Consider the following 270248-nt stretch of genomic DNA (forward strand, 5'->3'; position numbering starts at 1 on the left):
CTTTAACTATAAGAAAAGAGATTAAATTAAAATTGAAGTATTTTTTTATGAAAAGTTATCAAATGATAAAGTAATAGCTAGCTGATTTACTATAAAGTACATGCAAAACAAAATGATTTAGAAGAAAACTTTTTAATTTCTCAAAATTTGAATTAAGAAAACAAATAATAAAATTTATAATGGTCACAACAATTTAATTATAGAAATTTGGAGATATCTTAAAATAACAAGAGAAGAAATAGTATGCCAAAAATGACAATAAATAGAAGATGAAGTTAATTTCTTCTTACATTGTGATACTAATAAATAATATTAGAAAACTTTATTTCAACTTTTTGATCTTGATATTACACAATTAATAGATTTCATTGATATAGCCAAATTACATATAACTTCAACCCAAATTCATACATTCCGGTAAATAAGCTTGGTTCTTTATAAAATAACTCTGGACAGGGGACTTAACATATTTACTTCCATAATGTTTATAAATTATCTTGTTGATATTGTTTGTTTCATTTTGTTATGTTGTGTCACATGATATAATTAGTTATCAAAGGTATCAGGATTATAATTTAGTACGCCAGATGCGTGTTTCGTCTACACAAGACTCATCAGTGACGCTCATATCAAAATATTGATAAAGCCAAACAAGTACAAAGTTGAAGAGCATTTATGTTAAAAAATAAAATGTAATAAATAAATTTGGTGTATTTACTGTCTTCTGATTGGTTAGAATTATTAGTTTTATTTTCAATGTTGTCAATTTTGATGGCGACACGCCCACTCTGACGTTGTGTATTCATACGCCAACATGTGTGTACGTTGTTTTTGTTAATATATATAATATAAAAAGTTCTTTGAGCTTTATTTTTGATAGAAATTTATTTATAATGAATGGCAATAATTTATTTTGATTTTATTGAACCATAAAACTAATTTTTGACTCTTCATATTTTACATAATCCGCTTCGCAGATTATTCGATGTGAAGAGTCAAAAATTAGTTTTATGGTTCAATAAATTCAAAATAGATAATAGCCATTCATTAAGTGTAAAGGCATTTAACTTTGCAACCTCATTATTTATTGCCTAATGTCTAAAGATATTCTGAAGGATTTTTAAGAGACAATAGATGGCAATTGCATGCACACCTAATTAACTTTTAAAAACACTCCAATTTGATTTATAACATACTAACCAAAATATCAGAAATTACCATAGCACAAAAAGGCAATGCATTAAGATATAATTTTATATTTAGTAATTTCTTTTGGTTGCAAATTGGTCATTTTACTGTTACCATATGTTTGGCACAATGTTAGCCTCTCCAAGATGCATCTGCTCACCAAATTAAATGTCTATATATATTTTTTGGAATTTCTGAGAGACTGCTTTCAATGATAAGACAAACTATAGGCTCTCAAGAGCCTGTGTCGCTCACCTTTGTCTTTGTGCATATCAACAATGGACACAGATAAATTCATGACAAAATGGTGTTTTGGTGATGGTGGTGTGTTTGTTGATCTTTCTTTACTGAACATTCTTGTTGCTACAATTATCTCTATAATGAACTTGGCCCAGTAATTACAGTGGAAAATATTTTGTAAAAATTTACAAAAATTTACAAAAAATTATGAAAATGGTTAATAATTGACTATAAAGGGCAATAACTCCTTAAGGGGTCAATTGACAATTTTGGTCATGTTGACTTATTTGTAGACTTTATTTTGCTGAACATTATTGCTCTTTACAGTTTATCTCTATCTATTATTATATTTAAGATAATAACCAAAATCTGCAAAATTTCCTTAAAATTACTAATTCGGGGGCAGCAACCCAACAACAGGTTGTCCGATTTGTCTGAATATTTCAGGGCAGATACATCTTGACCTGAAAAACAATTTAACCCCATGTCAGATTTGCTCTAAATGCTTTGGTTTCAGAGATATAAGCCAAAATCTACATTTCACCTCTATGTTCTATTTTTAGCCATGGCAGCCATCTTGGTTGGTTGGCTGGGTCACGCCACACATTTTTTAAACTAGATACCCCAATAATGATTGTGGCCAAGTTTGGTTAAATTTGGCCCAGTAGTTTCAGAGGAGAAGATTTTTGTAAAAGATTACAAAAATTTACGAAAAATTGGTCAAAATTGACTATAAAGGGCAATAACTCCTTAAGGGGTCAACTGATAATTTTGGTCATGTTTGACTTATTTGTAGAACTTACTTTGCTGAACATTATTGCTGTTTACAGTTTATCTCTGTCTATAATAATATTCAAGATAATAATCAAAATCTGCAAAATGTCCTTAAAATTACCAATTCAGAGGCAGCAACCCAACAACAGGTTGTCCGATTCATCTGAAAATTTCAGGGCAGATAGGTCTTAACCTGATAAACAATTTTACCAAATGTCAGATTGGCTATTAATGCTTTTGTTTCAGAGATATAAGCCAAAATCTACATTTCACCCCTATTTTCTATTTTTAGCCATGGCGGCCATCTTGGTTGGTTGGTTGGTCACACCACACATTTTTTGAATTAGAAGAGTTGCCACCGTCAATTTTGATTTGAAGGTCGCAAATCTCCGTTTTACCGTCTCCGCTACGCGTCGCCAGTAAAACTGCATTTGCGACCGTCAAATCTACAATTGACGATGGCAACTCTTCAACTACAGTACTGTTATTCCTTAAATGCTAGGTCACTTAAACTATCAATCTCATATATAAGCTCACCTGGCCAATAAGTGGCAAGTGAGCTTTTTATTTCTCTGGGCAACTTTCATCTGTCGTCGTCCATTAACTTTTACAAAAATCTTTGCCTCTGAAAATAATTGGCCAATGAAATAAAACTTGACCTAAATCATCCTAGGGTACATAGTTTAAAAAAATTATCCATCAACCAAGATGGATGCCATGGCTAAAATGAACATGGGGATGAAATGCAGTTTTATACTTATATCTCGGAAACCAATGCATCAAGAGCAAATCTAACAGTTGTAAAAATGTTCATCAGGTCAACATCTACCTGCCCAGAAATTTTCAGATGCATCAGACAACCCATTGTTGGGGTTGCTGCCCCTGAATTGGTAATATTTAAAGGAAATTTTGCAGATTTGGTTATTATCTTAAATATTGTAACAGATACAGATACAGATAAACTGTAGACAGCAAACTTGTTAAGCAAAGTAAAAACTACAAATAAGTCAAATGACCAAAATTGTCAATAAGGAGTTACTGCCTTTCAAATAAAACATTTTCACAATTTTCGTAGTAAACTTTCGTAATTTTTAACAAAAAATCTTCTCATCTGAAACTACAGAGCCAAATAAAACAAAACTTAGCCTAAATCATCCTCATGGTATATAGCCTTAAAAAATGTATCCGATGATCCAGCCCATCAACAAGATGGCCACCATGGCTAATAATAAAACATGGGGGATACAGTTTGGCTTATATTTCCGAAACTTACATGTAAGCTTTAAGAGCAAATCTGATATGGGGGTAAAAATGTTCATTATGTCAACATCTATCTGCCCCGAAATTTTCAGACGCATCAGACAACTCGTCATTTTGTTGCTGACCCTGAATTGGTCATTAAAGAAAAAAAATCAGTTTTTGGTTATTTTCTTGAACATTATAATAGACAGAGATAAACTTAAACAGCAAACATGTTCAACAAAGTAAGCTCTACAAATAAGTCGAATGGTCAAAGTTGTCAATTCACCCCTCCAGGTGTTATTGTCCTTTTTAGTAAATTTTTCATAATTTTTCGTACATTTTTATAATGTTTTACAAAATCTTCTCCACTAAATCTACTGGGCCAAATAGATATTTAAATTAAGCCACAATTTTCAATAGGGTATCAGGATTGAAAAATGTATCACCCATCAACCAAGAAGGCCACTATGGCTTAAATAGAGCATAAGGGTTTTACTATAGATGTCTAAGAGAATATTGCAAAAAATTAAAACAATTTCAAATGGTAAAAACTTGAAAACTAATTTAAAAAATGATAATGGGTCTTCAGTTACTATTGTAAGACTACAATGGGATCACCTGCTTTAAATTTTACTACTGGGCCGAAACATCTGGAAAACACCATCAATCAGAAAAAAGACCAAACTGAAAATCTATAACAGCTGTGTAACATCAGTTTTACTTTATGGAGCTGAATGCTGGAGAATGACCGAAAAAGACATTAACAGGTTATCCAGCTTTCATAACACCTGCCTACGTAGAATCATGAAGATATACTGGCCAAACAAAATAACAAATGAAAATCTTCATAAGAAAACAAAAAGCCAAGATATTGAAACCACTCTGCTACAGAAAAGATGGAGATGGCTTGGTCATGTCCTAAGAAAACCACAAGGAGATATGACCAAAGTTGCATTAAGATGGACACCAGAGGGAAAAAGGAAGAGAGAACGACAAAAAACAACATGGCGTAGAACAATAGAAACAGAGATGAAAGAGAGAGGTTACACCTGGGGAACTATTGAGAAAAAAGCAGAAAACAGAGAGGAGTGGCGGCAACTTGTCCTTGCCCTATGTGCCAAAAGGCATAACAAGGACTAAGTAAGTAAGCAAGTACTGGGCCGAATTAAACCAAATGTAACCTTAATCATTATGAGGGTATATAATACTATTAATAATTATTTTAATAGATACAGAAAGATGTGGTGTGAGTGCCAATGAGACAAATCTCCATCCAAATAACAATTTATAAAAGTAAACCATTATAGGTCAATGTACGGCCTTCAACACGGAGCCTTGGCTCACACCAAACAACAAGATATAAAGGGCCCCAAAATTACTAGTGTAAAACCATTCAAACGGGAAAACCAACGGTCTAATCTATATAAAAAACGAGAAACGAGAAACACGTATAAATTACATAAACAAACGACAACTACTGTACATCAGATTCCTGACTTAGGACAGGTGCAAACATTTGCAGCGGGATTAAACGTTTTAATGGTTCCAAACCTTCTCCCTTTTTCTGAAACAATAGCATAACATCACAACATAGAAAAACACTCGATAAATATCAATTGGCAGGCTTAAATCAATCAAAAAAACGTAAATTAACACATTATGAACGAATAAATTTGATCTGCGATATCTGAATGCAAATGCACAGTTAATAAAATATTAGGGACAAACATTCAAGGCCAAACAGCAAACAAAAAAGTCCAAACAAAGCCATGGCAAAACACCACTGCGAAATATTAAATCCTTCGAAAAAAAAATCACTTTTGAAAAAAACGGTTTTAAAAATATATACAACTAAATGAAAAATAACTTCGTCGTTTTAGGTATACTACTTATGTTTAAAAAATTCTTCCAATAATTAGGAATACCAAGAAAGTTCTGTCATATAAATATCTAATTTAACACTAGATACAAATTGGGGTGGAAATCAACAATAAAACTATACAATTAAAGCTAGCTAAAACTTCCCTGTACAAACCTCATTTTACTTGATTAAACTACAGTAGATACAGGTGAAAAACACAGGCTCTTGCCGAGAGCATTTAGTTGTTTTAATAATTTTTTTTTTAGACATTTTCAATTTGACCAGAATTACATACAGTATCACTGCGATTTGCTATTTGCTTCTTTCTATGGGGTTATAGTGCTGGATACTTTTTTTATTTATTAAAAAAAGGGGGGGGGGGGGTCAATCATACAAATTAACCCCTTCTTTTCTTTTCTTTTACCTTTTTTTTTCTTACTTTTATTGGACACATAGAAAATCTTTCAATATACGTTGTGATTAAAAAAAAAAGAACATTTTCAATTTGCTTAATATAACATCGAGTTGTTTCCCATTGAACAATGGAACAGTTTTGATAGTAAGTGGGATTTCTACACTTACATTCAGTTTGGAATGAATCAATGATCAGAAACTGCAATATTTTCGTTTGATAACCAATGTTCTTGATGCAGAAGGTAATTTGAACATTTTTTTGAACATATAATTTCCTGAAGATAATTCTATCATCTTTTTTTATTCCTTTAAAGACGTTTTGTAATATATTTAAAACGAAAGTACATCGGTTTATTTGATTCTTTTGAAAGTAATGTAATGATTATATGAATTTCTATGGCGAGGATATTTATTTTAGCACTCTTGACCGATGTGCGCTTTCGGAATATTTGGTGTCTATCGTCGTCGTCATCAGTTAATTTTCACCAAAATCTAAGTAAAGTAAGTAAATGATAAGATAACAGATGTAAGCCAACAACAGAAAACCCACTAATCATAAACTTGTAAAACAAAAGAATTTTGAAGAAAGACTAAAAAAAAAATTGCTAAAAGAGTTTAGAAAACTAATCAAACAAATTAAGAATATGTGACCACATTTGTTTTGTAGAAACAGAGATGTAGCTATGAATACGAAGAGAAGAACAAATATGAAAGAAATGCCAAAATATTGAAGATGACATTCATTACTTTTCATATTATGACACACACAGTACTGTTAGAAAACTTTACTTTGATTTTTTGATAATCGAGAAGACGACGTTTATAGATTTAAATGATATGCATTAAATAACATTTATTCTCAACCCACGATCACACGTACATTTTTGAAAAAAAGTCTATATAAGTTAGGACAGGGCTTTCTTGAAATATTTAATTTCGTAATGTATATAAATGATCTTGTTGACATTGACGTTTCCATTTTGCTATGTTGTATTACATGCTATAACATGCAGTGTAATGGCAATACTGATTTTAAAGGAGCCTATACATTATTGCAACAGTATAGTTGCCTAATGTTTATAGCAATTCTAAAGGATTTTAAGTGACGATAGCTAACAAATGCATGCTGAACAAGTTAACATAAGCACTCGAATTTGATTATTAATATTAAACTCAACTATTAGAAATTACTATTGGAAATAAAAAGCAACGTATGGAAGCATTCTAATATTAATGTTAGTAGGATATAAACATTAATCATTCAATTTTGATTTAAAAAGGGTGAAATATGCCCTTTATCTTTTGCCACATTGTTAGCTTTTCCTAAATGCCATTGCTGTATAATATGTAATTTATTATTCCTGAGAGAATACTCTCAATGGTAAAAACAAAAACACTTAATGCTGCGTTACTCAAGCTAATAATCTCAAATTATTGAAAAACATATTCTTATACCTGCCTCTCTCTATATATCGTGACTTCCAATCTGGCTTTTTATCTTTCTTTTGGCAGTCCCAAACCCCAACTCTTTTCCATTCATAATACGTATGTTCTCAGTCCTCATTCTTATCCTTGATTAACAGCTGACACGGGGTACTATAATGCATGTACTTTCATACCAATTCAACCCATATAAATTTTTTAATTTATTTATATTTTTCGGACGCCTAGGAAATCTTTGTATATACCGTCTGACTGGCACAAAAATGTTTTCCAGTTACCATGATATAACGTTGAGTTGTCTCCCATTTAACAATGGAACAGTTTTGATAAAAATAGTATGGGGGATTTCCGCACATACATTCGTTTTATAATGAACTAATCTTCAGACACTGCAATATGTTTGTTTGATAACAAATGTTCTTGAAGTGGTGGGTACTTTGAACATGTTAAAAATCTTGTGTTATTTTTTATAGAAAATTCTATCTATTTTTTTGTTTCCGTGAAAGACGTGTTGTTATGAATTTGAAATGAAAGTACATTGGTATGTTTACTTCTTTTGAAAGTAAGATGATTATCATATAATTTTATTCGGCCAATATCATCATTTTGGTATCTTGTTTAAAAGAAATTGTCCAGTGTCGCTACTAACGTATCAACTTTTAACATGGACGGCATGTCAAAAATAGAACGTAGGGGTAATTTTCTATTTTTTGATATTTTCTTTGAAAACCGCTATAGATTACAAAATCTAACAAAAGCAAAATGTTCAAAATTATAAGCTCAACCTAATGTATATCGACATCAAAATTGTCAGACGACTCGTTATAGGAGATACTGCATTTAAGGACTACTGGGATATTTGGAACTGAACATGGCTAATATCATCATTGTGTCAACTTGTTGCAAAATATGTGTCCAATGACCCTACTTACAGGCCAACATGAGAGCCATTGTAAAAAAAATCCTCCCCCACCCATTCTAGACACATTGATGAAAATTTTTCTTAGATAACGAAACTATATATATAAAAAAACCACCAGAAAACAAAGAAAATTAAAACTGAAATTTTTTAATGAAAAGTTAATAAATGATAAGATAACAGATGTAAGCCAACAATAGCAAACCCACTATTCATAAACATGTAAAACTAAATAATTTTGAAGAAAACCTATAGAACTTGCTCAAAATTGGAGTTAAGAAAACTAATCAAACAAATTAAGAATAAGTGACCACATATTTGTAGAAACAGAGATGTATATATAAATACGAAAAGAAGAAAAAATATGAAAGAAAGGAAAAAATATTGAAGCTAACATTCATTTCTGTTCATATTATGACACAAACAGCAATATTAGAAAACTTTACTTTGATTTTTTGATAATTGAGAACACACAGTTTATAGATTTGAATGATATAGATTAAATAACATTAATTCTCAGCCCATGATCACGTGTTCATATTTGGAAAAGAGTCTATACATGTAAGGACAGGGCCCCTTGAAATATCAAATTTCGTAATGTATATAAATGATCATGTTGATATTGATGTTTCCATTTTGCTATGTTGTATTACATGCTATCATGCTATAACATGCAGTGTAATGACAATAAAGATTTTAAAGGAGCCTATACATAATTGAAACATTATAATTGCCTATAGCAATTCTAAAGCATTTTAAGTGACGATAGCTAACAAATGCTTAACAAGTTAACATAAGCACTCGATTTGATTATCTTTTTTATAATTAACTATAAGAAATAACTATTGTAAATAAAAAGCAATTTATGGAAGCATATTCTAATATTAATGTTAGTAGGATATGAATATGTATCATTCCCCTTTGATTTAAAAAGGTTGATATGCCCATTATCTTTTGCCACATTTTTAGCTTTACCTAGATTCATCTGCTCACCAAATGCCGTTGCTGTATAATATGTATTTTATAACTTCTGAGAGACTGCTGTCCATTGTCGAGCAAAACTTATTGCTGCTTAATCAAGCTAAAAATCTCAAATAATTGAAAAAAATATTCTTATACCTGCCTCTCTATATATATCGTAACTTCCAATTTGGCTTTTCATCTAAAGTTTCTTTTTGCATTCCACTCCCCCAATTCATTTCCATTCATAATACGTATGTGCTTAGACCTTATTCTTATCATTGATTAACATCTGACTCAGGGTACTATAATGCATGTACTTTGATACCAATTCAACCCTTATAATTTTTTTTAAATTTATTTATCTTTTTCAGACGCCTAGGAAATATTTGTATATACCGTCTGACTTGTACAAAAATATTTTCTAGTTACCATGTTATTACGTTGAGTTGTCTCCCATTTAACAATGGAACAGTTAGGATAAAAATAGTAAGGGGGATTTCCACACATACATTCGTTTTATAATGAACTAATTTTCAGAATTTGCAATATGTTTGTTTGACAACAAATGTTCTTGAAGTGGTGGGTAATTTGAAAATATTTTACATCTTGTATTATTTCCTATAAATAATTCTATCTATTTTGTTTGTTTCCGTGGAAGACGTGTTGTTATGAATTTGAAATGAAAGTACTTTGGTATATTTAAATCTTTTGAAAGTAAGGTGATGATCATATAAGTTTATACGGTCAATATCATCATCTTGGTAAATTGTTTAAAAAAATATTGTCCAGTGACGCTGTTAACGTATCAACATGGACGACATGTCAAAAATAGAACATAGGGGTGATCAGGGGTAAAATGCTATTTTTTGATATTTTCCGTGAAAACTGCTTTAGATTAAAAAATCTAACGGAAGCAAAATGTTCAGAATTATGAGCTGAACCTTATGTTTATCGACATCAAAATTGTCAGACGACTCCTTATAGGAGTTACTGCATTCAATTGGCGAATTTTACTATTTTGACTTTTTCCCTCATCATCTTGAAAACTATAATAGATAGACAGAAACTTTAAAGATAGATATATAAATTAAAATACCAAATATGATCAGCAAGACAATATCTTCAAATAAGTTGGTATCCTAACGTGGGAAAAACGGGAATGAAAAATTGGAAATAATCATAATAAAATTTCGGATCTGATATTGGGACATAACTGGGACATATATCTTTGGGAAATGAAATAAAAACTTTTTTTCTTTTTGTGCTATAATCTAGATAATGCACAGCAAAGCTAGATAAAAAAATACCGAGTGTAAGCTAGATAAAAAAAAAATACCGAGTGTAGCGAGACTAAAAACAATTTTTGACGATTTTATGCTAAACGTGATATGTTTTCAACCAAAAGGTTGGATCATTAAATATTTGATAATATTTTGTGTACAGTGTAAATCTGAAATCTGTGTTTCAGTCACAGTCAAACCGGGTAATAATACTTTTTGTGTAAGTTTTGCCCAAAGTAAATTTGATTATTACATGTAGTTAACGTACATATGTAGTGTGCTAGTGACCTAATACAGTATATATGGGGTCAATAAATATGGGGCGAGAGCGTGCAGATTAATTGGCATATAGTGACTTGCTTGTTCTATAACTATAATTATAACTTATAATAATAAAGGACATAATAAAATATTGCTAAATTCTGTATCTATGATACAGATTGTGCACTTGTTTATCTGGGACACATATCATGGAAAACTTAACAGAACACTGTGGATATAGAAACAAAATCTAATGATATAGTGAAAAATGTGGGAACATATTCCAAAAAATTAATACAATCAGTTATTTTTTTTATTATTTCAAATGGTGAAACGGAATACTGGATGAGATGTAAAATATCACTGTCAATAAATACATAATAATTCAAATATGATTTAGATATTTCATAAGCATAAACAATATGTACAAGGAACCATTCAATAAGTATTAAACAAATGTTTAAATGAAGGAATGTAAACAGTTGTTCTGGTGTTTATTAATCTTGGAAATTATGAAAATTATAAAGTAATTCTGATTTCAACAAGAGCAAACAAAATAATTTTGAGTTATCTCCCCTCTTGAAAAAGCCGAAGAGACGAATGAGTTTTTTTCAACACAATTCAAGAAATCTGAGCACTCAAAGTATTTGGCTATTGAAACATTAAGAGGAAATCTGCATTATATGACATAAAATAAACATATATATATACATAAATATATAGATCAAACATTGTTGAGTAGATGCTTAGACGAGTTGTATATACAGAATGTACACAGCCATGTATCACCATCACAAATATGTTGTAGAGTTGTCATTGGTTCAGACGTACATATACATGTATATATATTTATATACATTTTGTGCTTACTTGCTCACTCCTAATATTTGACATGACAGTAAAATTAAAATCTCTCTTCCATCTTAATATTGTGTTTCTTTGGCAAAATGATGCTCAATTACTTCAAGAAATTCATTTATTTCAATGATAAAAAGACTGAAACTACGATGTGTATTTCCTTTACCTGTTGAATATGTTTATTTTAATTAAATGAACCTTTTTTTAGGCAAAAATAAAAACATGAATTGCAGTATGCATCTTGTGGTAGTACTCTAGTCTTATTCATATCATCAATGATTTGTATTTACCATATATTTCACTCATGTAGATTGAATGCATACTGTGTTATCAAACAAAGATAAAAATTGACGCTTAAAGCCATATGGATAACATTTGAAAAAACCTATCTCAGTTATACTATAACAGTAACAATTAAAATAGTGAAGTGATAGGACAGCATTCATGTGGACTCTAAATGCGTGAGTGATCACCTATTCATCAATACCAATTGGTCAATTGAAATATCCCAATTCTATTGTCAGTTTTACAATCTGGTTAAGCAATCTGTAAAGGTAAACAGCAACACCTAAAGTCACAGTACAGACCATTATTACCATTCAATCATACAATAACCTACATATTTTGAATCTCCGTGTTATTTAATATTCATTAGTTATGGCTTCAAATATTTACTTATTATGATTGTCATAATTTGTTTTTTGATAAATGACAACCTCCACGTGATAATTTAATTCTGATTACAGAAAATATACTGTTGCATTATATTGTTATCATATTCACATATATATATCTAATTTTTAGAAATCATGGACAGAGAAGACCATAGACGTTTTTTTGTTATTGGGTCTGTGTTTCTAGAAGTTGTTACTCCTGTGTTTAGAAGACAACTAGAGAACAACTTTACTAAAGCTGGATTCAGTTGCTTGCAAGATTTTATAAACAACCAACCTGTAGTTCACACCTTGTTTCATTTAAATCACAGATATACATGGTACTGCTGTGCAGATAGCACAAACTGTATTGCCAGACAAAAACTTCCTCTGAACAACTATCAATGGAACCTGTTGTATACAGAGAACCCTGGACCAGGTAAACACCACTGTCACTGTAAATATACAGCTAAACCCGTACAACTTGATGACCTTGATATAACCTTGATGGGACTTATACTTGTCAACTGCTTCACCTTGAAACCAGCCGAAGATCAGGCAGTCAGGTCTCTTAGGCAGTACAAAAATGATTTTCTTAGTCATAACACAAACGGCGCTATAACTGAGCCAAAGTACAATTCACTGTGGCCAGATCTTACATATCATGTCATTCAGCTTGACCCCACCAGACAGAGTGAACTTGATGAAATGAAGAACAGACCTCTTGATGAACAACTGTGTAAACAATACTATATACACCTGTCAGATCTAAACAAGAGATTTGAGGAGGTAGTTACATTTATGCAAAAGTTGATGATATTTTTTTACTTATTAATAAGTGCATTTGGTGCTTTACTTAGCTTTTACGGTTATAGCAATAATTTTCTGGCAAAACATTATTATTTCTTGTCTAACAAATACTCAAAAAAACAATAATTTTAACCTCAAGTTTATTTGACCCAAAATGATATGATTATATGCAAATTAAACTTAACGCTAGTGCACGACCAACTATAGGTCTTCAACACAGCGAGAAAATCTTGCACCCGGAGGTGGTCTTTAGCTGGCCCCTAAAACAAAAAAATTTACTAATTGAGTTTAGAGTCATGTTCATTTGAGTTCAGTAAAAGTGGACATCACACTAAACTCCGAAACACATTAATGAATTAGAATTGAATAAAAAACATAGAAGACCAGTAGAGGTCAGAAACTCCTGACTGGGACAGGCTAAACAAAATGCGACAGGGTTAAACATGTTTTGTGAGATCTCAACCATCCCCTATTAGCCAATATTGAAAAAAAAAAAAAGTTTCTGATGCATGATATTTTCATTAGTAGTTATTGCGAGTACTCTTAGATCGGCACTTGGTGTGTTTATGTTGTTTGGATTGACAAGTAGCCGGCCACTTCCACAATGTGTTTTTGTAAGATGTATTTCTAGTTGTTTCAATTTGATGAGTTAAGCCTGTTCAACTGATTTTGCAGTTTGCTCTTATGTTGCACTGTTACACCACTATCCAAGGTAAGCTGAGGGTTGGTCGTCAGCTTACATGTTTTATCCCGCCATATTATGTATGTGTAAGGGACTGTAAATCATTGTTTGTCGTTTGTAACTATGTCACATATGTTTTTTTTTCATTCATTATGTTGTACATAAATTATGCTGTTCTTTTTCTCGTTTGATTTGTTTTATATTTGTCACTTTGTGGACTTTTATAGCTGACTAAATGGTACGGGCTTTCCTTAATTTTGAAGACAGTACGATGACCTATAGTTGTATAATTTCTGTGTCATTTTGTGTTTCTACTGACAGCTGTTCCATAAGCATATATAACACATACAATGCAAAGTCTAAAGAAATAATTTTTCTACCATTAGTTTGAAGTTTACCTCAAAGAGACAAATACTTCTGTACAAGGGATGAGAACGGACGTCCATGGCATTAGTACATCCTTACAAGGAATTGGATGGAATGTCCAAGGTATAGGTGGATCAGTACAAGCGGCAAACACCAGACTTCAATGCATAGATGAATCAGTACAAATGGTAAACACTACCCTACAAGGCATGGATAGATCAGTTCAAGGGGCAACGACTACTCTTCAAGGAATGAACTCATCTATACAGACAGCTGTCCAAGAAATTCCTCTGATAAATGATGCATTACAGGTAATATTTATACATGTAGCAACATCATTGAATGAGATTTTTTTTTTATTAAAAACTAGTTGTTGGAGAAGTGAAGTCGTGCGTTCTTTGACCTAGTTGTTTGATAAGCTCGTTTCCATAGCTGCGCTAGTAGACTACTTATTCAAAGCAGTTTTTAAAGCAATAGCTTTTTGTGGCAGGGGTCTCATGTTCAGAACATTGCAGCTCGTAGTTTTTTTTGGATGATATCATACTGTTCTATATACAACACTTTATGAGCACAAGCCTCTTTTTAAATCCTCAGCGTGATGATATAGGATTTTTTCGATCATTATATGACGATTTTCATCTTTGTCGTCTGATAATGTTTCAAAAAATCCTCTTTTGGCAAATCGGAACCAAGCTGGGCCACAATTATTCTTTTGGATTATAGTTTCAAAAATTTGGTCCATGTTCTTGCTTGCCATCCGTCAATGGCCTCTAAAGCTAAACTAGAACACGGATTAGAGGAGAGTATCGTCTATTATTTTTAAAACTGCAATAGATCTAACAGTGGTAAAAATGTTAAGAATAACAAGATTTGCTACTACTCATTAGGACTATAATAGGATTATTACCTTTAATTGACGTTTTACAATACTTTTTTTCAAGTTTGGCTATTTATCTTGAAAGCTATAAAAGACGAATGAATAGTTGTCAAAGGTACCAGGATTATAATAAAATACGTATTATACGTCGGACGCGCGTTTCGTCTACATATGAAGTGACACAATAAATGGCACAAATGATCAGCAGGATAAGTTTCTCAGATATAACAACCCTAATGTAAGTCATTGCCCTTGAAACATTATTCAACCCTATTCTTTTTTTTGGTACTTATAGTAGCTGGAAAGAATCTGAAAACATAAATCAAACACCAGCATTACAAATCCACTACAAATAAGCCAAAAATTGCAGAAATGGCGAGTCATATCATGTTAGGTGTTGTTGAACTACAAAGATATTGTTTTCCAATTTATATATAAACCTTGGTATTTACGCTGTAACAACAATATTTTTTTCAGAACTAGATTTTTAAATAGGTGAACTTTGCCAAAATTGTCATTCGACTTCACATAGAAGTTATTGCCCTAAAAAACTATTTTCTTATTTTTATGATCCTGCAGAAATTATAGTGCACAGAAAGAAACGGTGAACTGCATTATAAGAAGGATAAGATAGACAAATACATCAAATACCAACAGAACTGTTAGTGGCTTCCTCATATAATAATTACCCTGTAAAGGTTTTTTTGGCGAAATGTTTACAACATGTTTAAAACCAGTTACTGTATACATCAATATTTTTAAATCAGCAGGACAATAATTGCTTATTAAGTACAGCTCTTTGTAAGAACCAGGCAGAGTGCGATACATGATGGTTTCAGATTTTATCTATAATTGGCCTAGTAGAAGCAGTAAATGAATATTGCTCAAAAAAAAAATTTAAGTGGGAAAATATGAGTGGTTGTCATGGTAACGGACACTCTATTTTTTGGTCGTTAAGCTTGGTAAAATCTTTCAAAAAACAGCTAAATCACCACAATTCAGAGCCTGCTTATGAATAGAATCATGCATTTTTATGCCCCACCTACGATAGTAGAGGGGCATTATGTTTTCTGGTCTGTGCGTCCGTTCGTTCGTTCGTCCGTCCGTCTGTTCGTTCGTTCGTTCGTCTGTTCGTTCGTCCGTCTGTCCCGCTTCAGGTTAAAGTTTTTGGTCAAGGTAGTTTTTGATGAAGTTGAAGTCCAATCAACTTGAAACTTAGTACACATGTTCCTTATGATATTATCTTTCTAATTTTAAAGCCAAGTTAAACTTTTGACCCCAATTTCACGGTCCACTGAACATAGAAAATGAAAGTGCATGTTTCAGGTTAAAGTTTTTGGTCAAGGTAGTTTTTGATGAAGTTGAAGTCCAATCAACTTGAAACTTAGTACACATGTTCCTTATGATATTATCTTTCTAATTTTAAAGCCAAATTAAACTTTTGACCCCAATTTCACGGTCCACTGAACATAGAAAATGAAAGTGCATGTTTCAGGTTAAAGTTTTTGGTCAAGGTAGTTTTTGATGAAGTTGAAGTCCAATCAACTTGAAACTTAGTACAAATGTTCCCTATGATATTATCTTTCTAATTTTAATGCCTAATTATATTTTTTATCCAATTTCACGGTCCATTGAACATGGAAAATGATAGTGGGAGTGGGGCATCCGTGTACTTTGGACACATTCTTGTTCATTAATGTTCAAATCTAACATTGATAGAACTTGGTTTAAGCTTCATTTTAGTGAAGATTGCATGTCAACTAAATTTGTAATTTTTTTGAAATTTTTGTGAAAAAATGCATATTTTCAACATTTCTGAAATTGGGATTTTTTCGAAATTAACAAATTTTCTCTGGTGTTTTTCAAAAAAGTGCAAATGTGTACAGAATAGTTAGCACTGTAGTTATGAAGTTTGGATACTACTTTACCAAATTGAATAGAAAAATGCGTGGGATTTTCTTCAGTTTTATCACCATAGCAACCGATTTTTTCCTTGGAAACAGAGTTTTATTTGCAGAATATTGCAGTTTAAGAGCTTAAATGTATAGGATTTTTTCATAACCGATAAGAAAATACATAAAACTTTAAATTATTATCATCAAGTGTTGTTGACTTCAATTGTTACCACAGAAACACATATTAACCATAGCAACATCCACTCTGAAACTGCATAAATAGAAATTTATGTAAAAAAATACATAAATAGAGGGTGTTTATTTTCAAATTGGAACATGACTGCATGCTTTGCTTCACTCACAGTCTTGTTTTGTTTTTTTCCTTCAGGTTTTCAATAAATGTAATATATAATGTAATATTGGGGTTAGAAGGTAAAAAAAAAGGGGGGGGGGGTAGGTTCATCTTTTTAAAGATATCATGCATGAAGATTTTTGAAAAGATAACGTTTGGTCGGCGAGCCTGATTATAAATAGAATCATTTTTTTTCTCTCAGAAATTTCTTATATAACATCGATATAACTTGGTTTTAGTTTCAGAGCTAAGTTAAGGTTCATTGTAGTTGTCATGTTTTGGGATTTTTGTCAGATTTTGGGAAACCTCAAGTTTTATTCATTTGAATGCCTTAAGAATAAATTTGTAAGGGTCCTACTACAACGCCCCCTCCCCCTCCCAAATTGCGGCGCGGCCATAAAAAGTGTTTATTTTAGTTTTTGCCATTGTACCTTGAATCGATCAAATGTGTGCACAACGCGTGGGACATCAGAAATTTATTCTTTTTTTACACATGGGACACTAAAGTCTTGTATTCATGAATGATTACAACTTGTTGGGACTAGAAAACATTGATAATTACAAAGAAAAATAACATTGGTATGTACTGCGCTGTTTCTAGTGTTGCATTTAATTAAATAAGACCTTGTGTGGAATTTGTCTTCAAATTATTACTGTTATTAATCTTGTATTTATGCAAATATTCTCAGCTTAGTGGTTTCATTCCAAATCTCGGGATTAATGCAGTTTTTTATAAAGGTTACAGAGACAGATACAGAAAATAGGGGCGTAATTCATGTAAAGGTTAAAAAAAACGTTGAGAATAGCAAAATATTTTTTTTGAAATTTGAACCTAAAACAAGATGCTCCGCAGGGAGCAGCTTTATACGACCACAGAGTTCGAACCCTGAACATTGGGGCAAGTATGAACACAACATTCAAGTTTGATACAGCTCTGAATTTGGATTGTGACTAAATAGTTGACACAACAAAGGTTTCTGACACATAATGAACATGGTCTCAGAACCTAAACTTAAAAGCTTTAAATTTTAAATTGGACATTACCTATTATGGTCCAATATCCAAAATCAAAATACATGGTTAGATTCAGCATATCAAAGAACCCTAAGAATTCAATTTTTTATGAAATCAAATAAAGTTCAATTTTGGACCCTTTAGACCTCAATGTGGACCAATTTGTTAAACGGTCCCAAACATCAAAAATCTAAATACATGATTAGATTAAGCATATATCAAAGAACCCCAAATATACAATTTTGTTGAAATCAAAGTTTAATTTTGAACCCCAATTTGGACCAACTTGAAAACTGGGCCTATAATCAAAAATCTAAGTACATGTTTAGATTCAGCATATCAAAGAACCACAAAGATTCAATTTTTGTTGATATCAAACAAAGTTAAATTTTGGACCACAATTTGGACAAACTTGAAAACTGGGCCCATAATGAAAAATCTAAGTACATGTTTAGATTCAGCATAATTATCAAAGAACCCCAAGGATTCAATTTTTGTTAAAATCAAACTAAGTTTAATTTTGGACCCTTTGGACCTTAATGTAGATCAATTTGAAAATGGGACCAAAAATTAAGAACCCCAAGGATTCAATTTTTGATGAAATCAAACAAAGTTTAATTTTGGACCCTTTGGGCCCCCTATTCCTAAACCGTTTGGACCAAAACTCCCAAAATCAATCCCAACTTTCCTTTTATGGTCATAAACCTTGTGTTTAAATTTCATAGATTTCTGTTTACTGATACTGAAGTTAGGGTGCGAAAACCAAGAAAAATGCTTATTTGGGCCCCTCGTTGGCCCCTTATTCCTAAACTGTTGGGACCTCAACTCCCAACCTTCCTTTTGTGGTCATAAACCTTGTGTTTAAGTTTTATTGATTTCTATTCACTTATACTAATATTATTATGCGAAAACCAAGAAAAATGCTTATTTGGGCCCTTTTTTGGCCCCTTATTCCTAAACTGTTGGAACTAAAACTCCCTAAATCAATCCCAACCTTCCTTTTGTGGTCACAAACCTTGTGTAAAAATTTCATAGATTTCTATTTACTTAAACTAAAGTTATAGTGAGAAAACCAAGAAAATGCTTATTTGGGCCCTTTTTGGCCCATAATTCCTTAACTGTTGTGACCAACACTCCAAAAATCAATCCCAACCTTCCTTTTGACACACACACACACACACAAAACAAGATATAATGTTATCGGAATCATGAACTTATGAGATGTATGTAGAACGACGCATAGTAAGGAATAATTCATAATTGATACAATTATTTTGCTTGATAATTTTGATATGATAATCTTGTCGGTAATAGCATAATTATTTTACCGGGATTAGCACAATTCCAACTTAGCAGATGTATTCTATTTGTCTATCTCGGAGATCCTGAATTTTAATTGTAGGATAGTAGTACAACAAAGGAGTTATTAATGATAAGTTAATAGCTACATGTATATTTAAAGAGGATTCCATTATACTGGACTTCTAATATTAGCGATCAACAATTGACTATTATTATTTTTTTTAAGTCACCACCAACTTAAAATGTGTTCAATTTGCCTGTCCGTCTATCCGTCCGTCCATCACACTTAAGTTTCAGTTTAGAAATGCTTTGACCAAATGATTCTATTATTGGTTTGTTAATATTATGTTACAGGTCAATTTTGTGATTTATGCTGGAATAACATCTTAGACGGGTGTGTGCCATAAGAAATTAAGAATTTTCTTACAATTGTTAGGGCCATATCTATCTTGCCCGGCCATAAGCCAGGTTGGCCCAGTTAATGTAAACCCATGAAGTTCATCATCTGCTAACTTCCAAAAATTGATAGTATGAAATTCAAAACAGTGTAGCTGTGGCCATTGATTGACCCATCAAAATCATCCATTGACTGGGACAATTTACGTGAACGTTTGTCTGTAACAACCACTGTGCATGACGTACCTACGATAGACATTTAAACTGTGGGGTCAACAAAGGTTTCTTAACGCCTTTAATAATAAAATAATTCGAAAAATTAATCAGGAATAACTTTTGTGTTTTGATTTATATAATTGATATAAATCAAAATATCGTGTTATTTCTGATTAATTTTTCGAATTACTTTATTTAGGTGTTGAGAACCTTTGGTGACCCCATAGTTTAAGTGTCTTTAAAAAGTACATAGTGAGCATTGGTCGTTACATACAAACGTTCACCTAAATTGTCCCAGTCAATGAATGATTTTAATGTGTCAATCAATGGCCACAGCTACACTGTTTTGAATTTCATACTAATCAGATGATGAACTCGGAACAAAGTCCGACCAAATGCAATTATCTTTTTAAGTATCTACTTGTATGCAACATTTTAAAAAATCAACATACCCCCCCCCCCCCCTCCAACCCCAATGTTACATTATATATTACATTTATTGAACAATCTGAAGGAAAAAAAAACCAGACAAGACTTTGAGTGAAGCAAAGAATGAAGCCATATTCCAATTTGAAAATAAACACCCTCTACGTATGTATTTTTTTACATAAATTTCTATTTTTGCAGTTTTTAAGTGGATGTTGCTATGGACAATATGTGTTTCCGTGGTAACAATTGAAGTCAACAACACTTGACGATAGTAATTTAAAGTTTGCGTTGGCTTTTATGTATTTTCTTATTAGTTATAAAACAATTCAGGACATTTAAGCTCTATAACTGCAATATTCTGCAAATAAAAACTCTGTTTCCAAGGAAAAAATCGGTTGCTATGGTGATAAAACTAAAAAAAATCCCATGCATTTTTCTATTTAATTTGGTAAAGTAGTATCCAAACTTCATTACTACAGTGCTAACTATTCTGTACACATTTGCACTTTTTTAAAAAACACCTGAGAAAATTTGATAATTTCGAAAAAATCCCAATTTCAGAAATGTTGAAAATATGCATTTTTTCGTAAAATTTTTCAAAAAATATACAAACTTGGTTGACATGCAATCTTCACTAAAATGAAGCTTAAACCAAGTTGTATAAATGTTACATATGAACATTAATGATAAATGCATGATTCTATTCATAATCAGACTCTAAAATGTGGTGATTTAGCTGATTTTTTAATGATTTTACAATGCTTAACAACCCAAAAATAGTGTGTCCGTTACCATGGCAACCACTCATATTTTCACACTCAAAATTATTTTTTGAGCTTTATTCATTTATTGCTTCTATTAGTCCAATTATAGATAAAATCTGGAACCCCCCATATATCACATGTATATGGCACTCTGCCTGGTTCTTATAAAGAGCTGTACTTAATCAACATGAATGATTTTCTAAGATGACACTGTAGGAGTTATTTGGGCGTTTTTCAATACAAACGTATTTCGGTTTGTCCTATCCACTTTTAAAAAAATGTGTTTGATCTTTGCAAGTAATTTTTTGTGCAGTCAGTACATTGAATTAGATTTAACATTTTAAGCAAAGAAACAGTTTATTTTTAGAGGGATTGATAAGATATTGACTGCTGAATGGTCAAAAACAACCACAATGGCATGTCCCTAGACCGCCTGTTCAACATTCATACTCTAAAATATCGTAAAAAAATGAAGAAATAAATGTTTTTTTTTACTTTACATAAGTTCTTTAATAATTCAAAAGTATGTTCAGAGCCAACATATTCTAATAAATACATTTCAATATAGGTTTTTTTAATTTCAGAAGGTGTGTCCCTCAGAAAAATGTCCACTACGAAACGAAGTCATTAAAATTTGCCAACAAAAAGTTTTACGAAACGGTCCCCTACGAAACAAGTATGGGAGAAAAACGTTTCGTAAGTGGACACTACCACTACCATGGAGTCTTTTTTTTAATCTTTTTTTAATTATATTCGTGTAAAACAAATAACAAGGGTTAGTTTCATGTAATTTATTATGTTTTTATTAACATATAATAGGGTAGCTGCGGAACCGTAGCTCTTAGGTCCTTATGCTATTTTTTGACTATTTGCGGACCATAGACGCAAATAGTCAAAAAATAACATAAGGACCTAAGAGCTACGGTTCCGCAGCTAATAATAGGGTTGATGTCTACTACGAAACTTTTTGTCCACTACGAAACGGTTTTGTCCACTACGAAACGCATCAAAATGTCCACTACGTAACGTGAGTTGAACCTTCATATGTGAAGTACTGTCTAATCTTTATCGATAAAAATGGTTTTCCAATTCAGAAAAAAAATGATATTTTTCTAGTATTTAAAGTAAACAAACTGGAATGTCTATAGGAAACATTTAAAATTGCAAAAAAATATGTGTGTTTAGAAGAAATTTCGTAGGGGACAAAAGTCCCCTACGAAACAGTACACAAATTATGAAAATAATATCATTTTAAAGAATATTTAAGATTGCACTTTTTGTTTACAAACAGGTCTATTATAGAAGTATTCAAAATAAGTCAGTCTTGAAATTAAATTTTAGACAAGTTGATTTTCCATTTTTTTTAGTCTGAAATTTACGCTTTTATTGAAAAACGCCCATTTACATTGAATAACAACTATGAAACATTTTTTTTTCATCGTAGCTTGTACCTTTTAGAAATATTTTCAATACATTGTATCAAGCACTAGCGTATGAAAAATATCAAGTGAACAATACATAGAGAATGATACATGGCATAATTCGTATCATATCGTATCATCCCGAGACACCATATCAGCCCAAGGGCCTTTAGGCCCGAGGGATGATATTGGTCGAGGGTGATACGGCATGTGATACGGATTTTGCCATGTTTTATACGCTTTATCATATATTCAACATAAGAGTATTATATTGTATTAACTGTTTTCTGATCATAGCACTGGGTTACCTTCAGTTCTACTTTTGTCTTGTTTCAAAGGCCTCAAAAGAACTTATCAGAAGCACCTGGGTTACCTTACAATTAGCGTGCTGTTGTTTTATTTTGTTCATTATTGTATGTTTTTGTGTGTTTTGTATTTTTTATAGTTCCATTAAGTGTGCCAAAAAATATGAAAACTTGACGTTCGTGACGTCACATACCAAACAATGACGTCATTCAATAAATTACGTCACGCCCGAATGACCGTTCTATTGGACCTATTTTGAGGAAAATTTTTCTTAAGCCAAAAAAAAAAACCAAACTGACTTTATGGAATTTTGGATCCTCAATGCTCCTCAACTTTGTACTTGTTTGGCTTTATAAATATTTTGATATAAGCGTCACTGATGAGTCTTATGTAGACGAAACGCGCGTATGCCGTAGTTAATTATAATCCTGGTACCTATTTATGTAAAAAAAAAAAGAAAAAAAAGTAGGGGTGTGATAAGGGTAGGGGTGTGATAAAGGGTATGTGATAAAAGGTGCGCATCAAAGTTGCGCGATATGGATTAAACAGCAGGCTATTTATCAAATATGCAAAACTACTGTATTTACTACTAAACATAATGATAAAGTCTCTTTACAGTCTCTAGTTTCAAAGTAACATTAATTGATGCGTTTTGTTCATGTGCTATCTCATTGATATATACACCAAATACACCTTACGACCCATCTGTTTACTTGTATAAAAATAAGAAGATGTGGTATAATTGCCAATGTGAAAACTATCCACCAAAATTCAAATGAAGGAAATGTAAGCAATTATAGGCCAGCGTATGAGAAAAAACTAGTGTCTGGAGCATTTGTTCAAAACTTGATAAATAGGATCAGACATAGTTGTATACATGAAGAACGTATACGAAAGTATGTATGATTCATTATTAGGACTTTGCAACAACTCTCGCCACCGACTAATGGCACCTTCATGCTATAGGAGACAAAGAGGGGTCGTATCAAAGATAAAAAACCATCCAGGTATACATAGCGCTACATATTCGATTTGAATGTGGTATTATTTAAAAAAAACAACCAAAAAAAACCCCGAATATATTAGCTACTGTTGATTCAAAGTTACGGATAGGACATTGTAACGGGACTATCTGTCTGTCCGGAACACGTTCAACACACACTTGTAGACATCGTGGAAGATGCTTTTCTCAACAGATCTTCACTATACTTGTTGTAATAATTGACTCTGCAAAGTTGTCTCCGGTCCGAAAGAATAAGATATTGATCCCGTGTTCCTTTGTTTTTGATACATTTCTCCATTCCTAGGCACAATCATCACTAAAACACGTCAAGTGAGTTGTAAGAATTTTAATCTGCTTATCCTAGCCAATAGTGGAACTTGCGTTGATCACAATTTTACGAAGACGGTGTTTTCATATATAACTTTGGTCTTATATGTGAAAATTGTCTCTCTGTTTTTCAAATTTTTCCCTTTTGTTGATCTACGCGTCGGTTTTTTTCTATCTAGTTTTGTTATGCATCTTAATGATATTTTACATTTCACCTCTGACCAAGCAAAGAGGGATATTTTGAACCCGTTTATATAAGAAAAAAAAACCCGCTGAATATATTTTGCCTCTTTTCAAACCCTGGTTGGTCAAACGTATATTCTTTTCTCGGTAAAATTTTTAGTTGACGATTTTATACTGCACCTTAAATTTGATCTCTTTGTTTTGTCCGATTCCTTCAGATCTTGGTACCAATTTCTCGAAGGTATTTGGAAATCACGCGGTAACCATGCTAGTTATCAAAGGTACTAGAAATATAATTTAGTACGCCAGACGAGCGTTCCGTCTACATAAGACTTACCAGTCACGCTCAAATCAAAATATTTATAAAGCCAAACAAGTACAAAGTTGAAGAGCATTGAGGATCCAAAATTTCAAAAAATTGTGCCAAATACGGCTAAGGTAACCTATGCCTGGGATAAGAAAATCCTTAGTTTTTCGAAAAATTCAAAGTTTTGTAAGTTTTTGTTAAATGTACATTTAAGTTAAACATAAAAATCTTCTCAAAATATGGAATAGAATATTAAAGATTTTCCTTTTATTAATTCATGAGAGTCTGAAATGGGGTCTCTTTACTCTGTATTCTCTCTTTTTTTTTAGCCTTTTTCTCTATTCCCCTTTTATTTTGACCACCATTCTCTATCATGTCTATTCTACTTTTTACGTTTTTATATTAAGTATAAGTATTTTGATTAGCTGTAACTGGCAAAACGTTTAGGAGTTTTGGTCCTCCATGCTCTTAAACTTCGTACTTTATTTGACCTTTTTAACTTTTTTGAATTCGAGCGTCACTGATGAGTGATGAGTCTGTTGAAGACGAACCGCGCGTCTGGCGTAAATACTTATAGTATAACTAAATAATCGCCGTATTTGAATATCAAAAATAAGACAACGCGTGACCGAACGACGCATGGATAAAACGAGTGCGCAGCACGAGTTTAATCCATAGCGGCGTTCGGTCACAAGTTGTCTTATTTTTGATATTCAAATACGGCGATTAGTTATTCTTTTTATTACATTGGCAAATGGCTTTTTTTAAAGAAACTATATCTTGTTCCTACGCATTGACAATTTGTTTTGATCCGACGTTATCGACGTCTTGACGACGCCTATTGTTGTATGACGTCAGAGAATGAAATAACCACGTTTATTTCACATGTGAAATTATCGGTTTTTTATTTAACTGGGAAATCAATGTAGTATATTGCAACCAATGTAATAGAAAAAATACTAAGGCTTTTCTATCTCAGGAATAGGTTACCTTGGCTGTACTGGGCAAAAACTTAGAAATTTTGGTCATCAATGCTCTTAAACGTCGTACTTTTTTGAATTTTTTGGGTTAAAAGAATCCTTGTGAGTAGCAACCCTCAATCATTGAAATTATGGTAGACAAAACAAGCGTATGATCTTATTAGCGCTTTCACGTTTACGATCCTTGCTGTATTTTAAAAAAACTTAAATGATAGATTGATATCAGCAATGACTTAGACGAGTTTCGTAAATCAGTGCCGATCGATTATGTGTAAAAGAGCTTTGCCCCTTGGAAACAAGAGTTATTGACAATTGTTTCGTTAGCGCTCTAACGTGTAAAATTCTACTCAAACATTTATAACACTTATATCATTGATGTACATTAGCAATGTCTTGAAGAGTTTAAAAATCAGTGTCGATCAATTATTTTGTTTTAAAGAGTTATGCCCCTTGAAAATATTGATTATATGGAACATTGCAATGCTATTGCTTTCATGTGTTCAATTCTTGCTAGAACTTGATGAATCCTTTATCATGTGTTAATATTGGCAATGTCTTTGCAACTTTCGAAAATAAGTTGTGCCTCTTGTAAAAATAAATTATAATGAAAACCATATTGCATTTGCCCTGAAGCCTTTATTTCTCTTAAGATATTTATAGAAAAATTTAGAAAACCAAAACAAAATTGCATTTTTTAGATATTGCCCTTGTATCTTGGATATATAAACAACGTGGGGTCATTAGATATCTGTTCTTTTATTTTAACCACACAAAAGGAAATAAAAAAAACCCCTTGAACTCTGACGTTAAATTTTGTCATTTTATTTCAGAAACTTCTCTGTTATGCTGAAAAACAAGAATCAAGAGAAAATATTGATATGCATAGTAAGTTTTGTCACGCATATAATTTTATTTCAAGATGTAATCAAATACCAATATGATAAAAAAAACTTTTTAAATTTTAACCATTCTTTTTATGGACACAGTGCTTTAAAATAATAATTATATAATTTTTTCAATTATATGTAAACTACATTGAAATGACATTAAAATTGCAATGTTGTGTCAACTGTTAAAGTTGTGATTTTTCTTAATAAATTTATAATATCGAAAAGACGTGTTGTTATATTAATAGTGATACCAAACCCTTCTTTATTTTACGTACACAGCAGTGATGCAAGATGATGTAATTATAACCTATTTGTATAAGAATTCCTAATTCAGTGGAAATTTATAAAACTGTTAGTTCATATTGCAGTTATGATTCTTATTACCTACCACATAAGCTTAAAAACATTTCATGTATTTCATTGTATAGGACAAGAAAGAAAATCATACATACTAGGACAAGATATCTTCTATCAACATAATCAATTTACTACAGATTCAACTTCGCTTTCCTTTTTTAACAACGCCGTGATTACAGATGATGGACATATAGCTTATATACGAATGGGGGTTAATTCTGTAGAGATTCATAATACAGATGGTGCACGTTTTGGTCGAATATACCTTCAGGGTAAGCCATGTGATATTACTGTAGTCAACAACTCTACAGTAGCTGTTTCCATGAAAACAATACCTATGCATTACAGTATATACATATTCGATATAAACAATAAACAGAAAGTGAAATCAATACCATTATCTAAGACATGCCGTGGCATCACAACTATAAACAACAAGTTAGTATTAGACTGTCTTAGAAGGTTGCTGATCATAGATCATCAGACAGAAAAGGTGGAGAAGAGCATTGATACTGGTGATTGTGATCCTATCAGACTGGGTGGTTCTGGTGATTGTGTTCCTATCAGACTGTGTGGTTCTGGTGATGGTATATTTTACACAAATGTTACTAGTAATCGCCTGCACCATTACAATCACTCTAATAACAAGATTTCCCATGTAGAGTTAACATCAGGGGTCTGTTGTATGACCATACTAAAAGATGGTAGTGTGTATGTGTTATGTAAGGATGAACTAGTGCATTTTTCATCTGATGGAAAGGAGTACAAAAAAGTTACTACAAAGGGATTGACATCACTGAGATTGCCAAGTGGAATAAATTATAGTCCTGTACAAAAGAAACTGGTCATTTTTGATGGAGTCGAAATAACAGTGTTTAATGAATACTAATACATAGATTATTTTACTGCACTGAAATGCAATGTGATTAAATAACCTTGGGTAAAATTTGGAACATAACCTAGAAACACAAAACAAAGTTTTCAATGTTAATCAGTTAATTATGTTATCATTAATATATTATTCTAGAATAGAAGATATTTCCAAACCTACAAATATATTTGTATAGCTTAATATTTAACTTTAAGATGTTAATTAAAATATTTATGATTATGAATGAAAGTTGTGTTAAATTTTAATGAGACAACAACCTAATGGCAAAAACAAAAGACATCAGGGGTAAACAAATATTTATACAACTAACTGCTGCAGTTTTTGTGTCTTAAAAGTTTAATATGATATAACTATTATAAATCTATCTTTGCAAAACATAACTCCAGTATAGTCAAACTTGTGTGTTCATGATGTTATTGTTTGAATACTAGTTTGAGAAATTGCAAATATTACAATAAAGAAATTTATGTAACATTTTTAGTGTCTTTTAAAATATTTGTCGGGCTTCTTTTTAATGTAACATTTAGACACAGTACAAATTAACAATATGAAAAGTCCAAAAGTATAATGGACAACAATGGTGACAAACTCCTTCATTTGTAAACAAAATTTAAGGACACCATGTAAGAAAACAAAATACAATTTTTCTGTAAGGTGTCCGGTAGATTTTAGAAATAATGAAGGCATATATACAGACATAGCCAATAAACAAAATTTATTTGCTTTAAGTAAACAAATTAACAATAAATATTTAGGACAGAAAAATTACTTATGGTGAATTGACAACTGCTTTGCGAAAAATGAAAAATGAAAAAAGCCCTGGGTCAGATGGTTTCACAAATGAATTTTTCAAGTTTTTTTGGATAGATATAGGAAAATTTGTATTTCGGTCTATAATTAATGGTTACGAAAAGGGGGAATTATCAATTACTCAAAGACAAGGTATTATAACCTGTATACCAAAGGGAGATAAACCGAGACAATTCATGAAAAACTGGCGACCAATAAGTTTACTAAATACCACATATAAATTAGCATCAAGCTGCATAGCTGAGCGTATAAAATTAGTTCTTCCTCAAATTATTAACAGTGATCAGACTGGCTTTATTCCGGGTAGATTTATAGGGGAGAATACTCGTCTTATTTACGATATATTATTTCATACAGAATTAAATGATTTACCAGGACTGCTCATCCTCGTAGATTTTGAAAAACCTTTTGATTCTGTATCATGGAATTTCATTGAAGACGTTTTAGACTTTTTCAATTTCGGCCCCTCTATAAAACAATGGGTAAGAACCTTTTACTAAAATATAAGTTCTGCAGTTTCTCAAAATTGTTTTTTATCTGAATGCTTTGAAATTCAAAGAGGTTGTCGACAAGGGGATTCTTTATAACCTTATATATTTCTTTTATGTGCAGAAATACTTGGAATATTAATTAGAAAAAATAAAGATATAAAGGGAATTAAAATAGATGATACTGAATATTTGATCTCTCAATATGCTGATGACACATCAATTATTCTTGACGGTTCACCAGAGGGCCTTGACGCAACTCTCCGCTTATTACATAAATATGCTGAAATGTCTGGTCTCCATATGAACTTAGACAAGACAAATGTGGTGTGGATAGGAAAGAAAAAATATAGTCAAGACACCATGTGTGTAAATTGGGGATTGGAATGGGGTTCCAGTAGGTTTACACTATTAGGAATAAACTTTTCTGTCAATTTGCAAGAAATGAAATCTTTGAATTATTATCCTAAAATAAAAGAAATTGAAAATATAATCAATATTTGGTCTAGACAAACACTTACTCCAGTGGGAAAGATAACAATTATCAAGACACTAATTATTTCAAAATTAAATCATCTGTTTTTAACATTACTAACACCATGCAAAACTACTCTTAAACAACTTATTCGTACAATCTATTCATTTATTTGGGAAAACAAGCCTGACAAGATTAAAAGAGAAATATTATGTCTGGAACATAAATTTGGGGGGCTGAAAATGTTAGATATTGAAGAATATATAAAAGGGTTAAAATTAACGTGGGTCCGACGGTTGCTAAAAAACAATACAAAACTCAAAAAGCTTATAGAAAGCACAGAAAATATTGATATTGAAAAACTAGTATTTCTAGGCCCACCAAACAAATGTAAAAACCCCTTTTGGAAAGAGATTTTCAAAGCATGGACAGAAATGCTAAATAAACTTACACCATAAAACGAAGAAGAATTTTTAACAGATTCACTTTGGAATAATGGAAATATTAAAATAGGTAGCAGAAGTGTGTTCTATAAAGACTGGGCTGATAACGGTATTTTATCGATAAATGATCTGGTAGATAATGAGGGTAAATTAATGTCGTTCGAGCAATGCAAAAGTATTTATGAAATTAAATCTAACTTTCTAGTTTATAATGGAGTTATATCAGCAATAAAATCATATCAAAATTCTCTTAAACATAATATCTCTATAGAAAATCTTAATAAAGTTCATGGACCGATTCTACCAAATAATATTAGAACATTTTTTTTGTCAAATAAAGGGTCAAAAGATATGTATAATGTTTTCTTAGAAAAAAAGTAGTACAAGGCCTAGTTGTGAAGATAAATGGTCTCTAAGATTAAATAAAAATTTTGATTGGAAAAAAGTGCATAATATGTCTTTCTACACCACACAAAGCTCTAAACTTCATTGGTTCCAGTACAGAATAGTGCACAGAATCATAGGCACAAATGAATTTTTATTCAAAATTAAGATAAAACAATCAGATAAATGTACTTTCTGTAATGAAGCTATTGAAGACATTGAGCACATATTTTGGACATGCCATAAAATTTCAGATGTATGGATTGAACTTGGTGATTGAATTTATAACCAAACACAAATATTGATTCCATTTAATATAGATATTATTTTATTTGGAAATTTAGGTAACAACGGAAATAATATGACAAAAAACTTAATAATACTCCTGACAAAATTCTATATTTACAGAACAAAACTATGTGAAAAAAGGTAAATTTTACATGACTTAAAAACTACCTCAAAGAATCTTTGGTACTAGAAAAGAATTTATTTTTTAAAAGAAAACCTTTTCATATGGCCAATATCTGCTGGGACCCCTGGCTTCCAATTTTAGAAGACTAGGTTGATTATCAAAAAATTGGTATATCATGTACCGGAATTATTTTTATGTACATTTCTTTCCTTATCCACATCACCTATGTTATGATTTGATACTGTTATATGTTGGTTTATATATATGCTTGATGTTTTAGTCTATGTTTATAACTACATGTATGTTCCTCTAAGTTATTGCCTGTACGCAAATATTTGAATAAATAAATCCTGCAAGCTACATTATGAATGCTGTAAGTAAAATATATTTATTATTTTTTTTATTTATTTTTTATTTTTGCTTTTTCAAAAATTCCAAATTTCTGTGATTTTTATTTATTTAATCTTTATATTTTTTTCTTTATCTATTCAGATTTATTGATCATTCTGTATTGATAATGTTTTAGTTGGATATATTATAATTTACAATGATTTATAAATATATATATTACAGTTAAAAAAACTAACAAATACTAACCAAATTGACTATATGCTACTAACGGTTAACGAGGCCGGGATAAGGTACCGGTATTTGATGTATCCACTAACAAATGTCAAACTATCAATAAAGTATGATCAAATTTAAAAAAAAAAAAAAAAAAAAAAAATATTTAGGACAGAAAAAAATATTTAGAAAAATACACAAATTATATCACCTATTATGTGACTACAGAAGTTGAATTACCCAAGGAATTTAAACACGACCGTTGAAGCGACAGTGATATTAAGATACATTTGTTTACAGGTGTAATGTAAAAAGAAGCCGATTTGACCAGGGAGAAAAATAGAGGCGAAAGATGCCAAAGAAACATTTAAACTCATAAGTCGGAAATAAACTGACAACGCCATGGCCCAACAAGAAAAAGACGACCAAACAACCAATAGTACTTAAGAAGCACCTTACTTTACGTTTACTTTTCTACATTGGCTAGAGGTATAGGGGGAGGGTTGGGATCTCCTAAACATGTTTAACCCCGCCGCAATTTTGCGCCTGTCCCAAGTCAGGAGACTCTGGCCTGTGTTAGTCTTGTATGATTTTTAATTTTAGTTTTTTGTGTATAATTCGTAGTTTAGTATGACGTCGATTATCTCTGTACTAGTATACATATTTGTTAAGGGGCCAGCTGAAGGACGCCTACGGGTGCGGGAGTTTCTCGCTACATTGAAGACCCATTGGTGGCCTTCGACTGTTGTCTACTCTATGGTCGGGTTGTTGTCGCTTTGACACATTCCCCATTTCCTTTCTCAATTTTATTAGAAAACAAAAGACTGAGCAAAACAATCCGATTTGATAGATATGCAATCAATACGTACGATTTAGATGTTGTTGTGGTCTGTGTATCTTTAATATTTTGTTTTATATACAATTATTACAAATGGTCTTTCAATTCAGTTGTTGTGGTCTGTGTATCTTTAATATTCTGTTTTATATACAATTATTACAAATGGTCTTTCAATTCCGTAGAAATTGTCAGTATCCCTAAAGTTATTTATTGGTGTATAAGGCCGGGACTTGGTTGTCCACAGTGGATATTTCTGTAGTCTCTGTTTATATTCACTACTCCTTCAGACTTTTAGACGCAATGTAATGTGTGTGAATCAGACGTGTAGAGTAAACTGTAGATTTTTACGGAGGTTGAATAGTTTGTTGTTGTTTGTTTGTTTTTTCTCGCCGAGTACACCATAGATTTCTTTTTCATTAAATTCATAGAAATTGTGAAATTGTGAAATTAATTTGATCGACATTTCTATTGTTATTTTGAAGCCACCAATATAAAAACAAGGATTTGCAAATCCTTGATAAAAATAAGGAGTTAATTGTGGCATAATTAACAATGAGACAACAATTCTCAAGAGCTTGAACAACGGGAATATAAGCAATTGTAGGTCAGCGTAGGGGCCTTCGACAATTGGGGGAAACAACCCGTATAGTCCGCTATAAATGGCCCCGTCCAGAAAAATATGAAACAATTTTAATCATAAAACCACCATAATTTATACCATCAAAGTTAACAAAGAAATCCCAAAATGTCAGAAATGAATCAACGAAAACTACCGAATTGCACACTCAAAACTTCTGACTGGAATATAAAGACTGTTAAATGGTAAAAAACTATTTGTGAAAGTTTTTGACATATCCCTTAAACCGGGAGAGTGGTATGACAGTTGAACAAATAAAAAAAGAAACATTGAGAAGTTATACAGTATTGACGAAAAATTGCAATATAAACTTTTTTAAACTGTGAGTGAAAAAAGATTTTCAGAAGCGTTGAGACTACAGAGAGAAAAATGTCACATTCATCTGCTCATTACCTATAAGATCTCTCTGTCTTTTATGTATTGCACCGCCAATAAGTTTGTTTTTACTTTTTCTTGAAATCCTGTTTGTTCTACTTTTTTTCAGAAAGAAATCTGTATTCTTTTCTTTAAGGTTTTGTTTTTTTGATTGTTTGTTTACACGATATCTTTAAAGTGTTCCAAATTCTAAATCGTGGGAAAGAATGAAATATCAATGTTGTGTTTTCAATATTTTCAAATAACTTTTTTTTTTAAATCGAGATTTCTTTCAAATTTTATTGATAATTCTTTCCTTATTTTGTAAGTGTCTCTTGCAAGTTTTCCTATGTTTTCCATAAACAAAGTCTTATCAATAACAGAGAGTAAGATTTAAAAATTAATTGTCTTATGAAATCTCCGATATTCTTCCACCAATCACATTCACGTGTGAATTAATTAAAGGATTACATTTGACGTTACGTTTTAGTTTTTTTAAAGAAAAATAGTACATGCTACAGATAGATAACTAGTGTAGTTAACGAAAGCAAAGAGAATGGCGGGTCTTCAAAATCAGATTGAGATTCTTAAGGAAGAAGTTTAACAGCTGAGCCACGAGGTTGGTGTCTCCAGGGGTAAAGTGTCGGACTCGATAGAAGAGTAAGTTGAAAGAAAGAGGGTGGAAAAGTATTTTACCAAATACTTGAGTATTAAGATATTTAGAAAAAAACATCATTTGAAAGTAATACAGTTTGAAATCTGATTAAAATTAAATTCTGTTGGGATTTTATTTTGTTTTTTTCCTTTATTTTTTACTTCACTGGAAAAACCTTTATTTATCGTTCGAATCATTGATAATTTTGCTGGTACATGATATCGCTGAAATCAAATTTCCAGCCATGCCAGTTTGACTAGAAAGTGTCTTATTTTCTTCGTACAGACGTACGAGATGTTAACTCGACAACTTAACCGTACATTCGAGATATATATTGCGTATTGATACGTGATAATATTTAGATCACTAAATGATGAAATTTGGTTCAGATTTAATTTTTGATGAAATAGGACGAATCGATTCAAACTATATAAAAAGAAGTGCGATTAATTTTCTATTACTTACTACTCTTTCATTACAGAATCAGAAGCTATATCAAAGAAAATGAAGAAGATGACCCTTTCCTTCAACCGAATAAAGATAATCCTTTAGCAGAAAAGGGAGTGTGTATCATTTTGTAGGTAAGAAAACATAAAATACTTATAAAAAAGAAGATGTGGTATGAGACAACAAGAGGGCAAATGACACAAAAAAATAACTATAGGTCACCGTACGGCCTTCAACAATGAGCAAAGCTCATATCCCATGGACAGCTATAAAAGGCTCCGAAATCATAAACGTAAACTATTCAAACGAGAAAACAAAAATGAAAGAAAAACAACACAACCACTGAATTACAGGCTCCTGATTTGGAATAAGCACGTACACACAGAATGTGACAGAGTTTAACATATTAACGGGACACACCCCTACCTTAAGGTGAGCCATTGGTGTAAATAAGAACAAACTATATAGATAAGTTGAAAAGGGCTAAACTCATCAGATGGTCACAAATGGAAATACATCAAATAAAAACACAGAGTGGACGTGGCAGGGTACTTGTATATCCCAACAACAAAAATACGCTAAGTTCAGAGGTAAGAGTACCAACAGCAAACAGACACTAAGTCTGACCTGAGAATACCAACAACAAAAAGACACTACAATTAGGTCTGAGAGTACTCACAGTTACTGAGAGCTTGCTCAAAGCCACTAACAACTAATAAAACAAATCACGTATCGAAGACTTAACTATCAATCAGAACACATCCAATATTAAATGGATTGAGTATAATGACGTGAACAAAAGTTAATTCTGCTTTCAATTTTCTTAATTGTAAAAAAAGTTTAGCAAAAAATACAAAGCAAAACACCATTGAATGGATATTTCGCGAGAGACACGGAATATTTTACAATTTTGTAAGACAACGTAATATCGGAACCAAACTTCAAGACCAAGACCGACTCATATTTGTCACAAAAAGAATATGTAATTTAAACAAAAGATGTAATGTTGAATTATAAAACTGTTACTGTTTACCTCTTTTTGTTGATTTGTGAATTATATAACAGGTTGAAAACGAAATAGGCGCATAAAGTCATATTTCTGAAAATTTAAACTAGAACAAGAACAATATGGATTCCACGCAAAAAAGCAAAGGAATCATATTGTATATGCGTTTGAACACTGATTTTGGGTATAACATGACAAATTAAGGCGTTTTATTCGTTTCAATTATGTGCTGACAGCTTTCTTAACTTTTTTTTCTTCTACAAAATGTTTTATCTTTATTTGATAGATAAATCTCCTCTGTATCTTACCTTTTTTTACAGGTTTTGCATCTATATTCTGTGATATGGTCTTCATCCAAAGTGGAAAAGTGATGGTTAAATAAGTAAAATGACAAGAAATAAACAAGCATAAAAATTTAACTATTTGATAAAAAGAGTAGTTTGTTATTTTTCTGTATCATAAATATATGCAAAAAAAGAACAGACAAAAAATAAATACTGGAACGTTCTGTATCAATATTACCGTTCCTGTATGGCATAGTATTGGTTGCAAAAATTCGATATTTTTCATTTAAATGCAATAATTTATATTTAATTGGTATATTTTTTCATTAATATGCAATATTTTATCATTTACATGCAATATTTTATCATTTATATGCAATATTTTTTCATTTATATGCAATATTTTTTTATTCATATGGTATAATTTTTCATCTGAATGGTATACTTTTTCATTCAAATGGTATAATTTTCATTCAAATGCAATATTTTTTTATTCCATTGGTATAAAAAATCATTTGCATGCAATACTTTCTACTCAATTGGTATAATAGTTTTTTTTATTTATATGCAATAATTGCATTCTGGGAAATTCTTTGACGTCTTAAGGTCAAATTTGCAACAACGTTTGTGATTGGTCGATAATTGTTTGGATTTCTCCCCTTTCTATCTAAACATGGGTGACCAATAATTAAAGAAACGCTTCAGAATATCGCCGCTCTTACTTAATCTGGCGTTCGTGTGAGTCCTGCTGTTTTATTAAAATCTTGAATCCCAACTTGTAATTCTATTGCAAAATTTCGATTGTCACAACGTTCGGGCCACTTTTCAAAAACTTCCATCGTATATAAATATATATGCACGTATACATTTGTTTTAAAAATAGATTAGACTTTAAATATGGTTTTACACTAGTAATTTTTTGGGTCCTTTATAGCTATCTGTTCGGTTTGAGCCAAGGCTTCGTTTTGAAGACTATACTTTGATCTATAATGGTTTACATTTACAAATTTTGACCTTAATGAACAGTTGTTTCACCGGCACTCATACCACATTTTATATCTATATACAACATAAACTAAACGTTTTTCATACTGTTTTCTTTTTTGAAATCCTTTGCCGCGCGTTGTGTACTGTTTGATAACTCGATCTGGACCGGCTGAGAACAAGCTTTATTTCACTGATTCTAGTTGTTATTTAGCTTTTAGCAAATTTCCAGTAATTGTATACTGTTATGTCGGTGCTTTTTCTATTGTCTCTAAATTAGTTTTGTGTGTGTGTGTGTCTCGTTTCGGTCTTTTGAGTTAATCGAATTGAAACTGATTTTACAGGTTGCTATTTTACTGTACTGTTACACCACTGTCCCAGATTCGGGATGGATTGAGTGCTCAAAAAACATGTTGTTAAAATTGAGAAAGGAAATGGGGAATGTGTCATATCGACAACAATCCGACCATAGAGCAGACAACAGCGGAAGGCCACCAATGGGTCTTCAATGTAGCGAGAAACTCCCGCACCCATAGGTGTCCTTCAGCTGGCCTCTTAAAAGTATGTTACTAGTACAGTGATAATGGACGTCATACTAAACTCAGAATTATACACAAGAAACCGAAATTAACTAGAGTGCACACGCTGAAATGTCTCGCCTTCTTTACTAATCATAGATATTATGTTGATAGACCTAAATATAAAGCTCAATTACAACTGTCACATAAACTCAACATTGACCAAGAAAACGAAACATTGATCAATGAACCATGAAAATGAGGTCAACTAAAACTTAACAACATAACTTTGACCACTCAACCATGAAAATGAGGTCAAGTTCATATGACACCTGTCAGTTGGACATGTACACTTTAGAGTCCTTCCATACACTGAATATACTAGACCTATTGCTTATAGAATCTGAGATATGGAACTGACCACTAAAACTTAACCTTGTTCATTAATCCATGAAATGAGGTCAAGGTCAAGTTAAAAATGTCTGATGGGCATGAGGACCTTGCAAGGTACGCACATACCAAATACAGTTATCCAATTACTTATAATAAGAGGGAATTTAACATTACAAAAAAATTTAAGTTTTTTTAAGTAGTCACTGAACCATGAAAATGAGGTCATGGACATTGGACATGTGACTGACGGAAACTTTGTAACATGAGGCATCTATATACAAAAAATGAAACATCCAGGTCTTCTTCCTTCTAAAATATAAACCTTTTAAGAAGTAAGCTAACGCCGCCGCCGTAGCCACTTTAGCCGCCGGATCACTATAACTATGGCAAGCTTTCTGCAACAAAAGTTGCAGGCTCGACAAAAATCATACAGGATTAACAAAGGCCACGGCCAGCTCCTGTCTTGGGACAGGTGCAAAATTGCGGCGGGGTTAAACATGTTTATGAGATCTCAACCCTGCCCACATACCTCTAAAAAGTAAACGCATAACAATACGCACATTAAAATTCAGTTCAAGAGAAGTTCGATGTCAGACAATAATACATAAATAACAACAGACTACTATCAGTTAACTGACATGCTACCTCCAGACCTCAATTAAACTGATTGAAAGAAAATGTCTTCATCATATGAATATCTGGCACAATCCCTCCCGTTAGGGGTTTAGTATCATACTATCATAAGATATATGAGAAGAACATTACCGGTGTCATGCCAACAACTGTTTTTTTTTAAATAAATGTGTTTAGTTCTGATGCAAAGACCCTACAAGTGAATCAATATCAAAGCCAAAATATGCAATCTTTAATGACCTGACAACAGTATCGTAACTATATCCCTTCTTAATAAGTCTGTTTAAATGTTTTTTAAGCTTTAGAGTTGAATACTAAAATTTTTGTGTTTTGTAAAGAATATTAATAAAAGATTGGATGTGAAATACTTGAACGTATAAGATGTCTGCATGTTGAGTTATATTGACGAATAATTTTCTTATACCGATGATGAACTTTAGTAAGTAATTAGACTAGTTTGTGATATCAAAAATCCTGGTGTACTAATTTTCAGTAATACATAAATTTCTCTTTCTAAAATCTAAAATGTTGTTACATACACGAGCGAATTGTACAAATTGAAATATATAAACACCATACGATGGTGACAAGGAAACGTCGACATCTAAAAATAGATAATTAACGATAGGAAATGAAAAATCATCTCTTTTATCATAAAATTTTGTTTTAAGCTTCCCGTTAATCATATAGATATCAAGATCGAGGAAAGGTTAGTGGTCATTGTTAGTATTAGCTTTATTTAAAGCTAGCTCAACAGGATAAATTTCTTTAGTATACATACTGAAGTCGTCATTATTGAGAGACAATATATTATCCAAATATCTAAAAGTATTGTTAAATTTTTGTTTCGATGGGTCTTTGCATAAATTGTAACTCATAACAATACAAAAAAACATGTCCGAAATAAGTGTTGTACTGTTGTACTGTTACACCGCTGTCCCAGATTAGGGGGAGAATTTTGGGATCCCGCTTACATGTTTATGTATGTATGTGCTTGTCCCAAGTCAAGAGCCTGTAATTCAGTTGTTGCCGTTTGTTGCTTTGTTGTACAGATTTGTGTTCAGACTTGGGGTCAATTACATTGGAATGTAATTAATTAAATTACACATTACATTGCAAAAATGATCAATTACATCAATTACACATAACACTGTTTTTGAAATGTAATTAATTAAATTACAATTACTTTACTAAAGTAATTAATTAAATTACACATTACATTTCGTCATGGTATTTTTTAACAATATTATACATGTATAAATAATGCATGTGTAAAATATTCATGTAAGCATAGTTTAAGCATTGCATTTGATAATCATTAGCTATTTTAATGTTTTGTCATTTAGTCTGAGTGTCTCTGGTCTGAACACTTTGACATCAATTCTAAATAGCTTTCCGACAGGAGCTCATGCGGCAGATATTGCTTGATCAGAACATGGAAGTTCTATGATCAAAAGATCATCATATTGAAAGGAGGGGGAATTGGTGCCTATTAACTTTCCAATACACCAAGGGGTATTTTGACATCTTAGAAATGAAGTCATTTAAATTAAACATACTATAAATAAAGATATTATACATAAATCATAAATATATTTTTTTACATTAAAAATATCAAAAAGTGTGCTTGTCACAATATTGAAAATAATTTTTAGTACAAATAAGTATGTATAATGTCTAAATATTAGCAATATTTTGCTAATTATATAAAAATTCATGTAACAGTGGCATTGCCCCTGGACATTTTAATCTGGTTATTTGCTGTTTGTTTTTACAACTGTTAATTTTTATTTCTATAATCCTTTTGTGTATACTAATTTGACAAAATGATTGTGTGCAGTGATTTTAAATTCTAAATGAACTGTCTAAGAAATATTTTTCACAGTGACACTTTTTTGTTTGTTTAACAAGGTGATTAATTACTTAAATCAATCTATTTAGTTAAAAGATCTTTCTTAAAAACTGAACACTAATATATGATTCTCACATTTTTTTGGATTAAAAATTAATAATAATAATTATTAAAAAAAACCATCTGTAGGTAAAAAAAATATTAATTTACATTGTAACTTCAGTTTAAATTATACACTTCATATATTAAAAAAGTATGTGATATCAATATTTGAAAAACAAGTATTATTTTACAATTTATATTATTAAACACAAATCCTTATCTTTAACACCATAAAAGTATATATGTAAATGAAATGTATTTCAAAAGTAATTGATCATTACATGCTTTTTTCAATGTAATTAATTAAATTACCATTACATGTAATTAAAAAAATGCTCAATTAAACATTACATTCAATTACATGGAAAATTGTTATGCACTACACTTAATTACCATTACATTTTCAATTACCCCATCCCTATTTGTGTTCGTTCATTTTTTTGGTATATTGATTCGGCCGTTAGTTTTCTCGATTGAATGGTTTTACATTATAGCTGAATATGCGGTGTGTGCTTAGCTAATTGTCGAAGGCCGTACGGTGACTTATAGCTATTGATTTCTGTGTCATTTGGTCTCTTGTGGAAGATTTTCTCATTTGCAATCATACCACATCTTCGTTTCTTTATCAACCCTGCCATATTCTTTATTTACCTGTCCAAGGTCAGGAGCCTGTAGTTTAGTGATCGTCGTTGGTTCATGTTTCGACTCATATTTGATATTTTGTAAATTGATTTGTAATGTATATCTAGGCTGTTAGTTTTTTCGTTTGAATTGTTTACATTTTCATGTCGGGCCTTTTATAGACGACTTTACAGTTTCAGGTTTTTGTCATTGTTGAAGGCCTTACGAATGTCTATAATTGCTTACATCCACATCATATTTGAACTCCGGTGGATAGTTGCCTCATTTGCAATCACATTCCATCTCTTCGTTTTTATACATTATATACCTGACTTCTAAACTCGTGTTTTCATGAAAAATCATGAAATATTTGTCCGGCACTGGGTGTTAAAATTAGCAACATACAATTAATCAATTTAAGTTTGTGTTGAATAAGAGCCATTTTATATTTATTTATTTGTTCCGGTGGGGGACAGAAGTATTTTATATATAAATATGATTGCCTGGTAAGAGCTAAACATAGGTATGATTAGCGACAGATTGAAATGAATAATTATGCCCTCTCTTTCCTTCCCCATCCTTCATATATACATTTAAATTGACCACCACGGAATAGCCCAATAGTGTTGAAAGTAGCGAAAAACACTAATCAATCAAAAACCCTTTCCTAGAATATCAAATGATTGTCCCTTAACAGTTATTGTCCGTGTAGTTCTTATATTTATCCCGCGTATCGTCCTACTGTCATATCATAAAAAACGTTTATATAACAGCTCACATTCTAACATAACTGCATTCATAAATTTATAAATTTCATTTAGACTAAACGACTCCATGCCTTGTTATGTGCCTCTGCCGTCTTAATAACACATAAAAAAGAAGAGGTAAAAGAGAGTCAGAAGATCTGTCAAATGCAAAAAACAGAAATAGATTCTTCTGGCTCACTTCCGAAGAAAAAGAAACGAGACCTATAATTATGTTTTTAAAAACGCCTTGTACCTAACTTTAAAAAAAAAATGGCATTATCAAATATATAAACAAAAAAAGATAAGAGGCTAGACCAAACATATAGATAACATAATAAAAAATGATAAAATAAACAGAATAAGTTGATTTTTGGTAGCCTTATGTCCAGTGGCAAATATGTCACCCATATTTAAGACAAATATAATAGAGATCACAGGATAATGAATATAGTTAAATGGTAAAAACTAAGAAATATAGAATTATATAATCAATCTTTGATATTAAGACCTCCCCTCACACACACACATACACACACACGTCACCATTAGTGCCAATACTCGCATATATACATCTCTATATACAAATATCTAAATTTGAGCCCCCCCCCCCCCCCCCTAAGACACCGAGGTTTTTGTATCCGCCCCTGTTATATGTGTCTTGTTATATACATTTTGTACGGGTCTAGATAATAACTCACAATCATATAATTTGTTGGATACCTAATTATAGTATATAATGTATCACAAAATAAACTTGTATACCCCCTTCCCTCCTTTCCCAATGCAGTATTGAAAAGTAAATCATTTAAAAGTCCTGAAGATAAAATATGTTTTGAAATATGCTCTGCATACTTATTTAAGCAATGACATATAGTAATTATTATTGAACTACTGAGGGGCTTCAAAAAATTCTATTTATTGGATTCGGAGATGAGAACAGTAAAAAAAGCTCAGCAACGAATCCTAAATGTGATTTGCGGTATAATACATGAAAACACATATTAGAGATAGTATTAAACAAAAAGTCCACGCCTTATACAGTGTGAAGTTCTATGTCATAGGACTATTGCTGTAACATGGGTTCGTCGTAACTGGTTCCAATTTATCATGAATTGTCTTTATTAAAGAACTAGTTTCGGAGTATAACAGCTTATGTCTCTACTTGTCACAGGGTCTCTGGTTCTGCTGTTATAATAAGGTGATTTTTTTCTTCGTGTAGCAAAAAAAGAGGTGGCTTAGTTCAAATAATTATAACGTCCTGGAAGGCTTTCAATCTTTTTTTCATGTTCGCCCTCTTGCAACGTCTGTGAGGATCAAGAAAAGTAAAACATCAGTGGCGGATCCAGGGGAAAGGGGGTTCCGTTGGAACCCCCTTCTTTTGGACGATCAATGTATTATTATAATGGGAGCATATAGTTGAAACCCCCCCCCCACACAAAGCACAAAAGAACGCCATGATAACATGTATCTGGACTAAGAAATGGAAGGGGGGCTAGCTATGTATATATATTTTTTTATTTCAATGTGTAGACTAATGCACGCAGGCATCTGTTTCTATCCATGAACAAGTGTGTAAAATTAATTATTATAACTTGTCACTCGCATTTTTTACTCTATCTGGGCATTATAGGCATTAATTGCCAGTGCACGAAATCGCACGAACTCGCACGAACGCCAGATTTAGTTAGAGGGGCGATATTATGAAGCGGTTTTTTTTTTTATCATTGGTCACCCATGTTTAGAAAGAAAGGGGAGAATCCAAACAATTATCGACCAATCACAAACGTTGTTGGAAAATTGACCTTAAGACGTCAAAGAATTTCCCAGAATGCAATTATTGCATATAAATAAAAAACCTATTATACCAATTGAATAGAAAATATTGCATGCACATGATTTTTTATACCAATTGAATAAAAAATATTGCATTTGAATGAAAATTATACCATTTGAAAGAATAGGTATGCCATTTAAATGAAAAATTATACCATATGAATAAAAAAATATTGCATATAAATGAAAAATTATACCATATGAATAAAAAATATTGCATATAAATGAAAAAATATTGCATATAAATGAAAAAATATTGCATATAAAAGAAAAAATATACCAATCAAATATAAATTATTGCATTTAAATGAAAAATATCGAATTTTTGCAACCAATACCATGCCATATTCCTGATGTTTTGTTTATATTTCTTCATTTCAATTTAGTAAATTAAGCCATAAGGTCTACTATGTCTTACAACTTTTTCATGTGCTCAGGTTTGTCTCTGTGACCATGGTCATATTTTCAAATACTTTATGATGAACAAAAATATGGATTGTATATCAACAAGAAGTGAATTGACAATTCGTGTTTTTAAAGAAAAATTAAAACAAAATTCCTCTTGACATTTTTTCCAATCAACAGCCTTTGAAAAAATATCGCTTTACTTACATGAAAAAAACCCCGTCCTGATGATAACAAAAGAGATGCTTATCTTTAATAAACTAAAAAATCCGTGCACCCGTTCGCGACATTTGTTTGGCTAATAAAGAATAGCTTTTTACCTGTTCAGCGAAATGGACGCCACCCTAAATTCCGAAACATGCACATATACCTTTATCCCACAATATTAACGGAGGCGAGGCGTTTCTCACTTGGGATAGGCTTTAATTTATTTTACAATTCTGTCATTTTGTTTAGTTTCTAATCACAAAATGATGTTTTTCCCTGTATAATCCATACAAAATGTGTCGTTTTGTTACAACCTGTAGCTTGAGAAAATGCACGGTGACCTATTATTTTTATTATATTTTTGAATATATATCTATAGATTCTACGTTTTGGCAAAATATGAACAAATTCTATAATTTTTATTTAAGACTCCCATACCACCTTAAATGCTTTAGAATCTAATTAATTAATATTTTTTATTTACTTAGCTTTATTCGGATACGTATACGTTTTTTAGTTTACTTTATGTAGCATTGAGTTGTCTCCCATTGCACAATGAAACAGTGTCGATAAAAATAGTAAGGGGGATTTCCACACATACATTTGTTTTGGAATGAACCAATGAGGGGGGCAAGGGGTTTAGCTGTTATGCTGTTATGGGGCATTTTAATTCTTTGTTATCTGTTATTCTGAAAATATATTTGCTGTTAGCTGTTATTGTCTTATTCTTTGTTAGCTGTTATTGGGTTTTTAGTTTTTTTGTTATCTGTTATTGTGATAAGATAATGTATTTGCTGTTAACTGTTATTGAAAATTGGGATGTTAACATTTTTGAGACAACCAAAATTCGGTAGAAATTGAAGATCATTGGACATTGGAGTCGACCACTATTTATATGCTGGTCCCGTATTTGGAGAAGGATTCCATTAACATATACCCATCACAAAAGTGAGGTCCAGGACAATTCCATTATATCTTACGATTATCCTTCGTAAAAGCTTTTATATTATATGGTACATAGACTCAGCTCTTTTCAAAGCAGAACCAACTACATTGTACAATGAAAGTTCCCACCATGTACTAGGTTCCGAAGCTGCACATAACTCATTACAATTAAAGATGTATTTCAACTTCAAGCCATAGTTCCCCTATTGAACTATGTATTCTACTTACTAGTAGACTTGGTACAATCAAAAACCTGATAAAAATTTGTTCAAATAAGGCCTTTGAAAATAGTGGAATAAATTACTTTTGGAGTGTCAAAATTGGTCCTACTTGATAAATTGCATGCTTATAATTGGTGCTTTTGATTTTTCTACCCAATATACAACTTCGCCTCATAGTCTTATTCAGAAAAATTCACACACCTCATTAAATGGGCATTTAAAAAAGTCAGAATGCGAATATATATATTCAAACTCTTTTAGGTTATTTTTTAATAGCAACAAACACAAGAACTATGTCAACTGGACCTACTTTGATACCATAACTGCCCTTGAATTTTTAATAGATATAATTTTTGTCTCTTTGACATATTCCTCATTTCCATTCTCAATTTTATTACACATTATTTAGATTACAAATATGTGTGAGTTTTGATATTTGTACAAAAATAAATGCTAAAAAAAGTATTCCATAACAAATAAACAGCTACGCCATGAGTGCATGATACGCCCGTCACCTTTTTGAAATATTCGATAACTTCTCAATGTCATATCAGATATTTATAAAAATCAGTCAATATATATCATGTATATAAACAATACATCAAAGTTTCATGAGAACTGCAGAGAACATTTTTGAGTTATTGTCCGAAAACTGGAAAATACCATCTTTTTTAATGAATAAACCCCTTAACTGAATAACATTAAAACGGAAATAAAAAAAAAAATCGAAAGGGCGCTTACAACAATAGACATAAACTATTCAGCACAGTTTCATGAGAACTGCTGAAAATGTTTTTGTGTTAATGTCCAAAAACTAGAAAATCCCCCCTTTTAATTGATAAAAATCCTTAACACGGAAATGTAAAATCTAAAATTGATAAAAATTGAAAGGGAGCTCATGTCAATAGATATAAACAATTCACCAAAATTCCTTGCAAATTTGTGAAAGGATTTTTGAGATATTATCAGAAAACTGGAAAAACACCATTTTTATTGAATCAAACCCCATTACTCAGAAACTTAAAATCTAAAATTTACACAAAAAAAAAACAATAGGGAGCTCACGTCAATAGATATAAACAATTTCCAAAAATTTTATGTAAATTGGTTAAAGAATGTTTGAGTTAATGTCCGACATGTTGATGACGGACGGACAAGAATATACCAAATACATATCTAGATAATTACATACTTCTGAAAACCATGTTCATAGAAAATGGAATTCATTACAAAGGATTTTACCCGTAATAAGAAATACTGGATTTGTCAAGGACCCGACTTATTTTAATATTTCATTTACTGTTATCTGTTTTTGTCCATTTCAATTCCTTGTTATCTGTTATAAGCCAAATCAATTTGCTGTTTTGCTGTTATTGGGACCCCCCTTGCCCCCCTCACCAATGTACAGAAACTGCACTATTTTTGTTCGACAACACATTTTCTTGATGTGGTGGGTAAATTGAACATGTTTTACATTTTGTTTAATTTCCTATAGATAATTCTGTTATTTTTTTGTTTCCATTAAAGACGTATTGTAATATATTTGAAATGAAAGTACATCGGTTTATTTGATTATTTTGAAAGTAAGGAGGTGAATCAGGCGATTATATCAATTTTCTAAGGTGATGATGTTTACTTTAAGCTTATACATGTCAAAAAATTGTCATGTGCGCTTTTTCCATCACTTGACGTCCGTCGTCTGATATTGCCGTACGTTCCCTTTTACAACAATCTAATCTTCTAGGACTAATCAGCAAATTGGAAATAAACATGATCAACATCATAATTTGAATATCTTGTTTAAACAAATGAGTCTCATAACCTTGCTAACTGACCTACATGGCCGATATTGCCAAAAACGAACATAGGGATATTACATATTTTCATATATACGTGAAAACCGTTATAGCTGAAAAAATCTGATGAAATCAAAACATGCAAAATGCTCAGAATGATGGGATCAGCCTAAGGTATATTGACATTAAAATGTTAGACTACTCCACATATGAGTTATTGTCCTTAATCGAAGTATTTTACCGGTTTTTTTTTCCATTTTGACCATTATCTCGAAAATTATCATATAGATAGATAAATTTGTTTTGACAAAATGATCAACAGGACAAGATTTAAAATTATGTTAAAACATAATCACAATTGTCAGTCGACATCTCATTAAACTTATTGCCTTTTCATGACGTTTTTCGATTTTAATCTAATATTTTTTGACATTATCGTAAAAACTAGAATAGATTAACAGAAATAAAAAAAAAAAGATCAAATGAATAATATTGATTAAATTCACAAATACGTCAACAAGACTGACGTTATAAATCTAGCTAGAGTTATTTTAGGCAATGATATCAGAATCCTTCTATGCGACCCTTAGCCCTTATATCCTTGAATATCAAGTATTATACCTTGACTGTCCCTTTGGTATATTTCGTCCCTCTTTCATATATTTCAACCAATATTGTTGTCTTTTGTCTGATCTCTTTGACATACTACCCATTTCGATTCTCAATTTTATTGGTTAAAACGTTATCAAGTGACATGAAATAATTCAGTTAATTTTCATTTAACTGCAAGGAAGGACGAATAACCCTAAAAATTTGTATATGTGTAAAAAAAGATGTCACATACGTTAAAAAACAAAATGGTAATTTTTAAGTAGCAGGAAGCCCATGAAGAGCCATAGAAAGAAGACAAAACAAGCGTTGGAAATTCGTCAAGTTTCAACGGTATCTCGTGTGAACCGCCCTTTTCTGGGCCATCTGTATATTACAGAAAAAGTCTACCTTTGTTGTACATACGCGAAATTTCAATAGACATAAGATAGTTTTCTAAAGTAAGTCACTCTCTATTTTGACAATCTGTAGCACTATTTTACTTTTAATTGATACTGTTCGTTCGGTAAAACAAAAGAATAATGGCGCATGATTCGGTGATTATCTTAAATTTTCAACCCGCGTAAGAGCTATTACCCTCGATCTAAAGCCCTCGTGGAATTACCCTTACAGTTGACAATTTTGAATAATCAAGTCCTCAGCGGACCATAATTGTATAAGTACCCTAAACTTGACAATAAGACCAACTGTGAATTACGATGAAGTGACCAATTAACATATTTTTTTCTCCCTCATTGATCACATGATTTTATCTATTACTTCTAAATGAATATAGTACCAGGTTAAATTGTTAAATGATTAAATTATTTTAGTAGGCGCATGCTTACTCGTATCATTAATTTTAAAGGAGTTATTCAATATCTGGAATACGCATTAGGCTGTGAAAAAAGATTGTTTATATAATAAGCTAAATAACAAATATATATATAAATCTTAAAAAGTCATATGAACCGAGTGACGTATAAGATGTCTGCATGTTGAGTTATATCTACGAATAATTTTCTTATACCGATGACGAAATTTAGTAAATAATTAGACTAGTTTGTGATATCGAAAATCCTGGTGTACTAATTTTCAGTAATACATAAATTTCTCTTGCTAAAATCTAAAATGTTGTTACATACACGAGCAAATTGTACAAATTGAAATATATAAACACCAAACGATGGTGACAAGGAAACGTCGACATCTAAAAATGGATAATTAACGATAGGAAATGAAAAATCATCTCTTTTATCATAAAATTTTGTTTTAAGCTTCCCGTTAATCATATAGATATCAAGATCGAGGAAAGGTTAGTGGTCATTGTTAGTATTAGCTTTATTTAAAGCTAGCTCAACAGGATAAATTTCTTTAGTATACATACTGAAGTCGTCATTATTGAGAGACAATATATTATCCAAATATCTAAAAGTATTGTTAAATTTTTGTTTCGATGGGTCTTTGCATAAATTGTAACTCATAACAATACAAAAAAACATGTCCGAAATAAGTGTTGTACTGTTGTACTGTTGTACTGTTACACCGCTGTCCCAGATTAGGGGGAGAATTTTGGGATCCCGCTTACATGTTTATGTATGTATGTGCTTGTCCCAAGTCAGGAGCCTGTAATTCAGTTGTTGCCGTTTGTTGCTTTGTTGTACAGATTTGTGTTCGTTCATTTTTTTGGTATATTGATTCGGCCGTTAGTTTTCTCGATTGAATGGTTTTATTTTTGTGATTTCGAGGCCCATTATAGCTGAATATGCGGTGTGTGCTTAGCTAATTGTCGAAGGCCGTACGGTGACTTATAGCTGTTGATTTCTGTGTCATTTGGTCTCTTGTGGAAGATTTTCTCATTTGCAATCATACCACATCTTCGATTCTTTATCAACCCTGCCATATTCTTTATTTACCTGTCCAAGGTCAGGAGCTTGTAGTTTAGTGATCGTCGTTGGTTCATGTTTCGACTCATATTTGATATTTTGTAAATTGATTTGTAATGTATATCTAGGCTGTTAGTTTTTTCGTTTGAATTGTTTACATTTTCATGTCGGGCCTTTTATAGACGACTTTACAGTTTCAGGTTTTTGTCATTGTTGAAGGCCTTACGAATGTCTATAATTGCTTACATCCACATCATATTTGAACTCCGGTGCATAGTTGCCTCTCTTGCAATCACATTCCATCTCTTCGTTTTTATACATTATATACCTGACTTCTAAACTCGTGTTTTCATGAAAAATCATGAAATATTTGTCCGGCACTGGGTGTTAAAATTAGCAACATACAATCAATCAATTTAAATTTGTGTTGAATAAGAGCCATTTTATATTTATTTTTTTGTTCCGGTGGGGGACAGAAGTATTTTATATATGAATATGGTTGCCTGGTAAGAGCTAAACATAGGTATGATTAGCGACAGATTGAAATGAATAATAATGCCCTCTCTTTCCTTCCCCATCCTTCATATATACATTTAAATTGACCACCACGGAATAGCCCAATAGTGTTGAAAGTAGCGAAAAACACTAATCAATCAAAAACCCTTTCCTAGAATATCAAATAATTGTCCCTTAACAGTTATTGTCCGTGTAGTTCTTATATTTATCCCGCGTATCGTCCTACTGTCATATCATAAAAAACGTTTGTATAACAGCTCACATTCTAACATAACTGCATTCATAAATTTATCAATTTCATTTAGACTAAACGACTCCATGCCTTGTTATGTGCCTCTGCCGTTTTAATAACACATAAAAAAGGAGAGGTAAAAGAGAGTCAGAAGATCTTTCAAATGCAAAAAACAGAAATAGACTTCTTCTGGCTCACTTCCGAAGAAAAAGAAACGAGACCTATTATTATGTTTTTAAAAACGCCTTTTACCTAACTTTAAAAAAAAATGGCATTATCAAATATATAAACAAAAAAAGATAAGAGGCTAGACCAAACCTATAGATAACATAATAAAAAATGATAAAATATACAGATAAAAGTTGATTTTTGGTAACCTTATGTCCAGTGGCAAATATGTCACCCATATTAAAGACAAATATAATAGAGATCACATGATAATGAATAGAGTTAAATGGTAAAAACTATGAAATATAGAATTATATAATCGATCTTTGATATTAAGCCCTCCCCTCACACACACACATACACACACACGTCACCTTTAGTGCCAATACTCGCATATATACATCTCTATATACAAATATCTAAATTTGAGCCCCCCCTAAGACACCGAGGTTTTTGTATCCGCCCCTGTTATATGTGTCTTGTTATATACATTTTGTACGGGTCTAGATAATAACTCACAATCATATAATTTGTTAGATACCTAATTATAGTATATACTGTATCACAAAATAAACTTGTATACCCCCTTCCCTCCTTTCCCAATGCAGTATTGAAAAGTAAATCATTTAAAAGTCCTGAAGATAAAATATGTTTTGAAATATGCTCTGCATACTTATTTAAGCAATGACATATAGTTATTATTATTGAACTACTGAGGGGCTTCAAAAAATTCTATTTATTGGATTCGGAGATGAGAACAGTAAAAAAAGCTCAGCAACGAATCCTAAATGTGATTTGCGGCATAATACATGAAAACATTCTTCGTGTAGCAAAAAAAGAGGTGGCTTAGTTCAAATAATTAAAACGTCCTGGAAGGCTTTCAATCTTTTTTTCATGTTCGCCCTCTTGCAACGTCTGTGAGGATCAAGAAAAGTAAAAAATCAGTGGCGGATCCAGGGGAAAGGGGGTTCTTGGACGATCAATGTATTATTATAATGGGAGCATATAGTTGGAACACCCCCCCCCCCCACACACACACACAAAGCACAAAGCACAAAAGAACGTCATGATAACATGTATCTGGACTAAGAAATGGAAGGGGGGCTAGCTATGTATATATATTTTTTTATTTCAATGTGTAGACTAATGCACGCAGGCATCTGTTTCTATCCATGAACAAGTGTGTAAAATTAATTATTATAACTTGTCACTCGCATTTTTTACTCTACCTGGCCATTATAGGCATTAATTGCCAGTGCACGAAATCGCACGAACTCGCACGAACGCCAGATTTAGTTAGAGGGGCGATATTATGAAGCAGGTTTTTTTTATCATTGGTCACCCATGTTTAGAAAGAAAGGGGAGAATCCAAACAATTATCGACCAATCACAAATGTTGTTGGAAATTTGACCTTAAGACGTCAAAGAATTTCCCAGAATGCAATTATTGCATAGAAATAAAAAAACCTATTATACCAATTGAATAGAAAATATTGCATTTGAATGAAAATTATACCATTTGAAAGAATAGGTATACCATTTAAATGAAAAATTATACCATATGAATAAAAAAATATTGCATATAAATGAAAAATTATACCATATGAATAAAAAATATTGCATATTAATGAAAAAATATTGCATATAAATGAAAAAATATTGCATATAAAAGAAAAAATATACCAATCAAATATAAATTATTGCATTTAAATGAAAAATATCGAATTTTTGCAACCAATACCATGCCATATTCCTGATGTTTTGTTTATATTTCTTCATTTCAATTTAGTAAATTAAGCCATAAGGTCTACTATGTCTTACAACTTTTTCATGTGCTCAGGTTTGTCTCTGTGACCATGGTCATATTTTCAAATACTTTATGATGAACAAAAATATGGATTGTATATCAACAAGAAGTGAAATGACAATTCGTGTTTTTAAAGAAAAATTAAAACAAAATTCCTCTTGACATTTTTTCCCAATCAACAGCCTTTGAAAAAATATCGCTTTACTTACATGATAAAAAACCCGTCCTGATGATAACAAAAGAGATGCTTATCTTTAATAAACTAAAAAATCCATGCACCCGTTAGCGACATTTGTTTGGCTAATAAAGAATAGCTTTTTACCTGTTCAGCGAAATGGACGCCACCCTAAATTCCGAAACATGCAAATATACCTTTATCCCACAATATTAACGGAGGCGAGGCGTTTCTCACTTGGGATAGGCTTTAATTTATTTTACAATTCTGTCATTTTGTTTAGTTTCTAATCACAAAATGGTGTTTTTCCCTGTATAATCCATACAAAATGTGTCGTTTTGTTACAACCTGTAGCTTGAGAAAATGCACGGTGACCTATCATTTTTATTATATTTTTGAATATATATCTATAGATAATACGTTTTGTCAAAATATGAACAAATTCTATAATTTTTATAAAAGACTCCCATACCACCTTAAATGCTTAAGAATCTAATTAATTAATATTTTTTATTTACTTAGCTTTATTCGGATACGTATACGTTTTTTAGTTTACTTTATGTAGCATTGAGTTGTCTCCCATTGCACAATGGAACAGTGTCGATAAAAATAGTAAGGGGGATTTCCACACATACATTTGTTTTGGAATGAACCAATGTACAGAAACTGCACTATTTTTGTTCGACAACACATTTTCTTGATGTGGTGGGTAAATTGAACATGTTTTACATTTTGTTTAATTTCCTATAGATAATTCTGTTATTTTTTTTGTTGTTTCCATTAAAGACGTATTGTAATATATTTGAAATGAAAGAACATCGGTTTTCTAAGGTGATGATGTTTACTTTAAGCTTATACATGTCAAAAAATGGTCATGTGCGCTTTTTCCATCACTTGACGTCCGTCGTCTGTCATTGCAGTACGTTCCCTTTTACAACAATCTAATCTTCTAGGACTTATCAGCAAATTGGAACTAAACATGATCAACATCATAATTTGAATATCTTGTTTAAACAAATGAGTCTCATAACCTTGCTAACTGACCTACATGGCCGATATTGCTAAAAACGAACATAGGGATATTACATATTTTCATATATACGTGAAAATCGTTATAGCTGAAAAAATCTGATAAAATCAAAACATGCAAAAAGCTCAGAATGATGGGATCAGCCTAAGGTATATTGACATTAAAATGTTAGACTACTCCACATATGAGTTATTGTCCTTAATCAAAGTATTTTATCGGTTTTTTTTTCCATTTTGACCATTATCTCGAAAATTATCATATAGATAGATAAATTTGTTTTGACAAAATGATCAACAGGACAAGATTTAAAATTATGTTAAAACATAATCACAATTGTCAGTCGACATCTCATTAAACTTATTGCCTTTTCATGATGTTTTTCGATTTTAATCTAATATTTTTTGACATTATCGTAAAAACTAGAATAGATTAACAGAAATATAAAAAAAAAGATCAAATGAATAATATGGATTAAATTCACAAATACGTCAACAAGACTGACGTTATAAATCTAGCTAGAGTTATTTTAGGCAATGATATCAGAATCCTTCTATGCGACCCTTAGCCCTAATATCCTTGAATATCAAGTATTATACCTTGACTGTCCCTTTGGTATATTTCGTCCCTCTTTCATATATTTCAACCAATATTGTTGTCTTTTGTCTGATCTCTTTGACACACTCCCCATTTCGATTCTCAATTTTATTGGTTAAAACGTTATCAAGTGACATGAAATAATTCAGTTAATTTTCATTTAACTGCAAGGAAGGACGAATAACCCTAAAAATTTGTATATGTGTAAAAAAAGATGTCACATACGTTAAAAACAAAATGGTAATTTTTAAGTAGCAGGAAGCCCACGAAGAGCCATAGGAAGAAGACAAAACAAGCGTTGGAAATTCATCAAGTTTCAACGGTATCTCGTGTGAACCGCCCTTTTTTGGGCCATCTGTATATTACAGAAAAAGTCTACCTTTGTTGTACATACACGAAATTTCAATAGACATAAGATAGTTTTCTGAAGTAAGTCACTGTCTATTTTGACAATCTGTAGCACTATTTTACTTTTAATTGATACTGTTCGTTCGGTATAACAAAAGAACTATGGCGCATGATTCGGTGATTATCTTAAATTTTCAACCCGCGCAAGAGCTATTACCCTCGATCTAAAGCGCTCGTGGAATTACCCTTACAGTTGACAATTTTGAATAATCAAGTCCTCAGCGGACCATAATTGTATAAGTGCCCTAAACTTGACAATAAGACCAACTGTGAATTACGATGAAGTGACCAATGAACATATTTTTTTCTCCCTCATTGATCACATGATTTTATCTATTACTTCTAAATGAATATAGTACCAGGTTAAATTGTTAAATGATTTAATTATTTTAGTAGGCGCATGCTTACTCGTATCATTAATTTTAAAGGAGTTATTCAATATCTGAATTACGCGTTAGGCTGTGAAAAAAAGATTGTTTATATAATAAGCTAAATAACAAATATATATATAAATCTTAAAAAGTCATATGAACCGAGTGACTGGTGAAAAATAATGTTTATCTAATTCTTGGATCAATACATGTATATATAATAAACTTAGTCTTTTGTGCACGATTTTATCATTTTTTACGCAAATATATCATATATATAATCATCATTTTTTTTCTCTGTCTGTTATGATTCAACAAATGTGGCAGCCCATTAAATGCCGTATTTTGACTCCGAAGTTTACTGATTGTCACCTTATAGTAAACAGTCAACAAAAACATGGATTAGTAATAATAGTTCAGTGACAGATTTTGTGACCACCGATTTTAATGAGAACGTTCACGCTAAGGTCACTTTGCAAACGGAAAATATGTCGGCGAATTACGTCCCGGAAGCAAGCAATTGAAAAAGTGAACTTCTTCTAAATGTGGACAAATTTAAGAATTTTATTAAAAAAAAATATGTACATAAGTTTAATAATAAAAACTATCCATTTTGTTATAAAAAAACCATATGCATCATTATTTTTAATTTGGGGTTTCTATATGATTATAGAAATTTTGTGCATAAAATACTGTGTACACTCAAATGAATTCAATTTTCAAAAGATTGGATTTTATTAGTTATGTTAATGATTAAATAATGAAGAAATAAGTAGGAGTAATAAGTTCAACCACCATGTTTCTGTGGCTTTAAATGTGATTTTGAAGAAAAAAAATCATTATAAATTTCGAGATATATGAAAAGAGTGATTCACCTTTTTTTAATGGGATATGTATCATGGCATCGAAATGAAATGTTAAATCAATGGAGTGGATAAAATTATTATTAGTTGAATATTGTGCTAGTGACCTACTACTGTATATATTGGGTCAGTAATTTCCATATGGGGTGAGAGCGAATAAAACGAATTTATCTTACCAACTATCTCAACCGATGTGGTATATAGATTAGTGGCCTATCAAAGTGAGCAAGTCATCAACTCCGTTAGCATCAAGAAACTACTTACATTGGTCATACAAAAACAAATGCCAACAAATACAAATGTAACTTTTAAGCTATTAATGTGTTTAATGAAATTATTTCAATCTTTCATCATCAATTTCTTCGGCTGCTAAAAGCAAGATATCAATTTTTTTTGTGAAACTGGATTTCTGAATATGTATTTTCTTTGGCAATTGCATGCTCAATTACTTCAAGAAAAACATTCATTTCAATGATAAAAAGACCGAAATTACAATGTATTTTCTTTACTTGTTGCATGTGTTTTTTTTTAATTAAATGGGCCCATTTTTTTTAACAAATATAAAAAACGTGGATTAAGTGTGCATCTTGTGGTCATACTCTAGTTTTATTCATATCATCAGGGATTTGTATATTATGTTATTTAACAAAGATAAAATTGACGCCTTTATGTCACATTGAAAAAAATATCTTAGTTATACTATAACAGTTACAATTAATCAGGTGAAGTGATAGAACAGCATTCAGGTTGACTCGAAATGCGTGAGTAATCATCTATTCACTAGTTCTAACAATAACAATTGGTAAATATAAGTGTCAAAATTTCATTGTTAATTTTACAATCTGGTTGCGCAATTTGTAAAGGTAAACAGCCAAACTTATAGTCAAGTAAGAGTACAGACCATTATTACCGTTCAATCATTTTATAGTTTACATTTTTATTTCCGTGTCATTATTCAATAATTATGACTTCAAGTATTCTGCTTGTTCTGATTGTCACATCTGTTGTTTTTTTGTTTGTTAGATAAATGACTACCTCCACGTGAGAATTTAATTTTGATAACTGAACATCTTATGTTGTACTATTTTGTTATCATCTATATTGATATCTGAATTTTAGAATCATGGACAGAGAAGACCGTAGAAGATTCTTTGTCATTGGGTCTGTGTTTCTGGAAGTTGTTACTCCTGTTTTTAGAAGACAACTAGAGAACAACTTAACTAGAGCTGGATTCAGTTGCTTGCAAGATTTCATAAACAACCAACCAGTAGTTCATACTTTGTTTCATTTAAATCACAGATATACATGGTACTGCTGTGTAGATAGCACAAACTGCATAGCCAGACAAAAACTTCCACTAAACAACTATCAATGGAACCTGTTGTATACAGAGAACCCCGGACCAGGTAAACACCACTGTCACTGTAAATATACCGCTAAACCCGTACAACTTGATGACCTTGATATAACCTTGATGGGACTAATACTTGTCAACTGCTTCACCTTGAGACCAGCCGAAGAGCAGGCAGTCAGGTCTCTTAGGCAGTACAAAAATGATTATCTTAGCCACAACACAAACGGCAGTATAACTGAGCCAAAGTACAATTCACTGTGGCCAGATCTTACATATCATATCCTTCAGCTTGACCCCTCCAGACAGAGTGACCTTGATAAAATGAAGAACAGACCTCTTGATGAACAACTGTGTAAACAATACTACATACACCTGTCAGATCTCAACAAGAGATTTGAGGAGGTAGTTACATTTATGCAATAGTTGATGATTTTTACTTATTAATCAGCGCATTCGGTGCTTCACTTAGCTCTCACGGTTATAGCAATAATTTTCTGGCAAAACATCATTATTTTTTGTCTAAAAAATACTTCAAAAATTCGATTAAAAACCCCACAAAAAACAATCTTTTTAACCTCAAGTTTATTTTACCCAAAATGATATGTTTATATGCAAGTTAAACTTAACGCTAGTGCACGACCAATATGTCTTTAACACAACGATAAAATCTAGCACCCGGAGGTGGGCTTTAGCTGGCCCCTAAACAAAAATGTTTATTAATTGAGTTTAGTACCACGTTCAGTAAAAGTGGACATCACACTAAACTCCGAAACACACAAATGAACTAAAATTGAACAAAACATAGAATAGAATTAAGAATGGAAATGGGGAATGTGTCAAAGAGACATCAACCCGACCATAGAAAAAACAACAGCAGAAGGTCTAGAAAAGGTCAGAAACTCCTGAGACAGGCTAAAAAATGTGACAGGGTTAAACATGTTTTTTGAGATCTTAACCCTCCCCTATTAGCCAATATTGAAAACAACCCAAATTAAGTCTGAGATGCATGATATTTTCATTCGTTGTTTATGGCTTTAAACAAGCTGTCAGTAACTGCGAGTATTCTCAGATCGGCACTTGTTGTGTTTATGTTATTTATTTTACAAGTAGCTGGCCACTTCCACTATGTGTTTTTGTAAGATGTATTTCTAGTTATTTCAATTTAATAAGCTAAGCCTGTTCAACTGATTTTGTAATTCATTCTTATGTTGTACCATTACACCATTATTCAAAGTAAGCTAAGTGTTGGTCGTCAGAAAACATGTTTAACCCCACCATAGTATGTATGTACATGTCCCAAGTCAAGGGAATGTAATTCGTTCTAATGTTGTACTGTTACACCACTATCCAAAGTAACCTAAGGGTTGGTCGTGAGCAAACATGTTTAACCCCGCCATAGTTTATATGTACATGTCCCAAGTCAAGGGACTGTAAATAAGTGGTTGTCGTTTATAACTATGTCACATATTTGTTGTTTTTTTAATTCATTACGTTGTTCTTTTTCTCGTTTGATTTGTTTTTATATTTGTCACTTATTGGACATTTATAGCTGATTATATGGTACGGACTTTTCTTATTTTTGAAGACCGTACGGTAACCTATAGTTGTATAATTTCTGTGTCATTTTGTGTTTCTACTGACAGCTGTTCCATTACATACATTTCAAAGTATAAAGAAATATTTTTTTCCTTTCTACCATCAGTTTGAAATTTACCTCAAAGAGACAAATACTTCCGTACAAGGGATGAGAACGGATGTCGATGGCATTAGTACTGCATTACAAGGAATAGGATGGAATATTCATGGAATAGATGGATCGGTACAAGCGGTAAACAACAGACTTCAATGCATAGATGGATCAGTACAAATGGTCAACACTAGCCTACAAGGCATGGGTGGATCAGTACAAGGTACTCTTCAAGAAATGAACTCATCTATACAGACAGCTGTTCAAGAAATTCCTCTGATAAATGATGCATTACAGGTAATATTTATACATGTAGCAAAATCATTGAATGATATTTTTTTATTTATTAAAAACTAGCTGTTGGAGAAGTGCAGTGGTGCGTTCCTTGACCTAGTTGATTGTTAAGCTCATTTCCATAGCTGCGCTAGTAAACTATTTATTCAAAGCAGTTTGTTAAGCAATAGCTTTTTGAAGCAGGGGTCTTATGTTCAGAACATTGCAGCTCGTAATTTTTTTGGATGATATCCTGCTGGTCTATATAAAACACTTTATGAGCACAAGCCTCTGTTTAAATCACTCAGCGTGATTATGTAGGATTTTTCGATCATTACATGGCGATTTTCATCTTCATCGTCTGATAATGTTTCAAAAAAATCCTCTTTTGGTAAATTGGAATTAAGCTAGGCCACAATTATTCTTTTTGACTAAAGTTTTTAAAATGTGGTCCATGTTCTTGCTTGCCATCCGTCAATGGCATCTAAAGCTAAAATAAAACACGAATTATCGTTCATCGTTTTTAAAACTGAAATAGATCTAACAGTGGTAAAAATATTTAGAAGATCAAGATTTCCTACTTCTCATTTGACCTATATAATGACTATTACCCTTAATTGACGTTTTTTACAATACTTTTTTTCAAGTTTGACTAGTTATCTTGAAAACGATTATAGACGAATAAATAGTTGTCAATGGTACCAGGATTATAATTAAACACGTATTGTAAGCCGGACGCGCGTTTCCTTTACATATGAAGTGACACTTTAAATGACACAAATGATCAGCAGATCAAGTTCCTCAGATATGACAACCATAATGGATTCCAATGCCTTTGAAACACTATTCAACCCCATTTTTATCTTTTTTGGTACTCATAGTAGCTGGAAAGAATCGAGAAAAAAAAACCAACACCAGCATTACCAATCCACTACAAATAAGCCTAACATTGCACAAATGGCGAGTCACATCATGTTATGTGTTGTTGAACTTGGAAGACATTGATTGCCAATTTATCTACAAACCTTAGTATGTACACTGTAACAACAATATTTTTTTTTTCAAAACAAGATGTTTAGATAGGTGAGCTTTTCCAAAATTGTCATTCGACTAGGAGTTATTGCCCTAAAAACTATTTTCTTATTTTTGTGTTCCTGCAGAAGTAATAGTGAGCAGAAAGAAACAGTGAACTGCAAAATATCAGAAATATAAGATAGACAAATACATCAAATACCAACAAAACTGTTAATGGCATCCTCATATAATAATTACCCTGTAAATGTTTTTTTGGTGAAACATTTAGAAGATGTTTACAATCAGTTACTGTATACATCAATATTTTTAAATCAGGAGGACAATAAAAGAGGGACGAAAGATACCAAAGGGACAGTCAAACTCATAAATCCAAAACAAACTGACAACGCCATGGCTAAAAATGAAAAAGACAAACAGAAAAACAATAGTACACGTGACACAACATAGAAAACTAAAGAATAAACAACACGAACCCCACCAAAAACTGGGGGTAATCTCAGGTGGTTCGGAAGGGTAAGCAGATCCTGCTCCACATGCGGCACCCGTCGTGTTGCTTATGTGATTACAAATCCGGTAAATAGTCTAATTCGGTAGGTCAAATTCATGAAAGGGAAGGGGATTGTAGTTACGACGTAAGGAACATATTCGATATCATTTGTGAAACGGTTATTCCATAACGGTCAACCAACTCGTGATGGCGTCCGTAAAATTTACGAAGGGATGATTTCAACTTCACCATTAATAACTGCGTATTAATCAACATGAGGGATTTTCTAAGACAACTATGTACATGTAAACCACTATAGTTCAATATACGGCCTTCAACACACAAGCTATAAAGAGCAAGAAACCTTAGTTTCTTTATAATTTAAATTGATAAATTACATACCATATTAGACCATTTCAACAACCGACTGATGACATCTGTCGTTCATGCTACAGGAAAAAAGAGGGGTCGTATAAAAACAAAAAAACCCATCCAGGTATAAAATACATGTAACATAAACATAGCGCTTCATATTCAATTTGAATGTGGTATTATTTTTTAAAAAAATATTTAAAAAATAGCTATTGTGGATTCAAAAGTCCGGATAGGACATTGTGACAGGACTATCTTTCTGTCCTGAACGCGTTCAAAACTCACTTGTAGACATCGTACAAGATGCGTTTCTCAACAGATCTTCACTTTACTTGTTGTAATAATTGTCTGTTAAAAGTTGTTTTCGGTCCGAAAGAATAAGACATTGATCCCGTGTTCCTTTGTTTTTGATACATTTCTCCATTCCTAGGCATAAAAATCACAGGAATCACGTCAAGTGTGTTTTAAGAATTTAAATCTGCTTATCCTGGCCTGTTGTTTTGTTATATATTCTTATCAGGTATGTTTATATTTTACCTCTGACCAAGCAAAGACAGATATGTTGGATCCGTTTATATAAGATAAGAAAAAAAACCGCCGCATATGTTTTGACTCCTTTTAAACCCTGGTGGGTCAAAGGTATATTCTTTTCTCGGTGAAAGTTATAGTTGATGATTTTATACTGCAGCCTTAGATTTGATCTCTTTGTTTTGTCGAGTCCTTCAGATCTTGGTACCGAATGTGTTGGGAAATCACGAGGTAACGATTAATGTGTTATTTATAGCATTGTGTGATTTTAGTCTTTATTTGTTCCGTGTCCTATGTCCGTGTCTGTTTTTTCATCATTGTCAACGTATGTTTTGTGTATTTGAATAATAATATTTTCAAAATATGAAATAGGACATTCGCCTTATCTAAATGTTCTGTAAAAACTGTCAATAAATATACATTTAAGTTAAACATATCGTGAGTGAATGTTTAAAAAAAATTACCAAGATCAAGTACACTGTGAATGCATTCCAGGCAAAAAATAACGGAATGTGTATAGACGTGGTCCGCCCTTGTCGAAAGACATAAAATAGTTGTCTGTTTATAGATTTTCATTTTCCTTCATTTTTCTAGTTGTATGTAGCTTGAATATCATCTTCTCAAAATATAGAATAGAATATTAAAGATTTTCCTTTTATTAGTTCATGAGAGTCTGTAAATGGGGTCTTTTAACTCGTATTCTCTGAAATGTTTTTAGCCTTTTGTTTATTCTTCTTTTGTTTTGACCACCATTCTCTATCATGTATATTGTACTTTTTTTACGTTTTTAGTATATGTATTTTGATTAAACATGTTTAAACATCATTGAGCATTTCAAATAGGAAATAATTTATATATGAATAGACATTCTGTTTATTTATAAATTAACTGTTAACACAACTTTTGATTTTTTGAAATACATGTACTGAGGATTTTCTATCCCAGGAATAGATTACCTTAGCTGTATTTGGCAAACCTTTGAGGAATTTTGGTCCTCAATGCTCCTCAACTTCGTACTTTTTTTTTAACCTTTTTAACCTTTTAAACGTTTTTGGATTCGAGCGTCACTGATTAGTCTTTTCTAGACAAAACGCGCGTCTGGTGTTAATATGAAATTTTTATCCTGCTCTCTATGATGAGTTTATTTACAACCACTGGGTCGATCACACTGCTGGTGGAGTTTATTGAGGGTTTTACCAGCCCAGTAGTCAGTACTTCTGTGCTGACATGAATTATCATTGATATGGTCATATTTATAAATTAACTGTTTACAAAACTCTTGAATTTTCGAAATACTAAGGATTTTCTTCCTCAGGAATAGGTTACTTTAGCCTATTTACTTTTTTTGATTCTTGGGCTAAAATATTCCTTATGAGTATCAACCCTCAATCATTGAAATTGTGATAAAACAAGCGTTTGATCTTGTTAGCGCTTTCACGTTTACAATCCTTGTCGTATTTTAATGAAACTTAAATAAAAAATTGATATCAGCAATGTCTTGAATCATGTTATGTCTCTTGAAAATATTGTTTTTATGAAATATTGCAATGATATCGCTTTCATGTGTTCAATTCTTACTAGAACTTTATGAATCCTCTATCATGTTTTAAAAAAAATTGGCAATGTCTTTTTAACTTTCGAAAATAAGTTGTGATGAAGTATTTTCAATGAGTTGTGCCTCTTGTAAAAAAAATTATAATGAAAACCATATTACATTTGCCATGAAGCCTTTAGTTCTCTTAAGATATTTAAAGAAAAACTTACAAAATCAAAACAAAATTGCTTTTTTCAGTCATTGCCCTTGTAATTTGGATATATAGATATCTGTTCTTTTATTTTAATCACACTTAAGAAAAAAAAGAATAAAACCCTTCAACTCTTATGTTAAATTTTGTCATTTTATTTCAGAAACTTCTATGTTATGTTGAAAAACGAGAATCAAGAGAAACTATTGATATCCATAGTAAGTTTTGTCACACATATAATTTTATTTCAAGATATTATCAAATACCAAATATGATATCTTTTTTTTTTTTTTTAAAGTTTAATCATTCTTTTTATGGACACATAATTTTAATATAATAAGTATATAATTGTATGTAGACTACATTGAAACGACATTAAATAGCAATGTTGTGTCACCTATTCTAATATGACGTCCTTATTACGCTTTGTAAACAAAGCCGTGTTCTAATGGACATAAAAAATATGTTTGACACATGCGCACGAACTTACTGTGTATATGTCAACGTTATTTCCATCGTTATCCTTTAAAATGTATACATTTAAGCAGCAGGAATAAACTTTTATTACATATTTTTTATAAAACAACATATATTTACACTGCTTGTAGTTTTTAAACTTTTTAATCAAATATGAAATGTAACGCACAGACTCCTCGGGAAAAAAAACGGGAAAAGCTTGAACTTTTTTACGGTATTTTCGTACGCTTCGACCTATAAAATTACTGTATATGTCCTATTAGAATCGAAATAATTCCTTCGTGTCATGTTCTATGCTCATTTTAACATGGGTAGGCATTATATTTGACCACATTTTACACCTCGCTAACGCTCAGTGTAAAATATCGACAAATATAATGCCTACCCATGTTAAAATGAGCATAGAGCATGACACGAAGGAATTATTTCTTAATTAAAGTTTTCTCTAAATAAATTCATAATATCGAAAATACGCGATTTAATATTAATAGTGATACCAAACCCTTCTTTTTTTTACGTACACATCAGTGACGCGAGATGATGTAATTATAACCTATTTGCATCATAATTCCTAATTCAGTGGAAATTTATAAAACAGTTAGTTTAAATTGCAGTTATGATTCTTATTACCAACCACATAAGCTTAAAACATGTTCATGTATTTCATTGTATAGGGCAAGAAAGAAAATTATACATACTAGGACGAGGTATTTTCTATCAACATCATCAATTTACTGTAGAATCAAGATTGGATACCTCTTTGTTCAAAGCTGTGATTACAGATGACGGACATATAGCTTATATACGATGGGGGATTACTACTGTAGAGATTCATTATACAGATGGTGAACGTTTTGGTCGAATATACCTACAGGGTATGCCATTTGATATTACTGTAGTTAACAACTCTACAGTAGCTGTTACAGTACCTGAATGTTACAGTATAGACATATTGGATATAAACAATAAACAAAAATTGATCTCAATACAATTATCTACGACATGCCGTGGCATCACAACTATAAACAATAAGTTAGCGGTAGGCTGTCCTGGAAGGTTGTTGATCATAGATCCTCAGACAGAAAAGGTGGAGAAGAGCATTGATACTTATGGTTGTGATCCTATCAGATTGTGTGGTTCTGGTGATGGTATATTTTACAGAAATGGTTTTAATCAATACCTTTACCGTTACAATCACTCTAATAACAAGATTTCCCTTTTAGAGTTACCATCAGAGGTCTGTTGTATGACCATACTAAAAGATGGTAGTGTGTATGTGTTATGTAAGGATGAACTAGTGCATGCGTCATATGATGGAAAGGAGTACAAAGAAGTTACTACAATGGGACTGACATCACTGGGACGGACATATGGAATAAGTTATAATCCTGTCCAAAAGAAACTGGTAATTTTTAATGGAGTCAAAATGACAGTGTTTAATGAATTCTAATAAATAGATTATTTTAGTGCACTGAAATGCAATGTGATTAAATAACCTTGGGTTAAATTTTGGAACATAACCTAGAATCACAAAAGAAAGATTTCGCTTTAGATCAGTTAATTATGTTAGCATTAATATATTATTCTAGAATAGAAGATATTTCCAAACCTACAAATATATTTGTATAGCTTAATATTTAACTTTAAGATGTTAATTAAAATATATATTGTTGTACGGTACTAACACCAACATTATCAGTAAATTGCAGCGGGTCCAAAACACAGCAGCGCGTTTGATAACACGAAAAAGGAAATTTGACTCAATTACGCCTGTTTTAATATCATTACACTGGCTACCCATACATTACCGTTGCCAATATAAACTTCTTTTATATGTTTATAAAGCACAGCATGGCAAGGCTCCTAGTTACCTTCAAAATTTAATTTCTCCATACAAGCCAAGTAGATCCCTCAGGTCGGAAAATAGTATGCTTCTACATCCTCCAAATGACGTTCGAACAAAAAGCTACGGTGAGAGGCGTTTTGACAAGGCTGCACCTACACTCTGGAACAATTTGCCATTGTCTTTACGGAGTGTAAATTCTTTAGATGGTTTTAAAAAGCAACTCAAGACTCATTTATTTCGGACTGCTTTTAAGGATTTCTTGTAGATTTTATATACTTTTAATTGACTGCATTAGTTTTAGACAGTTTTGTATATTTTAGGGTACATGCATTTTTCATTTCTTTTATTTCTGTTTTTTCTTTTTTAAGTATCTTATAAATTTTTATATGCTTGTTTGATTCTTTTAAGATAGTGCTTTGTAATCTATGATTTATGTATTTTTGTATTTATATATTTTTAAATGTGAAGCGCTTAGAGTAATTTTTGTTATTAAATAATGCGCTCTATAAATATTGTATTTATTATTATTATTATGAATGAAAGTTGTGTTAAATTTTAATGAGACAACAACCTAATGGCAAAAACAAAAGACATCAGGGGTAAACAAATATTTATACAACTAATGGCTGCAGTTTTAGGGAAAGTAATGACGTTGCTAAGGTAAAATGTTATTTTCGCGACGTCAAACTATGACATATCGGGAAAAGATGCATTTTTCAACTGATTTTTATCATTCAAACTGATTTAATTTGAAAACGAGTTCATGGACCCCTATTTTTTAAAATAGCAATTTGTTTTATTTTGCAAGGAGATTATGTGACCCAAATTTTATAAAACTGTAAATAGCGCAATTTTTTTAATTTTGATAAACATGCAGCAAAAAATGACGTTTGTCATAGCCAGAAATTAGTAGTGGTTTTGCTAATTAATATTCATAATATGTAAATGAGAATTGTACCACGTGATAGTACTTTGAACTGGACTGGCTTGATAGGCTTGATATCATTAAAATCTTTAAAACACGGATATTATAAGTTGCCCGTCACAGAGTCCTTATTTACAATCACTTTGATATTTCCGTAAAGTTGTCAGGCGGTCAAAATCAAAACAATGAACGCGAATTTAGTGAATTTTTCGTGCTTTCGTGAGTTTATTCTTCTTGAAATAGTGACATTTTAATTTCACGTGGGAACCTAGAGTTCAACGACTACACATACAAGGTTTGGACTTGCTTATTCTTTGGAAATTCAAGTTTCATATTCCACCCCGGCAACCTGTTTTTGTAATGACCTTGTAAGCCAATTTTCAACACAAAGTTTGCAAATTTGACGTTTCAGCCATTTTAGCCTGTATTTTACACTGCAATGTTAAAAGCCTCTCGCTTCGATTTTTAAAATAGCTCAGGAACCTGTATTTTTGCAACAACAGTCATTATGTTTCGTTTAAATGGTGTATATTGTTGTGTATTTTCATTTTCTGCCCCGGCAACCTGTCTATCACTTAAATTAAAATTAAAACAGACATTTTTTCAAAATTCCCTATCATTTTAATGTAATTTCCGTGACCCGTATCCGATTTCTTTAGTATAATATTCAAATAAGCAAAGTGGCGTTGATTTCTGGATATGTTCCTCTATTCATGAACATTTGATAAATATGAGTTATTTCTGAATAAAAATTGCATAATTTGTAATTATACTTATAAAATACAGAAATTACCGATTATTTAACAAAAAACAATTTGTGTTTATCTTTTAAAACAAAAAAGTTATGTCTTTCTTTCGAAAAAGAAAATAGGGACACAAATCTGAATTTTGAGCAAATATACAAAATTTCGACCTCATTTTACTCAAAAAGTAACACATGAAGGTATATTTTTTATTACATATTTGATTTAATCAGGTAAAAAATAGCCTATATGAAAATTTTCAGCAACTTGTAAATACAGGTTCAAAACTGTATCGTATGCCCTTAAAAGTTTAATTAAGAGATAACTGTATTGTATTTGAAGCTTTAAGGACGTCCATCGGTAGTTTTACTGTCGCAAATTTAGTTTACCTGGCGACGCGGTTATCTCTATTCTAATGCAAAACAAGTTCATAATTAAATTTCAATCATAATTTCAGTGTAAAATCTTCATTAAAAAAAATCCGCGAAAAAATGTTATCTTCTTTGGTCCCTACACTACGTGACGTCATAGGTATGCTTCCGGCGTCAAACATAAACAACGGGCGTTTTCTGGCTACTTGTGCCGCTTCAGAATGTAATAAAATTTGATAAAAAGAAGATTTTTAGACGCAAGAAGTGAGTTTATTGTTTATTATTGTAGAAATAACATGTCAATACATTCCGAAATTCAAAATGTCGGCTTCCTTAGTTACAGACAAGGAGATAGAGAATATGATATAACTATTATAAATCTATCTTTGCAAAACATAACTCCAGTATAATCAAACTTGTGTGTTCATGATGTTATTGTTTGAATAACAGTTTGAGAAATTGCAAATATTACAATAAAGAAATTTATGTAACATTTTTATTGTCTTTTTAAATATTTGTCGGGCTTCTTTTTAATGTAACATTTATACACAGTACAAATCAACAGTATGAAAAGTCCAAAAGTATAATGGACAATGGTGACACATTTCTTTCATTTGTAACCAAAATTTAAGGACACCATGTAAGAAATCTAAATACAATTTTTTCTGCAAAGTGTCAGGTAGATTTTAGAAATAATGAAGGCATATATAGACATGGCCAATAGGCAAAATTTATTTGCTTTAAGTAAACAAATTAACAATAAATATTTAGGACAGAAAAAAATATTTAAAAAAATACACAAATATGTGACTACAGAAGTTTAATTACCCAAGGAATTTAAACACGACTGTTGAAGCGACAGGGATATTAAGATACATTTGTTTACAGATGTAATGTAAAAAGAAGCCGATTTGACCAGGGAGACAAAAAAGAGGCGAAAGATACCAGAGGGACATTCAAACTCATAAGTCGGAAATAAACTGACAACGCCATGGCCCAACAAGAAAAAGACGACCAAACAAACAAGAGTACTTAAGAAGCACCTTACTTTACGTTTACTTTTCTACATTGGCTAGAGGTATAGGGAGAGGGTTGGGATCTCATAAACATGTTTAACCCCGCCGCAATTTTGCTCCTGTCAGGAGCCTCTGGCCTTTGTTAGTCTTGTATGATTTTTAATTTTAGTTTCGTGTGTATAATTCGGAGTTTAGTATGACGTCCATTATCACTGTACTAGTATACATATTTTTTAAGAAGCCAGCTGAAGGACGCCTACGGGTGCGGGAGTTTCTCGCTACATTGAAGATCCATTGGTGGCCTTCGGCTGTTGTCTACTCTATAGTCGGGTTGTTGTCGCTTTGACACATTCCCCATTTCCTTTCTCAATTTTATTAGAAAACAAAAGACTGAGCAAAACAATACGATTTCATAGATATGCATTCAATAAGTACGATTGTTTTTAGATGTTGTTGTGGTCTGTGTATCTTTAATATTTTGTTTTATGTTCAATTATTACAAATGGCCTTTCAATTCCGTAGTGGTTGTCAGTATCCCTAAAGTTATTTATTGGTGTATAAGGCCGGGACTTGGTTGTCCACAGTGGATATTTCTGTAGTCTATGTTTATATTCACTATTCCTTTAGACTTTTGGACGCAATGTAATGTGTGTGGATCAGACGTGTAAAGTAAACTGTAGATTTTTACGGAGGTTGAATAGTTTGTTTTTGTTTGTTTGTTTTTCTCGCCGAGTACACCATAGATTTCTTTTTCATTAAATTCATAGAAATTGTGAAATTTAAAATTAATTTAATCGATATTTCTATTGTTATTTTGAAGCCACCAATATAAAAACAAGGATTTGCAAATCCTTGATAAAAATAAGGAGTTAATTGTGGCATAATTAACAATGAGACAACAATCCTCAAGAGCTTGAACAACGGGAATATAAGCAATTGTAGGTCAGCGTAGGGGCCTTCGACAATTGGGGAAAACAACCCGTATAATCCGCTATAAATGGCCCCGACCAGAAAAATATGAAACAATTTTGATCATAAAACCACCATAATTTATACCATCAAAGTTAACAAAGAAATCCCAAAACAAATGTCAGAAATGAATCAACGAAAACTACTGAATTGCACACTCAAAACTTCCAACTGGAATATAAAGACTGTTAAATGGTAAAAAAAACCCGGGAGAGTGGTATGCCAGCTGAACAAATAAAAAAAGAAACATTGAGAAGTTAAATAGTATTGACGAAAAATTGCAATAAATTTTTTTTAAACTGTGAGTGAAAAAAGATTTTCAGAAGCGTTGAGACTAGAGAGAGAGAAAAATGTCCCATTCATCTGCTCATTACCTATAAGATCTTTGTCTTTTATGTATTGCACCGCCAATAAGTTTGTTTTTACTTTTTCTTGAAACCCTGTTTGTTCTACTTTTTTTTTCAGAAAGAAATCTGTATTCTTTTCTTTAAGTTTTTGTTTTTTTGATTGTTTGTTTACACGATACCTTTAAAATGTTCCAAATTCTAAATCGTGGGAAAGAATGAAATATCAATGTTGTGTTTTCAATTTTGTTCAAATAACCTTTTTATAGATCGAGATTTCTTTCAAAATTTATTGATAATTCTTTCCTTATTTTTGTAAGTGGATCTTGTAAGTTTTCCCATGTTTTTCTTGAACAAAGTATATTATCAATAACACCGAGTAAGATTGAAAAATGTATTGTCTTAGTATGATATCTCCGATATTCTTCTTCCACCAATCACATTCACGTGTGAATTAATGAAAGGATCATATTTGATGTTACATTTTAGTTTTTAAGAAAATAGTACATGCTACGGATATATAACTAGTGTAGTAAACGAAAGCAAGGATAATGGCGGCTCTTCAAAATCAGATTGAGATTCTTAAAGAAGAAGTGCAACAGCTGAGCCACGAAGTTGGTGTCCCTAGGGGTAAAGTGTCGGACTCTATAGAAGAGTAAGTTGAAAAAAAACAAAAGAAGGGTGGAAAACTACTTTTATTTTAATAAGTATAAGACTATAAAAATATTGGAAAAAAATAATATTTGAATGTAGTACAGTTTGAAATCTGATTAAAATTAGATCAAACGTAAAAAAAAAAATCAACAGAATTCCTAACAAAATTGAAGATCTGATTTTAATATATTTGTTGCAGTTTGTTTAGTTGTGTCTCATTTTTTAACGGAATGATATTTTATTCGATTATCATTTTTAATAAACTAGAATATGATTTTTGTTTAACTTTTCTTATTTTGTTTACCTCACATGAAAAACCTTTGTAATCGTTGAAATGATTGATACGTTTGTTCGTGCAATTATCGCTGAATTCAAATAACCAACAATGCGAGTACTAGTGTGTTTGGAAAGTGTCTGATATTCTGCTTTAAGACGAACGAGATGTTAACTCGACATCTAACAGCACCCGTGAAATACATCTTTTTGTCAATACGTGAAAATGGTTAGAGCACAAGATGACGAAATCTGCATCAAAGAATATTTTTAATAAAACAGGACGATTTAAACTTAAAAAAGTAGTGCAACTAATTTTCTAACTACTTCTTCTTTACAGAATCAGAAGCTATATTAAAGAAAATGAAGAAGATGATCCTTTCCTTCAACCAAATAAAGATAATCCTTTTTCAGAGAAAGGAGCGTGTATCATTTTGTAGGTAAGAACAAATGTAATACTTATAAAAAAGAAGATGTGGTATGATTGCCAATGAGATAACAAAAGAGCAAATGACACATAAATTAACAACTACATGTCAACGGACGGCCTTCAACAATGAGCAAAGACCATACCCATCGGCTCCGAAATGAAAAACGTAATTACAGACTCCTGACTTGGGATAGGCACATGTGGCGGAGTTTCACGCACATGTGAGCGGACCCCCCCCTTTTTAACCTGAGACAGTGGTGTAACAAAATAAGAACGAACTATAAAAATAAGTTGAGAAAGGCCTAGCTCATCAGATGGATACAAATAGAATTATACCTTTAATAAAAACACAGAGCGCAGAGTGGACGGGGCCGGGTATACTTGTACATCACAACAACAACAAAAAACACAAAGTTCAGATCTAAGATTACTGACATTTACTGATAGCTTGTTCAAAGCCACTAACAACTAATAAAACAATTCACGTATCGAAGACTAAATTATTCATCATGCAGAACACATTCAACATTAAATGGATTTAGTGTAATGACGTAAAAAAAATTAATACTGCTTTCAATTTTCTTAATTGAAAAAAGAACGTGGGGTGCTCATTTTCGCCATATCTTTCCATGTTTTCGTCAGTTTATGTTCAGGTCTTTATGTTTTTGAAGTATACTGATATTTCTATATGAAGATAACTTCAAATGCAAAATAGTCTTAGCTTGAAAACGTGTTTGTTTTGAGAAAAATCATCTGAAAAGTTGGATTAAAGGGTGTTTGAAATTTCCTGATTTATTGTCAACGGGGGACACATATTCACCGTTTTTACACATCTATTTAAAACCAAATAACTGCAGTTTTAAACAATATTTATCAAATACATTTCATTATAGATGAATAGCAGACATTTGAAAGGTGTAAAAAACTGAAATTTAGGGCAATCAGTCAAAGAATTACTAAGAAATACTTCTTTGAAATCGTTTTTTCATTCAGGAAATTTGCTGAAAATCGTAGTCCGTTTTTCGGTCCTTTGCGGTAAGTGCCGAAATTTTCAAAAATAATCATATGTGTTATAAAAATATCATTTATCGGCATATTTCTGCCATTTCAGCCATCCTTTGAAGTTTTTACACCTGAAAAACATAAAACGGCGAAATTGTGTCTACGGCGAATATGAGCGCCCAACTCTATAACAAACAAAAAAAAACAAAAACAAAAAAAACAAAGCAAAAAATACAAAGCAAAAAAACTATTCAACGGTTATTTCGCAAGAGACATGGAATATTTTACAAATTTATAAGACAACGTAATATTGGAACCAAACTTCAAGACCAAGACCGACTCATATTTGTCACAGAAAGAATATGTAATTTAAACAACAGATGTAATGTGGAATTAGAAAACCATTACTGTTTACCCCGTTTTGTTGATTTATGAATTATATAAAAGTTTAAAAGCGAAATCGTAATATTTGTGAAAATTTAAACTAGAACAATATGAATTCCTTTAAAACAGTAAACGAATTAAATTGTATTTGCGTTTGAACACTGCATTTTGGTATAACATGACAAATTAAAGTGTTTTATTCATTTCAATCCGTTTTAGTGATCATGTGCTGACAGCTTTCTCAACTTTATTTTTATCTAAAATTTGCTTTTAAATTATCCTTATTTGACTTTTTTTTGCAGATTTGGTATCTATATTCTATGATATGGTTGTGATTACAAGTGTAATAGTGGATGTGAAATAAGTAAAATGACAAGATATTTTAAAGAACATAAAAATGTTACTAGTTGATAAAAAAAATAGTTTGTTATTTTTCTGTATGTACGATCATAAATATATGCAAAAAAGGAACAGACATGTATAAATATTAGAACGTTCTGTACCAATATTACCGTTCCTGATGTTTTATTTGTATTTCTTTATTTCGGTTTCACTTGGGTAAATTAAGCCAGAAGGTCTACCATGTCTTACAACTTTTTCATGTGCTCAGGTTTGTCTGTTTAAACATGGTAAAGTTTTTCAATACTTTATGATGAACAAAATATGGATTGTATGTCAACGAGAATGAAGTGATGATTTGTGTTTTTAAAGAAAATCAAATCAAAATTCCTCCAGACATTTTTTTACATTCAACAGCCTTAGAAATTTTTTTATTTACATGAAAAAAAATGTTCAAATAATAACGAAAGGAATGCTTGTCTTTAACAGTTCAACGCAACTAAAAAAATCCTTGCACCCGGAGGCGACATTTGTTTGGCAAATAAACAATAGCTTTTTACTAGTTCAGCGAAATGGACTCCACCCTAAATTCCGAAACATGCAAACGAATCTTATTTAAATAATCTCACAATACTAACGGAGGCGAGGCGAAAAAATGTTGCGGGGTTGAACATGTTTTGTGATATCGCACCAACCCCCCAATACCTTTATCCGATGTGGAAAAGACAACACTTAGCAATACACATAGTGAAACTTAGCCAAATGACTACTCAGCACTTGCTAGTTCCAAACTTCAATTAAGGTTACACGATACCGAATGACGTTACGCTACGAGTTATCGTTCTTACTACTTTTGAATCCTTGAAATCGACGGCAAACGATTTGGTCATAAGTTCGAAAATTTCACCAAAATGTTATCAAAACCTACACATTTATGGTGAGAATTAGAAGTAAGCTTGAAAGAATTAAAAAATAATAAACTCTTCAAAGATACCAGGCTAATAATTGTAACCTCATACGGGTGTTTCGTCAATTAAAGACGCATCAGTGACGCCTGAAGCAAAAACGATTAAAGGCAAATGCAAGAAAATGAACTTTGTGGTGTAGATTCAAATATCTTCACTCTATGCTTTTGTTTACGAAGCTACTTTTTCTGAGATCTTTAATAAAAAAAATTGGTGCAAGCTAGACTTTATTTTTAATCTAACTTAGGTAGGCATTATGTTCCTGATTATTTTTTCCTGAGTGGTTGTATCGTTTGGAATATGTCACTATAATTGTCAATTAGCAGTGACGAATTTAGATGAAACCTGAAATAATCCACGAGAGTCTGAAATGGGGCATCATTTCTTTATTCTTAAATTTTGAGACCATTTTTCTCTATTCTTTATTTTTTGTCTATTTATTCCCTACCTGAGACAATTGTATTATCAAAATAGTCTCATTTCTCTTTTTCTCCCCCTTTAGTCTGTACTTTTCACCATCATTCCCTTGTATGTAAACCCCAACCGGACACTCATCCATGGATTGTCAAATGTCGAACTTATTCATTATATCCTATTGTGGTCGAACTGTATTATTATGTGAGTTGTACTGAGAATATCGTAATTACCGATGTCGTGGTGACACTTCCGACCAAGAAAAAGGTCAAAATTTCTCAACCATATGCTGTTTATCTCAAGTTTTTCAAGTGTTCATATTTATTCTAGTATAGAAATCAAATAAATAAATTCTTGTGTGTACTGACATTTTTAATTTTGATCATTGTAGCTCCAAGATTTGGTAACTCTATGTCTCTTTCTAAATAGTTTTAGAATATGACCTTATACGGAACCTAACAGTCCGAACTCTCAGATAATTAAAAAAGGGTAAACCATAATGGATTCATTGCAGAATTCAAAAGAAACTTTTAACTTTTATTTGCATCTCTGTTTACAAATGTACCCCCCCCCCCCTTAAGCTCTGTTCTTACTATAGATCTAGTAAAATTGGAAGTATCGTAATAGGGAATATTTATGTTGGTCAATATGGAGACAACACTTACTTATGAGCTTACGTTAAATAATAGGTCATTAGTGTTGACCCAAACTTTAAATGTAATACACTGTTATAAAGAATATTTATACCTGATGTAATCCGATTGAAAGTAATCTCTTACAAACTTTACATAGGCAAATTATAAACTTACTTTAACACAAGTGTTTTTATTCAGTATATCTAACGTATTTTCTTTTACTATTGGAGTTCCTTTTTTCATCAAGAAAATATGAATTGAATGATAGAAGGATATACGCAGTTATGCGGATTTTCAATTTTGTAATAGTTTTCTGTTGGATTTGTAGTATCAAAACAGTAGGATCTGGAACAATAACGGATACTTATGGAAATGTAGCATACGGTAACGGTACGATATCCTGGGCGGACCCACCGTCGGGTATGTCGTACAAAACGGTAAATGGTTATGATCCAGGAACTCTGTCCATGTTATACGATGTTGTCCGGGGATTTGTGAACACTGTCCAGTCACAACCATTTCCATTCAGTAAGTTTTAACTAATTTTTGTACGAAGAACTAATTACTTATTGATTTAAAACACGTAATACTAGTACTCTATATCGTTATTCAGAGTAGGCGCCATGAAATAACATAAAAGTTTACATGTACAGTCTTAGGCTTTCTTTGTGTACTGTTGTTTGTCTGTTTGTCTTTTTATTTAGCCATGGCGTTGTAAGTTTATTTTCGACTAATGAGTTTGAATTTTTCTTTTATATCTTTCGCCTCTGAAAATCTTATTACATTTGTACATAACCATAACTCATAATACCCTCTGAACTACTCCCTTCCCATAGAAAGATCCATGCTATGGTGTATAACTTTGGTGTACGTGATCTTATTAGTTACATAGTGTGCTAGCAAAATGAACTAATATATGATTTCTTCTCGTCCCTAGTATGCCTAACATATGTTCTACTAAAATTTAAACAACCAATAATAACTATTCAGTCAAATTGTAAAATTTACAAAATACAGTTGTATTGTTAAGCCTCGGTCACACCTTACCGGATAGCACGAACGGACGCCTAACGGATGAAAATAAAAGTTGTCCGTTGACAAAATTGTTATCCGTTGGGAGTCCGTTGAGGTACTGACCGGATAAAACGGACGTGTAACGGATGCATAACGGACACACACCAGATATGTAACGTACGAGAAACGAACACGTACCGGACAGATCGGATGTCGAACGTACATCCAACGGACGAGTACCAGATAAAACGGACACATAACGGAAGCGTACCGGATAAAACGGGTGAACAAGATATACGGAAAAATCAAAGGCGACAATAATAATACATGTAAATCGCGTAAATATTCAAAATGTTTCTGTGTAACTGGTTTTGGTTTGTTCTTCAAAATTCCGCCAAAGGGCAGTGTCTGGCCTGAAAATGAACTGCTTGATTGTGTTGACGTGCCTATACTCTAAGATCGATTATGAATAATAAGAATTCATGAACCTTAAGAAATCTGACATACCAATAATTGGCATTTCTGACGCGATATTTTCAATTGGCATTTATCCGTTTCAGATCCGTTCATCATCCGTTTTATCCGTTTTACGTCCGTTTCTCATCCGTTCAACATCCGTTTAATCCGTTAAACGTCCGGTAGATGTCCGTTGGTTAATTTATCTTCCAGACCTCCAACGGATGTATAACGGACACGTAACGGATACAAAACGGAAACGAAACGGACGTCCAACGGACGTTCAACGGACAATTTATCCGTTGGACGTCCGTTCAAAGTTTTGAACATGCTCAAAATTTTCCACCGGACAGAACGGACGTCGACGGATATAACGTACGCTTAACGGACATGCAACGGATATGGACGGACGTCTAACGGATAAGAACGGACGTCTAACGGACATGAACGGATTGAAAAAAAGTTATCCGTTAGGCGTCCGTTCGAGCTATCCGGTAAGGTGTGACCGAGGCTTTAGAATTGAGGGAGGATGTTTTGCATTTCTATCCAATAACGAATGGTGTCTATCCGCTTTTAATAACCTTTGTAAATCATTTTGAGACAATTGATGACCTCACAACGGCAAAAACTCTACCACTTCTCTACATGTATACATCTCCATTCAGAAGCACAAATGATTCCAGTCGACCACTTTGATATACTCACTTATTCATTCATCTAATGTTTGTTGTCTGAAATATTCTATGAACTTTGTGTCACTGGGCGTCTATTCATTAGCCAGCAAATAAGCTAGCTATCTTTAAATTTTGATTATAGTTTTTATAATTTTTTTTATTCTATCTATTTGAGTTTGTCACTATTGCATACCTTGGATTAAGGATTAAGGTTAAACTGGATGCTTTGAAAGGAAAGAAGTGAGGATCTGATATCTCATGCACTTCTAAGATGCTACCGTTTGAGACACTCGAACAAAGTTAATCTTCAAAGACGTTATTTCTTTCCGAATTTGTTCACCCCTTGTCACCAAGTAGCTAAGTAGCATCTGTGTTTTATAGCTAACTCCTCAATTGAAATAAATAACTAATTTGTTTTGCTCAAACGACGCCACTGACGAAAAAATTTCATTGCAGACTTTGCATTTCTGATATTTACTGAACTGAAATATTTATTTTAGTAAAGGAACTTCCCCAAAGATGTGGTCAAACGACACAAAAAGCGTGTATAGACCATGTAGACTTAGCATACGACTTTTGGCAAAGGGCAGTTCAAATTCATATGAACGATTCTCTTAGATACATTGCATAACACTACTTATAAAACTCTGTCTTGAGATCAGACGCACACGGCAAATTTACTTAAAAAAATCTCCCGCTGAAAAAAGGTGAAAGTCGAACAATGAAATAAAAAAATTTGGTTAAAATGAGACAAAGAAATAAATTACGTTTAGTTCGTTACACAAAATGACCACCAGACATATTACACAATTTGTTTCAATAAACTGAATATTGATGTCAGACGATTCTCATTGAACTCTTTATATTTTAATAAAGTTAAAATTGTTTAAGAAGTCAATGTATGATACAATGTAAACTTAGGGTTATTTTCTGCATATGGACACTATTGAAAATCTTACTATTTTAAATTGTAGATATAATAAACGATGTTCTAAATGGAGATTTTGATATAAGTACTCGTTATATGGAAGTAAGTACAAAAACTTGGACAAAGAAAGACAAATATTATTCTCTTTAGTTTATTATAATTTAAGAATGAACAAGGATAAGGAAAAAACAAATTTTTAATAAATGAATTCAACAAATGTAATAAATTATAATTTGTTTTTTTATGTTAGAACCTCGTGCATATTTATGTTTGTAAGATAAATATGAAGATGTTGTATGCCAATGAGACAACTATCCAGCAGAGACCAACAGACGAGAATGTAAGAAATTATATATAACCGTACTGCCCTCAACAATGAGCAAAACCCAAACCGAATAATAAGCCCCAACATTGAAAAATATAAAACAATTTAAACGAAAAAACAAATGGTCGGATTTCATCGAAAGTAATTAACGTTACCGAAAACAAACGTGGCAGACAATAATAATAAAAAAAAAAAAACAACTGAATAATAGGGTTCTGGAGGTTTTGACTATGTCAATACATAGAAATTCTAATTCTGGATCTAAATTATAAACTACCTGGCAGCAAAAAGTAAAGAAATAACTTAGCAAACCATGTTTGTCTAGGGTCAGGGTAGTGTGACAGAACTTAGTACACAGTCTGAGCTACCACCCAAAAACCTCATGCCTTTAATATCAGTCATTAGTATATTTATCGATATTATGTAAAACTTCTAGGGTATTGAGTTGTCTATATATTCGTCCCTGTTTTTCAAATTGAGCAACCGTGAGAGATGTCGGTTTGCATTTTCACAATTATACAATTACACAGCTTTCTACAAATTCAAAAGGCTTTGCAACACATCATTGAAGAGCCTGGACTGTGTCTGGTCTGTTGAAAAAACAAAATTTCTGCCATACCCACTTCTCCCAGTGACAGTCCAAACAGACTTTCGTTATGCCGGTTGACTTACTTATTAGAACGAACATATTAGATTTATTGTTTTTGTTTGCGTACTGAATGTGTAATATTTTCAAATAAACATTAAGAGAAAAAATATAAATCAATAGATCCTGATGTAAAGCTAGGTATGTGATGTTGTGGAAGATTAAAAAGAATGAAACCAAAAACCGTAAGGCCATACTAAAGGGCATTTAAGCCTGATATTTGGAATAAAAGATGAAGATGAAGTTTTTGAAAAATATGATAATTCATTGAAGTTATACAATTTATTTCATAGAATCACATTTTCACATGTGATTGAAAGAATCACATTTTGTAGAAAGAATCGCAACTATAAAATATTGTTGTTTAATTTAAGCTTATAGACGTAGTTACGGGGTTTGCTGTATGTTTCGTAATTGGACTGTTGTTTGTCATCTTTTTCCCGCTATGTGGATGTTGTTTCTGTTGCTGTCGCTGTTGTGGAAATTGTGGAGGAGATCTGAAATACGTAAGTTTAAAGAACTAACAATATTACAATATTTTTAATTCATAATATATAAATGTAATACCAGAAAAAAAAGAAAAAAAAGAATCGGCTGTTTATTAGTCGGTTATTGGTCCTCATATTTTAAATGAATTCATGATGTACGCCACAAACTAACTTATTCATGAACATATTCCAAACAGCTATAATCTTCATAGATTTTAATACTTTACATTGTTTATCTTTCTGTTTTTTTTATTTACTTTTTGATAAGTTAAGTTCTCTATATCTCATTTCATTTTTTATGCCCTACCTACGATAGTAGAGGGTCATTATGTTTTCTGGTCTGTGCGTCCGTCCGTCTGTTCGTCCGTCCGTTCGTTCGTCCGTTCATCCCACTTCAAGTTAAAGTTTTTGGTCAAGGTAGGTTTTGATGAAGTTAAAGTCCAATCAACTTGAAACTTTGTACAAATGTTCCCTATGATATGATCTTTCTAATTTTAATGTCAAATTATAGTTTTGACCCAAATTTCATGGTCCACTGAACATAGAAATGATAGTGCAAGTTTCAGGTTAAAGTTTTTGGTCACGGTAGTTTTGGATGAAGTTTAAGTCCAATCAACTTGAAACTTAGTTCCCTATGATATGATCTTTCTAATTTTAATGCCAAATTAGAGTTTTTACCCCAATTCATGGTCCACTAAACATAGAAAATGATAGTGCGAGTGGGGCATCCGTGTACTATGACACATTCTTGTTTTTTTTATTGTAAAATTGCAAATCATTTCAATATGACTAAGTATTGATTGTTCTTTACATAGGTATATTGCGTCTAGTAGTTAATAACATAACATTTGATATTTCTTAGACAGCATTGCATCCTATTTGTTTTTGGTCCATTTGTTTTAGTGTAAACTTTAAAAATATTAAAACTATTACTTGCTTCTAGCTCTGCACTTCCTTCGTCGGAGATAAGAACGCAAGCAGATGTATTTTAGTCATGTTTTGAAATAAAAATAGCCAATATTACTAAAAACAATATTCCTTTTAAATAACATTTACCATAGTTAAAAATTCCCAACATAAAGGTATATTTAAATATTTCAATGTATTATAAATAAATATTTAAGATTAAGATTGTCTGTTTATTAAAGGAATTAACTTTTTGAAAACTATCAAATCCACCACGCGTCGGCAAAATTAATAAGAGTTTATAAACTATCTTGTTTTCTTAAGGCAATATCAATGTGACAATACAAAAAGTTAAAGATCGTCCGATTCAATACCTTTACTATAGTCGGTCATCATGACAAACGTTCTTCAGCTTACAGTGTATTTTATCACAATTCTCAAGTTTTCAGATTGGGGAAGATGTTTCTCATTGTATATAGTTTTAATATATTTACCCAGGAAGAAGACCCTAATGAAGACTGTAAGAGAATGGGATTTGCACAAGCACTGTTTATAATGTCACTCCTCTTGGCGTAAGTAAAGAAGATCAGTGTCCACATTGCTTTATCCAGTAAAATAAAATCATTGAAATAAAACTGTTCATGCTGACAGTATCATATACAATTTTAGTAATGGGGAAAAAAATCCAGAAAAAATTCAGGTCAGAAAAATCTTTTCAGGGATCTTGTAAAATGAAACGTTTGAAACAAATAAATAATTTGGAATTATATTTTTTTTAAATGTGCGAGAGGACATGCGTGTAAACGTCAATGAGACACACAAACTCGAATTTAGATGTACACATACCATCATCAACATCTATAAACTAGTATCTTTATAGTCGACCATACGGTTAAGGATTAATCTCAGCCGTACGGATGCATATAATTGCTTACATCCATGGAATTTATTTGAACTTTGGTGGATAGATGTGTCAATGGCAATCAACCATATCTCCTTATTTTTTTTATAAAAATTAATCAAATTTTAAATCACAACTATTTACATACTGTTACCAACATGAGTTAAGAAATGTACATTAAGTGATATAGAACGAAGCAATATTCGTACCATACACGATGAATGATTATGCCATGGTAGCATACATATGTCATTTCTTTAAGTAGAAAGTAGTCATACATTTTGTTTCCATTTCATATTTGCGTAGCGGATTTAAAAAAAAAAAAGTGTTCAACACATTTTTGAGGTTACTTCGAATAGACAGAAAAAAAATTAGTCATTCCTTATAAATTAATTTTACACTTTCAGGACGTCAGCAGCATGTGTATACATAACCAATGACAACTTTACTGTAGCCATTAAATATGCAGATACGTCTATTGCTGACAACTTAGATGATGTCAACACATATATAAACAATACTATTATGGTAATTATTTTCCATTTTTTGTGTGAATATTATATTAAAACTACTATTGATATTCCACGTGGATATCATAGATGGTGTACACAGCGCTGTTAGTAATGTCTTTTGCAGTTCTTTGATGTTAATGCGTTAAGGTAATAACTTGTCATCTTAATGTTCCCTGATATAAATATGTTATTCTCTCTTCTCTATCAAGATTGTTCAAATGCAGATTCTACGGTCATTGCGATATGATCCTCAAATCTAACAAATATGAACAGGTTATATTCATTAAACTATTTTGATTCTTATTTCAAAGCAACACTCTGGTATAATCTTTATTTTGTCTAATGATCCAAAGTGCGTTCAAATCTCACAATCCGACAATCATTCATCTTTTTAATTGGTATCTTTTACCAGTTTCATTTGCAAAAATCGGTAGACTTGAATACTGTTTTCCTATTTGTGTTTCATCGTCATTTGCAGGCTATCCGATACTTATTAACTTTGCTGGTCGAATGCTTGTCTTGGGCTCTTGAAAATGTCAAATACCCTGCATTGTGTTTGTTAGTATGCTTCAGAAGCAACTTTTTTTTAACGATATTACAGCAGAAGGCATCGAGTGTGTAGTTAAAGGTAATATCTTTGGTTAGCTTGCTTGTAAGCTGAACCATGAAGTCATTATTAGGTTAGGTAAATTACCCTCCTCTAAGAGGAGACCAGTTCGACAGATAAACAATCTATCTGCCTGTATGACTAGATTACTCTGAAATTAGGGTAGTGTACCTAACCAAATAATGACTGCACGGTTCAGCTAACAAACAAGCTAACCAAAGATTGTACCTTTACCTAAACATCAAATATATTTTTGTCAGCTAATGTTCCTTGACACAGATAACAACGAGAAAACCTTGTATAAATGACCAAGATTAAAGAGTCTGAGCTATGTTTGCTGTTAATAAAATACAAGTTGAGTAAAATGTCATTTATTCAGAAATTAATTTAAAATGCAACTTACATCTTAACAATTATAATAGTACTGCATAAATGACAATGACTTTAATAAGCAAAGGTGGGGTTGAAAAAGTGCCACAAATCCCAAGAGGGATCCCCAACCGAGGACTCTGTATTCAACTTAGGAACTCCAGAATTAGAAAATTGAGCAAGCCATGTTGACCTCAATAAAAAACACCCAAAATTGAATAAAATATACTCTTTTTAACTTTAGCATTTCAGTAAAAGTGAAGAGCAAACCATGTTGACCTCTACAAAAATAATAACACATATTATAAACAAAACAAAACAAAAAAGAAATGATATATAAGTATACAAAATAATCATTGATAATTAAACTTGTAAGGAAAGGTAAAGCAAGCCATGTTGACCTCTACCAACCCAATAAATACCATTACATATAGTAAATTGTAAATGGACCCTTAACTCTGCCTGCTTCAATCTCTTTATTCAGTTTCGATTGCACAACATGATAATTTTCCCTTGCACTTTTATGATTTGGAGGGAAAGTCTCCTTATTAAGAGATGTAGAAAAACAAGAATTAATTGAAAATCCAAAAGAAAAACCATTAATCAATTTATCTTTCAACTGGGTTTCATAACCTACTAAAAATGTTCCAAATTTTCAACCTTTATTGGTGTTGGAAGTTTTGACAAAGTTTGCCTGTTTTCCTTTTTGCTCTGGACATGTAAGGGTACAGTGTTTCTTGCTGCAGTGTACAGATTGGTGTTTGAGTTTACAAAACTTTGCTGTGCATTCCCCTGATTTACAGAAGGCCCAGCAATAGCCATTTGGGAATTGATACTGATGCTGGGCCCTCCTTTGAAAAGAATTTGGGCCTGAGTTTGAGGTTTTAGCATACGACTTCTTATTGACCTGAAAAATCAGATTGTCTTTCATATAAAGCAGCAGATCGCCAAAGTTCATCATTGATTTGATCCCATTGTAACCCTAAAATTTGTCTTATCTTTCTAAATTTCTCATCATATACTTTAGCGGCTTGGAAACCCAAGGACTTGCATAATGACCGTACATTAAAACCATATTTAATCAATGCTCTAGCCGACCTCAAATTCTTTTCAAGATATATAGACATAAATATGTCAAAAGCATTTGTCCATTGGTGAATGGACAAAAGCTCTTTGTTAGACTTCCTATTTGAAATTGTTATATTCAAATTCTCAAATAATGTTGATTCATTACATGTATCATCAATGTTAGAAGGTAATAATAAAGCAAAATTTACATAATTATCACACCAAACATCAGATTTAACCTTACTGCTGACATGATAGTCTAAAGGTATAGAATGTCTCAACATGTCACAAGCATAAGGATTCTCGGCATACGAGTTAGAGTTTAACAGCTCACCATCAGAAGACGTGTTAATATTAGGATCTGAAGACAATGGCGGTTGGAAGACAGCTAACATTTGTCCCTGAGAGTCATTATTTGATGAATTTTCTGGTTGTGTGGATGATGACGACAACATACCAGTTAAGTCATTAATTGGAACTGCTGTATTGTCTTTTACCATTTGCACGCCGGAACTTTCAAACTTTCGGAATAAGGCATCAGCAATGTCATTTGCTGTTGGAACAGACGGCTGTTCAGTAATTGTTTCAGGAACAGCTCGTCTGGTCTTGCGTCTCCGCACTGGTGGCCTGTATAGTGGTGGTATCTCACTTTGTTCCTCCACTAAATTTGGAACATCTTCTTCAATGCTTTGAGGAGCAGCCTTTCTTCTTGTTCGGCTCTTCTGCTTTGGCATTTTGCTATAAAAACATAAAAAAAAAAAAAAAAAAAAAATAAAAATAGAAATCCTGTATATCACAGAACTTTAAGAATGTTACTACAAATGGAAATAAGTATAATTTTTAAACCAAAATGCTTGTCAATAAAATTAACATAGTTGATATGATGATATATCTAGCAAAATGTACTCATGTTAAAAGTTAAGTTTTACTATGATACATGTATGCTAATTATTACTCCAAAACCAATTTTATAAAACCAACCAATATGAATAAAATTCTTTAATAGTACCAAAATCGATCCCTATTGTGACACAACCATAATAGAGAAAGACATGATTTATTCTCTGATTAAATAATTAACCTAATAATATACTAAAATAAAAGTATATAAACCATGATTATGGATAATCAATATTTAAATATAAAAAGAGACATATTATATTATATAACTCTGATATAAATGATGTAACCAACCATAATTATTTACATTTATTTACCAGTTAAGATCCACTTCCATCATAGTTATATTGCAAGTGATAATAAGATTGTCTAACTTATTTACATTTATATATTTAGCAATTTCAATATGTGGCAGTTGGCATGTACACTATTGTAAGCGATTCCATAACAGCTGATATAACTGGTACGTACATATATATCCATAAACCTGAACTACATATAACTTAAAAGTGAAAACGTTTTAAATTATTTAAAGTTAAAACTGAGTACTTTGTGTACGCATGAAACCGAGAAAACACCAATCATAAATAAAATAGTACATTTTGTTTTTGCAGGTATTGGGAAGGTAATGTCGGATGCAGTTCAAGCAAATTTAAACATAACCCCAGTCATAACGGCTGTGACGGATCTGGATACATGTGAGTTGACTAAGCATAAATTAACAAAATCTAAGAATGATAACATTTAAATCTTTGTAAAATTTTCATGATCCGTTGTTTGAAGGTTTTAAGTAGAAGTTAATAAACCTATAACACATTGCTTATTGAGAATCTGTTTTCTAGCATTCATTTAAAGTATGCTGCCACTTGATCTATGTTTATGAATTATAGTAACACATATTGGTTTCATAAATCAAGTTTACCTAACCATCTTCTATGACTCCTGGAATTTTTAAATAAAATTTCCTTTAATACTTCCTTTCGTTACATATCAACATTTTGTAATCTTTGTACATTGAATCCTGTTAAATCGCATGATGCTATCATGGTAGCGTGCTTACCGTGAGTACAGGAGGGCATTGATTTGACTCATGCCAAGGACAAACCAAAGACCAGGAATTTGGAATACGTTGCTTCTCTGATTTGGACGCGGCTAGGAACTAAGACGAAAGATTGGTCGACTCGGAGTCAGAGTAACGTTCGGGGTGGGTTGGTCGCCGATTTTAACGTATGAACTAGTGAGGAACAAAAACTCGACTATGCTTGTCCAGTTTACAGCAGATTTCAAATATATATCACTTGATACCAAGTCAGAAATATTACAGTTGTTGTCCATTCGTTTGATGTGTTTTATCTTTTGATTTTGCCATTTGATTAGGGACTTTCCGTTTTGAATTTTTCTCGGAGCTCAGTATTTTTGTGATTTTACTTTTTTTGAACATGTTCTCGTACTGATATGCATGTAATAATTGCAACTGAACGATATAAACCAATCATCATCGGAATCTTCATCGCAACTCAATACCGCATGCCAATTTTTACCTTAGGTTGCATTGGTCGCTAATTTAAAACGATTGATTACAGATTTTGAGAAGTTTTCGTAAGGATGAGGCAATATGTACGTGCAAATGTTGCGAATATTTATAAAAATTTGGATCAATGCGAAAACAATTACCTAATGTCTTTATAATAAAGTATTGTTTAAGAAGATAATTTTGAACTATTTTAGCATTGCAAGCAATAAAAACAGCGCTGGACCAATCTGTTACCGACATTACAGCTTTACAGTCAGCTGCCAATACGCTGACGACAGATCTCAATGCTCTGTCATCGGATATTGGCACTACAAAATCTAGTTGTTCCTCAGACTGTACACCTACAACAGCTTGTGATGGATTTGACGAAACAGCACTGGTAGTATCAGCGGATTTCAGTACTGTAAGTTATGCACATACTAGTATATAAAGTTTGTTCAGACGAGGTGGATGAGTGGTCAAGAACGACGGACACAGAGCAGCCGGTGTTGTCTCTATATCCCAAAATAATTAGTTCGAATTCCGGCGAGGAAAAAACAAAACATTTGCAGATTTAACATTGTTGTACTAATATTAAAAGTATTTCAAAATATAAAATGTGTTTTGAGCCATATATCATCTTTACTGGTGATCCAATGGATGGATCTGTCGTAGAGTTGTCACTTGTTTACGTACTTATAAAACTGTAAATATAGTATTATAAGCTCATTTTAGCCTGCTTTTTTCCATGCCATCATCATTAGCCTCGAATATCATGTATACGACAGTACCAACACTATTAGTAATAGTATCGCAAACGACGAGCTTCGATACTTGCGTCGTAGATAATAATACTTTGATTAAAAAAGAATTTATTTGTACCACCAATATGTCACAAATCTTTTATAAACATACGTGGAAAAAGCTTTCTATATCTTGGATATTTTTGAAATTTAAACCAATACGTTTGCTTCGACTACTTTTTCTTAACTAAGGATTTTAACGCATGATGAATGTTTTATATATAATTTATCATTGATGTGTCTATATGTTTTTTTCTTCAGTTGCCAGATTTAACAAGTGTACAATCATCAATAGACGGCGTTGTTGCTCAAAACCTAACTGGAATAGCACAAACCGTAAGTTCTTTTAACACACCATTTCGTTGACGAATCACGCGTCTGGCTTACTAAATTATTAGTTGTTGGTGTACGTTCCGTCCCAAACACCAGTACAGTAATGAGCATCTGTACACTTGTCTGAAATATCATTGGTACAGTAATTTTCTATAAATTAACTGTTAATGAAATTTTCAAATCATTTTAACTACTAAATTGTTCTACATGCGAAGTAATCTTGGCAAACCTTAACAAACAATTTGTTTTTATTTGTTTTTACACTATTTTGATTTAAGCGCTAACGACGAGTACTTTGAAGAAGAAACAAGCGTCTGATATATAAACCACGTTTACTTTAAATTGTATATCTGCATCTGTAAGACTCTAGTCAAAAATTATAGCTGTTTTTCTTTCACTAGGCACAGTCGCAGTTGGACAACATGGAAACAACCATTGATTCCTCTACTTCGTCAGCTAGATCATGTAAGTATCCTTTAATACTAAAAAATGATTCTACAAAGACCATGACAAATTTTGATAAACTAGATTTTAGTTTAAACATTTTTACGTTCTGTTCCCTCTATGTCAATGACTTTTAATGTCATTCAAATATAAAAATAAGAAGACGTGGAATAATTGAGACCACTTTCAACAAGAGACTAAATGACATAGTTATATGAAGTTTTCTCTAAATTTTACTCATTTTTAAAAATACATGTTATAATCTCAAGTGATCAATAGCTCACAGTAAATACTCTAAATTTGTAAGTGTGATTTCGCGTACATACTTCCATTTGTTTGTTACATTGAACAATGTTGAATAGCATTTACCTATTTTGACAGGAATTTTAAACATTATTATACATTAATGTTCTTTTTCACTAAACAAAGTCTTTTTTCGTGAATTTTGTTTTGTGACCAGTATCATAAACTACTTCCTAAATAAAATAAAACGTTCCGATAGAAAGCTACAGAATTGTGGTTTTTCTTTTTCAGCAATTCAAAGTTCACTGGATAGTTTTAAATCAACACTGAACACGATGGTTGACGATTTTGTGACTCAAGTAAATGGTGTAAGTATATATATAAAATGTGTATATAAGAAGGAAAAGTTAAAGACGGTTCCTGCTTTGCTTTGTAATTCAATCACATTGAAATTCAGACCTGTCGCATCCCCTACATGTTCGTTGTAGTCATATAAACGTAAAGAAATCAATGATTATATCTTAGTAATATATCGCTCTGTTATCTTTCCACGTTTGTCATAATTTTTCATACTATTTCCGGTATTATTCTTAACCGAGAATATTTAACTCTTTTGAAAAGCTCGTTATCTCAGAAATGTCTATGTTATGAAGTAATGTTTCTACTATATTTATAGAATAAAATAACAGTTTACAAATTGTATGCGTCCGAAGTGCTTTTCTAGATTGAATTTCAAAAAGAAAACCCAAAGCTAAATATTTAAAAATCAAGGATGTATAAGAACGAGACAGGTAAATGGCTTTAAAGTGACTGAAAAGGACCTTAAAATAGCAAAATCCTACCAAGAACAACGTTGCTTAAAGAAACAGTTCTTTTGTCCGATCCTGTAAACTATATGGATGGATTTGATGTCTGTTTTTTATGTAAAAAAAATAAAAAAATGAATTATTGATTTCTAAATTGACGGTCACTGAAACAAAGATATAGCTTAATAAATCGAAAATAATGCCTCCAATGATTCTGTTAGCCCAAAGAATCAATGGTTTTGGTTTTGAAATTTAAACAGCGCGATAAATAATGATTTGCTGGATAAGGATAATCCTGGTATAAGCGTATGACACACGTTACATTATGTTATATAATCAACTTTAGATATAAATTAATATTATTGGTAAATTAAAATGACTTTACCTCAAAATCAATCTGAAAATAAAACATAAACCAAGCTTCAATAGATATAAATACTGAGTATTATACATAATTGATAAATCTAGGAAATGAAATAACTATTACGATTCTACACTGTTCATCATATTTGCATCATTATAGCACTACAAAAGTCAAAAAGTCTGAAAAGACCAGTTTTTGTCTTGATTTGCATGAACTTTTACTCGACATTCTCCAAAAGTATGACTTGTGTCTTAATTTTTCTTGACAAATTCTCATTTATATCAAATTTGTATGAAATATACTCGACATATTCTTGACATTCTGAATATAGTCTGAAAATTTCTTGACATATTCTTGACATTTGAATACTGTCTTGAAATTTCTCGACATATTCTCGACATTCTTATTTTTTCTCAGTATGGCTTGACATATTCTGAACATTTTGAATTGTGTCTTAAATTTACTTGACATTTCTGAGTTTTACAAATCATGTCCAATATTCATCATATAACTTTAATCTTTATTTCTCTTTACATAATATACTGTTGTTTTCAGTTACACTTCTTACAACAAAAATGAAAGTTAGACATGTGAAATTTGGTATCTAAATATTTTTACAAATGCATATATGGTATGAAATTTAATGTATAAAATAATTTAAATGTGGGTGTGTTGATTTAAAACAATTTAAATGCGGTTTTTAAAAAAATTACAAATTTTGATTCCTAAAACTCTTATTAATTAAATGATTTTTAAAACCCAATCATACTGTAGACATATTTCATTCTACATTCATAATATTCAAGGTTAATATGGTAAATATTCATTGTACAAAAATGTGGTTTATATAAATAGCAAATTATGATGATATACAAATCATTCATTTAACAGAAGAAACATTTGTGTAATGTCATTTGTTGGAAAATATATAAAGTATTACACATGGACAGGATGTTCCACACCCCAGAATACACGCCACTGTCAAAAAGAAATTACCGATTTACCTGTAATCAGCCATACAACTTATCAGTTGTCGATCATTCCAAAGATTAGAAGAAAATTATTATCTACTCCAGGAATGATAAAAAAAAAGTATTCATAATGGGTCCCATCAATGATTTCTATAGAAATCATTGGTCTTATGAAGTGGATCTCAAACAGACATGCATAATATAGATCTAAACATTTTTTTTCTTTTTAGGAAGGAGTTATCACAAAATTTGTTTGATAAAAAATTATAAAATTCAACACTCAAAATTTGTACAAAAAATGTTTATTGGTTGTTCTAAACATGAATAAGGTTTTTAAATCAAGATGAGAACAAATTCTTTGATCTACACGAAAGCCCTCCCCCCTTTCTGGTCACATTTTTAAACTGCCTTCTAGACACCTATTTTAGTAAAGCAAAAATCTAAATGCTGTTTGTCAGTTACTTCCAAGTGAAAACAATTAATTATGGTACATTTAATAAAAATAAATCAAAATTAAACTACATGGGGTATTATTCAGGGTATTCCAACTTAGGTGCACAAAAAGGGTATCATACTATACCAAATTAATCCTTGATTCTGCAAAGTTTAGTTTAGCCATAATAAAAGGAGTATATAAATGTAATAGAATGTCATAAACAGGTGCAGAATAACTCCAGACACATTTCAGGCGAAATTTATACTGTTGAGATAGTAACAAGACATATTTAAGACTGTCAAAAATGTGTCGAGACATATTCAGACATTATTTAGAATGTCAAGAATACGTCAAGACACATTCAGACATTATTAAGAATGTCAAGAATATGTCAAGACAGATCGAGACAAATTCAAGACAGTCAAGAATTGGTCGAGACTAATCCAGACTCTTATCAGATGATACAGGAAGTGTCGAGAAATTTTAAGACAATATTCATACTGTCAAGACACTTGTCAAGAAAAATCAAGAACCTTATTAGACAAATCAATACTATGTTCAGAATTTTTAAAAATTATTCATACAAGAATGTCGAGTAAAAATTCATGCAAATTCAGACAAAAACTGGTCTTTTCAGACTTTTTGACTTTTGTAGTGTAGGTAATTATGGACTTGTATATATTTATATAATTCTTTTTCTTTTGTCTGATTTAAAAGGCCATAGATACATATTCACTGAAAACGGAGATTGGCAAATTTTTCCAGTCTGCAATAGATTACGACGTATACAGGTTAGTTGCAACATGAGAGCGTCTATATAAATAAAGACAACAGTAGTATACCGCTATTCGAAAGTCATAAACCGATTGAGAGAAAACAAATCCCGGTTACAAACTAAAACTGTTGGAAACATATCAATTATAAGAGAAAAACAACAAAACAACAAATACACTAAAGTGCAACAAAACACCAAACGACAATGTAACACACACAGCAACAAACTATAAGATAACAAATGCCATTTTATACCATATTCTTGAAATACAGAAATAAAAAAAACCAAATATATCTGAAGAGACACATTTGTATTCTAAGTGCAAGGCTCATAATATAAAAGTTGTTAAATCCATGAAAGGACAAGGTATGAGAAGAGGCATATTTGGCCTCCCTTTTTCCCGATTTGAGAAACTTTTATGTTGAAACCCATCCTGCATGTGAAATGACCTATAGTATCTGTTCTTAAACGTATCACCTTATTTTGTTGAATCATGTACTCAGTTTCTGCAAAAAGAGACCTCAAAAGGGCCATATATAAGAGTTATAAATAAACTGTATTTGTCGAAATAATTCCTAACGCTTAGTGTAAAATATCAAAAAATATAATGTCTACCCATCTTCAAATGAGAATAGAGTATGACATGAAGGAATTATTTCTTAAATTGAATACTGTTTTACATTTTTACAAATTAACATAAAATAAAAAAAAAATCTTCAACGATATACGTGTTTCTATTTTTGACATCATCTAGTTTATGAAAATATTTTCCTTCTCCGATTGATTGTGTCTTTTCACCTGCAGATCATCAGATCTTTTAAAAACAACGTTGTTTATCATTTTAAAAACAAATACGATTACAAATGCTTAACGTAAATAAAATAATTGAAAAAAAATCAATGTTTTATGCAGTTCTGCTTATACATACAAATATCAAACATAACATTCTTATATATCATATTCAGTCCTGAACATTGTCGGAAAATGTGGAATATATTTATCAAACACAGAGAAAAGCAGGTCTTCCAGTTTTTCTTGTTTTCGAATTCATATGTTTCTGTTGAATATTTTTCATTTGTGCAATTAAAAGAAAGAATACTGTTTAGCTACTCGTAAACCTTTTCAAGAGAATATATTTTGTTTAATTTGTTTTCCAGATGCATATTGATTATTTTATTTGTTTTTTAGACAATATTTTGGTTACGGATTGATGGGATTATTCTCTTTTATACCACTGTTAATGATTGGTGGAATTATGTGCGGTTGTTGCTGTGGTGATGCTGAAGCCAAACCATCAGAGAGACCATGCTGTTCAAGTTGTGGAGGATGCCTTATGATGCTGTAATATATATATAATAAATTAATATTGTTTAATGTTGCTTTTAAGTAATAACTAAAAATATTTCTTATACAAAGTTATTTAATTGGAGAGTTTTTGTTTTATTAAGAAGATATAATAACTATATTTCTTTTATGATTACAATAGTCCTTACTATTTCTGATACTGTTCTCTTTGCAATTTGATACTTGAAGCACGACATGATTTTTTTACCAGCAGCTAATACACTTTCAGGGTAAACATGTCGAAATGTACTGTTATATTGTTTATTTGTATATTTCTCTGTCAGCAGTGTTCTTGCATTGATTTATATTGTAATCCTGACATGTAATGTTGTCATTTTAGCGGTATATTTAACATAACAATAAAGCGCGAGGTTTTGCTAGCCTCAAAACCAGGTTCAACTACCATTTTGTTTTAAAATATACTATACCAAGTCTAGAAATTGGCAGTTGTTATCTAATAGTTAGTTTCTGTGTATGTTGCATTGTCGTTTGTTTTTTGTTGCACTTCAGTATTTCTGTTGTTTCGTTGTTTTTATCTTATAATTGATGTGTTTCCCTCGGTTTTACTTTGTAACCAGGATTTGTTTTCTCTCAATCGATTTATGACTTTTGAACAGCCTATACTACTGTTTTCTTTATTTAGAGCTTGCCTTAATAAAGGAACTTTGAGCATTATTAGGTATGGTATTCAGTTTTAACTTTTTTGTTTGATGTAAAAATTCCGGTCGTGCAGAGAAAAATGCCTCTTTATCTGAACTTTGATACAGTAATAATATTTTATCGTCCACGATTTTTTGTGTTGTTTAGTCGCTGTGTTTTTGTCTTAAACTTTAATTTCACCTTTATTCATTTTGCGGTTTAAAATCTTCAATCAATTCATATTTTTTTCTTCTCTTGAAGTTAGAAATTCATATTTTTTATTAATCAGATTAATCATGAAACAATATATATTATTCAAACAATGTAAACTCGATTGAAAAGTGACGACACCAATGACATTTATTATGTACACATAGGTAGAGGTAAACAATTTTTGAATTATTTCGCTTTTTGTAGATCATTTAGAATTCATTGACTTTTACAAACAATGCTTTGTTTATTTTGTAGTGCTGTAGCCATCATGTTTTTGATTGGCGCATTGTTGATGCTGCTAACAACTGTTACCTTTATGATTGGTGGAAACTTGGAAAAGATCTGCCAATCGTTTATTGATCTCACCGTATTTAGTGATGTATGCATATTGAATCAAACCATTGCATCGTTTTAGACCAATATAACCCCAGTGGAAGTGTAATTTCTGCGATAACTTGGTGTCTGTCGTTTGTTACCATATATCTCGTCATATTTTTTGTTGAATTTTATACAATGTTGATAAAACCTTTATAAGGTAAATGTGTTTAGAATCCCCAGTAGGATACAGAAACTTCTCATTTTTGTACTGATCGAGAAAAAAACCTCAAATGTTAAAACCGTCTTGAAGTTAAAATTTGGGGACTGCCTGCACACATCTAAGCTTTATGGTGGCAAGGAACCTAATTTATAATTTTTAAAGACTACCAATATATGTAAAACAAAAACCTATGATTATTTATTCTGATATGTCAGTTGAATATTTTCTTCGAAGTGAAAAAGCTTAAAAAAAAAGGTATTGAATGAGAGACATTTAACAAAAAAAATAATTGGATAAATAGTATTCGATGTAATATAAATACTACTACAAAATTTACGTAAAACTCCAATTGGAATCAAATTTACATCTATTTTATTTGTAATAACACTGCCAATACAAACCTTCTGGCAAGAATATAAAAAAAATATGTCCCATGCATATCTTATCATGTGGAGACAGAAAAATATAAGACAAAACTGAATTGTGATTGGACCTTTAAATTGTCAAACAGAAACGAAGGTTCAACGCAGAACATTCGGTTTTCCTTTTATTTGATACAGGCAGAAGTGCAGTTATAACTATTTGACATTATCATTCAATATTTGTTTTATATTACTCAAAAATTTATTACTCAATATATTATATTTATTATTCAATGTACTTCGTATTTCCCCCCTTTTCGATGTGATGCTATCTATAATAAGAGCTCTAAAACTATAAAAGAGCATAATTATGACCTTAATTAACATTAATTTATCCATCGAGTGATCTGATTGCATTTCGCGTGTGTAATCTTCAAATGAAAACAACAAACTAGCATTTGTTTTCATTTCTGAAACGTCTACCTTTGACGTCAAATGTTGTTCCTTTGTTTTTAGTTTATAGACCAAGGTGCTATTCCAAGTTTCCATCTTGGAACGATGATACTAGGTGATCCAACTGTCAACATTAGTGTTTACAGCCTGATCTTGTAAGTGTTATGGTAAGGTCCATGTGTCAAATTTGAAATTTTAAATGTAATTCAAGATGAATGCGATCTAGTTTTGATAGAAAAAAAGCATTGACAATAAAATAAAATAAAACAAACACGTGTCCATAGTACTCGGATGCCCCATCCACACTATCATTTTCTATATTCAGTGGACCGTGAAAATAGTGTAAAAAATCTAATTTGGTATTAAAATAAGAAAGATCATCTCACAGGGAACATGTGTACTAAGTTTCAAGTTGATTGGACTTTAACTTCATCAAAAAAAACTTCCTTTACCAAAAAAATAAACTTAGAGGGGACAGACGGATGAACAAACGGACGAACGGACACACAGATCGGAACAATAATGCCAATAAATAGGGCATAAAAATATAATAAGTTTTTTTTTCATGCATACCAACTTGAAACATAAGACAATCTTTTATTATGTTACAGAACAATTATCATGAAATAATCCATTTTTTCTGAATTCTAATTGTCAAAAATAATATTATTTCATTAAGCTCATTATCAGAAAATATAACATTTTTATTTCAAGCTATATCTTAATCTTAAGATTATTCATTTTCAGAGGATGTCGAATGAACAAGGCACCCTTCACAATTTTGAGCCTTGATAAAATTATCCCTATAGACAATTATCTGAACTATTCTACGGTAAATATGATCTTGAATTGTTAATTCACCCTATAAACTTGCCAACTAACGGTAAAGGAATGAAATAACAGCAGCATTTGACAGCAGAAGGAAAACGAATCACAAAATAATAAAGTGTCTTTATAAATAATTTCAAGCAGCCTTTAGTGATACTATAACTATTCATATATGAAACCTACATACATATAATAATACATAAAGCAACTAGTACATTTTTGGCGTTCATTATTTGGGATTTGACGTCCCTGATGAAGGTGCACTCAGAAAGCGCTTCGAACCCAAATAATAATTACAATATTTTTTAATTTTTAAACGCAACACATAATGAAAATAAGCATACCAATTTTGTCAGATTGTTTTGTAATCATTGACAAGTAAAAAATGATCAATGGATGGGTTGAAAGCACTTCCTTGCTACAGATCTCGGGGTCAATAACTATAATTTTATATAGTTTTAAATGTCTGTAAGTCGTATTTCCGTGTGAATTCTATTAGATGTATAGCATTACATGTTATACTCCACAACTATGTTAATTCTACTGATAACATATAACAGAGGATTGGTGGATCCATTTATCTCTTGTGCTTACTAGTCTGCCCAAGGAGATTTACTTTATCAACTGAAAACAAAAAGATTGTATATACCAAAAACTCTTACGACAGAACAATAACCACACCAAAGAATAAAGTTTTTGTATACCCTAAACTTACGACAGCAACAATATAACTTTGTAGAATGATTAAAACATGTCTATAACTGACAACCAGACGCTACAGATTTCAAACGCAAAAAGAATAGAGAAATTATGTTACTTGAAAAAATGCGTGATGAACCTGAATGAGTCAGCAACTGTTAAACTAATTGTTATTTGGAATTCATTAATGACATGTGATGTCATATTGCATTGCATTGATGCCCAATCATTGCAATACCAGTAACCCAAAATGTAGAACAATTGGATTTTATATCTTGTTTTAATTTCAGTATCTAACTAGTATTGATTCAGATATAAATGGTATCAGTAGTTCAGTGGACATTAGTAGTTTTCAAGTGTTAACACCAGATATGGAGTCAAGTTTGAATGACTTTTCAAACTCTGGCATCGACGGAATAGATTTTGCTGCCATCAATACTTCAGTAGGTTTTTCTTTCTGTCGAATTATAAAAAAAAGAGAATACCTTACATGTCAGGGTGCTGATATCCTATCTGCATTATTGATCAACGTTTATTTTCAATATTGTATTTGTTATCTGGTAGACAAAAGTTCACTATTCACCTCTTTTAATCCAACTGTAGGGAGATGATTTAAAGACATAAAATAACGGAATAAATGTAAAACATTATAAGAGAAATCGTGGCAACATTTTCAGTTAAATATTGTAAATATCGGAGTAGCACATATTTTTACTTTTAGACAATATTTAATTCCATCTGTGTCACTATTTTAATTCATTTACAAATCAGGTTATTACTAATGCATTAACACATCATATAGTTATATCTCTAAGTCTAGACATCCATGCTTTGAAATAAAAATATAACCAATAGTATTCAACAGATTTTGTCTGTTGTTGAATAAACATTCTACAGTTTCTAAGTTGTGTAAGCCAAGTCTCTCGACGACTTTAAGTTTTTAAAGATGAATTTTTCGGGATTGGGATAAGTACCAAAGTGAGTGCAGTATTCTTTTGTATCATGACCATTATCTGGCAGAAACAGTATCTATGAAAAATGATATTTTATATTAATATAAACATATGTGTAATATTGATGCAAAATATGGCTTATAAAGAAATAATTTTAGATATGTCAAAGTTTGAAACATTGATGATTTAAGTATAAACGAGGATTTCAAGTTCAACATTACTTTAAAAAAAAAATTGAATTCACATTAATTTGTTATTACTGTTTAAAACAGTTGCAAATGTAATTTATCATAGCTCTTTTTTTCGTATTTAATATATAAGAACTTGTTTCCTTTTGTAGCTTGCCCAGAATCTCGTTACATTTGATATAAATACCTTGATATCTTCCATGACATCAATTAAAAACCAATGTACAGGAACAAGTGATGTAAGATTATTCATAGTTAATATCTAGATTTATCATTCATTGTGATTAAATAATCGTTAATGTAATTACGAGTGATACGTGCTTGAAATCACAATTATTTCTTTATTTTCATTCATCGCGAAAACATACAAAATATACATAACAGTTTATTATTTTGACCTTATACTTATCATGTGCATTTCAATCTATCATATCATGTCATACATACTTATTTACCTTGTACGATGGTTTATAGATTTGACACTGTCTTATGGTTAGATATTAAACACGCTGCAGTCGATTATAAAAAAGGAGATGCATGTGTGGCATGATTGTCAATGAGGCGACTATACACTAGAGTTTTAATAACGAAAATGAAAGCAATTATAGGTCACCGTAAAGTTTTTAACAGTTAAAATAACTCATACCGTAAAGCCTGCTATGAAAGGCAACGATATGAACAATGTGATTCAATTCAAACGAGAAAAATAGCAATCTAATTTATACTATATATAACAATTCACGAATAGTAAATATGACAGACATAAACCAACGACAGGTACATACATAGTATGGCGGGGATAAACAGGTTTCTGAAAACATAAACTCTCACTAGTATTGGACAGTCGTGTAAAATCACAACATAAGAAGAAACCCTAAAATTCAGTTACCAATGGCTTTTCTCAATAGATCAGTACGACGCATAAATAAAAATAACACAAAATACAATAGGAAAACCGGTGTTCATCGAGTTCTAGTTTTGAATTAAAAAGAAAATTTCAAAAGAGTAATGTTTAACTAGTGTAAAATCCTTGCAGAGTTACAAAATACTTTAAAGTATAAGACTGTTACCTTTGATATTGCAAATATGAATACGGTATAAGATTAGTTTACATTTATAAATCACAACGGAACAAAGATGACAATTCATTATACATTAACAAGAAAATATAAAATAACAAACGAAGTTCTTTAAGCAGAAGTCTTTATTCAGGGCATCTAATTATCCAACTTCTATCGTGGATCGATATCCTTGCACCAGTTCTCCCAGCACAAAGCGATTAAACACAGAGACATCAATGTAGAAAAAAAATCAAAGTTCTATATTATGCCTTTCATATCGTTAGTTTTCTTGTTGTGTGTATTTATACTTATTTTCGTTTTAGTCTAGATGGGCTACACACATCAGTGATGCTGAGACAATAAGAGATGTCACTATTCCAGCAGTAACAACAGCTCAGGTATTGTTTAAATACACACTCACTCAGTCTCAAAAGTTGTTAAATAAGTATGCAGCCATTATCACATTTATTTTTACTTATAATTAATATCAAACGTTTCTTCATTTTTAAATGTTATCTTTAAGATGCATCACAGGATAAAAGAGTGGAAAAGTTAAATTTTTTATACTATTTTCATTGTTATACATTTAAAAGTTTGGCAGTTGTTTTTACTTATTCCTTAGATTGCTAGCGTTTAATTCTGTATGTTTGTATGAGTTCCCCTTTTGAATTTGAGTTGGAATTTAGTTTTTTGTTATTCTATTTCTTGATTTCTCTACAAACATGTGCAATTGCTGTTCATACGTGATATGTCCTGTTTATATAAATGCAAACTAAATTCCTTGAATATTAATCTTTTCCTTTGCCCATTAGTAATGCAGGTCTGAAAAGTGGGATCTTCTTTATTCAGAATATGTTCTCTGCATAATAATACATCTCTACTAGGTACGTGTGTAAAAATAAAGGGCAGAGAGTCAAGTATATGAGTATTTGCTCATAAAGAATTTCAACAAATAAGTCAAAGGCCGGCTTTTCTTTCATAAGTTTTAACTCTCCATAGAGTAAAATTGCTTGAATGGTGATTTTTGTCAATGGTAATTACTCATCTAAATTAAAAAGAGTACCGATCAACTCGAGACACAAACTAGTTAGCATTGGAGACGACCGACACATCACATTTAAGAAATGTCTATATTTTTAGTAATGTTTCTTTTTACAGAGTAACCTGCAAACATCAATTTCGTCGTTAGAAAGCGCAATAAGTGGCATAATGGTAAGTTAAATATTATTAATAAAAAAATCAATATAAAATTTATGATAAGATTGACTGGTTTTTTGCCTGCTTTTAAAAAGTTCAAGGCAACTATTTCATCCTTACAGAGGTCGAGAAAAAAATCATAAAAAAAATCTCTAGGCACTTCAATTGATGAAAATTAGGAAGTTTTGACTACCACTGGACAATTAAGATCTGCTTATGATATGTCCAGACGGTTACAAAATGTTATATTCTTTACACATTAGCTTCAAAATGATAAGTCTGAAAAGTCCGGAAATACTCTGAACAGTAATAAGTACAGCGCCACGGGGGAAATATCAATATAACATCAGAAAAGTTTGATTGTAAATTGAAAGAACATTATCAATTTATCTGAAAGTGAAATCAAATGACCTGGCTTTTTTGATCTTCTTGCTTTTAACAAGTTTCTGAAGGAACTCCGATTTATATGAAAATAAGTAGAGGTCGGTAAGGAGAGGTGTACAGTTCGTTTACAATGCCGACAATTTGCATCTTTTAAAATGAAAAGTGCTTTTTTTCACTAGTTTGGCTTTTTCTATTTGCAAAGTGCTAAAAAAATATCCGCACAAACAGGGAAGACAAAGTTAAACCAGCGTGAACAATATTAGACACCAAGTATATAATAAAAGAAATAGTGATCAAACTATCTGAAGTGTATCAGTTTTAATGCACCAAATATCCAAGCAATATGTAAGCCTGCAAAAAAAATTGTTCAACAGCAATAGATGGAATTATGGATTGATGATTTATAGTTATGTTTAGAGTGTTTTTAGTTTGGTAAGTTTACAAGAAAAGTATCTTATTACAAATAATTTGAAAAATTTCAGGCTAAAATCAACAATACTCTTTCCACAGCCAGAGCTGCAGATAACGAAATTCAAAACAATATGGCAAGCGTTATACTTCAGGTAAGGCACAACATATTTACATTTCCTAGTAAGAAATAGTACAGCACGATAACAATTAAAACGGCTTCGTGTCTGAAAAAAGAATACAATATTATCCACCATAAATGTGAAATAAGTATCGTCACGATTGTCATTTCATCAAATACTTAATCAGGAAAGATTAGCAATTTGTCGAATTTAAATATTGAGAGTGCATTTTAAGCAAATTTTTTAACGTTATTCGTTGAAACAATTAAAAACTGCTTGTGCTTTTATATTTCTACCACTCGGGTATCGTTTGTATGTATTTGTCAACAGAATTTTGAAACATGCATGCCTAGTTCCCTTGTACTCATGTTAATTTACTGAGTTAAATGATTCTTTTAATTCCGTCATTTTCAGTGACATGACGGAATACAAAACAACTGTTACTACAATTGTTTCTAAAACAGATCAATATGTCATGAAAAAATGTTTATGTAAAAATTTAAAAACGAAATAAAAAAGTATGAAAACAAGCCAATAAAAAAAAACAAGCCAACAAAAGATCAATTCATAGTAATCTTATAACATGAGCATCACAATGGATACCACATGTTAAGCAGGATCATTTTTACCCTTCCATCTGAAATCACTCCCTTGTATGTGCTGGGCTTAGTAATGTTCAGCCTTTACTTTTCTATGTTGTTTAAGCTATACTGTTGAATGATTAGTATCTTTTTTGTTTTTATCCATGGTGATGGCAGTTTATTTTCGACTTATGACTTTGAATATCCTTTTGGTATCTTTCAATTTTATAAACTTATATTTCCAGGCTGCCATAGACTTTAAAAACCAGATACTAGCATACATTGATTCGTATATCGTGGAAGTAAGGGATTTGGTAAGTTTTATTTATATATATATAATACATTTGATAGATGGGTTCCTAATTGAAGTATTTGTATTTAAAATCATTATAATATTGTACAAATTATCATTCAATTTTCTGCTGTGGGCTTTAATATTGTCGCTTCTACGTATATCTGGTGATCGTGTTGCGTTCATATCGACCCTTCACCTATGTTTTACTAATCACAAATCTGGTTTATTGAAGTCCAACGCAAATATAAGTAAATTAATTGATTTTAGTATCTTGCCCATGTGAAGTGATTGTTTATAGTTTAAACATATATTCAAGTAGTTTCTTCATTTCAATTGAATTAAATCTGTATTTTGTTTTTTACAGATTTTTAATGAGCTAGCAGCCTGTCTACCTATTTGGAATCTATATGACTCCTTTACGACTACATTTTGCAGTTATACGTTAGATGCGTTGGTAAGACTGAAAAGATGTTTTTTTCCCCAAAATTGATGACAAAAAATAGATTCAGGGTTAGGCAGTTATGTGAAATGTTAACTCAAAGATGCAGACAAAGAAAGACATATGTTCGACTCTATTCGACCCTCAACCTACGTCAAAATTTACAAATTATAGTGTATGAGTTTGGCTGATATGTAGTATTGCCAGATCCAGAATTTAAAAGGAGATGAAAAAACATACAAGACTAACAAAGACATCTTAAAAACACTACTCGACCCTCAACAAACGCCAAATTTACAAATCATAGTGATTGCTTTTGGCTGATATGAATAGTATTGCCAGATCCAGAATTTAACAAGAATTTGTCCATAGTACACAGCTCCACTCGCACTATCATTTTCTATGTTTAGCGGACCGTGAAATTGGGGTGAAAAAACCTCTAATTTGGAACTAAAATTAGAAAGATCATATCATAGGGAACATGTATACTCAGTTTCAAGTTGATTGGATTTCAACTTCATCAAAAACTACCTTGACCAAAAACTTAAACCAAAAAATTTAACCTGAAACTTGCACTATCATTTTCTGTGTTCAATTGACCGTGAAATTGGGATCAAAACTATAATTTGGCATTAAATTTAGAAAGTTTATATCATAGGGAACATGTGTACAAGTTTCAAGTTGATTAGACTTCAACTTCATCAAACACTACCTTGACCAAAATCTTTAACCTGCAGCGAGACAGACGGACGAACGAACGGACACACAGACCAAAAAACATTATGCCCGTCTACTATCGTAGGCGGGGCATAAAAATGATGTGGGCGGTGTTTATTTTTTCCAAAAACAAATGTATACAAATAGCTAATACGCCTAAGCACTTACAAGATACTCTGTTTTTGTGAGGTTGTACAATATCTATCTAAATCTGCTACTACTCCATCTAGAACATGTTTTCTTACATTATTTTACAGAATACTTTCTGGTTTGCTATTGGCTGGGGATTATTTTTCTTTACACCTGTCATCATTGTCGGAGTCAAATTATCAAAGTATTACAGAAAGTTAAGTGAGGATGAAGATGACGATGGGTAATTAAGTGTTATTTTATCTAAGAATATATTTAGGATAACTATCGTACTTAATGTAATAATTGCACATTTATATAAAAAATAAAATCTACTACCCCCCCCTTAATGCATTCAGTCAGCCATCCTGGTTAACCTTTTAAATCAAACACATTTAAAAGAATATTTTAATTATCAAAGAGGGAAAGAGAGAATATTTACAAGTTTGAATAATTGAAAGAATACACTAGCAAATAACTCAAAAATTTTAAAGTTTGTTATGTTGATTATAAAATACAATAAGGACATTGTTGGTATTTAAAAAGACACATAACAACACACGTGTTTCTCATATTCAAAGTTTTGTATTGCAGTGACGACGATGAAGATGATGGGTAAGTTTACGATGACCAATCAAATTTGTTAAAACGTTGCTACATGTATATTCTGAAAATAGAAAACATGTTCATTTTCAGAGCAATTGTCAAGGGGCAGACAACCCCACTTCAAATCACATGTGTAAAAATTAACATATATAACCAGTCAAATCAATTGAAAAAAAACCCACTTTCCTGAGTTTTAGTAAAGTTGAAATAATGATGAAACGATGAAATAAGAACGAATTTCAACGTGCCTCTGAAGTGTATGTAGAAAGAATAAAACCTCATATACAAGAGTGTATAATTTTGTCAATGTAAAGCAAAATATAAAAGAATACGACCAGTTAAATGTACGACTGAAATTGCATCTTTCTTTTCTTTACATAACACAAACATAGTCTGCCATTATTTGAAGATATGCACTTAAATTATTAAATTAAAGTTAAGTTTATCTTTTCATTTCTTTTCAGCTATAATGGTTATCACAATGGGTAGGTTTATTTAAATGTTTAATATTTCAATTACAAATGTGCCAGTAGAAAATTTTATGTGTAAACAGTGTCTGAATGCACTCTTAGCAAAATCCGAAGAAAAAGCATTATGTTCTTTAATTCTAAAACAAATCCCATGAATATCATGCTCTATAGTATCCCCTTTTAATAACAAAAATAACCCAAGTAACAGAAAAGATAGATAACTAAAACACGCAGTAAAGTTTCTACATAGTGCAGCAATCAACAGGTGAGCAACCAATAAAAAAAGGAATTGCACATAATTTAGAAAGCAGAGTGAACCAGTGTGCAATGCACATTGCTACAAAAAGCTAACTAAAGATGATGTAACCATTGGTAGGACATGCCGCTCAATAAACATCAAACACATGTACGCTAATGTAGCTAAAAATATAATATTATTCTTAAATTAATATATCGATAACTAACTTCTATGTTATCGTTGTTTTTGTCGTTCAGTTCTAGACAACATAGATTACGTTCTCCACGTCGGTAAGAATGATGTTATGTTCAATGATATATAGTGGTGTAGGTCTTCAGAATATTGCTTACTATACTTGCATGCATGCATGCATTCTTTGTACCATCCTGTGGCTAACTGATGTGCCGCTATATTTCATATTAATATTTTCATTCTTTTTATCATATTCTGCATGCTTCCTTCAACCTATATCTTTAGGTTATTCCTTTGTTGGTGTTGGACTTTCTGAAGTTATACAAATATGTTGTTAGTATATTGGTACCAATTTCAGTGTATATAACATACATTGACACACTTCAAACACATTTTCAAAACTTTGTTTTGGTTACAATTTACAAAAGATTTTATTTGATTAATTTGTGATGCTTAACATTTCCAAACCGCGGAAGACAACAAACATTCATAATGAGAACATATTTTTTCATATGGATACCCACTGTTCTCTACTTGACCAGAAACACGATAGTTTTCAAGTACTAAATGTTACTCAAAAAGTATCAGTTTTATTCTGCAGATGGATGTCACAATATAAAAAAAACTTTATTCAGGGCGGGATCCTATTATTCAATTCAATTGCTGTCAAACACAACTCTATGAGCAAAGCAGCAGGAAATACCCATGTTTAAAATCTTCGACCGAACCCATAGAACATGGATAATATCTTTGAATGCAAGAAGTTCGAGTATAAAGCAAACAATAAATACTCAAAAATTATCAAAGTTGATTAACTTTTGAACGGTCAAATCAAAATCATGATCATTTACATTGTTTACCATTGTTAGATAAACACATATTCCTTAATATCAAACAAATATTTTGTAAAAAAAATTAACAACAGCAAAGTACTTGCCTTATGTTTCAGCCTGTTATTATCCATTACAATGCTTCTTCATGGATGAATTGTGTTAAATAGGTTTATTGCTTAAAGCGTGTCGTGTGCTTGTAAATTGGCAGCACAAGAGGTCATATCTTGCATATCTTTTCACAATCTAACATGAATGTGCTTTTTAATTAACTGAATGCCAATAAAACCTGGTTGCCTCAACAAACTTAAAGATAAACTGATAATAAAATACGTTTGTTAAAATGATTCTTTATCGCCACTCCAACCAGAAATTGACTCATTGTCCGTCAATGATATAATAAAAATACACAGATGCATCAATACACCTTTATTTGTGACTTTAAAAATATTTTTCTATGTGATATTGTGATATATAGATTTTTTACTGTCTTTATAAAACATTCAGATTTCCCCAAATAATCAATAGTCAAATTTGCTTATATAATTAGTAAACTGTCACTCTTTATAGAAGTATTTCCTGTTAAGTGAGGATTTTTTCACCATCTTCAGAACAAATGATAAGCAATACAAGATCAACAAAACAGAGATTCGATTCTTATCTTTAATGTTGGAGAGGGTTTTTTGTTGAAAATACACGAAGACAAATGAGAGCGACACAGGCTCTTTAGAGCTTTTAGATTTGCATGTATGTTTTCTTTTTGAACGTAACCTTCATTTTTGATGTCAAGGAAAAACATGCAGCTAAAAATACTAATATTTCTTTAATACATTTTTTGACAAACAGGTTTAATGTAATGTAGTTAATAGAGTTTGATAGAAAACGTCTGTAGTTTTGGAATAATATGATATGAACTTTCTTTTTATTTTGTTTCAGGTTCAACAAAGTATCCCCTCAGTATTACTGATAAACCAATTTAAATGGTTCTTGACTAATACAATGCAGTTTTCAATACTTTAATTCGTGGCAATATATTTTATCGACAATAAATTTCTTTTGTAATACTATTTGTTTTATATATGTGTTTATGATGGAGATGAAAGGATAGATATGGTGTTTCATTTCATGGAACAACATTTCAACATACACATAAAACATGACTGTTTTTTTTTCATCTCAAATTCACAGTTAGGCCTTCAAGATGGCACAAGGCTTTCAACTCACTGCAATGTCCTAACTGACCTTAACACTAGTTTTAGCGGTCTTCTTTGCTAGGGGTCGATCCCCTTCCATCTACGGTGTTTCCTTTCTTAAACTTGTATTTTCATAATAGATTAGGTCCATATAAAGATCCTACCATCATTGAGTGAAATACAATATGTTTTTTATCGCTGAACATGCACATTAAAATTTTTGAAATATAAGGCAAACTGATAATTGAAGATATTTATCTTTCGACAGCCGAAGGATAGTGCACCGCGCGAGATATTTTCTATTATGTCGTTGTGTGATCTGTGTCGCCATTGATTTCTAGTATAAAATTACGTATGCACGTTTCTTCTTCAAAAGACTCATCAGTGCTGCTCCCCAAAAAAAAAATAATGCCAAAGTCAAGTAAGAAGGCGATGAGCATTGAGGACCAATAGCTTCCAAAAGGTTTTGTCAAATATAGCTAAATTAATATATTGATTTGGGAGGAATTTTTATTTTGGAAACTATTATAAGATTGGTGAATTGTTAATTTATGTATATAAACATATGGATAATTGTCATTTCAACAGAAGTGCTGACTACTTGGCTGGTGATTTCATTGAGAGGAAAACCTCCACCTGTAGTATAATCAAACTAGTTATAAATACAAATCAGCAAATACACTAGGCTTATTATTTAGTACACCTTACGCTCATTTTGTCTACAAAAATCCCTTCATTGGGTCTAGAATCAAAGATTTTTTTTTAAACAGTAAATTTATTAATTCAACCATATCAATGATATGTCATGCATGTCAACCATCGAAAAAGAACTGTCCACAAGCAGTGATATAGATCAAGTGGTTGAAATAATAAACATATCATAAATACCAGGCTAATACTTTAGTAAACAAGACGTACATTTCGTCTACAAAAGACTCACCAGGGATACTAGAATCATAAAATGTGAAAGGCTAATTAATTCAAAGACGAGGTGACATGTAGGACAAACATCCTTCATGGTTTTTCAAATGCCACTATTCTTGTAGGTAAAAAAACATCACTTGGTTTGTCAAACAATTCAGAATTTTGTTAATTGTTAATGCATAACATGACAAATCAGTGGTAGGTCATGTCAACACAGATGTGCTAACTATTGGAAAATTGATATACTCGTGCGGACACAGCAACTTACAGTGGCATCAACCCGATTTTTGTAAAAAATGAACTCATCAAAGATACCAAGCTTATGGTTCAGTACGGTTTTTGTCTACAATAGTTATCAAATGTACCAGGATTATGATTTAGTACGCCAGACGCGCGTTTCGTCTACATAAGACTCATCAGTGACGCTCATATCAAAATATTTATAAAACCAAACAAGTACAAAGTTGAAGAGCATTGAGATCCAAAATTCCAAAAAGTTGTGCCAAATACATCTAAGGTAATCTATGCCTGGGATAAGAAAATCCTTAGTTTTTCGAAAAATTCAAAGTTTTGTAAACAGGAAATTACGTAATCAGTGACGATCAAATAAAAAAAAACTAATAGAAATGTCATCAACAATTCATTTATTTATAACATTTCGTCACCACTGCAAAATCAAAGAATACAATTTTTTTTCTTGAAAATCCATTATACCTTAGTCGTTCCAAAAAGCCAAATTGAATTCATTTCGTTGTCATAACAATTTCTGTAATCAAGAGAACATTAAGAAATACGTTTCATTGAACAATGCTCATATACGATATCGACATTGGTTTCCTATATTTTCTCTGATCTTTCTAGAATAAAATCAAAAGGGAAATGTATCTACTATTAAAACTTTCATGACACACAAAACTTCTGGTACCAAAAGTATAATAAAGTGTTTTAATGATTTAAATTTGAGAATGAAAATATGGAATGTGTCAAAAAGACAACAATCCGACCATAGAATAGAACAAAAAACAGCCAAAGGCCACCAATGGATCTTTAATACAGCGAGTAATCCCGCAACATGAGGCGTGCTTCAGCTGAACCCTTAACAAAAAACTGTGTAATAGTTCAGTGATAATTGACGTCATACTCCGAAATATGTAAATGAAATAAAATTCAAATCATACAAGACTGACAAAAGCAAGAGGCTCCTGACTTTGGACAGGCGAGAAAATGCGGCGGGGTTAAACATGTTTCGTAAGATCTCAACCCTCTCCCTTTACCTCTAGCCGATGTAGAAAAACAAACACACAGCAATACGCACGGTACAACTCAGTTTAAAACAGGTCTGAGTCCGATGTCAGAATAGGTAACAAAAGAACCTAAACAAAATGACAATGATACATGAATTTACATAGGACTACTAGCAATTCCTGACATGTCAACTCCAGACCACAAATTAAATGAATGAAAAATTATGTCTTCTTAATATGAATATCAAGCACAATCCCTCCCGTTAGGAGTTAAGTATCATACCATCATAGAATATATGAGAACAACATAATCTAATTCGTGCCAACAACTGGTTTTACTAAATTATAATCCTGGTACCTTTGATAACTATTTAGAATAAATGTGTTTATTTCCTATGCAAAGACCCAATTATAAGTGAATCATTATTAAAGCTAAAATATGCCATCTTTAATGACCTGACTACAGAAGTGTAACTATATCCCTTCTAAAAAAGAAGGTTTGAAGGTTTTGTTAGCTTTTGAGGTTAATGCCGACATTTTTAAGCTTTGTTACAGACTGGATGTGAAATAGCTGAACGTATAAAATCTCTGCATGTTAACTTATTTTAAATACATGAAGCGACTTTATTTTCAAGGAACAATTTATTACCACATGCTGCGTAAACTATCCAACTGAACGACCGAGGACTACCTTAACCGTTTGAATCAAACGTTAACAATAAGTGATTAAATATGCTCCTTCCGAACACGTTGTTATCAACTGCATTATCGACCGAAATCCTTTCAGGGACCGAAGTCATATCCATTAGCAAAATGTGACCAGTAAAATATATCGTTAATTGTCATCAATCGAATATCCCAACATCTCAGAGTGACACTTCTTGTTTTTTCTTTTAAGCAATCATCCATCCCCGTTTGAATCACAATTCATAGAATAACACAGGTTCACTTTTTATGCTTACTTTTCCTTCATTTATTTTATTTCTATACAATGTCATTAAATTTTTTATTTTTTATTTTCTCTATTTTCTGCACTAAAGCTTTATAAGATTTACCGTGCAATGCAACAATCTTGAACAAAGGTTTTTCAAATTATTAAAAATCACGTTTGTATGTTTTCTTATACATTTTTTTAATAGTAAAAGTAATCGTCTCTTATGTGTTTAAATATTTTAACGTTATAACTAAATTCATGTATTAATATATTGCTATCAAAAGGTAAAAATATCGAATATCCCAACATCACAGAGTGACACTTCTTAGAATAACACAGGTTCACTTTTTATGCTGAATTTTCCTTCTTTTATTTTATTTCTATACAATGTCATTAAATTTTTATTTTTTTATTTTCTCTATTTTCTGCACAAAAGCTTTATAAGATTTACCGTGCAATGCAACAATCTTGAACAAAGGTTTTTCAAATTATTAAAAATCACGTTTGTATATTTTCTTATACAATTTTTTTAATAGTAAAAGTAATCGTCTCTTATGTGTTTAAATATTTTGACGTAACATTTAAATTCATGTATTAATATATTGCTATCAAAAGGTAAAAATTTAAATTGGTTTAATTACAATTTTACGAATGTCACTAAAATCTGATAAATTTAGTTTAACTCTTCGTTTTGTGAAAATCAAAGTTTTGATCCGGTTTATCCCAGTTTTTAAAAAGACAAATAACAGACAGAAGTATTAAAAGTCGGTATACAAATTGTAATTAAATGGACCAATGTCAAGTGTATTAAGTTAAAAAAAATATTAACATTTATTTAAATAACATCAAGTTTTAACAATATTTGAGTCTTTATCTTATACCATGACCGAGTTGTTAAATGATTGAATCAATGATTTTCTTTCAATGTGTCAATTAATTGTAAGATGAAATGATTACAACAGAGGTCAAGACCGGAATACCATACATTGGACAATTAATGTATCAATATTTAAGATTAAAACATATTGCCTATCAGAGGTTAATTCCTATCAACAACTAGGCCTACATGTAAAGTCTAAAGACAAAAAGTTTTTGATACAAGAGTCTTTACTATAAAAGCGCAGAATTTGTCTGGTGTATACCTTGTTTAACGTAGTGGTGTTGTTTTATATGTATCAAAAGGTTTTCAAAAAGCACTGTTTCTTTGAATCGGACTAGATTTAATATGTTTGTAGCTCGGTAAAATACTAGATACAGTGTAGCACAGAAAAATGAGAAGTTTAAAATTTAGATTTTTACTAATTCAAGGATTAACATGTCTGAATCTTGTGCAGTCTGGAATTATAACAGATATGTATGGGAATGTTGCCTATGGAAATGGGACAATTTCATGGGCAGATATACCTTCAGGTTTTTCATATAAGACGGTTAACAATTATGATCCAGGAGGCCTGGAAGGACTTTACAAAATGGCACGAGGTTTTATAAATATGATTCAACCAGATCCATTTCCCTATGGTAAGAGTCTTCTAAATCTACATCTACACCAGCAGCACATTTTATATCTACGTCAAATAAAAACTGTTCCGAAATGTAAAAAGACTTTAGTATTATTTCTTTAATACAATTAAGGGAAGTATAACAAAATCGAAATATTTAAATATTGATATTTCAAAAAGCGAATTTTATAAATAAAATAAAAATAAAAAATCAGAACATACGTTGATTGTCAAAGTGCATTTTAAATATTTTTCATTAATAAATTGACAATATATATGAATTGTTTTTATAAATTCATATAAGAAAATGGTATAAAAGTTTTTTTTTAAACATTTTTTTTGTAAAATTTTCAATACTAAATACTTTAACATATATTTATAAAAAAAAAGCCTTTAATTCTAAGATTGACAAAACATATTTCTAACTGACATGTATATTATAAATATTTTCGGACGTAATTCTAATTGTTAGGTTAATTTATTTTTGCTTTAAGAAGTAGTTTTTTTGGTCAAATATTTATCGATGAGAAGGACTTACAAAACAGATGAAAACATAACAAATGGAGAATCAAAACTTTTAAGTCGTAAAGAGACCGAAAACAATTAGACTAAAATATTTTAAGCGACAAAAAGACAAACACTTCAAACAAAACTAAAGACTGAATAACACGAACCCTACAAAAACCGGGGATGATGTGTTAAGTAAAAATAAAAATAAAAAACGATACGAAGACTAAAATTTTGAAATGTCAACCGTGCGTTTTGCTACAAAGTACAGATCATTGATGCCGGAAAAAATTGAACGGTCAAATAAGGTGGAAAGTTAAAGAGATTTTTGGACCAATAAATTCGAATGATTTTGGATAGTAAAGATTGGGTAAACAATTTCGAGAGTAGAATATCCTTAGTATTGCGAACAATTCAAAAATGTGTAAACAGATAGTTTATAGAAAGTTCTACTCCACTTGTGGAGAAAACGTTTTATTAGTTATAAATTTTACTAAATTGGGCAGATATACGTGTGTCTTCAATTTTATTTTCATATTCATGTTATCATTTAGAATGTTGTTCTCTTTGACATATTTGAAAAATTTACTATTACAAGATCTTACAATATTTTAATTAAGTTGAACCAAGCTACAACAATTAAGGCTATTCTAGTACTGAAATAATTTATATATATTTTTTTTTAGATATAGTGAAAGATGTATTAAGAAGTAGATTCGACATAACAACGCAGTATCAAGAGGTTCGTATCATAAAACAACATTTTAAAAAGTTATTTGAGGAAACTTATTGAAGGAAAACTAGAGATGCGTTCCTTGAACAGGCAAAGTTCAGCTTATATCAATGTGGCTATTCTTTATAAAGCTCCTACTGTTTCTACGATTTTTCGTTCTTTACTTTCAATTTATTGTTCTTAATGAATGTTTATCTAGAGAATAGCTTATGCAGCACAATACGTTATAAAGAAGTATTTTCATATAGAACTATTTGAAGGAAAGATGATCTATTCATAATATCCTGTAATATTTATTTTAAATTTTGTTTTTAATTGTATTATCTTCTTTTTTGCCTTAATTATTGTCTTTTTGAAATTAAAGCGATTATCAATTTAATTATTCCGTCTTAGTCACATGTAGTGTCAAACACTCTTTATAGTTCATCAGCTAGTCTCCTCAAGAAACCATTATAATCTCTATATCGATCTATTAAACGCATTTCATATATACATATTACTCGATTTATTTCACTTCACTGGGCGGAGTTTAACCGGTTCGCTCATAATAAACCAGTCCATCTATAGATAGGTGTTTTAGGATAAACTCATCAATGAGGTGTCCAGTCATTGTTTTGTAAATTCCTTTGGTGACACTGATAGGTGATTAGAAATCAGTAATAATTATAACGGCAATCATCCTTATCACACACATCTTCAAATAGACTGTCCTTATGCAAATTAAAACGTAAGCTCCACCCGATCAGTTGAATTAACATTGGTAATACCTTAATAATTTCAGGTTATAAATGCCAGTATGGGTTTCGGAATCTGCTTTGGTATCGGACTGTTGTTTATTATTATTTTCCCAATATGTGGATGTTGTTTTTGTTGTTGTCGATGTTGTGGCAATTGTCGGCCTGATATGAAAGAGGTAACATAATTTTCTAAGACACTGTTCAAATGTTATAGTAGAAATGTATACACGCAAGCTTTTAACACAATGCAGTAATATATAGTAATAGTAATAGTTGCGGAAAACATTTGACATTTGGAAAAATTTCTCACCTACCTGCAAGTTCCAGACAGGGAAATTTTATGCTTAATGTCGATAACGTAAACAAGAAGAAAGAAGGGCATGACTGTGTACTCACAAATATTAAACTTCAAGAATACTTTATTTATTTTCTATAAAATTAATACCAGTATCATACTGATATGAAAGAGGTAACATAATTTTCTAAGACACTGTTCAATGTTATAGTAGAAATGTATACACGCAAGCTTTTAACACAATGCAGTAATATATAGTAATAGTAATAGTTGCGGAAAACATTTGACATTTGGAAAAATTTCTCACCTACCTGCAAGTTCCAGACAGGGAAATTTTATGCTTAATGTCGATAACGTAAACAAGAAGAAAGAAGAGCATGACTGTGTACTCACAAATATTAAACTACAAGAATACTTTTTTCTGTAAAATTAATACCAGTATCATACTTTGTTTTTTCCAGATGAATAAAGCCAATGTTAAATGCAAAACCACGGGACTTTCCTCATCACTTATGGTTATGTCTGTATTAATCGCGTAAGTGAACTATTTTTTAGAGAAACTATTGCATTTAATTGTTCAGACTGAGTGCTGCTATGAAGAAACCGTCTAAAACATTGAGAATTATATTGATCGTATAACAAGGAAAAATCATAACACATTTCCTGTTAACAAAAAGTTTATAAATTACAAAGACAATTAGCAGTGCAAAATGAATTTTGAAAGTTTAAATAAACTGGTGATTGACAACAGCACATAAGGTGTTAGATTAGCCTAATATGCGCGGTTCATCGTATTTGTGCCAAAGTCATATTCTTTATTTGAATAAAAATTAAGTATTCCGATGTTGCATTGATATTAATAATCGTTTCAGATCTTCAGTCGTATGTGTGTTGATAACTAATGATAAGTTCACTGATGCACTCAATTATGCTGACTCAGCTATAGCAAACAATTTGGACGACATAGACACATATATTAACAATACTGTTACGGTAAATATTAATATATACAACATAATTTTATATATACTTTTATAGTACTAGAAGATTTTATTAAACCGACATTTCTTTTTTTAAATTAAGCAATTTATTGAGAAAAACAAATGAAATAAACTTTGTATGAACATTTTTTTTTATATTTGCATAAAATAAATTAACTAATGCCTTTTAAACTGTCAAGGTGAATTTTTCTCTTCAAAAAAAAAGTTGACAAGGTGCCAGTCATTTAAAGATCAAGTCATGTTTCCTTCAATTTGTGTCAATCAGATAAAGCCTTTGGAAAATCTAAATGGTGGCATTAAAAATTTTTGTGTGAGCCAAAAATTTAAAAAATAAGTTTTTCATTCATGTTGTTAAAATTCTCTTCTGAAAATAAAACGAAAAAAAAAACGAAAAGCTGAAAATTAATAATTTCCGATACCATCCATGTCAAGCTTTTTAAAAAACACTTCGAGTAGGTCCAAGAAGGGCTAAAATTTGCCCAAGGATTTGTTCTTTATTAAGGACAAAACGATATAAATTTCACATACATTTAGTAGTGATATTACTATTTATACAGAATAATTACCACATTTCTTGAAGGTTTGAAGTTGTAGCCTTTTTATTATGCATTATTTGAAATGAACATGTAAATTAGATAAGTTTGACCCTTGGAAAATGAAAGAAAGTGAAAATTAATTTCAGTTAAATATTACAGTAAATTCGTTTCGACATGGTCATAAGAACATAGAAACATATCAAAAATAATGATTTTAGGAATTTAACTACGTTGCTGTAGGAATGTACCAAATAGTGAATGATGCATTAACAGCGGATATAGACGGTATGTTAAATAAGGTGAATAATGGAATTAATTGTTTTTTAAATGTAGAAAACTTTCTAGTGTAATTTGAATTAAAATTGACGTTTTCTTCACAGCTCCTTCGAGTTATAAACATGATACAATTGACATCTGTAATTTGTATAAAAACACAATAACAGCTGAGGCTCTGATAAGTGGTTTGTTTAAAATTTATACTAGTTCGTTATTAATCAAATCATATTTACGTAAGTGTCTCTTTTTTCGTGTGTATAATGATATATATATATTGTCATTATTTATTAAAGTGAGGAGATTTTTGCTTGTGAGAGAGCTGTCTACATATTCCATGTAGGTCTCTGGTGGCGACATGTTTTATATGCAATTGTACAATATCTCTTTATCTTTATTTCTAAATTGAACTTTTGGAAATTTCTACCGACACCATCATGTCAAAACATCAGCATTTAAAAACAGTTTCAATTTTCGTTTGGAGATGACCTTTTAATTAAAGCATTTTTTACATGCCGCGCTCTTATTTATTTCAAGCTTTTCTTTTAACAATCTTTACGTTTTCTCAAACTACTCGATATTAAAGGAGCATGTCAAAACAATTAAAAAGTACTACTATGAATGATTTATCTTCAAAACATAGTTTGATTTTATAGGAATGGGACAAATAATGGCCGATGATCTAATGACTAGTCTGAACATAACTCCAGTTTTAGATGCTGTACTAGAACTTGATAACTGTAAGTTATACTGTAATAATCAATCCTTTATTCAAATAGATTTTTAATAATGGATATAAGATGATAACTTAAATAAGTACCAGTTGTCTTTGTGTGGGCTAAAAAATCTAAATCAATTCAGTTAGGATCAATTCCTCGTGAGTTCATACCATAATACACATTTGAAAACAAGTACTCAACATAATTTTCAAAAATGTTATAAGAGTCCGATAAACATACTCAATTTGTTCGCAAATTCATAATTCTTACAATTAAACTGTAGCAAAACATACACAAAACAATTAAAATCAACATCATTTAACTCTTGTAATTATCGATACATTTTCTACACAACAAGTTCTAAACTATTTGCTTAATAGACAAGAAAGCTAGGATACGGGGTTCCTGGACTCAAAATCAGCGCATGCACAGCAAAAAAAAAAAAAAAAAAAAAAAACACTCAAAGGAAAGGAACTGCGGAATTACAGCTTTTAGATTGTTATTGTTCGAATTAATATTTAATTCAACTTATTTCTGATTTTCATTTGGTTATTTTTTTCCTTGGTTTAGATCCACCAATGGTACAATTTCCTAGTATAGGCACCTAAAGTTCTTTAATGTTTAAAATACTTTCTCTTATTCCTTTTTTTTTTTGGTTTGACAAAAACGTTATGATCTTAAAAAACACGTGTTTGAAGCATAATGTAATAAAAAATAAGTACTAACGTCAACAGTATACTAGAGATAAGACACGGGAAATATTTTAAAGAATAAATTCATTCTTTGAACGATATATTTTATACCATTGTCATTGGAAAATAATGAGCCAACATTGTATGATTTACAGCACTTCAGGCAATAAAGACATCGTTAGACTTTGCTGTTGGTAACATCACAGAGCTAGAGACTGCAGCCAACACACTGACGTCTGATATGAATACACTATCACAACAAATTCAATCAACGCAATCAGGATGTCAGGCTAAATGTACTGCCGACTGTAGTGCATTCGATGCATCTGTACTGGTTGTATCAATTGATTTTTCTGGTGTAAGTTGTTATATATGTCCACTTAGAAATATATAGATTTGATTACTAGAGAGTTATTAAGGATTTTCTTATCCCAGGCATAGATTACCGTAGCCGTATTTGCAAAACCTGTTTGAATTTTGGGTCCTCAATGCTTTTTAACTTTATACTTGTTTGGCTTTCTAACAATTTTAATCTGAGCGTCACTGATGAGTTTTATGAAGATGAAACGCGCGCCTGGCGCATCAAGTTACGAGACTGATACCTCTGCTTCTAATTGTAAGGCTTACTTGAAAGTACTTTTATATAAAGGGGATCACAATTAAATATTGCATACGTTTTGAGTAAAAATTAGTACTGTATTATTGATTATTCTTATTTATTTATAACCGATGATGCCTGGCGACGATGATTAAATTACACAATCCATATTTTGAGTAATCATTTGCAGTTGTTCATGGAATTTACAGAACAGTTTACATTTGAAAAGATGATAACTACATTAGAAAATATATGTTTTTCTGTGGTTTTTAACAACAATCCTTGAAGAAAAAGATTCATTGACATTGTCGTTTCTTTTGTAATCTTGTAGCTTCCAGACTTATCAGGTACTCAGAAGTCTATTGACGATGTGGCAAATGAAAATCTGACAGACTTAGTCAATTCAGTAAGTACATAGTTTTAAAATACTCTGAATATGGAACTAATATTCATCCAAAAAGGCAAACCATTTAATTGGTTTCGTAAAATGTAAAGACATGTTCAATCCTGCTTTCTGAGAAGTGTTTCAAAGTCTTTTATTTGTTCATCTATTTTTCTTTTGGACACAGTGTTGACCTCTTTCTTTTGACTATTGTGATTTGTTTTTCTTGTATGAGCGGTTGCAATTTAAATCACCTGCATTGAATGTCATTTGATAAGTTGTAAGTCTTATTTATCCTTAGGTTCAATACCAGTTTGATACTATGGACAGTACAATTGATTCTTCAACTGTCTCCGCAAGAGATTGTAAGTAGTAGTATATAGCATTAAAATCATATGTTACATCAAAAGATGTGAAATGATTATAGAAATTTTCATTTATTTATTATTAATAAAATATCAACACTTTATGAACATTTAAAGAATAAATGTAAAAAATAAAATACTAATCAAATATACCAGGGTTATGATTTGGTTCACCATACGAGTATTTATTCTACATAAGACTAATCGTTATATATGCACACCCAGCGTTGGTGTTTATGCAATTTGATACACAGACAAATCTCTGCCTCTTGTATCAACTATGCAATGTGACGAAACAAAATGGTGTGTGCCTTAAATTAAGAATGTAATTAACGCGGATACTACAGCCCCTTCCCGTGATCGACTATCCCATAGAAATTAATGTTGCCTTCATTGAGCTGCAAAATACAAGGATTTAATTATTTGGAATAAGCATGTTATTAATTATTTCATTTATATTTTTTGACATTAGTTGAAAATGTTCCTATATCAATTTTTTATTCTTCTATGACTCTAAAAAAATTTGATGCAAGATGCCAGAAGACATAATACGGAAAAAATACTCAATAACACACAAAAATAACTAAGCTCAGTCTCATCATTCTGTTTCAGCTATTAAGAGTACGTTAGATACCTTTAAATCTACGCTTAACACTATGGTTGACGATTTTCAGAATCAAATTCAAGGAGTAAGTATGAAAGTATATGCATCTTAATTTTTCCACTAACTATTAAATATCTGAAAGTATTTTAATGGATTGATGATTTTGCTGAGGTAAATTTTATATGAAATACTAGAATTTAAAGATTTTGGATTGGATCGTGTTGCTCAATCTTAGGTTAAAGATTTTACCGCTAATTACTGACATAACGTCCATATAAAGTCAAGTTATATCAATATGAGGTCCTTCCTTTTGGACAGTAGTGCACACATTATAGAATCGAGATTGAAACTTGTATGATACTGTTAATAGCAGAAAACAGTAGAATATTCGACTTAGGTTACTTTTTTCTTAAGTAGCATGCCCCTTCCTTATTTCGTAATTGTATAAGAAAACATAATTTGTATAAAATATTAAGATATCCTTATATAAGAAAAGACAAATGGTCTTGTCAGCACTATATATACAATGAAAATGCCAAAAACAACACACACGAACAATTGCCTTGGTAAAATACATAATCAATGTGCGACATACTGAATAAAAAACATAGAAAAGATGAATATGTGTTTTACATTTTAGGCAGTTGACACATCAACTTTGAAATCAGATGTATCTAATATGATTACACTGGCTAAAAACTATGACAAGTATAGGTAAGAGTGTTTTAATCAAATGCAATAATTGTAGAATTGACATGAACCAATTTTGTCTGCAGTAGCATTCGGACTTTTTGTGATATAACTTTCGTAATTGTATGATGAGCAAACATGCAGATCAGGTGATGTTTACCCCGTGACCTACTAGATTTATGCGCCTGCCTGTGTTGTCATCTCCGAGTTGGTTTCTTAACATCTAGACATATAATATCTAAACTGAAATCAGAATAGCACACTTATATGCTGTGAAAAAGTTGGTGACAATGAAAAAGTACAATATATCTGAGGTAATCTCTGATACAGTCCTTGGTTTTTAAATATATTGAATATGGAAACACAATTAATGTAATCGCCGATATGAATTAGATCCCTATTTGAAAATGTCATACACAACATTTCCAATTTAAAAACTAAGAGGCAACTATGCAGATTGACGATAATCAAATATCGAAAATCTATGAAAAGTTTCAAATCAAAGTGAATGAGATAAACATTTTTAAAATTTCCTGAATTTGAAGCTCTTTAAATAAATCTTCATCAGAAATACTCAAATCGTATCATTTGAATGAAATTGATGTATAGTTACGACGAAAAGTTCAATACTACATGTGTATATAACCGAAATGGACAATAGAATAACCAAAGGCGTCTATGATCAACTTTTCCTAATAGAGTTGGAACTTTAGTCACTAAGCATTTCTTAACCTATTAAATATAAAATAAAAACTTCTTTCTTTTTAAATCATGTCAGTACCAAACACTGTCTACGGAGCTGATAATACTCTTGCAATGTGTCTTAAAGATCCGTTAAAACGTCATGACATGGAATGTAATAGACACAATCGCTTAAACAATTTAGACGAATATCATGATATTCATAAACTCGCATAAGATTCGCGTGTTATTGGTTTAAATTAAACTTTACCTTGAATATTGTATCAAATGAATAAAAAACAGAAGTAGATAATGTTACAACAATTGCTGTTTTTACTTTACAGACAACTATTTAGCTACCCTCTTCTCTCTTTATACGCTCTAGTACCAGTGTTAATCATTTGTGGATTAATAATTGGTTATTATTTTCAAAAGCCAGACGTTAAACCAACAGAGAGACCGTGTTGTTCTTGCTGTGGCGGCAATCTTATCATGGCGTAAGATATTTAAAATAAGGATCCATAAGACAATAACAATCAAAACCAAGGAGTAAACAAAGACTCACAAAACCAGAGGAGATTTACATCAACAGTTATAAATAATAATTAAGAAACAACACGAACTCCACTAAAAACTGGGAGTGAAATCAGGTGCTCCAGAAGGGTAAGCATTTCATGCACCGTATACGGCACCCGTCGTGTTATTTCTTTGTTCAGTTCGGTAATGATGGAAGGTTATTATGACTGAGGAAGAATATCAGATATGATTTCTGACACACTTTTGTCATAATGGCAAATCAGCTCAAGATGGCGACCGTAAAATTTCTTGAGTGATGACCTTAATTTGATTGATTCATAGCCCTGTCTTAGCAACTTTTGAGAAAGCAGTATTCCTCGTTCAACAAAATCAACATACTTTGAGCTAGCTCTAGAGTAACGTATCAATTGAGACACATATACTCCATATGCTGGTGCCGCTGGGATGTTGCTACACAGAAATGGAAATTGACTATAGGAAAATTAAAATCATCGCGTTTGTCATAAATTTTGGTATTCAACCTACCATCAGTAGTCATTTCGAGAAAAAGGTCTAAATATGAAGCAGATTTATCTGTGTCGGTAGTATCTTTAATTTCAAGTTCACTTCGATATATTAAATGTAAGTAATCACTGAATCTATTATTATTAAGAGATAGTACATCATCAATATACCGAAAAGTGAAATTAAAAGACTGGGCTAATTTCTTTTCTCCTTTCTGTACAAGCCCTTGGATAAATTCTGCTTCATAGGAATATTAAGTCAAATCTGTAAGTAGAGGAGCCCAATTGGTACCCATTGGGATTCCAATAGTCTGTTGGAAGACCAAACCTCCAAATTCAACAAATATGTTGTCAATTAAAAAGTCCAGCATGGCAGTGATATCCTCGTCGGTATATTTTTTCCTTGACTCTGTATGATTTTTCACAGTGTTCGGTTTTTCTGCTCAGGTGCTTTAACTTTTTTTACTCAAATATTTTTTTTTTTTTTTAAAGTTTTAAACCTTTTCTCTCGCGCGAAACTTTTGAAGGTGAAAATACCATACCACGAGTAAAAACTCTATATTTAATTCAGATTTCACTTTTATACTGTATTTATGTGGATACACCTTATTTTATTATGGATTGTAGTATATGGGCAAAACGTTTTGATTAATTAAAACAAGGATATCTGGTATCGTATGTTTGCCAATGAAACAACCATCCGCAAGAGATAAACATGACGTAGATATGACTGTGGCAAATCGGCCTTACTACCTTTTACCCCCAAACATTTCATTTTATTTTATGACAGTTAACTTGTCTTTTTGTCCGTATAGAATATAAGTTCTAACGTTACATTCATCAAAGCTTTGAGTACACACATGTGAAAAAAGTGAATATATTGATATTATAGCTGATCGTCAACGTCATGGAGATTGTTTCGGTTGTTCAAGTATTATGGCTATCGCTTTTGGTAATATTTATCATCAAGGGCAATTCCGTGGTAAAACCACAATGATTGCAAATTTAGGAATTATTTCGTAAATAAGAAGATTTGATATGATTGCCGACGAGACAACTCTGCACAACATCATATAGAGTTTAACAATTATAGATTATCTTACGGCCTTAAAAAATCATACCCTATGGTCAACTATACAAGGCCACAAAAAAGACAAATGAAACGCTTCAAACGAAAACACTTACGGCCTTATTAACGCACAAAGATAAAATATGATATGAAAAGAAAGCATTTTTTTTTAATGTTTTTCTTTTCTTTTTGCGATATGATAATGAGTCATTAATTTCGTTTAGTGCAATTGTAATCATGTTTATGATCGGATCTCTACTAATGCTGTTAACCAGCTTGTCGTTTATTACTGGTGGACCTATGGAGAAAATGTGTCAGTCATTCGAAGATTTGACGGTATTTCGTGATGTAAGTATGTTTTAAATTTGCAGTGATGATTTTCAAAAAGTAATTCAAGCATTCCAAATATAAAACAATTATACATTAAAGAGATAGCATCCAAACAATCCAAACAATCCCAGTATTGAGCTAAGGAAGAAATGCACACTTAATGTCTAGGTTTGAAGTTTGAAGATTTCACAAACTCGATCGTGAGTTATTGATTGACCGTTGTGAAATAACTGTGTCAAAGATGATCATTGATAACCATTGATAAGCACAATCCGTTCATCATTTCCTCGAATGTGACATCGCCGAATGTGAGCTATTCGATGGACGCCTAACGTGGAAACAAATTGCTCATCCATCTGTATCATCCCGTTATTTTGGGAGCGCATTCTAATTTTAGTGTATAAGGAGATAGCTGCTGATGGATTTATAACATTTGTACGATTTATTTTTTTAAACAAAAATATACCTAAAAAAATATCTAATATTAAAGTTTTCACTTCTGTGCTTGACAATAACTTCGAAAAGTAGATGTTTTTGTGTTCTGTTAAATTGTTCCTTTTAAAATTGTTAAACGATGATGACTGATGTACCCATATTTTGACTATTATATTTATTGTGTCTGTTTATTTAACGCATCAATGTAAAAATATCGGAAATTGATGAGACTGTCATTACAAAAGTGAGAGGGTTAGCGCTATAGAACCAGGTTTAATCCACCATTTTCTACATTTGAAAATGCCTGTACCAAGTCAGGAATATGACAGTTCTTGTCCATTCGTTTTTGATGCGTTTTGTTATTTGATTTTGCCATGTGATTATGGACTTTCCCAATTGATCTTCCTCTAAGTTCAGTATTTTTGTGATTTTACTTTTTCCACACAAAGTCATGTCAAACTGAACGGGTAGATATACGAGGAGTTACGAATATGAAGGGAAGTAATAGTTGTTATTTGCCGAAATTTTACCTGCGTTAACCGTTTAATGTGATGCGCATACAAGCGCGCAAATGAAGTGATTTTATGGATATCAAGCACAATCTCTCCCGTTAGGGGTTTAGTATTATACCATCATAAAATGTATGAGAAGAACATAACCCGTGTCATGCCAACAACTGGTTTTAGAATAAATGTGTTTAAATCCTATCCAAATACCCTATAAGGAATCAATATTAAAGCCAAAATATGCAATATTTAATGACCTAAAAACAGTATCGTAACTATATCCTTCTTAATAAGTCTGTTTAAAGGTTTTGTTAGCTGTAGAGGTTTTTAATATCCATTTTTAAGATATTTGAAATTGTTTGTATACTACTTACAAAATTTCTAACATTTGTATATAAATGCGTTAGTTACTTATGTTAATGAAATACCGTTTTGCATTGCTATTGCGTTGCTTTTGTAAAGTTTTAATTTTTATTTTTAGAAATAAACATTTTTCAATAAAACATGAGAATGAAATAATATAAGTTCAGAAACGGGCAATGTCTTATCCATTCGTTTTTTTGATGCGTTTTATTTGATTTTGCCATGTGATTATAGACTTTCCGAATTGATTTTCCTCTAAATTCAGTATTTTTGTAATTTTACTCTTTACAACGCAAAATAAAAGAAACAAGCAACAACAGTTTAAATCAAAACAAATTAGGAAAGCATGACTAAACGAAAGCACCTACAAACGTCATTATTGAACACGCAGTAGGTAAACCTGTACTTTGTCATCGTCAATTTGTACATGTATGATACATCACAGTACAGTTTAAACTCTTAACCACAACCATTCATGATATTGACATTTTATTTCAGTTTGTGGATGACAATGGGATTCCTGATTTTAACTTTGGTGATCTTATTCTAAATGACCCGAACACGACAATAAGCATCTATAACCTGATGATGTAGGTTTTGTGAGGTTATTATAACAACGAAAGTTAAGATTTATTTTACCTGCTAGTTCAGTGATTTGCAAAATTAATGCAACTCTATATAACCAATGTTTAAATTTCATAATTCGAATATGAAGACAAACTAAAATCACAAAAAACAAAACACCGATGAAATTGGTTGAACTCAAAAAGCCAGACCAGGTCTGTAAACATATGATATCAGCCTGAATGTTACAGTCTATTTTTGGTAATATCTATTTGACGTGGCTCGGTACTCAATCATTCCGTCGTTTTGGTTGTGCTAGTATGGTTAATGTGTTGTAGTCTTGTCATTTATTTTGTGCTTTGTCTTTATGCCTTTTTGTTTTTTCTTTGTTGATATATTTGTTTGTTTATATAGACATGCTTAAGATCACAATATTGATTACTGTACCCCTATATTGACATTTTTACCTATAACGTTGGTTTGTTTCGTTCACTTATCGTTGTCAATAGTATCATGATAATGGAATTTTATGCGACGGTCATACAAGTTAAAGGTTTAGTTAGCTATAAAACCAAGTTTAATCCATCATTTTCTACATAAGAAAATGCCTGTACCAAGTTAGGAATATCGCATCTGTTATCCATTCGTTTGATGTGTTTTAGCTTTTGAGTAGGCCATTTGATAAGTGACTTTTCGTTTTGAATTATCTCGGAGTTCGATATTTTTGTTATTTCAATTTTTAAATTACTGATAAGACGACTAATATGGTATCTTAGGATCTAAGACTGCGAAATAGAATCTAAAGACCTGAAGAAAATATGTCCCTTGTGAGTTAAAACATAGACAAATATACATAGTCACCACGTGTAGTCCTTTAACCAATCACATCTCTATAAATCTATAGGAGGTAAGATAATATAGTATATATATATAGCTACTGTTGCCTTTATTCATAAATATATTTCGTCATATTTTTGTCATCCTTAAAGATATAAATGTGTGTTTGATTTAATAGAGGATGCAGGACAAACAAGGCAGTGTTTACTCTCCTCCATCTTGATAGGTTGATAAAGATCGACGAATCTCTTAATTATACACAGGTAAATATGTGTTGTTGCTAATTTGTTCTATCAATGTCAATAAAAAACAAAAATCATAAAATAGATAAAAAGTTCAAATGATTAAAGATTACAAATACAATGTACGCTAAAATTTGAAAGAAAAATGCATTTTCCCTTTTCAATCTAATATGAAAGGGATGCAGTTAATCGCACTTTAGTACAACAAAATAACGATATATTTAGATAATATGAACGTGTGGGATGATTGCAAATGATTAAGCTAAAGTATCAACCAAGAAAATAAAGAACAAGGAAACAAGGAAACAAGCAACTATATGCCATCAATAATGAACAAAATCCTTTCAGTTTAGTTACCAAGTTACAAGGTTTAGGATAACAAAAAGTTTAACAATACAACAGATAAACAAACGCACACAGTAATATTAATTTCTTCACAACTTCTGAGTAAACGACAATTAATGAGCTGACAATTTAGTTTGCAAAACAATATATTGCGAATTATTTATATTTTTATTTAATATAAGCTATTCTATATTTTACAGTATCTTGGCAACATTGAATCACAAATTGCTTCTATAAGTAGTTCTATAGACATAAGTAGTTATGAAATTTTATCAAAAGACTTGGAAGATGCTCTTAACTCCTTTGCTACTTCCGGTCTTGATGGCATTGATTTTGCACAGATAAATGAAACGGTAAAAATATCTTATATGTCATTTAATTGGTATAATTCGATTTGATTTTATTCTGGGAATGCCTGCAATTTGTGCAGTAACTGCAAAGGGTAATATAGTTGTTAGTTTTCAAGCAAACTTCACTTTTAAATTCACCCAAATACTTAGCATATTAATCTATTGTAATAAAAAATCATGATATCTAATAAAATTTGTAGATTTAGCTAACAAGGTTCTTATATTTGTATAAAGTAACATTTGTTTATAGTGGAAAGTTATTTTAACGTTAAATAAGCTACAATTAAAAATTGCTTGCTGGTCCCTCTCTGTGATTACCTTTAGAGAACTTTGGTTCATTTCCCAATCAATCTATCATGAAGGGAAGATAAATGAAACGTTATTCAATCATAGTCTTTTTCAAAAATGATGAACGGTTCTTTATATTGGTATGTAATCATTTTAAACGTTTCAAATTTATGAAATTATATTCGTACATCAATGTTTTTGATACACCAATAACAAAAACTAAAATATATTGAATTGATACATTTTGTAACTATTCAAATTAATATCAGAAACCTAAACTTAATTATAAAATAATGAACCTGTTAAAGGGAGACAATACTCGCATAACTTTTTCGAATTGGCACATAATACAACGGAATGTCACTCTTGCATACAAATGGCACATCAATATATTAATTAACTGTGCAATCGCGCTCCACCTTCAATGATGATTCTAAATTATAAATATAACCAAAAGTTGTTAATCTATAGATAGTAAAGAATTTTGTAACTATTCAAATTAATATCAGAAACCTAAACTTAATTATAAAATAATGAACCTGTTAAAGGGAGACAATACTCGCATAACTTTTTCGAATTGGCACATAATACAACGGAATGTCACTCTTGCATACAAATGGCACATCAATATATTAATTAACTGTGCAATCGCGCTCCACCTTCAATGATGATTCTAAATTATAAATATAACCAAAAGTTGTTAATCTATAGATAGTAAAGACTAATGAAATATAACCCACTGTTAAAATATTGCTTTGCATTTTTTTCAGTAAAACTTCCGCAGTAAAATGCTTGAGACACTTGACTTTCATAGCTCATAATTAACGTTTTTACACAATATTTAAATAAAGTAGCTAAAGATTATTCGCTTCTCAAAGTGTAAGACGCAATAAAAATCGTATGCTTGCACCATCTTACCCAAAAACAGATTTAATTAAGTTCTGAACATTTCGACATTTCTTCGTTAAAACCGGTTTTAAACAAATCACAAGTACGTGTTAAGATCCGACTAAATACCCATATCCCGATATCGTCAGGTTAATTTGCTAAAACACTAATTAAGATATTTATCAAATTATTTATAGTAAAGATACCTTATATCAAAGTTATTTTTTTGTATATGCCGTTTTTGTACCGCTTGTCTAGTATTTTTGTTGTTACGGCTTTAATCGTAGTTATCATATGATTTTATATAAAAAAACAATATCCGTAATTGATGAAATATTTTATAATAATAAAATGTTTCCTTTTTTTTTTAGTTGAACCAGACTGTTACAACATTCAATATGACCTCAGTAATTTCGACGCTTACAACAATAGAGGGTCTGTGTTCTTCGCCTATTAAAGTAAGCAGGTTACAAGTGTTTGAGTTGCAACTCAAGTTTAAAGGTGTCAAACAGAAAATCAAATTTAACATGTTATTTAATCAAAAGCGAAAGTTGTTGTACATGCATGTACATGTGTGTATTGGATGTATATTGTTAAAACAATATGTGTTTACGTACATATTTCTTTTTCGGCAAGGCTGCTTTGGAATTGATAGATTCTTAAACATAGTCAGTCAGTGGTAACACGCATAAACAAAAAGCACTGAATTTTGGGCAATATGAGCACACTCAAATAGGATGCTGAAGATGCTTTTGAAAGGCAAGTGTATCCCGCTAGGAATTTTAGTGCTTAATTTAAAAAGAGGCTAAATTGTATATGATTTGAAATTATGGTTTTCTTCAAATTGCAGCCGTTAATAAAAAGTGCGTTATCTTTTATCTTTGCATACTATATATCTTGAAAAGTTAAGGAGCATGTAAACTTTGAATCTGAACAATTATCGAAGGTCAATTTTCCGTTGCAGAAACACTGGACGGATCATATTAACGATTCGGAAACACTGAGAGATGTAACAATACCAGCTGTTACGACAGCACAGGTATACTATTTACTGAGTAGTTAATTATCTATAATGCTTCACTTATTAATATGAACATTATATATAGTATGATTCAAAATGTGAAAGATAGCCACCAGAAGACCACAGGGTGACAATGTCATCAAGTATGAAACACTTTATGGCCTTAAACAATAAGAAAAAGCCATTACGTATAGCAAGCTATTACAGACCAAAGTAACAAAATTTGTACACCATTCGAAAGTAAACACATACCACATGCGATAGAAGGATACTGCAATCTTACCACATTTCCTTTTTTTTTAATACAAAAGCATGTAATAAAATTAAGAACGGAAATGAGGAATGTGGCAAAGAGACAACAACCCGACCATAGAGTAGACAACAACTGAAGGACACCAATGGGTCGTCAATGCAGCGTGAAACTCACACACCCGGAATGGTCCTTCAGCTGGCCCCTAAACAAATATGTATACTAGTTCAGTGATAATTGACGTCATACTAAACTCCGAATTATACTTGTATACTGAAAAAGTGAAAACATCACAGTTTTACAATACATTTCGAGTAAGACATGTTTGATCAGATGGTTTTACCATTCCATATCCATGGTTCTTAAAATTAGTATATAGAATTTATTTTGTTGGTACTTTTCATTATATTTTGCCAAGTGAAGAACCTATTGTTGAGGACAGATCTTGGGTAAACTAAGTTCAATTATTTCAATCATGAATAACATGACACTATTTAAAGATTGACATAATGTACAGTCACTTGGTTGCTTTAACTATTATATTCTCGTGGTTAACTGGCACATTGACGTTTCCTCCAACATCTCATTTTATTCATGTTCTAATTCAGAGTAATCTTCAAGCATCCATATCTGTTTTAGAAGGCTTAGTCCAGACCGGCATAACAGTAAGTTAAATGTATTAATTACATTGCGTATTGAAGATGCGGAACTAACTTTATGTTACTCTAGCTCGTTGAATATATATTTGATATTGACAAAAAAACAGAGGTGTTAGGGTATAGAAATTGACGCCAAATAAGAAGACAATTGTGTATAGAAAATAAGATTAAAAACAAAGATGTAGAAAATATCTTTGTACATTTCAAATGAAAATCACTCCTCATAAACAGACATCAGCATCGCTCATATGGATTTACATGGAACTCTAAAACCCAATCTTTTTAAAGCCAGGTGATTACTAAGTAAATAAATATATAGAAACGACAGGTCTTTAGAGCATGTTTGATAAAAATAGGGAGATAATAAGCATAGTCAACTTTAGTCAAGTTTGGATGATAGTTATTTTTCAATTTCGTAATTTCAGGATAAGATCAATGAGGTTTTGATAACAGCACGGAATGCTGATGATCAGATTCAAAACAACATGACTAGCATCATATCACAGGTAAGGAAAATATTAAAAGTATGTACACTACTGTTGACTGTACTAAACGAAATGAATATAAAACAACATACTAGATTTCTTTATACAAGTACGACGAAGGTTTTTATTATTTGATTGTAAACCGTTGGTAAAAGGACCATACTGTATGTGGGTATGTTCCAGACCATATGAGTATTTGGACCGTACGCGTACGGTCCGGACCATATACGTATACTCGTACGGTCCGACCATACGCGTACGGTCGAACCGTATGAGTATACGCGTATGGTCCAGTACGAGCTAACCATACATGTCATCATATGGGTTAAATTTAAACAAACGTTTATCACAATCTTTTTTTTTTTAGTTTTACAAATTGTTATTATTACAACTAGATGGTTTAAATGAACAAACAAACTATTGAAATTAAATAGTTTTTTAATTGTATATCTGAATCCTATATATTTTGGGACTCTCACCCAAGGTGACGCTTGCTTCCACAAGTAACGTAAATTTTTTACATTTAAATGTTTGCAGTTTATGCATTTTCCTTTGCATTTACATTTTTTGGTAAAGTTGCTAAATATTCGAAAACAGTTGTTCTCTCACAATATATTTACTTCCGATATCTTCAATTTCAGTGATCTTATTCAATTCATGTTAACTATTACTGATCGACATACTTTATACAAGAGATTAACAGATTTAAATAGCGTGAATCTGTTAAATAGTTAAAATATAAAGTTTTTATTTCAATTACAATTGCACTTTTTTATAACAATTTGAGAGTTACGTTATGTTGATTTGTTATAAGCATTTGTATTTAATAAACTTCACCAACTTCTTAATATTAGTCAGACCGTACGCGTACGGTCCGACCGTATAAGTATTTTGAAAAAGTACGCATACGGTCCAGACCGTACGCGTACGGTCCAAATACTCATACGGTCTGGAACAGGTACATTGTAATTGAATAAATAAGAACCATTAAGAAATCAGCTGTAAGGTACAGTTCATATATTCTGAGTTTTACTGTATTCCCGTCATGTAATGTTGTCATTTTAGCGGTATATTTAACATTGTCATTAAGCGCGAAGGTTTGGCTAGCCACAAAACCAGGTTCTGTGTACACAAGTTTGTCAAAAAGAAATGAATAATGTCAAAATGTTATAATGCAATATTATTTTGTAGACTGCAGACAATTTTAAAAATCAGTTGTTATCATACATTGACTCATACATCGATCAAGTACGGTATCTGGTATGTATTAGTATAAGTTGGAAATGAATTAAACTTTGTACATATGAAACTTGTATAACTTTTATGGTTCGAATAAGCTTAATATCCAGTGTCATATGATTTAATATAAAATTTGAAAATTCTAACAAAATCCATGAAAAAACATGTATGATATACATATCATGTAGTTAAAGATACCGACCGTGCAATACCCTCAGGTAATCAAAGGTCGGTAAAACCACCCTCATTATAGTTAAAAGGAAAAATAATATTTCTCCTTGTCCCCACTTATTTTTCTAGAAATTATAATTTGAAATAGTTAATCTATTTAATATTTGTTTTAAAAGTTATCAATATAATGACACACATTTAATTTTACATTTCATTTATATTTTTAAAGATATATAATGAATTAGCAGCGTGTTCACCAATATGGAACCTTTGGGATTCTTTGACAACAACTTTTTGTAAATATACAATCGATCCATTGGTAAGAATGTCAACTTAAAGCTTAAAGTTATTGTTTATATTACGATAGCAGAGGACAAAAATCTCGTATTGAAGTTATGGTTTGCAGAATCTGATAAAAAAGACTTCACACATATTCTAGAGCTAAACGATTGTTTGCCTTATTATACGTAATTATATATTATTACCTATTCTTTTTATAATCGACACTCTTCTATTTAGTTCGCTTTTACTGCTTTCTCTCTTAATCCTTTCCGTTCCACACTCTCCCTCAGACTCTCGCTCTGACTGTCAATTTCACTACTCTCTCTTTTACTCTCTTACTCTGTCTCGGTAGCATTCTGTCTAGGTCATGACTCGCCCCAACTCTGTCTCGCTATCACCATATATCTCTATGTCCCTCTCATTTTCTCACTCTCTTTCTGGCTCTTTTACCTGGTCACTTTCTCTCTCAAGAAGTCTTTCACTGTCACTCGCTCTTTCACTCACTGTGTCGCTCTCGCTCTTTCTCTCACTCGCTGATTGTCTCACTCTCTCACTGTCTCCCTTTCTCATTATCTCTCTTTCTTCCTCCCTCTCGCTCCCTAACTCCTTCTCTCACTTTCTTCCGCTTCCTCTCGTTCCCAAACTTACTATTTCGCTCGCTTGGTCCCTCCCTCCCTACTCTCTCTCTCTCTCTCTCTCTCTCTCTCTCTCTCTCTCTCTCTCTCTCTCTCTCTCTCTCTCTCTCTCTCAAAGGCAGGGAGAGAAAGCAAGAGAAAGCAAGAGCCAGAGAAAGTTTGAGGTCGAGAGAGAGAAAGAGTACATATCCTTTTCAACAGCAGTCTCAAAAGATTATGCACTATTGCTATAGTGATTTGCTAAGGCAGTATTGGTTCTACTCCGTGAGGGCTATGAATGAACATGGTCCATCGGGGAGGACACTACTGCTTACCAATATCTTGGAAAGTTGGGCATCTTCACCTTCAGTTACCTTAATTAGGTACAATCTATGGATGTTTTTAATTGACTTGTTATCTCACTAGCAATAATGTACGCAGTGGTATTTGATAATTTGATAATTTACATTTCAACTGTTTTTTTAAAGAAATCTTTATTTATTTAGTTTGCCTTCAATTTATTTAAATGTTGACCTCTCTATATTATTTTTCTCAGTTTAATCGATTTGAATATTTCGAAATTTTCGAAATGAATATATTAAAGAACGGTAACGTCAATGGTAAAGTTTAACATGATATGTTTTGGATTGAAAAATATAACACGATAACATAAGTGTCGATGGAGGAGAATCAAGACTTGGGCTAAGAAAACAAAAAAAAAACGATAATTAACACTTGCAAAAACATCAAAGACAAATATCTGGCCATGTAACCTTCAATTTAAGCAACATGAACCTGCGTTAGAAAACGGGGATGAGCTCAATGTGCTATTATCCGAATTATTGACAAAGTGATATTGGCGATAATTGTTTTTGAGAATGCAACTTTAACATAAACAACCCTTGGAATAGTAGCCCTGCAAATGCAGTAATCGTCCGTATTGAAAGTCTTCGTAGAAGGCATGATGAGTAGAACGTTGTACTTAATGACAATTAGAAAATCGAATAGTTCTAAACAAATGATGTAAAATCATTAAGAATAAAAAGGAGGTCACAAATGTCGGGAAAATGTCATAGAGATATTCAATGAATATTACAAGAAACAAAAATCACGAATAAACAAAAATAATACTCACACAAAAGAGATTTTTAGATGGTGTTTCTACACTAAGTCTTAATACTCTGTATTTATTTTGTTTATCCTGTAATCCGACAGCTATTCTAGAGTTATCAGCTATTCATTTAAAAAAATATATTTATACTTTGTGTTGTCTTGCTTCCTTCACGTGCAAACGGTAATGCTAACATTAATGTTTACGTAACACGTCATTGTGTGTATCCTCTCCACGATCCGCGTTTATCATTATTGATTTCTATAGAAAAGAAGAAAAAAAACATGGATAGAATTAAAGAAAATAAACGTACAAGAACTAGGATTAAATTTTAGGATCGTAACAACAATCCATCTTCTTTTTTCGAATTTGATATACCGAAACAGAATTATAAATTATAACCGGGTGTGTACGTACATAAGTATTACGACGGGTAGCACATGTAGACACGATATGTTTACCCTTCCAATTCACATAATATCACCCCTGTTTCTGGTGGTATTTATTAGCAGTTTTTGTTTTGTATACTGGTTGTCTTTATGTCTTTTGCCATATCAGTATCATTTCGTTTAAGTTGCGAGTTGAATAATCCACTGGTATATTTTGCCTCTCATTTATTAATTCAGTATTTAAACATATTTCAATATTAACTAGTATTCAACTATCGAGATTGATATACTGATTGAACAGCTCTGAAAAAAAAATAACAAAAATACAGAACTACAAGAAAAATTCAAAACGGAAAGTCCGTTATCAACCGCGCGAAGAAATTAAAAGCTCTGACGCATCAAACGAATGGAAAACGTCTGCTTTATTCCTGACTTGGTACACTCATTTCGCTATTCAACTTTTAAAATGGATATAGACTGACGACTTGGTAAGAATATCGATTTGCTGACTTCCGAATTTATTTATTTTTCATCATTCAATTCAATTTGATACATTGTGGCAGTATTACCGATTCACAGATAAAAGTCTTACAGTAATTGGTATCTTATCGGGCTGAAGGTATAATTTTTCCTTTACAATTTGTTGTCATACATAACTATAAATGTTTATGTTTCAGAATGGATTCTGGTTTGCACTAGGTTGGGGATTATTTTTTTGCATTCCTTTAATTATTGTTGGGATTAAACTGTCAAATTACTACAGAAGGATGAAAGATAAACCTGAGTAAGTTACTTGAACTCTCCTCTAAACTCATTAAGGTTTTATCTAAATAGATATAAGAACATGTGGTATGAGTGCCAATGAGACAATTCTCTATCGAAGTCACAATTTGTTAAAGTAAACCATTATAGGTCAACGTACGATCTTTAAAACATGCTACCTGCTTTCTAAAGAGGATTTCTGGTAGCAAAAAGACAGGAATTAAAAAGCGGTCCACAAAAAGTATACCTTTAAAACGCCCATTTCAAAATATGAATTGCAAATAATATCCATATATGTATATATACATGTAGATCATTTTTTTGATTCCTGAAAAACCAAGAGAAAATCATTGTATTAAGTACTAGTAACAAACAAACTGCAATATATATAAAAAAATACGATGAATCAATCTAAATTTCAGGAGTATTATTCATGTTACTTATATCTTTATTATTCAATGACAGTTTAATGAAGCATCGTTGGTTTTATTCGGCCTTTAGGGAGAAATTCCTTTTTTTCTTTTTTTTTCTTTTTCTATTTTGAAGTGTTGCTTTTGGATAATTTATATACATGTAAACAGGTCTTAAAGTTCTTATAACAAAAAGTAAAATCAGAAAAATAACGAACTTCGAGGAAAATTCAAAAAGGAAAGTCCCTAATCAAATGGCAAAATCAAAAACTCAAACACAACAAACGAATGGATAACAACTGTCATATTCCTGACTTGTTACATGCATTTTCTTATGCAGAAAACGATGGACTAAACCTGTTTTTAATGCTAGCTGAATCTCTCACGTGTATGACAGTTGCATCAAATTTCATTATATTGACTACGATTTTATTTTACATAGACCGAATACTCATGCTTAATGTTTTGTTCACAGACCGAGAAAGAAACATGACGATGATCCACCGCCACCTTATACAGAGAAAGTTGAACGTTATGATGATGCAGTGACCAAAAATCAAGTAGCACCCTTTCAAATAATAAGCTTCTACGAAAAAAATCATAACAAAATAATAGATAGAGATATGAACAATTGGCCAATTTTTCACCATCAGAGGTATATAATATGCTAGTAATATATTAATGCATGTATATAAATAAAAACAGAAGATATTGTACATGGGACATGTAAAAATACGCCAAAAGGGCAAAAATAACCACCATGAATTGAAAAATATGTTCTTAACTAGGCGAAAAAAGAAGAAAACTAATGCTGATTTTAGATTGTTATGCTCCTCATTTGATATTTTGCAAATAGCCGTCTTATTGAATGAATTCAATTAAACCACATCGCATTATCTTTTAGTCGATTGAAAACCGACATATTACTACATTTGATGTTCATTTTATGACACCGAATATGTCTTTTATTTAATTCTAACGTCTTTTCGTATTGGTGTTTTGTTGTTCTGTTTTTACCATTTTTTTAATTTGTAAAACACTTTGAAAATTCAAGGTTATAATAACCTTGTCGTTTATTTTGTTATGTATTGTCTGAAGCTGGGATTTTTCCTGTACAATATATATTATTATCTTGAAATAAGAGGATGTTGTTTGAGTGCCAATGAGGCAACTCTTAATCAAAGTCACGACTTTCTGTTTATACATTTGGTTGTTGTTCTTGTTTCGTTTAATTTCTGGATCGTCTTTTGTTAAAATTGTAACTAAATGTGTATTACAACATTTTGAACCTTTGCATCATTGCATTATTTTATATTTGTAATACTTAAAATAAAACTATTTTATTGCATTTTAGATCAAACAAGGTATTCCCAATGTATCCAACAATGGACTGACAAAAGAATGATTAACTGCATTAGATATGTGAAACATTGAGACTTTTTTAGTTCATGTTTTTTTTACAAAGTGTTATCTTCATCTTATGCTTCTGGTGGACTATTTAACCATCGGAAAACTAATAGCTCGGTAGTCCATGCTTCAGCACTTACATGATTAAAACATGTCTTTCTCTAAGTCTCTGTTGATCAATTTATAAATTATTTGGAAATACTATAATTCCTAAGGACAAAGTTGACCTAGGACAGATATTTCCATTTTGTTCACATACCTCCTCAAGTATACTGATTCTTGTACATCCTAGGCTTTCAATTTAGTTTGATTTTAATTATAAAATTTTGTTTTAAGCATGGGTCAATTTCTTCATGAAGCAATAGGAAATAGGGTACAATTGAAAAATTTATAAATCAGGCAACAGATCAATACCTGATCGAAGATCGCATCACCATATTGCTTGAATCTTATGAATCTACCAGTTTTTGATGGTAATGAAAAACGTTTGCGGCTTTGATTGCAGTCGTCACTTCTCTAGATCTTAATCAGCAGCTTTTTGTCTTGAGCACACCTCTCTTGATGAATGACCATGTAAGCGTGTAACGTATCTATTAAGAAAAGTAAACGCCTACTATTGCAGATGTTGTTACTGATCTATCTGAAATCACGCTTGTCATAGATCATAGATCCTAGTTTGATGTCATGTATCTGTATCAAATTAAAGATAGTTTCTGTATCATAAGTTTAGGTTCATTTGAATATATAAGATGCAAGCAATAACCGAGATATGAGTAATTGAATGCCATGACATCATAAACATATCTGAAAGTGAATTGAAAAAATTTGGCAAGATGTTTTTTTGTTTTTGTTTTTATGAAATATGCTTCATATGAATACATGTATACGAACGTGTCGATTTATAGGGGTGTATATTAAGTTCCCATACGAATACCGACTGTTTGTTGAAAAAAAATCCACCCAACTCAACCAAATTTTGGTGGGGAAAAAATCCATCATTTTCATGAAACATTTGGTACAAGTGATTTCCTATTAATGTATTTTAAAACTATTCTAAAAGTCAAATGTGGATATTTTCGTTGTCAGTTCCTACATGTATGTCACAATAAGTTCAAAATGAACATCTTTATAGTAATCTTACATATAAATCTAACACGATATACTGTATAACCCCATGTTCAAGTTTTTATGTCGTTAGATAAACTTTAATTTTAAACATACAAGGTGAAATAAGTTTGACCCTCAGATTCGTTAAAATAATAGAATTTTGTTTGATGAAAATCCTGCATAATATTTTTCTTTGACATAGGGCAAAAAGGTCCTTTATAATGGTTCATGACAAACCAATATAACCACAAAATTCCTCTGAATAAACTTGTCCTTTGTTATTATTTATATTACATTTTAGGTTGCTCACTATATCACATTATAAGTTACATGTTTTGCTTCTGACCCCTACGAATCCATAGAGGGTTATTAAAATCCATAGCGGGTGAAGTCGTAGGCCGAGTCCCCTATGAGTTTTACTCAACCTCTATGAATTTGTAGGGGGTCAGTAGTGAATTTATCGCACGCAGGACTTTTTCTGCTGCGTTTTGTAGAAAAATTAACAATGAAATTCAACACCAGCAATAGACGACGTCACCATTAACAGTAGACGTGACGTCATAATCCCCGTATGGAATTTACCAACCCCCTACGGATCCATAGGGGGTCACCACGTGACGGCGCTAAACCAATCACAATGAGATATTTTACCAGCGGTGCGATAAAATACTATCTAATCATAACTAGGAACTCTAAAGAGTATGTGCCGCTCACCTGTATATTCACCAATAGCCATTATTTGGCAAAACACTACATGAAGGTCAAAAACTCTCCACTCTACAAAGAGTTAACTGGCAATTTGTAGCTCTTGTTCTGCTAATGATTTTTGCTTTTAAAGTTTCTACCTTCATTTATATGTGTAATACTTTTCAAGATTGTGACCAACTTTGGCTAAATTTGACTGAGTAGTTTCAGAGGAGAATATAATCGTAAAGGTTATGGGCGACGACGACGGACGATAGACGACGCATGCTAAGTGGTGAGAAATGACCATTTGACCTTTGGGCTAGGTGAACTAAATGACATCAGGATTAGGTAAATCGTTTAAATATGAATTAGATGAAGTGTTATTGCGAATGAGACAACTCTTGATCAGCGACCAAACGACGTAGACATTAGCAACTACAGTTCACCGCATGGCCTCCAATAATAAGCAAATTAATGTTGATCATAACTGAGTAATTGGCCTGAAGCACGAACACTAAACAATTAAAAGTAAAAAGAAAAAGAAAACGATAGTGTTACTTCTTTGTGACAAATATGATCACTTAACAATTATGATTTAACGTACTTGTACATTTGCTACACGATTTTATTCATCTTCTTTTCCATTTTCAACATCACCTAGTATAAAACAAATCTCTAAATTTTGTAAATGAAGCCAAGGTCAAATGTTATTTGTCGATAATTTATAAACCTCACATCAAATATAATTCAATTTAAACCAAGGTTTGACTGGGGTACGGGCATATTTCGTCCCTAACTAAAAATGACAAGTGTAAAACAACTTGAACTCAAACGGGAAATCCAACGGTCTATCTAATCTATATAAAAAACGAGAAACACGAAACACTTATGAACCAAATTAACAAACGACAACCACTGATTAGAACAACAGGTGCCAGACTAAGGACATGTGCAAACAAATGCAGCGGGTTTAAACGTTTTAACAAAGCTTGATACAAGTAGTGTATTCCTTTTATTTGGCCTAATTAACTTTTTTGGATTCGAGCGTCACTGATGAGTCTTTTGTAGACGAAACGCGCGACTGGCGTATATACTAAATTTAGTCCTGGTATCTATGATGAGTTTATTTACCACTGCCGTATAGGCATAAACGTTTTCCGTCAGAAACCCTAGGTACAGAATAGAAAGACAAAACGTTTACTTTTATATTCTTTTTATTACTTTTTACCAATTGAAGACAGAGACACATGTGGCACAGTTTGACTTTTGCAGCATTTGTCTGTGAATCAAAATCCAGTGAGCTTTTTCTGGGAATTCTGAAAATATAAATTAAAGCTTTGATTAAAACTCGAAATAACTATTTTTTCACGGAATAGATGAACAGAAATAGATAAACTTGGCTTCTTTATTAACATGTTATGTCATATTCACGGAAACGCTCATTTATAGTTTTATAATCACACAAAGGAGTAGGTTCAGTAAGACCCCTTTTTGGCCCCAAAATATAGCAGTTTTACAAAATTGTTAAAATGTAAACCTTTAGTTATTTATTGGACAGTAGAATGCTTCTGCTACATAAATATGGGCTGTTTTTGACAATACAATGCACATATATCCGGTACTAGCACCATTAAGTCATGCTAATTACTGAAATCCTCATAATTCTAGCATTTTAGTTATATTTTAGACGGTTTTCGTGTAAAACGAAAGTGGCCGCATTCGTGTTCATCCTTAATATTGAAATGTAAGTTGTATTTGATGATAATACATAACATATATAAAGGTTGAGGATGACCACGGATGCGGCCACTTTCAATTTTACCAAAAACCATCTGAAAAGTGACATTTTTCGGCATATTAGGTAGATTTTTCATATTTGAGCTTGAATCGGATCGTTTTTAATGACTAAATCTGTCAAAATCTTTCACATAAACTAATTAATTCAAATAAAATATACACTAAAGTGTTTAAAAAGTGGCCAAAATCTTTCGTCAGATGAACCTGAAATTTGAGGCCAAAATCGGTCCTTACCGGACCTACTCCTTTATTTTAGTAACTTTGAATACTACCGACACTTGCACGTTTATTTGACACCCAAAGATGTTTGGGGGGCAGTAAAGCAACCAAGCGTTATTTCTCATTTCCCAAATATTTCATTATGTTCTAATGTTCATTACATGTATGTTTCGTTAGAATACGTAATTTTGATTGGTTGACAACAATCACTCCAATATCTTATTTTAAAAACAACTAAAGTGCGTGCAATGTCTTAGCTGCTGTTGACTACTGAACGTACAGCCTCTAAAAAGATCTAGATAGCCGAACTAATTCATGTTATTTAGAGAATCATAAATGGCGTCGGATAAGTACGGATTAATTACATGTACGTCACCGGAAAAAACTCGTTAATTATGCGCGCCTTTATGGCGTCATTTACCAGATAGAGGGGATCGCCTGTATCCCTGCACTATTTACGTTAATCAAGCGTCTTACTGATCGTCATTGTGCAGGATAAACTAGAAATAATGGTTGTTCTGCAGGTACTTAATGACAATACTCTAACGACAGCAGTGTTAATTGTCAATTTTGAGAATTCAATTTGCCGAATAATTCGTACAATATAGAATTATTGTTTTCCAACCACTCGCTCAACATTGGAATGGAAGTGACGACGCCCCTAAACGCACAAATGACGTTCACTAAAACCAGTGTTTTTGACGTAGCATATTTTTCTACATAGAATAGATAGATATCTAAGACATAGCGGCTATACATGTACTAGCTGTATAGATATTTGACGTAATCCTGATGTGACTGCACGTGTTACATGTATCCGTGACAATGTTAAAACAATGAATAGCAAAACAAACGAAAAGTTGCATATAAAATTTATAAATGTCATGGTTGTAGCAAAATAGTCAAGTGTGCATGATGAAAACATAATCTTACACAACTCTGACTCAGCTAAATGAGTATAGTAAAACGAGTAATCGGTCAAGTATACGTCAGACCTCTGATAAATGTTTTCAAAATAAGCCTAATGCAATTCAGTACTTCTAGGTTCTGTTAACTTTAAGAGAAACAGTTTAAAATGAAGCAAGTAAAACGAAAATGGCTTAAATACTAGTAACCAAGAAAATGCACGGTATAGTAACATGCAAATACAGAAAATGAACATTTTAAAAGTCATTAAGTAATATAAAAAATAAAAGACGATTGTTGTTTCATAATTATTCAAAACAAAGAAGTAACTTTAAATACTTTTTCTGTTTTAATTGAGTCAGTTTATGCATTGTGAACGATGAAATTAAGTAAGTTGTACCTTAAGAAATGAATAGTAATAAAGGATTGCCTGTCATTTTGGATTTAGTTAAAGATTTATTATAACAAATTAACCTTAATTATGATAATGGGACATTTTCTGCTAAACAAGTGACTGATGTACAATTATATAACTTGTGAAGGGTGTTATTTCATTTAATTTCTTTGAAAAATGAAACTTGGTGTTTTTCTTGTAGTTGATTTTACTTCTTATCATTTCGCAGATATCATTAAATTCAATATTTGAAATTTGTTAAACAATTTAGAAAATCTGCGAAAATATGTGAATAAAGCATAAAAACCTTCGAAATTCCCAGATTAAGAGTTCGAAAATATTACAATGACCAGTTATTTTTTTCCGATGGACGTTAAAAATCTTGGATTCGAACTGGTGTTTTTTTTAGGTATCAGCTTCTGCAATACATGCACACAATAACTGGGCTCATATTTCAGTATTTTTGTTTTGATTAAGGTTTTACCGCATGAGTAGACACTATCAGATTGGTGCCATTTTTACTACAGGGATACGAATCGATAATCATTATTTATTTTATGTTAACTTAAAGCGAGTTATAAGAATACATTTTCTAAAAAGCTTTAGTATTGCCTTAACAGTTGTTCATAGTATTCTGACTTACTGATCCATCAGTTGCTATTTGTGTTTTGGCTTTTTTATCAGCTTCGTCTTGTGTCATGGTCACCTCTGGATTTGGCTTCAACACTAATTTTTCCCCTGGTGGAGCACATTCCCAGATTTCAAATAATCCTCCACATCCATGGAAAACCCACCATTCTTTTTCGTCTAAACCAATTCCGAACTTCTCTTCTGGTGGGTCACACATATAAAATGACCGACGTTCTACCAGAGTCATGTTCCAGATTTTAGAATTTTCAAATTTTGTGTAGACGACTGTGGGCTCTTTGAACATACTATCAGCTGTTTCAATGTAATCCACACAATCTATTTCTTCTGTATTGAAAAAAAGAAAAAAAATCAGTTTTGAACCAAAGGAAAAAGTCAAACGTTACTACAACTTATGATGTTATTATTACCAACAGAAACACATAATAATAATGTTTTATCACATATTTGTTACGAATACGTCTGGTTTTGCATATGCAATAACCTCAAAATTGCCCGGGGCAAAAAAGAGCATATTAATATTGTGCCCTGATTCTAAATGACGTGACGTCACTGCGTCCTTAACGGCACGTTTGTGATAAAATGTTTAAGATTTTACCTTCTATCTTTCATTAAATTGTTATAATTGACCTGTTTTTCTCTTTTCTTCAGAAATTAAATATGTGATAAAAAGATTATAACATGTCTTTTCCATATTGGCCCTGGTATCATCCCTCGACCCATATCGGCCCTCGGCTAAAGCCTCGAGGCCGATATGGGAGTCTCGGGATGATACCAGGGCCAATATGGAAAAGGGCATGTTATAGTCTATACTTACAAATCTCTGTTACCAGCTAAACGCAGATGCAGTAATAACAAAGACCAATGACATGTAAAATTTTAATTTTGATATCATTTGAAAAACAATAAGTCCCCTCTTCATGTAAAAAATCCAAACATCTAAAAATGGCATATTTTATAAATCCAATATTTTACTTGAAGCTATGATCTATTAACTAACAGATAGAATATGGGCACTGAATCATACATACATATAAAAAAAGAAGATGTGGTATGATTGCCAATGAGAAAACTCGGACACAAGAGACCAAATGACACAGAAATTAGTGTTATACAAAAGCTAACATATTCATGATTTCGTAAGACCTTCTGTTAAAAAGATATCAAGGGTGCAAGTCCCTGTGCATTGCAACATTGCAAGCCTGAATCCTACAACCACTTTAAATTCGATGAATACACATCATCACTGATTCTCTTCTCGCTCATTTTTGGTTGGGTTGGGTTGTAAATGTAAAGTGTGGCAATTAATAGAAGAACAAATGAAAGGCCCGACACCATTAAATATTTGAAGAACTAAATAAATAAAAAGATAAAAACATTCATCCAGAGACACATGTGTATATATGTCTTTGATCCATCCAACTTAAATTTGTTTCTCTTTCAAATTCGCTATATGCATAGTTTGAAATTATTGTATACATCTGAATTGCACACGAACAATTTGTGATGATACATGTCTTTCCAGTTTGAAAAAAAAATGAAATGATACAAAAGAAAAAAAAAACAAGTTATACGCCCCATTCATTTATTTTTTACAATGGGATGACAAGTAAATAAGTATTCTGCACATGCTTAATAACAGAAAGTTGAAGTATTTTTGCAGTAGCAGGTTGAATTGCATATTGTCCGCTTGAAAATACCTTTATTGGTAGTAGTTGTTTTTACTTAAAATTTTAACTTTTTTTTCTAAATTTAGACGTTTGAAGTGCAAGACAACTAAACAGGAACAAATAGATAGATAACGAGCGTTTCCATAAAAATTGAAATGTATCATCTTGCCTTAGGGTTTGATCACATGACTTGACGTAAAAACAACATGATTAATCTGTCAAATTTATTATACTTAAAATAAATTGCTATGTTGAATTTAAAACATTCATATCTAAAAATCAAATATTAAGAAATATTGTTCTTAGATGTATTCTTTTCCGCTTATTTTATATGGTGTTTGTATAGGCATGGGCTAATCCCATCAAATTCGTTAGTTTCATTGTAAGCTATAATTATTTAGAAGATAAGGATAGAAAAGGTACAGATAAAAATAGAATAGTTGAAATTTTGGCGGCTAATGAAGTTCATTTTTTGAGTTTCAGCCTACTTCGTGTAATAATAGAATGAACATCCATAGAACCATGTCAATAGAATAGAATTCAATCATTAAAGGAGCAGGTTCAGTAAGACCCCTTTTTGGCCCCAAAATATAGCAGTTTTACAAAATATTTTAAAATGTAAACCTTTAGTTATTTATTGGACAGTAGAATGCTTCTGCTACATAAATATGGGCTGTTTTTTGACAATACAATGCACATATATCCGGTACTAGCACCATTAAGTCATGCTAAATTACTGAAATCCTCATAATTCTAGCATTTTAGTTAAATTTTAGACGGTTTTCGTGTAAAACGAAAGTGGCCGCATTCGTGTTCATCCTTAATATTGAAATGTAAGTTGTATTTTATGATAATACATAACATATATAAAGGTTGAGGATGAACACGGATGCGGCCACTTTCATTTTTTACCAAAAACCATCTGAAAAGTGACATTTTTCGGCATATTAGGTAGATTTTTCATATATGAGCTTGAATCGGATCGTTTTTAATGACTAAATCTGTTAAAATCTTTCACATAAACTAATTAATTCAAATAAAATAGACACTTAAGTGTTTAAAAAGTGGTCAAAATCTTTCGTCAGATGAACCTGAAGTTTGAGGCCAAAATCGGTCCTTACCGGACCTACTCCTTTACAGCAAACTTCTACTTTGTCGAATTGTCTTTCTAGGCTATATGTTAGTGTAATGCATACATGTTAAGTTAGTTTTCAAGATAAAAAACTTGATTTAGAATGTAAAAGAATGTTTTTTTTATAGATTTGTCAGTGCAAATTATGATTGATACGATGACCGATTTCTTAAATACATGATTAGAGTTTTATACAGTAAAGAAGTATTATGTCTGACAACAATTTATCGTTTCTTTTCGAAGCCTTTTATTAAAAAAAATAGACATAGACATCTATCATCCATAAAAAAATAAGGTGATGTGGTATGATTGGCAATGAGACAACTATCAAATTTCTTCAATTTAATTCCTTAAGATGTATGTTATATCTACTATCTATTTGACTTACAATATAAGGTGCATTTTGAACTGATTTGATTTGTATTTACTAACTATGTGAATTGTGATACACACAAAGACAAAGTTCTTCTAAAGCTCACATTACAGGTTACATTATAGTGTCAGTCTCTAATTTCATTATATTTTCATATTTTTTGTAAATTAAGAAATTATTATCATTTTCCGAGGGGTCAATCGTTTTCATTTTGAAAATGTTTACTATAAAATCAAGTTATAGAAATAAACTGATATTACATTTCGTACCAAATCCTTTAATTTAACACAGCAACAGTAAATCTGTTTATAATGAAGAAACAAGGTGCATGCTTCAAGCTTGCTTCCATATATTAAACTAGAAAACACCCGTGTTATCGCGGGTCTGTGACTGAATTAAAGTATATAACTATGCGTAAGCCTTATTTTAGTATTGGTATTGTCATCTGATAAAGTCATGCCGATTATAAGATGCAGAGTTTTCTCTGTTTTCAACATCTTTCTGTTTGAACCCGTCGACCTGGAACTTATCAATTATTGGTATTATTAATTATTTATTTGGAAAACAAAAGGGCCTGGAAAGGATTTTATCCTGATTTACCATAATTTATCGCAATTTGATTGGCTGATATTGTCCTAATAAATTTCAGTACAATTTTTTATCACGTCATTTGGAATTATCTCCCTTATTTATTACGTCAATTGAAATTATCTCCCTTATACCATTGACCTAATAAAAAAAAAATAGTTGCTTTAATCATTATATTTTTAATTTTTCACAGTTTTTGATTAAATATCTAAAATATATTTGTTGATATTGTCCTAAAATTTAATTTGAATATAATTATATGTGTAATATAACAAAATCAGGATAAGTTCGTTACACAGTGTTCAATTGTCCTAATACGGAATTTATCGGGTCAATAAAATTCATATCGGGTTTGGCTTCGCCTCACCCGATATGAATTTTATTGACCCGATAAATTCTCGTATTAGGACAATTGCACACTGTGTAACTAATAATATTTTAATCAACAGCATTGTCCTTTATGAGTTATAAATAAAGTTGAATTCTTTGATTCGCTGTTTTACGTCATTCCGGATAACAAATTGAAAACTGTACCTATACATGTACGCCTTATTTTAAGTCCAGATTTTTATTATTCGTATTGTCATCTAAGAAAGTCCTACTGGTTAAAATACTACAATCGGGAACAATGTGACAATGATTGAATTTAATAGTGTCCAGCCTGTGATTACGACCCATGTATATAGCAAAATCCTAAATACAGCGTTTGGTGGTGTGCCTGTCAGATGCGGAACGTACAGATAAGGTGATAGGTAACAGGTGAATATACTATTGGTATCGGTATCGGATTCGACCCGGAACATCTTAATTATTGGCAATATTAATTATGTGGAAAACAAAAGGATCTGGAGTGGTGTAATTTTTAATCAACAGCAATGTAATATATTAGTTATAAATAAAGTTGAATTCTTTGATTCATCGTTTTTACGTGATGACGGCTGACAAATTGGACCTCGTTATTTTAGTATTATAGATACATTTTTTTCATCATTTTAAGATGTACTTCATAGAGAGCACTCTTCAAAACAGACAAAAGATTTCATAATAGGGTTACATTGGATTGCACTTCTGAGTGTACATGAATTATCACTAAATGTTTATGATTGATATTGTCATTTTTACGAATTACCCCAAATTTTAAACACAAGTAGTTCCACATACTAAGGAATTTTTATCCACGGAACAGAAAACCTAAGCTGTATTTTAGCAAAATCTTTCGAAATTTTTGGCCCTCAAAGCTCTTAAATTTCGTTCTTTATTTGGGATTTTAACTTTTTTATTCGAGCGTCACTGACGAGTCCAAAGTTATATGCATGGTATCTATAAGTTAAATAAGTTCTATCATATACTCACGTTGTTGTGCTTGCACACATAATACACACACAGCTACTAGTGCAAAGTAGAACAAAGAAACTTTCCACGCCATGCTGTGAAAAGATATTAAATTCAAAATAAAATGATCATTCATTTGTTGTTAAAAAAAATATCAAGACATGTGATTAGAAATGAAACAAGAATATATATATATTGAAATTGATAATAGGGATATTTCCCTACAAATTTGTGGTTTTATGTTCTGATTTATCATAAAAATGAATTCATGTAAAGTTATATAACGAATGTTTTATTATCTAACAGTATTTCTTTGTTGATGTGGTTTACCCTCCTGGTATGTAATTCCTTTATTGTCTACACATTTATGTATTTCACAAATGTAGGAGTGCGTGGTGTTTTTTTTTTACTATAAGACTTATGTGATTGAACAAGATGTGTTTTAAATTTTTGATAGAACAAATTTAAGATTTTATTGTGGTATTTTTTTTTCTGAAATTATCTTTTAAAAAAACAGAACAAAAATTAATTTAGAGTCTGTTGTAAGAATCGAACAGTTTTCCTCAGCACCCGAGTCCAAGCCACACATATATTAAGTTATTTATGCAAAAAGACGCTTAAAACTTGTCTACAACTCTTATTGGTAAAAGAGCTGATAATATGAATTTAAAATAAAATAGTTAATATAGGACAACCCTGCTAAATACCATTAGACAAATGTTAGTTGGATAGTAAAATTACATAAAAAAAAATTGAATCACATTATTTTGCTAGTGAATATATAGATCGTTTTTTGTGTAATAAAGACCATGTAATACGGACTTTAGATGGGATGAATTTCAAAAACATGTATGTAGTATGTGAACACACTAGATTAATAATGACAGTTTGACAGATTTTATGGTTATGACACCAATTCCTTTGTATCAGAACGTAAATAGCTGACTAACCGTCAAATGTGATGATTTTTGCATAATTATATTTTAAAGCAATGCCAGTCTCAATTAAAAATGTACCCTTAAACTGCAAAATTAAGAAATGAACCTTCTTCCGTCCTTTTTTCTTTTATTCCGACAATCTCTATATTCTAGTAATATAACAACACGTGAATAATTAAAGGGTGTATCATGCGATCATTATGATAATGTTATTTACATTCACATTTACATGAAAACAATTATTGTACATGAAAGTTATTTGATAGTAGAAAATCATAACGTTAAATCAATTTCATTGAAAATCACGAAAATCAAGACAAAATTAATAACAATCAAACTTACATGATCCCTAGCAGTTCTCCAAAGGCCACTACAATTAATCTACATTGAATAAGCCCCAGGCTACTATTGCATGATGGGATATTATATGTCACAAGTTATAAATGACTCCCTTGTCTTATGAAGTGACAAAATGAGAAATGTAGTTGTATATTTAGTTACGCAAGAGTTCACACGACTATTGTCTCTCACTGCGATTTTGTGTATTTCAGACGTCTTTAAGTAAATACTGTTAGATTCTCATGGCGGGCCGCGTGATTTAACGTGATTTCACGGAGTTGCCAATCTCAGTGTTTACATATCTCTGGTAAAAAAAAGTTAAGTTTGTTAGTTAAGATTTTGAATTTTAAAATGATAGTATAAATATAGAATACGAAAACAAATAGTAATTTTTATCAACAACTTGGACCTGGGACAGTATACATATATATTATCTCTTAGCTTGAACTACGTAACAGTTTAAAAACGTGCTAGTCCCCATTTGACAAGAAAGTCATGAACCCCAATGCTTTATCATGTTTCTTTGTATTTTAATGTGCATAATTAATCGGATTTTATTAAAGTAGAAAATTAATAAATCTTATAAGACAAATTAAAATTTTACTATTTAGATAATTGAAAGATCATTTATCAAAAATTTGCTTTTTGTGTATTTCAGACGTCTTTAAGTAAATACTGTTATATTCTCATTGCGGGCCTCGTGATTTAACGTGATTTCAAGAAATTGTCAAGCTCTGTGTTTGTATGATTCTGATAGATACCAGTTAAGATTGTTAACTAAAATTTTAAAATTCGAAATGATAGTAATAATTTTAGTTTATGAAAACGAGAACAAATTATCAATAACCGGGACCTGGGACAGTATATATATATTAGGTTCTAGCTTGAACTATGTAACTACAGACAAACGTGCAAGTCCCCAGTGACAAGAAAGTCATGAACCCCAATGCTTTATCATGTTTCTCTTTATTTTAATGTGCATAATTAATCGGATTCTATAAATAGAAGAAAAGTAATAAATCTTTTAAGACAAATTTAAATTTTACTATTTAGATAAAGATCATTAATTTTATCAAGAATTTTCTTTCATTAACGTATTTTATTCATACATAAAATAATGTTTCTCCGAAAGATTAATATGCAAGACTGATATGTTGATACTATTATAAACAATTATGCATAATATCAGCATTTACAGTGGGGTATCTATTGCATCTAATGCACACACAGAAACTTTACAGACCAGTAAATTATCTGCACTTCTATAATGATAAAACATTAAGATAACACAAAGGATAATTCATATTGAAAACCCCTCCTCACAACTGTTCAGTACAGAATCATTCCTTCAAACATTATCACTATCAGGTGCATAGTGCCTTAACCATAGTCGTGCCAGTATAGCGGCAAGAATGAAAGCTATTTCAGCTTACATGTATAATAGTGCTTATCTTCAAAAATTAACCTAATGGCAAAATAATCGTAATGACAGTGAACTGATATTAAATATTTTAAATATTGGTTTGTGAATTAAAAGACAATTGATCATGAATATAATTTGAAGCCTTATAATGACAGACTTTTTTGTGCGACCCTATTTAATATTAGATTGATATCAGGTAGTGGACACTTATTTGCACAGTAGCGAAAAGATTTCGTTGAGAGTTGCAAAACCCAGAGATATGATTTGGGAGAGATAAATCAATTCTTAAATGTAGTAAAAGTGATGATTATTCTTAATGTAATGACAGACTACATAGCTGCCTGCATGTAATAAAAACCGCTGTTAATATGATGCGAGAGTAAGTCCTGTTAATCAAACAAAATACTAGTATAACAATGTTAATGTAATGAGACATGAGTATAACAATGTTAATGTAATGAGACATGAGTGAAACGTTGTTAATGTAATGAGAGATGGTTAATACACTGTTAATGTAATGAGACTCAGAGACAAGAAAAAACACTGTTTATGTATAGAGAAACTAGTAAAATGGGATGAGAGACTAGTAAAACTCTGTTAATGTAAAGGGACACTATAAAGATACTGTTAGATTTCATGTCATTTTCTTTTATTCTATTTAAATTGACCTTCGATTTATTTGGCTGCTCTTCAGTTGTGTAAAGTTCTCATTAGTCACGATGCTCCTTACGTTGCAACGTATCTACAATCCTTCGCTTTCAAAAGTTAAAGTTAGAGCGTTCTTGGTTAAGATATAAGAAGCACCGCATTTATTAAGTGTTAATTCCATCTACATTCATTGTTTACAGACAGCACATTTTTTTATAATCAACACCCGATATTCAACTCGTCCTGAACATGTCTGAAATATTTGCAACTGGACGTTAAGCTACTATCAATTAATCAAGCAATCTTATACTGAACCTCGGAATTTTGTTCTTTTAAAAGAATTGTGTGGGTTTATATTCTAACTTATTTCCATAACACATTTTGTTCATCTCTAGGTTGAAAAATCGCAATTTGTTGACACCTATACAAGTTTTACTGTTCAAAATTTATTAAACTTCAAACGATGTTTTTGGTACAATTAAACCAAGGCAAACATGCGTGTTGCTGTCTTATTGACGTATATTAATTATGGGCGCAGTCAGTAAAGAAAAACATAGAAATCACCGACCCAGGCTTAGGGCGGTAAATTTCCATCTCGAAATCGTTGGGTTTCAATGTTCAATTATATACCCAGTGTTCGATCTTTACTTAAATTCGAAGTATCTCTGCCAAGTTTATGCCTTTAAAGATTTTAACAATATTACTTCGTATTTCGAAACACATCACAGTTTTATAAACGGCTGAAGATAGTTTCAAAACCGCAATATTGACGGATTTTGGCTAATTTTATGCTTTTATCTTCAAAATTTATAAGAATCGCATCTTTTGAAACAAAATCCAAATTCTGCTGATAGCAAAGGTAAAGTATACAATGGGCTTTCGATACAAATTAATTCATCTTGGTTGTCCGTGTCATTTTATGCAAAATTTCATAAAAACATGCAACATTTGCAAATTTGTATCAATATGTCTTCATCAGTAACGTATAGCGCCAAATACCTTTTTCTAAAAAAAAGTTCATTTCAGTTCTTTCTGTCGAAGCTGACACATACATCTTGCCTTTTGGATCAGCGGTACTTTCAGATGAGTAAAATAGTAATTTTAAATTATTTACTTTGGTGCAGAAATTAAATAATTTCTTAAAGGCAAACGTTTCTCTTCATCATTCAATAGAAAAGCATTTTTTCACTACATATACATCACAAAAAATCATGTTAATTTGTGTTTATTTCTATTGCATTTTTCACCTTCTCAAATCTATACATTTACTTCAGAGCATGCCAGTTTTATACGCATTATAATGTATTGTTCTATAGTGTACTATTTGTTTAATAGAAGAAAACTTTGTACATGTAGGAAAATTTGCTTGTTTCTAAATTCTTAATATTTATTTCAATTCTATTGTATCGTTATGTGATGATTTATCTGAATAACTATGGTTTAAACTAAAGGTTTTCAGTAGAAAAAAAGATGTGTACGACTTTTTTGTTTAGTACATTTTATGAATAAAACGATTAAGGGACTAACTTTGAATTGAAAATGAGTGAACGAAAAATAAAATAGAAGCTTTTTGTGTTTGTGTTATTCAAAAACACCTACTTTATTTCTTAATTATGGTACTGTGATTATTTGGTGTTATAATGACCTGCATAAACTTTTAAAGCCAATAGAAACAGATATAATAAACAATTCCAATATACCAACTATACCATTGATACCTTCTCTAATAAAGAATTCCATTTCTCTTGTTTCAACTGGATGTCAGCCGTTATACTTCATGGTAACGGACACAAATAACGTACTGGTATAAGAGATAGTCAATGATGATCAAATGCTGATATTAATCTGTTCTAAAACAGTATACTGAATGTTTTCCTTGACGTCATATCTCATGGTGGTGCTCCGTAGAAAGGAGTCTTATACAGAGCATGCTTACAAAACAAAAACGAAACCGAAAGTAGAAATTCTTCCATATCAACAGTACTAGTTTCACTGTCTATTTTATTTTGTTTGAACCTAACGTAAGTTTCATTTCATACTTTAAAAAAAAAAATAAACGAATTTAATAGTTTGTTAAAAAATCAAATGAAAGTAACTAATTAAATAGTTTGTCACATAAAAAAAAGTCAACCGCCTTTATATTTCCCACACACGTTTCCAGGTAAAACTCCTTTACCTGTTTACTTACAAAATGTATTATAAATATATACTGCCTGGCTTTAAAAAGGTAACATACATGTTGGTGATTTTTTTCACCAAATTATGATTGATTCTCATATAACTATTATTCGAGTCATGCTTACTATTAATTTAGAATCGAATTCATAACAGTGTGGCTGTGGACATTGATTGGGGCACTTTAAATAATATCCCATTGACTGGGACAGATTAGGTGAACGTTCGTCTATAACGCCAATCTTACGAAGTTCCAATATAGACACTTAAACCGTGGGGTCACCAAAGGTTCTCAACGCCTAAATAAAATAATTCGAAATACTTGTCAGGAATTTGTGTTTTGATTTATATTGAATAATCAAACGTCCTTTACTTGTGTCTTTGTTATGTTTTTGACAATCAATTTTCATAATATGATATCACATGTTCTTTCAGAAAAAAGAATTACTTACTGGTTTATTAAAAAGTTGCAATGCATGTGTTGATTGATTATCTTTTTAGGACGTCAAAGCGATTTAACAATTGCGATTGTCAATTATGTCATCTTTTAACTTTAACTGGTCTAAAATTCTATTTTAGAACGAATGCATAATCCACTTTCAAAAGTTGTGCAAATACAAAACATAAAGACAAAATATACTTCTGCCCTGTCTTTTTCGTTCTTGAAAGTTATTGGATAGTAAGAAAGCTATTTGGATTAAACCTTGTGAATTGTGCATGCATTTCGTTTTTGTATTGATAAAATGTATCATTTGGTGTATATAGGAAACTGTTCTGCTATATACTGCTACTATACTTATGAAAAACACTTGGCAACAGAAACGCATTCATCTTATTTATATTCAAATCGACCCAATTTACATAGAAATGGACGACTTTGTGCATTTTCTGATCGCAAAATAAAATATGTTCCGGACCATATGAATAGTTGAACCATCATACGCGTACGGTCGGACCATATGAGTATATGCGTATGGTCATGACACGCGTAGGGTCTAAATACTCATATGGTCCGGAACACATACATGATATTCTGTGCGTTGTAGGTCGTCTATTCATTTTTTTCTTTTGTTGATTGATTTGACGTCTTTCTGTGAGTGATTATTTGTTAATGACTTTAAACTTCCAAACAATTTTTAAAACCAAGACTTGAATTATAAAAATGTCCAAACAGACCATGATTTTTTTTTAAACATACCTCACATTCATTGGAAAAGGCTAAAATTCGCCAGGTCTTTAATTTCAACTTAGTGAGTGGACTGAAGTAATATTGCAGACCATTTTCCAATTTTCATGCGGTATCCCTATTATTTTCTCTCACTCAACTTTGAAGTTTGTTTTTACATGCCAAGACCTCTTTGAGCTTTCATCCTATAAAGTGTGTATTTTGCTAATGGTTGAAGGCCATACGGGGACCTGGAAAAATTTGTCTGATTGTCTATCGCACCTCATATTCTTATTTTTACATGCAGTTATATCTATGATAAGAATGAGAATTGAATTGTCATAGATACAACAACCCGACCAAAGAGCAAAAAAAAACCAAAAAAACAAGGAAATTGCTATAAATATTTTTATTTCAGGTTAATAGTATTAGGCCTTTGGTAGTCTTGTATATTTATTAATTTTTGTTCATTTTTTTGTTTAGGAGTTAAGTATGACATACATTTTCACTTAACTAGTACACTTTTTATAATAGTTTTTCGATATCGCCTGGGCAAAAATTATCACGAATGTAATGCCTACCCATGTTAAGACTACAATAAAGTATAGTTTGCATCAATTATTTCTTGAGCCTACCATTTTTTTTTTGTCTGTGTTGGATTTGTGTGGCATTAAAAAAACAAGAGTATAAACTACACAGTGCAACTTCTAACAAGAATACAAGATTTATTGATTTAAAACAAGTATGGACACAGACGCAAATTATCAGTGGGGTTATAGGTCGTTACAAATGTATTGAAAGCTAGACTGGAAATGTGTATTAACAAATTGAGTTGATGTGTACATGTCTTCATTCAAATGCATTGACTGATAAAAAAAAAGGGGGGGCTTCAACTTCCACCCCTCTCTGTGAATTAGTTGTTTGAGTGTTTGAATATGGAGTTTGTTAATAAATAGCTGCACTGTAAGCGCATGATATGTCTTGATTCCTTTTAAGCTTGCTTAAAGGTTGAACTATTTTGTTTTGTACAATTATTAGTCTATTTGTTTTCTCATTTCAGTTGTTTTATATTTGTCATTTTAAGGTCTTTTATAGCTGACTGTGCTGTATGAGCTTTTGTCATTGTTGAAGGCTATTTGGGGACCTGTAGTTGTTAATCTTGTTTTAAATTTTGGAATGTAGCTGAAGTCAACAGACATAGATAATTCACCCAAGTTTTATAAAATGATGTGGAAGTGTTTATGTGAATAATTGAGATGGGAAATGAGGAAAGTGTCAAAGTGACAACAACCCAACCATAGAGTAGACAACAGCTGAAGGCCTCCAATGGGTTTTCAATGTAGCCAGAAACTCCTGCACTTAAAGGTGTCCAAAAACTATAAAATCCCTTCTTTTTTTTAGCATATATAAAAATTCATAACACAGAAATGTATAATCTGAAATTTATTACAATCAAAAGGGACCTTAGGTCAATGGTGTAAACAATTCACCAAAGTTTAATTAAAGGTGATGGATGCATTTTTGTGTTATTGTTCAAAATTGGAAAATTCTCTCTTTTTTAAGGATAAAATCTCTCTTCATAACATGATAATGAAAATTCTAAAATTTATAAAATCGATGTGGAGCTTATGTCAATAGATATAAACATTTCAACAAATTTTCTTGAAAGTAGGGGGGAAGTGTTTTCTAGTTATTGTCTGAAGTGTGGATGATGGACTAATAGACAACAGTATACTATAATATGTTGTGTGTGAGACATTGGTATAATAAAATGGTTTCGAATGAATAATGATTAGAAACTGTTTAATGCAGTTATTGAGGGAACGACAGTGAAGAAATTCCTGAGATCAATGCGTTTGAATCCTAAGAATTCAATTTTTGTTGAAATGAAACAAAGTTCAATTTTTGACCCTTTGGATCTTAATGTAAACCAATTTGAAAAAGGGACAATCCTGTGCAATTGAATATTTCTTGCTATTGTGCAATACTGTGCAATTAAAAATGTCTTGCTATTGCACAATACTGTGCAATTGGAGATTTCTTGCTATTGTGCAATACTGTGCAATTGAAAATTTCTTGGTATTGAACAATACTGTGCAATTGAAGATTTCTTGCTATTGCAGAATACTGCGCAATTGAAAATTTCTTGCTATTGCACAATACTCAGTTAGTATAATAATTTTTGACCCCGATTTGGACCAACATGAAAACTGGGCCCATAATCAAAAATCTAAGTACATGTTAAGACTCACCATATCAAAGAACCCCAAGAATTCAATTTTTATTAAAATCAAGCTTATTTTAATTTTGGACCCTTTGGACTTTAATGTAGACCAATTAGAAAACAGGACCTAAAATTAAGAATTTGGACATGGTTAGATTTGGCATATCAAAGAAGCACAATACCGTATTTCATTTTTTTGATGAAATCAAACAAAGTTTAATTTTGGCCCCTTATTCCTTGGGACCAAAATTAATCCAAACCTACCTTTTGTGGTCATAAACCTTTATAGATTTCAATTAACTTATACTAAAGTTATTGTTCAAAAACCAAGAAAAATGCTTATTTGGGGCCTGTTTTTTGGCCCCTAAATCCTACACTGTTGGAACTAAAATTACCAAAATCTATCCCAACCCTCCTTATGTGGCCATAGACCTTATGTTAAAATATCATAGATTTCTGTTAACCAACTTAAGTTATAGAGCAAAAACCAAGAACAATGCTAATTTGGCCCCTTATTCCTAAACTGTTGAGACCAAAATACCCCAAATCAATCCCACCCTTCCTTTCATGGTCATAAATCTTGTGTCTAAATTTCATATATTTCCATTTTACTTTTACTGAAGTTAGAGTGCGAAAACCGAATGTCTTTGGATGAAGACGATGATGCCAACGTGATACCAATGTACAACCAAAAAGTTTTCAATTTTTGCGGTTGTATAAAAATGATGTCAAATCAAATTTTTAATGGAGTTTGCAACAGTAATTATTCAACTACTCATTTTAATACATCATAAAGTATTAAAGTGTAAATGTCATACAGTCATGGTGATGATGCCTCCGCTAGCATATAACGTTATAAAGGTACATAAATCAAGAACTGTAAAAGTGAAGCTGCTAAAAATTGAACTTAAACCAAGTTTAGAGGTACCGGTAATAAGCATTTGTATAAACATTTCACTAAATTTAGTTGAGACAAACTTGAGAAATTTTTCCATTTGTGAAAGGGGATAACCCTAGAATGATAATCAAAGTGCTTGTAATCACTGAATGGCTATTAAAGACTGCTTAAATTTATCAGTTGGTAGTAAAGTGAATTTTGCATTGTATATTGTATACATAGCATTATTTTCAGTCGATTCAACTACTTTTCTGGACAGAGACAGATAACTCCAATTTTCATAGAAGATTTCATAAAGCAATGGTTTTAGGTAATATTAATTCAACAACCATTCTGGACAAAGAAAGATAACTCCAATTTATTGCCTTGAATCTACAAAAATGTTTGTTTTTGGCCCTCAATTCCTCGACTGTTTGCCCCATAACCCACAAAATAGACCCCAAACTTCTACTTATGGTATTAAATATTATGGTACAGTTTCAAAACAATTGAAATACTTATACACAACTTTTTGTACTGACACAAGATTAATGCTTGTTTTGGGCACCTTTGGAACCCTTATTCATAAACCTTAGGGACTATATATATATAACCGCCCCAAAACAATCCCAAGCTTCCTTTTATGATTATAAATATTATGTTATAATTTAATGGCTTCCTTTTTACTTATACTGAAGTTATTATCTGGAAACCATCCGTCTTGGGAAGACGACGACAGGATACCTACATGTATTTCAACTGCAAAAATTTCTGTGGTTGTATAAAAATTTCAAATATGTACAATGAAATATAGTTTCAAAATTGATAAGCCTAGATAGGCCTTATAATTTTTTCCCCACATAGTTGAAGGACCATTTACACTCAGGACTGAGTCATAAGTAGGCAGTAAAGTCTACAGATGTATTAAAACAACCTAGCATCATATTGCTAGTAGTGGGAGTAGCATTCTTGGGTAAATTTGTTCTTTTTTTATATAATATGTTTGGTTCAAATCAAAATAGAATGCTTTTATCTCCCTAATACTTACATTGTAAATAGAGGTGGTACTACTTTGACAAATCCTTGTACATGAGAGTCTTCTGTCAAATCTTTATTTCACAAAGAATGAATTGCATAACAATGAACTGAGCTCAAAGCAAAGTACTTTAATAATACACTTAGACAAAGAGCTAAATCCAGTGATATACTTTGTACTACTGGTCCTTCATTAACATCCATTGACCAAAACCACATCTCAACGACATTCCATACTACATGGTTGGATTCGGAAGTCCTGAAAAAGACATGATTTTTTTTAACATATTTTAAGTATATATATACACAGGTTAAAACTTTCTTGTTGTATAATCATTCCGTATCTATATATAGCTAGCAACTATCAATTTGCTTAATGCACATATTGATATATGTTGAGTGTACCTCTGTTGGAAATAAGAACACACAAACCTCCACCTAGTTTTAGTCAATGGACAAAACATTCAAAACTATAAAATATTATAGATCTAAGACTTGTCAGTGTCTATTTACCATTGCCACTGAATCAGTGATATATGTATTGTACACATAATTATATACATGCAAGACTAAAATTATAAAGTACATACATGTTTGTATATAAGACTAAAACTGACATTCAGTCTTTACAACATCTTCATTCCCAAAGTCATTTTCAAATCTGACTTCATGGTAAAATAAGATTCCATATCTACAACCAATTAAAAGGAAAAATCCCTCTGATAGACTAGCATTTAAATCCGATTTCTAAAATGGAAGCTAGGTCACCTTGGAACTTAGAACTAAAAAAAATCAAACAATATATCTGATATATTTCAAATGCATGTACATGAAATAATATAAATCTCTAAAATTCACCATATTGTTCCCTTTTTCATCTTCTGTTAGATACTGTATATCCAGTGGCGGATCCAGAAATTTTTTTAAGTGGGGGCCCACTGACTGACCTAAGAGGGGGCTCGCTCAAGTCATGATTCAGTGATTCCCTATATAAGCAACCAAATTTTGTCTCAAAAAGCAGGCCCCCCCCTAAATCTGCCTCTGATATCAACCTCTAGATGTCTTTCAATTACACTCAGTTTAGTGTGGGTTGATCTTTGATTGTTGTACATGTTACAACCAGATTCCCGGCAGGGGGCAACTTTGTAAGACCGCAGAGGTTCAAGCTTAGATTTTGAAATAAGGGGGAAAATGTAACCTTTTCAATTTATAAAACAGGTTCAACATCATTTCTGTACATATATAAACATATTCTAAATTGTGGACACACCTTCATTAAATATTCTACTTCAATTAGTGGAGGAGATCAAATTAAAAAGTTGCAATCATTATGGTTAAATACTCCAATCACAGTCTTTCCTGCTAAAATCTCATGTGTAGAATGTGATAAACGGTTTTTGGGTCTATATATTGTCCTTGATATTGAGGTTATCTTGACACAGCAAAATATAAAGAAAATGTAAACTATGATCTGGAAATTGACTTCGTTTTCCCAAAAAGCCCACTTAAACTGAACTTTAAATGCAAAAGACCTCTAAATGGCTAACAGATATTGCTATATAAAAGAATAGTCCATGATTATACATGTATAATGATATTAAAGAATTCATGAAATTTACACTGATTCTGTCAGTTGAATGGACTAGAATGAGATAAGTTATATACATGATAGACATAAAGGTTTTTTCCAACAGTTGTGGTGTAAATTAATTCAGTTGTATTTTATGGTTGATATATTTATTTATATACATGTATGTAAATCATTGGCTCTTCAACCAATGATATTTTACAATATCAATTATTTGTTTATTTTTCTAATGTTGGTATTTTTCAGCATACTAAAAATGTTTTAGCACAACACGAGCACAAGCTTTATAGGGTGTCCTCACACAGGGTTTCCGCTGGCCGTCGCCATTTTTCCCAATTTGCGAAAAAAATAATACTTGTGGCGATGAAAATTCGTCATTTGCTTAAGAATTTGGCGAAAGAAATATATAGAAAGATTTATTTTCCTCCTTCTTGTTTATTTACTTTTTTCGAGTTTCTCAGACTTTAACTTATCAGACAATACTCGGAATTCACCTTGACCTCATTAAGATTTTGACAGAAAATCAATTATCAGCTGATTGCAATTTACAGCTATCGACAACAAAGGACTAATTAATAAAGGTGTTGATTGAATTGTTTGTCAAAATGATATGGTTGAATGACTTCCACTAAATGTCACATACAGGAGTTATTTACCACTTTTCGACTCATGTGTTTGAAGAACTCTTTTGACGTCTCCTCTCCATGTAAAGATAGTTTAGAAAAGAAAGTTGTTGTTGTGACAATAAATGTTAAAGGGCAAGAAAAATCTCCGATTTAAAACTTGAATTATCCTTTGACTTTGATGTAAGTAATTGATCAGGGAGACTACTTTAAAGTCGTTTGAGTGACACACGTGTTTCAAGCATAGTTTACCGTCTAAACTTTTTCATTTAAGATGGTCAAGATGGTGGTTATGAAGAAGGGGGGGGGGGGGGGAATGCATTCTGGCATCACAATTTCAAATGACAGAGGATAACATATGATCTGTCCATATACATGTATGGGGGTATCTTATTGAAGTATTCTTGCCAAATGAAGATTAAACAGTAATTCTTAGACATAACAACAAAAGAGGGGGGATAGGACCTTTATCGGGACTCCGGGATCAGGTGTTTTTAAGCTCGGGATTATCCCCCCTCATAAAATGTACACTTTTTTCAAGACGATTAAAAAATCAGCTGAATTTGACAAATCACACTATTTGTTTTCCAAAAATAACTGTAATTGGATGGGGGTTCTGTGTATTCACATTATTTTATACGGAAGCCGATAAGGGCCATTCAAAAAAAATTAATTATGTCGTAATTACGACATAGCATGTCGTAATTTCGACATAACATGTCATTATTACGACATCGCTTTGTCGTAATTTCGACATAACATGTCGTTATTACGACATCGCTATGTCGTAATTTCGACATATCATGTCGTAATAACGACATCACTATGTGGTTATAACGACATAGCTATGTCGTAATAACGACATAGCTATATATAAAAGAATATGTATTATGATTGCCAAGAGACTAAATGACACAGAAATTAACAACTATAGGTCATCATAATACCCCCAATAATTAGAAAAGCCCCTGCATAGTCAGATATAAAAGAGGGAGGAAAGATACCAGAGGGAGAGTCCCCGAAATGCTGTGTGGCAGACAGTGTTATTAATTAATTATTAGCTCCCTTGGTAAAACTCCAAATTTCATATTTAATGTATTTCATTGTTAAATACTTTACATGAATCTTAATAAGTTTATATTTGTTTATTCCATAGCTTTTGCTCTTTGAATTAATTGGTTAAAGATTTTTATTTATATTGTAAAGTTTGATATTTAAAATTGAGAATGGAAATTGGGAATGTGTCAAAGAGACAACAATCCGACCATAGAAACTACAACAGCAGAAAGTCACCGAGGGTTTTTTTTTAATGTAGGGAGATATTCCCGCCCCCGGAGGCGTCCTTCAGCTGCCCCCTAACGAATTAAATACTAATTCAGTGATAACGAACGCCATACTAATAACCAAATTGAACACAAGAAACTAAAATTAAAATAATACAAGACTAACAAAGGCCAGAGGCTCCTGACTTGGGACAGGCGCAAATATGCGGCGGGGTTAAACATGTTTATGAGATCTCAACCCTCCCCCTACACCTCTAGCCAATGTAGAAAAGTAAACGCATAACAATACGCACATTTAAAATTCAGTTCAAAAGAAGTCCGAGTCCCCGAAGATGAAACCAAAGAAAAAGCATCGTTGCAAATTCTTTGGTTACCTTCTTTGGATACCTTCAGTGAGAAACCTATATATTTTATAGCTTTCATCTAAGTTCAATAAGATACCGGCCGAGGAAGGGCCGTACAGCCAGCCAAGGTTGATATCAACTTCTATTTGTTGAAAGAATCATACGTGGAATTGTATGAGGACTGACATTACAAGCCAAGCATTCCATCTCCCTTTAAATAAGCGCAAACTACATGGCTTCTTGTAATAAGGGTGAATTGAAGTATTGATTGCTCTATTTCTACTTTCAAACATTGGGCACGATGTTCCTACAACCCCTAGGATTTAAAACAGAATCTTCGTAATTTCATCCGCAAAACAAAATAAAAATGATAGAAAACACGAACCAATTTTAAAATAAATTCAATATATGTTTTAAATTATGTTTTTACAGCTCTTGATCCTATACTAAGTAATATCTAGTATATTTGACGATTAAAATAAGAAAGCTATATGAAAAAGAACGGATGTCCAACGTTGCATTTATGAAAAACTGTTTTAACTCTTATGTATAGTTATCCGGTTTCTTATTCTCTGATCTTCTTGATTCTTGGCAGGAACAACGACATGTGCCGGTTCTTTGTGGCGTTAAAGCCGTTATTTTGCCAAATTACATTTGACTCGGTGGCTGCATATTAAGCTAGAATACGAAAAATGTCCAACGACGTTTTTCGTTAACTCAACGACTGAAAGTGAATTTTATAAGTAGATATAGCAGAAAATGAATAAAAAGAGTAAGACAATAATAACATCAAACAAAAGTACAAATATTTGCCTCATGTGAGTTCAAATATTGCTGATTCAATAAAATCTTCTCTACACAGTCGTTTTTCAAACGGTAGCCATTTTGTCCAAGTTGATATTTTATTTTTCAAAGCAGTTGACGCGTATTTTTTTTATAATTGATCAAAACAAAAGTTAAATACACGAAGAGTAAAAAATGCCAAGATTCTTTTCTTATTACCTACATATTTGGGTCTTAAAGGAATAAAATGCTTCCACACATTAAAAAACGGTAGCCAATTTGTACAAACGTCTGAAAACGTCTAAAGTCCTAAAGACGCTACTTTCCAACGTCACATGTCCTAAAGTTTCAATTAGATGTTCATTATAATTAAAACAAATCGTGTTATGAAATTAGGAAAAAGAGGTTGATGATTGCTGCCGAAAAAAAGAATACTGTTGTTATAGACTCCGTCCGGGGACATAGATTCAACACAGAATAAATTTTGCAATTTTTAATCGTTTATAGCTTTTATTTATTTAAAAGAATTGGGAAATGGGGAAAAAATCCCATTACATGAACTTTGTCCAATTTTTGCAAAGACAAATTGGAGACACCAAGACAGTCCTCTAAATGTAAAATGCGAACGGAATTTATGTTACGGAAGTACTCCGAAATAGATCATTTAAAGTCATCACTTCAGTAAGGTGCAATCCCCAATATTAAAAGACTTATTACCAGTTCACGGAATGTTTTACTTCGCGATTTGTCCTGCTATTCATGTTATAACTGTCGTGATGAAAGTAATCCCTGTGTCAATATAAACTTGTGCATGAAATGGAGGTATTTGAAAGACGAATCCCAAACAAACAACAAAAACCCGGGATTATATTTTATAATGTTGAAGATATAAAATACTTAAGTTTCTCACTGAAGGTATCCAAAGAAGGTAACCAGAGATTTTGCGACTATGCAAATAATAAACTTTACAATATAAATAGAAATCTTTAACCAATGAATTCAAATAGTAAAAGCTATGCAATTAACAAATATATACTTATTAAGCTTCATAAAAATTATTTAACAATGAAATACATTAAATATGAAATTTGGAGTTTTACCAAGGGAGCTAATAATTAATTAATAACACTGCCACACAACATTTCGGGGCTCTCCCTCTGGTATCTTTCCCTCCTCTTTTAAAGCTGACTATGCAGGGCTTTTCTAATTATTGGGGGCATTATGATGACCTATAGTTGTTAATTTCTATGTCATTAAATCTCTTGGCAATCATAAAACATATTCTTTTATATATAGCGATGTCGTTATTACGATGTCGTTATAACCACATAGGTATGTCGTTATTACGACATGATATGTCGAAATAACGACATGATATGTCGAAATAACGACATAGCGATGTCGTTAAAACGACATGTTATGTCGAAATTACGACATAGCGATGTCGTAATTACGACATGTTAGTCGAAATTACGACATAGCGATGTCGTAATAACGACATGTTATGTCGAAATTACGACATGCTATGTCGTAATTACGACATAATTAATTTTTTTTGAATGGCCCTTATCGGCTTCCGTAATTTTAACTCTCCTTGGGCCGAGAAAAAAAAATCTGTGTTTCAGGTAACCTGACCGACCCTGTTTTTTAGCCACGACCCTAACTTTTTTATTGGATCTTTCAAAAAAAAAAAAACAATAATAATTATCAACCGACCCTGTTTTTGACACAGGCTTCTGATAAATGACATAATATTTTTTCTCTCTTGCTTCCTCTTGCATAGAAAGCCAGTAAAACATTTTATTAATGTCAAAAGGTATTCCAAATAGATTATTATCCAAGAAATTTGCACAGCAGGTGCTTCAAAAACATTGCAAATGGCCCAAGACCACAATTAATGACCCCGCTTTTCGTTGTTCACGAATGTAGTTCCTTTTAATTAGAGTGTATTTTTCCTTAATTTTTTTTCTTTCCCTTCCCCACTCATTTCTTAGATTTTATTGGGTGGAAATGAAAGATGAGAGGTAAAATAATTTTTTGGATGTTGTATTTAAACTCATTTTGATATGGAATGAGTGATTAGGCCAAGTGCAAAAAGGTCATATTTACAGTTTTCGGAACATCTCTTGACTTGTCCATAGGGGTATGGATGTATATTGGCTAAATTTGTAAAAGTGATTGCTTCAATCTTTCTGAATTTTGGATATATTTTTGGACTAGTGCTATACATAAGACACACAAAAAATTTGACAAAAGTGCATGGTGCAATTTTTTTAATGATACAAAATGTTCTAAAGAAATGATAGAGAAATTAATTGTGGTCTGTGGCCAAATGGCACACTTCCGGTTTTTGAAACTAATTATGGATCCGGACTTGGAAAAAACATGATAAATACTTAATAACTCAAATATGAAATTTTGAATCATCACCAAAAAGTATACAGATATTTAGATTAATGTAACTAAGAAGTGTTTAAAGTTTTAAGCCATAATCAAGAATTGTTTTTGAGATACGGTGTGACATGTGAAAAAAACACCCCCCTGTTTAAGTTACAATGTGCCGTAACTCAAAAAGTTTTAATCTTATTTTCACCAAAAAGTATACAGATCATGTGACCATCATAAGAAACAACTATATTAAGTTTCATGAAATTTGGATACGTCGTTCTCAAGTTACGGTGCCACATGTTTACGCTGGACAGACAGACGGACACCTGACATTTGTATACCATAATAGGTCCCGTCTTTGACGGACGTATAAAAAGCAGTACTAAGCGTGCATGTTACGCTAGAAACATATTCAAAGAATACAGTTTTATAACTTCTTAATGTCATATCCAATATTTATCAAAACCTAAAGGGGAGTTACATGTATCTTACTTCCTATATTTTTTCGTGGATGTCAATACACCTAATCGCTATTTATTCCATACCGGATGAATTCTAAAATTACACAACTTTTTCATCCAGTTGAAGCTATCTGGGGGCCGTTGAAACAATTCACCATGCACAATACTTTTTAATGAGACCCGTTTTAACTTATTGTAAATACTTAAAACAAAATAATTTTTTACTTCAATTTTCAATTTCGAAAAATAGTGGATTATTAACTATTAAAGTTTCTTGATGATCGCTTTCTAAAGTTTTTCCTCCCTCAGCTCTCTAGTAAAAAACCTTTATTTTCAGTCGCATGACCCAAACAGAAAGTTGTACATACAGTGTATTACTGTTTTTCCCAGATTGGACTAAATAGCGATAATTAAGTGTAATTTCCGGGATTGTTGAAAACTTGCATATTCATCACTATCTGATTTTGTGGTTTTAACAATCCAGACAGACAAATAGCTATAAGGTGTTTAGAAAAAGATGACCTAAAACCTCCTTCATATAAGACAAAAAAACATGGGAACTCATACTGAATGGTCAAATGTGTTCAATATGAAAATTTGGTAAAATCACAAATCAGCCGTTAATGTAAATGGACTATAAGTATGACTTTTGAGCAAATTTAAAGGGAAATGACGGGGAAGGGGCAAATTAGCTTTCAAGGGGAGCAAATGCTGTTTAAATTGGTAAGCGGGTTTTAAATATAGAGGGAAAGTGGAGTCATCTTTTTAGACTTTAGTTACATGTAAATATAACTTATGTAGACTTACCTTCTAATTCTATAGACTATTAAAAAAAAACCACACACACAACTCGGAACTATTTCTAATTCACTTGGACTACTGATATGCAAACCTAAAAACAAAAAGAAAAATATCATAAAATAGTGATTGAAAGATTCATAACACTTTAAAAGGATAATTCAGACACGTGTTACACGGGGAGCATGTTTGTTTACATATAATAATGTCACGTGATCGCGCACTGACCTCGCATGTTGCATCGCCCTTACAATTCACTAATACATGTACATAACCATTTTCATGCAAACATGCAACGTGAATGTGATTGGTTATCAAATAATACAAAAATAATGCATGAACCGTTGAAGAAGAAATTATTTCATCAAATAGAGTGGATTTTCACTTTCGACACGAATAGGTCGAGTTGACATTCCTGTCATCGGAGATAGTATTGAGATAAAAGGGATAAAACGGACCGTCAAAAAGGTCTAGAGAATTACATCAGTAGAACCTTAACATAAATAAGTAATACTTGCCAACATTTCTCTAATTGATAACCTATAGAACTGAAATTTCACAAAAATACCGGTAAATAATTTTGTTGTGATGCTGGTTAAATTGGCGCTAAATAAATATTCTTACTCCTATTGCTTCATGTAAAAAAAATATGTATAGAATTGAATTCGACTACAGTTCAGAATAAAAAATAGTGAATATGCAAAAGCCAGGTAATATGTTAATGATAAAGTGTGTATAAATTTTCGTAAACGAAGTTACCCGTATACTTCCCCAAGAATTACATTTGAGCGCAAAGTTCTGTAATTGTGTGATATGGTTTTGGGTTTATGTAACATAATTTAGACTGGGATCCTGGCTAATATTGACCTTACGACGCGCAGCTAGATTGGGCCGGATCCCAGTCTAATGTAACATCGTAGAACTCAGGGTAACGGAATTTTTTGCGTTGCTATTAGATCATTGAGGCCATCTATTTTTATTGCGGGTTCCACATATTTAAATCGGAATTATAGAAAAAATGGAATGTTGTGAGCAGAATCAAAACAGAAATGATGAACACTGCAACATTTCCAGAAAAATATAAATAGGATGGAGGATCTGTGTATTCACATTATTTGTAAAACTCTCCTTATTCATGTGAAGCGTGTGCTTTACATCGAGGCTTATTCTTTACATCGAGGCTTATTATGCTAATCATTGACGCCACAGTACTTCAACCAATCAGACAATGTTTATTTGGGGCATTCGATCGATTTTAACTCAGATTTTGGAATATTTCAATCGAAATTATAGAAAAATGGAATGTTGCTGGTACATATAAAATAGAAAATGATGAATACTTTTAGCTAAAGATAATTTGGATGGGGGTTCTGTGTATTCACATTATTTGCACAACTCTCCTTACTGATGCCATATTTTGGAATTTCCGTGACCTAAATGGTTCGCGAAAATTAATATTTTTATATATAGTATAGTAAAAATGCGACCAAAATTAAAAATTCGGAAAAATTCAACAGTTTGATTTTTAATTGAAATAGAATAATTGTTATGATATACACACCGTTACTTTTTCCAATATAAATACTCGAACTATTTTGTTTGTTTGTTTTTTTTTTTATAAATTTACATCATTTTTAAAAATACCACTTTGTGACTTCGATATTTAGTAGACTATATACTTTATATACGTTTACTTTTCTACATTGGTTAGAGGTATAGGGGGAGGGTTGAGATCTCACAAACATGTTTAACCCCGCCGCATTTTTGCGCCTGTCCCAAGTCAGGAGCCTCTGGCCTTTGTTAGTCTTGTATTATTTTAATTTTAGTTTCTTGTGTACAATTTGGAAATTAGTATGGCGTTCATTATCACTGGACTAGTATATATTTGTTTAGGGGCCAGCTGAGGGACGCCTTCGGGTGCGGGAATTTCTCGCTACATTGAAGACCTGTTGGTGACCCTCTGCTGTTGTTTTTTATTTGGTCGGGTTGTTGTCTCTTTGACACATTCCCCATTTCCATTCTCAATTTTATAAAAGTGATGTTCATTATCTTTCTTCTGCTGTAAGTTTAATTTAGTTATATTGGTGTCATGAATGCCATCTCGTATGTTTTTAAATTTGAATAAAGGGGAGTCAGATTGTCTTAAACGTCAATGATACAAACACCAAAAAAAAACCGACAAAAAATAAAATAAGGTGCAACATTCACTCTCCATCACAAGGCCACCGAACTATGTTATGTCTTGGTGGCAGAGTGTTCTAGAGCGATGAACACGTGCAGGCGGTGTTGTCTCGATGTCAAAATAATTATTTCTGTGACTGTATCATACGATTCTTTACGATAGATATTTAGCTAATCTGCAATCAATTCCCTTTTCATGCCCAATATATCATGTTCTAGATTCTACTGAAGAGGAAAGGTAACACAAGGCCACCGAAAGCTGAATTATGTTATGTCTAAGTGGCCGAGTGTTTTAGAGCGATGGACACAGTGCAGGCGGTGTTGTCTAAATATCCCAATAGCATGAGTTCGAATCCCGCTGAGGGAAGAACAAAAATTTGCTCCCGCATTGAATTTGAGAATTTAACACGCCGGGATTCGAAATGATGCTAATGGGATATCGAGACAACACCGCTTGCACCGTGTCCATTGTTCTAGACCACTTGAAATTATTGACAGTAATGCTTATCTTTAAGTGTTTTTAAATATTGTATACTCAATATGCACATATATTCAGATTTTAAATCACTCAGAAACTTGTTCATCTTTGCCATTTCTCCTATTTATCAATCTGAGTTTGACTCGACGTAACATAAGCGTGCTAAACAATTATTTTCAAAATTAGTCATTTATCGGGTATCGGATCGGATCTTGAATACGCATATTATAATTGTGTCTGTATTTAATATCTTCTCCTGTCAGGGACATGTTCGAATTTTTTTATCTCGTTCTAGCCAATACATTTTCCCCCACATCGTAAGAACCGATATGGGTTCACTTAATAAGTTTAAGATGGCGTGAATATCGTATGAAACTAATAGATTCGCACCCTGATACGAATCAAAAATCTTTGCTTTGACGGATTAAGTTTGGTAAGAGCCATATTGTGTCTTATATAAAGATTATTCTTTTAAATAAGAAAAAGAAATATTCTCGTTGATGAATAGATATGTGAAAAAGTGAAATAAACTTTTTGTGTTGAGCTTTTTTTTCTCGTTTTTTTTTTAAAGCATTGACATTTCCACTGTAAATTGACCAGAAAAGCAAAAAAATAGCCATTATATTTCAAACATCTATTTCTACCGGAGAACTTCCTGAAGACTGGAAATGTGCAAATATCACAGCATTGTTTAAGAAAGGTAATAAAAAGGTAGCTGGTAATTATAGACCCGTTAGTTTAACTAGCATCATATGCAAATTGATGGAATCTTTGGTGAGGGAAGAAATAATAGAACACATGAAACGGCACAAACTTTTCAGTAAACGACAGTTCGGATTTATAAGCGGTCGTTCAACAGTACTCCAACTATTACAAGTTATGGATAAATGGACTGAAATTTTAGACAGAGGAGGATGTGTGGATGTCGTAAAAAATGTATACTGTGACTTTATGAAAGCATTTGACAAGGTGCCGCACCTAAGATTGCTACACAAACTTGATAAATACCAAATTACAGGACAATACAACACATGGATTAGATCATTCTTATTAGGACGAAAACAAAGAGTTATAGTTAATGGGGAGAAATCCGAATGGAAAGATGTCACGAGCGGAATACCTCAAGGTTCAGTGCTAGGCCCAATTTTATTCGTACTATATATAAATGATATGCCTGAAGTCACCAGTATTGGCACAGACACATACCTTTTTGCAGATGACACCAAAGCATTTAGAGGTATATTTCAACAGTCTGATTGTGAACACCTGCAAGAAGACATTCATGCACTTCATGAATGGTCAGAAAAATGGCTCCTATGCTTCCATCCAGACAAATGTAAGGTGATGAGAATAGGACGATCTAAAGTAGAACAGAAAGCTTACACATTGAAGGAAGGAATAACACCGATGGAATACGTAGAAGCTGAGAAAGATATAGGAGTTACCATCGACACCAAATTATCATTTGAACAACATATGCATGAAAAGATAAACAAAGCAAATTCAATCATGGGAATACTAAGAAGAACAATGGAATACATGGATATGAATACATTTAAATTATTATACACAGCTTTAGTACGACCACATCTTGAATATGCCAACCAGGTATGGTGTCCACATTTGAAGAAACAAATTGAAGCCATTGAAAATGTCCAAAGAAGAGCAACTAAACAAATACCTGGACTATCAACATTAACATATGAAGAACGACTTAGAAAACTAAAACTTCCAACATTAGCCTACAGAAGATCTCGAGGTGACATGATAGAAATGTACAAAATACTATCAGGAAAATATGATGATGATGTATCAGACTTTATATCACCGTGTACTGACTCCAACACTCGAGGACACCATCTCAAATTGTATAAAACAAGATCTAGACTAGATGTAAGAAAATATACATTTACACAAAGAGCAGTAGAAATTTGGAACAGTCTACCAGAAAAAGTAGTATCAGCACCAACAATTCCATGTTTTGAAGCCAGATTATACCGTTACTGGGAAAATCAAACACAAAAATATAAATATAGTGAAAAAATACACACGACCGGACAAGACCTAAGTAAAAAAAGTTTAGACAAGGAGCTGACAGAAGAGGATTCCTCAGGAATCCTACAGTCAGAAGAGGATCTGTGAGTATCTGTGAGTAAAATTTAAAAGGCGACACGTTAAGGAAAAGGAATAAGGTATGGAAGGGTACACCAAACTATTTATAAAAGACTCGATAAGTATATGCTTCAAGATGTGTGTTTAACTTGCTTGATTCAACTTATTGTTTAGGTATGCATGATTGCTTTCTAAGTTAAATAGTGTGTGTGGATTAATTTTTATGTTGATATGTATAAATAGTCTAATGCACTCGGTTTCTCTTTGTCGATTTTAATACCTCTCCAAAATTTAGGTTGGCAAAAGTTTTGAACATACAGATTTAAAAAAAATCTTTTGGTTTTTAGGTCTTGTCATATCAAGTCAGAATTATTTTAAAGAGAGCCGAAATATCAATAAGGACTTTCAAACTCATAAGTCGAAAATTAACAAACACTATAGTCATATTATTTGTTTTTGTCTTAGAATGTGCTGCATGTTACTGCTCCTAAGACCAATGAAAAGTTAGTTGTTTTCAATTCACTAAATTTGGAGGAACTTAAAAATTTGTTCAATTTCTGACGTCTTGATAAGCCTTGGTCGCAACAAGCCCACGACACTTCTATGCAGCTCCACGACATGAAATTTGGTCAAATCGTGGGTCATCTGTGATCGTCGTACGACAATCGCATGACAGTTGCACGATATTTTGAGCATGGTGGCGCTGTCGTGTGTCGTGGGACGAAAATTCGACATGCACCTTTTTTGCTCTAAAATCGTATCACTGTCTTGTGGCTGTCGTGAAAGTGTCTTACCACAGTCGTGCGACTGTTGTGCGATAAACACATTGTCGTGGGTACCAGTATAAACCATTTTAATAAAACAATCGTCGCAGGGCTGTCGTACGACATTTTCACGACCGTCGCAAGACACTCGTGATACAGTCGCACGATTGTCTCACGAATACCAAATTTCGTACGATGCTCGCACAGCATTTATTGTCTGTCGTACGACAGTGTTACTTTCGTCGTGCAGCACATTTACGTTTTATTAAAAAGAATACAAATCGGCGGGAATGGATGTTTGGAAAAACATACCGTCTACCGTTTAAAGAGGATTGCTTTTCCACCAGAACGATTATGTTCGGCCCTGTTGAAGAGGCGTCTTTCCGGGCTCCAACAAGAGCAAACTATAGTCCTGTTAGCGCTGATTTGAGCCCGTGAACAGTATAGGAACGCTCGACATTGGTGGGTTAAGCCATGGATCGAACGGCGCCTGATATTTGGGCAGTATAGTACACTGATGCAAGAGTTGGAACGGGAATGTGTCAGTGATCTCGTTGGATTCATGCGGATGGAGCCTGGCATGTTTCAAGAGCGTTTGCTGAGAGTCGCCACTCGTATCACAGTTGCACAACAGTCGTGCGACCGTGGCACGACAGTAACACGACAGTCACACGCGCAAACCAATACATGAAAACATGAAAAAAAAGCCCCAAACAACTCACGATTGTCGTACGATTGTCGCACGACTGTTGCACGACTGTCTCACGACCGACTTGCGACAAGAACACGACAGTACAATTACATATTTTTTTCTGTCTTGTACCCATCGTGGAACCATCTTGGTCATGTCGTAGCTGATGTGACCACTCGAAATATTATTTTGACATTTTGCACGACTGTGCCACGACATCTATTTTATAGATCTTCCACGACAAAAAATCGTACGATCTGTTGTGACCGGGGCTTTAAGACACTGATAAGTTTCCAAAAAAGAGGGATTCATTTCTATTCTAGTCACTTTTTATAGCTATGGTTCATTATGATAATGGTCACTAAATCCTTTTCGAAATTTGTGTCATATTGGGATCTTATTGAACCAGCTCCTTTCACTGATATAGCAATATTCGATAGAGTTCTTCAGAGGACATCTAAGAATTATTATTGGTCAATAAACCTGTCAGATTTTTGTCAGGGTAACGGACGAATACTTAGTAATATTGCTTATAGTATAATGATGTTGAGCGGGCGGGCGGTAAAAAGTAGATAAAAGTTTGTGCAATGAACTCCTCTCTTAACTTTTCAACCAAGATCTTGGAAACTTCAAAGGAATATTGTACATATATTGAAGTTGTGCACCTGCTATTATGAAATTGTTCAAAGCATGCTGACAGGTGATACAAGTTTTGTGTAGTCAACTTCTCCGAAAGTTTTATTTTGGAAACTTGACAGAAAGATTGCACACATGTTGAAGTAAAGTTGTGTACCTAAAAATAGAATTGAGAAATATTTACATTTCAATTTTTTAAAATATTTTAAAGCATTCAGTTTAAAACATTCTCCATTGCTGAAGCAACATTTTGCGCAACATGACCTTTTTGGTCTATTTTAATGTTATACCAGTATAGTTTACATTGTTGATATTCAGGTCTGTGACAGCAATGAAGTTGCTGATTTGAATACTTTCTCTGCTTATCTATGCATTTTGAATCTTTGTTTTGTCAACGTAATATGAGGACAGATTAAATAATGGACTTTAAGTGATATAGATATAAAAAATTTCTTTCTAAACCCTGTTTTCCATATATTTTTCTTATAAATGGAGTTTAATGCTGTCATAGATGAGTTAAATTCTAGTAGTTATTTTTTAATATTAAGAACTAACTTAGTTTTCTATTTGTTTATGACTTGCAAAGACATGTACACTGTAAGAAATAATGAGATAATACAAAACATTATTTGTGAATGTGATCAGGAATTACCTCGTCAAAGACTGTACACGATCCATTGATATGATTGATATACCTTTGTCATAAAAATTTTTAAAGCTTTTTGATTTGTTTATTGAAATAAATGTTTTGTTATTGGTACATGAAGAATAGGAATACTTCATATAAACCTTAAACTCGTTAATACTGTTTTTGTTCATTTCCAGGCTATCGATAGATTAGGTGGACAGCAAATGAAGCAGGAGTGTGATAAACCTTTTATGAACAACTTAATAAGAAACAAGAGAAGACATCGTAATAGAATTCACCACAAAGCGAAAACTTCAAATAATCCAGATCACTGGAAAAAATTTAGAGAAATTCGTAATGAAATTATCAGCTTAGTTAGAAAGGCAAAAGAAGATTATAAGTGCAAACTGACATCTCAACTTATTGACAAAAATATTCCTCCTGGTAAATGGTGGCGCATTGCCATGTCTGTATCAAATTTTACTAAAAATAGAGAGTCCCCCCCTTTTTTGGAACATGATGGCCAAATTTTTATTCATCCATTGGACAAATCAGAGATCCTGAACAATCATTTTGCTAATATAGCTAATATTGATACAGAACCAGAAATTCCGGATAATAACGAGCCTCCTCCATGTCATTTAAATAAATTTGTCATCACTGAGAAAGAAATTTTAGATCAGTTAAAAATCTTGAATATTAACAAACCAGCTGGACCTGATGGTATCAGTCCTAGAATTTTAAAAGAGGTTGCTAGCTTTATTTCTAAACCATTAACTAAGTTATTTAATATGTCTCTATCAGTTAAACAGGTTCCACTGTTATGGAAAATTGCACATGTTAATCCTATTTTTAAAGGAAAAGGTAGTCCACATTCAGCTCTAAACTATCGTCCAATATCTGTTACTAGTATTGTTTGTAAGATTATGGAAAAAGTTCTATTTAAACAGCCAGGTGACTCTACTGTTAATCAGTTAATTGAAATATATCATAAAATTATTAGTAATATGGATAGTGGGAGGGATGTGAGGTTTGTATTTTGTGATGTATCTAGAGCTTTCGATAAAGTTTGGCATAAAGGACTTTTATTTAAACTTAAACAATCTGGCATAAATGATCAGCTCTTATCTTGGATAGATAGCTATCTTTCAGATCGTCAACAAAAGGTCGTTTCAGAAGGTTTTTCGTCAACTCTAAGAAGTATACATGCAGGTGTTCCCCAGGGATCAGTTTTAGGACCCTTTCTGTTTCTTATTTATATAAATGATATAGTAAATGACATTTCTAATGATATTAGACTTTTTGCAGATGACACCTCTTTATTTGTTATAGTAGATGATGATCCTGCTGTAGCAGCTGCTTCTTTGACTGATGACTTGGATGTTATCTCAAATTGGGCAAAATCATGTGCTGTTCAATTTAACTCTAAGAAAACTAAAAATATTGTATTTACAAGAAGGGAAAGGGAACACCCACCTGTATTTTTTGGGATAAATGGGGAAGAGGTAGAGAAAATAAATATTCACTGTCATCTTGGGATAACATTTCAGTCATCAGCTTCATGGAAATCACATATTGATATTATTTATAAAAAAGCATGCTCTCGTCTATCTGTGCTTCGTCAAGTTAAGCATTTATTAGATAGGAGTTCACTTATACGTATTTATTATGCTTTTATTAGACCTATATTAGAGTATGGGGATGTTGTATGGGGCAATTGCTCCCAGCACGAGTCTGAGCTTCTTGAAAATATTCAGATAGAAGCCGCTAGAATAATTACAGGTTTACGACGTAATTCCTCCAGACAAAAACTTTATATTGAATTAGGTTTAGAAACTCTGGAGAATAGACGTAATAAACATAAGCTTGTACTATTCTATAAAATATTAAATGGGATGACACCTGCATACTTATATGAGTTAGTCCAGCCATATCTTCCCAGACAAACCCCTTATACTTTGAGGAATGAAAATAACACGTTTCACCCGCCTCTTGCTAGAACTAGCTCTTATTTCAATAGTTTCATTCCTTCCGCTATAAGACTTTGGAACAGTCTTCCTTTGAGTTTACAAAAATCCCCAAGTTTGGGTATATTTAGAAGTGGACTGGACAAGTTTTATAGGACTGATGATATATTTAAACCCTTCAACTATTGGATAAGGAAACTTAATATAAGTCATTGTCAACTCAGAAATAATGCTAGCAACCTAAAATCTCATTTGTTTAATCAATTCTTATCCGTGAACACTTTTTGTGCAAACTGTAACCACCCTGTTGAGGATAACAAACATTTCTTTTTCATTTGCCCAAAGTACAATGATGTAAGACAGATTGATACGGTGCTTTTTGTCCGCGATTTGCTTTTTGTCCGCTTTTGCTTTTTGTCCGATTACAGATCCTTCTTGATTCCATTAACTCCATTGCTGATAATGTTGATATAAATATTGAATTATTACTTTTTGGAAACAGATTATTTTCATATGATATGAATATTGCTATTTTTAAATCTGTTCATAAATATATCAGTGACACTCAACGTTTTGTTTGAAACTAACTTATTGTTTGTTTCATTTAGTTTTTTTTTTTTTTTTTTCCTCCACTTAAACATTAATTCATTTAATCCACTAAGCAAGCTTAGTGTCTCTTTCAAGCCATATATATATATTTCTAATGACTTATAAAGGATATTTGCATGTTTTAAGAAGGTTCTTGAATACATGATGAGTAATTGCCTATATACTTAAATATACTTTGCATTTAGTAAGTAACAATGTAAACATATATTTGCTCGTGTGTGCTCATAAGTAGCATGCATGTTCCACTACATGTATATATATTGCATTATTTTAATACAGTTGTTATAATTGAATTATACCTTGAACATGTAATATGGAGAGAGCTTTTATAGGCTGTGCCTGTTGCTCAATCCTTTTCATATCTTAATGAATAAAATATGTTTAAAATCAAATAACTTAAAGGTGAAGCCACTGGACCAGAGTAATCAGGAAATAGTCCTCGAAATTAAACGTTCAAATGATGAAATAATGGAACTGAAGAAGTCAGTTGAGAGCTTGAAGAAAGCAGATGAAGATATGACATTAGTGGTGAAAAAGTTAAAATCATTTCATGAAGATACAGTACCTTGGAATATAAGGGGTAATCATTTCACATTCAACAGTTGTAACATATTATAAACGGTTCCAATTTGGCAAAATTAAGCATAACATATAATATATGTTCAAGGTATCTCGGATATTCCGCTGTGTATATGTTGAGGCTATGTACTTAGAGAAAACGTCACGACATCTGTCGTCCCAAAATACAGCTCCAAATAAGGCCTCACTAAAGGATTTGAATTGTAAGTTTAAATTTTGATACTGCTGTTCATACCGTTAATCGTTAATTTTCCCCCCAATTTTTTTTTAAAATTTAGCAAGGAAGTAACACCTAGTGAAATACTGCGGTTTCTGAAAAGACAAAAACAATAGAAGAAAAGTAGACACAGATTTCGAAAATTACTAAATGACGGCGAAAACAACTATTGATACGTTTTTTTTTAGTTGCATGTATTATGTTGGACATCCATTTTCTAATTATTATATGTATATATTGCGCGTGTAATTTTGCTTTAATAAGTGCGCAAAAATTATTTCGGTTCTATCGTACTCGTTTAGCTTAATTGAACCGATTTAGTTTAAATCGAAAGTGAACGTTTCACAAGTCAAAACGGCCGTAATCGTCAGACCACTCCTTATTGGAGTTATTGACATTACATGACGATTTTTACCAATATTTTTGCATTTTTGCCGAATATCTAAAAAAATTAATACATGTAGATTTATAAACACTTCAATCAGCAAACATTATCTGCAAGACGAGATCTACAAATACCACTCTTTATAAAAGTAATTTCTTTCAATGAAGATTTTGTTCACGCTGTTTTAATGTTTTGGACAGAAAAAAAAAGATAGAGTAAACAGAAAGAATGATCACTGTACAAGATCAATAAAACATATTTTTGTCTTGAATTCTTTTCTAGTCCACCATGATAGAGAGTGTCCTTTGTTGAAGATTCCCCTAGACATAGGTAATCGACACAGGTTCTTTAAAGCCTCTTAAGATGGTACATCTTGATGAGATAGCGAGCAACCAACACCAGAAAAACAATAAATGCAATGAACAGTTATCTTATTGTTGATTTTCAGAACAAATAAATGGGGTCCTTATGGAGTGGAAGCCAAGGATAAGATGTTTATAATAACAAGAGCTGCCAAACATGTACTGAAATGTATAAAGGAGAACAGTTGTGTTACTATCACTGCTAGTTCAGGCGTAGGAAAGACGGCTACACTCCAACATGTGGCATTACAGATGGCGGCAGTAGGGTACGATATACTTCTAGTGACAGAACCAGGTCACATTATCAAGTTTTATAACCCAAACAAGAAAACACTGGGAACTATTCTTTAAACCAGAATGACATGAAAGTTTGGGATCCTGTCCTGTCAGAGAGAATAAAAAAGATTCTTTCAAACAAATGTTTGAAAATAATTGTAGCATGTCGATTACAAGTGTACCAGGATGAAAAATTTGTATCTTTATCCGTTTTAAAATCATGTGTATGTAACCTATTATCAGAAAGCTTGTGCTTGCCTTATGCTGAAAGGGGGTCAATAGCTGCGTTTTATCTGAAAACTAAAGCTCTTGATATTACAGATTTGTTTGATTTATACGATTGTTTCCCACTTTTATGTAAATTGTATAATGAAAATCCTCGGTCTATTTCTTAAATTTATTCTTACATACTTTTGATTTTTTAACCCTGTATGCAAACATTCCCAGGAAAATTTTAATATTGTTTGTACGCACATTGAACGACAAATTTATGTGACGCATAAAATTATCTGACGTCAGACACTCAAATCAATAAATGTGTTCGTAGATAGTAGATGTTTTTGTGTTCTGTTAAATTGTTCCTTTTAAAATTGTTAAACGATGATGACTGATGTACCCATATTTTGACTATTATATTTATTGTGTCTGTTTATTTAACGCATCAATGTGAAAATATCGGAAATTGATGAGACTGTCATTAAAGTGAGAGGGTTAGCGCTATAGAACCAGGTTTAATCCACCATTTTCTACATTTGAAAATGCCTGTACAAAGTCAGGAATATGACAGTTCTTGTCCATTCGTTTTTGATGCGTTTTGTTATTTGATTTTGCCATGTGATTATGGACTTTCCCAATTGATCTTCCTCTAAGTTCAGTATTTTTGTGATTTTACTTTCCCTAAATATCACCTATTTCTTCATTAATCCTTTTACAGTTTATGAAGCAGAGATTGACAAGCTACAGAAAAACGGGTTTTTCGGTAAATACTGTGCTTTGGCTTTATGTGTCATATTTAACAACAGTTTGAATGAGAATATATTAATAGAGGACGTGAACGAAGAAACAAGAGCTGTCATCGAGAACACATGTGAGGCATGCAGATTGGAGAAAGGGACATCAATGCTTACTTTACAGGATGACCTTAATTCATTGATACATACGTTTTTAAAAAAGGAACAAAACATATACAAAACTATTCATGATAAAATATTTGACTTTCTGGTGGACTACTTTGGACAGAAAAATATCCGCTGCTTGATAAAGAATGCACACAGCGGTTTGATAAGGGAAAGATTTTTATTAGAAAGACAAAATAATGTGGATAAATTTATAACAGTGTTGCCGCCTAAATATCATCAAATTTACACACAAAGAATGATTGAGGACTGGTCAAAGGGTAAAGTCAATGATGTATTTTGTAACATTAATATGGACATACCTCAGTTCAGAAAAAATTTCTCTGCTGTTTGAATAAACTGGACATAACTTACCAGAGACAATTAGCACACACCTGTGATGTATATTACAATGATACTTCTCTGTTAATGTCATGTTTCAAAGGGATATTCCAACGATGCAATGGTGTTTTAATCATGATGTTGGTGTTAATCAGTGTAGGAATGATGAAACAACTCTATTGTTAGTAGCTGATAAGAAAGGTTGGTCAGAAATAGTAAAGATATTGTTATTCAAAGGGGCGGACTATAATAAATGTTACAATAATGGTCTTTGTCGCTGGTCACCTTTAATAAGTACTTGTCATGAAGGACATACAGATATAGTTAGAATGTTATTGGACATAGGTGCAAATTATGACGAATATTACAGTGATGGTTGGTCACCAGTAATGAGTGCTTGTAGATATGGACATACAGAAATAGTAAGGATGTTGTTAGACATAGGAGAAGAATATAATAAATGTGAAAATAATGATTGGTCACTTGTGAAGATTGCTTGTCATGAGGGACATATAGAAATAGCAAGGATGTTGTTAGAAATAGGAGCAGAATACAATAAATATGAAGATGATGGTTGGTCATTTCTAGCGCTGGCTTGTAGTAAGGGATATCCAGAAATAGTAAGAATGTTGTTAGAAATAGGAGCAGAATACAATAAATATGAAGATGATGGTTGGTCACTTCTAGCGCTGGCTTGTAGTAAGGGATATCCAGAAATAGTAAGAATGTTGTTAGAAATAGGAGCAGAATACAATAAATATGAAGATGATGGTTGGTCACTTCTAGCGCTGGCTTGTAGTAAGGGATATCCAGAAATTGTAAGAATGTTGTTAGAAATAGGAGCAGAATACAATAAATATGAAGATGATGGTTGGTCACTTCTAGCGCTGGCTTGTAGTAAGGGATATCCAGAAATAGTAAGAATGTTGTTAGAAATAGGAGCAGAATACAATAAATATGAAGATGATGGTTGGTCACTTCTAGCGCTGGCTTGTAGTAAGGGATATCCAGAAATAGTAAGAATGTTGTTAAACATAGGAGCAGAATACAATTCATGTAGCGATAATGGTTGGTCACCTCTATTATTGGCTTGTAGTGAGCTACACCCAGATATAGTAAAGATGGTGTTGGAAATAGGAGCAGATTATAATAAGTGTGACAGTGATGGTTGGTCACCTCTAACATTTTGCTTGTAGTGAGGTACACACAGAAATAGTTAAGATGTTGTTGAACATAAGAGCAGATTTTAATAAATGTGACAGTGATGGTTGGTCACCTCTTATAAGTGCTTGTAGTGAGGGAGTTTCAGAAATAGTAAATATGTTGTTAGACATAGGAGCAGATTATAATAAATGTTGCAATGATGGTTGGTCACCTTTAATGATAGCTTGTAATGATGGACATACAGAAATAGTAAGGATGTTGTTAGACAAAGGAGCAGATTATAATACATTTAACAGTGATGGTAAGTCGGCTGTTATAATTGCCTCAGAAAGAGGACACAGTTCTATAGTTCGTGTGATGAATGAACATACCACACTAAATACAGCTATACAACTAAAATAACGAGGTCCAGTTTATTAGCCGACATGACGTAAAAATGACAAATAAACGTTATCTATAACTAATAAAAAGTTCCTGGTCGAATTCGATACCGATTTCAGAAGTACATGTCACGTGAAGTTTCTGGTCGTATGTATGTAAATATGGTCTATATTTCCCTCCTTTATTAAGAGCACCACCATGGGTTATGGTGTAAAAGAGGACATTTAACATTTTGTATCTGTACAGATTTAATGTGGGCAAATGCCTACACTGTTTCCAAGCCTGACCGTGAATGTTTTTACAAGAGAGTCAACCTTCACCAAAATCAGAAGTAATAAAACCAGGACGGGTTCAAACCGAAAGATTTTGAAAGCAGCTATTAAAACTGTATATCTCACAATCAGATGACAATACGAATGTTAAAAATAAGGCGTGGGTACTTAAATTTAGTCATGACTTCGTGATGTCTGATTTAGTAACAATATATTATACATGTTATATATCAATAAATAAGTAAAATTCATCGAAATCGAGTTGACTTCTTTTTATTGTAGAATATAATTGAATTTTTTACCAATCTGATTGTTTGAATCTATCAGATTGGTTGAAGCTCAAAAAAAATAAAATACGAAAATTAATATTAATTATAATATTGCATTACATAAATGGTATGCAATTTGCAAGCAGAGAGTACCAAGTTACTCGGAGCCTTCAGTTAATATAAGTTATTATGTAAGGTTATCACAGTTGCGTTTTCATGTTGGAACCATAGATTTTACCTTCCTTCACTAAAACAAAATGTTTAATGTAGTTATTACGAATTATCAAAATTTACCATCTGATTGGTCCACAACAATTCTAATATGACGTCCTTATTACGCTTTGTAAACAAAGCCGTGTTCTAATGAGCACAAAATATGTTTGACACATGCGCACGAACTTACTGTTTGTATTTACTTTATTTCCATCGTTATCCTTTAAAATACATACATTTAAGCAGCTAACATAAACTCTAGGATAACGCTACTTCATGATAATTGCTAATTGTTCTTAGAATTTCGATTTGGTGTTTTAGATTTCTCCAACCCAAAGAAATATTTGTTGTTTCGCTTTGTATTTATCAAATGACTAAACTAGGTTGACCGTTACTGCAATGTCATATGAAATTGTGATATCTGCATTCGCTTATCCAATAGTAAGGTCAAAGAAGATTAACAGTGCACAGTGTACTTACTCGTACTTAACATAAATGGTGAAAAAAAAAAAAAAAAAGTTTCGGATACAAGTTATTGAACAAAATGGACAATGAAATCTTTCATAACTAATGAGAATGGAATACCGCACAACTGTTTTATTTCGTGGCAACAGTTCGCTTTGTTCCGGGTTTTGTGATGTCGTCTGCATGAGTATGTACTCAAATTGATCATCCAGAAAGAAATACAAAAAGGAGATCGTGTGCATTTGTTTAACAGTACAGATAAAGATATAATTCGTAAATGGTCATCATTACACAAATGAATATCAGTTTTAGTCTGCGCCTCAGCTGATGACGCAACACAATAAAATAGTCTTCACGATACTTAAAAGTTTACTATTAGAGAATCGATTGTCATATCAAATCACGTTAGATAACTCTATATTTTGAAATAAACTGGTTAAAGGCATATTTGATATCATATTGGAATTTAACCACCCGTGTTAATGTCAAGCGATAGCACGGCATTCCCATGGGTTATGTAAGATTTTTTCTTTTTCCTTTTTGTTTAATATATTTTATCTGAACCATTTTTATAATATCACCACTCATGTTATGTACGACATAGTAAGATCCAGTAAGTTTCTTTTATTGCAATACCATTGTCCTATATAATAAGTTTAGTTAAAATCGTCTTGACAATGAAAATAAAACATGGATAAAATATTGCATTTAATGATTTTGTTCATCACAATGTTAATTGCAATTATCTGCCGGGGAATGGTGGCGCCAAAGTACCTGAAACGAAAATAATCTTAATGTAAAATATGTAAAGCGTTTAATATCGCCTGTCCGGGTCAAAGTTTATACCAAATTACTATGTAATGAATCCAAGCAAGAACAAATTTACTGGCTTGCTGTCTATATGTAACGTACAAGATCAAAGGAAATTATCAATTTTCGTGAAGAAAATCATAAAATACTTAATCTAATTATACCAATTGTCTTTTATAATATACTATGTATTTGTGTTTCGTTTGTCCTGTCTCGCTATGTATTATCTTAATATGTTTGTATATATTGTCCTCTGGTACACAAGTATGTGTCTGAGGTTATGAATAAAATCTTGAATCTTGAAATCTTAGGTCGAACTGCATCCAAAGCCGGCTTATAGTATTTATGGTGATGTCAAGCTGGAGCGAAAGGGGGTACCTAATTTGTGAAATCAACTCTAAAATTTTCAACCCACATCTGATCACACATCTCTGAAATTTCCCAGCCAGATTTTACGCATGTTGAAGTTGTGCACCTGCTATTATAGATTTTTTAAGAATTGTTTTCTCATTTATTGTAGAATTTGGAACTTGGTAATTTTTCAAAATTATGAAAAAGGGAACACGTTTTCATCTTTTATAATTTTTAACCCCAATATCCAAAAAATGTTACAGAACTATTGTTCCCATGTTGACCATCAAAGAAAGAACCATTGAACCAGAATAGGCGGCTTAGTCAGTACATTGCACTCTTATAATTATTAAAAGATATGATAAGAACTTGTCCTTGTTTGAATTCATCTTTTTAATTGTTTATTTCATTTTACCATATACTAATTGAGGTAGAATGAGAAAAACTTACATTTTATTCATGATAGACATCATATTTAGAAATACAATTTAACATTGTTTGTGTTTAAAGTTTGTTGTGCAAGATTGTTGTAATACTATTGTTACGTGTACTATAATGAAGGTGAGCTTCGGCCATTGATTAGTAGAAATGCACTCTTTTAATCTGTTTATATGTACATTGTAGGTAAGGTCATCTAAGTTGACAATGTTGTATCAAATTCAAAAAGTAAAACCTGGCACCTTGTGACCGAACCCCATTATCCATTTAGTTACGAGTTTGTGAATACTGTTTGAATGATATCTCTTTGAATTATGCGTATTTGTCTTTTAATTAAAGATAAGTTATCTCAATTCACCTTAATATGTTCAAAATGCGAGCAATACTTACCTGAACCTGGAACTTGTGGGGCGAATAATGTTGGAACTGGAACTATATTTGGTTGTGGTTGGTTACCTATAGTGTCATTGTAAAATATTAAAACGTATGCGTTTAAACATTGGATTATGATGGTAATATGAAATCATTCAGTTACTGTACTAATCGTTTTTTTTTCCACATAATAAAACAAACCCTGTTCATGAAACAAAAAGAACGTACACGATAGTTGTTACGTTTTAATTGTATAAGGCCAATTGAAAAAGAACATGTTATATCTATCTGTTTATGCGTATACTAGTTTATTGCTAACAATATCATTCAAAAGTATTTCATAGTTTGGCCTTTATGCCCGCGTCACACTGTTTCGATTTTTACGCCGATGGCAACACGATTATGGAAATTTTCAAAATCGGGACTGATCGTATCCAGATCGGGCTATTCGTGGTGCCATCTTTAACCATCGTAGAACTATCGGCCACTTTTTCTAGCCTTCAGGGACAACTTCGGGAAGGGTTCTAAATTTTTTAACATGTTAAAAAATCCCCGAAGGTGCATCCGATGTTGAGGGTTCTTATTGAGTTCGTATCACCATCCTCACCATCGTAATGTCACCTGGAATGCATCTTTGAACATCGTAATTCATTCGTGTTTCCATCGTTTCCATCGGGCAGGTTTGACATTACGATGTCTACACGAATGAATCACGAAGCTACCCGAAGGTCTAACGATATCAACACGACTTCGTAAAGACCTTGTAATCCCGTCGTGTTTCCATCGAATAAAAGTACGAAGGCGACAAGATGGAACTACGACGGCAATAAATCCAGCTACAGTAAGTTAATTTTCGAGCTAAAATACATTTAAAGTGCCATGCGCGTTATGCACTGGCCAGTTTAATACGACAGTTAAGAAAGACGTTCACAAAACATGGAGCTCATATCATATGATTCTATGAAGACAAAAAAGGCGACAGCGTTTTTTCTATTAATTCAAATGGAACAAGAAGAGCAGCTATTACAGGCTCATGATTTACTTTTACAAGTAAAACATTATTTTTGTCAATTTTTCATATCAAGTAACACAATGAAAATCATAAACGCGCCTCGTACACCAACACTGCAGGTACACGTATATAGGCAAACCAACTTTTTCTTCATTCTGATTTTTATGTATCATCTAAGTTGTTGTCACACGAATGTTTACTTCATAACCATTTTGTTTTCTATATGTCATATTTTGCCGCATTTTTTGCTTTCCCCACATCCTTCCCTTTGTCTATATTATTATGATATTCTCCTGGAAAGAGCTCTTTTTGAATAAAATGGATCAACGAACCCATTACATTACCTTTAAGATAGATCAATAAACATCGGCATAATTATGGGTGATTATTCAGACTAGTGCACACATTTTACAGTTCAAACAAGGCAATGACGAGCGTGGCATCGCCTCGTATGTAACATATTGGGGACAAATATGGACACTTTATTTGTATATGACACATGCAGAAAATGGTAAATTGAATATGCATATTTGATACATAAACTATGTTTTTTTTAGAAATCAACCAAAACATTCAGTAACTGGAAATACCTTTTATATTGTCTTAAGAACCAGGAGGTAAAAAAATGAGCAACCAATTTCCTGTGTATTGTGCTATTTCAAGGAGAAAAAACAAGTCCATCTGCAAGACTTTGACCTTTGGCCTTGAACGTAAAAAAATGTCAGATCATTTAACAAGGAGGAACAATCTACCAAATGTGGTTAAAACCTTTTAAAGCATATTGGTTTTAGAGTGTCCACAAGGGTGATATTGCCTTGTATTACAACTGCCACTGTGACCTTGACCTTTGAACTTTAAAGTCAATAGCGCTTAAGATATTCTTAACGAGTAACACCATACCAAGTTTTGAGCATTTTGGTTCTAGAGTGTCCATAACAATTTTATCTACACACAACTTACGTGTAGTAGGCGAGGGAATAATAAACTAAGTTTTATAAGAATTAGACAAAAAGATACATCGTATGGCCATCGCACCATCATCGTAATCCATCGTGTAGCCTTCGTAATCAATCATGTAGCCTTCGTGATCCATCGTGTAGGCTTCGGCTGAGATATGAAGCTTATATACCCGTCTTCGGTTAACCTTCTTATGTCCATCTTTTGCTATCGTATATAATTTCGGCACCATCGTATAGACTTCGTTATTCATCGTACTTGCTTCGGTCACTTTTTGGTATTTTAACGAGATCGGGACCAACTTCGTACGAACTTACAATTTTCGCATTCGGGTGTCCATCGTATATAAAAATCGGGACAGTGTGACGCGGGCATTAACAATGTCTTTCCTGTGCCAAAGAAAAGAAAACCTTTTTGTGTCGGACAAGAAAAGTTTTACTGTTAAATTTCTTTTTCTTTTTTGATCAATTGCTCGACGTTTCACTTGTAAACAAAGTATTTTTGTTTGTAGACAGCCAGTGACAAATAACAAATATGAAATTTTAAATAGTGTTTTTTTCTTATTGAGGATTTAGAGCTCTATAATTGAGGTTAAAAAGCAATTTATGTTACATTAATGTTTAACTTGCTTACCACTGCTACTGCCATCAGAACAGAAACCACAATATTTGTTACAGTTAGTCTCTGCCCAGCCTCGATATTTCTGATCTGTACAAGTACTTTTTTCGTATTGCTGACAATTACTTGCTAAATCTCTACATGGTGGCGCTGGTGTTGGGTTACCTGTTAACGATATACAATGTATTTATTGATATATTACATCGGTTGCAATGAATTACAATGATTTCCTAAATAAGAAATCAAGCAAGTCCTGGACAATTTAACAGCTGTACGGTAGAGAAACGATATTTTGCAACCACACCTCATGCACGCAATTGTCCGACAGACGGAGTTATTTATAGTATGGGACCACTGTCCATGCGCAAACGATGTGCCTCAGACTGACGAGTCGCAGAAAGAAGAAACGAGCGTCTGGTGTTCATCATAATTAGTCTGGTATCTTTGATGATTTTCAACCATTTTACTCAACCATACAGAATACTAGAATTTTGATTATGACAAATCTCTTTTGTGTTGATCTTTATCTGCTGCTCGTATTTACTATTGATTTGATTTCTCTATCTTCTATAAGTTTAACTCTAAATTGGAAGGGGTCACTAAAGAGCAATAACTCTTTTAAAAAGTTGACTTTACAATTTCGGCTATGTTGACTATTTATTTTCTGTTTACAGTTTAACTTATAAACCAAAGTTTTTACCAAAAAATGAAAAAGATTAAGAATCAACTTAAAGGCCAATTACTCATACAAAGAGTTGACTGACGATTTTGATGATTTTTGCTCTTAAAATTTCTATTAAGCGATGACAGTATTCAAATTGAAAGACAAAAACGCATAATTGAATTAAATTGTCTTGTAAGGACAATAACTCTGATAAAGAGTCGACTAACGATGTTAAACTTTCTCTTTATCTATTACAGTTTTCAAAGTAAATTGGCAAAACCGTTATAAAAAGGCAATAACTTCAATTAGTAGTCGATTTGTGATTTCGACTTGTTACATTACTTGTAGATCTTATCTTGCTGATTAGTTTTGTTATTTAAATTTAAAGTCTACCTTTTTCGGTTTTCAAGATAATAAGCAAAATAAAGAATTGAAACAAGCCGTTATTTCATGGCTATAATTTATACAAAGTCGACTGACAATTTTGAAGGGAATAGCGTATTTTAAGATAAAAGACAAACAATCCATTTTATGTTCTATTATTAACAATATCAGAAATGTTTGTTTGCAAGTGGGGTCATCGGAATTTCAAACAATAAAAATCGATCCTGGGATGATGATTGTGGCTAAATTTGGCTCCAATTTGCACGATTTGCGAAACAGATCAGAGGAGAAGAATTTATAAAAAACACCATAAAAAACGTGTATGACCAAATGTGAAACAATCAAAAGATAATAACAATGGCGTTATTCATAATACAGGTTTATACATGTATCTGTCATTTACTTATCATTTCCAAATAGTTATATTTTTTATTGTGTCCCTTTCCTAAAGTGTGTTAATTCATAGGAAGCAATCTTATGTAAATGAAAATACCCAATTCCGTGATCCAAACGGCTTTTTCTAGATTTAACTTCAAAAGGAAACCTAAAAAGGGGGAATCCAATCGGTTCGTTATCTCTCTTAACCAACTCCCTCCCCCATAAAATCAAATGGTCGTCCCCTTATCTACAACTTCTGCATTAATGACATAAACTTATCTTTCTCTCTATTTGTGTATAATAATTATTTAGTTAAATGTTCCAAACTGTAGGTGACTCACCATGACAGAATCCACAATAAAGCATACAGTTTTCCTTTGCCCATGATAAAAAATTTCCTGAACAAGATGTTTTACCATACATTTTACAGTCATTTAGCTTGTCTAAACATCCTGAAAAGGATTAACGTACATTAGAAATGTCTGACACTTATAGTATAGTTTCAAAAACAGCACATTATAGCATGCCCCTAGGACAAGGATCGAGACACAGCGATACTTCAGTAAGAATAAATCTTCCGAGTTAGGAGAATATAGTTTTTTAATTACCATTTTGTATAGTATGCATATTATCATAAGCTAGTTTTGAACTTGAATATATTGTGAGCTAGAATCTTTTAAGGAGATGATTTAAAACAATTTCAGTACAGTTTAATTAAAACGAACACGGTTAAAAGTCATGCAGCAATAATAAATAAAGAACATTTGCTGTTCGGTGTGAGTCAAGGCTCCGTGTTGAAGACCGTACTTTGACATATAATAGTTTACTTTTATAAATTGTGACTTGGATGGAGTGTTCTCTCATTGGCATTAATACCACATCTTCTTGTCAAGGCTCCGTGTTGAAGACCGTACTTTGACATATAATAGTTTACTTTTATAAATTGTGACTTGGATGGAGTGTTCTCTCATTGGCATTAATACCACATCTTCTTGTCAAGGCTCCGTGTTGAAGACCGTACTTTGACATATAATAGTTTACTTTTATAAATTGTGACTTGGATGGAGTGTTCTCTCATTAGCATTAATACAACATCTTCTTATATCTATTTGAAAGCAACCGATCAAATAATATTAATGCTTTTTAACATTTCATTAGCATCCAATGTAAATAAATATATGAAGTTATTGAAATTCGTTTTAGACTTTTTCAAGCAATGTCGTAACCTAGAGGGGACTCCGACGCCGACAAGTAAAAGAGCGAAAAATGTGTTGCAAGGAGATAACTATAGTATATATGGAGACCCAAACGTCTTATTCTTTTCATGTGTAAACTGTAGGTGTCATTAGTTGATGCTGAGAGTAATAAACTAGAGGCTCTAAAGAGCCTGTGTCGCTCACCTTGGTCTATGTGAATATTAAACAAAGGAAGCAGATGGATTCATGACAAAATTGTGTTTTTGTGATGGTGATGTGTTTGTACATCTTACTTTACTTAACAGTCTTTCTGCTTACAATTATCTATATCTATAATGAACTTGGCCCAGTAGTTTCAGTGGAAAATTTTATGAAAATTGTTAAAAATTGACTATAATGGACAATAACTCCTAAAGGGGTCAACTGACAATTTCGGTCAATTGACTTACTTGTAAATCTTACTTTGCTGAACAATATTGCTGTTTACAGTTTATCTCTATCTATAATACTATTATTCAAGATAATAACCAAAAACTGCAAAATTTCCTTAAAATTACCAATTCAGGGGCAGCAACCCAACAACGGGCTGTCCGTTTCATCTGAAAGTTTCAGGGCAGAAGATCTTGACCTGATAAATAATTTTACTCCCTGTCAGATTTTCTCTAAATGCTTTGGTTTTTGAGTTATAAGCCAAAAACTGCATTTTACCCCTATGTTCCATGCTTAGCCATGGCGGCCATCTTGGTTGGTTGGCCGGGCCACCGGACACCTTTTTTTAAACTAGATACCCCAATGATGATTGTGGCCAAGTCTGGTTTAATTTGGCTCTGTAGTTTCAGAGGAGAAGATTTTTGTAAAAGTTAACGACGACGGACGACGGACGACGGACGCAAAGTGATGGGAAAAGCTCACTTGGCCCTTCGGGCCAGGTGAGCTAAAAATGGTTTAAAATTGACTATAAAGGGCAATAACTCCTATAGGGGTCAACTTACCATTTCGGTCATGTTGACTTATTTGTAAATCTTACTTTGCTGAACATTATTGCTGTTTACAGTTTATCTCTATTTATAATAATATTCAAGATAATACCCCAAAACAGTAAAATTTCCTTAAAATAACCATTTTAGGGGCAGCAACCCAACAACGGGCTGTCCGTTTCATCTGAAAGTTTCAGGGCAGAAGATCTTGACCTGATAAACAATTTTACCCCATGTCAGATTTGCTCTAAATGCTTTGGTTTTTGAGTTATAAACCCAAAACTGCATTTTACCCCTATGTTCCATTTTTAGCCATGGTGGCCATCTTCGTTGGTTGGCCGGGTCACCGGACACCTTTTTTAAACTAGATACCCCAATGATGATTGTGGCCAAGTTTGGTTTAATTTGGCCCAGTAGTTTCAGAGGAGAAGATTTTTGTAAAAGTTGACGACGACGGACGCCAGACGCCGGACGCCGGACGCAAAGTGATGGGAAAAGCTCACTTGGCCCTATGGGCCAGGTGAGCTAAAAGAAACTATTAGCTGCTTTGCAAGCACAGTTTTCTACTCAAAATTACCCATCAAGGCGAAGTATAACGATTTGCTAAAGTGTACTTTTAATTCGTTACAGTAATATTTATAAAAAAAAAACGTGTTTATTAGTTAAACTATAGCGATGATTTGATTAATTAAGGTTCACTGAAAGCTAGATTTCCACTTTACAACTACTACAACAAAATACACAGAAACTGATATATATATATACCAAAATGAATACTAGTATTCATTTTGAAGATTGTACGTATAACATATAGTTTGATCAGATTGGATTTAAGTTTCAATGAATATAATGAAAAACTAAATTAAAAAAAAACAGTAACTTACTCGCTGGAGGAACAGTAGTTAGCTGACTGTCTTTTATTCTTAACTGCTCGGCTAAAAGACAAGTTCAGAATTAATACATAAAGATATATTTGCACGTTCAAATATGACTTGCATGTTAAATTGCAAGAGATCAAATTTTCTTACTTCGTACATTTTAAGACAACTATTTTCATTGTTATTTCAAACAAATAATCATAACACAGTAAAGCTATATATAATACAAACAAATTATTTTATAGTTACAAAAAAAATAGACTTTTTTGTGGCCATTTTACAGGTACAGTAGATACTTTAGACGGAGATTTTTTAACGAAAATATTAATAAATTAATTTGTTTATTATTCTTTTTTTAAACTAAAGTTTAGGTACATTTGAATAGTAAATTCAGACACAAACACGCAAAGCGTTGCCTCTACAACCATGTGTAGACAAATGAATGCGAACAAAAAATGAACGCGACTATAACATGGCGAAGAACATTATCATCCTCAACGACATGCAAATAAAAAAGAATAGCAGATAAGACAATTGCTAAGCTACTTAACAATTATTCATTTTACAGTGTATCAACTCTATATCAAGTAGACGAAGAGGGACAACATTCTTGATTGCGAAAACAATTAACAGCGAAAGAAAAACAAGCTGAAATGTGAGGTCTAGTAACTGCTACGTAATGATACCCCCGATATCAAATGACGGTAAATAAAACATAACGATGGAAAGCAATTGATGTGTCAAAAAAATGGCATACAGCATTACATGAACATGTGATTTTTTATTCCAAATTTCACGATGATTCGAAATGACGAATATTTTATTCATAATCAGTATGTGCAAGAATACATATGAAGCATGCGGTTAACAAGGAGTGCATGGGTGATTGATATAAATACAAAACAAACAGTATATTAACATGCTCACACGAAGCTTATACCTCATGTGAATGACATGAGACGAAAATTGCATACAAAGCAATAATATTGAAAAAAGTATTCGGTAAACAGGAACTTGAATAGCATTGAATCTGTAAAATGCAATTAAGGGACGGACAGAAACTCGGACAGATGTTAACCACTAATCTTACTTTCGCTGCCAAAATATAAAAGAAAATGACAGAATAAAAGATTATCAGCACAATTTCAAATGTCTTTAACAGGCTGAAAGACCTAATAATAATATACAAAATACTAGAATACATATTAAATATATAACTTACGTGTACAAAGTCGGCAGTAGTAGTAACAGTTATCATTGGCCCATTGTTTGTATCGCGGGTCAGAACATGTAGATTTGGGGTATTTCTCGCAGTCAGTTTTCTTGTTTTCACAAGCTGGTGCTGGAGTTGGATCACCTTAAGGTAATAAAACTAAAAGATTTACAATTTGGATATATAATATTAGGTCAATGTCTGAAAAATTTAAACTTGTTTGTATGCATGATGTTGAGAAACTGGGAAAGGGAAAGGTTTTACCAAGGAGGATGTCACTTTACATGAGCAGCTATTGGAAGTCAACAAATATTTACCAGTTTGAACGATTATTTTTAAATTAATACATTGATAGCTATTTAAATTGTTATACAAATTTCAAACTTATTTTCATCCCTTACTGAACCCCTGAATGTGGAAAAAGGTGTTCCATGATGAAATTGACTTTGCACAAAATATAGCTGTGTTACTTCATTTAGGAAATGAATACAACTAGTTGCAGTATACAATATTAGGTCAATGAAAGAAAAATATAAACTTTTTTGTATGAGGCTGAGAAACTGCATGGGGAAGAGCGAGGTTCTACCGAGCCCTTCCCCAGTTTTGCGCCGAGTACAAAAAAAGTTTATATTTTTATGACATTGACCAAATATTGTTTTTATACTGTAACTTAAACTAATACATTGATGGTTTTTAAAAAGAATTGTAACACAAATGTCAAACTTATTTTCATCCCTAAAATCAACCCCTGATAGTGGAATCAGTGTTCCATGATGAAATTGACATTATACAAAATAAAGCTGTGTTATTATATTTAGGGAAAAAACACTAGTTGCAGTAAAAACAAGAATGTGTCCCCAGTACACGGATGCCCCATCCGCACTACCATTTTCTATGTTCAATGGACCGTGAAAATGGGGGAAAATCTCTAATTTGGCATTACAATTAGAAAGATCATAATTATCATAGAGAACATGTGTACTACGTGTCAAGTTGAATGGACTTCAACTTCATCAAAAACTACCTCGACCAAAAACTTTTACCCTAAAGCTGGACAGACGGACGGACGAACAAACGAACGGACGGTACGACGGACGAACGGACCCATTGACCAGAAAATATAATGCCCATCAATGGGGCATAAAAATTATATCAGTGCCTCATTATGGAAGGTCTCATTTTATTCAAACCGATGTATAAAAGTCTATATTTTTTTTCAATATCGGACGATTTTGAGATTTGAGATTTTTCTTTTTGATACTAGTTGTTCGTACATTTAATTTGGTAATAAATGCAACAGGTTTAAGTCCCCCAGCAATATAACTTAATTTTTAATGTAAAAGAAAAAATTTAAAAGTCATACCTTTACAATACCCACAATATCTAGCACAGTTCTCACGTGCGAACGCCTCATATTTTCCACCACATGAGTCTTTACCAAAAGCTAAGCAATTGTCCATTTTGTCTGCACAGTCTGAAAATACAAATAAAACATATTGGAAAATCATTTACTTAGAAAACCTTGACCTTAGGTTAAATATCACCATCCCAAAACCCTAAAAGTAAAGAAAACAAAATGACCATCTTTTATCGAATACTAAGATAATAAAAATGAAAGCGAAGCATAATGTCAAAATATCAAATTATTTTGTGAAAAAAACTAACCAATTACAATGAACAACCTGTTCAGTTATTGTTTCAGGCGCATAAAACTTCGGCGGGGTTTTACTAGTACAAATTAATGTATGTATGGTCAGAGATGAAATTTAAAAACAATTATGCAGGGAAATAATAGTAAGAACCAAAACTATTTCAATAAAGCGGAATGCATATGGTTAGCAATTTCGCTTCCTGCAAGACACACGACGGTCATTTTCGGGAACAGGGAAAGGAATCTACGACAAAAGGAAAAGTGATGTTGATTTTCGGGATACGGAAAGCCTATAACAACAAAAAGACATTGCAATGACAACAAACTATGTTGATACATAAACACCATACGCATCACTGAAGAGACATTAGTTGTCAAAATGCGTACGTGGCGCAGACAAAACGGCGCCGTTAATGTTTCCAGTTCATTAAGGTAACATTTTATCTTTAACAAGCGGAGATGGGGAGAGATCCGTTTGCGCAAAAAATGCGTCCTTTTGCGCCACAACTTTTTTTCTCCAATGCTACGTTTGCGCCACCTGTTTTAAAATTACATGGTATCATTTGCGCCAAAAATGAATTATACGATTGCACCAATTAGAAGAAATGTCCCTTGTTACTAACTTATCAATAGTAAGAAGGAAAAAAGAAGATTACGATGTGAAATGATTGCATGCAGTAATAATTAACCAGAAGGGTAATAGATGAATCGTAAAATGTCGTATAAATACGTGTAACTAGAATGCTATACAAAAGAGACAGATACTGTACAAGTTATATTTGTTTAAATTCAAATATGTTCTTTCGTCCAAATAGTGAAAACTATAAATCGAAGGTATAAACGTAATACTATTCATGAATGATTTTTAATTTTAAGACGACACCTTCATATTACCTGTTAAGAGTTGTTGAAATGCATATTATTATTTTATGAACAATAGGTATCTATTACACTTTACAATGTATATCAGTAGACAATTGTGATATTTAAAATATTTTTTTTGTTCCTCATTCTTTTTACGTGTACTTTGATATTGAATTTTAAGTTTACATAATTTTGGGTGTAAACTTGATCAAATGGCTCAAATTATTCTACAGAGTCGGTTATGGAAAAAAATGTTGTTCAATTGACATAGGTTTTCTCGGGATATAATGTTGTTGTAAACATAAACTGAAAATGACATTTGTTTTCTACTTAGACCTTGTGTGTACATTTCTATTAAAAGTGACAGAACGCTTGTCGTGTTGTGTGACAACTAACGAAGCAGACAATCAAGATGGCAGTTATGAAGAAAGTTTGAAATGGAAGAGACGAATTTTGTGGATTCGTACAACCATTGGAATAATTTTTAATATTACCGCCTTTATAACTGTGTGTGTAGTGAACAAAGAAATATTCATAGAAGGAAAAACTGCTGTAGGATTATTTATTACTATTGTAGTGTTTACTTTGATATCATACTTTGTTAGTGTGGTATCGGTATTGGTTGACGATGACAAGGATACCACTAATTCTCGTATTCTTGAGTCAATGATATTTTATAGACTATATGAAATAGAATTTGATATCTTGGTATTTTTCTATTGTCTCGTGTTATCAGACTGGAAGATGACAGAGTTTACAACAGCTACAACTGTACTGGCCTGTGTTGATTTGGTTTTGAGTATTTTGATGCTTGTACAGAATTGTTACGAATTTGATGACAAAATTTATGCAATGTTTTTTATTTTATTTGCTATCTTGTTTCCACCACTTCCACCAATTTGTTTATTTATAGTAATAATACGTAGAAAATATTATTCATACGACTAAATAATAACGAAACCGAAGCTATTTTAGTCTGTCAATTTGTATAATAAACGTATTTACACTTTTGGCACTAGTATTCAGCTGAAATTTGTGCCCGAATGACCTTAGATATACTCCGAATAACCTTCTGACGTCAAGAAACTGCAGTTTAAAGATTTTATAAAATCAAATGTACATCTGATAATCATCTAATAACTTTGACATAGGAACAGAGAACAAGTGCACATGTATCAATATATGATAAATATTTCAAACATCAACTTACCATCAACTGCTTTTGCCATTAAGATAGTTATTGATTTTAAGAATGTTAGAAGGTGTGGTATATTCTTATTTTGAAACCTTGTCCACATGCTATTAAATGCAGGCTTTAGATAGTGTTTTTTATATGAATATTCCATTTTTCTATTTTTGTACCAAATACTGAACTCTTACCTTTATTTAGGGAAATTTTCAACTCTATTACTATCCCATATTTTATTATAATTACTTTAATTTATATACGTAGGAAATCAAACGAGAGGTGAGAGATACTAAAGGGACATTCAAACTTATGAGTCGAAAATATGTTGACTACTCCATTGTTAAGAAAAGAAAGGACTAAAGACGAACAACAGTACACACACAACAACATAGAAAACTAAAGACTGAGCAATACAAACTCAACTGAGTTGGAGGCGGTATCACTTGTAAGTAATTCAGAAAGGTATGAAGAAACTGCCCAACAATCAACCTTTGTTTTAAACTCTAGGAGTATAAGCTTATAGAGAAAGCCAAAATAATGGTTCATTTCATCAATATGCTAAATAAAATTGGGAATGGATATGGGGAATATGTCAAAGAAACAACAACCATACCAAAGAGCAGATAACAACGAAGGCCACCAATGGTCTTCAACACAGCGAGAAAATCCAGAACCCGGCGGTGATTATATTCATGGATTATGTACGTTTCCGAAAAAAAAATACTGGATACAAAATAATCGGAGAAAATAATATGGCAACACAAAAATGTTCATTAACAATCGTGATTAAAAATGATTCCTATCTCGATACTAAGTTGCTCTGTTAATTATTTGTTATTTGATTGGTTGGTTGTAATTTGTAATTAACAAAATAAAACGCTATACAAGAATAACATTTAAATACAATAAATTGCAAAAAAGAACCCCTAAAACATCATAATAACGTTCAAATAAACGTACTAGCAATTGATACAAGAAATATTATCTTGTTCTGCGATTTTATCATATTACATAAGAAGATGTGCATGGCATGAGTGCCAATAAGACATCTCTGCATCCAGGTCGCATTGTATTAAATGTCAACCTTTATAGGTCAAAGTATGGCCTTTATTATTCAATAAACTTGACCTGTCTATAGAGAGCTCTACAAGTTTTTCTTGTTACATTGGTATATTGTATACAAGTGTTTTGGAATAAATCTTTTAATTACTTTAGCTCCTTTATTTTGTTTGAGTTCGATACGAATGTTTTAAAAACATTTACCGTTCCAAATGTTTTGCATCTGTTTTATAACTTTTTCTGGTAACTGCTGACACGCAAGAAAATACTATTCTGTTAGATAGATACTCACTAGATGGAGATGCTGTGGTTCCAAAGAATAACTGAAATCCTTGGCCATAAACTTGGGTAAAGACAAGAGACAAAACCATTAATGAGGTACACATTGTGTATTGTTCGAGAAGGTCCAACAGAAAGAATGGCCAGGTAATAACTGCACTGGAACCTTCAAATACGATAAGATAATGCAACTTGAACTCGACCTTATGCAAATTTACGTGTGGCGTATATATGTGTGGGATATTTAGTGGAGAACTACACACTTGCACTTTCCTGATTGTCAGTAGTCTTGGTGTACATTTATTGCACCTACATTTATATTGTATTTTCGTCGAGAAACGTTCCATATCAGAAATATCTGTCACGAGTTTACTTCATGTCTCATATTCTTAATTTATTTCCTGCATACACATTTCTAAACCAATTGTCATTTGATTCACCCCATTATATGGGAAGACTCCTCCTCCCCTTCCTCCCAAAAATACACCCAAACTAACAAAAAACAACAAACCAACAAAGCCTTCAAACAAGCAAAAATACTAGTATTCAAATTAGATACTTAAACATCAAACAAGCAAACAAACAAACAAACAAACAATAAGGTTGTCTGCGAAGCACATATCTTTTTAAAAACAAACCGAAAACCGTATCTTATTTGGGGGCCACTTTTTAGGTTGTAATATCAAACTTCTATAAAAACATTATGTCCATGATTTTTTGAGATGCCACTTAGGCGAACACAGATATTTTTAAAGTCTAAGATAAGGCTTTAAGTTATAGAAATTTATTACTTCTTGCTAGAATTAAGTAAGTGCGTTGCAAATGTGTTGTGTAACCAAGTAAACTCCGTGCAACATGACAACATACAACTAGTAAAGTAGGATTGTTTAAGGTCGTGATTGCGTTTTCGACAATGTGTCCACGATATCATGTCAGTTGGCAGGAATTTCACCTAGACGCAAGCGTCATTACAACAATGACATAAATAAGATAATGCGTAGGTTCTAATTTTAATACAGAAACAATGTGTACCTAAGTTTTACAAACTGAATGGTATCTGTGATACTTTTGTCCTAGTTATATACCTTTACCGCCCACCTCATCAAGGTCATATAAAGCAATCTGTTTTGTTAGTCCATAGAACCTTGAGACATGACATTTTATCAGAAATATGAACATAACTGATTGGTTTATTATACATTAATAGTCTTGCAATTGACCGGAAACGGTTCGTTCTTTCATGCGCGTAGCTACGTTTACGTCAAAACGCCCGGGCGTACACTTGAATTTTGAAAATAAAACAAATAAACGACATAGAATAAGAAAAACTGATCAAAAGCACATCAGCATTGTGCTTCTTTTTTTAATGGATTGTAATTTTGAATAAAAGGGACTAAATTTACTAAATAGATCATTTAATATATTTGTTCGAATCTTTTGTAAAAGTCTGAATCCACTATGAACTGTTTATGATCAAAAGAGTATTCAGAGCAATATAATAATGCAATTATATCTTTAATTTTCCCGCATTTTAAGGATAAAATGTATTTCTTTCTGCAATTAATTAGTGGGCGCAGTTTGTACATTTTGTAATTTCTCGATTACATTAACTACTTGTCGAACCATCATCGAAATTTATGAAAATGTCGAAGAAGCTTTTTCTATGACTAATGTCTAAAGCTAAAATTTTGAAAGCATTTGTTTTTGTTCATTTTTCAGTTCTTTTCTGATAGACAGATAGCCGGACTCTTCTTTACGCAATAAATTGTTTTACATGCTCAATTTATAAACCGTCATAGATTGTCGTGAAATATTCTATGTTTTTTTTTTAAATCCCTTTAAAAGAATGATGCATTCACTTTTTGTGGAAGAAATCCTAGGTGTTCCAGATTTTTTTTATATTGCACCTCTTAGAAATATTTTTTTCCCGTGTTTATTAAAAGGTGCTTTTGTTGATTATATGCTTACTCACGGCACCATTTAAACTTATTTAAAAGTAATATTGGTTTGGACGTTTTCTCTAAAACCAATGACCATTAGGCTAGCTTCCAGTTTAACGCGATGAATAAGTTAACATATTACAAAATTTAACAAAAACAAAAAAAAATAAACCATTTATATTCAAAAGTATGTTGTTATCAATGATTTTTTACTGACAGGAATCCTTATGACATCTCATTCTCAATAGCTTTCGGGGGCTTCGTCCCTTACGAACTCACTACCAACAGGTGCTTTGACATTGAGCGGTTGGCACCCCTCATATCCCTCGCCAAGGATCAGGCGTACACGTAAAAATGACCCAGCTACGCCACTGTCTTTTAACAAATAAATATTATGTATTTCATTAATAAAAACATGTTTTATGCCTAAACTATCATACTATTATACTTAAAAGGGTATTGGCTACAAAAAAAAATAATACAATTTTCTTTGTTTCAATCATTCAATCTAGCGGAATCGAGAAATCTTTTGATTTCACTATTAGCAGTCAATTCGATCAAATGTCGTCAACGTTAGCCACTGCCAAGGTTGACAGGGGAGTAAACACAAATCACTTAGTTGTTTTTCCAACCGGCGGTCAAACCCTTGCAGAAGTGAGATGCCTGTTTGCTGCGCGGGATATACTAGTTCACAGACCAGTCAGAGCGGAAATGTTCAATACGATATTTCCTTTAAAGGGAGTGCCTCACAATTTGCACGTTTGCAACTACTCTTTGATGGTGGTTTGTTGTAAGGCTAAATTTTCGTCTCTTTCTTTTATATCCTCATTTTCAAGTAGAAGTCCAAAGTCTGACCTTCATACCGACTGGAATCTATCAAAGGACCTACATATTGTTTTTTGTAGTTAAATTGTCTCATACTGAACATGCATGAAAAATTTGCCACTGGACCTAAAGCAATCATAAATCAATAAATTAATCAATCAGAATAAGCTAAAACAACATCGGTAATATTGGCTTGCAGTTGTTAGAACAAAAGTTAATCCGTACCTTGATATACACACATACATAGATAAGGAGTGTCGGATGAGACTAAAACTTTTGTTTCCAATTATGGTTTCCTTGATAAAGGGGTGTTTTAAGCAATTGAACGAAGGAGTCCACATTGGATACTCAAATCGACGCCATCATAATCTGACTTGGTTGGCTGTTTTTTACTATCTGTGTCACAATTTGCGACATATATGGTCCACTTATCGAAAACAAACTTGTACAAATTAATAAAAGAATTGACTTATTGCTTATCGTTCAGTGGCAATCATTGGGGGTACTGCAGGTCGACAGTGGCTGCGTATTTGGACATCCATCATAGCTGTCGGACGGGAGAAGTCCATGATTTTTTTATTATAGCCAAGGCAATCCTTGGGATTAAAATTAAATAAGAAAAACAGATTTCTTAAATGACACACGTTGGAAAGTTATATAATAACTTCAAATTTTTATGGACGCCATTACAACCTGACTTAGTTGGCTGTATTTTACTATCTGTGTCACAACTGGCGACGGATATGGTCCACTTATCAAAACCAAACTTGTACAAATGATGGAAAGAACGGACTAATTGCTTATTGTTCAAGGAGGTGCTGCAGGTCGACAGTGGCTGCTTATTTATACATCCATCATAGTTGTCGGGCGGGTAAAGTCCAGGATTTACCATTTTATATAGCTTAGACAATCCTTGGGATTAAAATCAAATACGAAACAAATGTTTTTCTTAAATGAGATAACACAATAACAATAAAATTTAGGTCATTACAAAGTCGACAACAATAGAGGCATATATGTACATGTACAGGATGTCAGGGTTATAATTATAGATTCTTAAATTGATACAAGTGGATTTTTGGATTTATCTAAACGAGATAGTAAGAATCTGTTTTTCTAATGATTAAAAGAGAAATTGTATTTGTTTGTTAAACGAAAATCCCTTTCAAGAGCCTTCCAATGAAGTTGTCAATTTCATTAACACCTGTTAACCATATTGGGATTCCTCCTGTGAGCTGATATTGATTAGGATCCTTAAACTCATCCGATCACCGGTATTATATAGCATTTCTCCTCCCATGCATGAGTCATTCTTCCCCCATTTGGAAATTATGACTTTAAAATTGATAATTTAACTATCGAAATTGGATAAATCCGATAATCGACGAGTAACTAGGTAAGTTTATGTTCTATAATGATTATCAAATTAATTTTCATTTTTGATAACGAAAATCTCCTCGAGTGTCTTCTAAATTCTTCATTAATAACACCTGTTAGAACATTTTGATTCATCCAGTGAGCTGATGAAGGTTATAACCAGTGGACTTATCCAATCATTTTCGGAGATCATCGGTAACCACACGTTGATGATTTTTTTTTATACAATGGGCCTGGAAAGGTTTAAATTGCCACATTATTAGCGAAAGATGATTATAAGGAACATTTTAATCAATTTTCTTTAATATTTGTATCTTACGACGTTTCATTCTATCTGGATCTATCGTGTGGTAAGACAAGACAGTTAAAGCAACATGATCCGATTCCCACTTACATAATTTTGTCTTTGAAGCAGTACATGTTACTTTGTGTTTTGATATTTAAAGATAATGCGGATACAACCGACAATATTTAATGCAAATGCAACCTTTGTAACTTATTTCATTCCAAAGGGTACCCGCCTTAGGAGGTATAGTGAGGACAATATCCATCGAAAGAAAATATTAAGAGTTGTGTCAACAATGTTTTCAATGTTTTGCAAATGGTACCAGGATAGTTGTTTTTGAAAATACACTTATACACGTAGAGATGCAAGCCTAGTTAACTACCTGATTTCGTCGTTTAACATTTTATATGTTCCTGAATTTGAAATATTTGATTTTAATCTGAAGGAAAAGGTGTATAATACTATCCTTTGATGGAGAAACGTGGAAGCAACATGCTTCGTTTAGTTTTATATTTGAATACTGATTTGTTTGTTGTTAAAATATTTCAAAAATAGATGTCATACAAACCCTTAATAACTAATTGTTTAACCTAGTTGTCACCAGTTTGAATAGATTATGGATCTTCAAAATTTCGGATTTTCAAGATCTATTACATTTGTATCTACGTTTCCTTTTTTGTAGAAAATGCTGTCATATGAGACGATTCATATGCTTGTTCCAAGTCAGGAACATCACCAGTGATAGTCTTTATTCCTATTTATATGGGCTTGTACTAAAGGGAATCAGGTATAATTGAAAGCCTATCTCTACTTTTTTTTCACAAATGACGACACATATGTTCTAATTATTGTAACCACACCCACATTCCCGTTCTTTTGACCTCGAATGTGACCTACAGAACTAGACTTATCACCTATTTTGTACTCACATGAACAATAAGACGAGTGTTACGTGTGATTACCATTTTCCAGGGGACATGAGATCACCCAAGGTTTGTGTTGCACAGTCTGTAGATTAATGTGTTGTTATTTGTGTACGGTTTGATTAATCTTCAGTTTTTAATGCCATGATATTCATACTCAACATGCCCAAGTGATATATCAGAGTTTAAATATATCTCAAGTAAATTGTGATAAGTTCACACTATTATAGTTGGTGTGTTTCCATATGTTTTAGTTTGTAACCCGGATTTGTTTTCTCTCAATCGATTTATGACTTTTGAACACGAGTACACTACTGTTGCCTTTTTTATGCTTATAAATTCTTTAATGGTAACGTAGAAGTTCTCCCAGTTATTCCATAAAACTATGATCAGAAAGAATTTTGGAGTAAAAGGTACCTTCTACTTATGAAATTATTGTCATAAGTACATGCTTTTTATTACCTTGAAATTGAAATAATGATGTGAAAAAAATACTCATCTTTTTTATTTTTCGTAGATTTACAGTCTTTGAACTAAATTTTATACAGATAATGATAAGTTGAATGAATAATGTCGTATGGAATTTTCATGGTGATTGTACTTTGCTTTGGTTTCACGAGTTGATCTTGGTTTCTGATGTTGGGACTAAGAGAAGATGTTATTTTCGATTCTCAAATTCATGTACATTGCTTCTTTTCAAAGAAATGGATCTTTTTCTTCCTATAACTGAAAAAAACACACTCGAGAAGTAATCATAATGTCATTCTTCCAATCCACAGTAACTTGAAACGTATACACATATTGGAATTTGTAACTGACTTTTCAAAGCATAATTGAACTCTCTTAACGTAACGATTAATATAACTCGCATCCTTGATATTTCGGACGATCATGTAGTATTTATAATTCTTTTCTCCATTTAAACATTTAAATATATTATTTCAAAATGGCTACAAAGTGTCATATAGGAAAAATATGTTACGAAAACATACAATTCTATCTTTAAATTACAATTAAATGTGATCAGGGTTTAATTATACGTCGTTATGAATAGCCTCGATATTAGTTGTATTTGGCAAAATCTTTCATAATTTGGGATCCTCAATCCTCACCAACTTCGTACTTTATTCGCCCTTTTGAACTTTTTTTTCAATCCCGCGCCTCTTATGTGTCTCATTAGATAATACGCCCATGTGACGTATACATTTTTAAGCCTGGTATATAAGATGAGTTTATTTACTGTATATTATTTTAATTAATTAAGTTAAGACAACATTTTGAATACGAGTTTATAACTGAAACATGATATGATTCACACAATTTCGTACTGTATTTGGCCTTTTTAACGTTTTGGATTCGAGCGAAAAATGATGAGTCTAATGTAGACGAAAATTGCGTCTGGCATAAATTCAAAATTTAATCCTGGTATCTTTGGTGAGTTTATGTATACATGTTTACTAGAACTAATAGGGTAATGGAATTGTTGAAGAAGAAGAAAGGCAGTTTTTGTTTACTTTAATGATACAATGATCAATTAACAAACTATTTACCAGGGTAGTTCGCTGCAGTTGTTCCTACAATGAAAAAATAGAGATAAAAATATATCAGCGAAATGTTTCTGTCACTTGTTTTGTGTAACATGTTTGCGGTTTCCGCTTTGTTGTATTGAATTGCAAACGATTTAAGTAATCTGAGTATAATTAAACGTTCAAATTGTAAAGGAAATAGTTATACAATATTACAATTACAAGATAAGTAATTTTCAAACCTAATTAGTGCATATATAAGGAGGTTACAAAGGGTGCATTTCTTTCTACCACAAACGATGCAAACGACTAAGCGCGCACATCTTTTGATCATTTGTTTCTAAAAGTGGGACGAAAGATACCAAAGGGAAGTCAAACTCATAAATCTAAAACAAACTGACAACGCCATGGCTAAAAATGAAAAGGACAAACAAACAACAGCACACACGACACAACATAGAAAACTAAAGAATAAACAACACGAACCCCACCAAAAAACTAGGGGTGATCTCAGGTGCTCCGGAAGGGTAAGCAGATCCTGCTCCACATGTGGCACCCGTCGTGTTGCTTATGTGATAACAAATCCGGTAAATAGTCGAATTCGGTAGGTCACATTCATCAAAGGGAAGGGGATTGTAGCTACGACGTTAGGAACATATCCGATATCAATTCTGAAACGGTTATTCAATAATGGTCAACCAACTCGTGATGGCGTCCGTAAAATTTCTAACATACGTTTGCAAAGTTTACATAAATTTTGACAAACTATGCAATCGCTAAAGCATGCGTCTACAGTTTGTTGTTCGTCGTTTGTTAGTACAAACGCTACATTTGTTTCTAACTTGAACTTGATTAAACGATATACTTTTTCTATGTTTGTAAAATATCTGTTTACCAACAACATGTGCATGCATAATTGAAAGTTCAAACAGGGTCAGTAAAGACTTATCAAACGTTGTTTTTGTTTCTACTTTCGTATCGTTTAGGAAACAACAACAAACGCCACACAACGTTTACAAAATTTTGGTTAGAAAGAAATGCAGCCAAAGTATATCAAGATACACGTTTAGTTTAAACAATATTTTATTCAAATAAATTGAATTGAATTGGGCAACAGACAAAGTCTATGTAAGGCCTCTCCGCACGTTAAATTCCAGTAATTAATCTTGATTCATGTTACAATAGAAGCAACAACCAAAACAACACACACACAAAACTGAAAACGTACATTTAAAAATCATATTTGCACAATAAAGATGGAAGGATACACCGATGCAAGCATGTCGTTCATACGACTTTGGAAACTTATGTTGAGCCCTCATTTGGTCCAATTAATTACAAACGAAGTTAATAATTCTATTCCGGCGTTGTTATGACGTAAATTGAATTTTAAAGAAGTCGGACGATTCGTCTAGCAACCAATATACAAGCACTAAAATACTAAACTCCGAAGCTCAAACACATTAAACGAATGGACATCAACTGTCATATTTTTCATAATTCACACCTTATTTATGAAAAAAATTATCTAAAACTGTTTACACATACCTGAAGGTGTACCTGTAATTTAAATGAAAACAATGTGAAAACAATTCAACACCAACAAAGATGATATTTCTTTAAGATTTTTGTGAAGAGCAATTAAGCTTTTTTTTTATATAGCGGAGATAGGATAATGACAAAAACATAGGAAATAGACAGATTTGTGTTGTTGTTGCGTGCATTCAATGTATGCGTAAACTTCTTAATATGCAATTTTTATTTTTCCTGTTTTCTGTAAGTCCTCCAGATTTCATATCATTGAATGACACTGTGTATTTTCAAAGCTATAATATGTTCAGAAATTAAATGAGGTTAATTAGATAAATGTTCAAGGTTTGAACAGATGATCATGAATATGCTCTGATACATCTTGTGTTTAAAAGTTTGATTGTTAGAATTATTCTTTACAGAAATACAGACACATGTATCAACGAATGTTTCGCGCATTCAAGAATGACCAGTTTTCTTTATGAATGTGACATACAAGTTTTATCACTTCCAAAAGGATTACAGCAATTGTCTTTGTTAATTAAAAACACTCATCAGTGACGCTCGAATAAAAAAATGTTAAAAAGGCAAAAAAAAAAAAGTACGAAGTTGAAGAGCATTTAGAACCATAATTCCTAAAAGTGTTACCAAAGAGATGATTTTCATGAAATGGCTTCTTACCAGCAGTACTACCACCAGAACAGAAGCCGCAATGTTGGTTACAATTTTCCTCTGCCCAGTCTTTGTATTTATCACTTGTACATATTTCTCCAGGATATCGGTAACAGCTTTGTATTTTATTTCTGCATGGGGGTTTCACAGTTGTTGGTCCTGTAAGATAAATATATTTTATTCTATATTTTATTTTCGAAAAAAGCTAAATGCTTAACCATAAAAATAATATACTATTTTTATATGAATGTTATCATAAAAAATTTCAATTGTTTCAATTGTTTTTATATTTCCTAGTCTACAAATATGAGGTTATATCAATATTGAGTTTGATTACCAGCCCTAAAAGCAGTGGTTATGGAGACAAAACCAAAAATCCTATTTAGTAAAAGTTTACAGTTAATGAACGAGCATCTCTTTGATTTAATAAACTCTTAAGAATAAAAAAATACTCACCACCACAAAACCCACAATATTGTCTACAGTTGTCTTTTGCCCAACTATAATATGCTCCGTGACATGAAGCTTTTCCATATTGTTTACAATCGTCATGTTTATCTACACATACTACAAAAAGAGCGAAGAAAACTTTATATATTTTATCGTATATTTTCACTTTAAAACTTGGATTTTAATTATCTCATCAACATATTTATTCAAAACCTTATCAGTAATTGATCCTGCTAATTTTAATATTTATATAGACATTATTGTGTTGAATTCGTGGTGGCTGAGTGGTTTAAGTATTCTGAGTAGTCTTTCTACAGCATGCATGCACCGTTAACATTTATATTGTTAATTCGATCACAGCACGTGATAGGTGCGTACGACTCGGATATCAATAAACTAGAATGTCTAGTTTTCCGAAGGAATGAACATTCAGATATTTTCCTTAATAAAAATAAACTTGCCACCAAGAGAGCTAACTATCCTTTAGTCTTGAAATGGCTTTAAACACTAATAATCAATCAGTAAATATAATAGCGTTTGTTGGTTCATTTGATTTAAAAAAAAATAATTGGTGTAACATTTACCATTTTAAAGAGTAAATGACATTCAAATCAAAATGCCACCAAGTTATTTAAAAAGAATATTTATACATACACGCCGGGGATATAGTTGTGATGGGTGGTAACATATTGGCTGAAAAAATTTCAAATAACTAATAAAGGTACATGTATGAGGAACATATATATATCTTTTGTATTACTATGCAATGAACAAATAATATTATGACAAGCATCATTATATATTTTTCGGATGCCTCAATAGTCAGTGCTTTTTTTTAAAAACTTAAATGATCTATAACAAATCTTTCATAAATTCTCCGTATAAAGATTTAAGATAACTCCCCAAGACAGAGTTGACCTTGGATGAATTTGTCTATTAGATCACTTTTGGTCATATAGCCCTTTTATTGTGATTTAGTCTCATACATTTATAAAGACACATGTTTTAGCTTGGATGTTTTTGATGAAGATAAAAACAGGAAAACTATTCGGACGAACGAAAAAAATTAAGAAATCTGTTTTACATTTAGAATGTAATGTAAGAAACATTTTCAAGTACTGCATATAAAAACATAACAAAACAAAAATGAAGGCCTTCAATACTATAATTACACCAAATATCAACGATATAATAACTATAAACAACCGTAGATAGCTAAGCATGATCAGTCAATTATATCACCATACAATAGGCATATATGCATATCATAGCATGCTCGTCATCATACGAAGAATCTAGAGATGTGAAGAAATACAGAACATGGCTGCAAAGAAATTCATAGAAGGCAAAAACACCGGAGACTCTATCTAACATTTTAAGAATTAAACAGGCAATCTCGGAAGATTTCATGAAAAATTAATCTGATGTAATTCGGAATATGATCAATCGAATGATATCAATGTTTGCTAATAACCTGAAGATTATGAGTTTAAATAACTCAAAATTTAAACAATCAAAACCTTAACAGAAATATAGTTACAAACTTATTAATATGAGATGTATCCTTAAATGCAGAACTAGATGGGAAAATATGATTAAAATTATTCACATTCGGATTAAAAAGACAATATATTCAGTTGAAATTTATGCACATTGAATGTCTGATATACTGGATGTACATTATATGCCTACCTGGACATAATCTACAGTATAAACGACAGCTTTTATTAGCCCACGCAATATACTTTTGATCAGTACACACAGATTTCCCGAAGATGTCACAGTCAGTTCTGGTGTCGACACAAGGTAGTGCCGAAGTTATTGGGCCTATCACGTGCGATGCTGTAGTAGCAGATTGTGTAGTTGCTGCAGTTGATGTAGTTGCTGCAGTTGGTGGTTTATTGACTAAATGACATAAACGCACATTGATAAAATAAAATATAATCATGAAGATAAAATAAACAAAAAAAGTTTAATCTCATTCCTTCAAAAATAAAGTTTTTGTATTTCGTTACCTATACATTTTTTGGTAGTATATTAACGTTTTTGTGAAAGGAACTTTCTGCGTGATTTTGGTGTAGGATTTTATTTAAAATTCGAAAAGTCTAACCAATTAAAGAACGAGGAAGAGTTATCAGTATTTTTTATAGGAACATATTTGATAGTATTGTTATATTGATGTGGAATAAACCTTCATGATCATAAGCATTGATGGAGCCTTCTTAAGGTTTCCATTTTTAAGGGCTAGAATTTGACACAGTACAATTGGAGTTGAATTTACGCACAATGTTGACTGCTGTAGCCCACGTTTAAATTATTTTCCTATTATATCCGTTTGTTTTGCTTTCAATACGATAGTTTTTAACTTATTCGTTTATATGTATTGTTGCATTAGGTCGATAACTCTGCTGCCTGGTGAACTATTAGTACCAGAGGGAATCTCAAGCTCAGTAGTCAGTACTTCGGTACTGACATGATTTAAACCCATCCTTCTTAAATTGCCCGTTAATAAACTTTGAGCCAAGGCTCCGTGTTGAAGACCGTACCTTGACCTATAATGGTTTACTTTTATAAATTGTTATTTGGATGGAGAGTTGTCTCATTGGCACTCATACCACATCTTCCTAAATCTATTTGAAATTATAAAGAAACTAAGGTTTCAACTCCCTCAGGCAAAGCTAACCTAAGATGGATTTTACCTTTTTAATTTTATTCGTCAAATACCTCTTCAAATGTTTCGCTTTTTATATATCCTTGGATTTCAAATATTCGGCTTTGAGCGTACTTGATAAAGATCAATACGGAAAAATGCTTCATTTGCAATGCATTGTTATATGATATTATGTATCACGTATTATCCCTGTTTGAAAGCTAACGATTACTTTAAACAAAATTGATCGGTCGAACATTATACTTGCATGTTTCTCACCTTGGCAGAATCCACAAAAGTGTCGACAATTTTCCATTGCCCATGCTGTATAGGGGTCCTGGCAAGCTCCTTGGTCAAAGGAAATACAATTTGTCATTTTATCCGTACATACTGAAAATATAACAACATTGGTATAATACAAATGTCCTTATCTTACATTTATTTTAATAATTATAACTTAATAAAAGTATACTAACTTGCACTACGATGTCTTACTCGAAACAAAAGGTTGGAACATTGATTTATATGAATATGTGTAATAAAGGCAACGTTGTATACGACTGTTCAATAGTCATTTTCAATTATTTTCGATTTAGCAAAAGCAAATCCGGGTAGCAAAGAAAAATAGTTATCAAAGGTATCAGGATTATAATTTAATACTCCGACGCGCGTTTCGTCTACATAAGACTCATCAGTGACGCCCAGGACCCAAAAACAGAGGAAATCACATGAACTATAAGAAAGCAGCAAGAGAACAAAACAAAAACCACTGAACTACAACAAAAGCAAACGCCAACATGCATATAAACGGACACTAGATTTCAACTGCCATATTTCTGACTTGGTACAGGAACTTTTAAGAATAATTGGTGGATTGAACCTTTGTTTTTGGTTAGCATTTTAATGGTATGTACTAATTCTACATTTGTCGATAAACGTTTTCAATTATGTCTTGTATAGGTGTCATGATACAATTTAATGATGGATAAACCCCTAAATAAACCTTATATGTGAAATATTAATACATGTTAACACTGTAACACGAAAAGAACCGTTTTTAGTGCTAACAATTTGTCTTCTTAAGACGATTTTGCGAAAATCAAGTGTATAAAATTTGAAGCCTTGCACATAAGTTAGCACTGCCGTCATGCAATAATTAATATAATGAATATAATTATAAATTTTATGACCAAAGATGCTGAAATTATTTGAAGCACTTCGGTTTGTCTACCCTAGGGCATTGATGATCGTACCCATATTTGGAAATCTTTTTCCTGGTATCTATGATGAGTTTATTTACACCCACTGGGTCCATGCCACTGCTGGTGGAGATTTATTTTCCCGATGGTATCACAAGCCCAGTAGTCAGCACTTTTTGTGCTGACATGAATTGTCATTGATATGGTTATATTTATAAATATTAACAGTTTACCAAATTTTTGGATTTTTTTAAATACTAAGGCTAATACCTCAGACATAGATGACCTTAGCTGTGTTTGGCAAAACTTTTAGGAATTGTGGTCCTCAATGATTCTTCAACTTCGTACTTTATTTTGGCCTTTTTAACTTTTTTGGATTCGAGCGTCACTGATGAGTCTTTTGTAGACGACACGCGCGTCTGGCGTATATACAAAACTTAGTCCTGGTATCTATGATGAGTTTATTCTCAATGCTATTATTGATTTGGTTTTCAAATATCTTTATTCAATTGCAATTGATAAGATTATTATAAACAACACGCTCGTTTATCATACTAAATCAGAAGGCTTGTATATTTTACGGCTTTGGAATACCACTTGATTTTGTGAAATTTTAAGATCCCCAATACATAGATTCAACTACTGAGCAATACCAATACACATCGATCTCACTTATAGAGTGAATACGGATTATAAAATGAATTCATCCTTTCAATAATTTCCTTGACGCTTTAACGAGTTGGTTGACTTTCATTGGATATCTGTTTCACATATGAAGATAGATATGATGCAATTATCTAAACCATAATCTTATCCAAGTTTCTCGAAAGTGACTCCTCCAAAATATTTTATCGACTTGTCATCGGATTTGTTCTTGCATGAACAACACAGTATGAGAAACGTGTGGCAAGGATATGCTTACCCTTCCAGCGCACATGAAATCCCCCCGATTATTTGGTCGTGTATGTGTTGCTCGGTCTTCAGTTTTCTATTTGTATTTGGCAGAAGGCTGTCGGTCTTTTTGTCGTTTGTCGTTTTTCGTTTAACTTGGCGTTGTCACTCTGTATCCGAGTTGTTTGGTTGAATATTTAATTTGTATAGTTTGTCTCTCGTTCAAAAAGTTTGGAAATGATATACACTTTTTTTCTCGCTAAATAACTATTGCTTCAAATTTAAAACTATATCATCTGTCCACCTCTGACAAATAATCAACAGTCTAATGAAATAATAAAACAACAGGCTATATTTAGAAATTTTCGACTGATCTTGTTCTGGCGTTGAAAATTATGTAATGCACATGTTGAGTATATAGTTCAAATATAATGTGTTATAATGGCCTCCTAAATAAATATTGCAAGTGTTTTTTTAAGAGTTGGTCGCACTCCTGAAAAACCAATTATTAAAAAAAAAAACATCTACTCTCAATATGTGAAATGTAGGGATTATTGTCCAATTTATTTCAAATGTTTATGGATAAACAGCGTAATATTACCTGCCGTTTCTTGTTTTCAAAAGTAAGACATTGCCTTATGAAAAAAAAAAACCAACATCACATGAAATAAATATAATAAAAACATACGTGCATCAGCTATATTTCCTGTTAAGAACCCAAATGCTTGACCATAAGTCTGAATTAAAATTGATGACAAAAGTAATAACGAGTTCAACATTGTATACTGTCAAGATACGGCCTAGAGAAAGAATGATCAGATAATACTTGCACTGTAGACAGTCTTAAGTGATAAGATAATATAACATTCAACTCATCTAGACAGAGAAATGTCATTCTTCATCGGTATTATTTAATACTTTAATCAGTTTAATTTTTCGATATATTTTGTAGTAAAGGTTGTAATATGATTCTTCAAATTAAAAAGTTAATATTTTTATATACTTTCATAGGTAAATAAAGGCAACAGTAGTATACCGCTGTTCAAAATTTATAAATCGCTGAGGCAAAAAATAGTCAATGTAACAACTATCTTTTGCCCACTTAAGTTAGTACAAATTTATTTAATAATAGAGAAACAATGGCATATTATGATGATAATATGTTGAATAACTTCAAATAAACATATGAATATAAAAGTTTGATTTCTAATTCTCCTACGGATTTTTTAACATGAAAGTTATGTACAATACAAACGTAGTATGTTAATGCTTAGTAAACGTCACATTATGCAATGTACAAAACAGAAAACAGGGTAATGAAAATCTATCAAAATAATTCACAGTTAACCGAATGATAGTATTCAGTGTTTCATCAGGGCTAAAATACCCTGCTAACCTATGCAAACATCACCCGTTACATGATTCAAAAATAGCTAAATTAGAAACATGGCACAGTTCAGATAGCAACAGCGACGTTCAAGTAACAACAGATGTAGGTAAATAAACTCATCATAGATACCAGGACTAATTTTTGTACATACGCCTGACGCGCGTTTCGTCTACAAAAGACTCATCAGTGACGCTCGAATCCAAAAAAGTTAAAAAGGCCAAATAAAGTACGAAGTTGAAAAGCATTGAGGACCAAAATTCCTAAAAGTTTTGCCAAATACAGCTAAGGTCATCTATGTCTGAGGTAGAAAAGCCTTAGTATTTAAAAAAATCCAAAAATTTGGTAAACAGTCAATTTATAAATATAACCATATCAATGATAATTCATGTCCGCACAAAGGTGCTGACTACTGGGTTGGTGATACCCTCGGGGAAATAAATCTCCACCATCATTGGCATCGACCCAGTGGTTGTAAATAAGCTCATCATAGATACAGGGACTAAATTGTGTATATTCGCCAGACGCGCGTTTCGTCTACAAAAGACTCACAGTGACGCTCGAAATATCCTCACAATTGAACAAGAACCACTAGGGGACAGAAAAGAACAAGAATGCGAACCAGAAGGGTTAAAAATGTATGCTACATCACCTCATTTGCTGTGTTGGGTTCATTTTTATAACTGATATTGTATGATAATTGGTTATTTGAGAAATTATAAAAGATATTGTCCTTCGTTTTTATTATTTAAAAGAAATACAATGCTTATATTCTGTTCAAAATTAATACACTTAACTATTGGTATTTATAAACGTTTATATGGTTTTTTTTTGGTGTTTACATTTCAAATTACTCTCAAATGTTCATGCACTATTCTATTTTACAAATGAAAGGTTCATAATAGTTGCATTTTTTATTTCACCGGTAGCTTTTATGTTAAAAAAAAGTTTACTGTTTTATTTTTAAACTGTGTTTTAAATAATCTCATTATATTCTTTTTCAATCAATACATAAAATAATCACGCTTGTTTTAAGAGATTATAACACAACTGTTGTACCCTTATTTCTGACATTTTAACCTTTTATGTCTGGTTTTTTCCATACTTCATTGTCAGAATTTTATTCGACTGTTATACAAGTTAGAGATTTAGCTAAATATAAAACCAGGTTTAAACTACCATTTTCTACTTTAGGAAAAGTTTATATCATGTTTAGTTAATTATTCTTGTTTCTGACTGTTTAGCCGCCAAAATCCGACATATGACCATGGAACCGTGAGAGTTAAAGTTTGGAATTAGTTTTCAAAAGACGCAATGCACTTTGCGCTATTTTTTATCAATAATTTGAAGATAAACCCAATGCACATGGCATATGTTTGTAAATACAAATGACCCGAATTACATAAGATAAAGTATACCTGTTTGATAGACGATATAAATGCACTATATTTTCCCAACAATCTTGAAAGCACTTTATTGCTTATGTTCTCCCTAAGTGATTTCGTAAAGGGAGGAGTTATCCAATATTTCTTTAAAAGATTACCCATAATCCCTATTGTCATGGTGTTACAAAGACCTCAACATCGTTCGAGATCCAGGCTAAAGTTTTCCCGAAAAATGAACCAAATATATCGTCCTCTGTCGAAAATAAATTGGCAAGAGTGTCATTAAAGCTGCATTTTCATTCTACTGTAAAAATCTATGTGGACTGGAAATTTGATAAAAATTTCACGATGTATATTTACTTAAATGTTTGACTATTGTAGAGGCAATAACAATCAAAACCAAGGAGTAAACAAAGACTCAAAAGACCAAAGGACATTTACATCAACAGTTATGAATAATAAATAAGAAATAACACGAACTCCATTAAAAACCGGGAGTGAAATCAGGTGCTCCGGAAGAGTAAGCATTTCCTGCACCGTATACGGCACCCGTCGTGTTATTTCTTTGTTCAGTTCGGTAATGATGGAAGGTTATTATGACTGAGGAAGAATATCAGATATGATTTCTGACACACTTTTGTCATAATGGGCAATCAGCTCATGATGGCGACCGTAAAATTTCTTGAGTGGTGACTTTGTATTGATTGATTCATAGCCCTGTCTTAGCAACTTTTGAGAAAACAGTATTCCTCGTTCAACAAAATCAACGTACTTTGAGCTAGCTCTAGAGTAACGTATCAATTGAGACACATATACTCCATATGCTGGTGCCGCTGGGATGTTGCTACACAGAAATGGAAAGTTGACTATAGGAAAATTAAAATCATATAGATATTCGAATTTGACATTTTGAAAATAAATTCAAAATTAATAAATTGATGACTAAAGCGCATATTGGTAGAACAAGAAACAAACTTACAAAAAAACTAGAGGGTCTAGGTTCGTTCCACTAAACAAATCAGCCAACTATTTAAGGGTGATATGAATTTAATACGATTCGACAGATCATTAGGACTAAATGAAAATCAAAATTTTAACAGCATGCTATAACGATTAACCAACAATTGCTCAACATAAATGGGCTACTGTGATGTTCTGAAAGGATAAATAGTAATATTTGATTAGCATATTTTTCTTATCTTACCAATCCCATAAACCGTCAGTACAAGTGAAAGTTTCAAGCTTCTTTTAATAGGGCACATACATAATACATGCACCATTCAAATAATGAATACCATACTTAAAAAACTGCATATTTCTTCCATACTTAAAAAAACCTCTCCAGTATCAAGTGTGGAATCGATGATTTCTAACTCTACCTAAATAATGCAGATATATGTACTGATCCACTCTATAGATTGTTCAGAGAGAATGATTGTCTGGTCATGAAGTTCTATTTGAAGTTCTATATTTCACTATGTGAAGGTGAGATTTATGTATTGATTCATTCCAGATAATTATTACTTGTAGACAAAAAAATGCAACTTAAGTTATACAAACGAATATGCATATGCTATACTCAAAATTGATTTCAGAATGTCATAATTGTTTATTTTGGTCGATTCATGATTTATCCTTTTTAAAAATTAAATGATAATTTTACAAAATCTTCCTTGATTGGAATCGGTTCAATGCTCATAGTGTCACATGATTATTTTGGTTTAATTTTAATACATCATTCAGAGATCCAATTGCATAACTTTTATTTCAAACAGCAAAATACCCCCAAAAAACTGTGAAAGACAATATCTGACGACATACACAAAAAATAGTTATACTACACTTGGATAAATAACAAAATAACACTTTCAGATCCTTCACTATTTCAGATGCATCTGTTTACTCTAACCATCAATTATTTGTGTGTGTAAATATACACGAACGCTTTATCTAGCATTTATGTTTTATGTGGTTCTTCTACTGCACAATCACAAGGTAAAAGAAAATATGAAAAAGAAGAAACTATACTAGTTATAACATGGCTTACACGTTTTTCATATATTTACAAATTAAATTTGATTTTCGGGCTTTAGTCTTTGAACTTACTTTTTGTCTCGAAAACATGCATGTCGAGAAGTGCAAATTGTAGAGCAGTAATATATGTTTTGATGTTGTTTGTCGTCGAGTTGACCAGATTGATAGTCGTTGTTCAATAGTAGTTGATGTTACCTTTTTGTTTTAAAAGTTTTATGTAAATAGTTTTAAGAGTATTGCAACATAATGAAATCACTATCGAAGTTTTATTGTTGCGAATTGTCACGTGTTTAGCAATACTAACAACATGGCAATGATTTCTAAATTTACATTATTGTTTTATAATACTCGTACAATTGCAGTGTATGTGTCAAATACAAATAAATGAATCGCAATTGTTGTTATCTGTGTTCTCTGCACTTTTACACATATGTATGTATTTAGCCACTATTTTGAATTTACTGTATGTCGTCACATTGCATTTACTATATATTGCTGTACGTTGACTTTGTGTTGTATCTAATGTATTTTCACGTTATATGTCTCTTTCTAATTGTTTTTACACGGTAAAAATGTATTTTCAAAAGAGCACGACATTTTCCTTTTTTTTTCTAATACAACCTCTCGATCTCAAACGTTGTAAAGTTCACCGCAATAACACGATAGTGGGATTATTTGTTGATTTGAGGTATGATTGATATGTTCATAATTATGAATTAACTATTTACAAAACTTTGAATTTTGGAAAAACTAAGGCTTTTCGACCTAAAGAATAGATTACCTTTGCTGTATTTGCCAAAACTTTTAGGCATTTTCGGTCCTCAATGCTCTTCAACTCCGTACTTTACTTGGCCTTTTGAAAATTTTGTGATTCGAGCGTCACTGATGAGTCTTTTGTAGACGAAACGTGCGTCTGGCGTAAATATATTTTTTTTTATCCTGGTATTTATGATGAGTTCATTTGGTCCTTTTTTTAAATAAAGAATATTGTTTGTAATTCCTAACATCCAAAATCACTTTTGGAAGAAGCAATCAAGTGCTTTTGATTTAAAGATGACTTGGAATTGTTTGTTTAAATTTATCTTAACATCTAGTGCATTCGAATCTATCTATCAAACAGATATAGTTTATATATGTAATTTGGGTCATTTGAATGTACAAACATATGAAATGTTCTCATAATAGATTACAAATAGTACAAAGTGTATTGCGTGGTTTAGAAAACCAATTCCAAAATGAGACGATCACAATTCCACGATCGTATTATGTTAGAATTTTGATGCTAAACAGTCAGAGACATAATGATAAACTTCTTAGTTATCTTTAAATTCACCCTCGCCCTGCTCGTCCGAATTTAAAGCATTTAATCTCTAAATTCAATAGACTATAAACAAGACAAACACAGATATAGGATTAGTTGCTCGCAGTAACATATTATTTTCTCTTGCGATACAATATTTTATTTTACTTTATTGTACATATTTCTTCGATTGAAACAATATATAAACATATGACATATAACATTGTTCCTCTTTCGCATCGTTTCTTTTCCCCCGGCTAATACCTCCAACGCCTGTACGTACAATAAACATAGCAGCAACTGCACATATACCTATGTGACCAACTTCAATTCGACGTAACTGCGAGCACCTTCGATACTAATACATTTAAATCCAAAACTTTATATAGTACCTTTAAATCCCACCCATAAAAACCGCCAAAACTTTCCTCGTGCCTCCTGCACCTAACATCAAACTTATCAATAGTACATACTGTTACAAAACCAGTATCCGAACTAGTCATACTAGTTCCCATCTATAAATAATACTACAAATAGCAAACGGGAAAAACCCTATTTCAAACGAAATAAAATACATATATTGAATTACTATCCTGTGAAAAGTTAATCGATATGAAATTAAAAATATTGAACACAATTTGATGGAATATCAGTGTGAAGTACTTTGAACATGCCGAGAACTGAAAACTGAAAGCCACTGTTTGAAAAAAAAATGATAAAACTTAAATGACTTTAATTCTTTTTTAAAATAAAACATTAGGTGAACATTTAAGAATTGGATGTTTCAACACACACCCGCAAATAAATGGTTATGAATTTTTTTTTTTAATTTAAAAACAAGTAAAAAGATTATATTTAAAAAAAAAAATAAGAAAACTGAATTTCCTGATTTTTCAGTTTCTAAGACTTCTAATATTACTATATTGTTGACAGTCATAAAAGTTAAGCCAACTCGATAAATACTGTATATGTAGCCAACATTCTTCCCCCATCTGGCTCGCATTTAAATTGTTCTGTCCTCCGGTGATTCTTGTTCACTTTTCTAATGACATTTTGTGTACATAACCTTTACCTAAATCTGTTGCTATATGAAAGTGGCTGTTGCTATATTACCTCTATGCAAGTGGTTTTTAAATTGGATAGAAGTCTTTTTTTGCTTTTTTGTTAAATATTTGTTTGTTTTCAGATTGTAACACAGTAATGACTGCTGTACCCATATTTTGACTATTTACCTATTATAAAATTGAGATTGGAAATGGGGAATGTGTCAAAGAGACAACAACCCGACCATAGAGCAGACCACGCGTGGAGGCCACCAATGAGTCTTCAATGCAGCGAGGAGAAACTACCGCACCCGGCCTGACCCCTAAAAAAATATGTATACTAGTTAAGTGATAATGGACATTGACGTCAAGTTGGTTACTTATTCCCTATTCCCTATTCGTTACCTATTCCCTATTCCCTATTCGTTACCTATTCGTTACCTATTCCCTATTCCCTATTCGTTACCTATTCGTTACCTATTCCCTATTCCCTATTCGTTACCTATTCGTTACTTATTCCGGCCTATTCCCTATCGTTACCTATTCGTTACTTATTCCCTATTCCTTATTCGTTACTTATTCGATTTTTAATATCCTTCCCCCTTTTTAATTGTTTATACTCTTATATCTGGTAATAGTTCTAAATTTGTTGAGGTAAAATGACCTTTTTATGACCTATTTATATGTGTTTGTGCTCAACCGATCCTTTTCCTTTATGTTCGATACTCATTTGTTCCTTATTTGATTTTTATACGTTCTACCTTTTAACTGCTTTATGTCCGTATGTTTGAAGATGGATCTTGGTTCGAAGCGATGAAATCACCGTGTTAGCGCTAGTATAAAAAAGAAGATGTGGTCGGATTGCCAATGAGACAACACCCACCAATAGACCAAAATGACACAGAAATTATCAACTATAGGTCACTGTACGGCCTTCAAAAATGAGCATAGCCAAAACCGTGTAGTCACCTATAAAAGGTCCAGACATGACAATCTCAAACAATTCAAAAAACAAAACTAACGGCCGTATTTCATATACAAAAAAATAAACGGAAAACAAATATGTAACACAAAAACAAACGATAACTACTTAATTTCAGGCTCTTGTCTAGGAACAGGCACATACTAACATAATGTGGTGGGGTTAAACATGTTAGCAGGGTGTACATCGTTTCGGAGCATGCTATTACCTTGTTTAATTCGTTCCATCACTCGCTTATAATTCACTTATAATACGTGTATCATAAGTTGCACCTTTTAAAACATGATTATCAATTGTTTTGTTGTCTCTGGTGGTAGATTTGGGTTCTTAGAGGTGATATAACTCTATTAGCGCATATGTACCCGTTCAAGCGCTCGGATAATACCCTGTGAAATATTCGTTACTTATTCGCTTTTAATACGTTTGTTGTACGTTGCACCTTTAAGAAAAGGATTTTTAATTGTGTTCATATCTCTGTTGGTAATACTGTGTTCTTATAGATGAAATACCCCTATTATCGCGTATGTACCCGTTCCAGCGCTCGGATAATACCCTGTTACTTATTCGTTCCTTATTCGCTTTTAATGCGCGGGGTATACGTTGAACCTTAAAAAAAATCGTTTTTTAATGGTGTTCATGTCTCTGGTGGTAACAATGTGTTGTACGAGATTAAATGACCCTATTAGCGCGCATGTACCCGTTCCAGCATTCGGTTAATACCCTGTTACCTATTCTTTACTTATTCGCTTTTAATATGTTTGTTGTACGTTGCACCTTTTAGAAAAGGATTTTCAATTGAGTCCATGTCTCTGGTGGTAACATTGTGTTCTTAGAAATGAAATGACCCTATTAGCGTGCATGTACACGTTCCAGCGCTCGGTTAATACCCTGTTACCTATTCGTTACCTCTTCACTTATAATACGTTTGTTGTACGTTGCACCTTTTAGAAACGGATTTTCAATTGTGTCCATGTCTCTGGTGGTAACAATGTGTTCTTAGAGATGAAATGACCCTATTAGCGTGCATGTACCCGTTCCAGAGCTCGGTTAATACCCTGTTACCTATTCGTTACCTATTCGTTACCTATTCACTTATAATACGTTTGTTGTACGTTGCACCTTTTAGAAAAGGATTTTCAATTGTGTCCATGTCTCTGGTGGTAACAATGTGTTCTTAGAGATGAAATGACCCTATTAGCGCGCATGTACCCGTTCCAGCGCTCGGTTAATACCCTGTTACCTATTCGTTACCTATTCGTTACTTATTCGCTTTTAATACGTTTGTTGTGCGTTGCACCTTTTAGAAAAGGATTTTCAATTGTGTCCATGTCTCTGGTGGTAACAATGTGTTCTTAGAGATGAAATGACCCTATTAGCGTGCATGTACCCGTTCCTGCGCTCGGTTAATACCCTGTTACCTATTCGTTACCTATTCGTTACCTATTCACTTATAATACGTTTGTTGTACGTTGCACCTTTTAGAAAAGGATTTTCAATTGTGTCCATGTCTCTGGTGGTAACAATGTGTTCTTAGAGATGAAATGACCCTATAAGCGCGCATGTACCCGTTCCAGCGCTCGGTTAATACCCTGTTACCTATTCGTTACCTATTCGTTACTTATTCGTTTTTAATACGTTTGTTGTACGTTGCACCTTTTAGAAAAGGATTTTCAATTGTGTCCATGTCTCTGGTGGTAACAATGTGTTCTTAGAAATGAAATGACCCTATTAGCGTGCATGTACACGTTCCAGCGCTCGGTTAATACCCTGTTACCTATTCGTTACCTATTCGTTACCTATTCACTTATAATACGTTTGTTGTACGTTGCACCTTTTAGAAAAGGATTTTCAATTGTGTCCATGTCTCTGGTGGTAACAATGTGTTCTTAGAGATGAAATGACCCTATTAGCGTGCATGTACCCGTTCCAGAGCTCGGTTAATACCCTATTACCTATTCGTTACCTATTCGTTACCTATTCACTTATAATACGTTTGTTGTACGTTGCACCTTTTAGAAAAGGATTTTCAATTGTGTCCATGTCTCTGGTGGTAACAATGTGTTCTTAGAGATGAAATGACCCTATTAGCGTGCATGTACCCGTTCCAGCGCTCGGTTAATACCCTGTTACCTATTCGTTACCTATTCGTTACTTATTCGCTTTTAATACGTTTGTTGTGCGTTGCACCTTTTAGAAAAGGATTTTCACTTAAATATCTCTGGTGGTTATAATGTGTTCTTATAGATGAAATACCCCTATTAGCGCGTATGTACCCGTTCCAGCGCTCGGATAATACCCGGTTACTTATTCGTTCCTTATTCGCTTTTAATGCGCGGGGTATACGTTAAAAGTTGCAACTTATAACAAACGTATTATAGGCGAATAAGTAACGAATAAGTAACAGGATATTAACCGAGCGCTGGAACGGGTTCATACGAGCTAATAGGGTTATTTCGTCTCTAAAAACACATTGTTACCACCAGAGACATGGACACAATTGAAAATCCTTTTCTAAAAGGTGCAACGTACAACAAACGTATTAAAAGTGAATAAGTAACGAATAGGTAACAGGGTATTAACCGAGCGCTGGAACGGGTACATGCGCGCTAATAGTGTCATTTCATCTCTAAGAACACATTGTTACCACCAGAGACATGGACACAATTGAAAATCCTTTTCTAAAAGGTGCAACGTACAACAAACGTTTTATAAGTGAATAGGTAACGAATAGGTAACGAATAGGTAACAGGGTATTAACCGAACGCTGGAACGGGTACATGCGCGCTAATAGGTTCATTTCATCTCTAAGAACACATTGTTACCACCAGAGACATGGACACAATTAAAACCACCGATTTATTTCAAGGTGCAACGTATACCCTGCTCATTAAAAGCGAATAAGGAACGAATAAGTAACCGGGTATTAGAGGTTTCCCGATTTGCTACCGTACCAACCGTAGTACGAAGTGGGAGCCGTCATTTAACTTTTGGAAATTACTGATGTTTATACTTAAAATCAACGAATATTTTAGGAATCATATGCAGAACTGTTTTGAGAATTTTTAGCTGTAATTTGGGAACAATTTCATGTGATTACTTCTTGTATTGATAGGAAACAATATTGTGTGCACTCGATTACAGCTTTCAAGCAACCGTTGCAAGTAACCGGTGGTACGGAAGGTTTAGTTAAGAGTTATTTCCCCGTGAAACTACATAGACACAAAGAAGCTAAATTACAAAACAAATTAAAAACCTATATAGATTTTGTTTGTAATAACTTAATGTATCATTATAAAATGTTAAAGTTTTGTATTTATTTTGTTAAGTTTTTAGAAAACATGAACAAATAAAATGTATTTCAACAAAATAAATTGACCTCAATAACAAGAGAATAATGATATTAAAATAAATTTAAAACCAATATCAGAATACAGCCTGTTCGTGTAAAGGTTTATTAAAGTAGTCTAGATCGTCCGGAATTAAGTTATTGAAAGACAAAGTCGTTTGAACAATACGGCATAGATCTATGACCATTTACTTGCGACAATATATACCAATATCAATGTAATGACAATATCTACTGACATAATAATAATAAACGAACAAGATGAATTAACATCGTGATGATAAATATTTCGACTAAAAAAAAGTTTTCGTTAGTGTCATAAAATTAAGTTATATAATAAATAATTTGATAAAAAAAAGTTCAGTGACAAAATATAAGAAAAAAGATAGATCGATATTTTTACAATGTGTGTTGCGTTTTAAAAAAAAATGTTGCTCCAAAGATCGAAAAGATAGCTTAATTAGTAAAAATTGATTTTAATGAGAAGTCAACACAATTTTGAACACATTTCTTGCATTAGCACGTGTACTAGTTCAGTGGTGGATCCAGAGCTTTTTATAAGGGGAAAAAGGGGGGGGGTGGCGCTGACTGACATAACAAGAATGGCGCTCCAGCCATGCCTCAGTGATTCCCTTTATAATCAACCAATTTTTTTCCACGAAAGTTGGGGGGGGGGGGGGGGGGGGAGGTCTTACTATTTCAATTTATATTTAAGTATTAGAAAACATTCTTTATTCTAATCTTTTTCTAAATATACAGAAAACAAAAACATAGCTAAACAGAAACGCAAATCTATATTTAGAATATAAAGGTCGAGGCAACTCAGTTCCAGTAAGGACTGTTTGATTCATTCTCTTGTGCACAAACTAAATTTTATCGTATAAAATCAGGAGCAAGTTTTCAAGAAGCAGTGAAATCATAATAAAATAAAACATTAAGGTTTTTATCGCTGATATGCAATTCGATTTCTTTATTTTCATCATGATGAATACAATAATGTAATGCATTAAATGATACCTCCAAAACAGCACCAACGGTTGTGTTACGTACCAACCGTACCTGATACGTAGCAAATCGGGAAACCTCTATTATCCGAGCGCTGGAACGGGTACATACGCGCTAATAGGGGTATTTCATCTATAAAAACACATTATTACCACCAGATATATGAACTTAATTAAAAATCCTTTTCTTAAAGGTGCAACGTACAACAAACGTATTAAAAGCGAATAAGTAACGAATATTTCACAGGGTATTATCCGAGCGCTTGAACGGGTACATATGCGCTAATAGAGTTATATCACCTCTAAGAACCCAAATCTACCACCAGAGACAACAAAACAATTGAAAATCATGTTTTAAAAGGTGCAACGTATGATACACGTATTATAAGCGAATTATAAGCGAGTGATGGAACGAATTAAACAAGATAATAGCATGCTCCGAAACGATGTACACCCTGCTAACATGTTTAACCCCACCACATTATGTTAGTATGTGCCTGTCCCTAGACAAGAGCCTGAAATTAAGTAGTTATCGTTTGTTTTTGTGTTACATATTTGTTTTCCGTTTATTTTTTTGTATATGAAATACGGCCGTTAGTTTTGTTGTTTGAATTGTTTGAGATTGTCATGTCTGGACCTTGTATAGGTGACTACATGGTTTGGGCTATGCTTATTGTTGAAGGCCGTACAGTGACCTATAGTTGATAATTTCTGTGTCATTTTGGTCTATTGTTGGGTGTTGTCTCATTGGCAATCCTACCACATCTTCTTTTTTATACAAGCGCTAACACGGTGATTTCATCGCTTCGAACCAAGATCCATCTTCAAACATACGGACATAAAGCAGTTAAAAGGTAGAACGTATAAAAATCAAATAAGGAACAAATGAGTATCGAACATAAAGTAAAAGGATCGGTTGAGCACAAACACATATAAATAGTTCATAAAAGATCATTTTACCTCAACAAATTTAGAACTATTACCAGATATAAGAGTATAAACAATTAAAAAGGGGGAAGGATATTAAAAATCGAATAAGTAACGAATAAGGAATAGGGAATAAGTAACGAATAGGTAACGATAGGGAATAGGCCGGAATAAGTAACGAATAGGTAACGAATAGGGAATAGGGAATAGGTAACGAATATGTAACGAATAGGGAATAGGGAATAGGTAACGAATAGGTAACGAATAGGGAATAGGGAATAGGTAACGAATAGGTAACGAATAGGTAACGAATAGGGAATAGGGAATAGGTAACGAATAGGTAACGAATAGGGAATAGGGAATAGGTAACGAATAGGGAATAGGGAATAAGTAACCAACTTGACGTCCATATAATGGACGTCATACTAAACCTATTATGTCTGTTTTGTTCACGCATCGTTGTAAATATAATGGAATTTGTTGCGACTGTCATACAAGTGAGAGGTTTAGCGCATAAAACCAGGTTCAATCCACCATTTTCTACATTTGAAATGCCTGTTCTAAGTCAGGAATATGACAGTTGTTGTCTATACATTTGATGTGTTTTATCCTTTGATTAAGCCATTTGATTAGGGACTTTCCGTTTTGAATTTTCCTCGGAGTTCAGTATTATTATGATTTTACTTTTTTCTGATATGTTGGACATTTTAGGGTCATGTAACGGTTTGTGTTTTAATATATCATTCACTTTTTATGTTTGGTATTTGTTGTTACCATCAATGAAAGACTGTTTGGTCGATTTCACGATTTTGTCCGACCATTACAACTACCATTTCTATATCTTATGATTTGAATAACCTGCACCGACGTTGAAAGGTGGAAAAAAGTACAAAACATGAAATGTTTCTATATAGAGGCGTTGAATAGTGATTATCTTATCACTTTAGTATTTGACGTCTACAGTGCAAGTATTATCTGATCAGTCTTGTCGTAGGCTTTATTCTGACAGTATACAATGTTTAAGTCGTGTTTACTATTGTCTTCAGTGTTGACTCTGACCTATTGTCAAGCAATTCAGTTAATGCCAGGAACTACAACTAACACACGTATGTTTTTTTTTTATTTGTTTCTTGAGATTTTATTTTTTTTATTTGAAACTTCTCTCTAAGGAAAAAGGAAATGGCAAGTACAATGAAGTTATTTGACCATAAACATTTAATGTACCTCGGACAAAAGTTCCTGAATTTCACACCTTTTGGTTTAAGGGTATATTGTAATTATGATTTTGGGAGAATAGTAGCAATTCGTTTATAAACTTACTATATTTATTTCCACAACAGAAAATTATGACATATCATACTTGAAACATTTGCATAATAAAGGTACGATAGTATATCCTAATCAATGGTCATAAATCGCTTAGGCGAAAACAAATCCGGGTCACAAGCCTAAACCACTGGAGACACATCAACTAGTAGGGGAAAACAACGGAATAAAATGAACGCTGAATTACTTACGCCAAAAAACACAGAAAAAGACTATTCAATAGTTTAATATTTTAAACTGTAATATCCTCTACTTGGTATACGAAATTTAAGCAAAAATATGGTAGGTTGAACTTGTTTTATGGTTAGCGAACCTCTCGCTTATATTGCTATTTTCCAAATACCGTTTAAATGACAATTTTACGTGACAAAACTTATGCATTATCTTAATGGGTTTACACCATAACAGGAACAACCAAAAACAATACATTTTGAAAGAAAAACTGAAAAAATAAATAGAGGCCAAAAATACCTAAGAAATATTCAAGCTCATAAGTTTAGAACAAACTGAAAATACCATGGCAAAAAAAGAAAAACGACAAAGATACAAACAACTTTACACACAATACAGCATAGAAAGCTTAAACTGGGGGTGATCTTAATGCCTCTGGAAAAGTAAGCAAATTCTCCTTATAAATACCCGGTAGAAAGGTTCATATTTTGTTTCCATGTGAAACCGTGTTTCATTATTAACCTTGTTTAATCAGTTCTTTCCAGCTTTAAATTTAAAATACTTGTTTAATTCTATTTCAGAATGTAAAGACAGATTACCAAATTGTTTTGCATTTAAAAAAGAGTCTTGTCTAGCACCATATGAACAATGGGCAAAAGATTACTGTCCAGTCTTTTGTGGATTCTGCGTAGGTAAGAACGTCATGAGAGAAATAAACACAAAGCATAAACAATGCAACCAGATATACAATTTGCCGTTGTTATGGAATTTTAAGCTTATTTACGTCTCCAGCATTTAATTTTGAAAATAAAACAACCTGAAGACAATGGTGAGAAAATTATTTTCTTACTTCAAAACAATTGGTATTACTGGCTAAGGTTCCGCCAACATTCGCACAATTTAAAAAAATACAAGTTTTCGAAACCCGTGGCAATGTAAGTTGTTGTTTTAGTGAAATGTGTATTTGTTTTATGAAGGTCCAACAACCCCAGTACCACCTTGTGAGAACATCAAACCTGATTGTCATGTATACCAAAAAACTGTGTGTACTGACGATGCATACAGACAATGGGCCTTTGATAATTGTGCGTACTACTGCCGACTCTGTACACGTAAGTAAAAATATATAAGTATTCAAGATCATATCATTTATTGTCATTAAAGTAATAAGACGAACATTTGATTTTCCTGTGTGTGGTGGAGGACCGGAAGAAGTTGAAAATAAATAATTTGACCTGATAAAACTGAATATACGGAACTTTGCACAAAACTTGATGACGAAGAAGATTCTGCGAAACGACGCCACGTCATAAACTCAGCATGCATGACAACAGATGAAAGGAAGATTATCTTGGAAAAATCCCCCAGCTCCTCTACCCCCAACGTCCCGCCAATACCAAAAACATCGTCCCCTAATTCTATCATTGCATGTCATTCATATATCGAAAAGAGTTACAACAAAACAAAACAATGGAAGAGAAAAATAAGATCTATGTCTTAGTAATTACATATCTTAGGATTGTCTCATGCCACGTTTAAGTCCTAATTCAGATTAAGGAAAAAAGTAACCTAAGATAAGATATAATATAATTGGTACTAAAATTAGGAAAACATAAAAAGGTGTTTTACGATGATATAAGGATAGTCCTTAAAGTTACAATGTTCCTAGTCGAAATTAAAACACCACATATGGCCTTCTGTCAATATTTGATGAATTCAATTATGAGTAGATACTTTCCAATGGGTTATCTTTTTAATGTTATTCGTCGCCGCATATTATAGCTGGCTAAATTATTTTGTTTTCCTATTTGTCATATTAAATAGCTTGCAGAATTACATTGTTCTATGATTTTTCTCCGGTAAGCATTATTTGATAATTACAACTTAAAGTAGGAGAGCCGTGAAGTAGTGGTTATTGCATCGGACTGCTAACAGAAAAATTCCTGTTTCGATCCCCAATCCGGGAATAATACTTCTGGGACAGAATTTTCAGCACTCCCTTAACACCATTTGCGGGTATGGTCTTAAGAAACGATGATAGTATGTCGGAAGGGGATGATAAGGGGCTGACCCGTGTTACGAAAGAGCCTCATATCTTGCACGTATAAAAGACACCCTTATAGATTTCGAAGAAGAGCAGGCTCATGTCACTACTAGGCAGCACTCGTACCCGCAAAGTGAAAAAAAGATTAATATAACTTGCAATAACTTGTTTCCCAATCAACTATATGAATAAATATGTTTAAACTAAACTTACAGAAAGTATTAAATAATGAAAGTAAGAAAAGTAAAAAAAAAAAAAAAAATACTGAAACTAATATACTGTTATCCGGATAACAAACCAGTATACAAAACATAATTTTATATTTTTGTTACGTTTTTTAATTTTTTTAGACAGATCGTGTCCTTATATACAAGATATTAACAAGTAGCATCAATAACTTTCGTGTTTTTTATTTATTTTTTTTTTTTTATTTTATCAAAAAGCATATTACAAATACCTTATCTGGTTGTTCTACAACTAACTTGGTACACATATTTTAATACATTTTAATGCACTAAGATATATTCCGAAGTTATTTGTTGAAGTACTTTCACAAAATATAATACAAAATAATCTGACAAGGTCATTTATCGGAGATCTTAAAATAAATATCTGTGACGATGTCATTATTTTATGATTTATAGAAATAATAATAAAAATAATAAATGGTGCCCTTTTGAAGCTTTGAAATTCAATATCAGCAAATTATGTTGCACCAGACCAAAAGGTACAACAATAATTGAAATGTGTAAAATACTAGAATTTCGGTTAAAAAAATACTTTTCTTTCTGAAGCTAGTTCAATGCATGTAATTAAATTGATGGACTTACGGACAAAGATTTCTGGCAAACTAGATAAGCTGTTGTATGAAATTTATTAGCTAGTCGTATTAGTATATGACAATGTATCTATACGCATATTGTTAAAACTTTATTTTGCATTGTTTTTTCCCATAAAAAATGCAACCATCCACGCCCTTTATAAATGTATACTGTAATATAATAATATATATATTTCATTTCTTTCCATTCTTTAAATAGGTTAAAATGAAATTATTTTAAAATGGCATTTTTATTTAGAAAATGAGATATTTGCACACAATTTAAAAATTTAAGGGCAAATTTAAACCATAATTCCCAGAAATATATCTGCAACTTTCTGTTTATAATTTTAATTTTGTATATAATTTATATATTTTCTTTTAAAATTGGCAGCCAATATTTCCTGAACTCTCAAATCATATTACATTTATGAAACAAAAACTGGATTTTAAAATGAAATGAAAAGATAAATAAAATGATAAAAATAACTATAGTATTATATTATCTATTGATTATTTCGTTTAATTGTTATTGCTAAAATACTTTCTGAAACATTCGTGAAACATTATTCGCCACTGCCACATTTGTGAAGATGTTTATTATGAAAATACTTTTCTTCAGCGGCCCAGCTTGCCATTAAAGACAGTCAAATAACAACTTTACCCCCAGCATGTAAGTATGGACATTACACAAAGAAAAGTGAATGTATATATTGCATTAATTTGTAGGATCCTTTACTATAGATAATTGAGCTGATCTGTAACTATAACATCTCCATGCCTTATATATCATGTACTGTAGTACGCCGCTAGATTAAAACCGACGAGGAAAGGTAACACACGGCCACTGAAAGCTTTATTATTGTAGAGCCCAGGTGGTCGTGTGGTCTAGCGGGACGGCTGCAGTGCAGGCGATTTGGTGTCACGATATGACAGTAGCATGGGTTCGAATCCCGGTGAGGGAAGAACAAAAAATTTGTGAAAGCAAATTTACAGATCTAACATTGTTGGGTTGATGTTTAGACGAGTTGTATATACATAATGTACACAGTAATGTATCACCATCATTGATGGCGATCCGATGGATACATCTGTTGTAGAGTTGTCACTGACTCAGACGTACTTATGAATATAATTATTTTCTGTGACTGTATCTTGCATTAATTTGTAGGATCCTTTACTATTGATAATTGAGCTGATCTGTAACAATAACATCTCCATGCCTTATATATCATGTACTGTAGTACGCCGCTAGATTAAAACTGACGAGGAAAGGTAACACACGGTCACTGAAAGCTTTATTATTGTAGAGCCCAGGTGGTCGTGTGGTCTAGCGGGACGGCTGCAGTGCAGGCGATTTGGTGTCACGACGTCACAGTAGCATGGGTTCGAATCCCGGTGAGGGAAGAACAAAAAATTTGCGAAAGCAAATTTACAGATCTAACATTGTTGGGTTGATGTTTAGACGAGTTGTATATATATATATATATATATATATATATATATTTACTTTATCTGAAAGTTATATCCAATATTATGATGATATAAGTTACAAAATGATTCAGAGTATATAGCAAACTTAATCCTCAATGAGAAATGTGATTAGAACAGATTTAACATGAACGAATAGTTCAATACATAAGTATGATATTCTGACCGGGTATCAGTTTATAATCCGGTGACGTGCATCTCCTTGTATAAACTATTGTTATGTTAAACAGATTTCCAGTTTTAAAAGAAATCAGTACAATGTTAAAGTAAGAAAAAATCACTATATAAAATGAAACCATCGTAAGCCAAATAAAGAAAAGATTATAGACCATACTATAGATAACAGTAATAACATGTGCTCGATATAATAAGAAAAAGTAAGATAAAAAAAACAACAAAAATAGTTTGATGATGAAAAAAGAAACAATTTATGTATGTAGGAATGTCGTGTTCAGAACTGACTGCTTCATTTTTATTTTGTAGTATGCGTGGATAAACGTCAGGACTGTGATAAGTATGGTAAAGACTCCTGTAAAGGCCAATACAGCACCTGGGCCAGGGAGAACTGTAATCGTTATTGTGGATTCTGCATTGGTGAATAGACACTAAATAACAATAGTTTTATGAAGAACAATGATCTAATACGCAGTACAATTAAGATAATTCTAACAGGAAGCATTGCGGATATAGATGAGCATTCTCCTATTTTTTCTCAAAATATTTTATACTTTTTGTGTATACCAATAGGTCAACATCATCACTAAAAATATTAATATAAAATTGAAACATCATTACTTAAATTATATTTGAAAAATTGTTCACTTGGTCAAGATATATCAGCCCTGAAATTTTCAGTCGAATCGAACAACCAATTGTTGGGTTGCTGCAACTAAATTGTCAGTTTTAAGGAAATTTTGCAGTTTTCTGTTGTTATCATGTTGAATATTATTATAGATAGATATAAACTGTAAACGGCAATAATGTTCAACATAGTAAGATATACATAAAAGTAAATATGACTAAATTTCAAATTGACCTTTTAAGGAGTTATTGCCCTTTAAAGACCATTTCAGACCTGAAATTTTCAAAGAAACCGAACAACCAACTGTTTGGTGCCACTAAATTGGTAGTTTTAAGGAAATTTTGCCGTTTTTGGTTATTATCTTGAATATTTTTGAAGATAAAGATAAACTGTAAACTGCAAACAGCAAAAATGTTGACCAAAGTATGATCTACATATATATATATATATATATATATATATATTTCTGTACACTAAAAAGAATACTTCCTGTATTGTATCAGAGATCCTTGTTTAATTCCTACTAGAAGGTAACACCTCCCGAAACGAAAGCTTATTTTTTATAAGTTAGAGTTAGGGGAGGTGATAAGGTCTCTGTCCAATGCTAGGCGGTGTTGTCGTAAAAGTTAGAAATTAAAATTACAAGTTCCAGCCCCGGCCGGGGAGGAAGTTACTAAGCAAATCTACTCTAACATCGTTAGGTTGATTTTCTAGGCACTGTTTACATATTCTAACGCCTGGTATTTCTCAATCATAAGAAATCCGATGGACAAGGTATAATTTGCAGTTGTCACTACACTCAGGCAGACATATGCATATATTTATTGACAGTGATTGTATGCTTCTAAAAATAGATTAGCATCCTGTATTTATACTGAAGAGATGAGTAGATGGTCATTTCTGTACACTAAAAAGAATACTTCGTGTATTGTATCAGAGATTCTTGTTTACTTCCTACTAGACGGTAACACCTACCGAAACGAAAGCTTATTTTTATAAGCTAAAGTTAGAGGAGGGGATAAGGTCTCTGCCCAATGCTAGGCGGTGTTGTCTAGAAGTAAGAAATAAAAAGTACAGCTTCCATCCCCGGCCGGGGAGAAAGTTAGGAGTCAAATCTACTCTAACATCGTTAGGTTGATTTTCTAGGCACTTTATATATATATATATATATATATATATATAATAGGCAAATTTACAGTTCTAACATTGTTGGGTTGATGTTTAGACGAGTTGTATCTACATATAAACATAAACAACTTGTGAAAAATTGTCCTTAAAGGGCAATAACTCCTTAAGGGGTCAATTGACATTTTTTGTCATACATATATATTGACAATTTTGGTCATATGACCAAAATTGTCAATTGACCCCTTAAGGAGTTATTGCCTTTAAGGACAATTTTACACAAGTTGTTTACGTTTCTTAAACTTTAAAAATCTTCTCAAATGAATCTAGTATAATTTTGATTTCATTTACTTGTACGACAAGAAACATAGACACTATGGCTAAAATAGAACATATATGTAAAATGCATTTTATTGCTTTTGAAGAAAATATAACAGATACAATGAACATTTAAATGGCATTTTTAAGCAACTCATTAATATATTTTGAAAAGCAAAAATATCATCATTGATGAAAGATTTAAGCAAGCAAATAACAGGCGACTGATACAGGCTCTTCAAAGTCCATGTTTATGTTCTTTCAGTGAAAATTGATTTTCTTTATATTTCTGTCTTGAAAATGTTCAGTTTGAGCCTTTATTGTGAGGGTACGGCCAGAAAATTGCAACCGTTACACGAAATATATAAAATGGGACTCTAGTTTACTCCTCGTGCTATATTTGTAGTTTCCTCTACTGACAATATTCGACGTTTGACAAAGTTGAACTAGTTCGTCAAAATATCGATACAATTGATTTGTTTTTATCTTCACTTGACTAATCCATTTGCATTATATTGTTAGAGAAAATCCGACCAAAATAAATCTAGATCCGTTCAATTATATCCATAGCATCCTTTATAAAATTTATGTCCAACTAATATTAATAACGATATGATACTTTTTACAATAAATGAGTGTTTTCTTGTTAGATTTTTACTGTTGTTGCATATCTTCAGAACTGGACAGTTTCGTTTACAAAAAAATCATATATCCCTTGTTATTTTCATTGTCAATTAGAACAGCTTGCATTATGTGAATGATCAAAGAAATTAAAGTAACAGATAAATAAACTCATCATAGATACAAGAACTAAATTTAATATATATGCCAGACGCCCGTTTCGTCTACAAAAGACTCATCAGAGGAGGTACTAGTTCATTTGGTATTTACCCGCAAAGTAATTGACAAATACCTTTAAATATTCATATTCCCCGCAAACTTGTAAACGAATAATTTTAGAGCCTACAGTATTGAATGTATTTTGTGCTACTACCGGTTTGTTATACTGTGAATTCATTTTTTTCGTGCGTATTAATTTTCGTGGATTCATTAAACATTGCATTTTCATTGTTATCTAATTCCGTGGTTTTGTCAAAGTCTGCATACAAGCCCATGTAACATTTGTATTTCGTTGAACATTTTAATTCGTGGTTCACCGTTACCCAAGAAATCAAAGAAAATTGATATCCCACGAATATCAATGAATGCACAGTAGTTTGTCACATTCAATTATACAATGTTCATAACCAAATGCCTTACAGGAACCAGGAAATGTACAATATAGTAGAATGAGTTTGATGGTACTAGGCATGCAAATAAAGCATCTACAGTAGAGTAGTCAACAACAATTTAAAACTGATTATAGATAAGTTCTATTTCATCATATAGGCCAAACGTAATGAACATTCAGTTAATTTAGTCGTAAAAAGGTTTGAAAAAACTAACACAATAAAATAAAAATACGAAAATAAAAAGTTAATTGTAGGCTACATGTATTTACTATTTCATTTATAATGAAAATAAACTTTACATATAGCTTTGGTTAACTGCTTGTCAGTTGATTGCATTAACTGGTTATTACTTTTAAACATATTACATTTTTTGTGTATTTCTATAGGGTTACCTACAACGGCAAAACCTTGTATAGATGCCATACCCAATTGTAATCAGTTCCAAAAAGATACATGTACAAACATTAAGTACAAAGGATGGGCTGAGGAAAACTGTCGTAAATATTGTGGTTTCTGCTCTGACGGAAGTAGTAGTGGTAAGCAGACGATTACTCGCCATCTACAAATTATGTATAAAACTATTATTTCTACATGTTTTGTTGGATATTCCAAAAATTTTTAAACAATAACTATTTTCATATTTTTTTTTATTAAATTCAAATACATAAGATATAAGATATTTTACACCTTGATGAACTTAAAATTTGACAAAACTCTCAAAAGTACAAATTTGAATATAACACCTTCAATACTGTTTTATATTATTGTCACAATGTTGTGATTCGTAAGTAACTTAACATTGCAATGAAACTGTAGGTAATCAACCATCTGTAACTTCTGCTCCAACATTTGCACCACCTCGTCCACAAGCTCCAGGAAATCAACCTACCCCTTCAGGTATGTTTTAAGAATTTTATACTCTTCTTCAGATAATATAAGCAATTTGGTGAGTGTGATTGTTCTGTCTCCATTCAATCTGATGAAGGTTAACAATGGTCGTTATAAACGTCCAAAATGCTCACAGAATATTTTTTATTACATATATTAATATATGATACAGATTCATACAAGCAAAATAGATTTAAAACTCATCAGGTAGCAAACGCATTGGTTGTTTTGATAAATCCTTAACATTTATCTTATCGTATATAATATATGCAAAAAGTTGAAAATAACCTGCACAGATAATAGTTTTAATTTGCATTTGAATCCTAATCCTACGACAGTTACTTGCATTGAAGACAAGGCAATTGTATCTTTCCATTGCCTTATGTGTTGGTTTTTAGTTTTCTGTAACACTTGCATGTTTAAAGTACAGTGTTTAACGAGATGTGCAACTGCATGTAATTTGTAGATGCACACAATTGAAGAAAACTTACATAATATGATTTAATTAATAAAATTCTTCATCTGTTTCGTTCATAGCACAGATTTTGCAATGATTTAGCGATATCCATTTTATACATTTATTATTGACATAGGTTAGCATAGTCAAAGAAGAAAAATATTTTTTCAAATATTTTTAGAATTGCTTTCAAAACTACAATTACCTACCGAATCATATTGTAGACTTTTTTTATTCTGCGAGTACTTTATTCTAGTTATTAATACTTTATTGATTTAAATGTTATATTTCCGTAAGTGCTGTCAGTTATACATTTTAATGTCCATTATATTTATTTGTAGCTACATTGGCACCACCTCTACCTGCTGGTAAATGATTATTTACTTGTCATGCATTAACAAAAACATGATATAATTAAAAATTGAAAACAATTTGAGTTTCCTTTTTATTTTTATTTTACATAGCGTTCTAGCATATATTAGGTGGTTGAAAATTCTTTTTTCAAAAAACCTCTTTCCCTTCACTATTTTGAATATGCGTTTTTTACTTGAAAATCATTTCTTTCAGAATTTTGAAACTCAGCTGTACCAAAAAATTACAAATCTATTCAAAGATACTTCGTTGACACATTTCTGATGTATCTGCTGATATGATAAGTTCAGTAGTCGGTACTTCGGTACTGACATGATTTATAGCAAACGTTTCGTAAATTATCCGTTTCTTAATATTGAAATAATATAGGAGCTTAGGTTTCTACTCCCTACAGGAAGGTGACCTTAGATGGATTTGACTTTTTATGTACTTCTGGTCATATAGCTCTTTAACTGTTTCGGGTTTTATACATTCATCACTTTCAAATATATGGCTTTGAGCGTTCCTGATGAAGGGTGATATAGAAAAGCGATTCGAACGCATGAAATTATTAATGTGTTATTTTCATCTTTTCTTCTTTAGAAAAAAAAGAGTGTCTTTAAAATTTAAAAACTAACATTCACATCTGCTCATACAAAAATCTTTGAAATCAAATAGAGGTAAGAAGTCATTGTCTTACAGAAATCGTCCACCACATAATACGAAGGATAACAGCTTTTCAAAACCTGGAGCTTACAGACATCCTCGATAGTAGACTTTTGAATAACTTCCAATTTTATATTCGGAGTACAACCATTCAAAAGAATGTTCATATCGCGTTGTGATCTAGTTAAGTAAGATAATGGCGCATGTTTAGATGAAATGACATAAATCACTTGTTTTTGATATTGCAAGTGATTTGACAATTACAATTTTGCCGATGGAGAGAAGGTATCTGAGTATTCACATTGTAATAACTATTTCCATTGTATCTTCACATGTATCTTAATCAATACCAACCAATTATTTACAAGCATTACATTTCAAACCTAGGGTTTTGACGGCATATGTCCATTTGATTTGAAGAGAACCATCTTTGTTCAATTCATTTCTTCCAATCCATGTTTTTTTCACTGAATTCAGTCCCTAAACCACAAAAGTGTCCTTACAAACAACGTTCAAAGTACCCCACTAAACCCATTTCCAAATTATTGACATGAATCAGAAATCAGATCTGGGTTTTTAAAATTACTGTGAAACTGCTTTTTCTAAAGGTGATGTGTGAATACTAGAAAAAAAATCCAAAGATCTTTTAGAGTACATAATATCTAAGACTCTTTAGTCTTGCAATAGTCTCAATGCTAATACAAAATTTGCACAAGATTCCCCATTCTAATTCCCAGTTGATACGATATCCCAGTGCTTGTATTTCGTGTCATGATTTCCTTGAAAGGGATAAAGATAAAAAAAAAAAATGTTTTTAAACGGTTCGGACGCTATCACAATTTGGTTGACCGTTATGAAATATCTGTTTTACAGACGATTACGGATAGGTTTCAATTGTCGTTACTACAATCTCGTTTTCTTTTCCAATACTATCACGGATCCAATTAACTCATCACCGGGTTTGAAATGACATCAGCTGAATGATAGGGGTCACATTTGGAGCAGAATCTACCTAGCTTTGCGGATCTCGTTAAATCACCACAGGATTTGGTGGGATTCATTTTGCCTAGTCTTTAGTTTTTTTTATGATTTGTTTGTGTGTATTATTGTTTATCAGTTCGTCTTTTTCTATATTAGCCATGGAGTTGTCAGTTTATTTTAGATTTATGAGTTTGAATGCCCCTTGGGTACCACTCTTTTGCACTATTCAATGAATTTCTAGTTCAGCAAACTTGGAATATATATATAGTATAATAGAATTTGATGCGACTGTCATACAAGTGAGAGGTTTAGCTAGCTATAAAAACAAGTTCAATCCACCATTTTCTACATAAGAAAATGCCTGTAACAAATCAGGAATATGACAGTTGTTATTTATTCGTTTGATGTGTTTGACCTGTTGATTTTGCCATTTGATTAGGGACTTTCTGTTCTTAATTTCTCTCTGAGTTGAGTATTTTGTTATTTTACATTTTACGTCAATTTGGCTGCGAGTCCAAACTGCAATGGCGACAATCAAATCCACGCGTTATGATATTAATTCTTCAAATACAGTATGGGTATTTATATTACAATCCAAAACTAGTAAATTGATAACAACATCTATTAAAACATAACCAGAACACTAACTCCGATTAAACAACCAAACATTGCGAAACAAGGAATTGAGGGTGACCATATCAAATTAGGAGTGGCATTACATATGAAAACTACATAAGGAGCTGGAAATTAAACGCGTGTCATACAGATGAATGATGAATGGAATATATTTCATGAATAAAAGATATGGTTGTAATTTTAGGATAAGTTATTGTTTGTGTGATGAAATTTATTCCAATTTTTTACATAAAAATACCATTTTAAAGATGGAAATTTTACAGGCAAAACGTACTCTTTGTTAATAGTTGACATGTGACAGAATCTGTCTTATTCATATAATTCACAAATTACTAAGCAGCATAAAAAATAGTTTAGTAAATGTATTTTTATTGCTAGCATCAATATGGATATATGTGCTTGAAACAGAAGTTCAAAGACAACATAAAAAAACATGACTGAGATCAATATATTTTAATATGAAAAATGAGTAAGTAATGCTATGATCCTAGTAAAATTCTAAAGTTTCATCTTCTTCTTCATAATCTCTTCTACCAGCTGATGGTGCAGTAGGAGAACCACCTAAAACATCAAATGTTAGATATAGAGTTTTTTTTTTTTACATACAGATATGATGTATAATTTTTGATAAACAGATGCATCTAACATGATAAAGGATCTTAAAGAGTTATTTTTTCATGAGGCAAACTGTAGTATAATTTAATTTTTGTGACGTAATAAATGGTCTTTCACCATTTGACCTTTTCTTTAAAGCAAACTAGACCATGTAATTAGTCTGATACCTTTCAATTTAGATAATGCACAATTGAATTATGATATCAAAATGTATTATAAGTTGCATATCAAATCCATAAATTTATCAGTGTTGCGTATACACGGTCACCATATATATTAGATAATCTTCTACAATGGTTTTTACCCATATCCTAAAAAACGACGTCTTTCCAATTGAAAAATGGTTAAATAGCGGGTGTCAAATAAAGATTTACTTCAAGTGCCGAATTTCACATAAGCATATATGTATGTATATCTGAAAATGCGCGATTTGTTAAGAATGTTATTTGGATTAAAAATGCATCATTTTTGGGGCCCTTTACAGCTTGCTGTTCGGTGTCAATGTGTTGAAGACCGTACTTTAACCTATAATGGCTTACTTTTATAAATTGTGACTTGGATGGAGAGTTGTCTCATTCCACATCTACTTATATCTTTTATCACTTTAAACTCACCTTTACATAAACTACAGAATTTCATACAGTTATCCTCTCTAAACAATCTATAGAGTGGATTTGTACAAAGATCTGCATCATATTCGTTACAGTTGGGAATCTTATCTACACATGGCATTGGAGAGGTATTCTCTGTCAAGTAGAAAAGAATATTCAGTATTTTGCTAAGCTTTATACTGCTCGAAAGGTGCATACATGATTTATTTGATTATAAAGGAAAAGAAAAGATAGAAAGGAGCTAAAATGTTCCCATGTCTCGACGGTTTATCGATTTGATTTTGTTTTATAGTAAGATCAGAAACATCTACTAATCCGTTATGACACCTGATCACTGACTTTCATCCGTCAGATTTAACATACAAGTAGGCAATTCAACGATTGTAAGTCATGAGGCAGCGACTGTTTATCCACCCGGGAAACATCGGTTTAAGTTGAGTGAGTGTGGTTTAATTGTGGTTGAAAGTTGCTTGTAGTTGTGAATGTGGTTTAATTGTTTTTGAAAGTTTATTGTATCTTTCTTTTAGTCTTGTTGTTAGATTGCTGTTTTTCATTTTCAATTTCATTAAAAAAATAATATTGCAATTGTTTGAAATTAAGTTGTTGGTTTTTTTCTCTCTCTTTTTCATTGCGCGCGTCTGACACACATTATTATAAAGTTGGTATATGTGATGAGCTTATATTTTATTATTATGTATTTCCAAATAATGAAAATACAATGTAGATCGAAATGCAAAACTGTTGCCGTACAATTATGGTAACTTCGAACGTAAGTAATAATTTAACTAACACTTTCCTTCTTTACTTGTTATCTTATTACTTATTTATGAAATAACAAATATATTGCAAAAAACATTCATTTTGAATCTATTGTTGTATGACGATAAAAATAAGGTTTCAAAGAAAAAAGTTTAAAAAAAAATTCCAAAGTTATAACAAATAAGATGTATGGCTACTTTCATAATGGTTAGTAAAAAACCATTAGATATATTGAAAAGCAAAATTAACAACAAGCGTATTTTGTTTCATTGTGAGGCGTTACTTTAGTGTGCACGTACCCTTTCTCATACCTGTTAAATCTTTGATCGTATTATCTGAAGAGTCGTTAATTGATTCCACTTGCTTACAAAAAGCAACATGTCCTACGTAATCACAGGTTTTTATGACGTCATTCCACGCTAGATTAGCAGGGCATGTCAATTCCCTTGGTATAGAATAAGCACATTCATAAAACTTATGACAGTCTTTAGGATGTCGGATCAATTGTCCGTTGTGGTTGCAGGTGATATTGTCACTTCCAGCTTTAAAATTGGGGAAAGAAGCACATAGTAGTTTTTCATTAAATATGAATGTAACATCATATTGGAAGCGATAAAAGACCATGGCTTCTGGGTGAAGAATGGAGAAAATTTTGGAAACTTTCAAATTAGTAAATGACCGTAACATATCATTTTATGAATGTGCTTAGTCAATGAGTGCATATCATTGTCTCTTGTAAAAATGTTTGGCTGGAAATCGACAAACCATTTGATAGGGCGGCACACAAGTTGAAAATAATAAAATTATGTGAATGTTTGCTTATCAATCATTTCACCAAGAATTCACGATATTTGATCGGTTCCCGTCATATGAGAATTTAAAATTTAATGTGAATGTCTAAATAAGTCCTAAAATGAAAACATGTTTTTTTTAACATATATTCACTTGCACAAAATGACACGTACTTATTTTTAACTTTATCTTCTGATTTGGCACAATTATACCACTAAAGGAAGATTGTGTTGTTGATACTCAGAATAGAAATATTATTCATTTGAAAGCAAAGATATCCCAATGTCACCAATTATGTGTTCAAACGTGAATCGATGTTTGTATATTGATGCGTGCAATTCAACGTATAGCACAATGTTTCAAAGCGTTCAAAATTTCCGGTGAGTCGGAATAGATGAGATGAAGGTTATATTTAGACTTTTTTCCCAAGAAACAGCATCATGTATAAAGTGTTACTTATACAAAACAATACGTTCATTGTAATTTCAGTAAAGGAAAAAGGTTGTTTTGTGTTGCTTTTTGAATAATTAAAACAGTTTTAAATTTTAAGCTTAATGGACTGTATAGCAAGAAAAACCATACCCTTTATATCTTCCTGTGCATATTGACGATTCTTAAATATAACATTTAAGAAAAATAGCAGGATATAAAACGCTATAACTCCGAATCGATATGTTCAAGTGCAGTGTGCAGTTAGACTAATAAACAGTAAAATTGTTTTTAAAACTTCAAGGTAGTACATAACTGTTTCTTGTTGGTCTGTAAAAGGTTTGCTAGTTCAATAAACCAGATGACAAATTATATTGCTCCCTATATATATAGTCTCCGTTTAATGTGAGAAACGCTTATAAAGTTGTTTATCAATTTTGTGACGTGATTGTTACTAATTGATTAGCTATGTTAATGTACCGTTCAAATCCGAAAAGTTTAAAGAAAGAGACATTATCCAATAGACGACCCTTGCTTACGAGTTTTCACTCCGTGACATTTCTACCAATCTTATTCAAATTAGTTTGTGTATTTGATAACAACTCTTTAGTAATATATATATATATATATATCAAATAATAACCAAAATTTTGTTGGAATCGAATTTAGTTTTAACTATTTCGTGCACGCTTATGAGTACCTTCTACTTCGGTTTACAGCAGATTCCAACGAGTATGAAGCCACAGGTAGATTCTTTGGTTAGCTTCCTTGCTAGCTCAACCATGAAATGATTATTACCTTAAATTGTGGAGGAGCATAGCACCAATTCATCATCCAATGAAAACACTCGTATCACCTGTTTGTAATATGTATGTTTCATACAAACAGGTTTACCTAAACAACTTTGCAAATTAAATTGTATTTCTTATAGTCTTTGATTGAATTAAAAAGTTCTTTGTATTACAATAAATTAGAGGCGAGGTACGGTTTATATTTTGTTCAAGGATGATAATATTTAGTATTGATTCAATGCTAAACAAATGGAAATTTTATAGAAAATCTACAGCATTTCCCCTTGTACTCTCATGTTTGGTTAACTTTTCAATGCAACGAAACTATAAATGATAATGCTTGCTCGAAGTTTCCCCTTTGTATATGTACAAAAAGGTCCATCTCTATTATTCATTATCTTTGCTGTTTTTATACTATTGCAGTTTGAAAAATTTGTTATTCAAAGGCAACAGAAGGGGTCATAAACCTTATATTTACGCAGTGATTGTACCATTGTAAAGTACATACACATAACTGGATTTATAAATGAACTGAGTTATTGATTGAAATAAAATTGGCAAATCAAACACACCTACTACCTTCTTGCGAGTTGTAATTATCAATAAATTTTATAAATTTAGATTGAACACTTTTTTCAAACTGACTTGTAAAAACAAGTAAAACTAGTTTTACAATGTTTATATTCTATCACTAGTTCTGATTGGTTCTCTGTTTAACTATTGACTCCACCCAAAGGCTTGTGTACCTTACATAAAAATGATTTCACGGTTAAGCTAGCAAGGAAACTAACCAAAGAATCTACATGTACTCGTTTGAATCTTCTGTAAGTCTAATCGGATTTATTATATGCTGCAACTAAGGAATAAGAAAGAAAATCAAACGGACTTGATAAATAAATAATGTACTGTTTATTCCAGATCAAAAGCAATTACTTACGAATACAGTATCCACAGTATGCCCTGCATCTTACACTAGCCCATGGCTTATACATGCTATCATTGACACAAATCTTTTCTGGAGGATATACTCTGCAATTTATTAAATCTTTGCATTCTGAAAAAAAAAACAGCCAATCAAACACAATGTAAATTAAATAAAATTTCTCATAGTCGTCAGAATAAAAAAGGATCCGAAAAGGGTTCGAATAATAATTAAACCATAGGCTCTTTACATAACATTTGATATTGATGTGACACGTGACAAAATTTCAGCTTATATCATTGCTGATTTGTCAAAAAATGACCAATGAGAAAATATGTAAACAATACCTGTATCTGTTTTGTTAGCATCTGTATTGCTGTACTTGTCTGTTACGTTGATGTTTGGGTAGGTCACTACAAACAGAATGTATATACATACTAAAGCATATTACATTGCAAAAATTCGGCATAGTCTACCGGAGACTATTTCATATAAGGGCAGAACACTTTATATGCAATTCATTCTTGGATGTTTCTTTGATCTTGTCGTTTTTCTTTACCCCATTCGTTGTAAAAGAAGACATAACACGTGCTGGACTACTTCTTTCATTCTGTCCGGTTGTTCGTGCGACCGCAAAACCTTGAGTAAACCGTTTTGGCAATAGTTCCTTGGCTTGATAATGCTGAATTGTAGCGTGTTTACAATATTTGAATCCACCGTACTCGAGAAGCTGAAGCTTTTTGCTGATGTATCAATGAATAATACACAGCAACGTATGTCTAGACCCGGGTTTGGTAATGTGTTAACATTTAATACCTTTTTCTTTGAGTATGTATGTGTTAAAAAAAACTGGACTCTCTCGTATTGATTCGTTTGTTTTATATCCTCCTTTTTCATTGTTTAACATATAGGCACTTACATGCACGTTTCTGTACATTGTTCAAATACAATGTGCGTTTTGTCGAATTAAATGCTTTACATATGAATGGATATTTAGATAATATGAGCATAATAAATGGGATGCAGTAACGGTAAAGTTAAAAAATATATTTTGAATGTATCTTCAGGTGAGTATGATATGTCTAACTGTAACTTTTGTCACGATGTCCATCCAGAAAATTAAACAATATACGGTTTCAGAATGAATTTCCGGTCTCGTGCGTACTAGAAATTGAATTCAGAAACATTTATTGTGTGTATGTACTGAAATCAATAGCATACGTCATTATTATCCCTACCTGTGTTTGTAGGTGGTGTTAATGTACCTGGCATTGGTGTTGTGTTCGCTGTGAATGAAATATGTATGATTATCACTTAGTAGAGATTTATCGTTTAATATACCTTATCATGAAAATGACCAAAATCAGAAAATTAAAATAAGAGTAGGTTTAATCAATCTTTTACAAAATAAGTCTTAGGATAGAATCACAAACTCTTTAGGATTTGGTCAGTACATTATTTTGTTGACTTTTTTTAAATTAAAATTACTAAATATAAAAATATAACGCTTTTTCCAAGGTAATAATGACTAGCATTTTATGTGTAAAAAATGAAAAAAACAAATATTGTGAACAATTTTATGCATTCTTTATAATAGTTTGTATACCTTGCTCTGAATTTTTAACAAGCAAACATACAATGAAACATACACATAGTAAAGCAGTATGCATTGATTTATTTTGAGAATATCTATATTCTTTTTTCGTGATTCTAATAAAGAGCAGCAAATCGAGGGTAAAATCGATGACAAAGCATTTCTTAAAAATCTTTTTTTTACCAAAGTATAAGATACAAGAAACCAGACTTTTTTGTCTTAAGACTCATTTTAATTTAAGATGTTTTTATCACAGAAAAATAATACGAAAACCGGAAGCTCGTTTGAAAAATTTACATTGATGCATATTTATTTTAAATTGACTGATTAATTGAAAAAAAATAATTTACTAGATTGTGTGGGCATTTGTAATGTTACTAAACAACTATGATAAAAATAATCCTTGAATATTAAATATAAAACTGTTTACATTTGTATTTATAAATGTAGTATATTTCTTTTGTGTTCAACTAAATGCATCTTTTGTTAAAACAATTAACTAGTTGTCAGGGGAGATAAACATTAGTACATATCTTTCTTCTTATTTAAAAAATACAGCTTTTATTATAACCCATAATTTTTCCTTCGTATTTAATCGGTTTTGTATCAAATTGTTTGTTCACTACACAATGGGACATTTCACCTTTATTTGAATGTATACTTACGTTTGGTTGGAGCTGGAGGGTTTGTTTTAGGAGGATTTGTCTTAACAGGGGCTGATGTGACAGGAGCTTTGGATGACGGAGGGTTTGTTGGAGCAGGTGCTTGTGTTGTTTGAGGTTTGGTGGGTCCTTTCATGGTTGATGAAGCTAATGGCGTTGGTGGTACTTTCATAGTAGTTCCTTGTGCCAAATGATAAATGCATGGATAAAGCAGCACGCAAAGCAAAAACGAAATTAAGCAAGCATTGGAAAGGTTGTAGAAGTAAAGCAAAAGCTGAACTAATAAATAGTGGTGCACCAGAAGCAGGTTTAGAAATTATCCTTCAAGAATTAACCTCACTAATTTCGACAAGACATTTGTTTTATATTCTATTAATTGAAAGAACAACGTACTGGAACATATGAATTCGAATATAATTTGACTTCTATGAATGATTTCATTTTATTGAAATCGTCGCATGATATTTAATTTTATGTCGTTCATTATTTGTACTCTAATTCATTCTAGCCATTGACATCCTTTAGATTAATTGCTAAACATATTTGTTTTAACAGGTTGTTGCAATTTACTGACCTGAATCTGGACCGGACCCTGTTCCGGCAGCTGTAATTAATAATATTATTTTTATCAGTTGATATAGTGAATGAATGAGAAAATCAACGTTTTACATGGCATCATATGTTTTGTAAAATTGTTGAAAATATACATTATCAGAATTTATTTATTTATTGAAATGATTACTTGTTTGTCTTAAATTATTTTGATTTTTAAGACATAATCATTGATAAAGCTTCAAAAAATAGACTGATATCAAAAATACTGAGCTCCAATTCAAACACATCAAACGATATGGAAAATAACTGTCAAATTGATTTTTGAATTGATTGGTTTGGAAATTTTACAAAAGAAGTAAAAGATACCAAAGAGATAATCAGATCCAACAGTTGATAACAAATTGACAATAGCATGGCAAAACAAACTAAAATGAAGACAAAACTATTTTCTTTATTTGAGGAAAAATTGAAAACAGCATGTCCAAAACAAACCGGCTGAACTTAACTGTTGATAAAACCCAAACAAACCAAAAAAGGCTTTTACTAAATTACCCCTACCAAAAATCAAGACAAAGACAGCTGATAAAACCCAAACAGAAACTAAATTACCCCTAACAAAACATTGTTGAAGTGAACTTAATCTTAATTATTATTCATAGTTTCTTTTACTTACATGTTCCGTTCTTTGTTCCATTTCCTATAACATTAATTCATGGTAGATATTATTTCTATTTTGGATGTTAGCATTTGAATTATTTGTATCAAATGTTGTTGACGTAACAAAAAAGGAGAGAATTTCTAAATGTTAATATCGTTCCAACTTTTAATTAGCATGCAAATTATGCAAAGGATCTCATCTAGACAATATACAACTATTTATCCTTTCCTTTTATTCTCTTAATGCTGGTAGTGTATTCAACAAAATTAGTAACCTTACCTGCTGTTGAAACACTTCCACTTCCTGCAGTTGATCCAACCATTCCTGAACCGGAAGTTGTGACGACTGGACTGGCAGTGGTTCCAACAATTGGTGGTTTACTATTATTTGGTTGAGATCCTGTACCACTATCTATAATGAGTGCTTGTAATGTTACTTTCAAACATCGTAGAGAACATAACTATTGCTTCATTGTTAGATAGAGATTTATCGAATTTATCAGATTCTAGTGTTTAGTAATAAATTTGCACGAAAGAACGGGATTTATTATATCATTTATATATGTCCCGAGATACGAGTTGTAATAACAATGAATATTCTAGAATTAACACTTTTTTTTAAACTGCTTACAAAGTAGACAAATGTATGTGCATCTGGTTAGTTTCTGTTTTTAGACCATTTTACCCAATTCTTATCTTAAAAACTGTCAGAGTGAAATATTAAAAAGCACCCATTGTATCAAGTTTTATTTGAGATGCACGATAATAAGCTGGATAAAAACTGAGCTTAATAATGTATTTTGACATAAAAGATTTATTCTTGTTCTCAGTAAATATTACAAAAAGTAGTTTCATGTGTATAAGATACAGGATAACTTTATTTGATTTTTTTTTTTTTTTTTTTAGTTTTAACGCCACTTCTAAGCATCGCTTTTGGGCTATTTCGTAGCGGCCAGTTTTTATTTGGTGAGGGCAGCCGGAGTGCCAGGAGAAAACCACCGACCTTCGATAAGAAAACTGACAATCCTATTCAATTAAGATTGGAGTCGAGTGCACCCGCAGGAGCGTGGTTCAAACTCACAACCTCAATGTTGACAGGCTAGTGATTACAGTAGTAACTACTTTGACCACTTGGACACCGAGGCCCCAAGATTACTTGTTGTAACATGTATAATTAGCTTGTATGAATGATCCCCAAAGCCAACGTTTGATACATTTTTACTTTGTTTTTGTCAATCTATTCTCGCATTCAACCATAAAGAGCCTCGTTTCCAAAATATATTATTTTATTTGTAATTTATTTACCAGTATTGTTTCCGGTTGCATTTGTTGCTGCAGCTGTTGGTGCTGTGAAAAAAAAAAACACTTTATAAAATATTTGGACATTGACGCTATGAATTATGTTGATCTGTTCTTATAACAACTATGTGGTTTCTAATTCCTTAACTTGTTGCAAGAAAATATATTAACTTATATTATTGCATAAGCCAAACACCGATTAAAATACTAACAGTTTGGGGTGATTGGAAATATAAAAAAAAGTAGTTCACAATTAGAATTTTATCAAATTATTTTTTTTTTTTATTATTTATAATCAAATTTTATCTGTCAGTTATTCATTTGATGGAATAAATCAATTCCTGACAATTTTGTAGTTTCATTTAAATATATAGCAGCAAAATATCAGAATACATTTTAAGGACATAACAAAATTTAATTACAGTATAGATTGACCTAGTCTATACAAAATATAAACACGGACTTAATATATATAAACATTAACACATTTTCATAAATGGCACCAACACAATAATTCTTTTTGACAATATTAAAAAGTAATAAAACTATATTTAGAAATACACAGAAATTATATATGTAAGTTCGTATGATTTTGATAAATTGCATGGATATCAACAAAAACTGACTATGCGCTAATCGGCTTTGTTCATTGATGAAGGTCGTATGGTGTACTATATTTGTTAATTTCTGTGTCATTTGGTCTCTTATCAAGAGTTGTCTAATTCACAATCATACCACATCTTCTTTTTTCTATCTATTTGAAGCAACGAAACCTTAATATGTCGATAACACTCTGAGTCGACATTAATAGGCGGATCCAGAGGGAGCCCTGGGGTCCCCCCATTATTTTGGAAAGTATATAGGAAATCACTGATGCATGACTGGCGCGTCTCCTAAGGGTTGTCAGTGACCCCCACCCCTCTCATGAAAATTTGTAAATCCGCCATTGACATTAAAACTTAATGTTGTTTAACTTGCGTAAATTGTTATACGACAAGGCTATCGTATTATAATGATAATGGTTGATTGCAAATATGACTAACTTTGTTCCAAGGATGCATCTTAATTTGAACAACTACTCATTTTTTGTATATAGTTTATGCATGTGAAGCGCTTTTTCGTGTTAAAATCACCATGAGCGTCAAAGCTGAATATTTGGAAGTCAGTGATTTATGAGAGCCGAATCAGTTAAAGAGCTATATGAGCTATGAAGTTTTAAAAAAATAATTGATAATATTAATAGTTTTTAAGTGCATTTAAAATTATGTGCGTGCACACAATATGTGACTACAGAACAATCCCCGTCTGGTACGCTCGTGACCAAATTTGGAATACAATTATTTCTGTATATGTTCAAGAACGTTTAACAAAAGGGCAACAGCTAAATAATAAAAAAATGTTCAGGTCAATTTTGACTGAGGGAGTTACAAAATTGGTTTTAGAATAGTTACATAGACTTATACCGACAGTTTCCTTCTCGGTGATCGAATTAACCTAGACTGTGTATTTGATTAGTTTCAGTCGATTTACCACTAATTTCCTAGTAAACAATTCTTCGAAAATACTTGATTTTGAACGGAATTTTTAAATAATTAGTACCTACCTTGTGTAGTTGCTGGTGGTGCTTGAGTTGTTACTGGAGCCTTTGTTGGAGGTTGTGTTTTGACTGGAGCCTTGGTAGGGGGTTGTGTTTTGACTGGAGCCTTTGTAGGAGGTTGAGTTGGGATTTCTTTTGTTGGTGGTTGAGTTGGAGGTTGTGTTTTTACTGGTGCTTGAGTTGGTGGTTGTGTTTTCACTGGTACCTGTGTTGGAGGTTGTGTCTTTACTGGTGCCTGTGTAGATGGTTGCGTTTTTACTGGCGCCTTTGTTGGTGGTTGAGTTGGTGGTTGTGTTTTTACTGGTGCATTTGTTGGTGGTTGCGTTTTAACTGGTTCCTGTGTTGGGGCTTTGGTACCTTCAAATAAAAATTATTTGAATAATATAATTATACAAAGTTATATGAGTTTGAAAGTTTCATATTTTTTTACAGTGTTGAATACCTCAAATCTGATTGAATAATGAATTCCTAAAGAAATCAAACTAAAAACTCCCATTTTGACTTTAAAGCAAGGAACACCTTCACGTTATATTTCATCTAGTGTATGGATAAAACATCACCATCTCAATTAAAAGGGGTTCTGTGTTCAAATATCTCTGTTAAACAACGTTTCCTACAAAAAATGCCTTTCCGATTATCGAAAACTGTATCTAACTTATTTTAATTTTCGTTTTGTGTTTCCTTAGGTTTGCTTACCCGTCGGGAGCACCTGAGATCATCCCCAGTTTTGGTGGGGTTCGTGTTGCTTAGTCTTTAGTTTTCTATGTTGTGTCATGAGAACTATTATTTGTTTGTTTGTCGTTTTTTTCATTTTTGGCCATGGCGTTGTCAGTTTGTTTTCGATGTATGAGTCTGACTGTCCCTCTGGTATCTTTCGCCCCTCTTTTGTTGAATAGACGTTTTCTAAACATTTATTTTTATTGAAAGATTAAAACCAATCTAAAGCTCAAATACAACATTTTTTTATCTAACAAAATTAAAACACAATTATGATAACTAGAGGCTCTCAAGAGCCTGTGTCGCTCACCTGTTACTGTATTTACTGATGTCGGCCATCTTGGTTGGCAGGCAGGGTCATTAGACACTTTTTTTTAAAAAAAAATACCCTTGTAATGATTGTGGCCAAGTTTGGTTAAATTTGGCCCATAGTTTTAAAAAAGAAGATTTTTGTACAAGTTACAAAAATGACGAAAAGTTGTTCAATATTGACTATAAAGGACAATAACTCCTTAAGGAGTTCTCTGACAATTTTGGTCATGTTTGACTTATTTGTAGATCTTACTTTGCTGAACATTATTGCTGTTTACAGTTTATCTCTATTGATAATAAAATTCAAGATAATAACCAAAAACTGCAAAATTTCCTCAAATTTACCAATTCAGGGGCAGCAACCCAACAACCAGTTGTCTGATCCATCTGAAAATTTCAGAGCAGAAAGATCTTGACCTGATAAACAATTAAACTCTGTCAGATTTGCTCTAAATGCTTTGGTTTTTGAGTTATAAGTCAAAAACTGCATTTTACCCTTATGTTCTATTTTTAGCCATGGCGGCCATCTTGCTTAGATGGCCAGGTCACCGGACACATTTTTTAAACTAGATACCCCAAAGATGATTGTTGCTAAGTTTGGTTAAATTTGGCCCAGTAGTTTCAGAGGAGAAAATTTTTGTAAAAGATTACTAATATTTACGAAAAATGGTTAAAAATTGACTATAAAGGGCAATAACTCCAAAAGGGGTCAACTGACCATTTCAGTCATGTTGACTCATTTGTAAATCTTACTTTGGTGAACATTATTGCTGTTTACAGTTTATCTCTATCTATAATAATATTCAAGATAATAACCAAAAACAGCAAAATTTCCTTAAAATTACCAATTCAGGGGCAGCAACTCAACAACCGGTTGTCCGATTCATCTGAAAATTTCAGGGCAGATAGATCTTGACCTGATAATCAATTTTACCTCAATGTCAGATTTGCTCTAAATGCTTTGGTTTTTGAGTTGTAAGCCAAAAACTGCATTTTACCCCTGTGTTCTATTTTTAGCCATGGCGGCCATCTTGGTTTGATGGCCAGGTCATCGGACAAATATTTTAAACTAAATACCCCAAGGAATATTGGGCCCAAGTTTGGTTAAATTTGGCCCAGTAGTTTCAGAGGAGAAGATTTTTGTAAAAGTTTACGGACGACGGACGACGGACGACGGACGCCAAGTGATGAGAAAAGCTCACTTGACCTTTCAGGTCAGGTGAGCTAAAAAAGAAATGACTCACTTTGGTTATCAGGTTGTGGAGTTGTTGCTAAAAGAAAGCAAACACATATAAACCAAAGGTTAACGCTATTTCAGTAAAACAGAGTTACATTTAAATATCAAAAATACTTCGGGTTTCATTTTTTTGCACCAAAAATGTAATTGTGCCACGACATTGATTGAATCCCAATTGTTTAAGATGTTGTAAGCCAATAACAACTTTTTTTGCTCGCTTGTGAACATAGTACCAATATTTCATTAACGGCGAATTATTCTTGATGTTATATTTCTTGTTCTTAATTAGTTACTGATTTTGTTCATTCATATTTAAGTTATATCAGATTTGGTTCTCATTTTACAGTTCATTGTACATTTATGTCTTTTTCTTATTGTTTCACTTTTTCTGGTTGAAGGCTAATGGTGAGTTATTTCTGGTTGAAGGCTAATGGTGAGTTATTTCTGGTTGAAGGCTTATGGTGAGTTATTTCTGGTTTTACCATTATGTTCTCTTACGTTAATCATTGCCTGCCCATTTTTGATAGGGTTAATAGAATAAAGAGCAATAGGCAAACAAATATATAGAAAAAATACTGTACAAATTACAGAACAGAGAAATGAATGACCCCCATCCTGTCAAAGAAATTGCACGTTTATTATATTAATGTTTACCTCCTCCTGCTGATGATCCGGTTCCGCTTCCTGTTAAAAAAAATGTTTAGATATTTAAAAGAATAAAAAGGCGAGAAATATTTTTTATCGTCAAATTTCATAATTTGAATTATTCTATGGTATCACTTTTTATTTTTCAAAGAAAGAGATCATTTTCATAGGTTTTCTGATAAAAAAAAATGAATTAAGTAAATTCTTGGATTGGTTAATTCACACTACATAGACCAAAAATATGTTATGGAGATAAAGTAGAAAATATAAAGAACTATATCTTTTCTATGCATTCACAATTCGTTTGATGTAACACCATGGACAATTCATTCAATAAAATGCCATTATCAAAGCATCTCCTACACTATCTTTTTCAACGAACTCACAAATAGTTGTTTTGCTAGATACATTAAAAATTATGATCGAATGATAACTCCTTAACATAATTGTTTTTATACTTTACGTCTACACAATTTTTGTTTTCTCTTATTTTGTATTACTTGTTGGTGCAAATAATATAGGCTACTTCAATGACTTACAATGAATTCTAAAATAACACCTAAAAACTTACCTGTACCACCTTTAGTTGTAGCTTCTGGAGCCTCTGAAATAATGTATTGGTATAATCAAAGGTATTCTTATTTTAATTTTATTTTGTTTCGTTTATTTTTTCCAAATACTTTTGTTTTAAAAAATTCACATCTATAAAATGACAAAAGCTGATACAATATTTCAGTATTTAACTGTTACTTTTAAAATCTCTCTTGAATACCTTCCAATATAGAGAATAGCAGTACATATATTGTTTATTTCCAGCAGAATGGGTTATTTCCCTTATCTCGTTCACTTGACTGATGTTCCCCTAATTTGACATTTTAACCTATTGTGTCTATTTGTTTTGTTCACACATCGTTGTCGATGTAACGGATTTTTATGCGACTGTCATACAAGTGAGGGGATTAGCTATCTATATAACCAAGTTCAATCCACCATTTTCTACATTAGAACATGTCTGCATCAAGTCAGGTATATGACAGTTTTTATCCATTCGTCTGATGGTTTTGAGATATTGTTTTTGCTATTCACTTAAGAAATTTTCCTCGGAGCTCGGTATTTTTGTTATATCACTATTTTATGGCCTACGACTGTGATCTGTTTTTACTTATTTCATTCACCACATAAGAGGTATGACAACTGATTTTTTTATTATTTTAATCCATGATGTACACGCGAACACATTTTGTTTTTGTTTTAGCCAGAGAATTGTAGGATATATATGATCCAATGGATTTCAATTATAACCATTGTGTTTACTTTATTAACATCTACAATAGTACATCGGAGTAATTGTTTATGTTTGGCAGGTAAGTTTTGTAAAAACTTAATATTCTTGTATCCTTGATGTTTGTCATTATTTTCATAAGAATCAGAATTAAAATCCATGTAATTGTTTCTTTTATGACAATGCATCAAACGAGTATATACAATATACATTTATTTCAGAAGTTGCTCTTTATTATATAATGGAAGGCAAGTTTAATTGGAGTGTTATAAAAAAATCATATTTTACCTGTTGTGGTCAGTTCACTATTATTTCCAAAATCTACAAATAAAACGAACACATCTAATGTCGCAAACATGAATTTCTAAAAGTGCTAAGTTAACAAATTCAAATCCTTCGGGTTCGTACATGTGATTGTTTTTGTTGTTATCTTTGAGTCTATCTTTTTTTTAAAATATTTGTCTGTCAATAATAGATATTTAAATGTTCTTTCAAAGTTTGTGTTGCCTGTGAGCGATAAGAAGCTAGACATATTGTACCGACATTGTTTTTTCTGTCATAAAATATACAGAAAACAACGGATTGCACCAGAAAACAAGGACAAAGCACAGATAGAAACCGACGATATAACACCGATAAAAACAGACGGCTAAACACAGATAGAAAACAAAACAGCAGAACACAGAGAGAAAAAAAAACTTAAAAACTGTTTGCTTGCGAGATGTATTTAAAGTTGTTCATTCTCATGTACGACCACACCTAAATAGCCTTTAATTCTAATAATAGTATAACAAAATGATCCTAGATGAATGTAGTATTTTACCACATTTTCAGTTTGACTTAGTTTTAATAGTAAAATGGATGAAAAACATTCTGGTTTTAGCAAATTTGAAATATAATACATTGTAGCACTAAAAAAGGCATATAACTTTTTTGTATATGCATTATGGGTAGTTTACTACTTACAATTACAAATGTAAATACATAAATACATTTTTTTTTCATAAGCCGATGTATTTTAGTAACTTATTTTTAAATACAGTAGTAGCATTCAGCAATTTTAGAAATATTTAGTTAAGATAACAAGTATTAAAATTTTTAACCAAGTTGATGAAGTTTTTAGAGTCTTAACTTTTTATAGTTGATTTAATGTGTGCTTTTAAACATATTTTGGTCTATTTTTAACTTTGACAAAGTAGTAGTTTCGTGTTTGTACGAACTGAGTATATTTGTTCATACATGTAAAGCGCTTATAGTAATTGTAGTGTTATATAATGCGCTATACAAATGCCTTGTAATAAATAATAATTGCATATTACCAATAACATTTGGTTGTTTTTGTCCTCCAGCACTTGATCCTATTGATAGAGCATTGTCTTTAGGTTTTGGTTCGGGTGTTGTTGGAGCCTCTGTAGTAGTTGTTGGTTGAGGAGTAGTGGTAGTTGGTTGAGGTGTCGTTGTTGTTGTTGGGGCTTCAGTTGTAGTAGTTGGTGGTTGTGTAGGTTTTGGAGTGGCTTTAGGTTTGTCTGTTCCAAAGAATACATTATTTCCTTCCGATGCACTGGATCCTGCTCCAAGGTTTCTTCGTTTTCCACCTATATTAAAATTAAAATATATTTTCGAGACATGCATTTATTTACTTCGAGACATATTATTCCTATTCACAAATATCAAATAACTAACATATACCTTTAAGATATTCTATTTGATTTATTTTTCTTTTTGTTACACTTTATCGTTGAAAAGCAGTAATTTAATTTGAATTATAAAATTGTATGAGGATAAACGTAAGACAAAATGATAAGAATTATGAATTTCTAATAGGTTTAAAAGCAATCAATAAAATAAGGTTAAACCAATATTGATCTAAACACAAAAAGCACACATAGACAATGTATCCTTTTCATTAGATACGTACAAGCAAGAGATACATTACTTGAAAAAAGCATATGATGATAGGTATTTGAAAAATGACAGGGGAGCTATATTGCAATATTTAGTATTACAGAAGCTGTGCACACCACTGGATGTTCTATCAATTGCTATTATAAATGATCAATGAAATGACCATAGTGATTATGAAAAGGGAGAACTGTTACACATTCACAATAGATGCGTAGTCAAAGTTTAAGTTATGGTTTCTTTTGTTCGTTACTAGAAACAAAAGAAGAATCATCTAGTCGGTCATATGTTGGCGAACATTTATTATTAAGATATGATAATTGTCCACAATTTATGATGGCAACATATATGGATACATGAGGCATATGAGTTAACTGTGTAATCCCTCTTTACCTAAAGAATTTATAATTATTAATATCATTAATTCATTAAAAATATTAGCGTTGAGAATCATCGTTTTAGACCTTTCGTCGAAATATCATGATACAATGTTTCGTAAGATCAAAACATTCAATTATATCAATTTCCTCGCTGTTATGAAATTGTTTATAGTGTTTCAGTAACTATCTGAGGCTCTATATAAAACATGATATTGAAATCGAACGAAATATAAGTAACCAATTGACTGTTTCGTCATAGGCACTAAATCTTGAAGGGAAACAGCTTTAGATTGAATAAACAACAATTTATTACATAAACCCTAAATGAAGTGCTTAATTATATTGATGAATATGTGACTTTACAATGGGATGAAAGATGAATGAAAATGACAAGGAAAAACATATATTCTATTTTTATTTGAATGATATAATGTTTACATATAATGCATGATAAATAATTAATTATTTACCAGGGAAAGGAGGAGCCATTGTTCCTACAAATAAAATAGAATAAACATTAAAATATAATTGACAACAATTATTGAAATATTACTTGTGAAACTGAAAAAAGCTACCCCCGAAATCAAAATAAGTCAAAAAAAGTCTTACAATATGATTCGGTAGGCGATTTCTATTACGAAAGCCTCTTTGTTAACAAAGTTTACTATTCTCAAAAAGGAATGTATGAAATTAATATGTTTCGTCAGTATTGCTACATGTAACTCATTTTAGCATCTGTTTTTTTTTCAAATAAATTATTGAGTTTAATAATATAGTTTATCAACACAACTAACAATCTTGAGCAGCTAAACCAATTGGTTGACGAATACATACACATATATACTAGTAGTTGAATGTTGCAATCACTGTATATTATACTGGGGTGAAATATCTAGGTATATCCTGCAATTTGATTTGTTACCTAAACAGAGGCCCATATCCAATGTGAAGGGGAAGGGTAAAATTGAAAATAAGCGTTGAAAGCAAGACACTCCAGTATACTATAACTTTTATTTGATCTTCAAAAGCGATATTGATTCATATTCCCTGTCAGTGGCCAAACTAAAACACTAACAGGGAGGGAATTTAAACCCGCAATCCCTTGTCAAGATCCGGAATAAAATAAAGTAACAACTTCACACAAATATATAGTAAAATGTTGTAATCACTGTGTATTAACTTCAAGAAAACATCACAGGGAACAAGGAATTTTATACCGGTAAGTGTTGCCTAAGAAGAGAGGTCACTACGAGTCCAATTCGGTTTAAACCTGTTTAAGCAAATTAAAATCCTATCTTATACAAAAAAATATATTAACATTTTGCATATATAATGGGATAAGATGAATGTTTGTGGTTTTATTTTTTTATGTTTTTAAAATGTATCATTATTATTTATTGAAATCTAAACAAAAAACAAGTTTAAAAGCAGTTGGACGACTATGAGAGATTTATATTCTTTTTCTTCATATATGTGATGGGATGGAAACAGAATTACCATACTCACTAATTTCCCGGCTCATCAAAAACTGTGACAAGAAGAATAAATGGAACCTAAAAACGTACCTGAAGCGATAAGTCAATTACCTGAACCTTGTGGAAAAGGTGGTGCAAATGTTGGAGCAGAAGTTACAGATGGCTGATTACCTACAGTGGCATTAGAATGTTGAGTTACGATTCACAATGTTCTTACTATATTTAAAACATAAATGAAGTCAAATATTTCCAATAATACTTTGAATTGATAACTTTGCATGTATCTTTTTAAAAAAATGTGATGTCTTTCAAGGTGTAAAAAAGATCCCAATTTTGAGGCTCGAACACATGGTTTGCAAATTTCCTGACCCCTATCCTAATAAATAAAAATGATCACCTTTTAATTATTTAGAGATTCGCGAGCGAGAAGAACAAGCTTACATTATAGGATGATATATAACATTCAAATTTATAAGCTGCACAGTACATTATAACACGCATGGAAAACAGTGAAGTCAACAACACAGTGTTTACAAACAAACAGCAAAACAAAGCATAAATTAACAGGATAGAATACAAATATAAGATGGAACATTATATATACAAAATAACAAGTGGTGGTGTATACCAACATACAAAATAGACCGTTAAGTCAAAAAAAAAATAACTATTTTGAAAGTTTTCTTGGATAAACAAATTGCCTATAGTAATGGTTTCAAAGTTTTACGTATTTCAAAATAATTTGCGTAAAAAAACTAGTTTCGATACATAAATTGTGGATGGCCGATAGTCGTCTGCTTACCGCTACTACTTCCGTCAGAGCAGAAACCACAATATTTATTACAGTTTTCCTCCGCCCATCCTTTGTACTTCGTGTTTGTACATGTATCTTTTTGGTACCGATTACAATTAGGTATAACATCTCTACATGGTGGTGCAGGTGTAGGAAGACCTTTAAGATATACATAAAAAATGTTATACTTTATATGTCAGTTTTAAATTCATAAACAGTTAATGCGATCAATAGCCATACTGTTAACTTTTGACGCTATATTTGTATTGAACTGTATCTTTACACTTATTCTACAACCGAAATTTAATCCCTTTTGCTCATTAGTTGATTTCCTTAATTCATTTGATAAGGTTACCTAGAGAATTCAATGGTACAAACTATTACAAAGCAGTGTGTTCAATTTTTTTTTATCAATGACACAAAGCAAGATATTCCACTTGATAATGCCAATATTGAGAATACCTTATATGATTTCACACGATTTTACTACAATTCTGAAGATACATAATAATCTTATTTTTGAAAACACTCATTTACTGTAAAATGTGTAATACTATAGACCAGATAAAAGTTATGGTCTAACATTGCCTTAGTTTACAAAAGCTTTACATGTGATGCTTGTTTGCAAGTAGAAAATTACGAACGATTTAGATCAATTTTAGTATAATTTTATTAATGTTGTAAACAAACATTGAAATACAAATTATTTAATCATTAAGATACGTTTTATAAACAAAAAATGTGCATGTGGGTCTACGAACTAGTTATGTGATAGTAACTGTTGTCAAACATTAAACATTGTCAGAAGGTATCTTAAGATATGTCACTATACATTGTAGGGGCAAGCTAGAGTTCATTCAAAAGAATGTTATAAAAAAAATACTATATGCATTTCGTGCATCTTTATGAAATAAAACTATCTATGGTAGGATTGTTTGTTTGTTTGTAAACAGACGTTTTAGCTTAATATCAGTTCAAGTAATCTGACGGATTTGTATGAACTTTGTCCCTTTCCAGATCATTCTAGGTATGAAGTTGAATAGCCGATTTACCAAACCAGAAAAATCTGGAAGATATGTGCATGCTCATCGACATCCTCAACGCTTCGTATAAGTTATTAAAACTTGCATATCAGGAAAGTGTTTGTGATAATACTATTGCTATGTTATGTACACTCACCGACGCAGAATCCACAATAACGTCTACAGTTCTCCTTAGCCCAGCTGCTGTATTCTCCAGTACAAGAGGATTTACCATACAATTTACAATCATCAAGTTTATCAACGCATACTGAAAAATAAAAGTGAAGCGTTAAATATTTTATACGACATGCTTACACAGTCACGTTATCGTTTTCGTTATGTTTCTTATGACATTAAGCCAAGCTGTTACTGATTTCTTAATGATGTGGAACTTTCTTTTCTTTATTGAGCTTATGTCGGTGTCTTTACATATTGTTCTTTCTGTAACATAACACAATCCTGATCAGACTATATTTAGTTATCTGGGAATTTGTTTCACGTAACAATAGTTTATTATAGAAAGAAAACGCCATCACATTTAGTATTTGTTTTATATAAGAAGATGACGCATGATCCAATGAGACAACTCTCTTCATATAAGAAGATGACGTATGATCCAATGAGACAACTCTCTTCATTGTTTTGTTCTGATGATTTATTTTTATATAAATTCTATTTTTTTCAGTAATGTCATAATTTTGAATAATACTTTATAATGAGGTATTTGTATATTTTAAGTTAGAACGACATTTATATTGAAGCAAAATTTGGTATCGGGAATAGCATATGAGCCAAATATAGGCAACAGTAGTATACCGTTGTTCAAAAGTCATAAATCGATTGAGAGAAAACAAATCCGGGTTACAAACTAAAACCGAGGGAAACACATCACCTATAAGAGGAAAGCAACAGGAACAACAGGAGCACTGATAAGCAACAAAAACACAAGTTAACATACATAGAAACGAACTATTTGATAACAACTGACATATTCCGAACTCGGTACAGCTCAACTAGTAATAAATACAACCCTAGCTGTAGCTGTAGCATTAAAAATACACAAACATTATTCTAGTGAGTATATTAATGTTTACACATTCAGATATTTTATTGATTGATGGATGTTTACTTATCCTTCATTGACAGATGTAACATACATGTTTAGTGCGACCACAGTTTTAAAAGTTATAAAAAGTACAGCTTCTTACATGTGACAAGGGAAATTGTTCCGTCTCTGTCGCCATTTAGTTGTACTGAAAGCTTAATGTAGATAAAAAAAAAAAAGTATATTCATTGTAAAACAGAAATTTAATTGCACATTGTATACAATATGACTTTTTTTAATTTTTGTTGTGTAATGTATATACTTACATGCTGGCGGTAAAGTTGTTACTTGACTGTCTTTTATGGCAAGCTGGGCCGCTGAAAAAAGTATAAACATATTTATAAATACGGTAGTGGCGAATTATATTTTACATTCATACTTTTTGTTGAGTATTTCTATCTTGAAATATAAGTTAATAAGCATGTTGAGAACAGTCGAAGGTTACCAATTTTAAAACAAGTTTTCAAAAGACAATAATTTGGATTGATGCTATTTTATCTTACTACAAAAAATAAGCTGTGTTATAATTTTTGCAAACGTGTACAATGTTCGCCCTTTGTCTGCTTTTAAAATGCATCTTTTATATATAAGAAGAAAATAGCGTTTACATAAACCATCATGGTAAATTAGTATGACAGTATATATAAGAAGGCTTTTCATAATCTACATCAAATAACATGTTCTAAAATTGTGTGGAACTGTTTTTCGACCTTTTTCTTAGAAGAAATGCATTAATGAGAAACTGCAAATATTTTTCCAAGCATAATATGTAATTGTTTCTCGTCCTTTGTTTTGTTTGCATGGCTCTATGTTTTGTAGACAGTTATTCATCTGAAAGTCTTTATGCTGATTTTATATTAAATAGTCATATTTGCACTGAGATTAACAATATTCGAGTTGTACGTATATAGGCTTTATTAACTTGAATTACATAAAAATCTATGTCTGGATTACTTGTATATTAAAATACTTACGTGTACAGAGTCGGCAGTAGTACCGACAATTATCATAGGACCATTGTCTGTATGCGTCGTCAGTACAAACACTTTTTTGGTATGACTGGCAATCACTTTTGGTGTCTTCACAAGCCGGTGCTGGGGTTGGTGGACCTTCATAAAACGAACATGAATGTCACTATAACAAAAACTCGCGTTCTCGAAATTATGCGGTTGTTCTTTTTTTAATAGCCAAATTCCGAAAGTTGGCGACACGTTTTCTAGCAATATCAATTGGTTTAAAGTAACATAATAATCTTCTCACCAAGTTCTGTTAGAGCTGTCTTGCTCGAGAATAATGCTTCCCGCGTAAATCAACTTCGAATTCCATAACAGAAATTCGTATATTTGGTTACATTGTTAATGTTTTTGTTTGTTTCTATTATAATGGACTTACCTACGCAAAATCCACAATAGTTTGGACAGTTGTCCTGTGCCCATTTTTCATATGGTGCTTGACAAGAGTCTTTTTTAAATGCAAAACAATTTGGTAATTTGTCTTTGCATTCTGAAATAGAATTAAAGAAGAATTTTTAAATCAAAGTTGGTAAAAACAGATAAACACAAGGTTAAAATGAAACACACCAAACTGTATTTGAATCTAAACAATTCTTAAAAGACTGAACATTAAATTATCAACATAGTTTTCAAAATTTGAGACAATTGACTGCAGTAATTTCAGTACTATTCAAACAATACGCTTGCAGTCAATCACGATCTGTTCAGTATATATATGACATTAATCAATGATTATATGATAATTTAAAAAAACTAGTTCGAACTTATTGTACTTAAAACTAAGATCTGTTTCAATATAAACGACATGATTATACGTCCAAGCATTGTTGATGAAAATGAAACCTAAATTTAGCTTTTGATCATTAAATATAAAATGCGATTTCTTGAAACAGGTCACATACAGAACACTTCTCAATTGATTGTTGGTGGCTTAAATACCAGTTGCAAATATTTTATGCATGTTTATGTTGATAAGGGGATACGGGTTACTTTTGTTCATAAATGGCTACTATAACATAAAGGGATGGGACACATTCAAAGTCCATATTTTTTTATTAATCAAATATTGATTTCCTCGCGTATATACTTTTTGACCCCTTTAGTACGTGACCTTACATATATCGTTGGATCACCTAATGAAAACAAGACCTTCTGTTTTCCCACGCACGTGTCAAATGTTACATTTTATTTCCAATTTTGTCAAAAATGAAACATTTGCTTTCTCCAAACATGGTCAAAACTAAAATATCAATAGAACTTTTATCATGAACACAATTATAAGCCAATCTTGAAACAATTCAAATCGTCAACATATTTATTAACTGAAATTGGCGATATCATATTTGCATATTTGCATAAAACAACATTAAAATATATAGGGACTGTCCAACAATTATATTCAACTTCAAGACATTAATGTATTCATCAGAGTTTTGATTTTTGTCCGATGGTATTAATTTTTCAAAATGCATTTAAACAGCGTTTTTGATAAAAACAAGTATTATTTTTTAGACAATGTGACATAAAATGAGTTGGTTAAAATAAGAGACATGACATACATTGCTGTTATTCTGATTTCGCGTCAAATGACATTGTGCAAAGACATATCATATATCTGCAATATTGATTTCGCTCGAAGAGCATTCACAATTTTTGCAAATCGATATCATATAACGGTAGTAATGAGTTCGCAAGAAAGAGCATCGTGTCAATCTTTTATGTACACATATATAACTCACTTTGCATATTTCTGTAGCGAAATACAGAAAAGAATAACTTATTTCAAAAGAATGGTAAAAAAAAAACATGAACTATATTTTTAGGCTTACCAGTTTTTGCTGCTTGTGTTGTTCCAAAAAATAACTGAAATCCTTGGCCATAAATTTGAGTAAAGGCCAAAGACAAAAATAATAAGGAGGTCCACATGGTGTACTGTCCGATGCTGAGCCAAGAGAAAGACTGAAGAGATAATGACTACATTTTAAACTTGGAATTTAAAGACGATAAGATAGCGCCATATGTTGGGTTCACGTACGATATGACACGAAATAGTCACCACAAAGTTGGTCAAATCAGTGTAACCTATATATTTAATCCATATCCTTCTTATTGTTATGAATAAAACAACGAGAGAGTTCTAACGGTGCAAAGAAAATAAAAACAATTCCAGGTGTTTAGAATTAATGACGACGAAGGAACATAGTGAAGTAAATAGGTCGGATCTTGGATGAGTTCGTGTGTAAACTTTTGGAAAACAGTTGTATATAATCACAACGTGTTTAAACAAGGGACAGTTTTATCTCTTGACTTTTTGCATAGGCACGTGTCTATTGTTTAAAACTGAATACTGTAAATTCAAAAATACGATATTGCGTGCATTTATTTTTGCGATTATTATTATTTGAAGAATGGATAAAAATGTCAAAAGTAATTATTTCGACTTCAAGGAAATCAACATGCATGCAGATATATGTATCAGATATAAGAATACGCGTTTTTGTTATTTTCATGGCAACACTCACCCAGTTGCATTATTCGTATCATTGAAAAAAACTTTCAAACTTTGAGAAACGATGCTAGTCCGCCGGAAGGGGGCGATAAATGACCGACCCGTGTTAAGAGAGAGCAACATCTCTTGCAAGTAAGAGACATCCTTGTACATTTCGAAAAAGGAGTAGAATAGGCCGCATTCGCACCTGTAAAGTGGAAAAGGGATTATATAAGTTGTAATAACTTGTTTCCCAATCCACTATAAATGTTTAAATTAGAATAAATTAAAGGTACAAGCACTTGTTCATTTAGAGAATGTAAAACATGTTTATAAATGTAAAAAGTAGTAATGAAAGGGAAAGAAAGGATGCTAGAAACTGTATCAGCCAATGATTGAAATTGACGTATCCAAAAGAAAATCGGAATGAAAGACAATCATATCAACTGATATAATAAGATACAAACAACACCGACAGAGGTGTACTCATTGTGACTTACAGCTTTAGTTCAAAATCAAAGCTGATCTGATACACAAATCACGTGGCTCTAGGCTGTAATATATATATATATATATATATATATATATATATATATATATATATATATATATATATATATATATATATATATATATGTATTCCTTCGTATGTACATTTATATTTAAACAATAATATCTACATGATTTGTATAAGAACTATTTGATTAATTTTGATGCTTTTTGTCATGGAAACCTTCACAGGTTAATTTCAGTCTCATCCATGTAGCGTGAATTTCTCCCACATGAAATTCACGCGAATATCACCTCAAACGAAATTATAAACTCACGTGAAATCAGTTTATGCGAATTTCACTTGAATCTCATGTGAAACTCATATGACTTTCGCGTAAAGCGAGATAAAGTTCATTTGTGATTCATGTGAATTTCATTTCACGTGAAATTCACATGGACATGTTCATGTATAAGCTCATTTGAGTTGAATCTCACGAGAAATTTATGTGAGCAAATTTTACATGTGTATAGGAAAGAAAAATATATAAAACAAATTACACGCACGTTGGTGAATTCTCATGTTTTGACTTTTTCCAAATTAGTTTCAACTTTGAATGGAAATGGTAATTATTTCTAAAAACATATTTTCAGGCCAAGTATATGCTTGAATGAAAGCATATTTATTAACATAATTTCTGGTATGATGTAAACTAGAAAGCTGTGAATTACTATAATAATTGTCTTCTTATTAACTTGATACTCATTGTCCGTTTTGAAGAAATAATCAGTTTGAATATATGAGTTCGCATAGTGATAGTACTTCAGTCTAATTCTTGTCTGTACTTATTGCAGAATCGCGTAGAAAAATCTTTCCGTTTTATCACGTTCAGAAGTAGGTTTGTTTTGTACTTGTTTTCGAACCTGTCACTAAATTTATATCACACCACAAGACCGTTCAGTTCATATATAGTGCTAGAAAAGTTCAATGACACGTTAATTTGACATTAAAAACATTCAAACAAAAGCGGATATTATTATATAAGAACCCCAGCCTTGAGTGATAAAGTAGCGCAGTAAAGGAGCGTTATATTTTCCGGTCTGAGCTAGTGTCGGTTTGCTGAAGAGGAGACTGAAGTCGAAATCATTCGGAGATCCGTTAAAACCTTTTAATATGATTTGGCACATTGCTATATGCATGAACATGTACTTTTCTTAACGCAAACCATTTTTTTTTAGTCATGGAAAATGTGTAAAACGCAGATATGTAGGATAAGAAATTAAAAAAAAAAAAAAAAAAAAAAAAAAAAAAAAAAAAAAAACACACACACATTACACGCACTTTTGTATATTTTTCTGTTGTTTTTTGTCTTTCTTTTTATAAATAAATTCCAACTTCGAAGAAAGGTCGTCAATAAATTCTAAAAATCATATTTTCAGGACCAGTATGCATGAATGTTGGCTTTTAAACTAAAATGCTGCGAATTTCTATTGTCTGTTTCTTAAACTTGTTACACTTATTGTTCGTTTTGAAGAAATGATCAACTTAAATATATGAGTTCGCATAGTAAGTTCTTATCTTGTTAGTTTAGTACCTTTTGCTGAATCGCGTAGAAAATCTTTCTGTTATGTCACGTTCAGGAGAGATAGAGTTTGTTTTGTATTTATTTTCGAACCTGCACTAATTGATATGATATCAAAAGACCATTTAGTTCATAAATAGTGCATAAATATAAGTTAAAGTTCAACGATACGTTAACATAATTTAAAACATTAAAAACAAACAAGATGGCTGAACCCGGAGGGATAAAACAATACATCTGTAATATTCGTTTTATTGTACTAATTTACTTTTTTGAATTGTTGTCGTGTGAAATGAACGTTAACTTTCATCAATTTCACTCCAACTATTGCGTGTTGCTAAAAATGTTTTGTGGTTAACTGAACGAAGGCCATGATATCCTATAAATGGGCGTGTATTTTGGATTTCTATTTAAAGCCGTGTCTGTCAGATTGAAGCATGTTAATGGCATGACTATAATATAAGAGAGCCATTATGGTTTTCGGTCAGTGCGTTAGTCCGTTCTGTTGTCTTGTTCAAAAATATTCTAAGGTACATTTGTAGTTTAACCATGTAATTGCGGTCGAGACAACTTGAAAATTGTTACATACCTCATGTTCGTAATGGTATACACTTTTTAAAAAGTTATGTCTAAATAGTTTTGACCAACATTTTACTGACAACACATTTGTTGGTATTGTATGGAAATACTTTTACCGTATTATTATAATATGCAATGTGTTACATGTCTTCTGTATTTGTAGAAGAAAACTAGACCAAAATAAGTTAAATTAAGTTTGTATCAATGACGTACTGACGGACGCAAAGATTGGTTGTTGTTTGAATTACAACCATTGGAAAATGTTGCATGCATGTTCAGGACAAGAACGAATCAATACAATAGGCAAGTTTTGCAAGGTAGCGTTCGAGAGTCGGGAAATGTATGCAACCGACAAACTAGACGAACGCACACATCGGAAACAAATAATGTCACTTGTAGTCGTAGACGAGACATAAAACGCGCAAATATGTGTTATACTTGTCTTACCCATATCTTAAACTGATATTTACTTACTAGTGATTGATACTACATAGCCACATCTTAAACGAATCCATATGTCAATGAAAATAAACCCTATTTGGTACTTAGCAGTAATAAATTAAGATATATTTAGTCAACTTTTGTAAATTCAAATTAATATGTTTCCACATTAATTTCTAACTGACCTAACAGTACATAAAGGATTTGGCTGTCACATACCGTTGATATGAAAATACAAATACATTTTGTACCGGGCTCTCGTTGATAATAATAAACATACTCGATTTCGCACGAGAATCATGCAAGAGCATGCATAAATGAAGGAAGGTTTTAAAAACCTACAAGAGTTATCTTTCTTTTCGTGAATCACAATAGTCATAATAACTATTCCGCAATCAAGGAGCACGAGTAAGTTAATATCCGTTCACAATGTGGTTAAGACAAACACTTCGTGACATAAAAATTCCATAACAATCAAACAAAACCTGATGGCGGCTATATAACTTTTAATAGGATGCTTTCAGTTTTACCCATTACGCACCTTTTATACAGTCCTTGTTTGAAGACTTTTGTTTTCTTTAACAGGTCGGGACCACTACCTTATATGGAAATGCATAAATTAGCATACTTATGTTCTCGCACATGTAATTGATTATTTACATGTGACGCAATTTATTTTTACCTAGGTTTTTGACCAATCCACTAAATGAGTCACAATGCATGATGGACTACTACGTGTTTACAATCAACCAAGAACACGTGTTATTTACTGAAATACAACACATTTTTTCGTGCAATGCGGGATTCACAATTTTGCTTAGTTTTTCATTTTGTGTATCCTCATTTATAGTTCGTGATATAAAGTATTACTTCCATGCTCAGATTAACGAAGAGTTGCTTCTATGCGAAGAAAAAAGGGTTTGAATTACCCGATATATAGCCATTAACATGTTTGATGATGGCACAGAGATTTCATGTATTTGTCCACCAGAAGCAACGAAACAACAGCGAAAAACACAATTACTCATGAGACAAACTTACTGGTGTAAAGTAAGCCGTCGATAACAGCCGGTGCTGATATTCAAGAGTACAGCAATGTTCGTATAGATAATTAAAGGCAAATGTGGGATCCTTGAATTTTGTGTTCGTAAAAAAGGCGAAGAAATATTTACAGAAGAAGAAGAAGAAGAAGATGCTTTATTTCCATAAAATGGGCTTACAAGGAGCATAATATAATATCATTGTAATATAATATTCTTTTACAAATATAATAAACAACACATAGTTACAAACACAAATAAGAAATAACAGTTATCCCATTTTAGTATATATATATATATAAAACCTTTGTCTCAGGCACACCTCTGGAAAGTAACAAAAAAGAATACTGTGAGTAGGCTAAATATATCTAGCTGAACTGCAAGAGGCACCAAGGGACAGTGCTATATGGCATGGTGGGTGCATATTAAAATGTGTATCGGGACATTAATGATATGGTAAGATATTGTAAGAAGTTGCACATAAATGGAATGTCATCCTCGTGCCTGGTGCAGAGGAGTCAGTACTATTTAAAGTGACACAACTGCAAGAGGCACCAAGGGACAATGCTAATTGACATGCCAAATTGCACAAATTACAAAAAAAGATAAAATATTACCAGTTTAATAAAAAAAAAAAATAATATCGCAAACAAGAAGGTAATAGAACTTGTATGATGTGTCCTGTGCCTACATGGCAGTGTTAACAAAATCTATAAGTATTTTTGTTGGTCACATTTCAGTATATGGGACTTCCAAACTGTTCCCTTTTTTTTAAGGTAGTGAAGTCAGCAACTGTAGTTTCAGTTTGTTCGTTTTTTAACGGGCTCGGACATTTGCCAAACTGAATAAAATCATTACAGCTGATTTCTTAAACCTGCAAAGTAAAACTTTGGTTGGCTTGCTTGCTTTGTTTGTATAGTTGTTTATACAAGCTTTGAAAATAAGATTGACATCTTTAAACAATATATATATATATATAGGCATAGTTTAACTTGTATATTTTATATTTTGTACAATATACAAACAAAGCAAGCAAGCTAACCAAAGTTTTGCTCCACGTGCATTAGGAAATAAGCTGTAAGGATTTTTATCCATATGTATGTGCGACAAGGTGGAAAATTTGATATATTTTGTGAAAATTGCAGCGTTGGATCTATAATAAAAAAGAAGATGTGGTATGATTGCCAATGAGACAGCTGTCCACAAGAGACCAAAATGACACAGAAATTAACATTTATAGATCACCGTACGGCCTTCAACAATGAGCAAAGCCTATACCGCATAGTCAGCTATAAAAGTCCCCGATATGACAATGTAAAACAATTCAAACGAGAAAACTAACGGCCTTAATTATATTAAAAAAAAATGAACGAAAAACAAATATGTAACACATAAACAAACGACAACCACTGAAATACAGGCTCCTATACAATATATTTTTTTTTTGATGGGATAGATTTCTTGTCCTTTTATATATTAATTGGGCCGGTTTTTTTTTTGTTTTTTTTGTTTGGATTGTTTTACACAAGTAATTTTGGGGTCATTAATAGCTTACTTTTCAGCATTGGACCTATGACTGCTTACTTTACTAAATTATGTCTTTGTTGGAAAGATGTCTTATTTGGCACTCATATAAATAAAGGCAACAGTAGTATACCGCTGTTCAAAACTCATAAATCCATGGACAAAAAACAAAATCGGGGTAACAAACTAAAACCGAGGGAAACGCATTAAATATAAGAGGAGAACAACGACACAACACCGAAAAGCAACACACAAAACACCACGAGAATAACAAATATAACATCAAAACCAAATACAAGAATTTGGGATAGATAAGTACCGTGCCACGTCTTATCTAAAAAATAAGAGAAAACACAAACGACTCAACGTTAAAATGCAACACACACAGAAACGAACAATATTATAACAATGGCCATCTTCCTGACTTGGTACAGGACACTTTTAAAGGGGAATAAAAGTGGTGGGTTGAACCTGGTTTTATGGCATGCCAAACCTCGCACTTTAATGGCAAAGTTAAATATAACATTGAAATGACAACATAATATTACAGGACTACAATACAAATAAAAAGGAGACCATATTAGACAAAGAAAAGCATGATTAATAGATAACAAAAAGCATCAGGTTTAAAATTCAATACGCCAAAAACGCGTCTTGTCCACACAAGACTCAATAGTGACGCACAGATATAAAAGATCGAAAGTGAAAAAAGTACAAAGTTGTACAGCACTGAAGATCAAAAGTTGAAAAGGTTTT

General features: G+C 31.9%; 10 protein-coding genes across 28 annotated transcripts; 6 read left to right on the forward strand and 4 right to left on the reverse strand.

The window, feature by feature from the left end:
* Window positions 1–5842: 5842 nt before the first annotated feature.
* On the forward strand, window positions 5843–64991 carry LOC143071979 (uncharacterized). Of its 6 annotated transcripts, none has more exons than XM_076246713.1 (5): window positions 5843–5961; window positions 12248–12885; window positions 13975–14265; window positions 63201–63255; window positions 64189–64991. In XM_076246713.1, exons 2-5 carry the CDS (start codon window positions 12253–12255, stop codon window positions 64962–64964), a joined length of 1755 nt encoding a protein of 584 aa, XP_076102828.1. In that variant the 5' UTR covers window positions 5843–5961; window positions 12248–12252; the 3' UTR covers window positions 64965–64991. The 6 variants fall into 6 exon arrangements, with proteins under 6 accessions (XP_076102828.1, XP_076102824.1, XP_076102825.1 ...); XM_076246709.1 differs by lacking the exons at window positions 63201–63255; window positions 64189–64991 and adding exons at window positions 26557–26611; window positions 27045–29244; XM_076246710.1 differs by lacking the exons at window positions 5843–5961; window positions 63201–63255; window positions 64189–64991 and adding exons at window positions 7503–7590; window positions 26557–26611; window positions 27045–29244.
* A 4620-nt stretch (window positions 64992–69611) lies between these two features.
* Window positions 69612–72881, forward strand: LOC143071980 (guanine nucleotide-binding protein G(I)/G(S)/G(O) subunit gamma-11-like). The gene is made up of 3 exons (XM_076246715.1): window positions 69612–70383; window positions 70996–71095; window positions 72774–72881. The coding sequence occupies exons 1-2, from the start codon at window positions 70280–70282 to the stop codon at window positions 71093–71095; spliced, it is 204 nt and encodes a 67-aa protein (XP_076102830.1). The 5' UTR covers window positions 69612–70279; the 3' UTR covers window positions 72774–72881.
* A 2124-nt stretch (window positions 72882–75005) lies between these two features.
* LOC143071982 (prominin-1-A-like) lies at window positions 75006–106256 on the forward strand. 3 transcript variants are annotated; one of them, XM_076246716.1, is made up of 28 exons: window positions 75006–75352; window positions 77943–77998; window positions 79242–79373; window positions 80760–80833; window positions 81570–81690; window positions 85015–85081; window positions 85233–85316; window positions 86347–86555; window positions 87196–87270; window positions 87669–87732; window positions 88246–88322; window positions 91249–91322; window positions 92495–92647; window positions 93758–93881; window positions 94919–95010; window positions 95603–95687; window positions 96673–96825; window positions 97676–97762; window positions 98908–98982; window positions 99743–99796; window positions 100648–100728; window positions 101522–101590; window positions 101936–102025; window positions 102985–103100; window positions 103451–103471; window positions 103927–103947; window positions 104434–104460; window positions 106129–106256. In XM_076246716.1, the coding sequence occupies exons 1-28, from the start codon at window positions 75109–75111 to the stop codon at window positions 106157–106159; spliced, it is 2556 nt and encodes an 851-aa protein (XP_076102831.1). In that variant the 5' UTR covers window positions 75006–75108; the 3' UTR covers window positions 106160–106256. The 3 variants fall into 3 exon arrangements, with proteins under 3 accessions (XP_076102831.1, XP_076102832.1, XP_076102833.1); XM_076246718.1 differs by having other exon boundaries at window positions 75014–75352; window positions 104428–104460; XM_076246717.1 differs by lacking the exon at window positions 104434–104460.
* A 4294-nt stretch (window positions 106257–110550) lies between these two features.
* On the forward strand, window positions 110551–135939 carry LOC143071011 (prominin-1-A-like). The gene is made up of 26 exons (XM_076245101.1): window positions 110551–111005; window positions 112180–112235; window positions 113008–113139; window positions 113720–113793; window positions 114131–114251; window positions 115014–115080; window positions 115725–115808; window positions 116635–116837; window positions 117409–117483; window positions 117761–117824; window positions 118437–118513; window positions 119069–119142; window positions 120144–120296; window positions 122133–122256; window positions 124041–124132; window positions 125122–125206; window positions 125731–125883; window positions 127428–127529; window positions 128021–128095; window positions 128936–128992; window positions 129412–129492; window positions 130663–130731; window positions 131111–131200; window positions 133955–134061; window positions 134925–135104; window positions 135804–135939. The coding sequence occupies exons 1-26, from the start codon at window positions 110759–110761 to the stop codon at window positions 135841–135843; spliced, it is 2682 nt and encodes an 893-aa protein (XP_076101216.1). The 5' UTR covers window positions 110551–110758; the 3' UTR covers window positions 135844–135939.
* A 2907-nt stretch (window positions 135940–138846) lies between these two features.
* On the reverse strand, window positions 138847–148127 carry LOC143071992 (uncharacterized). The gene is made up of 4 exons (XM_076246740.1): window positions 147990–148127; window positions 146731–146804; window positions 141610–141941; window positions 138847–138966 (listed from the first exon to the last, which is right to left on the reverse strand). The coding sequence occupies exons 2-4, from the start codon at window positions 146801–146803 to the stop codon at window positions 138937–138939; spliced, it is 435 nt and encodes a 144-aa protein (XP_076102855.1). The 5' UTR covers window position 146804; window positions 147990–148127; the 3' UTR covers window positions 138847–138936.
* A 21503-nt stretch (window positions 148128–169630) lies between these two features.
* LOC143071012 (uncharacterized) lies at window positions 169631–170602 on the forward strand. The gene has a single exon (XM_076245102.1). It carries the CDS (start codon window positions 169631–169633, stop codon window positions 170600–170602), a length of 972 nt encoding a protein of 323 aa, XP_076101217.1.
* Window positions 170603–182602: 12000 nt separating this feature from the next.
* On the reverse strand, window positions 182603–197384 carry LOC143071990 (uncharacterized). The gene is made up of 8 exons (XM_076246738.1): window positions 197211–197384; window positions 193519–193629; window positions 192165–192299; window positions 190949–190999; window positions 188233–188343; window positions 186481–186630; window positions 183897–183962; window positions 182603–182681 (listed from the first exon to the last, which is right to left on the reverse strand). Exons 1-8 carry the CDS (start codon window positions 197302–197304, stop codon window positions 182650–182652), a joined length of 750 nt encoding a protein of 249 aa, XP_076102853.1. The 5' UTR covers window positions 197305–197384; the 3' UTR covers window positions 182603–182649.
* A 5647-nt stretch (window positions 197385–203031) lies between these two features.
* LOC143071983 (uncharacterized) lies at window positions 203032–212308 on the reverse strand. The gene is made up of 9 exons (XM_076246720.1): window positions 212155–212308; window positions 209656–209766; window positions 208419–208631; window positions 207381–207419; window positions 206733–206843; window positions 206286–206435; window positions 205623–205634; window positions 204099–204122; window positions 203032–203274 (listed from the first exon to the last, which is right to left on the reverse strand). The coding sequence occupies exons 1-9, from the start codon at window positions 212243–212245 to the stop codon at window positions 203207–203209; spliced, it is 819 nt and encodes a 272-aa protein (XP_076102835.1). The 5' UTR covers window positions 212246–212308; the 3' UTR covers window positions 203032–203206.
* Window positions 212309–225805: 13497 nt separating this feature from the next.
* LOC143071991 (uncharacterized) lies at window positions 225806–235979 on the forward strand. The gene is made up of 8 exons (XM_076246739.1): window positions 225806–225980; window positions 226953–227063; window positions 227349–227483; window positions 229858–229908; window positions 231210–231320; window positions 234590–234739; window positions 235020–235100; window positions 235890–235979. The coding sequence occupies exons 1-8, from the start codon at window positions 225890–225892 to the stop codon at window positions 235922–235924; spliced, it is 765 nt and encodes a 254-aa protein (XP_076102854.1). The 5' UTR covers window positions 225806–225889; the 3' UTR covers window positions 235925–235979.
* A 2641-nt stretch (window positions 235980–238620) lies between these two features.
* LOC143071988 (uncharacterized) lies at window positions 238621–263334 on the reverse strand. Of its 12 annotated transcripts, XM_076246725.1 has the most exons (25): window positions 263178–263334; window positions 261728–261838; window positions 261310–261444; window positions 260602–260652; window positions 259388–259498; window positions 258218–258367; window positions 257527–257586; window positions 256411–256434; window positions 254978–255253; window positions 253947–253979; window positions 252948–252980; window positions 252386–252415; window positions 251739–251765; window positions 249472–249822; window positions 247875–247916; window positions 246850–246981; window positions 246586–246609; window positions 245932–245961; window positions 245361–245537; window positions 244340–244387; window positions 243449–243514; window positions 243117–243233; window positions 240479–240709; window positions 239412–239543; window positions 238621–238743 (listed from the first exon to the last, which is right to left on the reverse strand). In XM_076246725.1, the coding sequence occupies exons 1-25, from the start codon at window positions 263272–263274 to the stop codon at window positions 238670–238672; spliced, it is 2562 nt and encodes an 853-aa protein (XP_076102840.1). In that variant the 5' UTR covers window positions 263275–263334; the 3' UTR covers window positions 238621–238669. The 12 variants fall into 12 exon arrangements, with proteins under 12 accessions (XP_076102840.1, XP_076102845.1, XP_076102842.1 ...); XM_076246730.1 differs by lacking the exon at window positions 257527–257586; XM_076246727.1 differs by lacking the exon at window positions 252386–252415.
* Window positions 263335–270248: the final 6914 nt, after the last annotated feature.

Source organism: Mytilus galloprovincialis, chromosome 4, assembly GCF_965363235.1.
Source record: "Mytilus galloprovincialis chromosome 4, xbMytGall1.hap1.1, whole genome shotgun sequence".
In the NCBI taxonomy this organism is placed as follows: Eukaryota; Metazoa; Mollusca; class Bivalvia; order Mytilida; family Mytilidae; genus Mytilus; species Mytilus galloprovincialis.

What these genes read in the sequence shown, in the direction of transcription:
- LOC143071991 (XM_076246739.1), top strand. Translation starts at nt 225,890, where the DNA reads ATGTTTAAGTCGTGTTTACTATTGTCTTCAGTGTTGACTCTGACCTAT. An exon ending in CTACTGCCGACTCTGTACAC is followed by an intron (nt 227,484 to 229,857) that starts GTAAGTAAAAAT and finishes ACTTTTCTTCAG; the next exon opens with CGGCCCAGCTTGCCATTAAA. An exon ending in AAATCAACCTACCCCTTCAG is followed by an intron (nt 235,101 to 235,889) that starts GTATGTTTTAAG and finishes ATTTATTTGTAG; the next exon opens with CTACATTGGCACCACCTCTA.
- LOC143071982 (XM_076246718.1), top strand. Translation starts at nt 75,109, where the DNA reads ATGCGGATTTTCAATTTTGTAATAGTTTTCTGTTGGATTTGTAGTATC. An exon ending in ATAGATTACGACGTATACAG is followed by an intron (nt 91,323 to 92,494) that starts GTTAGTTGCAAC and finishes TTTGTTTTTTAG; the next exon opens with ACAATATTTTGGTTACGGAT. An exon ending in GGAGGATGCCTTATGATGCT is followed by an intron (nt 92,648 to 93,757) that starts GTAATATATATA and finishes TTTATTTTGTAG; the next exon opens with TGCTGTAGCCATCATGTTTT.
- LOC143071011 (XM_076245101.1), top strand. Translation starts at nt 110,759, where the DNA reads ATGAGAAGTTTAAAATTTAGATTTTTACTAATTCAAGGATTAACATGT. An exon ending in ATATTAACAATACTGTTACG is followed by an intron (nt 114,252 to 115,013) that starts GTAAATATTAAT and finishes TAATGATTTTAG; the next exon opens with GAATTTAACTACGTTGCTGT. An exon ending in ATTTGACGGTATTTCGTGAT is followed by an intron (nt 122,257 to 124,040) that starts GTAAGTATGTTT and finishes ATTTTATTTCAG; the next exon opens with TTTGTGGATGACAATGGGAT.
- LOC143071992 (XM_076246740.1), bottom strand. Translation starts at nt 146,803, where the DNA reads ATGGCGTGGAAAGTTTCTTTGTTCTACTTTGCACTAGTAGCTGTGTGT. An exon ending in ATGTGTGCAAGCACAACAAC is followed by an intron (nt 141,942 to 146,730) that starts GTGAGTATATGA and finishes TTTTCAATACAG; the next exon opens with AAGAAATAGATTGTGTGGAT. An exon ending in AAATAGCAACTGATGGATCA is followed by an intron (nt 138,967 to 141,609) that starts GTAAGTCAGAAT and finishes TTATATTTTCAG; the next exon opens with AATTCCCAGAAAAAGCTCAC.
- LOC143071012 (XM_076245102.1), top strand. Translation starts at nt 169,631, where the DNA reads ATGCCTGAAGTCACCAGTATTGGCACAGACACATACCTTTTTGCAGAT.
- LOC143071983 (XM_076246720.1), bottom strand. Translation starts at nt 212,245, where the DNA reads ATGTTGAACTCGTTATTACTTTTGTCATCAATTTTAATTCAGACTTAT. An exon ending in CTTTTGTGGATTCTGCCAAG is followed by an intron (nt 208,632 to 209,655) that starts GTGAGAAACATG and finishes TATGTCATTTAG; the next exon opens with TCAATAAACCACCAACTGCA. An exon ending in ATATTGTGGGTTTTGTGGTG is followed by an intron (nt 206,436 to 206,732) that starts GTGAGTATTTTT and finishes TTTATCTTACAG; the next exon opens with GACCAACAACTGTGAAACCC.
- LOC143071990 (XM_076246738.1), bottom strand. Translation starts at nt 197,304, where the DNA reads ATGTGTACCTCATTAATGGTTTTGTCTCTTGTCTTTACCCAAGTTTAT. An exon ending in CTACTGCCGACTTTGTACAC is followed by an intron (nt 191,000 to 192,164) that starts GTAAGTTATATA and finishes CTTGTCTTTTAG; the next exon opens with CCGAGCAGTTAAGAATAAAA. An exon ending in TTATTGTGGATTCTGTCATG is followed by an intron (nt 186,631 to 188,232) that starts GTGAGTCACCTA and finishes TATCGTTAACAG; the next exon opens with GTAACCCAACACCAGCGCCA.
- LOC143071979 (XM_076246709.1), top strand. Translation starts at nt 12,253, where the DNA reads ATGGACAGAGAAGACCATAGACGTTTTTTTGTTATTGGGTCTGTGTTT. An exon ending in TAAACAAGAGATTTGAGGAG is followed by an intron (nt 12,886 to 13,974) that starts GTAGTTACATTT and finishes TTCTACCATTAG; the next exon opens with TTTGAAGTTTACCTCAAAGA. An exon ending in AGAAAATATTGATATGCATA is followed by an intron (nt 26,612 to 27,044) that starts GTAAGTTTTGTC and finishes TTCATTGTATAG; the next exon opens with GACAAGAAAGAAAATCATAC.
- LOC143071988 (XM_076246725.1), bottom strand. Translation starts at nt 263,274, where the DNA reads ATGTGGACCTCCTTATTATTTTTGTCTTTGGCCTTTACTCAAATTTAT. An exon ending in AACACAAGCAGCAAAAACTG is followed by an intron (nt 261,839 to 263,177) that starts GTAAGCCTAAAA and finishes ATTCTATTTCAG; the next exon opens with AATGCAAAGACAAATTACCA. An exon ending in TGGAACAAAGAACGGAACAT is followed by an intron (nt 245,962 to 246,585) that starts GTAAGTAAAAGA and finishes TATTAATTACAG; the next exon opens with CTGCCGGAACAGGGTCCGGT.
- LOC143071980 (XM_076246715.1), top strand. Translation starts at nt 70,280, where the DNA reads ATGGCGGCTCTTCAAAATCAGATTGAGATTCTTAAAGAAGAAGTGCAA. An exon ending in GTGTCGGACTCTATAGAAGA is followed by an intron (nt 70,384 to 70,995) that starts GTAAGTTGAAAA and finishes TCTTCTTTACAG; the next exon opens with AATCAGAAGCTATATTAAAG.